At 41.2% G+C, this 288358-nt stretch overlaps 2 protein-coding genes and 3 pseudogenes across 3 annotated transcripts; 2 read left to right on the forward strand and 3 right to left on the reverse strand.

The window, feature by feature from the left end:
- Positions 1-41931: 41931 nt before the first annotated feature.
- On the forward strand, positions 41932-59317 carry DUSP4 (dual specificity phosphatase 4). Its single transcript, XM_055416544.2, has 4 exons — positions 41932-42826; positions 53274-53419; positions 54385-54604; positions 55237-59317. Exons 1-4 carry the CDS (start codon positions 42394-42396, stop codon positions 55620-55622), a joined length of 1185 nt encoding a protein of 394 aa, XP_055272519.1. The 5' UTR covers positions 41932-42393; the 3' UTR covers positions 55623-59317.
- A 2736-nt stretch (positions 59318-62053) lies between these two features.
- On the reverse strand, positions 62054-71157 carry LOC129549367 (ubiquitin carboxyl-terminal hydrolase 11 pseudogene; annotated as a pseudogene).
- Positions 71158-73790: 2633 nt separating this feature from the next.
- Positions 73791-233039, reverse strand: TNKS (tankyrase). 2 transcript variants are annotated; one of them, XM_055416541.2, is made up of 28 exons: positions 232308-233039; positions 211290-211514; positions 191082-191177; positions 153755-153791; positions 152920-152995; positions 134213-134307; positions 132220-132286; positions 131749-131935; positions 127825-127946; positions 126134-126225; positions 125963-126041; positions 114371-114542; positions 113144-113223; positions 111466-111611; positions 109311-109476; positions 107776-107995; positions 107374-107483; positions 101273-101461; positions 99177-99414; positions 98104-98186; positions 90778-90898; positions 89241-89338; positions 87408-87482; positions 86629-86734; positions 85891-86077; positions 83942-84098; positions 79732-79831; positions 73792-78095 (listed from the first exon to the last, which is right to left on the reverse strand). In XM_055416541.2, exons 1-27 carry the CDS (start codon positions 232978-232980, stop codon positions 79745-79747), a joined length of 3984 nt encoding a protein of 1327 aa, XP_055272516.1. In that variant the 5' UTR covers positions 232981-233039; the 3' UTR covers positions 73792-78095; positions 79732-79744. The 2 variants fall into 2 exon arrangements, with proteins under 2 accessions (XP_055272515.1, XP_055272516.1); XM_055416540.2 differs by having other exon boundaries at positions 73791-79831.
- LOC129549369 (large ribosomal subunit protein P1 pseudogene) lies at positions 124960-125302 on the forward strand (annotated as a pseudogene).
- A 27446-nt stretch (positions 233040-260485) lies between the features above and the next one.
- On the reverse strand, positions 260486-261091 carry LOC129549226 (securin pseudogene; annotated as a pseudogene).
- Positions 261092-288358: the final 27267 nt, after the last annotated feature.

Raw genomic sequence — 288358 nt, forward strand, 5'->3', positions numbered from 1 at the left:
CATTGTTCAGTGATACAGACCCTCAATATGGCATGCAAAATGTTTACATTACGTGAACATCAGACTCACTTTCCTGTTCGCTACTGTATGGTGGAGCACATCAGTTAAAAGTAGTGCTTTGGAGTCATTCAAACTGGAATCCAGTTACTGGTGCTGCTGATTGCTTAATTGGGATTTGGGGCTACATTTTTAGTCTTTTAAGTCTCTATTTTCTCATCCATGAAATGAGGATAACAATACCTCCCTCATGAAGTTTTTGTGAGGTTTAAATGAGAGGATACAAAAAAAATAAACCCAGTGCATATCACATGACACACACTGAATCAACCCTCTCTGATACCATTGTCCACACATTGTGGAAACAAGAGAGCCTGTCTCATGGGTGAGTAAACATTGCTCAGAGTTTCCAGTGACCTAAACTCTTACAGTCTATCTCTTTGGGTTCTAGAGCCCTTGACTAGAAAATCAGTCATGGCTGATTGCTTGGGCTCCACCCAGTTTCATTCCCTCCCCCAACCCCTCACCCCTGATGAGTAAGCAAACAGTACATTGTGATAAAGAATGGATTTCTATCATTTAGGGTTTAACCCACATCCTAGCTGAGCTGTCCTTAAGAGAACTCTGAACAATAAAATGTTGACTTAAAAAAATTGGGAGAGGGGCTTCCCTGGTGGCTCAGTGGTAAAGAATCCGCCTGCCAATGCAGGAGACACAGGTTCCATCCCTGATCTGGGAAGAGCCCCCAGGCCGTGGAGCAACTAAGCTCGTGCACCACAACTGCTAAGCCTGTGCTCTGGAGCCTGGGAGCTGCAACTACTGCAGCCCACGTGCCCTGGAGCCCATGCCCCACAAGAGAAGACACTGCAATGAGAAGCCTGAACACAACTAGCGGGTGTCCCCTACTCACCACAGCTAAAGAAAAGCCTACACGGCAACAAGGACCCAGCACAGCCTAAATAAATAAATAAAATTATTTAAAATAAATAAAATTTTTTTTTTTTAGATCTCAAATAGACTGGAAAACTTGGCAAGGAAAGGGTAAATGTTTTTAAAAACCCCACTGGTCCCATGCAAGAAGCTTACAAAGTCCACTAACATCAGCAGCCAGACCAACTTCTTTTTACAGGAAGGGAGAAGCCCAGCTGCTAAGGACAGAGCAAGGGACTTCGAAGGAGCAGAGAATTCCCAACCATTCTTCCCAGACCATTTGTGCTGAAGGTCTCGGGGTCATACAATTTGGAATTTTAAAAAATGATGGCAAAGCACATTTCCTATATCCCACAACAGTGAGAAATGTCAGCATATAAGGCACTTCTGTTCAAAACGAACCCTTTCCCACCGATACAAGGACAGAGCCACGCAGATTGGCTTAGTTCCAAAGTGCTTGATGTGGTCTGTAAATTCCTGCACTGTGTTCCTGAAAGGAGTCCCTGCGAAGATGTACTGTATCCCCATGGCTCTCCCTCTTTCCCCTCACTCTATCCCTCCCATTCCACCCCACCTACCAAGTAACTATAACTTTAAAAAATTAATAAATAAGATGCCTCACATTTTTGTGATAAGTTTTCCTAAAGGAGGCTGCATCCTGTTTATTTTATGGGTAGGGAAGTAAGAGTGAAGTCACTTGGGCCATTCATAGAAGGCATTATTGTACTGAATAGAACAAAGGCTATAGGAACGAAAGTTTAACCCTGCATATATCAGTATTGAAGAGAACTGTTTGAGCAGGGTGAAAAAAAAGAACACAAAAGCAAAAACTAGGGCATCTAACCCTAGTAAGTGCTTCCCTGATAGTTCAGCTGGTAAAGAATCTGCCTGCAATGCAGGAGACCCCAATTTGATTCCTGGGTCAGGAAGATTCCCTGGGAAAGGGAACAGCCACCTACTCCAGTATTCTGGCCTGGAGAATTCTGTATTTAACCCTAGTAAATAATATTTTTTAAAAATCTAAAGTAACATGAGTCAATAAGCTAAGAGTCTGTCACTATAGGAAACCAGTTGAGAAGGCAAAGCAGGTAGTTGGATACCTACTTGGGTACCTGGAAAGGCTTATATCTGAGGAATAATCCCAGAGGCTTTTTCCCATCAGTGGGATGATCATTCATTCCAGATTGACTGACATTGTGGATTGTAGCTCCAGGTTAAGGAGAAATAGGACGTTTTTTTTTACTCCCCAAACTGTCTTTGTTTGGATAATGTTATATACTCACCCTATCAATGGGGGACATTGTAAAGGTGTCAAGTGACCCACAGGAGATGATAAGAGTTCATTTCCTAGAAGAAGAGAAAAAGTATAGGTGAGTCGATACTCTACAGAGGATGCCGTAAGGCATAAATATCAGTAGAGGAGACCCAAAGAATATGACAGTCGCACAAAACAATATGACAGCAGGTTACAACTCTGGGTCCTTTGAATTCACTGTGCATGCTGTGCCTGTACCTCTAGCCATTTATAACATTCTGTCTTATATTATGGCCACATGTCTATAATACATACAGAATATTTCTTCTACTAAGATGTCAATGTATTGAATTCTTACCTCTGTGCTGAATGATGCAGGAGCTGTAGAGATGACTGAGCTACAAGTCCTGCCCAATGGAAACAGAAGAACATAAAAGGGGCTGGGAGGCATTAAAAAAGGAGGAATCCTACACAATGAGGAAGGCAATCAAAAGAGTAACCCAAGAAGAATCGTATTATATCAACCTTTATAATATTCACTGGAGATGCCAACATCTAAAAAACTCAAAACTGTAGCATCAAGTCCTCTAGGAAATCTTGCTCCATTAATCAAACACTCCACCAGATCCCCCAGAGTGTAAGACTTTAAAAACTGATACCAAACGCTGGGCTAGTTACTTAAATGCTATTATCCTGAGCTTCCTATTTTCCACATCCTTGGCAAACCAGAAAAAAATTCATTTTTCAATCAAAAAACAGTTATACATGCTGTTTTGTTTTGCAAGTGTTATTTTCCCCATTGTTTGTAGGTTTAGGGTATCTCTTCTACATTCTAAAACTCTTCAGTAACATCCCCTGTGAGTGAAAGTTAGCAGTACCATGTGGAGATGTTTTGCCCTGTTATAACTTTTCCTAATAAAAATGACCAGGGACTTTCCTGGTGGTCCAGCAGTTAAGACTTCCATTGCAGGGGGTGTGGGTTCCATCCTTGGTCAAGGAACTAAGACCCCTCATGCTTCATGCCAAAAAGCCAAAACATAAAACAGAAGCAATCTTGTAACAAATTCAATAGAGACTTTGAAAACGGTCCATATAAAAAAAAATTTTTTTTAATTTCTTTAAAAAAATTTTAATTTAAATGACTAGTCTCCTAACAGCCCACGTGCAGCTAACAGGGGAACTGTCATGCTTATCATCACATCTAACTCACCAGAGAATCAGAAACAGGTTGAGACGAACCTGATCATTTGTGGGCACCCCTTCTTCCAGCCAGATTTCGGTCAAGCGATCCCAGAAAATGGTACCTGAAGCAGGTGAAGCTGCCTTTCTGTGCCTCCCTCCTGGGTCTCAGCGGAATCTGTGACCCAGGGGACTAATACTTGAAAATGTGACCAGGTCTTCCACAGCTCTCGGGCTGCAAGCAACTGTGGAATGGGAATCTGTTCCACAACTTGACTGATAAAAGGCCAAAGAATAGTAGACGGACTGACATGCTTTTGAGGGTCTGGTATCCCTCACCCAAAGGGCAGCAAGCAGCCCCTGCTTACCTTCTACTCAGGCAGTATCTTCTACTCCCAGATGGTCATTACAGTCTCCCCTAGTCAGGTCCCTTCCAGAAATTTCTGTCCGCGATATATTCCAGGGAAGAATATTGGAATGAGTTGCCATCTCCTACTCCAGGAGATCTTCCTAACCCAGGGACTGAGCCGGCATCTCCAGTTCAATCTGAGCCTCTGAGCCACCGGGCAGGTCCCCTCAACTGCAGTAAATGGAGTCTCCCAAAAGTCGAGGGTCTGCTAAGCTGTGTCTCCACAGAGAGTCTGGATATCCAAGAGCTTTGCAGGAAATCATTCATCAACTGAGAAAAAAAGGCACAACTTATAAAGTGAGAATTCTGTTTTATTCAGTGGACTTACTGAAGACTTAAGCTCCACAGACAGCATCTCAGGTAGCTCTGAGGGATTCTTCCAAAGAGATAGGGAGGAGTCAGGAATATAAGTGTTTTGGGTTTTTTTTGCAAAACAAACAACAAGTAAAAAAACCCCAGGTAATCAGAACATCAAAAGATTACTGCTAATTAAAGAAAACCAGACATCTCAAGTTAATGAATTTAGTGGTAAGAGTCTGGGGCCGGTATTCTGTTTTTCCCTCTCCTGAAGCCCCTCAGGGTACACCACTGGGGGTGGCTGCAGAGGCTGGTAGCTTGGTGGCAAGCAACCGGGCCCCCCACACCCTTGCATCTTGCAGTCCCCTCAAGGTGCACCATTAGGGACCACAATAGTGGCTGATGATTCGATGGCTTCAATATCCTTTTTTTTATTGAAATGGCAGGGGACATTCTTCATCAGCACATTCATTCACAAATAATCCTCAGCACCCACTAGGCCAGACTTGTGGCGCTAAGCCTGCAGGGACTGAGGTAAATAAGGTTTGGTCCCAGACATCAGGGATCCCTTCCCACCCACAGGGTAGACAGATAAAGGAAGTCAACGCAAGGGCTAAGAGCTCCAGTAGCTCCAGGCTCAGTCCCAGGGCAGTGCTGGAGAGGGAACAGCTTTTGAGCTGTGTTTTTAAACTTAGGTAGAATTGCGACAAGGAAAGGGGCCTTCTTGGTGGAGCAAAGAGCATGGAGGGGATGGCATGGCATGGCACATTTGAAGAAAGTTTAGTGTGATAGGAACATGATGGGGGAAAGAGAAACAGATTTGCTCCTGCCTTCTACAAAGACCTATTAATAACTTGGGGGACTTCCCTGAAGGTCCAGTGATTAAGAGGCCGTGCTTCTAATGCTGGGGACTTGGGTTCGATCCCTAGTCGGGGAAGTAAGATCCCACATGCCGTGCGGCAGGGCCAAAAAGTAATGATAATAAATAAGTTTTAAAAATAAAAAAGGGAATTGCGGTTTAAAAAAAAAAAGAATTTTCAACTTGGCCTTGGGGATACAACAGAGACCAAGATCAAGTTTAGGCTCATGATCTCACCTTCTCACGCAGGAAGAGAGGAAACAAGCCAACAAATGAAACTTGTGAAAGAATTTCAGATAAGGGCTAGCAAGAAAACAAAAAGGGATGAAGTGATGGGGAGGGAAATGGAGGTGGTCAGGGAGGTGGTCAGAGACAGCCCTGAAGTGGGGAGAGGGCGTTAGGAACCAAATGTGATGGAGACAGGCCCAAGGAGAGGTTCCAAGAGAGGATGCAAAAGCAAACTTGGAGATGGTGAGGGGACCGCTTAACCTCACCCACCAAGGTGACGGCTAAGACATCAAGTTTTTATTCACCACCAATACTGAAGTTCTGTTCAGGGGGTAATATTGCAACATACCCAAAACATAAGTACATAATCCCTGACAGAGTTAAACATCAACTCTTTACACCAGTGTTCTAAGGTATTTACATTAAGATCTTCTAAAGAAAGTTGATTCACACCACCACCTATCTAGTTCCCCATGAAAGGGTGTTACCGCATCCAAGCTCACTCTGCTCACCGAACAAAAGGCCAGTGAATCCGAGAGATGAGGGCTTGAGGCAAGGGAGACTTTAATCAGGCTGAACCAGAAGATGACAGGCTAGCGCCTCAAAATAACCGTCTGGACAGGGCCTGGTTGCCAGGTTCTTTTATAGATCAGAGATAGGGGGGAGCTGAGGAAACAAAGTAAAAACACTATTCAATCCTTGTCAATACTTGCAAATGTCCCCTAGAAAGGTCAGCCTTGGGAAGGGGGAAAGTGTTAGTTTTACTTCCCTATAAGCCTTCACAGGTGGGCAGCACAGGTTATCTCCTTGTGGCAGGTCATTATGTATAAGAAAAGGGTTAAAGTCGCAGGGTTAAAAGGGTTAAAGTGATCAGTGCAAAGAAATAGAGGGAAATAATAGAATGGGAAAGACTAGAGATCTCTTCAAGAAAATTAGAGATACCAAGGAAACATTTCATGCAAAGATAGGCTCAATAAAGGACAGAAATGTTATGGACCTAACAGAAGCAGAAGATATTAAGAAGAGGTGACAAGAATACACAGAAGAACTGTACAAAAAAGATCTTCATGACCCAGATAATAACAGTGGTGTGATCACTCACTAGAGCCAGAGGAAGTCAAGTGGGCCTTAGGAAGCTTCACTATGAACAAAGCTAGTGGAGGTGATGGAATTCCAGTTAAGCTATTTCAAATCCTAAAAGATGATGCTGTGAAAGTGCTGCACTCAATATGCCAGCAAATTTGGAAAACTCAGCAGTTGCCACAGGACTGGAAAAGGTCAGTTTTCATTCCAATCGCAAATAAAGGCAATGCCAAAGAATGCTCAAACTACCGCACAATTGCACTCTTCTCACACACTAGCAAAGTAATGCTCAAAATTCTCCAAGCCAGGCTCCAGCAATACGTGAACCATGAACTTCCAGATGTTCAAGCTGGTTTTAGAAAAGGCAGAGGAACCAGAGATCAAATTGCCAATATCCACTGGATCACGGAAAAAGCAAGAGAGTTCCAGAAAAACATCTATTTCTGCTTTATCGACTATGCCAAAGCCTTTGACTGTGTGGATCACAATAAACTGTGGAAAATTCTGAAAGAGATGGGAATACCAGATCACCTGACCTGCATCTTGAGAAATCTGTATGCAGGTCAGGAAGCAACAGTTAGAACTGGACATGGAACAACAGACTGGTTCCAAATAGGAAAAGGAGTACATCAAGGCTGTATATTGTCACCCTGCTTATTTAACTTATATGCAGAGTACATCATGAGAAACACTGGGCTGGAAGAAGCACAAGCTGGAATCAATATTGCCGGGAGAAATATCGATAACCTCAGATATGCAGATGACACCACCCTTATGGCAGAAAGTGAAGAAGAACTAAAGAGCTTCTTGATGAAAGTGAAAGAGGAGAGTGAAAAAGTTGACTTAAAGCTCAACATTCAGAAAACTAAGATCATGGCATCTGGTCCCATCACTTCATGGTAAATAGAGAAACAGTGGAAACAGTGGCAGAATTTATTTTGGGGGGCTCCAAAATCACTGTAGATGGTGGTTGCAGCCATGAAATTAAAAGATGCTTACTCCTTGAAAGGAAAGTTATGACCAACCTAGACAGCATATTGAAAAGCAGAGATGTTACTTTGCCAACAAAGGTCCGTCTAGTCAAGGCTATGGTTTTTCCAGTAGTCGTATATGGATGTGAGAGTTGGAGTATAAAGAAAGCTGAGTGCTAAAGAATTTATGCTTTTGAACTGTGGTGTTGGAGAAGGCTCTTGAAAGTCCCTTGGACTGCAAGGAGATCCAGCCAGTCCATCCTCAAGGAGATCAGTCCTGAATATTCATTGGAAGGACTGAAGTTGAAGCTAAAACTCCAATACTTTGGCCACCTGATGCGAAGAACTGACTCACTGGAAAAGACCCTGATGCTGGGAAAGACTGAGGGTGGGAGGGGAAGGGGATGACAGAGGATGAGATGGCTGGATGGCATCAATGACTCAATGGACATGAGTTTGAGTGAACTCCAGGAGTTGGTGATGGACAGGGAGGCCTGGCATGCTGTAGTCCATGGGGTCACAAGGAGTCGGACATGACTGAGCAACTGAACTGAACTGATCTGAAAGCCGCAGAAACAGATCCAGTGTAAATTTAAAATTAACCCTTCCCGTTACAAGGAGGTCAGGGTTGATCATTTATAATCCAAAGAGGACTAAAGAAGAAAATGATAGCTTCATATCCAGAGTGGAAAGGATCTTAAAAGTGGTCTATTCTATCCCTCCTCCTTCATCCCATTTCACAGATAGAGAAGAGAAGAAACAAATCGGGTCATAAATTAAATCAATGGCAAAGTTAGAGCCAGAGAGAAGCCAGGCCTCCTGACTTACAGGTTTAATACTTTTGCTAATTTTGGGGTTTTGTTTTTAAAAGAAAAGCTCAGACTTTTACCCAATATTAGTCTACACAACTGGACTAAGAAAGGATATTTACCATTCTCTTCTATTTCAACTTAAACAGAATCACACACAAGAAAGGGACAGTTACACAAGTTAACAGTGAAGAGTCTTGGTGTCTATTAAACACACTTGTAACTGTCTTTTCTCAGCCCCAGTTCTACCTACCGGCACAGAAACAGCCCTTGCTGTCAAGGCCGTTTCCTGTATATTCAACTTCAGACTTGGAAAAATCAAACCTTAAGTAAATCATTATTGTGCGATGAAACAGGAGACCTTATTGTGGAAGTACCTCTTACTCTTGGCCAAGGAGTCCGCCCATTTTTCTTCATCAGAGCACAATAGCCATTAGAATGTATTATATTTTCCTTGAAGGAGTTGAAAAACCTTTCCCACCCCCTTTCCATATGGACAATGAAGAAAACATTTTGCCTTGAGAAGTTTCTGGCATTTTCCTATTCCCGGTTGTGATCCACACAGCCTGAGAAAAGCTAGTGTCCAGCAGACTATTTTGGTACCTCTAATCCCAGAGCTGAAAAAGGCACAATTACATCAAGTCAAAGGAGAGAGACTGAACCGCAAGTTGTATTCCAAGTGGGTTCCATTGAATTTTGTGGTGGAAAGTGAGTCCCGCCTCTTACACAGGCTTTTTGGGTTAAATCATAAATGCTACCCTTCCAAGCCCTGGAGCTTTCTCCGTGTGATTAAAGTCACCAAGAAGTTTCAGGATTGAAAACTCCACTTTGCCCAGGATTTATTTAGATATTCTTCTGACACACTCTCGCTGACTCTGCAGCTCCGGTGGGAATTGTACGAGGAAATTTACCCATAAGTCACAAAGCCAAGCTGATATGACAAGTGGAGAAGAGCCATCTGGCAAATTGTTTGTAAGACACTTTCCTTGTGTTTGTTAAATCGTGTTTCCTTTTAAGTCACTTACCAGGAGACCTAACACACATGGTCTAACCAATTCTGAAAGTCCCCCAAAGCTTTCTGAGTGGGTATAAAATGCAGACTTAGGAGGGAAAACCTAGATTCTTTCAATGTTAGGATTCTTGATTGTGATGTTATGCAAAAGACCCAGGCATTATGAAACGGACTCAGAAGCTTCCATTACTTCCAATAATTGACACACATGAAAAACAAACAGCTTTTTTGTTTTGAGCCAAACTGCTTTCCTTAAAGTTTACAAGAGGTTGAGAAGAAAGGGAAAGGGAAAGACACACACACACACACACACACACACACACAGCTTTATGAGGGCAGAACCAGACTTCTAAGATGGTCATCCTACAGTTCATCAGTTCACCTGGGATGATTTTTGTTGTGAAAATTGAAAGGCCTCGGGCTTCCATTCCAGCTGATAGGGTGTAGGGAGCAAAAACTATTAGGCAAAAATCTAACCAAGCTCAGAAGCGTCTTTAATTGGTACTCCATTTCATTTCACAGCACAGTTTACAGCTCTCTGGTTGTTCTCTTTGGGCCCTGGTACTATAAAATGCTAAAGGACTTTATCTAACTAGGTCATCTGAGATTTCCCAGTCCTTCTATCTGACTTTGGTAGGTCTCACGGATGACTCCGTTAGCGAAGGTCAGTCGTGTTGACTCTTTGGGTTTGGAAGAACATAGCTGAGCTTCACACCCGACTCTACAGCCAGTCTGCCACCCCCCAGGGCCTGCCCCTTTCTTTCCCTGTAGTTGGTCCCCTCCCCACGCCAGGACGCAGCTGGGGCCCCTCCCAGGTTCAGCTGCTCCTACTGGCTGCTCAGCTGCTGGTGGGGAGCTGGGGCATTGACAGCTGTGGTTGCCCAGAGTTCCTATAGAGAGATAGAGAGTAGAGACCTACAAAGCAGATAAAATGTGTTTCAGCAAACCAAGGTGGTGTCAGATGAAGAATTTACAAAACAGGAGTCCTCAGCCAGAGGTGAATAAAGGGTTTTAGTAGTGTCTCCAGCAACCGTATGTCCCCCGCGTGCAGGAGGCTCCACTACCTCGCTGCTTACTCTGACTCTTCGTATATCTCCCCACTCCAGGCTGATCCTCATGAGTCCTTCAGCGCTGGGAAAACAGTAAGAAAAGATGCTGGCTATATCCTCAAATACCTACTGGCCAGGATCTCAGGGGGGGATGTCTGGTCTCAAATCAGGGACTGTACATTTTCTTGGACTTCCCTTGTAGTTTAGTTGGTAAACAATCTGCCTGCAGTGCAGGAGACCAGGGTTCTATCCCTGTGTTGGGAAGACTCCCTGGAGAAGGAAATGGCAACCCACTCCAGTATTCTTGCCTGAAGAATCCCATGGACAGAGGAGTCTGGCAGGCTACAGTCCATGGGGTCGCAAGAGTCGGACATGACTTAGTGACTAAACCACCACCACCACATTTTCTTACTTCACTTGCTCTATATTTTCAATGAGAATAGAGCTCGCCCACATCTCCTGCCTGCATTTTTACTGCACTTGCAACCTTAACTTTAGAGAAAAAGAATTTGTTTATTTTTAAAGAAAGGTATCTATAAATATGATAAATTAGGTGAATTGGGGCTTTTAAAAATAGAATCAGTCTTCTTTCAAATAAAATAACCAAGACCTAGAATTTTTTAAAGGTTAGTGTTTGTTTTTCTGTTATTTTATTTTTTTTTAATTTACTTATTTAGACCACTCTAGGCAGCTTGTGGAATTGAACCTACATCTCCTGCATTAGAAGTGCAGAGTCTTAACCACTGGACCACCAAGAAAATCCTAAGACCTAGATGTTTTTATGCAGGCCCCTCAAGACAGCTTGGGTTTCCCTGGTGACTTATATGGTAAAGAATCTGCCTGCAAGGCTGGAGATCTGGCTTTGATCCCTAGGTTGAGAAGATCCCCTGGAGAAGGAACTGGCAACCCACTCCAGTATGCTTTGCCTGGAGAATTTCATAGACAGAGGAGCCTCGCTGGCTACAGTCCATGGGGTCCCAAAGAGTTGGATGTGACTGAGCGACTAACACTTTCACTTTCAAGATAGTTTGGTGCCTACATTGCATGATGAAAAGTTATTTTTCCAGCAGCTGCGTGCCCTTGCATAGTCAATTTTTTAGTAATCTATGTTGGTAAGGGCTAGAAATAGTCTGATGACTTAAATCCTGAATTTATTGTATTCGACTGGTGCTCTCACTTCTTTTCAAAGCAAATAAATGTCATCCCATTTGCTCCTCTCATCAGTAATCTGAGGAGATCAAAAGACTAAACTGAAACCCAGGTGTGGTCTGTCTCACAGGAGTGGTGTGGACTCCAGTTTTCTGTTTATTTAAGTTTATAGTTTCACTGGCCTCCCACGGAGATGCTCCAGGCCACTTTCCCAGCCACAAAGTCAAATCCCATCTCCATCCATTCACAGGAGATGCTGTGACCTCAAGGTTGGAAGCTTTTTCTTCCCTGTGCTCCCTCTGAACCCCCTGGTCAGGTTGAGTGAATCCGTAGAAGAGAGAAACAGGAACAAGAAGAAACCAGCGTCTGTCTGCTGGGTCGTCCCCTGGTTCCGATTATGCCTGACCCTCCCAGCCCTCCCCTGCTCCACTATGTCCAACCCCAAATGATCAGTTCTCAACAGATCAGGTTTTAAGAGGTAGAACAGAACACTGACCCCCAGAGTAGTGGGGAGATGAGACCAATTTACCAACGTGGTGGTCACAGTTGAGAAATCACAAGAGCTGGCCAACACATGGTGCTTCTTCATTCTTGGAATTTAGAGAAAAAAGTTTATATCGCAGAGTGTTCCACAAAGAAAGTCGTGATGTTACAGGTCCTGGGAAGTGATATGCACGTTGAGAGAGAAGGGTTAACACAGGAAAAGGAAGCAGAGCATGCATCCCGAGGGCTGGTCCCGTCTGCCTGCAGCCTCCCCCATCCCTCACCTCACACACTGGGACCTAGCAGCATGGTAATCTTGAAGGGATCTTTAGGAAGACAAGTATTTAAACTTGGACAGTGGGATCAAGAAACATTCGCTGTTTATCCAAGGCATTTGTTTCTTTTTCCTTTACTTTACACACAATATAACAGGCCCCTGAATTAGTTGGGAAATTTACACAAAGTGTCCAAAAACAGGTGAAATTCATGATAAGTCTTGGGATGGAAGGGCAACTTGGAGAATGATGGTATGCCCAGCAATCTCACTTCTAGAGATTTATCCTAAGACATAACTGGACAAAGATATATCTGTACCTTTGTGTTATTTATTTATAACAGCAAAAAAAAAAAAACACCAACAAAACTATGAATAAGACAGAAGTTAAATTGTGGTATATCCACAGAACAGATTACTATGGAGCCATTTAAAAACATCAGTGTTAATTTTTTTTTTAAATAAGAGACTTCCCTGGTGGTCCAGTGGTTAAGACTTAGCCTTCCAAGGCACGGGATGTGGGTTCGATCCCTGGTCAAGCAGCTAAGATCCCACATACTTCACAGCCAAAAAACCAAAATGTAAAATAGAAGCAATATTGTAAAAGGAAAAGTTTTAATAAAATAAAAACAATAGTATGAAAATGACATTGCAAATTTACCTAGTGACAAGGTTAGATTCTACAACATGTACCTTTTAAAAGTAATGGCATTTATATTACTATAGTAAGACTCCATGGCCAGAAAGACTCCAGGGCACGTATGTGTGTGGTTTAATTTTTTCCTCCCGCAAATGTACCCATTATATTTATATTGAAAAGATTAGAAGAACACACACTGAAATGGTAATGCCAGTTACGGGTGGGGTGGGATTCTCCTTTATATGCAGAATGTCATTATTGTCAACTTTCTGTAATGAAGCATATGCAGAGGCACACACAAAACCGAATTTCACTGGTAAGAAAGCGAGACCTGGCTTCTGTCTGAGGAGTCAGTGGCATCTGTGCTCCAGGGCACACGTGCTGTGCTAACCTGCTCACGGGGTGACACATGCCTGTCCTCTCTAAGCAGCACGCGCTGACTCCTCGATGCCCGGGAGGAGGGAGCGCCCAGCATTTGCTACTGTCCCCAGCTGCTTTATGGGACAGATGTCAAGATTTGTGATTCTGGTCACTCCTCAGAGGAAAATAAAAAACAGCAAATGAGTCAGAGACCCTGCTACCCGCCAGGACAAAGAAAATAAGCCCCCAACCTCAAATACACTCCTCTGAACTTGGATGCTGTATCGTTTTTCCCTGGAGTCAAGTTCAAAGTGATGAAAGAGATTCTGAAGATTACCCCTGGTTTCCGAGGTACAAAGATCAGATAAAACATGGCTGTATGTGAGTAAAAACGAACAGAAAAGAGAAAATGTTGTCTTGTGACATTTTAAGAGGACACAGCCTTCCTTTTCTTTCTGTCTGCAGGCCCCCACCTCCACCAAGTAGTTAAAATTAAGACCATCCTGTTTCTGTTATTTCTTCAGGCAAGGACCAGACAGGCAGATAAAACCTCTCCAAGGTGGTGAAGGACGTTGGGGGTGGGTAGGTGAGGGAGACACAGAAAAGAAAGAGAAACAGGAACAAAAGCAAAGGCAAGCCCTAGTATCCAAGCTAGGTTGGGAGCGTTTATTTTATTCAGCTGAAAAGTGAAGACTCAGTGCTAGGCTCCAATTCTGAAAGCCTGGTGCATCCAAGGGCTTCCCTGGTGGCTCAGTGGTAAAGAACTTGCCTGCCAATGCAGGAGATTCAGGAGACGCGGGTTCGATCCCTGGTTTGGGAAGATCTCCTGAAGAAGGGAACGGCAACCCACTCCAATATCCTTGCCTGGAGAATCCCATGGTCAGAGGAGCCTGGAAGGCTACCATCCATAGGAGTCAGACACGACTGAAGCCATTATACACGCATGGACTATGCCTGGTGCATCTAGAACCCACAACTTAATAAGAAAGAGGGGGACCTTCCTGGAGGTCCAACAGTTAGGACTCTGCACTTCTACTGCAGGGGGCACAGGTTTGGTCCATGGCTGGGGAATTCAGATCCCACGTGCCACGCGGCACAGCCAAATAAATCAATAAAATTTTTAAAAAATAAGGAAGAGGGAAGGAGAGAAGGGAGAGAAAATCAGTGTGTGTCTCCGGGAGAGTGTAAAGCAACGAACTCCACTGGTTCAACGGGGTGTGAAAGAGACTTGAAGAATCATCCAGACTCCATGGGGGAGGGGGCGAAAGATGGAAACAGAACTGCCCTCCAGACCCCCTGCAACAGAGGAGATGCTCTTTCTGGAAGCCAGACAAGGGATGAGGATGCTGCAGGTGAGGTCAGGTCAGGCCCTTGGGAGGGCATGGTCTACCTGGCTGGTGGCGGGGAGGGGGCAGGAAATGGATATTCCGACATCAAAGGCTGTAATGTGCTCAGGGACAGGACCGCGTAAAGGCCTTTACCTCTCAAAAGTCAGAGAGAGGGGATGGAGGGGGAGGAAGACTGGGGTGGGGTGGAGAGGGATTTGGAGGCGGTAGCGGAGATGATTCAGGAAAGGAAAGAGGCTAACAGCCGCTCATCATTCTCAATTTCCTTTCCTGCTCCCTATGCGCATACACCACCTTAAGAAACAACTTCCTCTCTAAATGACTCTCTTGACCAGGGGCCTTATCCAGCTCGATGACATGATTTGATCAACATTCTAAAAATCAGTTTCTTTAAAAAAAAAAAAAAAGTGCTTGGATAAACTCTAACTAGCAGTTTATGAAGTCACACATTTCCCCACCACATGCTCCCATCTTGCAAAGTATGTTTTATTAGCCCTGATTTTGACCGGAAGATCATAAGGCTCAGAGAAGTTAAGGAGCTTAACCAGGTCACAGAGCTTAATAAGGGGTAGAGCTGAGTTGTGAATCCAAGTCGTCACATGCTCTGACATCCTTGGTGAAGCCATAGGGTCTTAAGGTTAAAATCCGAAAGGTGTGAAGAAGTGGAGATCGCCAGTATACAGGTCATAATGGTCAGAACGTCTTTTGAAACCACCTCAGTGTAACCTAGCCATCGTCACTTGGGTGGCCAATATGGAAAAGTGGCGTCTGTTCTGTGAGGTCCTTCCCTGCAAACAAGTTTTGCCATATGAATGCACAGAAGGTCTTCTATTTTTCTGATTGTGAAATGAACATATGACACATTATTTCAATTTAGAAAGCAGAATCTTTTTAATATGTAATAATTTCAAAAGCATTTTAAAGCAGCACTTTGTTTCATTTATGAAATGCTTCTAATAAAGTGTCTGCTTCTTAGTTAACATTATTATATACTCAACCCTGCAAGGTTTGATGATCACGAATTTGTTGCTGAGGAAACTGACCAGTCTGGAGAGGCCACTGGGCACCTTTCAGGAAGAGGGCCCTAGAGATGATACCCACTGTGTTCCTTCAGGTCCCTGCTGACCTCTGAGAAGGCACACCCCACACCCCCGAGCAAACTCTCCAGGCAAGGTTGTATCAGAGCTCTGCAAAACAGGCTGGCTGGAGAGGTTTTATTCATACAACTGTGTTGTGCCAATGTGCTAATAAACCTTTGGCTGCTTGGCAGAATTTAGCCTAAGACTGGCTTTCTTTGTCACTGGGACACCACTGTGGGGGCCCAACCTACTTATCTCTGCTCCCCAGCTTCTCAGCATTCTTCGAGGTCTTCCTGCCATTTGCCCCAATGGTTAGCCTGGCTTCAGTGAGTCACCAGCAGGCCCCTGACATGGGGGGGCAAAGTCAGAATCTGGGGCCAGATCCATCTTCTCCAAGCCCTCGCTCGACCTCTAGAAAGAAAGAACGAAGGCCAAAGTGAACAAACAGACCAACGGTTCTGTCAGTCAACAAGTAGGGAAAAAGCCCTTTTTATTGACTGAACTATCTTTTATCTTCAGGATCTTCCATAAAGTGAATCCTTAGAAATCCTCCTCTTGCTGTAACTTCTTTAAAGGTCAGGCTGAATATGTATGCCACCGTAAGTCCGAACAGGAAATAAAGGATGTTCAGTTTAGAGTATGTACTTATGTAAAACTCAGTGCTTGGCCCACAAAATGGGGGAGGGGAGAGGGGAATGGAAACTACGGACACAAGTTTCTCAGTGTTCCTCTTCAAAAGGTCAACTTTATTTTAACTCTGTGTCCCTGGGTCCAGCCAGGGAAATGCACCCTCCTCTTCCACGTGGTGTAAGACTCCAGGCTGCTGCCGTTTCAAGCAGTCAGATTGTCCCGATCATCAACAAATGCTTATTTTTAGCCCTGAAAGGATGAGAATTTCCTATCCCTCCACCATCCTCTCAAGGCGGTGGGGCCTTGTTTGTATTATCAACAAGGATAGAAAGCAGAAAATCTTTCAGTTTTTTTTCCCATCTACACTGACAGTTGACTAAAAGCATTTCCGAATTGGACCCTAAAAAAGAAACATCATGGGCAGGAAAATCGCCTTGATAGGAACGTGGCTGTCTTTAAACATGCGTGGGAGTCTTCAAAACACATGAACTCGATGCTAGAGATGGCTGTGAATATTTCCCCTCCATGCATTTATAGGGATGAGACTGGCGGGTAAAATAGATAGCTAGGGGGAAGCTGCTGTTTAGCACAGGGAGCTCAACTCGGTGCTCTCTGATGACCTAGATGGGCAGAATGGCACAGGAGGCAGGGTGGCGAGGGAGATGGGGCAAAAGTTCAAGAGGGAGAGGATATATGTGTACTTATAGCTGATTCAAGTCATTGTACATCAGAAACTAACATAGTATTGTAAAGCAATGACACGCCAACAAACATAAATATCACGAGGACAACCAGTGGGATCAAGGTTTTGAACTTGTGATGCTAGAAGCATAGGTTTTGGAGCTGGAAGGGCAGTGCTTAGAGATTGTCTAATCCAGCATCTCATTGTACAGGTGAGCAAACAGGCTCATCGGAGGCCCTATAAATAGCTAGGTGCACAACGAGAAGGATTCAGGAGTTTGGAATCCTACATCATTTTTCCACTATGACTTCCTAGAAACTAAAGTGCCTGTGGGTTCCAGGACAAGTGAAAGAGTTGGGTCATCACAGGCCCAACTCTAGATGCTTAGATAGTAATCCTCCTGTGAGACACAGTAGAGTCAGAGGACCCAGGAAACATCCTCTTCTCCAGCCTTCCCTTGAAACCTTTTGTTCCCGCCTGAAAGGACTTGAAGTTATGAAGACTTGTCATTTAAGGGAACATATTTATCCCTGCCTTGGGACAGACCCACTGAACTGAGGACGCAATTTCTCTCCCTTGTAAAATCAACTTTCCATCAATGGGCACGTGTCTGGTTTCCTGAAGAGCTGAACTGTCAGAACCCATGGCTGGGGGAGAGGAAAAGCCCTCCTTCTCCCGGCTTTGCTGGATACCTTGAAGGACCTGTGAGCCTGAAGCAGCCATGGAAAGGAAGCGGGGCAGGGCATTCTAGAGGCGGTGGGTCCCTGGGGATCTCCAGGCAAATTTCTTGATTGTAAATGGGTGGATTCCTGTGCTTGGGTCTACCAGGGATGATAATGAAAGAGCTAACGTATAGGGCGTGGGGGCAAGAGCTCCGTTCCGTTCCGTCGCTCAGTCGTGTCCGACTCTTTGCGACCCCGTGGACTGTAGCCTACCAGGCTTCTCTGTCCATGGGATTCTCCAGGCAAGAATACTGGAGTGGGTTACTGTTTCCTTCTCCAGGGGATCTTCCCGACCCAGGGATCGAACCCGGGTTTTCCGCATTGGAGGCAGACGCTTTAACCTCTGAGCCACCAGGGGGCAAGAGCTAGGAACCAGCTTATGTTAACTTTCTTCTGGAAACTCTTAAGTTCCTCATCCTTATCTCCAGGCCTTCCCAGTGGACCCTTCTCTGTCGTTTTATACCGACTCTTTGTCCCCGTACCCTGGTGAGTGTGTCTTTCCAGGAAGCAAGTTTACTGTGGAAGCCAGGGTGGTCCAAAAGGAAGAGAACCTAGTGGTTATCACTCCACAGCATGTTTACTTCTCTTTATTTATTCGACATATATATTCTGAACCCTTTACCCTGTCCTAGGAGCTAAGCTTAGCACTGAGGCTCTCGGATGAACAACCCCGTTTTCCCTGCTCACATTCTGTCTTATGCCTGGTGGAGCTGATCAGGGGTGAGCATTACCCCTCATCTCTTAAACTAGGCTCAGAGAGTAGGCTGCACATTTCTCCACCTTCCACCCATTCAACAAAGACGTACCAGTTCTCTCCTATGTTCAAACCACTGCAATGGTCCATGGAAGAATCAGGGGGGCATCCTCTCCTCACTGTCTTTGAGGAAAGATGATCATATCAAAATAGAACACTCATCTTGGTTGTTTCCAGTTTGGGGCTATTATGAGAAAAGCTGCTATGAATATACTTGTGGGATTCTTTTTATGGACATATGTCTTCGTTTATCTTGGACAAATATGTTATGGGAAGGTCCCTTATTGGGTGAGTAGATACACTGTGGTGTCTGCATCTCATGGAATATTACTCAGAAATAAAAAGGAATGAACTACTGGTACTTACAGAGTCATGGAAGAATCCAAAAAATACACAACGATGAGCAAAAGAGGCCAGGCACAAAAGAGTTTATTCTATATGATTCTATTTATAGAAAGTTCTAGATCAGGCGCAATGACTCTGTGGTGAGAGAAATTAGGACAGTGGTTGCCTCTGGCAGGGGAGGATGGGCTGGAAAAGATACAGAGGAGAAAATTCTCTAATTTGTCTGGGGTGGTCGTTCCACCTATGTACACAGTTGTCAAAGCTTACCACACTGTACACTCAAAATGTATACTCTCTATATGTAAATTCAGTTCAGTTCAGTTCAGTCATTCAGTCGTGTCCGACTCCTTGCAACCCCATGAATCACAGCACGCCAGGCCTCCCTGTCCATCACCAACTCCCGGAGTTCACTCAAACTCATGTCCATCGAGTCGGTGATGCCATCCAGCCATTTCATTCTCTGTCGTCCCCTTCTCCTCCCACCCCCAATCCCTTCCAGCATCAGAGTCTTTTCCGTTGAGTCAACTCGTGGCATGAGGTGGCCAAAGTATTGGAGTTTCAGCTTTAGCATCAGTCCTTCCAATGAACACCCAGGACTGATCTCCTTTAGAATGAACTGGTTGGATCTCCTTGCAGTCCAAGGGACTCTCAAGAGTCTTCTCCAGCACCACAGTTCAAAAGCATCAATTCTTCAGCACTCAGCTTTCTTCACAGTATTATACCTCAATAAATATTTAATTTTAAAAAAGACCCCACAAATCTGCAGAGGGAGTTCATTTGTGTCCAGAATAAACGCGACAAGAGGCTAAACTTGACAGTTGGTGCTGGCTACGTATATGTTTGTCAGTTATTGTACCGTGTACTTTTCTGCATGCTTCAAAAATTCACAGTAGAAGTATTTTTTAATTAAAAAACAAAAAATAGCTATAGAATAATCAAACCCCCAACTGAGAAGGGATCCCAGAGGTCATTTAACCCAACTTCCCAGCTTGAACTTGGATCCCCTTAAAACATCCCTGTTAGATGGTCTCCCAGCCTCAGCTGGAGCGCGCCGATGGAGGGAGGGAGCATGCGTACCGCCTCCTGGGGCAGCTTGTTCCAAAACTACAATGATGGGTGCAGCAGTCAAGGAGGTAGAGAGACGAGGTGTCTTAGACATTGAGAGGGGAAAGGGAGGGCCCCCAGGAAAGCCCACCCTCCTTAGGAGCCTGGTCATTCGAGAATGACCCTCCATTGAGCCCTTCCTCAGAGCCTCTGTTGGAGACGCAACAGTGAGCAAAACTGGCCACACCCTTGCAGGTTGCAGAGCTGAAGTCAATAGCTTGGTCAGACTCGGGTTCTTTCCTCTCTGCCATATACTTTCCTTGTCTGCTAGTACTGCCCCAGCTCCAGGGCTCTTGGGTGAGCTGATTTGGAAGAAATGGGCAGGGCAAGGAGGGAGACAGAAGACTTGGAGCCTGGCCTGGAGTCAGAGCTGAGAGGCCAGGCTGGATGCTGGCCACCTAACGAGAGAACCTCCCTCCACTTCAGCCAGGACACAGGCAAGGTGAAAAGAATCTTCTGGAAACCACTGTTCAAAATACGAAGGCGTTTTCTTCATGCCACCTAGAGCATGCAGCAGAGGGGCAGGAGCTATTGGATGGAGCTCGCAGTGCAGCTGAGCGGCTCTGCTAGCAGCATCCTCCTCTCTTGGCCATCACTGGGGAAGGCAGGGTTCTGGGGACTCTGCAAGCCCGACTGGTTCTGTGTCAACCTCTCCCTGCCCAGGATCAGGTCAAAGGACAGCCGCAGGCTACCTTTGCCATCACTTAGAGTTCTAAGGATGCCAGCAACGGAAGACAACTCCAGCTAATCTAGGCAAGAAAACCAATGTATTGGAGGATACAGAGTGGTTCCTAGCATAGGAGAAAGAACCGAATAATCAAGCAGGAAAAGGACAGGAACCAGGGCCCTTTGGGATGTGAGTAGCAGAATCCTATCAACAGGTCCACTGGGACAAATCCACACGGCTGATCTCACGTGTACTCAAGAGAAAGGCGCTCTGAGAAGCCACCTTGATGAGTCCATCACAGGCAGGCAGCTGGATTGACAACCCCACCATGACTGAGGGAAAGCTCATTTCCCCAGGCGAAAATCATGGTGCTGTGGCTGAAAGAGGAAACACAGGGCCGGTGAGAAGCCTGGCCTTATTCCACCATCTGCCGCAGGGCAACTTCCAAGTGACAGCACATCATGGAGCATCATCATCCGCTGTGCCTGAAGGCACCTGCCAGCCCCCAGGTTCTCCCATGTCCCCTCCCCTGCGGTCTCCCAGCTTGGACCTCAGATAGTAAGCACAGGGAGTGGACACTGTGGATTCCGGACTGTAACTTTCTCCAAACGCACCAGCCAAATGATGCTCACAAATGTGAGTTTCCCAGGCCCCCCAGTTTGAATGAACCTAAATTCAAGTTGGAGGGGGTTGTCCCTGAGCAGTCACTGGAACGAGCTTCCTGAGTCACCTCTGTCTCGCACGGCCGGGCCCCCAACAGGGCCTTAGGGAGGTCTGTGCCTCCAGAAGGCCGTGATGGGGGCTTAGAGGTTCGAAGAGGCCCACGTCCCGCCTCCAGGCCGACTCCCAAGACCAGCAGGATCAGAAGGTAGGACCAGGTGTGGGGAGGAGACAGCACCAGGGCCTGCAGGACAGGGATGATGGGGTGTCCAGTGGGGCCAGATCAGCTTAGGGCTGGATTTCTTCAACAGCTGGTTAAGCTCATTCATTCACCTGCTAAAACGTGAACTCCTGAAGGGCAGCGTCTCTAACTGGCTTTGGTAACTGCTAGGCCTTCACTGCCTAGCGCAGCACCCGGCCTGTTTGGGAGATGGAAGTGCTTATAGCTTAAAGGGGTAACGTTGTGTTGCCTCCTTTGCTTGGGATCCTCTTCCCCTGAGGCTGGGGTGCCTATGAAGAGGGGCTGGAAAGGCCATCGAAGGTGGCCCAGGGACGGGCCCAGGCAGCCGGCCAGCTGCTCCGCAGGCTCAGGGCTGGATGAGTCAGGCGCTCGGCCTTCAGCACGGAGCCCAAGAGGCTGTGACGCAGCCTGCCGGCCCCTCTGGGCAGCAGCTTGCAGCAGAAACACGCACACAGATGCACACGGGAGCCCGGGGCTGAAGCCTGCGGGCCGGAAGGAGAGCAGGAGGCTTATGTAAGAGACGAGGGAGGGGGTCTGAGGCCAGCTGTCCCTGGCCACTATGCCCCGGCTGCCTTTCTTCCTACCACTCCAGGGGGTGTGATGATAAGGAGGGGAAAAACACTCCTGTGGCTGGAAAAGCTTCACTCCCTGAGCTTGAGAGACAAATGCTCATTTAACTCAAGTTCCCCTCCACCAGGGCTTCCCAGGTGGCATCAGTGCTAAAGAACCCACCTGACAGTACAGGAGAGGCAAGAGATGTGGGTTCGATCCCTGGGAAGATCTCCAGGAAATAGCAACCCACTCCAGTATGCTTGCCTGGAGCATCCTGTGGACAGAGGAGCCTGGTGGTCACAAAGAGTCGGACTGAAGCGACTCGGCAGGCTACCCCTCCCCTAGGCACTAAAAGGGACCTCCCACTGCACCCAGCCGGGCTGATAGGCGTTAAAGCCACTGAGTCTCCTTGGAGACACCCTTTGCATGGGGCTGATTCCATGCTGGTGTCCTGTGCAGCCCAGTTTGCCAGCCCACCCCCACGGGTGTTTGGGGTCTGGCGATGCGGTCCCTAAGGCAGCCCCCTCTTGGCTTTCTTCCTGTTGCTTTTCTTCCCTCACACCTCCCCCAACTTCTGTGCTCAGTAAGTGCCTCCCCTTGGCAATCAACTGTCCAGAGCCAGGAGAGCAGCTGTCAAGACTGTCCCCCAACAGCCTGGAAAACTCCCCCACTTGGCCCAGCATGGTTCTTCTGAGCCAGGCAAGGGGGCTCACTGAACCCGACTCCCTCCTGAGCCCCACTCAGCTGCTCATTTGTCCCCCTCCACCTGCATGCACCAGGGCAGGAAGGAGGAGGGGTTAGCGTAGGACTCTGGGGCCAGCTGCAGGGGTCACAGTCCTGGCTCAGTGAGATCCTGTGAGATCCCCCTGCCCCAGGGAACCTCCAGAGGCGCTCCAAGTTCTGCGGGCCTCACTGTCATCTGTAAATTGGGCATAGTCACAGTACCCACCGTGAAGGCCTCAAACAGCTCCTGGCAGAACAGCTCCTGGCACCAGCTGCTGCTTGATAAATATTTATAATTATTATCACCCCTGTCCTAATCCCACCTACCTAACCCTCCAGGGCCCAACTGGACATCTCGGGAGGGGGTGGTTCTTTTTCTTCTCCAGACTCCCACAGAACATCTCATCTGAATCACACGATATAAAGCTTATTTCACAATATATTGCCAATAGGTTTTGCTCGGGTTACTCATCCACATGGTTCTCTCTGCCTCTTGGGGAAATGGTGAGCACACAGCTCAGTGAAAGGCCTCTCGTGGGTGTTGGTTACATCTAAGACATGTCCACGGCCTCTATGCATGGGTCGCGGGAGTGTGTCCTGGTTTCCTACAAATTGATTTTAAAACTCTCCTTTAGGTTTTTCATATTTAAGTTCAATAACCAAGACAGATTTTTCAGGCGTCTATGTTCACTGGAAGGACTGGTGCTAAAGCTGAAACTCCAATACTTTGGCCACCTCATGCCACGAGTTGACTCACTGGAAAAGAGTCTGATGCTGGGAGGGATTGGGGGCAGGAGGAGACGGGGACGACAGAGAATGAGATGGCTGGATGGCATCACCGACCTGATGGACATGAGTTTGAGTGAACTCTGGGAGTTGGTGATGGACAGGGGGGCCTGGCGTGCTGTGATTCATGGGGTCGCGGAGAGTCGGAGACGACTGAGCGACTGAACTGAACTGAACTGATGATGAGCTTCATCAACCTGTCTGCCCCGTTTGAGGCACAAACTTGGAGTGATGCCTCCCTCCCCTGAGTCTCCATCGCAGGCCATCACTCCTTCAGTGGATTTCACCACAGACGCCCCCTCCTGCACCTCCTCACAGCATTGCCTTAAGCTGCTCTTTCTTGCCTTTGTTTGTTGTTGATTAGGCGCTCAGTCGTGTCCAGCTCTTTGTGACCCTGTGGACTGTAGCTCACCAGGCTCCTCTGTCCATAGGATTTCCCAGGCAAGAATACTGGAGTGGGTTGCCATTTCCTTCCCTTGTTTTTTTCTTAATTTCAAATTTTTTAAAAAACTGAAGTGTACTCTTGATGGGAATGCAAATTGAGAAAACCACTGGAGAACAGTATGGAGATTCCTTTAAAAACTAGGAATAAAACTACCTGGCTACCCAGCAGTCTCACTACTGGGCATGTACCCTGAAGAAACCATAACTGAAAAAGACACGTGTACCCACATGTTCACTGCAGCGCTATTTACAAGAGTGGGGACATGGAAGCAACCTAAATGTCCGGCGACAGATGAATGGAGAAAGAAGTGGTGATATATAAACACAATGGACTATCGCTCAGCTATAAAAAGGAGTGCATCTGAGTCAGTTCTAACAAGATGGATGAACCTAGAGGCTATTACACAGAGTAAAGTAAGTCAGAAAGATAAATATCAAATATTAAAGCATATATATGGAGAAGGCAATGGCACCCCACTCCAGTACTCTTGCCTGGAAAATCCCATGGATGGAGGAGCCTGGTGGGCTACAGTCCATGGGGTCGCTAAGAGTTGGACACGACTGAGCGACTTCACTTTCACTTTTCCCTTTCACACATTGGAGAAGGAAATGGCAACCCATTCCAGTGTTCTTGCCTGGAGAATCCCAGGGATGGGGGAGCCTGGTGGGCTGCCGTCTATGGGGTCACACAGAGTTGGACACGACTGAAGTGACTTAGCAGCAGCAGCATGGAATCTAAAAAGATGGTGCCAATGATCCTACGTGCAGGGCAGCAGAGGAGAGACAAAGAACAGACTTTTGGACACAGTGGTGAAAGGAGAGGGTGGGATGATGTGAGAGAATAGCATTGAAACATATACCCTGCATAGCCAAGAATAATTAATTTGAAAATAATTTTAAATATGCACATTTATTTATTTATTTGGTCGTGATGGGTCTTTGTTGCAGTAAGAGGAATCTTTAGTTGCAGCATGCAAACTCTTAGCTGTGGCATGTGGGAACTAGTTACCTGACCAGGAATGGAACCTGGGCTCCCTGCATCGGGAGCTTGGAATTTTAGCCACTGGACCACCAGGAAGTTTCTAAAAAAAAAATTTTTTTTTAAAAAAAGAATCCACAGTCCTGGAATATTCAGCTGGTATTCTCCCAGAAAAGGTCTCACTCTCAGGATACTATTCCAAGAATTTCTTTTACCCCTATCTCAAATCTCCTGCCTGCAATGTAGGAGGCCCTGGGTTCGATCCCTGGGTCGGGAAGATCCTCTGGAGAAGGAAATGGCAACCCACTCCCGTATTCTTGCCTGGAGAATCCCGTGGACAGAGGAGCCTGGTGGGCTACAGAACGTAGGGTTACAAAGAATCGGATACACCTGAGCAACTAACTCTTACACTTTTCTCAAAGTCACAACCAACACTTTGCTGGTGAGCTCATTAAATTCAAAAGGTAAGTTTTTGTTGGTAAAGCTAGCAACATGTGAATAAGCAAAGCAATAGTGCTTCTATTAGTAAAATTTAAATTTTATTTAGAGGGATTGGTTTGATAATTGACTGCATTCATTTAGGGACTTGGGCTTCCCGGGTGGCTCAGATGGTAACGAATCCACCTGCAAGGTGGGAGACCCGGGTTTGATCCCTGGCTTGGGAAAAGCCCCAGGAGGAGGGCATGGCAACCCACTCCAGTACTCTTGCCTGGAGAATCTCTATGAACAGAGGAGCCTGGTGTGCTACAGTCCATGTGGTCACAAAGAGTTGGAGTTCCTGCTCTGAGCCATACCCAGGTTTAGAGGGATTTGTGGACCAAGATCCTGACTAGAAGGCACAGAACCTGGGAAATACGAAAAGTCGATGGGAATTCAATATAGGTTGTATGAACAATTTCAGATCTGCTTTGCTAACAAAGTATTTGATTAATAATCGTCATAAGCAGAGTCTGGTATGAGCTGTACTTTGATTATTTTCCCGACAGTGACATTACAGGGGAACGGCTAACTCCCACCTACCTCATATTTCTCAGCAGCTGCCGCCATCTACCAAAAACCTCCTAAGAATTGAGCATATCCAAAATGGCTTAGGTGAAGTTTATAAAATGTCTTATTTAAAATTTTTAGCACCCTCCAACATTCTGTATCTCTATCCTTGCTTTATTTTTCTGCATGTCCTATCAATACGTAACACATTATACAAATTACTTCTGTGTTTTTATTGTCTTTCTCTGTACATGATGTAAGTTCCATGAGATCAGGTTTTTTAATCCTTGTCTGTTTTGTTCACTACCATAGCTCAGGGCAAGCAACAGTGTCTGGTATAATAATAATGCCTGTGTATCTTTAAATGAATACATAAAAGAAGATAGGGCCTGCTTTACAGAACAAATTGTTAAAGGTGCTAGAGAGACAAGAAGATTACTTTTGGCTGAAAAATTAAGAAAACACTGACTAGGTCTCAAGCAAAGTGGCCTAAATGTTCAGAATGTATTGTTTGCCAGGCAAAGAGAGCCACATCCTTGAAGGGAGTTCAGTGAGCCTCCCTGAACTGAAAGTGAAAGGAACAGACATCACGCAGAAGTTCTGTCCAAATTTCCAACTGATTAATAAGTGAAGTTCAAAGCCTCTCTTGAGGGGGTTATGGCTCTGGTTTTGCATCATTCAGGCATGGGGCAATTCTCAAACAGACCGGGGGTAGCTTGCATAAGTCTCTGGTGAGAGTGGGCTGGGGATCACATGGATGGCAGATTCAGATGTGCGTGCTCAAAGCTCAGAGGCAGGATCTTTCTTAAACTGTCTCAAGAGTCCCAGGAGAAGGGCGCCGGGGGCACAGAGAACAGGGCGAGCCCAGTCACTCGGGAAAGAAAATACAGCGCACATCCAGGAATGACTTGGGGCAAAGGGTGATTCCAGACGAAGGATGGACATTGGGAAAGGAGGTGGAGGGTCCGCTGCAGACTCCATGAAGATGGCCAGAATCACAAACATTTGGAATCAGCATATATGATCAGAGCAGCCTCGTGTGTAGGGTTCATGGAAGCAGGAAGAGACAGGACAGGGGCCTGGGATGGGGCGGGTGGACAAGTAAGGAGGCTGTAACCCAGGTGGGAGGTCCAAAGATTCAGAGACAGTGAGCCAGATGAGCCAGCTGCCAGGAAGTGCTTGGAGAAGAGAAGTAGAGACGGCTCTGGGAGGGCCCGCAGGGAGTCCACAGGCCACTGCCACATGTACCTCCCACGTGGACACTCCCACAGATCCCGGGGCTTGCAGGCTCAGCCAGGAGGCACGCTTGACCCCACAGTAGCAGCCAGCGGCCTGAAGGGATTAACCCCGGGTGGTTTCACTGCTCACTGGGTTGGGGAGGAGGGGATGACAGGAAATGTAAATCCCCGTGGTCAGCGGGGCAGCTCCAACTCACCGCAGCTGGCGCCAACATGCCAAGGGGGTCACTCATGGGGTGCAGGGCCTTTCAGTCCAAGCAGATTGAGTGCACACCACCCCCATCTAGGCAGTGGGGCTTCAACAGGCAGCATCTAGCCCCAGGTGGGAAAGGCCTGACCGCCAGACCCAGGCAGCAAGAGCCCAGGCCCAGGACAGACATGGAGCCAAGACCAGGGAATCGCAGGGAAGGCCAGGCCTGGGCTACACAGCCAGCCCCCGGGGCTTCCAGCTGGTGGGCAATGGGCTCCCGATACACAGCTAGACTTGGGGGAGGGACTTCAGGGCTGAAGGGCGTCTGTGTCTTCGTGGATAAGCTGGGGAGCCCGGGGAGCCCTGTGGCCATCCGATCTCTCCTCCCCCACCCCCAGCAGAGCTGCAGGAAGACACTGGGGCTAGGGCGCTGACTTACACTCTTGTCTCTTTTCTGTTGCTCTGGGAAGAAAGGGGGTGCCTCCAAGCACACAATGCCCACGAACCCTAATTCAGCTCCCCTCCACACCAAGACAGCAGACCTGCTTCTCTGTGAGCTCTCCCTGCCTCTGCGCCATCTGGAGAGATGCGAGCCAGCCACGAAGGACAGGAAAAGGCAACAGGGAGAGGACGGGGCCACCAGCGGGCCAGCCTGTCCCTGTGCAAAGCCTTAGTGGGCTGGCCTCCCCGCCTCTCGTCATTTCTCTGCCAGAGGCTGTTGCGCCCCTCGCCCAGAGCCCCCTGCCTCAGCGGAGCCCGCTGGTCAGCGCGGGAGGGGTGGATATGGGGGCGGCATTGGATGGGGCTGATGCCAGCTGCCCTGTGACATTCTTGATTGAGAAACTTCTTCCCTGAATTCAGGGCCATCCTCCACGCACTGCTTTCTCTCCCAGGGAGTCTGGTCCTCTCCCTGCCTCCTCTCTCTCCCTCAGTGTCCTGAGCCATTGCTTCCCACCCTCCTGGACAAGCGACGGGTCACCTTCCCCAGTCTGGGAAACTGCTAATCACTGGAATCTGACAACTGGTACGAGTGGCTTTTGCCTTGGCTCTGATCCAAGCCTGGAGCCTTCTGATTGCAGTCTGCGTCCCCTCTGGAGTCTAAATCCTGCCCCCTGCCTATTTAGGGACAGGTGGCCTTGGAAGAGATGGGAATCCCAGACCACCTGACCTGCCTCTTGAGAAACCTGTATGCAGGTCAGGAAGCAACAGTTAGAACTGGACATGGAACAACAGACTGGTTCCAAATAGGAAAAGGTGTACGTCAAGGTTGTATATTGTCACCTTGCTTATTTAACTTATATGCAGAGTACATCATGAGGAACGCTGGGCTGGAAGAAGCACAAGCTGGAATCAAGATTGCTGGGAGAAATATCAATAACCTCAGATATGCAGATGACACTACCCTTATGGCAGAAAGTGAAGAGGAACTCAAAAGCCTCTTGATGAAAGTGAAAGAGGAGAGTGAAAAGTTTGGCTTGAAGCTCAACATTCAGAAAACAAAGATCATGGCATCTGGTCCCATCACTTCATGGGAAATAGATGGAAAAACAGTGGAAACAGTGTCAGATTTTATTTTTTGGGGGTCCAAAATCACTGCAGATGCTGATTGCAGCCATGAAATTAAAAGACGCTTGTTCCTTGGAAGGAAAGTTATGACCAACCTTGATAGTATATTAAAAAGCAGAGACATTACTTTGCCAACCAAGGTCCGTCTAGTCAAGTCTATGGTTTTTCCCGTGGTCATGTATGGATGTGAGAGTTGGACTGTGAAGAAGGCTGATCGCCGAAGAATCGATGCTTTTGAACTGTGGTGTTGGAGAAGACTCTTGAGAGTCCCTTATAGTGCAAGGAGATCCAACCAGTCCATCCTAAGGGAGATCAATCCTGGATGTTCACTGGAGGGACTGATGCTAAAGCTGAAACTGCAATACTTTGGCCACCTCATGCGACGAGTTGACTCACTGGAAAAGACTCTGATGCTGGGAAAGGTTGGGGGCGGGAGGAGAAGGGGACGACGGAGAATGAGATGGCTGGATGGCATCACCGACTCTGTGGACATGAGTTTGAGTGTACTCCGGGAGTTGGTGATGGACAGGGAGGCCTGGCGTGCTGTGATTCATGGGGTCGCGGAGAGTCGGACACGACTGAGCGACTGAACTGAACTGAACTGGCCTTGGAAGTGAGACTCCTTCGTCTGCTCCCACCCCCAAGCCAGACCAGGAGCCCCGAGCAGGTTCAGCTGAGCCTGGGGACCCAGAAAGAGACAAGGCCCCGGGAGATGGACCTCCTTCCGTGGAGGTTCCGAGGTGGGCATGGTGACGGGCCCAGCCGGCACCTGCCGACATATCACAAATAAACGCATCTGTCTTCCCTGTGGATGGGATGTCCTTGGGGACCTAGAGAAGGGCCTAGAACCAAGAGGAAAGGATGGTAGAGGCTCTGGGTACAGAGACCAGTACCAGGTCAGGCATGTATGTATTTTGCCCCCGTTTCCCAGCAGAGGAAACCTGAGCTCAGAGATATCACGTAAGCAACCTAAGGTGACACAGCTAGAAAGGATCCAACTGGAGTCCATGTCTGACTCCAGAACCTACAGGAAGCTACCTCCTGGGGAGACAGGGTCAGGAAGAATACATTGAGCGGATCAGATCTCCTCCTGGGAAAAGTTCACAGCAGTTCCGTTACATCACCAGAATTAATAAGTCAGCGTCCTAACTTCCAGGACCTCAGAATGCGATATAGTTGGAGGCGAGGACTTGAATGAGGTACTTAAGTTAAAATGAGGGCCTTAGAGAGGGTCCTAATCCAATATGACTGGTGCCTTATAAGAAGAGGCCACGAGGACACAGGCTCACAGAGGAAAGTCCATGTGAGGACACAGTGAGAAGATCACCGTCCATCCATCCACCAAGGAGAAAGGCCTCAGAAGAAACCACCCCCGATCTCGACTTCTGGCCTCCAGAACCGTGTAGAAATAAACACCTGCTATGTAAGCCACTCAGTCTGTGGTCCTTCATCATGGCAGCCCTAGGGAAGGGCCCCCGGTACACAGTATTTGTTTCCTGGCCCCCATGCACGGTATTTTATATTGCGCTCTCTTCAGAGTGGAGTCCCACCCATCCAGGGGGTAGGCAAGAGGTTGGAGAATCACAGGTGTCCACAGGCACCCGGAGCTAATGGGGTGCCCTGGTACCAACTCAGCCCATGGTCAGCGCCCCTGTCAACCACCTTTCCATGTTAATTATCCCGGCAGCGACTACCTCTGCCTCCTCTCAGAATAGGACTTAAAGGAGTGCGAGACGGAGGCAGGTACGCAGACAGAAGGGCCCCCCAGGGGTTGACTGGGGGTGTGCCTGGCACCGGAGCCGTGCCAACGTGACCAACTACTCTCCTCCTCTGCCAAGATGCTGACTCCCGGGGAGGGGGGCGACCCTCCCCCTCCCCGTTCTCGTCCGGTCAATCACCACCCTGTGAGGGCTGCTGACCTTCTAAAGTGAAAATTAACTAAACACGCCTCGGCGAGTCAGAAAATGCACACTGGGGGTGGGAGAAAAACCAGTCTCTGAATTTTGTGAGCACTGAATTTGAATACATCCTGTCACGAGTGTATATGAGTTAATAGCAAAACACAGTGGGAAGGAGAAAACCCCCTTTGCATTGCAAGGGGTGGGGAAGGGATAAGGGGATTTTCCAAAAATGAGGGGGGAGTTGGAAATGGGTGTTTCAAGAAGAAAAAAAAAATAAATGTTATACACACATATTTGTGTATGTACACCCATGCATACATACATATATGTATGCGTATATGTTTATATATGCACACACACACACACTCCACCTCTGCCGTGCAAGGTCATGGGGAATTTAATACAGGAAAAGACCTTTGCCAGGGTTGCCCTAAAAAGAAAGTTCAAGCAAAACATTTTCCTTAATTCTTCAGTCAACTGGAGAGAAGGCACAGAAACATCAGTCCTTAAAAGATAAAAAAAGAATCTATATTTACAGCATTCTTCAGTTTGATATACTTCAGACTTGATAACTTCCAAGTGGAAAACTTGATCATAATTATTTAGATATTATATAATATTTAGACATTTCCGTGTTTTTCCCAACCCACAGATGGAAGAGGCACACACAGTCTAATCCCTTGCCTTTCCCTTTAAATCACCAACAAATACCCCAGAGAAAAGTCCACTCTAGAACTGCCTCTACTGACACGTGTGTACAGTATTCAATGACAGGCTTTGCTGACTTCCGTTTTCATTCACATATATAAAGAAGAAGGAAAAACCTCCGACTGACCTAATATTCTAGAAGAGAGTATGTTCTGACCACACTTCACTACAAGCATGAAAAGTATCCCTTCTGAAAGGAAAGAATATATACATGGTGTTTATGCCTGGGGCCAGGAAGTGCGTATGTACCCTCCAGCGTGGGTTCAGCTCTGAACAGCCATCCACACACATAAGCGCCTTTCAGTGTGACTGGGTTTGTGAGCCCCCGGTGAGCGGAAGCAGGCTGTCTGGTCAGAAGTTGCTGCGGAGAACTCGAGAGGATTAAATCTGCCTTTTCAGGGGAAGACTGGAAAGGCCCTTGGGCTGCCGGTGGCGCGGAGGCAGGCCGGGGCCAGTTGGTTGGGTGGACTAGCCAAGAAGTTGAGGCTCCCTCTCCAGGGGAGCAAGCTGTGGCCCTGGGTACCCACCCACTCCCACATCCACCCCCTACCCCCACTTTCACGCCCTAGCCCCAGGCAGCAAACATCTGAACTACATAAAAGAAGCAGGAAGTGGAGGTCAGAGAAGGCAGCCCCAGGGACTCTGTGGAGCGCAGGTGAATCCTACAGCGTTTGAAAGAATGTAAACAGCATAAACGGTGCAGGGAGGCTGGCGGGAGTGCAGGACAGGGGCGTGGAGGACTCAGGGCTTTTTTCTGAGCACAGCCCTAGCAATTAATAAACTAATGCATCTCGGATCCAGGCATTCTGTGCTTAGGTCTGGCCTGAGGACTGTAGAAGTTTTGTCAAGGTCCATGATCAGCTCGGAACCCTGTTGCTTGGCAGGGGTTGTAATTCAAATCGGCTGCAGTAGCTGGGATGACTCAATTCCGCTACAGAAAATGAGGAAACCTAAGTAGAGAAGTGTGCTGCAGACTGAAGGTTTGTGTCCTCTCAAAATTCACGTGTTGGAACCCTAACCCCCAAGGTGATGGTATTAGATGTGGGGTCTTCAGGAGGTGATTAGCTCATAAGGGCAAAGCCCTCAGGAATGGGGTTCATGCTCTTATTAAAGGGACCCCAGGGAACTTCCTCTTCCTTTCTGCCATGTGAGGTCACAATGAGAAGATAAAACCAGACGGCAGATCTGCTGAAATCTTGGTCTTAGACTTCCCAGCCTCCAGAACTGCGAGGAACAAATGTTTTTTGTTTAACTTATGAGACATGTGAGCTATAGAAAAGTAAATAGAGCATGTGAGTATCAAACAGATGAAAAAAGATGAATTTCAGAGTTAAACAGAGAATCACTATATGAGCTAGCAATTCCACTTGTAGGTGTAAACCTGGGAGATTTGAAAGGCGGGATTCGCAGATATCGTACACCAATGCGCATAGCATTATTCACAATAGCTAGCAATAACCCAGATAACCAGATGAATGGATAAAGAAAACGTGGTCTATACACACAATGAAATACTATTCAGTCTTAAAAAAGAAATGAAATCCTGATACACGGTACAATATAGACCAGTCTTGAAAGCATAATGCTGAAATAGATAAATCAAATATAAAAGGATAAATATTGGGACTTCCTTGGTGGTCCAGTGGCTAAGACTCAGAGCTCCCATTGCAGGGGGCCCAGGTTTGATCCCTGGTCTAGAAAGTAGATCCCACATGCCACAGCTAAGAGTTTGGATGCCACGACTTAGAACAGGCACAGCCAAATAAATAAACATAAAAAAAAAAACAACAATGCTGCCTCATAGACATCGCTTAGCTTCTTTTTAAAAAGTTCTTTAAGAAAAGGGAATAAGATTTGTTGAATAACATTCCCAGTAATTAGTCTACATGTTAGTAACATTCCCATTGAAAAAATGAGGAAAGGGGAAATCAGGACTTACTTAAAGTTCCCCAGCCGCTATATGGCTGAGCTAACAACCCACATTTGCCTGGCTCCAAAGCCTGGGTCTGTTCTCATTGCACCAAATGTGATCTAGGGCTCGAGAGGATACAGCTCAGACTCAAGGCAGGGGCAGCAGGATGATAAAGGGGCCTGGGTCACCTAGCAGAGAGGACAGGCTTACCTGGTTCAGGACTATGTGACCCAGACCACTCAGGACACTGGGAGTCTGTGGGGGAAGGGGGAAGAGGAATACGTTAGATTAAAAATGGAGTTGGCTGGGTGCTAATTAGTTAACCTCTAATAAATGGGATAAATAGCAGGATGTAATTAACCACTGCTTAAAGAGGACCCTAGGTTTTTCCCTCAGTGAGTAAACCTCTGTGGATTGTTATGCTAATTCCAACAGAAAAGGTAGAGAGACTACAACTCTTACCTGGGAAAGAATGGCGCACATTTAGCTGTATTCCTTTGGCAGGTTGACTCTGGATGGCCCCAATAATTTTTTTTTTTAAGACAGAAACTGGCTAGCCCGGACAATGAAATCACACAGAGGAAATGTACACAGTCTGAGGACGGCCTCACGGTGCAGGATGATGGAGGCGAAGGTGGGTCTGGGGCCCCTGAGCAGGCGGGCTGTCCTGCTGATCCTGGCAGCTCACTGAGAAGCCTGAGGTGGCCGGTGGAGCCCCTTTGCCCCGCCTCCCTCTGCTTCTCTTGTTCCTTTCCGGGGTTGTTGATCTGAGTATCCATCCAGCTGGGAGAGGCTGGTCCTAATTTCAGATGATTTCAACCATGGTGAGCTGAACCAAGGATTTGTGAATTGATCATGGAGTATCCGTGGCATTTTGCTTTTTGGTAAGATAGTTCATCGACTGTGGATATTTTTCCTTTAGGAATTGTTGCTTCTTGGCCCCTTCCTTCCATCTGCCTGAAAACTCAGAAGTAAGGACTTTAGCTTCTAAAGGGTTTCTAAAACCATTAATGGGCTGAATCATTCAATGATTCGCTGATGGGTGACGTACTCATCATTCAGGCAAGCCTCAAGCTGAGACTCTGGCATCTCTCTGTTTTCCTGCCCAGCATTTGGTCAAGCTTCAAGATGGTTCTGAAGGGGATCACAATGTGCCACCCCCAGAAATGCTGCATTAGCATAAAGACTATTGTCAGCTAAAGGCAATTGAGAAACAGATGTGAAAAGAGCTCTCTGCCTCCCTACTTCCCATCTGCCTAAAAGCAGGGCCTGAATTCCCCCATGTAGTTGCCTCCTTCTCCTGCTCAGGGGGAGGAGAATGACCCATGTCACCAGAGACAGATACTGTACCTAGATGAGTCTGCACAAATAAAACCTCACTAAATAACCTTGAAAGTGAAAGTTGCTCAGTTGTGTCCGACTCTTTGTGACCCCATGGGCTGTATAGTCCATGGAATTCTCCAGGCCAGCATACTGGAGTGGGTAGCCTATCCCTTCTCTAGGGGATCTACCCATCCCAGGAATTGAACCCAGATCTCCCAAATTGCAGGTGGATTCTTTACCAGCTGAGTCACAAGGGAAGTCCTAAATAACCCTAATCTACCATTATTTCCTAATCACCTTTCCATAACTTATCAGCCCTACAAGCTCAGCTTCTCTTTTCTTTGTCTAATTGCTTCTCTACAATTTATCAGGGCTTCTCTGACAGCTCAGTTGGTAAAGAATCAGCCTGGAATGCAGGAGACCCCGGTCCAATTCCTGGGTTGGGAAGATCCCCTGGAGAAGAGATAGGCTACCCACTCCAGTATTTTTGGGCTTCGCTGGTGACTTAGCTGGTAAAGAGTCTGCCTGCAATGAGGGAGACCCGGGTTTGATCCCTGGGTTGGGAAGATCCCCTGGAGAAGGGATAGGCTACCCATCTAGTATTCTGGCCCAGAGAATTCCATGGACTGGAATTCCATGGGGTCACAAAGAGTTGGACACAACTGAGCAACTTTCACTTTCGCAACTTATTGCTCTTTGTTAAAATGGCATATAAGCCTCCAAGTCTAGCCACTTCTTTGGGTTCCTTTTCTGTGAATCCCCTGTACATGTTAAAAAAAAATGTATATGCAAAGCCTTTGACTGTGTGGATCACAATAAACTGTGGAAAATTCTGAAAGAGATGGGAATACCAGACCATCTGACCTGCCTCTTGAGAAACCTGTATGCAGGTCAGGAAGCAACAGTTAGAACTGGACATGGAACAACAGACTGGTTCCAAATAGGAAAAGGAGTACGTCAAGGCTGTATATTGTCACCCTGCTTATTTAACTTATATGCAGAGTACATCATGAGGAACGCTGGAAGAAGCACAAGCTGGAATCAAGATTTTCGGGAGAAATATCAATAACCTCAGATATGCAGATGACACCACCCTTATGGCAGAAAGTGAAAAGGAACTAAAGAGTCTCTTGATGAAAGTGAAAGAGGAGAGTGAAAAGGTTGGCTTGAAGCTCAACATTCAGAAAACTAAGATCATGGCATCTGGTCCCATCACTTCATGGGAAATAGATGGGGAAACAGTGGAAACAGTGTCAGACTTTATTTTTTGGGCTCCAAAATCACTGCCGATGCTGACTGCAGCCATGAAATTAAAAGACGCTTACTCCTTGAAAGGAAAGTTATGACCAACCTAGACAGCATATTAAAAAGCAGAGACATTACTTTGCCAACAAAGGTCCGTCTAATCAAGGCTATGGTTTTTCCAGTGGTCACGTGTGGATGTGAGAGTTGGACTGTGAAGAAAGCTGATTGCTGAAAAATTGATGCTTTTGAACTGTGGTGCTGGAGAAGACTCTTGAGAGTCCCTTGGACTGCAAGGAGATCCAACCAGTCCATTCTAAAGGAGATCAATCCTGGGTGTTCATTGGAAGGACTGATGCTGAAGCTGAAACTCCAATACTTTGGCCACTTCATGCGAAGAGTTGACTCACTGGAAAAGACTGATGCTGGGAAGGGTTGGGGGCGGGAGGAGAAGGGGACGACAGAGAATGAGATGGCTGGATGGCATTACCGACCTGATGGACATAAGTTTGGGTGGACTCCGGGAGTTGGTGATGGACAGGGAGGCCTGGTGTGCTGTGATTCATGGGGTCGCAAAGAGTCAGATATGACTGAGCGACTGAACTGAACTGAACTGATACAGTTATGAAGAGAATGAACCAACCATTACACAAACCGACTTCAGTTAGGCCAAAATGTGGAAGCAAAGTATAGCTGAACCATCTGAAAGGCAGGACACACACTCCCTTTGTTACATTATTGGGCAGGAAGGATTGCGTCCGGGACCTTCTGCAGGATGACTATGGAGACTTTGGTGGATAATGATGACAAGGGGCTCTGATAGCAAACAGGTGGCATGACAGGGGTCTTCTATAAACTGTTCCCTCTACTGTTTCACCAGTGGGGCTTTCTAGGTGGCTTGAGTGGTGGAGAACCTACCTGCCAGTGCAAGAGCCTTAGAAGACGCAGGTTCAATCCCTGGGTTGGGAAGATCTCCTGCAAGAGGAAATGGCAACTGGCTCCAGTATTCTTGCCTGGAAAATCCCATGGACAGATGAGTCTGGTAGACTACAGTCCATGGGGTAGCAAAGAGTCAGACATGACTGAAGTGACTGAGCACACAGTTTTGCCAGTGAAGAAATAAGGCCACAAAATCCCAGATTTCCTGTGACAGTCTTAATTTAGGGTTGTTTTATTGCTTTCAAAAAAAAATTTAGAAATACATAAATGTGATTTAATGCTTAATTCTTGGTAAGAATTTTTAAATTATATATATATATAATCTCACAATTCCAAAAATCTTTTCTGACCACTTATGCCAATATTTGGTTTGGAAAAGAAGCTCACAGCAGGATTCCTGGGAAAGTGATTTAGATATTTTGCTGTCCTGAGAAAAGTAAATAAGTACATTATTTTCCCTGCTTCTACAGATGGTAAAATTAAGATGTAGAAAACTGATTTGCTGAAGATGACAGTGCAACCTACAGTCAGGCCCACACTTGGGTCACCTTACATCTGGGTCAGCTCACTGTCCATGGCAGAGATTTTCTACAGAACCTTTGCATCATCTTGGCTCCCTTGCAGCTTCAGACCAAGAGCTCATCTATTTTCAGCAGGCAAACCCACTGGGGAAGAGAGAAGTTAACAGATGAAAAGAAACGACACGAGGCACAAGGATAGAATGAATGTCAAAGGTGGAGTGAAAGCTTAAAAAAAAAAGAATAGGGACCAACCAAGAGAAATCAAGGATAACATCTGAACAGACGAAATTCATTTTATTCATGATGACCTTTTTCTTCCATTTCCCTATGGATCTCACAAAACATTTCAACCCCTTTCTTGTCTGAATCCCCTTGGGATTGTGTTTGTTCTTCCCTAAAGATATTTGATTCTGTCCTGCAGTAACAAACCGTAACAATTTCACCCTGACTAAACCAAATAGATCATAAACTCTTTGAAGGCACAGTGTTTGAGACAAGTTTGTTTCCCCCACTGAGTTTAACATGTGTGTCAAATAAATGAATATGAAAATATTCACAGCTGGCATGAACCCCCCCAAAATCTGAGCCCACTTTTTATCTCCTATGTGGAGTACTTGCTTTAACTTGAAGTTTTGTTAAGACGCTTGGGACATTAGCACTTAACATATAAATTAAAATTACCAGCGTTAAGCAAATGCAGGACAGGAAGGAGGCAGAGACTGCGCTGTGACTTGTGAATTTCAGAGTGCCTGGCTTTGAGAGAAAGAAGGTGGTTATTTCAGGCTGGCAGAGAGCTCTCCAACTCAGAATCACACAGGGTTGGAAATGAACTGGCTCTGACAAATCAATCGTGCCCAAACTCTTCATTTTGCAGATGAAGAAACTGAACTCCAGGGAGATTATCTTGCCCAAGATCACTAAGCTAGATGCTGGCATAGCCTAGATTGAATTGTTTTTAAAATAAAGTATGGGGTGAAGCAATGTATTAACACCTTTCTGCAGAGACCCTGGATTAGAAACCTAGCGCTTTAAATCATCAGCAAGTGCTACGGTACTGTGGCTAGAAAAATAAATGGAGGTTATTGAACAAATCTATGACAAAGTCAGGACTGAAAAAAAAGGCTTCAGGCTGTTTTTGAGGTTGTTTGGTGATGTTCATTCTCAACACTGAAGACTTTCCATTGCTTTTGAGTCCTGACTTGATGAGCAGAGGTGGGCAGGAAAGGACAAGACATTCTTCATCTATACCTGTTACCTAAGAACACACAGTATATACAGACTTCTTCCCTTGAGGAGCATGAGACAGCCTCTCAGCTCTTTTGAGCATTCTCATTACTAGGGTGGAAGCTCCCCAATCAGCTGATCTAAGAAACCTCGCCAACAGCTCTATGCCAAAAGGACCACTCCTGTTCTACTTGACAGTAATAAGCAAGGTGAGAGGGATCCACTCAGTAAAGAGGAATCCACAGAACTCTTCTTTTCATCACCACTTTAATTCATTAGTGATTTTTCAGGCAAGTTTTATTCAGGCACTTGGAGACAGCAGCAGTGAGTCAGAGGTTGCCATCAAAACCAGAATAGAAGCCATAGAGTCCTCTCAGGGGATCCTGCTCTGGGCTTTAAATTTCCCAGATCACACAACTTCCTAATTGGAAAGAAATGTTCTTAAACAAGAACAAGGGCTTTGCCAGGCCTAACGGTGACGGAGAAGGTCGGTCTGAGGATATCTGATGGAAGAGAAGCTGGGTTTACATGTCACAGTGAATGTTTAAAGTATTTTCACCCGGAGGTTTCCTGCTGAGCATAAATAAAATATCTCTCCGTGGGCAATCCCATTCCAGCTCCCGCAGAAATGCCTTCCTTAATCAAGTTAACTTTGAAATGACATTCAGTGTCTTCCTTCCAAATGCCTTTGTTTTCTCCAAGATCTTGGAGACAAGCTGTTTCACGAGGTTCTCCTGTAAACTGATTAAGGTTCCCCCCCACCGACCCCTCCGCCCCCGTCTGCATACTCACTGGAGGCAAGTTTTATCACCTCTGTAGCCAGGATCAAGGATCCCTTACATTGTATTTATTTGTGTAGCAAATGGCCCACACGCTTATAATATCAAAAGTTAAAAAAATTATCTAGGGTGCTTAGAGAGAACCCGGATAAAAACAAAATTTAAATCTTGCTGGCTTAAATTCACATAACCGAAACCTAATTCCTGACTTGAAGGGACAGGAATTTTTTTCCAGTCTTTTTTCAAATATCAGGCATTCGCGTTGGTAATGCAAAAGGATCTTGGCTTAAACACTTGAATTGGATGCTGCGGCTCGCCTCCAGGTTGCGGGCGCGCAGGCGCGGGCGGGCACACGTGGACAGAGACACACTCACACGCGCCCGCCCACGCCCCCTTCCGTGTGAATTGCCTGCGGGATTTACGGGCTTTGCCACGGCGGATTACCGTCAGGTGCAGAAAGCAAGTCTTTGTTCGGTGGGCATTTTCCTCCCTCCGGACCTGTTATTTACGGGCCACGTGAGGGCCGGGCGAGGGGTCAGGCGGACGCGGAGGCGCCCCCGGCTTATGCCAGACAAAGGCTAGCGGAGCCCGGCCGTGCCGCCGGGGGACGTCTCCCAGCTCCTGCGACACGTGTGCAACTCGCCCGGACCTGCCTCCGACTGAGAGGCTCTTCCAAGAGATGTCCAGTTTAAGTCCTTGTAAAGGCATCGGCGTTTTTCTGGAAGCGGTTTCCAGGGCTGCCCAACAGCGTCCCGGGAAAGCCGGGGAAGGTGGGCGCGCGGGGGGCTCCTTGGAAAGGGCGCTCTCCTGGTGTGCCAGGTAGAGTGAGTCTTTATACAGAGCGTCACGACCACCTCAGCACGCGAAAAACCGGACAAAAGCCTTGGGAGGGAGTACAGTCCTTTTCTCAACGGAGAAGCCAAGCAGCAAACCTTTGACCGGTGACCTCCCCTCCGCAGCGCCCCGCGGACTCACTGGGTCCTCAGTGGGGGCGTGCGCCAAATGTCAAGGGGAACCCGAAACTGAGTAGTCAAAATAAATAAAGTAGTGGCTTAAACAATTAAAATTAGTGCCGCCTCCCCCAAGTCCACGATGAATAAAATAGTAAATTCTAAATAGAGACAGGATCAGTACATCTCAGAGCTACTGTGGCGCACTCGGCTTGGGCCTGGGGTCTGGGAGCCCGGACGCAGCGGGAGGGGATCGAGGGCTGTAGATTTTGGAGGTGGAGGCAGCCGCCGAAGCCGGGCTGGGGAGTAAAGAGGTGCCCTGGGGGCCAGAGGCGACAGCCCCGGAGAGCCGCTCCGCGGGGAACAAAGGCGGAGCGGAAGGCCGAGTCTGGGGAGGGCGCGGGTTCACCGGCCCTTGTCGCCTCCGCCGGCCGGGAGCAGAAGACTCGACCCCGCTGCCACCGGGGCCCTGAGCGAGCCCCGTAATTCCCTGCTGGGTGGTTAATTCTCACTAACAAGACTTGGCAAGATGTCGGACGCATCATTTTTGGCTTCTGTCGTGTCCCCACCGCTGCGCGCACGCACCCCCTGCCAAAAGTGGCCTCTGGGAAATTAAATGCATAAGTAAAAGCGGGGGCGGGGGAAATGAGACCGGACCGGGAAAGAGGGATGCAAAGAAACCCGAATCGGCCCTGGGACGTATTAAATTCTTTACGCGTCAATTTCTTGGGGTCTAGTTTCGCACCAAATGTGGACCCTAATTGTCATTTCCTGAGAGACAATTCACACGACTACGAGAGGCGTGAGGGCTTTTCCAAAAGCCGAAAATGTCTGTCCCCCCACCCCCCCATCAGGGTTAAATAAACATCTTTAGGAAGCGTGGAAGGGAGTGGCACTCCGCCTTCCTTCTTGGGAACAACATTCCGGATCCATTAATGTCTCCCTCTGGGTCATAAAGCAACAAACTCAACACTTCACTCCTATTACCGGGTTTCGGGGCGCGAGGGCCTTCTCTTTCATCTTCTGGATTCGGCTTTGCCCACGTTCCTCGGGAAGCTATAAAACTGATTTAATACCTTAAAGATGAAAATCGATCAGGCTAAGGCAGAAGCTAAAGTCTGAGGAACTGCAATTGGGAAAGAAAAAAAACAACACAAAAACGCCTGGCGGGCCGAACGCGCTCTGTAAGCCTGGGGCGAGGAAAGGGCTGGCTGGGTTTCCCAGTCCCCTTGGGTACGAGGGGGCCACCTGCGAGGCTGGCAAGGGGGAAGCGCGGGGGTAAACCGGGATGAAAGCTCAAAACAGAGCCCGGCCCTCCGCTAGGCCAGCTTCTCGGCTGGCGATTTTTTCCCGCGGATCATCGCCGCCACCACCGAGGCGGGGGTGCAGTGGCTGCAAGGCAACTCGGGTCCGGCTGGCCGCGCGCGGAGGCAGGGGAGAGGCGCCGCCACGCTCCATTCACAAAGTCCCGGCGCAGCCGCTCGCCAGCGGGTCGGAGGCCTCCTCCCTCTTCCTCTAGGTCTCGGTTTTATGAATGGGCCTGGCGGCGACCGCCGCGCGCCCTGTTTACTCCGTTCTTTGTGACGTCGCGTCCCCGTGACCAGGAGCGAGGGGCCGGCACTCCATTCACTCGCTGGGGCGCGCGGAGGAGGCGGGGCCGGGGGCGGGGCGAGCCGCCAGGGGGCGGGGCGCGAGCAGGGGGCGGGGCACGGCTCGCGGCCCGGAATGGAAAGAGGCGGAGCCTCGCGAGGTAGTAATGTATCTGCCCCCTCCAGGGGGAGAGCCGAGGAGCATTAATAAATCTATACGCCGAGGAGAGGAAACTCTGGCTGGGGCAGAGCGCGGAGCTCCGGCAGTTCGTGGGGGAACGGCGACCGGAACGGCAGCGCAACGGGCAAAATACAATAGAGGCGACAACAGAAGGGAGCCCTCGTACCTCTCCCGTAAACACACCCCACTCCACTGCCACCTCCCCCTTGGCATCGTGCTGCCCGGCGCCCGAGGCCGCCCGGACTGCTATGTAACCGAGAAGCTGCGGGAGAAAGGGGAACTCGGGAGAAGAGGTTCGCCAGTGAAAGCCCCTAGGGGCCAAGTTTGCGGCTGCTTCTGCCCGCGCGAGCCCTTTCGTAGCCCCCCGCTCACCCCTTCCTGAGCCCAGCTCGCCCGGGCGTCCTTCGCCTCCTCGCGTGTCTAACAGACGCGGTTCCCGGCGACCATGGTGACGGTGGACGAGCTGCGGGAGATGGACTGCAGCGTGCTCAAAAGGCTGATGAACCGGGACGAGAACGGCGGCGGCCCGGGCGGCAGCGGCAGCCACGGCGCCCTGGGGCTGCTGAGCGGCGGCAAGTGCCTGCTGCTGGACTGCAGACCGTTCTTGGCGCACAGCGCAGGCTACATCCGAGGCTCGGTCAACGTGCGCTGCAACACCATTGTGCGGCGGCGGGCCAAGGGCTCCGTGAGCCTGGAGCAGATCCTGCCCGCCGAGGAGGAGGTGCGCGCCCGCCTGCGCTCCGGCCTCTACTCCGCCGTCATCGTCTACGACGAGCGCAGCCCGCGCGCCGAGAGCCTCCGCGAGGACAGCACCGTGTCGCTGGTGGTGCAGGCGCTGCGTCGCAACGCCGAGCGCACCGACATATGCCTGCTGAAAGGTAAACGCGGGCGCCGGGCGCGAGCTGGAGGGTCGGTGCGGCGGGACTGGGCCGCCTGCGCGTTAGTGGGCAGAAGAGGTGCCTGGGGGGTACTCCTGGCTGCGGGATACCCCCGGAACGCTTCTTTGGGCGTGTTGGTGTGCGCGCTGGTGTGCAAGGGTTCTGTGCGTTTGTGTGCAAGCGCGAGGTCCTGAAGTCCTCAGAGATGGTGAGGGCTCAGTCACCTGCAATTCCGGACCCTTCCCGGCGATTCTGCATTTGTTTACACCCACTAACTGTCTGGCCTTGCGGGAGAAGCGACTCAGCAGCTTTTCCACCTTCGAGTCCAGGGAAGTGCTCTCAAGTGCCACTACGCGGGAGGTGGGGGACAGGTTAGGCCTGTTGGTTTGGCGTGGCCGGGTCCCGCACCGAACCCGACTACGAGATCCTGAGGCGTGGGGAAGAGAGGGAAGGAGGGTGAGCGCTGGGGTGCGATCGGTTCTGCGGCTCCTGCTGGAAACCAGCCGTTCATAAATGCAAAAACGAGGGTCAGCTTGCGGGCTTGGTGCGGAGCAAATCCTTATCTCCTCTCCCGCCGCCCAACTCCGAGCTCCACCAGGAAGGGTGGCCAACCCCTCCCGCCTCGGGCTAGACCCAGGCTCCGGAGACGGAGGGCCCAGGCTCCGGAGATGGAGGCGGGAGGTCCGAGTACTTGCGGGGGTCGCCAAGTGGGACGGGGCCTCTTAAAATGAAGGCAGCTGAGAAGTAACGACCTTTTGTTCAGACTCAAGACTCTCAGATGGCGGCGCGGGCTTAAGTGCGAAACTCTAGGGAAGGGGAGATCTTATCAAATCTGCAAGTCGGAAACTCCAAAAGGGCCGAGGGCTACCCAAGTACCTGGAAGGACCCGGGCGCCGGCTGCACCTGCCCGGCCACGCCGGGAGCGGGCGAGTTGCTGGGGCCCCGCGGCGCTGCGCCCCGTCCACCCGCGCCGCATTCCGCGCATTCCTTAGCCCGCTGCGGGTCCTGGCCGCCCCTGGACCCGAGGGAGGCGTTTCGAACCCCCGCCATCAAAGGGCCGCCTCTTTCCCTGCCGGCGCCCTCAGCCCCCTCCCTCCTGCCCTTCCTCTCCGTACCCGCTCACCGGAGAGGAAGGGAGATGGGGCGGGAGGCGCGGCGGAAATCTCTCCCCACCGCCCCTTCCAAAAGGCAAGACCACACCGCTCGGTGCCGGCGGGCCGGGCTGGCCCCTGTGAACAGCGGGGGGCTTTGTTCTCGGCAGTTGTTTCCTGGCCATTTGACCTGTCAGCTGCTGGGGAAATGCTGCTGTTGACCTTTGGTTGAACCACTAAGGCGATTTTGCTGATTTTTCTTTCTCTGCGAGGGCGGCCTTTGGCACCTCTGATTGGGCCCAGTGCTCCTCCCTTCTCCTCCCAGCGCTTTAAGGGAAAGTGCCAGGAAGGGCCTTGCACCGGAAGGACCAGGCGACCTGGGCGCAGGGGCCAAGGGGCCCCGGGCGCCGAGGTGTGCCGGGAGCCCCGCGGCCCCGGACCGGGTGGAGCGCGGGGATGGGGTCCCGGCGGTTGAGCACGCCGCTCGTCCTCCTATGCGTGGTGCTGGCGCACGTAGGGGCAGTGAGAGAAATTTCTCTGGGACGAAAGCCCCTTCGAGTGGCAGGGGCTGGCCGCGGTGTTCTCCGAGCTGTGCTCACCTCGATCGCTCCGGATGTGGACCGCGATCGCACGCCTGCCTGCTCGACCTCGGAACCCAGGACCCTTCTCGAGGCAGAGCGGACGCACGTGGCGTCTGGGTTCGTTTTGTTTTCCTTTTTTCCTGGAAGAAATCCAGAGAGGACCGCCCTAGGGTTTCCGGGCGCGCACTTAGGCCCCGCTCCCGGCGAGAGAAGCAGATTTGTAAGGTTCCCTCCTCGGGCTTAGCGCACCTGCCTGCTTCCCCCGAATCCCGCCGGGAGAGCCGGGAGCCAGATCTGCACCGAGAGCCGCCCGGCAGAGGGTCGGCAGTCCTCTGGCGGTTGGCGAGGTGCCTGGCCTGAGGAAAAAGGAGTGCTTTAAGGGCTGTTTCCTCCCGAGGCCTGCACTGCCTCCTGTTGTCTGACCCAGCGCGCGCAGGGGCGGACAGCTCGCTGCCTCTCGAAGACCGCATCCTCTGAGCTGGGGAGGGTCATGGCCTGGGCGTGGGGTCCAACTTCTTTTCACAGGCCCTCCCGGGAGGGGCCAGGAGAGGTTCACCTGGGACTTTCTAACAAAGGGAGCCTGCCTTTGGACGCAACCGCCGCCTAAAATTCACAGAGTGTGGGGAGGAAGGGTATCTCCTTCCAGCTTGTTCTGCAGTGGTGATAGAACATCTTGGAGGTTAACTGGTTCAAATTCTATTCAGCTCAGCTTATTTCCATTTAGGTGCTAAACAGAGTCGGTCTTCACACAGTTCCTCTTCTCCTTGCCTTCCCCTGCAAAGGAATCCCCCAGTGAGAGCTCCCTTGGCGCTGCGGGGAGGTGCGCCTGGGGGCGGACAGCGCAGAAGCTAGCGGAACAGCAGGAAACGTGGGTTCCTCTCAGGAGGCCCTGGGGGCAGGAAACTAAAGGGAAACGGGAGGAGACAAGCCCCTTAGATTTATCTTTAGTAAATATCTGAATTGATTAGGGGTTGGGTAATTTGGATGATTCTCCCCCCCCACCCAAGTTGTTCCTTTTATTTTGCTGCTAGTGGGGCCTTCTGTGCAATCATTCACATGTGGTGGTGGGTGGGAAGCAAAAGTGGTCAGACATTAAGCCGTGGAAAACTGTTGATATCTGCCATCCTGGGGGTACAGTAAAAACAGCCAGATATTTTCAGAAGTTCTATTACCCTGCTTGGTCACAAGCTATCGACTTTTACCAATTAACTAAGTTTAAACAGCTGATTTTTCTATTTCTGCCACTTTGAAGGGCAGTTGGTTATATATTCAGTTCAGTTCATTTCAATCGCTCAGTCGTGTCCGACTCTTTGCGACCCCATGAATCAGCACGCCAGGCCTCCCTGTCCATCACCAACTCCCAGAATTCACTCAAACTCATGTCCATCGAGTCGGTGATGCCATCCAGCCATCTCATTCTCTGTCCTCCCCTTCTCCTCCCACCCCCAATCCCTCCCAGCATCAGAGTCTTTTCCAGTGATGTTACAGGTAGTTAATAACTAATACCACAGGCAAGAATTAATAGCTTTACTTAAGATCAAGGCAATGCTGGCTGGCCCTTACAATTCCTAATAATACCCAAGGTTTGCTAAAAACAGTAACCTAAATCACTACATTTTCTGGTCGTTTGGCTAGTTAATCTTCCCACTGGGGTAAAACTCATTTTATTGAAAACCCTGTAAGGCATTTTGGGACAGTTTAGAGATTTCAGCTTTTCAGGTTTAATTGTAGTACACATCTCTTTTGAAATCCCTTTCTCTTCATAGATCCTTGGATTAGGGTTTAGACCCCCTACCCCCAGTAGAGAAAGACAAAAAGAGCATTTTCTTACCTTAATAGAAGTCATTCTTTACTTCCCACATCCCCCAAATAAGAGATCAGTCAGTTACACAGAAGATTTAGGGTATAAAAACATTATCTTACTTTTTCTTCTGTCTGAAGTTCTTCTCAGCCTGTGACCTTTGTCAGTTCTTATTCAAGTTCTGATTTAAAAGCCCTCTTGGAGCTGTTTTGAGAAATTGGGAAGATCAATATACTCCAGCTTCTCCTTCCAGGTTGGAAGTCACATACCCGATGGTCCCCAAGCCTGATCATAGAGACCTGACATGGTACCTTCCGCGTGAACAGCGACTGAGGCCTATCATGAGAGCTATGGGCAGAGGTCAGGTGGCTGTGTTCCATCTTTTCTCTTTCTGTGTCCATCTGCCCTGCCCATCCTCATTTCCAGGTCAGTGGCACCAAAGGGCAGAGTCTTGGGGGATGCTAAGGGCAGCTGTTTCACCCAAAGGCAAAAGGACTGGCTTTTCTCCTTGCAGACAGGACACAATACCCATGACAGTGGAGACCTGTTAGAATTACAAACGTAAAAATAAAGGTAGGCCTTAAGGGAAATTCCTAACCCATAGTGTGAGACTGTAAAGAATTATAAAGAATGAGGCGAAGTCACTACTCCTGGCATCATCTGCACTGGATGGTTCCAGTCCACAAAAGCAACTAAAGACAGGGCATAGGTGTAAACTGAGAGTGACAGCCTGACTGTCAGGAAGTCCATCTCGGCTCCCTTGGGCTTGTCCTGGATGCTTACAGGAAAGGTAGGCTGCCCTTCCCCAAGGTGGGCTGCACAGAGAACTCAGAGAGGAGAAAGGGTGGCCTTTTTAAAGAGCCAAGGAATTCCTTAAAAAAAATCAGAATATCCGAAACCAGATAGCTGGTTTTCTTCCTGGAAGGCAGTTCCCATTTAACAAAGAGGAAGTTGGGGAGGAAGAAATGTAGACTAGACGGAAGCCAGATTGCTGAAGGGAGCAGATGGCAGAGAAGGACCGGGAGGGGCTGCAAACGAGATCCAGCCTCAAGTGTGACCTCGGGTGTCCAGCCAGCTGCCCGGGACACCAGAAGTGTCAGACCAGGACCCAGAGGTCTGGGCCCGTAACCCCGAGGTGAGGAGCCCATATATGTAAACCGGAAGTCTTGGAAGTTCTCAAAGCCAAAGGAACCTTCAGATGTCCCCAGACTTTGCCTGCTGGGCAGTGTTTGCTTGATATTGATAAGATGTCCCAGGACAGCAAGGCCATGAGCCCTGTCTGTGAACAGGTTGATGCGTGAGTGTAGGGAGGGTAACAGGGAAAAGGTGGCAGCTGCATTAAGATCTGCCACCATCGTCACCACCAAGAAACTGTCCTTCCCATCACAGACCCCATTAAGAGTCCTGTTACAGCGAGGTGACGGGCATTACAGCAGCCTGCCCTTTGGAAGGACTTTCCCACACGTCACACCCCGCCCCACCTGCATGAGCAGGGGGCCAGCTGGTTTCACAGTTTCTGTCAACTTTGAAAACTGCCTCGCTGTCCGTGTGAGAAGAGGAAAAGAACAGAGTTGAGCTGTAGGCGTAGTTATTCCTCAAGGAAGTTGGGTAGAAAATTATAGTCCTTTCTGCCCCGCCCCCCCCAGACGCTCCAGTTTTAAAATTACCATGAGAAAATGAGAGCTTTAAGGCTAGAAGGTATATTATTAAATAAGAACATGGGAAAAACAAGTCAAAATTAGTCAGCATATCTGTTACCTAATTACACGCAACAGGACGTAGGAGAAAAAAAAACGGTGGGAATTCACTGGCGAATGTGTTGTGAGATTGTGTTCAGAAGGTGGAAATACACAGGTCTGATGGAAATACACCTGATGTCAGTTGGTAGTCGGCAAGTCAGTTCATGACCATTCAAGAGCCCAGAATGTTGGAACTTCGAGATGATAGCATCTGGAATCCTTGCATTCTGAGGGTGGAAAACGGGGGCTTAGGAGGGGGTGTGTCTCTTCCAGCACCCACAGAGCTGGGGCTCCTCTGCACACGTCTGCCTCCTACCCCCCACCCCGCATAGCTCCAAGGCCACAGGATAGAAGCTCCCCCATACCACCCCACCGTGTCCACAGTGGCAATGAACTTTCCCTCTCATGATAAAAGCTTGAAGATCCTAAATCTAGCTCTTGGGACTTCCCTGGTGGTCCAGTGGCTAAGACTGCACTCCCAGTACAGGCAGCACAGGTTCTATCCCTGGTCGGGGAACTAAGATCACACATGCTGCAGGATGTGGTCAAAGATTCAGTTCAGTTCAGTTCAGTCGCTCAGTTGTGTCCGACTCTCCGCGACCCCATGAATCACAGCACGCCAGGCCTCCCTGTCCATCACCAACTCCTGGAGTACACTCAAACTCATGTCCACAGAGTCGGTGATGCCATCCAGCCATCTCATTCTCTGTCGTCCCCTTCTCCTCCCGCCCCCAACCTTTCCCAGCATCAGTCTTTTCCAGTGAGTCAACTCGTCGCATGAGGTGGCCAAAGTATTGCAGTTTCAGCTTTAGCATCAGTCCCTCCAATGAACATCCAGGATTGATCTCCTTTAGAATGGACTGGTTGGATCTCCTTGCAGTATAAGGGACTCCCAAGAGTCTTCTCCAACACCACAGTTCAAAAGCATCGATTCTTCGGCGATCATCTTTCTTCACAGTCCAACTCTCACATCCAAAGATTAAAAAAATATAAATAAATCCCGCTCTTGCTGAAAGGGTTGTGGCTATGGTACCTGCACAGATGTGAGCTGGGAAGGCAGGCATTGAGGAGAGAGGCTGGGAACAGTCTCTTCCCCGCCACCTACCAGAAGAAACTTGTTTGATTTCCATCAGGACCTAGTATAGGGCTACTCTATATAATTCTAGAGGAGCTGACTTTTTTAAAAAGTGAAATGATCCATGTGTCTATTACATAATTTGATCTATCAAAATACATTTCCCCCCAAAAGATATAAGACATGAGTGGTGTCCTGCAACAGCTGATGGCCTGGCCAGGTGTCTGTCGCCCTGTACTGGGCTCATGCCCCACAGCAGCACATGACATGTACAGTCTGGGAGAAGAAGAGCCAGCAAGTGCCTTTAAGTGCCAGGGAAGTCCCTATGATGGGGACCATCATTGTGAAACCAGAGTGCCATGAAATTATACCCTCTATAAATGCAGTGCTTTCAAGTTGTTTTTATTCTGTTTCATTAAAAAAAAAAAATGCTGGTCACGACTAAAGCATCGGAGAGAAGCAGAGTCCAGTGGAATGTCAGCAGGCCCTGTTCATCTTGTTTCTACATCAAAATTCTTCAAGTGATGAACCGCCAGGGGGCCCCTTAGAGAAGGGCCACTGGAGAAGCAGTGGTCGCAAGCACCAGGATGGGCTCTTGATGACCGGGTTCCAAGTGACTTTGAGGCCCCTTCTGTGCGCTGAATGCCCTTACGTGGGGGCCGCCGTGCAATTCAATTTTCTTTTCTGTTAAATTGGGGCTCGGCACGCCTTCCTCCAGGGCTGCTGGTTGGACACCAGGGTGGGAAGAGCCTGACACATAATGAACATTTCCTTTTAAGAGGGTCTGTCATTTTTATTAACCTGGATGGGAGATGGCTTTCTGGGGTGTGACCTTGTGGGGTGTGGACTGAATGGCCCCTGACTTGCACTTCTGTATCTGTTTGCACTGCATCGCCCGGGAGCTCCTGACCCCACGAGGGTGTGTTCTCCTCATCCAAGGTCCTGGCCTGACTGAAGCTCCTGGACCCCAGAAGGAGGTCCTTTGCTGATGCTCCTTGTAACTACCAGCCACAGATCCCCCCAAAGCTAATGATGGCTCCGGAGGGAAATCCTTTCCGTTGCTCCCATGTCAGGGACACCACCCTCCCTTTGCTCCTGTCTCCTGAACGAATCTTCTTCCCTTAGCTCCTTTCTGCTCGTTCTTTGAAGACTGGACTTTTCAGTAATCGTTTTGCGGCTTCGTTGTAATGGTGTCCTTTCCTGACCACTGCTATCTTTCTGTCCTCTTACGTGCAGCCTTGGGGAGATGACAGATAGCCCCTCTTTCAAGCCTGGTCTGGTCTCTGGGCCCGCCTGCACCCTCCCGCATCCCCCACACCTGCCACACCCCAGGGTCAGCTGCAGGCTGGGGACCCCTCCAGGGTTCTGCTGCTCCCTGGGGATTGATTGATGGAGGTAGCAGATGTCCTTGACTGGGCAGGGACATATGGGACTCAGGAAGTGCCTGGTACCTGTTCTTCTGCTGCCTAACTATCAGCTCTCCAGATGCCCCCTGGAAAAAAGAAGGAAAGCCCAGGAGGAGAAAGCTGTCCTGAGTGTGAGAAGTTGCCAGTGAAGCTGGAGTCGCCTTAGGTACCGAAGAAGGAAACGTTCATTGCGTGTCTCCCTGGGGCCAGGCACAGCACACTGGCTGTCCCAGTCAATCCCCACCAGAGACTCCTGGCCTGGAAGTTTCATTACATTTTACAAATGAAGAGGAGGCTCAGAGAGCTTCAGTGATGTCTCCAGGCTGCGCAGCCTATGATTCATGCACAGGGCTGGCATTTCAACTCAGAGCTGTGCGTCTGACTGCAAAGGCAAGGCTCTTTCCCTTCTGTCTGGTGCCCTGGTCCGTGCCTTCTCGGCAACGGGAAGAACGTTCTTTCTACCACTGAGGTTCCTTGGCTCCTTCTGCCCTAAGGGCTACTGCTTCTCTATGACCTTGGAGCCTCGCCCTGACCCTCCTGTGACTCTGCTGGCCTGCCAGTCCAGGTGATCAGCTTTTTGGAGGGCACCCCTTAACGTCTTGTATCTCTTTGAGATGTATTTTAATGTTCAAATTATGTAATAAGCACATAGATCCTTTCACTCAACTTTTCAGATCCTCTAGAAGTACAGAGTAGCAAGTGATGGTGTTTCATATAGACGATCAACATCAGTTTGTGGATGGACCCACTTCTCCTTTTACTTTCTCCAAAGGGCAGCATTTCCCGAAGTTTCCATCCCAGAGGCCCATCACAGGGGCTTCAGCTAAAGGCACTTGCCGGCTCTCATTGCCCATAGCCTGCATTTGGAGCGGAAGCGTTGGCAGGTTTATAGGAGAAAGGGAGGGCTGCTCCTATAACAAGAAGTCCACTCAGGCCACTGGCACCTCTGAAGAGGGCAGGACCGGGCCCTCCAGCAGGTTTTTCCTCCAGGGAGGCTGGTCATTATGACTCAGCAGAGCGAGGGCCCGTGACCAGAGAAATGGCCATTTATAGCCTGGGGGAGGGAAACCAGGAGCCTCCCGCGCAGAGAGGAAAAAATGTCTGCCCTGTTTCTGGAAGCCTTATGATGTGGCAAACGATCGTTTTCTTTCCCCTCCGAAGCGGTAGTGTCTAGGGTTGGGATTCAGGGCAAGGAATTGACTAACCATCACATGTTGGAAAATTGCTTTGAATGGTAGGGATGGAGAGCAATGGCACCCACTCTGTCACTTAGTCATAAAGGTGTAACGGGGCCAGCTGCCTACGTGACCATCCGTTGAGTGGTTGTTCCACAACCGGCAGACCCTGCTGAGTTCATTTATAATCTTATTTTTGGTTCAATAGAAGCTGCAAAATAAAAATACAAGCAGGGGGACTTCCCTCTTGGTCCAGGGGTTGAGATGTCACCTTCCAATGCAGGGGGCGCAAGTGTGATCCCCCTGATTGGGGAGCTGAGATCCCGCTTGCCTCAGGGCTAAGAAACCAAAACACAAACCAGAAGCAGTGCGTGCATGCTCGGTTGTGTTTGACTCTTGGTGATGCCGTGGACTGTAGCCCGTCAGGGTCCTCCGTCCATGGGATTTTCCAGGCAAGAATACTGGAGTGGGTTGCCATGCCCTCCTGCAGGGGATCTTCCTGACCCAGGGATTGAACCTGCATGTGTCTCCTGCACTGCAGACAGATTCTTTACCACTGTGCCACCTGGGAAGCCCCCCAAACACATCCAATCAAGACTCCAGAAATGGTCCACATCAAAACAAAAAACCACCACCAACAACAACAAATTAAAAAAAAAAAAAAAAGCAGGCCAAACCTTGACAATAATAGATGGTAGATTGCCGCAAAGCAAAGTCCCAGAGTGCACAAGAAAATCAGAGACACAGGCTGACTGTCTTTTGGTGTGTTTCCCTGCCCGCCTCCGCCTGCGTCTCTGCCCACCCCTGCCCAGCTGCCCTTGCCTGAATGGCACTAACGCTACTCCACAGAAGTTGGCCATTTGTCTCCTTTTACTTAAACGACCTCCCTTCCCCGGAAGATGATTACGCAGAGAACCATTCCAGGGCTTAGCAACTCTCAGGTCAGGAAATCCTCCCGTGCCCCAAACCTTAATGAGGCAAGAGGGATTTGTTTAGATATAAGCCCGTTTCCTCTCGTTTTGGCCCCTTGTTGGTGGAACAGCTGTTCATGAGGCTGTGTGATTGGCATCTGTTCTGCTGCTGAGGTCCAGAAGGGCTGGTGCCAGGATAATAGGTTTTTTATTCTCTCCCACACTGGAGAACTCTCTAAAAGAAGAGCTGGAGTTGGGGGATGACAGACATCTTTGTGGGTCCCAGGACTCAATTGTGGCCTCATGGAAACCCATAGTGGCTCTTCCCTCTTTCTTTGTCATCACTGTAAAGAAAACATTCCTTCTTCATCTCCCCGTGCCCATCCTCCTTTGTGTATCTGCATTCTAAACCGAAGTCTTGTCCCTAAAGCTTTTCTTCCAGCTTTTAGGATGCATTCTTCCCCAAGGTAGTCTCCCCATCTCTGGAAAAAGGTCTCCTTAGCCATTATCTCTGGGCCCACAGCGCCACCCAGTGGCCAGTGTAGGTGCAACCAGCCCTAGCTTCCCAACAGCTCTCCTCTATGAAGGGTAGGGTTCAAGTTCTCCACTGCTTTGGTTTCCTGCTTGTTCAGTGACCCCATTAACCTGAGCATCTTTCTCCTTTACAGGTGGCTATGAGAGGTTCTCCTCTGAGTACCCAGAATTCTGTTCCAAGACCAAGGCTCTAGCAGCCATCCCACCTGCTGTGCCCCCGAGCACGGCGGAGTCCTTGGACCTGAGTTGCAGCTCCTGTGGAACCCCATTGCATGACCAGGTGCGGGCTGAGATAAGACTTCTGCTTGTCAGAGGCTCAGGATTCAGGGCCTCAGTGCTGGGTGAATTGATGAACCCTGAGTGTTGGGATGCGACCTTAGGTGGAATCCATTATTCCTTTGAAATTCTTCCCCTTCCTTCTCTCATTACCCTTACTTAAAAAAAGAATGTAAAGACATAAGTCCCTGACTTTGCTCCCAGAGTTATGTGCAGACAAGCAAGGAGGCCAGAAGTGTGTGGGCTGCTCTGTAGGAAGCTGAGACCCCAGCCCTGGCTTACAACAGTCAGAGCTGTCTGCCTCCCATACAAGCTAATCGTAAATGCTAAGTGAACATCAGTGGACAACCAACCCCTCTCCTAAGAAAACCCGCTCATGCCACTGTGATTCTTACGAGCCCCTTCCAGCCCTCTCCTTTAGACAGAGATGGAGTAAATTGATGGGGTCCCGTAACTCTGCTCTGCAAATCCCATATCACTTGTGCTAATCTGCCTCAGAATCGTGTCATTAGCAAAGTCAACATAACCTCCTTTTGCCAGGATCCCTCCTCTTGTCTTTGAGGTTGCTGTGGCGCCTGTTTTTGATCTGCAGCAAGTAGCTTAGTGGTAGCAGGTGTAAGCTCCTCGCATCACAAACGATCGAACAAGGCCAGCGTTGTGGCTTCCGCTTCATTGGTCACGGGGCAGGGGGGAGGTGGGCTGTTTGAATCAGAGAGGGGGGCCCAGCATCAAGGCAGAGCACACATCAAGGCCAGAGAGGTCCCACTGAGCACATTATTCCCTCCCGGAGCCCCAGCAGGACATGGGGAGACCTAGAGGGGCTGTGTCCACAGGCCACCTTCCCAGGGCCCGTGACAGCACCCCTCTCCCAGACTAGCTTCCCTCTCCCCGTCCCACCACCGCAGCCCTCTGCCCCACTGTCTTACACTTACGATGTTTGGGGGGCCCCTTTGTTCTCTCCTTCTGTAGGGGGGTCCGGTGGAGATCCTGCCCTTCCTCTACCTCGGCAGTGCCTATCACGCGGCCCGCAGGGACATGCTGGATGCCCTGGGCATCACGGCCTTGCTGAACGTCTCCTCTGACTGCCCGAACCACTTTGAAGGACACTATCAGTACAAGTGTATCCCGGTGGAGGACAACCACAAGGCCGACATCAGCTCCTGGTTCATGGAGGCCATCGAGTACATCGGTAGGCTGGCCCTGGCCGGGGCGCTGGGCTCAGGGAAGGGGCGCTGGGTGCAAGGCCGGCAGAGACAGGAAGGGAGGATAGAGGGAACCACTTGGAGCTGCAGTGTTGAAGGAGGGACTTAGAAAGGGCCCTGCCCAGAGGGTGCTTATTTTCCCTCTTTCTCAGTAGGAAGGCTGGCCCTTAGGGTGTTGAGTTGCCCAGGGGTAGGAAGATGACCTTACACCAGCCACAGGCACTGTTAGCTGATAGAGCCAAGAACTTTTGCCTTGGATGTCCCACCTGCCAAGCAGATAAGACTGAAGGGTGGGGAGGAAGACAGAGAAAAGTGGGTCATTGTTTTTGCTCCTGCAAATGAAGACCCCTGTGTGTGCTGGCCCCGGCTTTAGCATGTGTATTCCCTAAGCCTGGCACATTTGTTTGGTTAAGTCTCCAAAATAGCCTAGAGCCGGTGGCATTCCCTAGCCCCATGGGTTTCCTCTCTCCCGGCCTCAGCTTGGAGGGCTGTTCTTTCCGCGGTTCAGAGGGAGGGCCCCGACCAACGCTTCTCAGATCCTCCCCCCAGCGCCCTTGTCCGGCCCGCGGGAAGCACGGGGACTTGGGGACCCTAACGGGTGCGTGGCTCTCTGCCCCAGATGCGGTGAAGGACTGCCGCGGGCGCGTGCTGGTGCACTGCCAGGCTGGCATCTCCCGCTCGGCCACCATCTGCCTGGCCTACCTGATGATGAAGAAGCGCGTGCGGCTGGAGGAGGCCTTCGAGTTCGTCAAGCAGCGGCGGAGCATCATCTCGCCCAACTTCAGCTTCATGGGGCAGCTGCTGCAGTTCGAGTCGCAGGTGCTGGCCACGTCCTGCGCGGTGGAGGCCGCCAGCCCGTCGGGGCCCCTGCGCGAGCGGGGCAAGGCCACCCCCACACCCACGTCGCAGTTCGTCTTCAGCTTCCCGGTCTCCGTGGGGGTGCACCCAGCCCCCAGCAGCCTGCCCTACCTGCACAGCCCCATCACCACCTCCCCCAGCTGTTAGAACCCTCGGAACGCCCCCCCACCAGCCCACGTCGGGTGGGGCCCTGTGGCCGGGTAGCAGGTGCGGACTGACCTGCAGGGGTCCTGGCGACCAAGCTCCTTCCATCCATCTCCCTTTGGCCGACCGTGGGGCCAGCTAGAATGGCAATAAGGACCTCGAATACATATTTAAACGCAGACAAACAAAACACTCCAATTTAGAGCAATAACGGCTTCCTCGGCAGGCAGGGAAGACCTGGGTCTTGGTTTGTGTGTCAGTTTTACTTTTCAGATAGGAATTTCTTACCTCATTTTTTTTTTTTTTTTTTAAAGCAGTAAGGCTTGAAGTTAGGAAACCCACAGATCCTGGCAAATGTGCCCTCCCGGTTAAGGTTGGGGGGGGGAGGTGGAGGGGAGGTAAAGGGCCGAAAACAAGTTGACCAGAAGTGCCTGCTTCTGTGTGCTTGGTCCTTTTGTTGTTATAGTTACAGGAATTATTATTATTTTGAAGAAATCTTTTAGGACCTGGTTTTCCTTTTTAAGTCACCATCAACAGGTGAATACTTAGGCTTAATAATAAATAAAAGTATTTATTGAGAATTTCCTCAAACTATGTAAGTACACGAAGTCTAGGGTCCGTGACTTTAGAATATATTGATGTTGGTGTGAACCGGTGGAGCACAGCGGCATGCAGACGTCAATGCAGCGAAGTGGTGTCTTCGAGATGGCATGATGATCAGCTTGCATTTGCTACTGCTGGGAAGGGGGCAGGGTGGGAGGAGGAGAAAGGGAAGGGAGAACGTTGTTAGCGTTGTCCCTGTGTATCCGTGGGAGATTGGTGCCAGCACCCCCTCCTTCCATCGCGGATACCAGAATCTGGGTGTGTACATCCACAGATAGCGCAGCCTTGAATATGGACTGGAGACTATTTTTGAAGTTAGTTCTGGGCACATGGACCACCGAAGCGATTTGAAACCGCAACCATACAACCGTTTTGGATGATCAGTAACTCAGTTTGGCGGTGGAAGCATTTTTCTCCTAGACCTGCCCGAGGACTTGTATATCATCTGTGATAAATGCCATATCGTGTAAGGTGCTCCTAAAAAAAAATTGGGTGCAATTCAGATTTTCCTGCAGCGAATCATTTGCCAAGGCCCTTGGGAAACCCAGCTAATAAGAGATAGACCCGAAAGGGAAGTGGAAGCACCATTTTTTTTTTTTTTCTCTTTTGCCTAAATCGGAGATTTTAATTTTAGGGGGTTTGCTTGGAATGAAGTATGCCAACAAATTCTTGTGATCTTAAAAGATTCCTGGTGTAGGTGGATATCTGTAAAGTGAATAGGTGAATAAAAAGAAGGGCGTGGACACCCCGCTGGAGGTCCCGTGGAAGATTAGGACAGCAAGAGAGCCTGAGTGAGGGGCCGGGCAGACTCTTTGCAGAGAAGCTGGTTTCTGGATGGGCATTAGAGTCCATAGCAGAATCCTTTCTTGAGATAATGCCATTTTCAGGGGGCCTTTCCAAATAGAGGAGTGGCTTTTGGAACAAGGAGCAGGTGGTTTGGGCTTGGGGGGAGGGAGGAGGGAACTAACCATGGGTTATTTAACTTATAGTATTGTGGAACAGTGTTGTTACCCAGTGCCAGGTTAGCAGTAATTCCAAACTTGTCTAGAAATGAGAGCATGCTTTAGGTTTTGCTTTTTGGGGTTGTTTTTGCCCTCTGAGGATCGAAGTGCTGCTCACCCATTAATAACTTCAAGCCTTCATGTCAGCATAGTGTTGGAATGCTCCTTCTTGTCCCCATGTCCCAGGCAGGACCAGGTTCCTACGTTTCCTTCCATTAACATGAACCTGGCATCATTTGTCCTACCTTTGTCAAGCCCTGTCTTGGATGTGGCCAGAGTTCCCACTTCCTGTTTTTAGAAAAGCCCAAGGCCCCCTCCTTTCCCTGGAGCTGCTTGGCTGAACCCCTCCTGAAGACGTGGAGGGGTCGGGTTCATGACCCTGGGCCTATTGAGAGACAGCTCAGCTGGACGTTCCCTTGTCTTCCTTGATTCCTGGAAGTTGCTTCATGTTTTGTGATGAATGTGGTCAAACGGGCTCCACTGCTGGAAAAGTGAGGGTTCCCACAGACAGATAGGTCCGCAGGAGGGACTGCGTGAAGGGAGAGGGAAAGTAGTTTAGAACAGATTTACTTTTTACAGAATGAGTGTACATTTGCCAAAATCTGTGTATCGTGCTTTCCCAGACTGGATTCCAGCCACCCAGACAGTTGGAGCCCAGGACCCGCCCTGACCAGGTCTCTTCCCTGCTTTCCAATTCAAGTCTTGTGTCACAGTGTCAAACCACTATTTATAAAGCCATTTTCTTTGTACTTGATAACAGTGTGAGTCCCCAAACCCTTAGAAATCAAATAGGAAATGGGCTTGATTGGAATCGGGGATTTGGGGTCACTGTCTACTTCTACCATCAGAAGCCTCTTTGATGACTTGGAAGAAAGAGCTCTAATGAAGACGGCACCACGAGGTCCCTCGAAATGGCCACTGGGTTTCAATAGGTGTCTCTCCCAGGAAGTGATTTCTGGTGACATGTAATTTCTGTTACAGTCAGAAAGCTTTGCCACTTTGATCCATGGTGACCTGTGCTATTGACTCGCTGGATCATGTATAGAGACTGGAGAATGCTGCTGTTCCCTCCAGCGTCTTGGTGACCCCAGGGTGTGGGTGGAGCCCCCTCCCCAGCAGTATTATACTGAAGCCACCCATGAGCTGGTGGCAGGGATCCCAGCCTTAGTTGTGGCCTCTGAGGCCATTTTCCTCAGATGCCCATCCTAGCCTGATTCTAGAGAGTTGATTCTGATTCTGTATGAGAAAAAATACAAAGTTCTTGGGAAGATGGGCAGAGGGAGGTGGGATGGGTGATTTCAATGTGAGGGGAGGGAGCTGTGAGGTCGGAGTTTGGCCACCAGCCTTTGTTGGTAAAGTAGGGATTCGCCTTGGCCGCCCGTTAGCCCAGACGAGGTACACCAGGAATTCTGGAGGAGGGATCTTGGCATCAGTAGGTTTCAAAGCTCCCCAAGTGCTTTCCCTGCATAACTGAGTTTGGGAAACTTTCTAGATGGCAAGGTGCTGTTGGAGTCCAGAGCTTGATAACACAGAACTGGCTTGTGTGGCAGAAACCACAGCAGACAGTTGTCTGTAGCCCTGCGAGGTCCCAGCTCTGATGAGGGACAATATGGTTTCTGTCAGGAGCTCACGGGGCTTAAGACCTCCTGGATGAGGCCTTTTCACGCCCCTTGAAAGCTGATCTGTGGTTGTTAAGGAACTGAAGAACGTGTCTGGCTGTCAATGCTCTTTGCAAGTTTGTTTATCAAGAAGTATGGAGAAGGGACTTCACTAGCAGTCCAGTCCCGTGCTTCTAATGTAGGGGGTGTGGGTTCAATCCCTGGTCAGGGAACTAAGATCCCACATATCACATAGTGCAGCCGGAAAAAAAACAAAGGCTGGAGAGTGCCATCTCTCTGAAGAGGACCCTACTCTCTCTTAGAGCTTGTGAGTCATGCGAAAAAGAGGCTTCTTCAAGACAGCAATGCAATACTTGTAATTTCTGTAAATAGCCCCATCTTTCAGAGTGATGTCATTTCTACATTTGATATGCTTGTATTTCTGTAGGATGTATATAGTTTAGGGGAATTTTTTTGTTGTTTGGTTTTTTTTTTTTTTTTAGAAAAGTCGACATGTCTGTTTTTATTTATTGCTTGAAACAAAGATCATTTGAAGAAAAATAAATACATTTTCGACCACCTCTGGCTTGGTTTATCCTTTCCCGAAAAACTGCCAATATGATAACTTGGAAGATCCGAATCATTTGATGGTAATCTGGTGGATATGGGCCGCTCAAATCTGTGAGCCTCATAAACACCATGGAAGGTGACAGGTGAAGGCAGAACGGAAATCTCTGAGAACTGGATTTTTTAGACAGGAAGAAGTGAAGGGTAAGACACAGAGGTCCTCATCTGAGAGTCTGCTTTCTTTTTAGGAAATTTATTTTTAATTGGAGGATAATTATTTCATAATATTGTGCCGGTTTCTGCCATACATCAACGTAAATCAGCCTCAGGTATACATATGTCCCCTTCCTCTTGAACCTCCCTCCCACCTTCCACCCCATCCCACCCCTCTAGCTTGTCACACACCAGTTTGAGCTCCCTGAATCATAGAACAAATTCCCACTGGCCATCTGTTGTACATATGGGAGTGGATATGTCTCAATGCTACTCTCAACTCATCCCACCCGCTTCTTTCCCCACTGTGTCTCCAAGTCTCTTATTTATGTCTGCATCTCCATTGCTACCCTAAGAATGGAGTCATCAGTACCAGCTTTCTAGATTCCATATGTATGTCTTAATATACAATATTTGCTTTTGAGAGTCTGCTTTCTGCCAGGCACAGGATGGACTGATAAGGATGACTCTCAGGTAGGAGAGGTCTATCTTAAACACCTTATGCTGCTGCTGCTGCTGCGTCACTTCAGTCGTGTCCGACTCTGTGTGACCCCATAGACGGAAGCCCACCAGGCTCCCCCGTCCCTGGGATTCTCCAGGCAAGAACACTGGAGTGGGTTGCCATTTCCTTCTCCAATGTGTGAAAGTGAAAGTGAAGTCGCTCAGTCGTGTCCGACCCTTAGCGACCCCATGGACTGCAGCCTACCAGGCTCCTCCATCCATGGGATTTTCTAGGCAAGAGTACTGGAGTGGCTTGCCATTGCCTTCTCTATAAACACCTTATAGCACAAGTGATTAGGGCTACAACCAAAGATTGCACAAGGAGTTGCCACACCCTTCCCCAACAATAGGAAAGGGGCCTGGCTCACAAAATCTTAGGGAATCTTAGAGACCTCGTGTTCCCTCATGTTCTGTTGGGAGCATGGAAATAGCAATATGCGTCAAGGCCAGGTTGAAGAAATAAATGGACGAAGGAGATATAAGGCAGTGGTTCCCCAGTGCTCATTTGGGGATTGGTTCTATCATATTCAGTTGCTACAAATGTCCCAAAGTGTAAACCAAATATGTTAGTAAACACGTATTTCCACTGTGTCATTTTTATCTAACATTATTTTGGAAGCACTCAGTTCAGTTCAGCCGTGTCCCACTGTTTGCGACCCCATGGACTGCAGCACGCCAGGCTTCCCCCTCCGTCCATCACCAACTCCCAGAGCTTGCTCAAATTCATGTCCCTCGAGTTGGTGACATCATCCAACCATCTCATCCTCTGTCATCCACTTCTCCCGCTTTCCATCTTTCCCAGCATTAGGGTCTTTTGTAATGAGTTGCTCTTCGCATCAGGTGGCCAAAGTACTGGAGCTTCAGCTTCAGCATCAGTCCTTCCAATGAATATTCAGGACCGACTGCCTTTAGGATCAACTGGTTGGATCTCCTTGCTGTCCAAGGAACACTCAACAGTTTTCTCCAACACCATAAGCAATGCAATTTGGAAGCACTAGTCAATGTAATTAGCAAGTGAAAGAAATGAGGCATGCGGTTTGAAAAATGGGAGGCCAAATTATTTGCAGATAATACGTATCTGAAAAACATGAATCAACTGAAAAGCTATCAGAAATGAGAGAATTTACCTAGTGGTTGATTGTATTAACATGAAAAAAAATCAATAGCTTCCCCATATGAAAACATCAATTTAAAATAGATGTAGTAGATCCCACTTACAATATCAGCTTAAAGATAAACTGCCTACAGGAGACTTTACCAGAGATAGGCAAGATCCAGCTGATGGACCTGGTAAAGCACCACTGGACTTGCCTGGCAGTCCAGTGGTTAAGACCATGTGCTTCCGATGCAGCGGGTACAGGTTCAATCCCTGGTCAGGAACTAAGATGGTACAGTGTGGTCAAAAACTAAAAAAATTCTTCAATGAAAAAAAAAGTCCTACTAAGGGACATAGAAAAAAAAAAAAAAAAAGCCCTACCCAGGGACATATAAGAACACTTGGAAAAAAGCTGAAGGACATAGTGTATTCTTGGATAAAAAGACTCAGTATTGAAAAGATATTATTTCTCCATAAATTAACCTATCCATTTAATATGATCTCAATCAAAACACCAACAGAATTTGGGAGGAACATGGCAAAATATTCCTGATTTCACCTGAAGAGACAAATATGCAGTAGTGTGTAGGAAAATGGAAAAAAGGAAGGTACCACTTGTACTGCCCATCTACCACTATTGTGATAAAAATAGTTTTAAATTTTTTATAGATTATTTTATTTTTTTCTTGGTAATTAATTTATTTTTTTATTGGAGGCAAATTATTTTACAATATTATATTGGTTGGTTTTGCCATACATTGACATGAATTCGCCCCAGGTTTACATAAGTTCCCCCTCCTGAACCCCCCTCCCACCTCCCTCCTCCCTTTATCCTCCCTCTGGGTCATCCCCCCATGCCAGCCCTGAGCATCCTATAACATGCATTGACCCTGAACTAGTGATTCGTTTCACATATGACAACATACGTGTTTCAATGCCATATAGATTATTTTAAAAATAGAGGTCCTTGGGGCCATCTAAGACATTGAGTCAAAGACTCCACAAACTCCCACAAGTGATTATGACCTAGCCATCAGGGAAGCCCAGGGAAACTTTTTTAACCAGAACAGTAGCTAAGGGAACTGACTCCCCACTAGTTGTCATAGAAAAGTTCAGTGGAAAAGCTCCTGCACTTGACTTTGGGGTTCCAGGCATCTCCATCAAAGTGCTGCCAAGCTGACTCTGTGTGACCCCTTGGGGTGATTGGACAACTCTTAAATTTAGTAAATTTATGAAAAAAATCTTGTACACTTAAAATGGTAAATTTCATGGTATGTAAATTACACCCCAATAAAGTTGTTCAATGATTAATACATGAAAATAAATACATATGTTCGCTGCCACAAAATTCAAAGAATGCAAATACATACAAGGAACAGTGAAAGTTCCTTCTTCTGCATATCCTTGCCTTACATCACACTTTAAGAACTTTTCAGTAACTAAAATGAGCCATTGGGTGTAATTACATCAAGACTCTGACAACGCATTTTATAAATTCAAGTGTTTGACAGCACAGGGGAGAAAACTGGCCACCCCTAAATGTCTTTTTGGCATGCAAATTATTTCAAGCTGACAGTAACGCAGGAACAAAAAGTTCAGGAAGAAACTTTGACCTTCCTCCTGAAGAATGCAGAGGACCTGCTTCAGGAAGAGAACATCACCTTAGATAACCTAGTCTGGACCAGGTGTGTAGACGGGGAGGAATCCAGCAAAGTCTGTTAAAATTCCTCCGTCCCATTGTCTCCGCAGGGCCCAGCAAATATTTATTTACCAAACATTTGCTTTTCATCTCCATATAAATTGCCTTCCTTTCCTTTGAAGTACCAAATCACTACCCCCAACATCCTCTTTTATCTTTAGCCGAAGATGGTCTTTAACTGGAGAGTTTCAGCCGTTTTGAGTTACTCAGTTTTCCTGGGTCTCTTCCACGAATACATGTCATTCAACTTTTGTGGGCTTTTCTCCCGTTCATCTATACATGTCTCATGCCAATTTTATTCTTAGACCAGTCAAAATAACGTAGAAGGGTAGAGGGAAAATTTCTTCCTCCTGGACAACAGGATAACATTTGAGTTGTTACTCAAAAGTCAGTTGTTTTAAATAGACATTAAGAGTGTACAGTTTCTGCTTTTGTTCTATTTGTTAAAAATCAATTTAATTAAATATGATATTCAACACCCTGATATTTTAATTTTTGTCAGTTTCTTAGAGGAATGTATTACAAATACGAGGAGGATTTGATAAACTCAGAATCACAGTGGAAGACTAACAGTTTGTGTTTTCTATTTCAATGATGCCTCGCGTGCATGAAGTTGTGCTTTGTACAGCTTCTTGTGGTCAGCAGCTGGGCTTCCCAGGTGGCACTAGAGGTAAAGAACCCGCCTGCCAATGCTGGAGACATGAGACAAGGTTTCAATCCATGGGGTGGGAAGATCTCCTGGAGGAGGGCACGGTGGCCCATTCCAGTATTCTTGCCTGGAGAATCCCCATGGACACAGGAGCTTGGCGGGTTACAGTTCATGGGGTTGCAAGGAGTTGGGACACGACTGAAGCAGTTTAGCACGCATGTCTCATGTGGTTGATAGGTAGGTGATGTTTCTTGTTTTCCACGTATGTGATGCCATTCTGTTGCTACTTTGGAATAATTAATACCATGTCTACATTTGCTTGGTCACCTCTTGTCTGGTATGTCCTTATACGTATCCTTTTCAAGTAACAGTTGGGGATTTATTTTTAATCCTAGAGAACACATGACCATTATGTGATAGAAATATGACTGTAGATTTATAGGTTGAATTCTGTAATTAGGGTGAATGCTGATTCTGGATATTTGCTTACTACAATGTTACTCCTTTTAAAATATAACCCATGGCTTTGAAGGGATCCAGCAAGAAAACCAAAGTGATGTTTCCACGCCCTTTTCATTTTCATCTCCCAGTGGAAAAGATTTTCTTCCAACATTCTAAGCAAATGGGCAAAGACAGCAGAGATGCTAGCAGAATGGCACACTTATGGTTCTGTCGTCATTGTCACAGCGTTCTTCATTTCTAAGATGATTGCTCCTGCTTTTAAGTTTTCAATCAGAATGAAGCACTTCACCTGGAAATCAGTCTGTAAATTTAGAGGACAGGTCTTGAATTACTGAGCCGCATGATTTAGAAAACATGTATTATTCTTGTTTCAATTTCTTCCCTTCCTACAGTAACACAGTTTTATTGAAAAAGTCAAACACATCTGAATGCTGGAAAGCAAAAATATCTCCTGAAATCCTGTATCTCTGAAACACTCACCCTCAGCATTCCATGACCATCTTTCTACATACACGTGTGTGCATATGTACACACATACATATATACACATGTGTGTTTCCATGTTCTAGTTCATGGACTAAGAGTCATGATAGCTATGTTTTTTTGTGGCTTGCAGGTGATGTTTCTTTGTTCTATGTTCCAGACAGATAGACATAAATATATATGCACACACATTTTTTTCTTTCAACAATGTCAGCCATATTGTTAAAAAATTTTTTCTTTTTACATGTCTCCCTCCACCAGATTCTGCAAACCACCACTGTTAACCATCACGTGTCCTTCCTTTTCTATCCCCACAGATTCATACACGATATGATGTGTTATATTATATGGTATAATGGTATAAAGTGCATACACCATGTATCTGTTTAACTACATATAGGGATTTTATTGGTATTTGCTTTATAAAAACAAGATCATACAATACAGTTTCTGCATTTTGCTTCCCTTGATGTACTGTGGAAATCGCTTCAACCCAATGATAAATGAGTTGATTTACTCCTAATTTCTTTCTTTTCAACATTTTTTGGCTGTATCGCATGGCATGAGGGATCATAGTTTTCCCTGACTGGGGACTCAATCCAAGCCCCTTGCAGTGGAGGTGTGAAGTTTTAACCACTGGACCACCAAGGAAGCCCCCACTTCCAATTCTTTTATGTAGATAAATTATTCACATAGATCAGTAATTTAAAAAATATAGACCCCTATATAATAAAATGCCTCCTTCTCAACGAAGTCACCTCACCACCAATTTACCAATGTTATTAGATTAAAAAAATATTTGTTACCAGATTTTGACATATTCACCAAGAAGGTATTCCAATCATTTGAGTAAGCACATGAAGGTATAGTGTTTATATAATTTCTCCCTCATCCACTGCTTTTATACCCACTCACTAACACTTGTTATACAACTTTCTGAGTTTTGTTAGTCTGAGAGCTAACTTGTGTTAACTTATTTTAATTTGCATTTCTGTATGAGATAGAGCAATTTTTACATATTCAAGAACCATTTGTATTTTTCTATGAACTGTGTTTATAACTTTGATCTGAATTTTTTTTTTTAGGAACACCCTGGCACTTTTATATATACAGTGCAAGGTACAAGGTCTCAGTAAGAGAATACACTCTATTTAGGTGCACCCCACCCCCACCCGCTGAGAACACCCCAGAATGAGGACAAGAAGGAAGAGGGAGAATCATAAATAAAGAATAGAAGGGAAGGCTGATGCTCTGAAGGGCAAACACGGGTGGGGAACACTGCTGGAAGGAGCCATGACCTCTTTTTCCCTGGGAGAGAGCAGTGTAGCAGCACAGGAGAACAGCAGCCACGACTAAGCCTGTGACGCCTGGCACAGAGCACCTAATGGGTAAGAGAACGGGGGTGGCTTCGGGGAGGAAGAGAGCCGGGACAGCTTCCTTCCTGCTGGCGGGGCTGGGGCCCCTCAGTGTACATCCATGAACCCCGACTTGGGTGGCGCACCGCAAGCAGGGGACGCCGGGGGTTTCGATGAGCCAGCCCGGGGTTGCAGACGGCGGGCCACGTCCTGGCGCTGGTAGAAGAGGATATAGGCTGCCTCGGACTCAATCTGATTCTCCGTCACAGGCAGGACGCTGTTGTCATCGAAGTAGTGCCACTGGCCGCTGTCCTTGTTGCAGGCATATGTCGTGTAGTGTCCATCCCGCAGGCCCCCATAATGGTTGGAAACCGCGATGAGGTCGTATTTGTAGAGCTCCGGAGCCGAGTCGTCCTGCGGCTTGATGACAAACTCGGAGAAGTCCAGGTCCCGGATAGGAAACTCCACAAGGGTGTCCAGCTTTTCGCGGGAGAACGTGGTGTAGGAAAAGCGCTTCAGGTGGATAATGAGTGTCTCTGGCAGCATCCACAGGTCCAGCTTCTTGGTGGCCGGCTGGTGCTGCTTGCAAGTGGGGCAGTACCAGGGGTTTTCCTTCTCCAGGGTCTCAACGGTGGTGAAGAGCTTGATGCATTCCTGCAGCTGCACTGGCGCCTTCTTCAGCACATACCCGACACAGTCGTGATTCACGTAGCCCTCAGCCTCCACCTCGTCATAGTAACGCTTCTTCATCTCTGGCTCCCAGTCGATGGCAATGTATGGCTGCACCTGGGTATCCTCGTTAAAGGGCAAGCGGGCGCTGGTCCCGTTGGAATTCACCGTTTGCAGGGTGAAGAGGTGCTTGTGCCGAGCCCTCTGCGGACAGTGAGATGCCCCAGGAGAGGTGTCCAAGGGGCCCCGACCACCGCTCGCGACTCCAGAGCTGGATCCAGCCTGCTCCGGCCCAGGGTCTTGGGAGCTGCCCCCAGACCCATGTCCAGGCTGAGGGAGGCTGTCCTCACCCTCCAGGTCTTTCTCAGCCCCATCCTCCTCGTCATCCCAATTGGGTCTGGACACATAGCGTGAGAGACGGTACAGCAGGATGTGATACAGGGCGTCCCACGAGAGCCGCTCCCGAGGCACCGACACCAGAAGCGGGTGCCCGAAGAGCATCAGGCCAAAGTAGGAACCGTTGCAGTCCCGGGCTGGGGTGCGCTCCCGCAGGTAGACAGGAAGCACAACATCCTTTCTGGAGTTCTCCCCAGTGGCCGCCCTGCCTGACACCTCGTATATGAAGATATCGTCTCGGTCCAAGATGCTGCTCAGAGACTCCTCCAGCTGGTAGATCTTATAGAAGCGGTGACTGAAGACATCGGCCACCATCATCCTTTCTGGAGACACGCCGGTGTGTTTGGCCAGAGCCACACACAGATCCGAGATCTTGCCTTTCTTGGGGACCAGGAGCTGGTGCTGCTCGGGCTTGCGGCGGGGGTCCATGGAGACAAAGAAGACCTCCATGACCCTCTTGTGGCTCACAGGCAGTGGGACACTGAGGTAGCAGAAGGGGTCGAAGGTCACAGACACATTGCCACAGTCAGGGCACACCACGGTGGACTTGAAGAGGCCGTGGAAAGTGTCCACGATCACAGAATCGTTCCACCGCTTGTGGTTCTGCCAGGCCTCCTGAGCCACCTCCTGATCGGGCCTCCCGGCAGCGTCGCACAGCTCCACGTATTCCTTCTTCTTGACGCGATTGAGGTCCTCGTGCAGTCCATCCAGGAGGAACGACAGCAGCTCCTGTGAGTCATGCAGCTGGTAGCCCAGGAACTGGGACGCAAAGTGGCCGACCTTGGTCTTGAACACGTAGGGCACGATGGAGCGGTGGTGGCCGGACCACGCCTGTTTCACCAGGTCTGCATAGGCCTCTGCAATCTCCCCCTTCATGCCCAGCGGGTTGCCGAGGTTGAGCTCCTCCAGGTAGCGGTTTTGGAGGAAGTACTCGGTGAGCTGCGGCACGTTGCTGAGACACTGCAGGGCCGAGTTCATGAAGCACGTGTTGCCCAGGTTGGTGAGCCCACAGATGCCCGGCTGGCCTTGGAAGTCCTCACCCTCCTCCGACGCTCCGCTCGTGGCCTGTGACTGCGCACTGGGCCAGGAGCCATCCTTGTTTCGGGTCTCCATGACGACCACCTGTTCGGTCTCGAGAGCCGGTGTCAAGCACTGTGACGCGGGCGTCGCACGACCTCTCAAAAGGGCCCTCCGCGTTCTTGAGCCACAGCCGGCTCTCTTCCTGGGGGTGCCCCGGAAACTGCAGTTCTCGAGCGGTGCGCAAAACAAGGTCACTAGAATCTGCGGGGCTGAGCTGAGCCGTGGGAGGTGTGGCCGTATCAGTGAGCTGGACGAGCACCAGTTCTGCTGGGTGCACTTCAGCCTTGTGGATGCTGGGCAGTTCCACGACCTTGCGTTCCGTGCGAGGCTGGTCATGCTCTAGAACATACCGGTTGACCAGGTAATGCCGAGCCCTTACCTTCCGCCAGTCCCTTCGTAAGGCGTCCGTTTACCTGGTCTTCAAAGACTTCAGCCTTGTTGATGCAGCCAGGGAAGATGCTGGAGTCTTGATCGCCTCCTTGGTACACCTCCCACTGCTCGTACCCGTGCTGCCCAATGAGGAGCCTGCACTTTCTTCCGTCTTGGAAGAAGAGCTCGACCAGAGACCAAAAGCTTGCTGCGTCACAAACTTTGCTCATTTGCAGGCGCCATTTTTTGCTTCCCCTGATTTTTTTTTTTAATAATTTTCCAGGCTTTTAGGAACTCTTTCTGTATGAAAGAGATTAGCCCCCTTCTACAGTAAGTAATGTTAGTTGCTCAGTCGTGCACTACTCTTCGGGACTGCATGGACTGAAGCCCACCAGGCTCCTGTCCATGAGATTTTCCAGGCAAGGATACTGGAGTGGGTTGCCATTGCCTTCTCCAGGGGATCTTCCCAACCCAGGGATGGAACCCAGGTCTCCTGCACTGCAGGCAGATTCTTTACAGACTGAGCTACAAGGGAAGCCCTTCTACAGTATGAATTGCAGATATTTCCCCCTGTTTGTCATTTGTCTTTGTTTATAACAGTTAAAAAAATGTATCTTTTTGAGTCTTTGCTTTCCATTCTTTTCTTATACATTCTCCTGTCTTATTTTAAAGAATACTGAGACCGAGATCATAGCTGATCACCTTGTAGGCTGGTCCCAGTGCTGAGCAAGGAAACACCAGTTTTATTTCGACATCATACATTGAGTGAGTGCCTGAGAGAAGGACTTGCTTGGGTAACTGTTCTCTCTTTCCAGTACTTCCCCAGGGTTTGAACTTCGGAGAACGGATCTACAAAATCAGTTCCTAAGTTTGAAGTGGCAGAAACATAAAGAATATTTGAATTTACCCTGTCTTCCCCAGTTTTAAATGAATTTAAAACACCAACCTTTTTAAAAATACATGTTCACACTATTCACCTCCTTGAAGTCAAAGGAAGATTAGGTTTAAATCAATTATTTTTATTTATTTACTATTTATTTCTTCACGTGCATCTCTAGGTCTCCGCTCTAAAAGAGGAAGTATTGATGAATACATTTTGGTTGTACATGTGTTTCTAGCTTTCTCTCTTTATAAAATAGATTTAATTTTTTTAGAGCAGTTTTGGGTTCAGCAAAATTGAGCAGAAGTTACAGAGATTTTGCTATAAACCCCTGGTTCCGGTAGATAAAAGTCTCCTCCATTATCAACAGCCTCTGCCAGAGTGGTGTATTTGTGACAATTGATGAACCTATGTTGACACATCACAATCACCCAAAGTCTGCAGTTTGCATTCGGGTTCACTCTGGGTGTTGTGCATTCCGTGGGTTTTGGTAAGTGTGCAGTGACATTCATCCACCTTTACGGTGTCTTTGAAGGTATTCTCACTGCTCTGAACACCCTCTGTGCTCCATTAGCCATCGCTCCCTTCCTGACTGCTGGCAGCCACTTCTCAATTTGTCTCCATAGTTTTGTCTTTTTCAGAATGTCATATAGTTGGAATCATACACCCTGTAGCCTTTTCAGATCAGCTTCTTTTGCTTAGCATTCACGTTTCTTCCACGTCCTTTCATGGCTCGAAAGTTCATTTCTTTTTAGCGCAGAACAAATATCCCACTCTCTGGAGGTGCCAGAGTTTGTTTATCCATTCAGCTGCTGAAGGGCATTTGATTGCTTTCAAGTTTTGGCAATTGTGAATAAAGCTGTTAGAAACACCTGTGCACGGGTATCGGTATGGACCTGTTTTCAACACCTTTGCATAAATATCAAAGTGCACTCTTGCTGGAACATAACGGTATGTTTAGTTTTGTAAGAAACAGCCAAACTGTCTTCTGAGCTGACTATACCATCTTGCATACCACAATGAGTTCCTGTCGCTCCGTATCCTCACTAGCATTTGGTATCCATTCCAAATTTTGGCTATTCTAATAGGTGTGTAATGGCATGTCGTTTTTCAAATTTGCATTTACCTAATGTCGAATGACGGTAAATATCTTTTCCTATGCTATTCATCATGTTTACCTCCTTTGGTGAGGTGTCTGTTCAAGTCTTTGTTCAATTTTTTACTCAGGCTGTTGATTCTCTTAACATCCAGTTTTAAGGGTTCTTTGCATATTTTGGATAGTAGTGCTTTATCAGATGTGCCTTTGCAAATATTTCTCCGTCTGTGGCTTATCTTCTCATTCTCTATCCAGCATCTTTTGCAGAAGTTTTAAATAAATTTTTAGCTTATCAGTTTCTTTTACAGATGATGAATTTAGTGCTATATTTTAAACAGTCATTGTGGTCTGGGGGTTCTAGTTCTACTTGTAAGGAACTTGGAAGGTGCTAGTCCTAATAACACGTCAAAAGCCAAACAGAGTGAAAAATCAACTCTTCTAGGATACGTAAGAGAGGTAAAGACACAGGAAATTGTTCCCAAGAATGGAGAAGTTGACAGGCAAATACAGAGAATAACAATTTACTGGAGCTGAGATTCATGAGCTCAAGTTGCTCACGGAACCAGTACTGAGCAGGAAAACAAGAACTGCAATGAATTGCTAGAGGCTGAATGTGGATAACCCTGAGAGCTCAAAAGTCCAGTGGGTCCTGGTCATCGGGGACCATGACAATTCTGTGAGATTTATCTCCAGGAGCTCAAAGAGGTTCTCAGAGTAAATGCTGCTGCTGCTGCTGCTAAGTCACTTCAGTCGTGTCCGACTCTGTGTGACCCCATAGACAGAAGCCCACCAGGCTCCCCCATCCCTGGGATTCTCCAGGCAAGAACACTGGAGTGGGTTGCCATTTCCTTCTCCAATGTGTGAAAGTGAAAAGTGAAAGTGAAGTCGCTCAGTCCTGTCCGACCCCCAGCGACCCCACGGACTGCAGCCCACCAGGCTCCTCCATCCATGGGATTTTCTAGGCAAGAGTACTGGAGTGGCTTGCCATTGCCTTCTCCGTCTCAGAGTAAATACTGGAGAAAAATATCCTTGTTCTTTAGGCAGTAGGAGAGAGAAAGGAACGATTTTGAAATAAACCACAACCTCTGTTCTTAACCTTCCTTTATGAGAACTAGCTGACCAGGGCCTAAATCAGCAGGTGCTCACTGTGTGTCCAGATCTACTCTGTAGGATCTCAGTTCTGATACAAAACTCAGCAGAAAATGCTAGTTTTCTTACAGCACTCTATGAACTGCTAGTAGTAGGAGACTCATTTTATAGTCTTTTTATTTTTGGCTCAACTGTGGGGCATGAAAAGTGAAAGTGAAAGTCGCTCAGTTGTGTCCAACTCTTTGTGACCCCATGGACCCCATGAACTGTGGGGCATATGGGATCTTAATTCCCTGACCAGGGATTGAACCTGCGCCCCCTGCATTGGGAGCATAGAATCTTAACCACTGGACCATGAGGGATGTTCCACTGGAGCCTATTATACAGAACGAAGTAATTCAGAAAGAAAAACATCAATACAGTATACTAATGCATATATATGGAATTTAGAAAGATAGTAACAATGACCCTATATGCGAGACAGCAAAAGACACAGATGTATAGAATAGTCATTTGGACTCTGTGGGAGAGGGCGAGGGTGGGATGATTTGGGAGAATGGCATTGAAACACGTATATTATGTGAATTGGATCGCCAGTCCAGGTTCAATGCATGATACAGGGTGCTCGGGGTTGGTGCATTGGGATGACTCAGAGGGGTGGGATGGGCAGGGAGGTGGGAGGGGAGTTCAGGATTGGGAACACATGTACACCCGGGGCTGATTCATGGCAGTGTATGCAAAACCACTATAATACTGTAAAGTAATTGAATAAATTTATAAAAAAAAGAAAATGAAGGGCCTGAAGCACTGGGAGGGTAAGGAGCTTCCCAAAGTCACATGGCTATTAATAAGTGGCAGAGCCAGGCCTTGAACTCAGGCCGTTTGAGGTGCTGTAATCCTATATAGTCTTTCAGCAAACTTGCTGCTCTTACACTTTGTAGCCGGCCAGATTTCTCGTTACACTTCTGCTTTCTCCTAGGACCCCAAGAGCACTTAAATATCTTCCAAATATTCCTACTAAATAACTTTGCAGAAATTATTCCGACTTGGCAGACAGAAGAGACCCAGAGCCCCCATAGACTTTCCTGGGGGTTGTGAAGCAATCTGGTGGTCCACAGCAGCCATGGTTTCCTGAAAACTCCAGCCTCTTCATGCCGCCATGGATTCGATCCATGGTTTTCTTTTTAAACTTTTTAAAACAAAATTAAGTATAGATATTTTACGATATTCTGTTAGTTTCAGGTATACAGCAAAGTGATTCAGCTTTATATATAGATTCTTTTGCATTTATGATATTACAAGGTATTATAGTTCCCCGTTCTATATTTTTGTTGTTCAGTCACTCAGTCATGTCCGACTCTTTGTGAGCCCACAGACTGTATAGCACAACAGACTTCCCTGGCCTTCACCATCTCCAGGAGTTTGCTCAAACTCATGTCCATTGAGTCAGTGATGCCATCCAAAAGTAAGTCCTTGCTATTTATTTTATATATGGTAGTTTGGATCTGTTATTGCTAAACACCTAATTTATCTTATGCTTTGTATAACATTCTCTGGACTTGTAAGCAGAATTATGAAAGTAGGGATGAACAGAATTACCTTTCAAATCAGCCTTTGACCAAGTAAAGTATGCCAAGAATCCTATTAACAAAATGAACATGTCACCTACACAGTCAGACGTTTTATTCATTATTAGCTCTATAGGACAGGTGGGGATTGGCCAACTGAAGTCCTGCACCCACCCCCTTCCCCTTGTTCTAGACGCCAGTCTTCAGAGCAGATGCTAAGCTGCAAATCTGGCAGCCAGGTCTCAGCTGAATGGGAACTGATGACCTTTTATATGATTTGTTTGTGCTGGATCTTAGTTATGGCCGTTTGGGTTTAGTTGCCCCGTGGCATGTGGGATCTTAATTCTCTGACCATGGATCAAACCTGCGTCCCCTGCATTAGAGGGCAGATTCTTAATCAGTGGGCCACCAGGGAAGTCTTTAGATGACTTTTGTAATGCCAGGTGCTCCTTCAGCTTAGACGCCCACTGTGCTATCTTATGATTATAAAATAACAAGGAAAAGTGAACCATACCCAATGACAAAGGATGACAAGTGATATTCAAGTGCTATTCTAGCCTGAGTCACAGCCACCAAAGCAGTGCCATCCCAGGAGGCAGGCAGTCACTGGCTCCTGCGCCCCACACCCCTACACGATACAAGGAGGGAGTGAGGTCTGGTGCGATAGCAGTTTGCCGGCCTCCCAGCTGCCTTGGGAGCCAGTGTGAAGTCTGTCTCCAAAGCACGTGCCCCATTGTTGTGAAGATATTTCTAAAAGGCAGCTGTGCTTCTGCTATTGCTATACCTCAGTGACTCCCATGTTGGCTGTGAGGTGAGGATAAGGCCCTTCATGCAGGTCTCACTAGAGACTTGTCCGAAGATGAGAGGGAGCTGTTGTTTGTCTTTTCTGGCAGTTTTAGGGCAGTAGCATTAAGGCTGGTCAGGTTGAAAGGAAGAAACAGGGAAATGAAAACACTTCAGAGCTAACCGCTACCCACATACTGTATACTTTAAAAATGTTTTTATTGAATATTAAACAATTACAAGTACTGTAAGTTAGACATTTAGCCAAAGCACAATTAACAGGTTAAATATAATCATAAAGATGTCTTAAATAGAAACCCACCATGCAGGCAGGTTGAGTTCCTTGATGCTCTCTTTTGGAAAGAAGAGGGTGAGGGGGAAAAAAAGGTCCTCCATTCCATGTGAAAGAGAGTGAAGTCTAGAAGAATTTACATGCTGTAAGCAATTTCCTACGACCAAATCAATAGGCTTGCCAGATTGAGTAAAACTAAACAAAACAAAGCCAAAAAGCCCAGGATTTTAAGTTTGAATTTCAGATAAATAATAATTTTTTTACAGTAAATATACGCCAAATAATGCAAACCATACTTAAGCAAAACAATTATTTATCTGAAATTCAAATTTAACTGGGTGTCTTTTATCTGGCAATTCTACAAATAGACAAATGCAAAAAAGGACAGAAGAGTGAACTGGAACTCCCTGCCACTGGCGGGTCACAGCGACTACAAATAAAAACATTACCAATAATGAACCGAAGAGTCACGACACTGGTTATGTACACAGACCAACATCACAATGAGAAAATACACTTACTACTTCAAATGCCGTTGCCAGGAAACTCGATTTCCTCAAAGCTGGTTTTGTAAATGTTTTTGAGAAACCTTGATATAAGTACCTTTTAGTCTGTAGGTATCAAAGACAATAGACAGGGTGAGCTTGAAACAATCGAAGCAGCAGGAGGTATTCCATGCACATGAAGAGTTTAAATATTGTGTCATGAATATAATGGTTATAGAGTCAAGGTCAGCTTCTAGGTCTAGGCTATTAGCCTCAAAGATTTTGGTTCCTTTCCAATTTTTATTGTTCTATTTTCTAGCTTTTCATCCTGAGCCTTGGGAGGGGCTGGGAGCATGTAAGGCACCTCCCCCTGCTCCACCAGGGTTTAACTGTACTTCTCTGCAAACACTAAGAGACAAAAAGGGGCTTCAAGAGCTGCATGCGGAAAAGGGCAGGCAGATGAAGAATAACCGAACACTCTAGATCCTGCTGCTGCGTCGCTTCAGTCGTGTCCGACTCTGTGCGACCCCATGGACGGCAGCCGACCAGGCTCCGCTGTCCCTGGGATTCTCCAGGCAAGAACACTGGAGTGGGTTGCCATTTCCTTCTCCAATGTGTGAAAGGGAAAAGTGAAAGTGAAGTCGCTCAGTCGTCTCCGACTAGTAGCGACCCCATGGACTGCAGCCCTAGGGCATGAGAAATCTGTTTGAAAAGATGGGTGGTGGGGTGTGTATGGAGATGTGAAAGTGTAAAGCATAAAAGAAAACATGAAAAAATGGAGAGTCAGAATGCAGTCACCTCTACTGTGTGAATATCATCTTAAAGGAGTTAAAAACCTCTGCAGATGTTTAAAACTGGTTACTCTGTGAGCATATTTAGTCTTGGGGAGCATGTAGAATCTTAGCTTCCTACTGCTTGTCACTTATCACTGTGGTTTATATTTTTAAATGATTCAAAATTAGCTTGTGCAACACTCACATTCTACATGGTATCTGTCACTTCGTGAGTGCTTGGTAATCCCTACATGCACAAAACTTCATGGGTTTTGAAATCATTTCTCAGCCAGAATGTTTGATAGCTGAGGAAGTTCAGATGCAGAGGAACGGGGGACGGTTTGATTCTCTCAGCTCTGCTGCAGATAAAGGAGGATTCCTTAGAAAATAGATTCTTGTCAACTAAGTTTACCAGGTGTGAGATACACGGAGATACACCCAACATGCTGACATCTTTCACATGTTGAGAAATGGAATTACAACTCTGTTTATTAGGATATAAAAGGTTGAAAATTCTCTGCCATAGTTAAGGCTTTCTTAAGAAATTTTAATTGCCTATTAATTTCAGAATGCACAAAGTATCTGAAATAGTCTTACTTTTTAAGTTTTTTTTAAATGCATTTCCTTTTCATATGCTAGACATGTCCAGCCAAAGCACAAATATCATCTTCACAATTACTTTCTTTTAATTTCTCTGTCATTGATTTGACATCAAAGAAGTTAAGTCTTTAAATTTCTGACACATGAAACCCTATCTTAATGTCAGTTTTGAGCGCTGCCTGAATGATTAAAATCTATAGCTCTAGGTCAGATAACTGCCCAACAGAAAAATACAGAAAAAAGGCTGTTTATCACAGATTATCATACAAATGGGATCTGGATATCCTAGGGGAAAGGTGCTTAAAAACACACACCACCTCTGTCTGAAACTGTTCACGGGAATCCAGAAGGTACAGGTGTTTAAGAACGAGGGTGAGCAGTGGCCAAGAACCGTTGTGCAGCTGTGAGATAGAGAAACACATACACAACTTATTGCATTCTAATGCTGTTTTCTAGCATACACCAAAATTTTATTTTTTGAATAGAGGCTATGACATTACTCTATATTACTTTATTTGCCACATTCAGGCATTTCTTGGCACATATCAATGCAATTCACTATTTTGAGAGCAGAGGGAAATTAGTGTAGCCACTAACATCAAGCTCAAAGGAGCACAAGGATGTCATTTCACACAAACATCCTAGTATTGTTCACTTATGTTACTGAAAACCTAGGAATTCCAAATCCCAAGGAAAAGATAAAAGGACTCTGGTTGTACTGCTAATATTCTGCTTAGAATTAGAACTCTGGGTTCCATGCTGTCATCTGTCAACAAAGTGGGCGAATCTTCTAAGCAGAGAACATGAGGCCTACTACCTGACTCTGGTTATGAACTGGAAACTGAGGTACAGCCACTGTATGTATGCAAGACTCAAGACAGAGAAAGGAGGCAAATGAGTGGGGTCAAAGGTAATTGCTGGAGCTAATCCTAAATCCAGATTAGCAATCTGGGGAAAAGGGAAGGAGGCCAACAGCAAGGAGAAAAGTGCCCAGTCCAGACCACTTAACTGATGCCAACAGCTAGCAAACCGGGCCATCAGAGCTAGAAGCCCTTTGATGTTAGACCTGCAGTGGGCTGGCGGAGGGTCTGGATTCTCTCTTCTATGTGGTTTGGGAAACAGAGGGGCCACTCAGGGGCGGGCACACTGGAAGCCCTCACTTCCTAGAGTTTCTGTAGAGCGTGTACAAGAAATTAACTGCATTTTAGTCTAATGCCATGCTTTTAAGTCCCAAAGGGTTTTTCACACTACTGTGGGTGGAAATTCCAAATGCAATCAATTCTGCTAACTTGAAATGTGCTCAGGGTAACCTTTGGTTTTCAAGTTTTGAAAAAATGTATTTGGCTCCTATGAGATATTGATTACCTCATTCTTTTCAGCAGATGAATAATATGTACACATTCCTTCAAGAACTACTACATACTCGAATCATTACAAGACAAGAAGCACAGCAAATGTCTTCCTTACACAGTACCTTTACTTGGCACACAGAATGTCAGATATAACATTGGCAGTTTAAATACCGAACCACGGCTTAGCTTCTGAAATGTAAGGCTGAAGTTTCAAACTGGCACACCCATTAACCTAGTTAGTGTGACGGAAACGACATATAACCACAGTTGAGTGGGTAGTGGCTTATGTTTTTAATGAAGCTATAAAGCTTTTGAGATCCATACCATATTCATCCTTTTACTTAACGAAAAATCACAGCTGTGTTTACCATTTTAAACTATATCTAACTGGAGGCAAGTATTATACACTTTCACAGCCACTGAAAACGACACAAATGCCAATTCCTTCGACCCACTGTTACGAACACAGCAAAAAAGAAGGAAGGGAGGAAAAAAGCCCTCTTCATGAATATCAAACTTGGGAGCTCTGTGTGGAATTCTAGTGCTATTAAACAAGTAGCCAAGACACAAACACCCAGCTTGGGTCACTAAAACTTCAATAGAAGCAACAACTGAGGCTAATTCTTGATTTAATTTTGAGGACCCATGCAAGATTCAGCTATAAAACTCAAAACTAGTTCCCGATGCCTAGTTCTAGCATTGGACTCCAGCCAAAAGGAAAGCAAAATGTGTATTTTTAAGACCCTATTCTAGAATCTTTGCATGTTACCATTTTATTTTTCTTTAGGAGATTAAATGAAGTCACAGCTTTATCAACCTGCATTAAAAAAACAAACAAGCAAATTAGTTTTCAGGACTGTAAATTGAAATGGCAAGTTTGCATCACACTGTTTTTCCTTTTTTTCCACCACATGTATATTACTTTGCTTTGAAGCTGAGTAGACACATAGCATGTCCAAGTAAATATGTTAATGCACTCAATTCAATCTTCAGTTAAGATGAAAAGGACAAGTGTGAGAACTGTCACGGATAATTTTTTTTTTTACAAGTGTCAACATGCACTTGACATATGTTGAGGGAAAAAAAGCAAAACAAAGCAGTGATTTCAAGAAGAAACAGTATGACTATTTCTCTCCTTTCATTTAAAAAACAACCGAAAGAGCTTTGGTTTCCATTTTGTTCTCCTCATCTATTAAGCAGTTTGAGACAATGGTTCAAAAATTTAGTGCAGGGACCTATGTAAACTATCTGAAGCACCTCACTCAAAATAAACCCCAAATCTGGAGCAAACAAAAGAGTTCTCCCATTTATGCCTATCTCGTGACTAAACAGGATTTGAAGCCCAGCTTTCTAAACTAGAGAAACAATCAAGCAGTATTTTTGTGATTCTGCTGGAGTATGGTTAACTCCATCGAATCTGGAAGTAAGGCAGCTGATTCTGGACGAGGGTTCTGGGAGTGCGGGTTAAGTGAAGGGAAGCAGTGTTATCTTGGAGACATCCTCGTGGTCCTTTGCTGCTGCCATATTTTCGCACCTCAGGCCCCTCACGCGTCTTAATGATGCTTCTGGATTCACAGGCCTCCCAGGCGGTCTCCCCTCTGAACGTCACCACAGCCTCTCACTGGCTGGGCTCTTCCTGGCCCTCCAGCACCGTCCCGAACGCCTCGGAGGCAGGCCTGCGCTGGGAAGTGCGAGTGGCTCTCATTGGCTCTCATGGGCTTCGACTTGCTCTGAACCTGGGAGTTCCTAAATCAGGTGGATGCTGGGTGCTTTCCCTTGTAAGATGGCCAGTCATAAAAGGAGACTGAAATGTGGCATTTTTCCTTTCCATCTCAGTTTACACTGATAAAAGGTACAGATAAAAAATAAATCAGTGGGGGAAAAAACTGGACACTAAAAGCCTTGCTCAGCTGGAAGCTCGGGTTATGTCACTAGTGATTTTAGTCAGTGTGACTGTGCAAAATATCCTCAGGAAGGCTCGGGCTCATTTTCAAAGTAAGCAACAACAATGATAGCAACAAAAAGTGGATGATAAATGCTCAGAAAAAACTAAAAAATGAGCCCATCATATGTGTATATTTATGATATACACGGGCCATATGTAGAAAAGCAAATGTAGTGTGTGAATTGTGAACATTTGGGAAAGTATTGGTTATGTTGTCTTTTTTCCCATTTCCAAGTCTAGATCGAAGCAGTCCTGTCTTAGCGATGGATAACTGCAATGAAAATGAGCCTGAGATATATTAAAAGGCCGCCCCTGTAAACATTTCCTCAAAGGGAACAGTAGCAGTTGAGTATGTATCAGTTACTCATACTATATTCATCACTATCGCAATGCTTTATAAAAGACAAACAGCTTATTTCTAGGCTGTCAGGGATTTATAGAATATTGATTTTGTTGCAAACAATCCACTGTCATCCAGGCCCAGGCTGAAATCCGATCCGGCCTTTACCGATGGGCATTCACTAGGTCTTCTGCTCTGCGGCTGTTGCGGTCTGTGAAGGAGCTTCCGGCTTCATGATCTGGTATGTGATCAAATACTCTGGGTATGCCTGGAAAGGACAGGAAGAAAGCATTATCACTCTTTGGGCAGGTAAGATACTGAAGCCCAGCTTCATGTGGACGCTTCAGAGGCTGTTGGTCATAACCCACACTCTACATACACTTGAGAGCCTGCAAAGGCCAGCTAATTCATAGGTGCCTGGACAGTGAGGAGGTCCACTTTCATCTCTGTACGAAAACCTGTGTAAACCCTGTAATCCTAGAATTGCTATCATGTTATTTCACCTCTGAATACTGTATATTCGTCACACCACATTTATGCCTCCCTAGAGAGTCACATGCCATAAACCAGAAAACTAAGGCAAAGAAAAATCTTTCTCATGTCACCTCGTGGATTGCTGTCACCTAGCATTTTCAAGGAAAGTCGATGACAGAATAGTTCACTGAACTGATTTCAAGTTAATCACAGACGATGAGGTAACCCACTGAGCGAGGAGGGGGAAAGGCGAGGTATGCGGGTCACCAGCAACCTAAAGGCAAGCATGTGGTTGTGACAAGCTGACTAGTGAAAGGCAACTTTGACAGGAGAGAGAATGGCTCTGAAGAGGAGCCTCTACCCCATCTTCTCTGACCCTTTGTGTGACACATCCTTTTGCTTCTAGAAAAGTTGCTTAAGCAAAGGAATCGGTAACGCAAGTGTTTGAATTTGGTAGTATGGTATTTTATATTCCCAACACATGTAAAATTTAGGCAGATTCTAATGGTACGAATGACTTAAAGATCCTTTTCTGAGTGTTTCTGGTTCCTACTCATTAGGCTACTGAATTGCTTCTGTGTATAATGGCAACCCACTCCAGTGTTCTTGCTAGGAAAATCCCATGGACAGAGGGGCCTGGAGGGCTATAGTTCACGGGGTCACAAAGAGTTAGACACAACTGAGTGGCTGAGCACATAGTTTGAGATAGGAATTAATCATATCAAAGTCCAGAAGTAGGCTTAAGGCAAGGGAATTACTAAAGTTCAGGACCAGAAAGGCCCAGAATAGACCAACAAACATCATTTCCTATCAAGTCTTACTCTAAACCCAAGCTGGTTCTAAGAGCATAGAGCATATTTTTTTAAGTACTTAGAAGAAAAGATTCAACAACGACTTTTAGTAGCCAAATTCCCTGTTAGCTCAGTTGGTAAAGAATCCGCCTACAATGCAGAAGACCCTGGTTCAATTCTTGGATCTGGAAGATCTGCTGGAGAAGGGATAGGCTACCCACTCCAGTATTCTTGGGCTCCCCTTGTGGCTCAGCTGGTAAAGAATCCGCCTGCAATGTGGGAGACACTGGGTTCAATCCCTGGGTTGGGAACATCCCCTGGAGAAGGGAAAGTCTACCCACTCCAGTATTCTGGCCTGAGCAATTCCATGGACTTTATAGTTCATGGGGTCACAAAGAGCTGGACACGACTGAGTGACTTTCACTTTCAGGAAATTCTTAACTCAAATCCTTAATGCTATAATTTAAACTCAAGTGCTTTTAGTTTATTCTCCACTGAGATGAAGAAGCATCATGCTCCCCTGAATGATTCTGTATGTTTGAAAACCATTCTACAAATCGTTCTGTTCCGTTCTCCAGGTTACGTTGTTCTGCATTGTTCATATCACTTCAGTAAAACAGGCCACGTCTCTGTAGCTGTCAATGACCAGAGAATACTTCCTCTATGTCTAATTAATGTGAAGCTTAAAGTACAACATACAAAAATATTCCTGATATTTTAAGTCCAGTCATATATTAAAATTGGAACTATTTTTCTTTCAAGTACAGTACAGTTAGTTTTCAATATATCTCTTCAATTCTAAAGAAAGAAACAATCCCACCAATAATAAATAATGTTCCTCAGATCAACCCTCTGAATAAAACATTTACATGTTCTTAAAAATGGTGATACTAAAGGTGAAATAAGGCAAGGTATAACTAAGCGGAATGAAAGAAAAGTTGGCAAAGGAAAACTACCATAAATCAGGAGAAATTGCTCATGGGCAATGACTCAATTAGTAGACATTATAATTAACACTGTCCATGTGTTACCTGCATATGGAGGCACAGGTGTGCTGCCCTGAAACAAAAGAGCTTATCCATTTTCAAGGTACTTTTTTTTCTTTCAAATATGATGTGGACCATATCATTCTTTAAATTCTTCTAGCAAGAGAATTTCAATAAGTTATCAAGTCACAGTACTTGGGAAATGGTTAAAAGATCAGCAAATACTAGACATGTAAACCTATTATTTGTATCTCTTATTTCTTTCCACCCAAATGTGAATGAAATTCTATTTCCCGCAGCTAACTGACAAGATCTGGAAAAGTGTTCAGCAGAGAAAACTGTAATCACCCATAACCTTAATGCCCAGAGATAACTGCTCTTATGCTTTGGTTGATTCTGTGTTTAGCAAATAAAACGGAGACACGTTTTTAAGTCACAGGCACACAAATATACTAACATTCATTTAATCATTCCCTTTTTGCTAAATAGTTTGTTTAAAATTTTCATTATGATAATCGAGACAGCAATGAACATCCTTCTAGGCACTTTTTTGGGATGTGACCGTCACTGATTTTATCTGAAACAAATTTCTGAAGGTAGAATTACTGAGTTAAAGTGAAAATATTTTTTCTAGAAGCTGGGCATTTCTGAAGATTTGAAAAGAAAAATCTGACAAAAGTATTCTTTGGTAGTTTAAAAACTCTTTATTTCTAAACAACTGCAAACTGGTATGTTAGGTTGTGAAAATTAAACTAGTACCTAATATACCTGTATACGCTTTCTAAGTTCAGTCTCTCAGTCGTGTCCGACCCTTTACCTACATCCAAATATTGTTAAGGTTTTATTTATCCTATTTGTTTTATCATGTGGACTCTCCCCCTACTTCTCTAGACAGACACACAGAGAGATTCAGATATGTTTCTCCCTGAGTCATTTCAGAGTAAGTAATATACCTCGTCATGGTTCTTTATCCCTAAATATGCCAGTATTTATTTCCTAAGAATAGGGATATTCTCATACATAAATTTTATACTGACATAATACATTTTTTAACCTACCATTTATATTTCAATTTTTACCTGTGGATCTAATAACGTCCTTTCTCTTCTAGTACCAGATCTACTTTGGGGGGAGAATCTGCAGTTAGCTGTTCTGTCTCTGGCGTTTCATTTAACTTGAAAGCTTCCTTCCTCCCTCTCTTCCTTCCTTCCTTTCTTTGTTATCAGTATGGAATCATAAATTCCTATTCTTTCCAATGGTGTAAAATTTATTACTATACTTATTCTGATGTTCAAATTATCTCAGATTTGGCCACTGGGAGCCACTCTGAGCTGACTTTGTGTCCCTGTGACATGCTCCCATCATTGTTTTTGAGGACTTCACTACTTTCTGGTGTAACAAGTTCCTAATCTGCTCCAACCCTGGAATTAGCTGTTTCTTCAAAGATCCTTCTATGGGGCATGGTATTACAGGCTAAGATCTGGGCTTGAGGAGTCCTCATTGCTACTGTTTTTTTTTTGCTTTCAGCAGACAGTGCTAAGAAATACATGCACATATGTACTCATATATATATATATATATGTGCCTACACATCTCTTGTTCATAAACCTATACATACATATACTTACATGTGTACAAACATATACACATTTACACATTTACTAGAAACCATTCGTTCCTATCAATACCTCCAATTTCTGTCCGTCCCTACAGTCATTCTTAACCTTCCCTCATTCCATATTTACGTCTCTTCTTCCCCAGTGAGAACCCAGTTCCCAAAATCAACACATCAACATATTTACTCATTTGCTTAATCCCAGAATACACCTGAAAGAGTTTCAAATCTTTGCCCACAATCAACAGATATAAATGAAATCCAGGATTTGTTTGCAATTCTTCGCTCTACTCCACACCTAACCTGGGCCAAGACTATTGGAATATAATAAAACATTGTTTTTGTGTATATAGTTAATCTATTTTTTCTCCTTTTCAATCCATTTGAAAATTCAACTAAATTCATATTTACATTATTACATTACATGGTTTTCATTCATTCTAACGTGGTCTTCGCACTTGGAATCAACTGTTTACAGTAGCCTGGTCTCGCCTATTTCATGAGCACCATACCTGCTCTCCTCTGTAGATGACGTATTCAGCATAGGCCAGCCCATTCACACTGGGCCTCCCAATGACAGAGTGATGGCCTGGCGGGGCATGGGCCATTTTCATGGTGCTGAACTGCAGAAAGGACTTGCCAAGGGTCACTCTACAGAAAAGCATTTGCCTGAAGAAAAAAGCAAAGCAATACTTTGAAGGAAGCTTTAAATCTTAGAATGGTATAACTGGTAGGTTTATTGATTTTTTAAAAAGATAGTTAATGTAAGGCAAGCTAATTACAATGTCATTTTTAATTTTATGAGTAGGAACAGGATGAGATTTGAAATACTTATTTACTATAAGCAGTTAGCAGGTTCAATAGTTCCACTTAAAGTGGTTTTGGTATGGTTTAGAAATCAATCACAGATAACACCTGGCAAGTTTTGACTAGTGGGAAAAGACAAATACTGGTGAAACTGCATTCTGGAAGAATGAGTGTGGATGGATAGGAGGAAAGTGAAGAAAATAAGCAGATGGCAGCAGCGTCTGAAATTAAAATTAGGTTTACTCATTATGAAGATGTAAAGTCTGAGATGAGATAAAGAATAATAATAAAAGTGGATTATATATAAAAATACTTAGCTTCAATATATGGCCAGAAAGTTCACTACCTGAGTGAAACATGAATTGAGGCAGTTGTTAAATGGAGGAAAAGAAAGACTGATTGGGAAGAAGTGTATTAAATAAACTAGGCACTGGCAAACTATGGGCCAAATCTAGGCTGCCACCTGTTTTTGTAAATAAAACTTTACTGGAACACAGACACATTCAATACAGGCTGTCTGTAGCTGCTTTTGTACAAGCACAGAACTGAGTCACTGTAACAGGGATCCTACAGCCTACAAAGCCTAAAATATTTACCACTGTGGCCCTTTGAAATAAAAGTCTGCAAACCCTTAATAAATACTTGAACATATTAATAGACAACTAAGCTATAAGATTTGGTCCTACTGTTAACTGTAAACAGTATTCAATCAAGTAGTTTTTAAGTAATGAAGTATGATCTGTGTATTACGACTAAACAAATATTACCGTGAATCAAAACTGTGCTGCTGCTGCTGCTGCTAAGTCGATGCAGTCGTTAATTGAATCCTGCCTGGGCTGGCTTTTTTAGTGTGATGCTACTGGTGATGTTGGCTTGGCATCAACTGTGTCCTCTTGTAGGTCCCAGAGGAACAGGCTTGCACTTGCATTAGAAGGAAGCTTTTTGAGCTCCATTTCCACACTGTGGTGGCACTACAGTGTCACAGGACTCTGCCTGCTCAGCCTGCTGGGCCCACTGCCAAGGCTATACCCAGTGTCCGTATGTCACACAAAGTGTGACCTGACAGCCCTCGCTTCCTGCCTTCTGCCTCCTGCCCCAGGGCATCCTTGTTGCTATGGAGACAGGAGAAGATGCAGGCCCTGCCTAGCTGGCTCATGTCTGCCCACCAGCTTGCCTTGTGCCTGTGTGCGGCCTGCAGACGCAGTGGCCCCAGTGTGGGATACTAAAACCCTGCGGGGCAAACGCTGACCAGGAACAAATGAAAGATTCTGCTTGTTTAGAGAGGTTATGTGCTCCAGTTCAAATGTGATTAGTGCTAGAGGTTCCTTGTTCTCCAGAAATAATTTTCAATCTTGTCCTGAATCTGAAATAAGTAGAGTGGAGCCCAGGGAGAAAGTCAAGATGGGAGCTTCGCTGTAACCTGACTGGCTTTTCCCAGACAAATACCTGGCTTTTACCACAACTGCTGTCGGCTCTGCTGTCATTGCTCTGATTAGGGCAGGGGCAGATCAGATATTCCTATCTATCCCCCCAAGATGGTCTGATTTGTTAGGAGTAAGAGTGAGAATGACCTGTGACTTCTACAGAGCCTGAGAAACTAACCTGGTCCATGACCGGAGGATAGCAACGCTTACACAGCAGGCACGATGCTCACCTGTGACATATATAACACGATCGGTCTTTGTGCGTGGGACAGCCTGTTCCTCCTCCGATTCCATAAACATACTGGTTGCTTTTAGAAGAGTTTTCAGCAAAGTAAATCCCAGCACCAAACATTCCTCCTATATATGCGTGTCGCTCATCAAACCCTTTATGAATAATGGCATTAATGAAAGGAGAACCTAAAAATATAAAGACAGATCAGTTTTGAGCACTTTCTAGACTCTCCATTAGCTGCATACTATCTGCACTTGGCAGAGTGACAGTAACTATGCTCACATGAAAAGTTTACTCTGTAGGATGGTCTACGATACATAAACTACTATCATGTGCTAGAATTTTACCAGGGACTCACAGTGAGATTTCAGATAGCAAAGTACAACGTAACTTTGAAAATACAGATTATTTTACACCCCGTATTGCTTTAAGCAAAAACAGACAATCCAATAAACTAAAACAATTATGCTGAACTACAACAAAAATAGTGTTTCACCATCTAGATGGCTCAGCATGCAATTTAAATTCCGAGACAGTTTCAGATAAATTATTTTCATTGTACGTTCCTTGGAAAGCCCATACGTGTAATGCTTTAGAAAGCTGGTACCAACGTGTAATGAAAAAGATAAATAAATAAAAGCCATTTTTAACACAACACGAATACAGCCAACAGCACAGGCTTTTCAGCGTCCCGGCGTTTGCACACACTCAGAGCCAGCGGCCAGCGGGCGCTCACCGTGAAACAGCATGCGTTCGTTGTGGTGGTTGTGGTTCTCCTCAGACACCTCCTTCTGCCTGTGACAGAAGCGTTCTCTCAACTTCTTATTCACGACTTTTTGAATCTTTAAAGATGAGGAAGAAAGAAGCGAATCAGTGAAATGCATGTTAACTGGCAGTTTATAATTGAAAATAAAAAGTATGCTTTTAGGGATGTTCAATTTTTGTTTTGTTTGCTTAAAACATTATTTAAAAAAGATACAGTTGCCAGGTCACTATAATTCAGTTAATACTCTGTTTTCAGTGACAATTTTCAGGTACACTTTTTGTTCCTTATCTACACCTGACCTGGCTATACTTCAAAATCACCTGAGGACTTCAGGTTGTAGGGGCCTGTAAATCTGTACTTTCAGAAAGCTCCCCAGGTAATTCTGATGTGCACTGGTGTAATGTCAATAGGTCCATTAACCCAAAGGGTTAAACCATTTATCAACAGATTTTATTCATCTTTATGACACCCCTTTGAAAAAAGCATGTGGCAGTCCTTTATTTCGTGTTCTGAATTAAAATACTGAGATTAAGAGATATATGCATTCTGATATAATCACTGACTCAGATCGATTGAGGCCTTTAATACTACTTTGAAATAGTGGAAACAGAAATTACAGTCCCAATTTGTGGGTGAGCTGGGAGTCTTATCACCATTCTAGTCTCATGAATGCCAGCTGATCTAGCTTATATCTGATAGTCAGGCAAGCTGTGCAATCCAATTTTCACCCTGAAATACTCAAAACTTACTCGAATGACATTGTATCTATTGAAGATGCCACCAGCATTGCCACCATCTCGGTGTTCTCGAATTGTACTTTGCATCTACAGAACAAAACAAAATAACTTTCTGAAAAGATGCCGGTGTGGAATTCTGAAGACGTTCCTCCTGTTGTTTTCACCATTTTAATTCCATTGTTTCGCTAAGGAGTCTAAGACTCGGCACTAGTAAGTAAATAGGAGTTCACTATAAATGAGTCAACAAGTTTAGTGAAAAAAAGTATTTCTGGTGAGAAAACAGACATAAATATCAAACTTTTGCACTTTATTTTTTAATAAAAGCTTTGAAAGGTTTTTCTGCAAACACCATGGGGTGAAGTACCATAGTGAGTCGCCCACATTACTATTGTTTGTTACTGAGGAGAACGAACACTGTAAGGAAGTCACAATAAAACCCCCAACGTTGAACTGACGCCCCACTGCACGAGTGCTGAAAATAAACACAGAGAACTGATAAAAATCAATACATTTCTGTCCCTTAGGTGAAAAAGTCCATGTCATCTCTTTGCTCTGGGATCTCAAAGTGTATTTGCACAGACGGGGGAAGCTGGGTATAACGTGTAAGTAAGTAAGTGGAATAACTATCTTCTGAACACTTACCCTTCTTCTACTCTCCAAATTAAGCATTATGATAGTTTGAAAATTAAGATGTTTTAAATTCCTAAGTTTCTCAGAGAACTGACTCAAAGAGTTGATTCTCTATCCCACTGTTCCCTAGTCACTACATTTTTGACCTTATAATCAGAATTTACTTAATACAAGGAGAATGATTATCCAGTAACACAGGAGAAAACAGGATGCTTTCCTGATAAACTAAGTATGAGCTGAAATGCTACCCTGGGGTAAGGGTCCTGAGACCCTGGGATGGGAATAATATCAGCACTAATTAAGAGGTGGAAAACAAACAAAAATATAGGCATGCCTTTCTCTGCAAAACGGTGGAATTAGTTAGGAAGCTTATTTATTATGATAATGCAATTAGGCACTTTATCATGTACAAGCTAAGTGAGGCATAAGGAGAGGGAGCATCAGGAGAGGGGGCATCTCTGTGGCATCACGTCTACCAGGAGGTTCATACAAAGTCTTACTCATACAAAGTGCTTTAAAATAGCTGACTGTAGAAATGAAAGGTGACTGGAGTTATGAGGCAGGTTTCCTAAGCACACATTATTTTATTACCACATTTTAGAACTTTCATGAAAATAAAGATGAGAAGATGTTTATTATTTATGAGACAAGAGTCTCACTCCATATTAATTTTAGGTAGCATGTTAACAGTACGAAAAAACAGTTCTATAGGGTCTCTTTACTTCCATGAGTTTCAGGAAAGTCTCTAGAGTAAAAAGGTACACGTGGCCCACCCACTGGAAACCCCAGGGGTTCTGATGTGAAAGCAACATAGTGCAGTGCTGCCTCTATAGTCCTATTTTAATGCTGGCAACATGCCACCACAATGGCTAAGGGAGACAAGATCATAAACAGGTAACAGACCATCAGTCAATATAAGACAGGTTTACCTCTCTTGGGCTTCCCCTGGTGGCTCAGAGGGTAAAGTGTCTGCCTACAATGTGGGAGACCTGAGTTCAATCCCTGGGTCAGGAAGATCCCTTGGAGAAGGAAACGGCACCCTACTCCAGTACTCTTGCCTGGAAAATCTCATGGACGGAGAAGCCTGGTAGGCTACAGTCCATGGGGTCGCAAAGAGTTGGACACGACTGAATGACTTCAGTTTACCTCTCCTGGAAAAAGAGACGTAAGCAGGGATTTCAGGAAAAGATAATGAAAAATTGCGAGGCACATTACCTCCTCTTCTACTGACTGATATTCTTTATCTTCTGGAGCAAGATCCAGCAAAATGGTTCCCTGATTAACACAGTGAAAAGTCAAATAAGGATTGGTGCCTGCAGGAAAAAAAATTAACATATTAAACAAAGGTCTACACTATTCAGGCTCTATTTTATGGAAAACTCTCATAAATAATTGACATTTTGGAACAAGTCTAAACTATTTGCAACTTGAACGCAATATATAAGGTTATATTAAACAAATACATCCAAAGACAAGAAGAAAAATAATGGAGATGTGTTTGGGGTTCAATTTGCTCTGTTCTTACAGTTCCCTATACCCACAACAGACTCAACAATTACTTGTTGAACTCAATCATGAACATACATGATTCTGATCCAAAAGAGAACACACTGTAATTAAATGCAGTCAGGTCTAAATCTAAGAATTATCCTCTAAAAGAATTATCATCTGTGAGACAGCTTTAAATGGTCACTTATATAATAAGTTTAAAGTACATGATTCTTGTTAATTTCATTATTCTTGCTGAGTTAGTACAGCTAAATAAGCAAGAGTCAAGATCAATACCTGCTAACATTTACTTTCATGGCACTCTTGCAATTTTACTGTCTCTGCAGACTAATTCAAGTTGTTTCTTTTCTCTCTCTTTGCTTTTCTATAGTGAAAGCATTTCTAACAAACAAAGAGATGATAAACATGGAGGCATATATATATATATATATATATATATATATATATAAAAAAAGATAGGTGTCTTAACAGCAAAGTACACCAGAAAAAGACTGCACTGATAGTTGTGAAGGAGGGAAGAGGACACGAGGTTAAAACAGAAAGGTCAGATTACCAACAGTCATGTTATGAACGTTTGATTTTATCCTAAAACCAACAGTACTCTATTGAAGGATTTCAAGCACCGGAATGATATGATCATACAGTCATTCTGAAAAGAGTCTTCTGGTTATCATCTAAGGAAGGTTCGGGGAGCTGGGTGAGGGTGGGAGGCCACAAAGGTGACTGTTGGAGTTAAGCTGGAAGGTGGCTGTGTAAGTCCAAGAGAGAGACGATAGTGATGTGGATCAGGTGACAGCAGTGGGAAAGGACCGAAGTACAGATTCCAGGGATATTTAGGATGCAATGTTATGGGGGAGAGAGAAGAGAGACTCTGATGTTTAGCATGAATGACTTGAGGGAGAGTGAGACCAATGATGGAGACGGACAGGCAGGAGATGCCACAAGCTGAGTGCATGAGTTCTGGCGTCAGGCCACGCCAGGCAGGACACTTATACTGGGCTTCCCTGGTGGCTCGGCTGGTAAAGAATCTGCCTGCAATGAGGGAGACCTGGGTTCGATCCCCAGGTTGGGAAGATACCCTGAAGAAGGGAACGGCTACCCACTCCAGTATTCTGGCCTGGAGAATTCCATGGACTGCATAGTCCATGGGGTTGCAAAGAGCTGGACATGAAATGAGCGACTTTCACTTCACAGGACACTTTATCACTAATTTCTGAAACCTCTTTATTTTTCAATAGCTTACCTTGTTGTCCACCTAAGAGTCTTTCTACTCCCTTGATTAATTTATGGCGGTGTCCGTATGCATTGATGCCGATTTCTTTCAACTCTTCATGACCCATATCAGCCAACACATCTAGCGTAATCTGAAAAATGAAACAAAATTGCTAAACCTTTCAGATGATGAAACTCTTCCATTTGTCTTCAGTGTTCCAGTATCCAGTCAAATTAAGAAAATTCTTGTCTCCTTTATCAGCATGAACTTAAATCTTCTTAAAGCTGCCTTCATAAACTTACCAGGCTTTTGCTCACTTGAAATACTTCTTGATTTGCTTTCAGTCCATGGAGAAGGAAAATGGGAGAAACAATGCTATAGAATATAAAATGATCATTGCCATTTTTCCTTTTGATTATTTCATTCTACCACATTTCATTTGCCTCATGATATAAGAGGAGACAATCAGCGGCTTGAAAATGGGGGAAATACCAGATCTCAATATCCAGAAGGCGGCAAAGATGAATGAAACAGAAGAAGCTTTAGGGAAGTGGGATTTATATAAAAATAAGAAAGAACTTCCTAATGCTAAGTATTCAAGCATGGAAGAGGCTGCCTGAGAAAGTAGCAAGATTTATATCACAAGCATTTAGTTAGATTATAAACCATCTTATACAGAAACTATATAAAGAATTCCATTTTGGAGAAAAGAGAGTAGGTAGAATTTGTAAGAGCTTAAAAGCCATCTTACAATCCCTAAAGTCTAACATACATTTTATTTTTGTTGAAAGCAGTGGTTTAAAAGTTTTGGTCTTTTTTTTTTTTTTTTTAAGTTTTGGTGATTTATCCCTGTAAATGGAGGTGGTTTGCTTCTACAATTCAGGATCTAAGACCGCTATTCCGTTCTTTGTTGACTAGAAGTAACTGCGGCTCTACCACCACCCAGTGGCGGTGCTCGGAATGCGCAGGGTGAAATCTCCAGCAGCTGCATCTGAATTCTCAGCTCAGAAGAAGCTGGTCCTGTGACAATCCAAATACTATTTCACAAGATTAGCTTTTGATTTTCTTTTTCTTTAGGAAACCGAGAAATCCTTTGATGAACACTCTTTTCCAACTCAAGATATTTTTATCCATGGCTTTTTCTACCTTTATACTTGCACATAACATTTAAAAAAACTTAACAAATTAGGTCTGCAACTCTGATGATTTTTATTGTCAGAATAAAATATTATATAATGAGTCTGATCTTCTCAGAGCAAAAAGCATACATCATTCACTCTTTGGAAATAATTTGCTATATTGCTCCTAAGTGGCCATTTAAGAAATAATCTCTCCATTGCACAAAATGGGCAATTCACTTACAATCACCTACATCTTTGAGACAGCATAGTTTGCAACATAATAGGAGTTTTTACATTTTTAGCTAGATGTGATTTTAATATAATTTGGAAACCATGTACAAGGTTTACTACATTATTGATATTCCACTTTTTCCTTCTAAACTTCAGATCAGGTTGACATAAAAACAGGATTTCATATCTATGTGGCAGCTTCAATTTAAAGAGTCTTTTAGCTTTTCTGAATTGATACATATAGTGTATGTCTGAAAGAAAAAGAAAACAAGGCCAACAAAACATAGTATTAGGTTCCAGAGAAGAAATGGAGAATGTTTGATACATTTGTTCATTATGTGATTCCAATCGTGAAATGAATACCTCATTTCATCTTCATAATGACCCATGATATACTATTATTGTCTTTATGAAGAAATTCAGGCTCAATGAAATCATAAAAATAGTATACAGAGGAGCTGAAATGTATTGTCATATTTGTCTTTCCCTTTGCTTATTTGTCTTAAAAGGGATGACTAGAGAGCTAAAATAATTAAACATTAAATTTAACTGCTTTGAGTTATATGGTACTCAATTAGTCCTTATATTTATTGGAATTGGGGACTGGAAAACCTTAAATAACTAGCTATTGAATTTACATTTATGTTCACTTGTTCATTCATTCATACAAAATGTATTTAATGAGTACCTTCTATATGCCAGGTATTTCCCAAAAAGTGACTAATTAAACATTTCATTTAATTCTAAAGTGACCCATTACAGCTCAGAAAGGTAAACAGCTGGCCGCAGTTGGTAGTAAACAGTGGGGCCAGGGAACAAACAGATCACTAACACTACAGGTCACGACAGTTCCTCCACCAAGGAGATAAAATGTAAACACAAATATTTGGTAAAGGTTGGTAAATGTTTTGGAGGAATCCCATGGGAACTCTCAGGAAGGTTATGTGTTGAGGTTATAAGTGGGACTGGGAACTAAGAAAGGAACAGGAAGGGGGTCAGGAAAGGTTTTTAAAAGAAAGTAATAATTCCGCTGAGGAGGAAGACTTAGAGGAAGAAGGGAAGGGTGTTTACGACAAAGAGAACACTATGTACAAAAGGAAAACCAAGTGAACATAAAACATTTGAGAGACTCTAGTAGTAATAATAAAGTTCAAAATGGTTAGTGTGTAATGTATATACAGAACAAAAAGTGATGGACAGAGCAGCGGGCTAAGAGCAGGTCTTTATGGGTTTTTCACATCAAGCGAAGATAGTGTCCAAAAGGTCCAAGGACGCCTTTTCAGCAGTGCAATACAAACTTGTATTTCAGGAGGACGGTGGTACGAAGGGCAGATCTGGAAGGGAAAGTGACTGTGAACAAGATGCCGACGGTATGGTGGAGGAGACTGGAAGGGGTGAACTGGAGAGCAAATTCAAAGGGAGAGGTGAAGGGCCTGGTAACAGAAATGCTGAAGGAAAAGAAAGGCATGGGAGTAAAGATTATTCCACATTCTGATGAAGAGTGAATACGATGTTACTGCATTAATCATAAAAGAACTGGAAATACCTGGAAGTTGGATTTTAGACATGTTTCTCCACGATTCAAAGCTTTTATACTGCTAGAAATATTTTTCTGAAAATTATCTTTTACTCACTTAAAAAAAAAAAAAAACTTAGTTACGTCTAGGAAATTACAAGTTTGTTGGGCTATTTATACTCAGCATACAATAAAACCAAATTATAACCTTTAACATAAAGATCACCCATGTATTAGTTAAATCATCTTGCTTCGAGAATGTTACTTTAAGAAGAGCTGCCTCTTGTTTCTAAGATTTATTTATTTTCTCTGGGATGGAGGGAGAAACACTGGGGTTTTAATGAAAAAGGCCTTTCTTTTACATTGCCAGGTTGCAGGTTACAGTAACAGATATTAGAATTAACTTTGCAATCATGTTCATAATGAATTTACTGAGTCCATGCCTTTGTCTTTAGATTCTGAAATAAAAATTGATATGGTCACTTTTCATATATATACGTGGACCATAAATATGTTCACAAGGAGTCTTCTAAGTCGTAGCATTTATGTTCCAGGAATTGCAATGTAAATCAAACAGCCTTTCCCACAGAAAAAGTATCATAGTCAGGAAACTAGGTTACAGAGGAAGGGCCCGAGTGACACTGGTGTGACACTTAACTATAAAGGACATAGGTAGACATTACTTAATATAGAACTTGGCAAAATATATATGACAAACAAGCTGGCTAAGAGACTTCTGAGAGAATAACTGTGAAGGCAAGAGGTGGGGTGATGATGCTCTGAAGGAGGAAAAATAAATGATCTTCCTTCCCCACTCCACTGGGAGAAAAGTATCTATCAGAATAGAAGTAATAATCCATTATGTGTCAAAGCATCTCAGGAAACAGAATGACTGGCTCAAGATCAGTAACAGACAAGAACTAAATGGTACAATGCACACACACCATAACACTTCCCCTCATCTCATGAATACCTTGACCTCATCACATTCTACTGGACTGATGTAGAATATTAATGGCACAAAGTATTCTGGATAAGTTATGGAAAGGGTTACGGAACTTATTACTCTAGAACTAAAGGCTAGTCAAGAAACAACTATAGTCAAAATAAAACTTTTGACTGCTTGAAGACTGGGCCAGAAGACAGTCACACACAGCTCCACATAGAGAATGATAATATTACTTGTCTGCAGGGAAGGAATTAGGCTAGGCAAGGCTATGGTTTTTCCCGTGGTCATGTATGGATGTGAGAGTTGGACTGTGAAGAAAGCTGATTGCCGAAGAATTGATGCTTTTGAACTGTGGTGCTGGAGAAGACTCTTGAGAGTCCCTTGGACTGCAAGGAGATCCAACCAGTCCATTCTAAAGGAGATCAATCCTGGGTGTTCATTGGAAGGACTTATGCTAAAGCTGAAACTGCAATACTTTGGCCACCTCATGCGACAAGTTGACTCACTGGAAAAGACTCTGATGCTGGGAGCGATTGGGGGCGGGAGGAGACGGGGACAACAGAGAATGAGGTGGCTGGATGGCATCACCGACTCGATGGACATGAGTCTGAGTGAACTCCGGGAGTTGGTGATGGACAGGGAGGCCTGGCGTGCTGTGGTTCATGGGGTCGCTAAGAGTCGGACACGACTGAGCGACTGAACTGAACTGAACTGAATACATGTTAAAGGGAAGCATCAATGTATTGATTAAAAAAAAGGATACAGAAAAGGAAAATCAATGGAACCATTTACTCAGAACAAAACTGAAATGAAAAACATAACAATGAAACTGATGAAACTATGATAAGCTGTCAAAAGACCAACTGTAAGATTACACTATTAAAAACAATAAAATAAGTATGCCACAGGGTACCATTACTATAAAAGAGAATACATAAAGTAAAAAAAAAATTATGAAGTAGAGGCTGAACTCTTTTGAAAAATGGCTAACTGGAATGATTTGCTTGAATTTGGGTCTTTGTTTTTATTAAGCAAAGCTATGTGAAATTTCACAGTTATTGTGGATATGATTTGGGAAGAAGGGAAATGGCCAGAATATGGCTGCAGCAGAGGATACTGCTTTTAAAACAGCTTTAATACCTTCAGGGAAAGGATAAGGGAAGAAGAGTCTTACAGTGTAGGATATTCCCATACGAAATCGCCAAGCCAGAGGGTGAATCAATGGCAGGTGAAGCTTAAAGGCAAAAGTAATTATTACAGCATTTATAAAACCCTTACCACCAGACAGAAAATGTAACCATTCCTTTATTAAAGCATATTTTAAAAACTGGCACAGCAGTACGAGGTTGAGAATTTTATCTGGACTTTTGAAAGTATTATTATATTTTACAGGTAAGGCAAGTGATAGGTTAAATGCCTTAATCAGAATCAAGGTCTTTTTTCAGTCCAGTGCTACTTCTACCCAACCATTTTGATCATTAAAGATCAACTACAATATATAGTATAAAGAAATTTAGCTAAAATGAAAGACATTAGAAAATCTTGACATAAAAAATCTTTTATCAATGATATGAAAAAGACCTGGAGTTTTAAATTAACTCTGAACCGACTATTTGCCTACAAAGAAATCAGAATGGACCAGAGAGGCCAGTGAAGAATTTGAACACTATATCCATAAAAAGAATAACTAAAAAAGAAGATGAATTTATTATGCTAAATTAGGAGAAACTCTGTAGGGGTGGGTAGTTGATTAGAAGGACAAATCTGCAATAAGTTTACTAGGTCTTAGAAATGTAAGAAGGGCTATAGTATGTTGTAGCGAGCTAAATGGTAACCCTCAAAAAGATATGTCCAAGTTCTAATCCCCAGAACTTGAGAAGAACCTTATTTGGAAAACTTTTTTTTACATCTTTGCAGATGTAAATTCAGTTAAGGATCTTGAGATAAGGAGATCATCTCGGACTAGTTGGGGAGGGCTTAAACTCAGTGCAAGCATTCTTACAAAAGACACACAGGAGAGAAGACAGACAGAGAAGGCAAGGTGAAGACAAGCAGAAATTGAAAGGATGCAGCCAGAAGCTGAAGGGGCCGAGCAGCTAGCAGAGGCGTGGGGCAGATTCTCCCCAGACCCTCTGCAGGGACTGAAGCCCTGCTGACACCCTGATTTTGAACTTCAGGCCTCTAGAACTGTGAAGGAATACCATTCGGTTGTTTAAGCCACAGGTCTGTGGAAATTTGGCAAGGCAGCCCTATGAAACTAGTGCTAGTCTAATAGGCAGAAAGGGGTGAGATTTCTGTGCAAAACAGTGTAAAGATAAACAGATTAACAGATTAAACATGGGGCAGATGTGGGTGTATTTTAGATTAGAAGCATTTCATTATACCTGTCCAAATTGTAACAAGATTTTGTTCCACACTGATATAAAAAGGGTAATTCCTGTATCTGGGAGAAAGACTTACTGATCTCTAAAATTTTTCCCATTCTAAGACTCTATGTATATTGATAATACCCAAGTTAAACTGAGGAATTTATTACCTGATGTTTAATGGTAATAAAATCACACAGTGGTAAGTTAAAAACTCATTATTCCATATAAAAACAGACTGACAAACAGAAGGATCTTAATTCATAAACACTCTAATGATGACTTCATACTAAGATCTTTACAGGCATTTCAGATCTGTCTGAAAACAGTCTAAGTCTTTAAGCATATGGCCAAGTTCCGGTTCAACATATTTCAGTCTCTAGCTAGACAGTGAAAACTTCATAAAGGAGCAATTTTTAAAGGTACATTTGCCTAGGAATTATTTTGCGTTCCAGTTTAATGGACAACTGCTTCACGAAGATTTTGCTAAATAGTTAACAGAAAAATTTCTTACTAGTTTTAAGTGAATCCAGTCACGTTAGTAATAAAATAAGGTAAATATAGGCTAATAACTTTTTGGAAACAAGATGAGGGAAGATTGTGAAAACATTCTTTTGAGGTGGTTTCATGGCCTAAATTTTGACATGTAATAAAACATATTGAGCCAGACTGCTTATAAAGATACAACGTAACGTCAAAGACTCTCACCATCTGTTAGACAATTTTGGAAAGAAGCATACTTAGTAGATGCCCCTAGCTTCTTCAGAAATCTGTTTTTGAGTTTTAAAAGAATGGTTAAGAAGCAAAAAAGAAAGAATAACTGGCAATTAATAACTCCTAGTATTTAACTGGGAGAAGGCAATGGCAAGCCACTCCAGTACTCTTGCTTGGAGAATCCCATGGATGGAGGAGCCTGGTAGGCTGTGGTCCATGGGGTTGCTAAGGGTCGGACACGACTGAGCGACTTCACTTTCACTTTTCACTTTCACACATTGGAGAAGGAAATGGCAACCCACTCCAGTGTTCTTGCCTGGAGAATCCCAGGGATGGGGGAGCCTGGTGGGCTTCCATCTATGGGGTCACACAGAGTCGGACACGACTGAAGTGACTTAGCAGCAGCAGCAGCAGCAGCAGTATTTAACTGAAAAGACTGGACAATATATGAGAGCTTACCTGTTCTGTTTCAAAGATGTCCCGAAGATGTTCAAGACCAAGGCTTTTTAGGAACTGGCTAATATTCATGTCAAGACCCGCAACTAAAACAGACAACATTAACGTTTTTCAGAAAGAAGTACGTCAATCTAAAGGAAGTTTCAGTATTTATTTAAAGCCATGGCTCTCTGACACACCCTTGGTTGTGCAGCTCCTTCTACACAGCATAAAATGATCTATATTACATAAATTTAATTCAGACATTTCAAGTTAGCTCTGAATTTTATGGGGAAGTAAAAGCAGAGTTTATCTTATCAGTAGTATTAATATTAATATTTTAAAGCACAATATAATGATTTGAGTGAAATATTTAACGGAATTTAAAAATCAAATTTTAACTAGCTGTTGTTTCAGTTTTCATTTCTTACATAATCTCTCTTCATTTTTCTGATATAATTTCAGTAATAAGACTCACTCAGTAGTTCAGTAAGATACCACAGTTGGAATAGGATGTATTGGGATATATATAAGAACAATGTAGATTCAAGGCATTTATTCTATGAACGCATTTTTTTTTTTTTTAAAGAAAATATCTTATTTTATATAAATGCTAACATTTCCCCTCTTGGGGAAGCTGGAGAAAGGCATAAGCACTGGCTGGCCCTTAGTTCTTCAAATATATTATTCATGGCAGGGAACTCATGGCAGACAGGCAGGAGGGCCATACAAAAAATGGAATACACTTGTTCAGATTTTTCTGCCGTGAGTTGAGCACAGGAGAAATCAAATGGAGGACACTTTTCAGCAGAGTCAACAACTGATTAAATAAAGTGTGTGTTGCAAAGTTTCAGGTACCCAGACAGCAGAGCATGTGGGGGAAGAGGGTAAGACCATGAGGGTAGGGGCCGTGGCTGTCTGATTCTGGTGCCCAGAACAGTGGGAGTTTGTGAAGACATGTTTCTTATGAACTGGTCTGTACGTGAAAACTCATAGACAGGATGTCTTTAAGTGAGGTGTTCAATAACTACCAATAAAAAAAGGAATCTGTTTATTTAGAACACCAAAACCAAACAGGCATTCGGTGGTGTACTTGCCTTCTCCTTCCTTCCTTTCTGCGCCCGCCGCTCCGTCGCCAGTGTTGGCCGCTCCTCCCACTGCCAGTTCTGCTAAGGGGCCGGTGAGGTTGTCTATGCTGCTGGCAGCAGACAGGCAGGAGGGGGTGGATGCTGGTGAGATCAGAGAGGCACTCACGACAGTAGCCTGAGGTTTGAAACACGTAGGTAAGGCCTCTGGGGGCATGGCATCTATCAGCAAAGCTCTGATGTCATCAGCCTAAAAAACAAATAGATAAAACACACACACAAAATATTGCATCTTAAAATAAGTTTCTCACTAAGGACCAAATGCATAGTCAATTTTTTTCTTTTATGGATGCTCCATTATTCCATTAGTTTTTGACAATTCCTTCTTTCCTTCTCTGATCAACAGCTCCAAAGAGTCCCAGTAGTTTCAGTAGGTAGGACTAGAGAAACTATTTGATACTAAAAAAATAGTATCAAAATTTTTCAAACTATTTCAAAACATTTTTCAAAATATTTCATTTTTTGAGGATCTAATGTGCAGCCTGTGATGATAGTTAATAATACTGTACTATATTCTTGAAATTTGCTGAGAGTAGATCTTGAGTGTTCTCACCACAACACACACAGAAAAAAGTTAACTGTGAAAAGAATCCAAGAATGTGAACTATACTGATTCCCAGAAACACATTTTTAACACTAAATGAAAAGTACGCACAGTTGTTCATACTGATTACCCATGTATTCAAAGGACATATAAACTAACAAAGATATGTAGAGTTAAAAATTGAAATATTTCCTCTTTCTTCTAAAAAAGAGCACTTTTCAGAACATTGACTCTCAATCTCTTCTTTAGAAGGAGTTTCCATACTTACTATGTTTGTTTATGTGTAATAACTATGATGGTTTTTGTTAGTTTATTTAGTGCACATTTAATAATTTAACGTATAATAAAAACCTGGTGAAATTTTAAAGGGACAGCGCTTTGGCCAGCTTATTCATGAACTCTTCAGTCTGTTAGGCCAAGTGCTGTTAGAGTATGTGGGGGAATTCCTTCCTCCGTGTACATCTTGTAACCCTTCCTCCCATCAGGAGGGGCACCTATATCCCTTCCTTTCAATTTGGGTTGCTTGTGAGTTGCTGTGACAATCAGAATGCAAAGGAAGTGGTGCTCTGAAGCTTTTGAGCCAGGCTTTAAAAGGACTGGTGGTTTCTACCTTTTTCTCTTAGGAATCATTCTCCCATGTTATAAAGAAGTTTGGACTAGGTCACTGAGTCTGAGACACTATGCACAGAGAGGCACTGCAGGATTGGAAGCCATCCTGGATGCTGCAGCCTCAGCTGAGCTACCAGTTAAGGCGTTGCACAAATAGCTGGACTGCCCAGCTAAGCCCAGTCAATGTACACAGCACTGAGAAACTGCAAGTCATCGCAGTAAGTCACTCACTTGGTTTTGCTTAAGCTACTACATGTTTTGAAATTGTTTAATACTCAGTTAATAGATGTATAAACCAGAATGTGGCTTAGAGAAGTATTTTTGGTTAAAAAATTCTAAATTACGTGACCATACAATAACCCCCTGCTTTCCAGAAAGTTCAGGAAAGATGTTTCTGTACCGTGTTTAATTCTGTAAATAACACATTTAATCATGAAAATTTAATTTTGAAAATATTTCTATATCAGTTTTACTTTTCCATCTTCAGAAGAATGATATACTGCTTAGAAGATCATTTTTCTTTGATTATCTCATCCCCTCAGGTAAATTACCATAAACACCAAATGCTCTAGCATACTATGAAATGTAGAAGGTGGTAAATGTAATTCTTTGAGAATACAATCTATACACAAGTTTTCCTATGATTCATGTTGTCCCTCCAAGTAAGGTCAAAAAAATGTAACTTACTGTTTTGTTTGTTTTAACAGTTTTAAATTAAAGCAACAACAACAACGAGAACTTAAAAAATTCTCAAGTTTCCAGAAGGAAGGAAACTTGTTCTTCTCCTAAGGGATAATATGCGCCGCTAAAGCAAACCTGCCAATAAACCCTGGAATTTACTGTCATCCCTGGAATTCTAAAAAGCAATTCCAAATATCCTGAAGTGAGGACTTACTGTTGCCAGATCTAAAGGGGTCTGGCCTTCCTGGTTCTTCATAGTTGGATCTGCACCGTGTGCTAGGAGTAGGGCACAAAGCTGTGTCCTGCCTTTTTGGGCTGCTTCGTGAAGAGGAGTAAATGCCCACTTGTCTGTTGCATTTACGCATGTGTTGTATTTTATCAATAATGCTGCAATGTCCACATGCTGAAGAAAAACAGAAGGATACCAAAAGGTAACAATGAGATTATCTGGTAAAGCTCCTTCAGGTACACTTGTTTTTATTTAACACTTCATTGCTCCTACATCTCTATTCTCATCCTGAACAGAAGTTTCTTTTATAAAAGAAAGAATATTCATTGCACCCTTCCACCTGTATTTTAGACTTCATCTTTTCTTGCTTCCTCCAAAATATAAATTTTGTAATTATTCTGCTACTCTGTAATTCTTCATGGGAGCTTTAAAATTTTTTTTTTATTCAGTCCTAAAGCATATTCAGACCTATCTTAAATTCTCTAACCCACTGCAATCTGATCTGTTTATTGAAATACTCATCTTAAAGATTCTCAATGTTCTTTCTTCAGCCTTTGGGGAAGTAATGTAACGTAACAAAGCAACATTCTACAAAAAATAGTCTGTCATGCCCAAAGGGATTGAGGGGGTGGAGGAAATGTCAGCAGCAGCACACATATTAATAATCTGGACAGGAGGTGAGAAGAGACTGAACTGTGATGGTCAGAGAGGAACACAAAAGAAAAGCTAAATTTGAGAAATTCTGAAGGAAAAAAAATGGGTTTTAGAAAGATAAATTAACTACAGAGGAAGAGTAAAAACAATTCAAAGATGACTGTCTTTTGTTTTTTTAATGTAGTCTAGAAGATTGACAAAAAAGGTAGAGGGAAGCATTAGCAGAAATCGAGTAGCATAAATTTAAGTAGGAAGGAATCTTCAAGGAAGCGTCACTCGAGGTATGTGGTTTCTAAAGTAAAATGTCTAAGTAATGGTTTTTGACATAAAAGGTCAGAGCACAGAGAGGAGGGTCATTTACTTGTTCACTTATTCTCCCTAATGCACTTGCCCACCAATCAGACATCTGCTGAATACCTATCTGAGGCTGACCTTCATGAGAATGGGAAGAGAATGGGAAGAGAATGGGAAGAGAATGGGAAGAGAATGGGAAGAGAGTAAAGACAGGAGTGTTGGGATGCAGGGCAGGCTTCTCCAAATTTCCCTTAAGAATTCCTTAAAATGTTTTCTCTGTTCTCTTAGATACACTCACTACAAAAGGCACAGGTACTTCTTCTGAGGAAGTATTAAATTTTTTGTCATACAATACAAATATTTTCTAATTTTAGGAAAAGTGATTTCAGAAAACAGAAGAAAATTTATTAGGCAAATACAAATCAGAAGCGTCTAAGAAAGCTTCCATATTTGCTCTGACAATATAAAAACAACAGCAACAGATCATAATCAGACCAGGGCTTCTGAAAACAGACCATGTTTTGGCCCTTCTAGGGATTATGAATGACATGGCATAATTATGAAATTGATTCTAACACAAAAGATAGAAAGAGGTAACATCCATAGTACTATCAAAATCACTTCAGTTCAGTTCAGTTCAGTCGCTCAGTCGTGTCCGACTCTCCGCGACCCCATGAATCACAGCACGCCAGGCCTCCCTGTCCATCACCAACTCCCGGAGTACACTCAAACTCATGTCCACAGAGTCGGTGATGCCATCCAGCCATCTCATTCTCGGTCGTCCCCTTCTCCTCCCGCCCCCAACCTTTCCCAGCATCAGAGTCTTTTCCAGTGAGTCAACTCGTCGCATGAGGTGGCCAAAGTATTGCAGTTTTAGTTTTAGCATCAGTCCCTCCAGTGAACATCCAGGATTGATCTCCTTTAGAATGGACTGGTTGGATCTCCTTGCAGTATAAGGGACTCTCAAAAGAGTCTTCTCCAACACCACAGTTCAAAAGCATCGATTCCTTGCAGTATAAGGGACTCTCAAGAGTCTTCTCCAACACCACAGTTCAAAAGCATCGATTCTCCGGCGATCAGCCTTCTTCACAGTCCAACTCTCACATCCATACATGACCACGGGAAAAACCATTGTCTTGACTAGACGGACCTTGGTTGGCAAAGTAATGTCTCTGCTTTTTAATACACTATCAAGGTTGGTCATAACTTTCCTTCCAAGGAGCAAGCGTCTTTTAATTTCATGGCTGCCATCAGCATCTGCAGTAATTTTAAACCCCCGTAATCCATTTCCCTTATTCAAAGGATATAAGTTGAAAAGAATAGCTATTTTTATTCAATTAATCCAAAAGCATGGAGTAATTTCAAGCTTCTCCCCAGTACGGTTGCTGCTGCTGCTGCTAAGTCACTTCAGTCGTGTCCGACTCTGTGTGACCCCATAGACGGAAGCCCACCAGGCTCCCCCGTCCCTGGGATTCTCCAGGCAAGAACACTGGAGTGGGTTGCCATTTCCTTTTCCAATGTGTGAAAGTGAAAAGTGAAAGTGAAGTACTCGGTCATGTCTGACTCGTAGCGACCCCACGGGCTGCAGCCTACCAGGCTCCTCCATCCATGGGATTTTCCAGACAAGAGTAATGGAGTGGCCTGCCATTGTTACAGCGTATTTAAACTATGTTTCCTGATGATTAATTTTATTCTACTGGCTCAGACAGTAAAGAATCTGCCTACAATGAGGGAGGACCTGGGTTTGATCCCTGGGTTGGGAAGATCCCCTGGAGGAGGGCATGGCAACCCCCTCCAGTACTCTTGCCTGGAGAATCCCATGGACAGAGGAGCCGGGTGGGCTACAGTCCATGGGGTTGCAAAGAATCAGACATGACTGAGCAACTAACACACACATTTGTACTGATGGAATAATATAATCAGGTGGGCGGATTTCTATAGGTCTCCAAAATTAAGGCAGTCCAAGAAAAATTATGTGTTTGAGGATAAAAATTATATATATGGTGTATATATTATTAAACTTTCTTTATATAAAATCTGTAGTTTATGCTTGGAGAAACCAACTACATGCTTGTTAAATCTGCCAACAAACATCTGAAAATGCAAAAACAGGAAGCATGTCACTAGCAAGAGAGTTCCAGAAAACCATCTATTTCTGCTTCATTGACTATGCCAAAGCCTTTGACTGTGTGGATCACAATAAACTGTGGAACATTCTGAAAGAGATGGGAATACCAGACCACCTGACCTGTCTCTTGAGAAACCTGTATGCAGGTCAGGAAGCAACAGTCAGAACTGTACATGGAACAACAGACTGGTTCCAAATAGGAAAAGGAGTACGTCAGGTTGTATATTGTCACCCTGCTTATTTAACTTTTATGCAGAGTACATCACGAGGAACGCTGGGCTGGAAGAAGCACAAGCTGGAATCAAGATTGCCGGGAGAAATATCAATAACCTCAGATATGCAGATGACACTACCCTTATGGCAGAAAGTGAAGAGGAACTAAAAAGCCTCCCGATGAAAGTGAAAGAGGAGAGTGAAAAGGTTGGCTTGAAACTCAACATTCAGAAAACAAAGATCATGGCATCTGGTCCCATCACTTCATGGAAAAACAGTGGAAACAGTGTCAGACTTTATTTTTTTGGGCTCCAAAATCACTGCGGATGCTGATTGCAGCCATGAAATTAAAAGACGCTTACTCCTTGGAAGGAAAGTTATGACCATCCTTGATAGTATATTAAAAAGCAGAGACATTACTTTGCCAACAAAGGTCCGTCTAGTCAAGGCTATGGTTTTTCCCGTGGTCATGTATGGATGTGAGAGTTGGACTGTGAAGAAAGCTGAGCGCCGAAGAATTGATGCTTTTGAACTGTGGTATTGGAGAAGACTCTGGAGAGTCCCTTGGACTGCAAGGAGATCCAACCAGTCCATTCTAAAGGAGATCAATCCTGGGTGTTCATTGGAAGGACTGATGCTAAAGTTGAAACTGCAATACTTTGGCCACCTCATGCGACGAGTTGACTCACTGGAAAAGACTCTGATGCTAGGAAAGGTTGGGGGCGGGAGGAGAAGGGCACGACAGAGAATGAGATGGCTGGATGGCATCACTGACTCTGTGGACATGAGTTTGAGTGAACTCCGGGAGTTGGTGATGGACAGGAAGGCCTGTCGTGCTGTGATTCATGGGGTCACGGAGAGTCGGACACGACTGAGCGACTGAACTGAACTGATAGTACCATACACTAAAACACTAAAAAATATAGTGTAACACAACTCTTAAGCCTTTTAAATAGCCACATCACTGAAGCAAAAATTATAACTGAAATTTAAGGCTAAAGAATGCAATAAATAGCTACAGCTCACAGGACTGAGTGAAGTACTGAACTGGAAGGTCTAGAAAAGGAACTGAACTCTGCTGGAATGTTTCCAGGAGTCAATTTAATATGGTTTCAAAATTCAGCTGCAACACAAAATGCTTTAAATGACAAATGTGACATAAAAAAACTTCAAGGGCCCTAATTTAATTTTAGAAAGTTGGGAAGCAAGGAGAAGAGAAACGTGCTTGGGCTCCAGTTAGAGCAATTTAATTTTACAATAATGTCATGCAATTTCCCCTAACATTATACATTTTAGAGAAAGCACTAAAAAATGAAAAAGTTGAGAAAGAAAACTCAGTAAATTGATTTACTCTTATGAAAGAATACATGCTGTGTGGTAAATATCAATGCCTTATATCTACTGAAGAGCAAAAATATTAATGGTCATGTATAAATGTACATTAAAAATAATATAAGGCATTATAATAGAAAACACTAAGCAGGATAATGCACATTACCATTAATATATATTCTCATTAAACCTTTAACTTTTATTCATAAACTATGTGTTTGTTTCTCCATTTGGAAAAACTGAAGTGGTAAGTTTTTTCTATATAAAAAGGCCCAAAGATACACAGAGAGCTGGCTGACCCCTCAGAGGAAAAAGATAAAATATGTATCAAAGAATAATGAACAATAAATAATAGCTTAAGTAACTGTATGTCATTTCAGCTCTCTCACAAAATTATTTTATCGCCAGGATACCAGTCATCGTCCACTACTGAAGTCACTTAATCTGTGTCTATTTAATACTGATTTTGAGTTGACCAAACACACACTTGGAAGTAATATTTTCTTTCCTATCTGTCCAACCTGAAACTGGTTTGCTGCTTTCCTGAAGAGTGTTTCAACTCAGGACATGTCATCTCCCTGAAATACTGGTCACTGAGAGGGGGCGTGAGATGTGGATATGCTCATCATAAAGGTCAAGGAAGGAGAGAATAAAAGAATACGGAAGTCATGTGATTACTTTTTACTTACAGTCTGTCAGGTTTCTTCAAATCTAGAAACTGTCCTTACCAATAATGAGTCCATTTATGAGAACCCCTGGTATGTACATTCTGGCATCTGGGCATTTTTACAGTCAAATAGGGATTAAGTGGCTCAGCAGAAAGCACAGGAGCATTCATATCCTTCCTGCGTGAGACATCAGACCGAGAGTGGGCCCTGGTGACTTCCAGGCAGGTGGTCCAACAAATATCAAGGTTGGAATATATCCTTTTTCTCTTTCAGCTGATGATTACAGTTACAGGGCTTTGAGAGAATAAATTTCGACTTTCACAGTGGGGTTTCAGCTAGTCAGTGGAGTTTCAGCTAGTCATCTGAACTGTATCAAACCATATATAGCAATCACTCAACCCTTTATAAACTTGAATATTTCTAAGATGCTGATGATAAACATAAGCAAGCATAATTTCCATGCTTTCAGAGTAACCTGCTGGCTTTTAGAGTTTATAAAATCTACATAAGATACAGTTAAGATTTATTATCTGTATTAATAAATATTAGTTGAGCAGCCATTAAATACCTATTATTGTACTACATAATGTGAAGAGTCCAAAAAGCTGAAAAAAATACGGTCTTTGGGCAAAAGACGATTAAGCCTAACTGAGAAGGCTAGAAACACTTTAAACTGTAAGATTAAAATTGTACTAAATTATGCTGCTGGTTAGGTATCTGTTGGTTACTTCATGCATGGTATGTATTTAACAAAGTAGTACGTATCAGTGAACTTTTCTGGACTTTAGCATGCTCACCCCATAGGATGCCGCATTGTGAAGAGGTATTAAACCACCTTTGTCTTGGGCATTAACATCTGCTCCGTGCTCTAGAAGATACTCTGCTACTTCCAGGTTATTGTAGCCTGCTGTTAGAATGAAAAAAAGTCAAACATGTCAGCTTAAAAGAAAAAAGAAATGTATATAAATGATAATGACCAGAAAATACTGGGTTTTATTAAATACCTTTTGCTTTAAAAACTAGTTAAGAATGATTAAGAATTAAAAAATTTACAAGATTTATAATAAAAATTATATAAAATTATGTCAGTGAAGCATTTTACTGAGTAGCAGCGCTCTTCCTGATCAGCATTTCTTTCCTCTTCTGATGAACTGTATCCAAGAAAGGCCATGAGCCTTGGAAGTGCTGGTGATGCTTACCTGCCAGGTGCAGAGGGGTTGAGTTTCTGCCCTGGGTGTCTCTGCAGTTGATATTCTCTGGGGTACAGAGCTTTTGCACTCTTGCCAGGCAGCCCTTCTTGGCAGCATCCAACAAAGCAGCGTCTCCTCTCAGCAAGTCCTGAATATCTGTGTCTCCTTCCTTCACCAAATCTAAAGGTGTATTTCCGTCCCTGTTCTTTTTAGTGGGATCTGCTCCATGCTACAAAATAACCAAATGGTGTGTTTTCTGTAGCATCTTTGTTATGTTTTGTTTCTTTATTTTTAACTTCACTTTCACTCCTCCAAAGAAAAATACCAATTCTATGTGCAATGTGAAAAACAGAGGCAACATTTGGTTTTTCTTGCAAATTTCCTACTTAGTAACATACCTGATCAGCTTTCTAACTACTTCCCAACCAAAGCCCCATGCCTTAGGATCACCTGTGATTGGTGAGAGGGAAAGGTGTCAAATGTCTTTTACTTTTGTAGCATATACTGTCTCAGGCTCTGTGCTGTCTTTGGAAACCACTTTTCCTTTTAATGATGACCTGGATATTAATGTTAATCAAATCTTAATTATTAATACATAACGATATTCAGTGCTGATGAAATGAGAAGGGGAAGACACAGGTGGAAAAAATAATAATACTCAATTCCAAACGGAATCAGTAAAAAGAAAGTTTGGTAGTTTAAAACTATTTCTGTTTTAAGTCTGAGCACCTACAGTGAAATTAGGTAGAAATATATTAACAATTAACTTGATTTTATAAGTTTAATCATTTATACTTATGAAATAAAGTAATTAAAAGTTAAGAATCTTTATTTACAGACCTGACACAGATGTTATTGGCCCACTGGGGAAATTTGGACTAACCAACCCAGACAGTGAATTCACAGTAACCTAGAAGTTATTTCTTACTTAACCAGTGACAATAAAAATGAGTATCAAATACAATGCTACTCTTAAAACTCATATGAACATATCTGATCCCATAAAAGTGGTGGGAGAAGAATTTTATATTTAACTAAGACAAGTTTCTCTCTAGTTTAAAGAAAAGAGACAGGAAATGATATAAATACACGTCCAGTCACTTTTCACATCTTTTAATTTTATATCTTTTAATGTTTAATTAATGCTTAATAGAGATGAGTTTGTTAACAATAATAAAAATAGCTAGCAAGAAAAAAAAATCAAACTTGATGGAAAAATACATTTCTTCTTATATAAATATCTTCTGATATTAATTCTGTCAGTCACAGATAAGTAATGCAAGCTAATTCAACTCTTTCCAAAACCTACCTTGTTGAATTGTGATGAACTCAACATAATCAAATCAGTTCAGAAAGCCACTACTCAAAGCTATGTAAGTATCATGATATCACACTTAAACATCCCCCTAGAATAGAAAACGGAAGCAGTCTCTACAGCACTTACTGCACTGTACTACAGAATAATTTACCTGGATGTCATTTTACATCCTAACCAAATAATAAATATAATTACCTTATATTTTATAATTTTTAAAAGTACATACTTTTAAAAGGAGCTTGCAGATTTCATATTTTCCTTTAGCTGCTGCTTCGTGTAGAGGGGTAAATTTCCATAAGTCCGCCACATTGACTGAAGCCCCATGTCTCACCAAGAGCTCAGCTACTTCGTAGTGTCCGTATGAACAAGCATTATGAAGCGGCACCAAGCCACTAAATCAAAGAAAATTATTTTAAAGACATACAATAAACCTGTGAGTTAAAATGATACATATAATAAAATAATTCTCTATGGCATTTGACTACTATTGAACACTCTCTTAAGAAAAATAATTCTCTGATCTTAGGCAGTATTCAGTAATGAAAATAATGACATCAACCAAGAACTCCAGTCAGATGTGCAAACTATTCTGTGATGACTCTTAGTTCTGATTACAAGGCAGCTGGCCTTCTAAAAGGACAAAAAGATGTCCCTATAAAAAAGGAGGGTGCCTCAAAAGGTAAGTTTAAGCTGCACTTAGTACATAGCAAACACAAGGTATCAAGTTAGTAACTTTTTGCTTAGAGAGATCTAGTTTCTTTTTGTTTTTAATGTTTTGAGACCAAAAATACTATGAGCTAAAATGGGGCAACGGAAAGAAATGTTGGCTCCTCTCTGTTCCGTTCCATCGCTCAGTCGTGTCCGACTCTATGCGACCCCGTGGACTGCAGCCTACCAGGCTTCTCCGTCCATGGGATTCTCCAGGCAAGAATACTGGAGTAGGTTACCGTTTCCTTCTCCAGGGGATCTTCCCGACCCAGGGATCAAATCCGGGTCTCCCGCATTGGAGGCAGACGCTTTAACCTCTGAGCCACCAGGGAAGCCCTGGCTCCTCTCTAACGAACTATAATACTTTGAAAGAGATAGTGATTAATATTAAATATTCATGTTTGACGTGTTTCTTTTAAAAAAGAGAAATAAATGCAAAAAGGTTAACTGAAATCTAGTGATAGTGAGTGAAAGTGGTAGTTGTTCAGCCAGGTCCGACTCTTTGTGATCCAAAGGACTGTAGTCCTTTTCTGTCCATGGAATTCTCCAGGCAAGAATACTGGAGTGAGTTGCCATTCCCTTCTCCAGGGGATCTTCTTGACCCAGGGGTCGAACCCTGTCTCTTGCACTGCAGGCAGATTCTTTAGTGTCTGGGCAACTAAGGGAGCCCAACTGAAGTCTAAGTTGGGTGGTTTACTTCTTAGCAATGTAACTGTACAGGAAGGTGCTTATTTATATTTTGTGATGATATGAAATTAACTCAGGATATGGAAGCTCATTTCAGTTAAAACTTCCTTCATGCTTTTCTAAATGTCTTCTGTGGCTGCTTTAACCCTGTCTAGATAATCTGAAATAGTTTCATAAACTAATACAAAAATAGAGAATATCTGAATTAGTAAAAATGAAATTATGTTTCTATTAATATGGATGACTCTGGGATGGATGGCTTCTTTTTGGAGGAGACTATACATTTTTAATAGCAAAAGGAGGGATGAACAATAAACTATAAACTATATAAACATATTTACAAAATATAATAAAATACTATATATAGACATTAAAAGGATGAAATGAACTGATACAGACAGACATTCAAGATATACTATTATAAAAAAGGCAAGCTGTAAAGCAGACTGTGTGCGATGACATCTTCATTTATGTTAAAAACAAGCCCCACCAAAACAGCACACACACTGGTACATGTGCTTCAAAACTCCTGACAATTACAACGAAATTTTGATGTAATCTCTAGGAGGTGGAATGAGAAGGACTTTTCACTTTCTATACATTTTCATAAAGTTTTAATTTTGGGGGATTCCCAGGTGGCTCAGTAGTAAAAATGTATCTGCCTGCTAATGAAGGAGATGTGGGTTTGATCAATGGGCTGGATGAGATGACTTGTGAAGGAAACGGCAACCCACTCCAGTATTTCTGTCTGGGAAATCCCATGGACAGAGGAGCCTGGTGGGCTACAGTCCATGGGGTTGCAAAGAGTTGGTCATGACTTAGCTACTATACAACAACAAAGGTTTAAGCATTATGCTTTAAGCTTTAATTTAAAAAAAAATTACTTTTTTAACAAGGGGAAAAAAATCTATCATGAAAAAAAATTTTTTCTTTTTTTTAAAAGTTACAAGAAAATGAATTCCACACAGTGACATTCTAACACATACCCCTTGTCTTTGGCATGGACATCGGCACCATGGTGGAGGAGGTACTCCACAACAGACACACGGTTGTAGCCTGCCGCGAAGTGTAAGGGCGTGGAATGCCGGCCTTCTAAATCTCTGCAATTCACATTCTGAGGGCTGCAAAGTTGCTTTATTGACACACACACACAAATACAAAAAGAACATTAGTATTTATTTAAGGATCTTGCACCAAAATACAGCAGGGATCTTGGATAAGTTGTAATTTTCTAATGAATATTTCTTTGATTAGATAATACAGGTGACGTTTTAAAATCAGCAAGATGGGTTTGCTTTACAGTGTCTACAAATATTCTTATGTTTTGCACAGCAATTTCACCTTTTTCAACATTTCCTGGCTAAAATCCTAATCAAAAAGAAGAAAACATAATAAAGCAAGCATTTCCAAGGCAAATGGTGGCTTCTTTTCAATGTTACAAGGCTTTCTTCCCTGTGAGAGCCTGTCTGTTTGTACCAGCATGCTCTTAGCCATCCTTTGCTCAAATAAGATTAACCCTGGCTGACTGCAGAACTACCCAAAATTTTTGCCTGCTTTGACGTGGCAACAAGAAGGCTCTGGAAAAATTACATTCATTCTGTCTGGGCCACCCCTTTGACCCTTCGATCCATCAGAGCAGAGCCAAACAATCAACAATGTTTTACCTGATCTTCAAGGGGATATTTATTTAGGTCTACAAGTCAAACTGATTCTGATCATGCTAGTTTTTGGCCTTCTATCTCCTTCAGCTGTGTCCTCCAAATCGCCTGTCACCTGTTCATTTTCCTTTTGAACATTAGCATCTCCGCACAAGCTCAACTCTGTCTGCTTACAAAGCAGTGGAAGCAAAGTCAGGCTGGAGAGCCTGCATCATTGGTGGTGACAGATGGATGACAATACAAATATCTGAGTAATAATTTATAAAGAATTTCATTTTTTTTCCAGTGAGAGAATTATTCTCTACTTGAGAAGTGAATCATCATCTCCATTTTACAGATAAATAAACCAAGGCTCAGAGAGGTTAAGCGACAGCCTATGTCCTAGAGTGGTAAGGGGTGGAATAAAAACTCAAACCCCATTTTCCTGATTTTTAATCTTGCGATCTTTCTGCCATTGCTTACTTATTTAATTATCCCAAATTTAGGGGAAGACGTGAAGAGAGGTAATGAAAAGAAGAAAGCTAAAAAAGGTGAAAAAAAGCAGAGAAAAAGTGACATTTTCTAGACTACAAGGTCTGGTGTCAAGGGCTTTTCCAGGTATTTGACAGTCTGGTTGTTGCTCCTGCCACTGTAGTGAGCTGTTGTAACAAAAACTCAGAATCTGGAAGTTACCTACAGATATACTGAACACTATTTCAAACATATTGTACTATTACCTGGGCTTGCACTAGCTTGCAAATTTATGAGTGTGGTCCAAAATAACACTTTAATTTTAAAAAATGGAAAGAAAGAAAAAGAGCATTCATATAACCAGAAGTAAAGTGACTAAAAAGTGATTTAATGAAAGGCACATACTAGGAAATTCTTCATAAAGATCTCTCCTTATGAGTCCACTCTGCTCATCCCTTTTATTGTTTGGATTTGAGTTGCTTCACTTACAAGCTTAAAATGAACTGGGAAGCAAAGGTTTCAAAGAGCTACCCAAGACATTAAAGCACTGATATACCTTCACAGTTTCCAAGTCTCCGGCTTTAGATGCTTCTAAGAGTCGATAGTCAACATCAGAAGTGCGTATAGGTGTACTTTCTGCATAAAAGACAAGGGAAGATTGCTGCTGGTTTTTAAGGACCAGAGAGTAGCAAAGGAGGGAAAATGATTCGGTAAATGGAAAGAGAGATGTTAACATAAATGCTGTCAGAGTGTACCATTAAAATTTTACTATTGTATACTGCTGGTAACACTACAGGCTTGTGAGATGAAAGTGCTGGTTTCTAAAAGTAGATCTCAAACGTGGTATTAACAGGGGTTGTTAAATAAACTTTTAAAATATTGCCCAGAACAGAACTCCAATAATTCACTATACATTCTATATAACTGATGTATTCTTTCCGGAGTCATTACAGACATAACCTGGAGTTGGATTAGTAAATACAAGTACAACCGAAAAGTTCAGCCAGTATATGGTCTATAGACATACAAATTTTTTGCAGAAATATTAGTTTAAAAAATTATATTGTTTTCTAAATAAAAAAAAGAATTCTCATTAAAAAAAAAAACCTTTATAAGGGCAAGACTTTACCACCAAATTCTATTATTTGTATTTTCCTTCCTGATCAATACAAAATATGAAGACTTAAACTAAAAAGTTCTGGCACATACTAAATTAGGCATTTAATGACCCATATAATGTTTGTTCTTACTAATCAATTTTTAAGAAGAATTATCAAAATAATAAAAAAATTTTCATTTGTGATTCAGTATTTAATTTTATCTTTTACTAGCAGCCATATATTCTAACTGTATTCATTTAGAAGACATTTTAAAAGCATTGCTGGAGCAATCTGCTTAATTTATTCAATCTTTTCCTCCCCATTTTATCAATTACCTCTAAAAACTACATATAATATTATGAGAAATTCTGATGTAATAGCTGTATGTTTGCCTGATTTATAGTTCCAACTTGCAGAAACTAACCTAAAATTCACTATTAAATGGTTCTGAGTACAAGTATAAGAGAAAAATTTGCAATGTTTGAAATTTAAGAATTACAATAAGGAGAATGTTGATGGGCAGGGCCACAGGCTAAACTGTAAGCAAAGAAAGGCAGGAACAATTTTCAGACCAAGAAAACATTCCAAAGAGCCCCTTAAAACAAGGGGCACAAAGTCCGTGTATCAGCGGACAGACCTGGAAGAGGAAGACCAGAAAGTGAGGCCTGTCTGTGTGGACTTACCGCTCAGAATCTGCTGCACCGCCTCGTTGCCCATCTGCGCTGCTGTAAAGCCTTGTAAGGAGATGATGGAGGGATCAGAGCCGTAACTCAGCAGCAGGCGGCATGTCTGCAGGTGACCAGCAAGGGCAGCTCTATGCAAAGCGGTCTGACCAAGGGTGTCCAGTGCATTCATCTGAAAAATCATTGAAGGGGGCACATGGGGCTGAGCAGCTATTTTGTTCCCCTTTACAACCTAGTAAATAAATTCTTGAGAAAAATCAATTGTCAACTTTTATGAAAAATATAATAGACTTCTCATAAACTATTCACGAACTCTTGCGTACTGATTCTAAAGAAATACCATCTTCTCAGCTGCTCTTCTCTGACCATCTTATTGAAAATTATAATATACCCATCTCTTCCCTGAATGACTGTCTTTCTGTCCATCCATCCTCCATTCCTTGCCACTCTCCTTGACAACTCGAGGTCTCTGTTAGGTCCCCAAGGTCTGGGACTCTTGTCTGAGGTTTGCTGCCTGCCACAGCAAAGATGCACATTAACTACTTTTGGGTGAATGGGTTCTACCAAACTTGTATCCAGAATGTAAAGACAACAGAGTAAGTAAGCAAAGATAAACTAATTAATTGTATTTCTTTTCTAATTTTAGTAAATGATTATAATAGAATGACCTAATTGCATTACAAATACATTTAACCAAAAACTTGATTTGAAAATTCAAAAGTTCCATTTTTAAAAATTTGAAAAATTATAATGAAAGAATGGTTACTTTTAAGACTGTTAAGACAATGTTAAACTTTGGGATCATGTTTATAATTTGATCAAAACGAACTAGTTCCAAGCTGTTTTCTGGAATGCCCCAGTAAAGACTGCTCTAGTCAGACTAAAGTCCACATTCATTGTACACAATGCTTCTCTCACAGAAGCCCTTCGTTTTGCCTTTCTGGATTACAAGATTCATGGCAAGTCTCACCGTTTCTAAGAAGTCTTCCTTGATTACTTTAAACCTTGATGATTACTTCCTTTCTGAACACCTATGTCAATTCAGCACTATTTTAGAAGTTAGAACACTGGGATAATGTTTGTAAAATTAAGGTTACTGAAATATGGACTGTATTGCATAGGTTTTGTGTGTCTAGAAAGCTATTAATGGTACACAGTAAACTCTCAAATTCATACTGGCTGGTTATTCAACACACTTGTGTACCGCCACCAAACACAAGAATGAGAGAGGATTTAAGACAATTGGTCTTCCTGTCTCCAGTCTTTCGTTGCTGTAAGGCCGTGACACGTCAGGCAAGGGTTCAAATCAATTCTTAACAGTGTTTCACAAGATTCACCATGAAATACTGACAATTTTTTTTTTTTTAATGTCTCCTGCACTGGCAGGAAAATTCTTTTTTTTTTTTTTAGTTTTTTATTAGAAAACTGAAATTTACAATGTGTTTATATCACTCACTGGGTACATGGCAAATTTACTTATATCGTATTTGCCAGCAGAAAAATGACTATTTATACATAAAAGCACAGTCATTATTAGCATGCACTGATGGAAAACACAAGTGGTCAGATTAAACTTGAATTTTTCTATGAATATTTCTATTACTTCTCATCACAGGAGAAAAACTTAAAACTGAGAACATTCTAATCATTAACATTTTCCTGGAATTTGCATAAAACACCAATTTAATTAACAGTGATGGAAATCCTCAATCCAGTTCATCAAATCATGGGAACATAATTTGAGAACTACTCGTCTAAAATACAGATCTTACCAAGTTACTCCTCAGCTCAAACACAGGGACTCTTTAGTGCCTTCACATAAACTTGAATCCCTCCACATATTAAAGACCATCTGTCATTTACTTTTACATCACCACCCCTTCTGCGATATTTTTTCATCACGATCTGATAGGCGTGCTATGCTCCAACATTATTAGGTTACACTGAAGCCCTATTTTCTGGAGGTGTTAGTTTCTAAAGTCATTGCAAAAGGTAAAATTTGCCTTTGGTCAAGATTATCCTTGAAGATACCTTAACAATGCAGTGGTAGAGACAGATATAGTTTCTCAGTAAATCCAGCATCAGCCAGTTTCACTTCCAGTGTCTGAGCAAGTCAACTGAACACCAGATGAAGCAGAGAGAATATTTTTAAACATTAGCAACACACTGTGTGTAAGAAGTGGTTATCTCAGTGGTGGAACTGAGTGTAACAGGAAACCACAGATTCACTTCTCCCAGTTCTTACTCACTCGGGGGCATGCACTCATGGAGAGAATTACTGAGCAAAAGTCTCCACTCACTAGTATGAGGAAGGGACGCAACTACATTTACTAAGCACTTATCAGTATTAGACTCTGTGCCTGATACTATATGTTTTAATATATTGTAAGCTGTTTAAAAGCAGAGACTATGCTTTTTAAGATTCTCCTAAAGAGAACGATTGAGTACTGTAATGATATGTGGCCGGAAATGTATAGGACATAACATTATGACTAAAAAATGCCAAAAACTGCTTTGGGAACCAGTAAGCTGCTCAGAGGTTAAAAGCGTCTGCCTCCAATGCTGGAGACCCGGGTTTGATCCCTGGGTCGGGAAGATCCCCTGGAGAAGGAAACGGTAACCCACTCCAGTATTCTTGCCCGGAGAATCCCATGGATGGAGAAGCCTGGTAGGCTACAGTCCACGGCGTCGCAAAGAGTCGGACACGACTGAGCGACGGAATGGAACGGAATGGAAGCAGACTATAAGGAAACGGTAAGGGGACTCTCTCCAAATTCTAGTCAGTGTGAACAGCCTAGTCTCAACAGCTAACTGTGAGGTTGAGTTCACCTCTTGTCTAAGCTCAAGCTATCTTCGTCCACATCACTCATGTGGTAATTCATCGTGAATTATTCTGTGACATTTCTGTACTTGGGAATGTGAACTCACACAATTTTACATTAACTATGAACATGTGATGATGTCCCAATCTGATTACAGGTAATCTGAGAGTTGAAAACAGTCTCTATATTATTTTAGCTATTTTTTTTCTGTTCAAATCAGGGTACCCAGAACAGTAAAAATAAAATCCGCAATAGAGGGACAAAGACAGGAATCTGAAACAGGTCTATATCCTGGTAGACAGAAACTACAACCGAGGGAACAGGTGGCAGGCATACTGTAAACTTTTTAGTTTGCTTCCCTGGTGGCTCAGATGGTAAAGAATCTGCCTGCAATGCAGGAGGCTTGGGTTCAATCCCTGGGTCTGGAAGAGCCCCTGGAGAAGGGAATGGCAACCCATTCCAGCATTCTTGCCTGGAGAAGTCCGTGGAAGAAGAGTCTGGCAGGCTATAGTTCATGGGGTCGCAAAGAGTTGGAGCAAAGCAACTAACACTTTCACTTTTTTTAAAGAAACATTAACTCTGTATCATCCCCCCTTTTTTTAAAAGTCTTAAGAACCTAATTTTGTTGAATACTGCTAAATGATTATGCCAACTATCATACACACATCTTGAGTCCACATTTCTGTAATTGGTTTTCTAAGAGAAAGTAGTTCCCTAGGAAGTTTACCTTCCTGAAGCAGGATTTCCTCATGCCATCTGCCTATTCAAAAATTTCCAATGGCTCTCCAAGTATTATAAGAACAAACCCAAGCTCTCCAATTGAGACCACTAAGACCTTGCTCCAACATGTCTTTTCAGATTTTCCTTTATTTCCCCATGAACTAACTACCTATTATTCTATCTACTGAACTAACTAATCATAACTTGTGACTAACAAACTCCTTGATTGAGTCATTATTTAAAATGTATTCTGAGCAAAAATCAACCACTCACTAGTATAAGAAAGGGATGCCAACGACATTTACTATTATTTCTATAGATCTAATTCCTGGACATTCCTAGTGAAACTTCTATTTTATTCATGAAATTTCTCCATTCTCTCTCCAGCCTGCCACCTCTAATAGAAGTAATTGGTCTCTCCTACCTGTCCTTTCCAATCTGATAACAGATATTCAAGTAGACTGTATTAATTGAGACTATTTTTAGGTTTTAAGTCCCTTAAGACAAGAAGTTTTATCAAATTCAAACTTCTTATATACCTCATAGTAATAAGTGCAACGCCTTGTATACTGGGTGTTTGAAAATGGTTGGTAAATAGATGGCTCAAAAGAATGACAAATTATTAAATTCTGATGATAAAGAATACAGTTTTTGATATACTGTTCTGTATAATGAACAGAGACTACTGAAACATTCTCTAACCAAAAACCATGTATTCTTCTTTCCCCAGAAATCTGGAGGGAAAAAAAGTTAAATGCCTGTGTTGACAGAATTGTTTAATACTGAAAATAACTGACTCACTTTATCTGCAGCAAAAGTATAATTTAAGTTTTTACAGATTATTACAGGCCACTGTTATCCCATGGTAGGATGTACACAGGTCAAAGCATCTCCTATGAGGAATGAAATAAACAAAATGACTACCAATTTAATTCTTAGCTTGGAGAAGGAAATGGCAACCCACTCCAGTGTTCTTGCCTGGAGAATCCCAGGAACGGGGGAGCCTGGTGGGCTTCCGTCTATGGGGTCACACAGAGTCGGACACGACTGAAGTGACTTAGCAGCAGCAGCAGCAGAGTTCTGCTACAGTGATCAATATTTTACTCAAAGGTTTTTAATCCTTTAATGTGTTATGAATCCATCACAGAGTATAGAATTTTTCTAGGAAGTTAAATTTTAAGATAATCTGAGAAACATGAAACTAGATTAGTGTTTACTAGCCACTAATATTATTATTATTATTTGAGTATTATTATTTGTAAACCTCAACATCTACATGGAATTTTAAAAGAAGCAATCAGCTTTTCTGAAAAGAGATATATTATATTCTAATGGTACATATTTTCTTTGCTTTCTTAAAGGGGTACTCACACTGCCCACATGCCCTAACTGTCAGAGAAATAAGTTTCGGAGCATAGCTGATTAGACTCGAGGTGCCAATGCCGTGGCTGTGCTAAACAAACTGAGGTCTTATTTACGCTTCCTTTCTCATCTCTGAGATGAGATGGCAGCTGCAGGTGGTATATTTCTAAGCCAAAGGTTTATAAAGGAAGGGCTGGGAAGATCGTATTCAGGCCACAGAGAAGTACAACAGAAAAACACAGTCTACAAAAAGAAGAATGAAGCAGACGAACAAGACTGGCAGAGAAAAGAAACTCACGCAATCTCAGAAAGAGAGACACACACAGAGAGAATGGCAGCTAAGGAAACGAACAGTTACTGTCAAATTCATTGTTCTGTCTTTTGTGAATTTCAGCTATAACTCCTGCAGATCATTTCTTTGGGATTAACTCTGTGGTTATCTCACAGAAGCAATAAGCCAGATTTCTACTTCTGCCTAATCTATATTCAGTCGATCTAACTGAAAGGTAACTAAAATGTCTCTGAGACACTGGCCCCTTGGGACTTTATTCTGATATGATCAAACCTCAGATATTATTTGAACTATAAAAGCTACTTGGGATCTACATTTTTAAAAGCACTTTAACACTTTTGGGCTGACAGAATCTGCTTATCAACTCACCTCTGAAAGAGAATTAATAAAATCCTTATAATAAGCTAACACATTTCTCTAAAGACAGCAAAGATTCTTGATCACTCTCAATGTGAGAAATAAGCCCATTAAACACCAATTACTATTGACACAATTTGTTTTTACATACAGTATAAATAAATCTGTCAAATTAAGACATGAACATCAAAAAAATTTCTTCATGTTCCACACATTTAACAGATGCTCACTAATGACAAAACAGTAGTGCTTTCAAATATGAAAAAAAGAACTTCTGAATTAAACCTTTTGTTTCTAGGTACTAACAATACCATATGCAACTGGGGCTTAGGATCTACTTAATAATGATAGCAGACAAAGCAGTAGCAATAGAATACAGAATGTCAGAGTAGATTAACAATAATAAAGAAAGAAAGATAAAATCTTTATGTCTCTCTTATTTAGGGTTTACAGTAATCTTGTAAAGCAGGGGGTTGGTAGACATAATTTTTTTTTAAGATACAGACATTTCAGTTCAGTTCAGTTCAGTTCAGTGCTCTTATAAAAGTGGACTTCTCAAATAAGTTGGTTAATAACCCCATTTTCTTACAACCATCATTTCCTTACTAGTCCTTTGTCTTCTGTCCTTCCGCTGAATACTACCTGCTTGCCTCTCTGGACCCATAATATCATCCTTGACCCTGCCTCGTGTCTGGGAAAATCACTTGTATTGATGACAGCAATGGCTTTTTTGTCTTTAACTTTCTGTTGCATTGGCCAGTGGGTGGGCAGGAGCAGAAGGAGGAATGTGGATGAGGTCTACCCTCTATCAAAGGCTACAGATGCTGTCAGGCGGTCTTCTAGCCCCCCATGCTGTGCCCCTTCAGGCCCAGGGATGACGATAGCTCCCACTTGCTGCTGGTACTACCTCATTCCTGTTGATTTCCTAAACCTTGCCCACACCTTTGTATATAATTTATTAAATATTCCCCAGATTACCCACTTTGAGTGTGTATTTATTGCCAAAACCCTAACTAACACAATTTTCTACCTCTATACCTTTGGAATAACTCCTTCAAAAGCTGTGTGTGTGCATGCTCAGTCCTGTCCAGCTCTCTGTGATCGCATGTACTGTAGCTCACCAGGCTCCCCTGCCCACACAGTTTTTTCAGATGAGGATACAAGAGTGGGTTGCCGTTTCCTTCTTCAGGGATCTTCCCGAGCAGGGATCAAACCTGCATCTCCTGTCTCCTTCAGTGGCAGGCGGACTCTTTACCACTACGCCGCCTGGGGACCCCTCTTCTCACTGCTGTTCCACAAAGATGAGCAACCCTCAGAGGTTCCTTCCTTGACTCTCAGCTCATCTCTCCACATTCTCTACCTGAAGCCTTCCTCATTCCCACAGCGTCTGATCATTATGTCAAGGGCTTCCCAATACATATTTCTAACCCTAAATTCTCTATCACACTCCATGGCTATGTTTCCAACTACTACTTTTCTTTAATGTCCTTCTATTCCTCCTATCATATTAACTCCAAGTACAAAATCACTGCCAACACATAGCTTTCTTACTTCCTTAGCTGTACCATTTTCTAAGTCTGTTCAAGCACCCAATTCACTGTCAAGTAATAGAGCTTTCAGTTCAGTTCAGTTTAGTCGCTCAGTCGTGTCCGACTCTTAGCGACCCCATGAATCACAGCACGCCAGGCCTCCCTGTCCATCACCAACTCCCGGAGTTCACTCAAACTCATGTCCACAGAGTCGGTGATGCCATCCAGCCATCTCATTCTCCGTCGTCCCCTTCTCCTCCCATCCCCAGTCCCTCCCAGCATCAGACTCTTTTCCAGTGAGTCAACTCGTCGCATGAGGTGGCCAAAGTATTATATTTCACAAATAGTCTTTTACAAATGGCTTTTGTCATTCTCTTCCTTCTTCACTACTGATGCCACTAAACTGATTCAGGATTAGCTTCAAGTTTGGTAATTGTATTAACTTTCAAATGGTATTTCTCACAGTATCCGGCACACTATCGTTATCATTTTACATCTCAATGGTGAACTAGTGGATGAAAACAAATTAGAAAGGGACTGTACACATATGTCTCATATAAAATTTAGATAATGAGGGGAAATACATATTATATGAGTTTAGAAAGACAAGGAAAAAATTACAACACTCATACTTACTACTAATTAAAGAAAGCATGGTTTGTATGAAAGGTACTATACAATATATATATATATAAAAGCTCATTTAATTTTTACCAAAACAAAACAACAACAGTCACCCTTGCAGGGGAGGTATTAATACCCATACATCATTAATGAGTCAACTGAGGTTCAGCAAAATTACGTCCAAGGTCATAAAACTAGAAAGTGGAAGATTCCAAACGGAAAAGTATACCTGCTTATGTTATGTACACAATATGCTTAATTTAACATGCACAATGAACCTAAACTTTGTATTACCAAGCTTTACTCAAAAGAATGTTTTTGCTTATATTACCAAGTTCTATTTAAGTAAGACAAATTAGTTAATGGCATTAGATCTCCCTACCAAATTCTCTGCCGTTTCTGATTTACTAGTCTTAGCTTAAGAATTGGGTTCATGGTGAGGCGATGAAGACAGCAGAAGGGTAGAAGCAGCATAAGAGAGCTGAATCGTAATTCAAGGGTAGGCTTGCTTGTTGGGAAGGTGCTTTTAAATCAAATGGAAACAATGAGTTGTTCAAAAATCAAATTGAAACCACAAGTTCCCCAGAAAGAACACCAGGCAGGCAAACATTAGGGCCCACCAGTAGCTAAATTGGGTTTTTACAGTGAGCTTTTACTAATGCTAGTCACCAGATAAACCAACCCTAAGGGACAGCAGTCTGCCTTGGAATCAGAAAATGAATGAATGGGAGGGTGGAAATTGGTATCTGTGGGTTCATAACCCTGCTTAATTTTTTTTTTTTTCCATTTAAGGTGCTTATTAGTAGCAGGAGTTCTCAATTTTGTTGAACTGCAGTGGGAGGGCTAGGGAAGATATACTAGTCTAAAAGTCATTCTACAACACTGGCAGCGCGTTTAAATTATACACATGCCTGACTGATGAATTGCGACGTTACTGATGAGAATGTACTGTGAACATGAAGGGCAGAAAAAGATTTAGAGCCACAGACCTAGAGTAATGCTGACTAGGATAGGTTACATAAAATAATGTTATTTCTCATTGAATCTTCATGAAATAAAATGACTCATGGGAGACAACAAATAGATACTTTCCCCAAATGAAGGGCATTATTCATGGCTGTTCAAGAACATTATAAATGCCATAAGATATTTTTAAAAATAGGTCAATGATAAACATACAATGCTCTTAACAGTAGCAGAAAGCCCACTTAGCTTATTATTTTCTGCTTGGTAGAGCAACAAGACATTATTTATGTAACAACACAGTAGCTGTACCCTCAAAATAGGTAATAAATTTGTAGAACTCTGCTCCTTTCATTCTAGTTCACCCTGCCTCTTTAATTAAAAACATCAACGGTCCTTTTAAAGCAAGGATATACTAATTTTTGGATCATGCACTTCAGGAGTAAATATGTGTTTGGAGAACCCTCTCAATATTCATTTATGTTCATCTGTAAATTATAACCAAGCATTTCTAAACTAATGCATAATGAATATTATACAACTTATATAAAAGGAGAAATTATAAAGGATGGGAAGCAGATGAAACAATAAAATATTTAAAAAGAATTATCAGTCATACAAAATGTCATTTGGCTCAATTAAAAGACTTTAAAAAATCTTATAAAAACTGTGATGTAGATTTGAGGGTGTGATTCTAGGTTCATTTTCAATAACACCTAGATTTTACATAGATATGTGGTGCGACTGGGAAAAGTACATTGTTAGTGAAGTCTTCTAAATCACAATGCTTATTTTTAACTTTTAATGTAATTTACTAATTATGCTAAGGCTTTAATTGAATTTTGCTAGTAAAATTGCATCTTTCTTGATTCTTGCAAACTTATCATAAGGCCCTGCATTAAAATGTCATTAATAGGTTCATGACTGAGCGACTGAACTGAACAGGTTCAAAAACTACCTAACAAATTAAAAAAAAAAAAACAACAACTTTAAAATAGGTTAGAAAATTCTGTTGTCTGGTTTCAAATTATATAGATGACAGCTAGTTGATAAACATATATCATTCTTTGGCAAGAAACTCAAAAAACAGCAGATATTTTCTAAAAATTGATTTTCAAAATGGCCTCTTCATTATTTAAAAGTTAAAAAGTAGTTACTTTCTCATTCATTTCTCTAAAATATGTAACTTTGATCTTTAAGGTTCTGATTATGTTTCTTTTTAAAAATATGTACCTACATACAGGTAATAATCATGTCACCATAGAACTATAAGCAAATTTTGAACTCACTTTCATTAAAAAAAAAAAAAAAGACACAACTAAAATTGTATGTCAATTCCTGAAAATCCTCATTTATGAAATAGCCAGGTAAACCTTTTTATAAGATTGTCATGGTTGTTTCCTCTGATTTTCAACAATGGTATTTATCAAGATGCTACCTTTTAGAATAATACCCATAAATCTACTCATGTAAAGTGCAACGTGTCACATCGTGCTGGATGTGAGCAGATGAGTCAGTGTATCCCTGTCAATCCCCCCACCACACACATACACACACACACACACACACAGATTGATGGCAGTATCAATCTGTGTATGAAATAGTAGTAGATCTTAATTTCTCTGTTCTTAATAAATTAATAAATTACTAGTGATTAATAAATTACTCTTTCAATAAATAAAAATTCTAGTATTTTCCCTCTCAACCCAGTGGTTCCTCTTGTATGTTCCATAGAGGGTCTGTATCCTTCCTACTTTGGGGACTCCTGTTTTAAAATATACACTCTTGCTTTCTTTCCTCAGCTGCTGCTAAGGCGCTCGGTTCTTCCAAGGAAGCTAAGGCCATTTTGGGGTGAGGCCCTCACTTCATCCAGCAACTAGCACCACGCCCGGCAGCCCCCGCCGAGCACCCACCCGCACCATGGCCTCTGTCTCAGAGCTCGCTTGCACCTACTCTGCCCTCATTCTGCACAACGATGAGGTGACAGTCACGGAGGATAAGATCAATGCCCTCATTAAAGCAGGCAGTGTAAATGTTGAGCCTTTCTGGCCAGGTTTGTTTGCAAAGGCTTTGGCCAATGTCAATATCGGGAGCCTCATCTGCAATGTGGGGGCTGGTGGACCTGCTCCGGTAGCTGGTGCTGGACCAGCAGGAGGTCCTGCCCTATCCACCACTGCTGCCCCAGCTGAGGAGAAGAAAGCAGAAGCAAAGAGAAGAATCTGAAGAGTATGATGATGACATGGGCTTTGGTCTTTTTCACTAAACCTCTTTAGTAACACATTCAATAAAAAGCTGAGCTGTTAAAAAAAACAAAACATTGCTGAGGATTTAAAAATTTTCACGTTCAAGTGCCCCTGAAAGACATCCAGCTTGCTTCCTTCAAGCAAAATTTCCTCAAGCAATTCATGGAAGTCATGGAGTTGCAGATAATGTCACTCAGATAATGCCAATAAAAACGGTTATTAAAATTTTATTTCTTTATATTGAGGTTATGTGAAAAAATGATTATCATTACTGGTTTGAAGGAAAAAATGTTCTTCAAAATAAGTAGCAATATTTTGCCCATCATTTACATAAATTATTTTCTGATATGCCATCAATGATGTTGACTACCAAAATATATCAATTCCAGTATTAAGGTAAAACAATGTAAAGTTGAAATGCATTCAAATGATAAGACCCTAACCACATTTATTGCTTTAGAGAAGAATGACAGTAAAGTACAACATAAAACACCAGTAATTATCTCTATTAGCAACCAGATTTAAATCAGCTTTAAAGGAGAATCAGTGAATTCAAATACATGTTAACATGAATAAGATTAATTTCTTCAGGAGAATCAGAGAGGAGAGGAATAATCTTTAAGTGCAGCTAGCTACTCAATGTCAAGACTGGCACCTTATCTCAGGTGTGTGCCTTTTACCTTTGCTCCGTGTTTATGGAGAACTTCCATGACATCATTGTGGGCTCTCTCTGCTGCAACATGCAGGGGAGTCATGAAACTGTGGAAAGGAGAAAAGGAAAAGGTCACCTCTTAACTTGTATGGCATTCTCGCTTTAACTACAGAGCAACACCTTCTGTGACTGCACTTACTCTTTATTTTTCTCATTAACATTTGCTCCTTTTCGAAGCAACAATTCTGTCACTTGTTTGCGTTTGGGATGCAGCGAGGCCACAGCACAGTGCTGCAAAATAAAGAAAAACCAGTGAATAAAATAACTTCTGTGTAAAAGTAGATTTCTGAATTGAATAGCACCTGCTGACTATTTAAAACACTGCTGTCTCAAAACATACATTTTCACATTATGGAGACGACTGAAATTCCTCCTAAATACACTGGGAGTATAAAACATAAGCCTTTAAATCAAAGTGAAATTATGATCTTAGTTGAGCATTCAGAGAGACTTGATTCCTTTTCCTTTAGCCAATAAGCAATTATCCAGTATATATTTACTTGAGGTATCAGAATACTGCCTCTCCAAAGCTATAAAAATCTATAACTGAGTTACTCAGTCCTTCAGTAGGTTGTCAGCCACAAAAGTCAGTATTTCTCAAGCTCTTCCCCAGAGGTACTCCTAGCACTATTGGAGAATAAGTCCATATGCCCAGGGACAGGTAAGAAGGTAACAGACTTGAAGGAGCTTAGAGGGAGAAGAATTCTCAGAAATTTTATGTTTTATCCTCTATTCATACAACCTTTGTGTTCAATTTCACTTCATATTTGTATTAAAATTTAAAAAGTATGTATGTACTAATGAATAAAATGACCACTCTAGAAAAGCAGGTCAGGTTTATTCCATGGCTTTGAGTGTGTCCTGGCATAATACTGTGTAGCCTGAATGTATCTAAACCCCTGCATAGGAGCCATATTCTAAGCATACATATAGTTGGCCTATTTTGGTTTGGTAACTTACAATGTTATTTTCAGCAGGTATTGCCTACAATTTGACCCTTCTGTGCCAGATATAAGTTAAGAATGTTAACAGAAGCATATCTGCTGCTGCTGCTAAGTTGCTTCAGTCGTGTCCAACTCTGTGCGACCCCATACATGGCAGCCCACCAGGCTCTGCCATCCCTGGGATTCTCCAGGCAAGAACACTGGAGTGCGTTGCCATTTCCTTCTCCAATGCATAAAAATGAAAAGTGAAAATGAAGAGGTTTGTGATAGAGGCATCCCTTATGCTTAAATTCTGGATTAAAGTGTAATCCAACCAGTCCTATACCTGAAACTTAACGTGATCATTGACAAAAACAGAATCATCTTTCTGAAAGTACATTAACAGAAAGAAGATGAATAGTTTAAAAAAACAATTTGTACAGTCTGGAACAAAAAATTTCCTAGTATTACTATATTTCATTAAGGAATACAATAATTCTTGACTACAATTGCTCAAAAGGATGAGGCAAGTACCTTTGAAAATAATTTAATCTTCTGTAAAAGCAAATATTTATCTAGAACTAGCAACCACAAGAAAAGGGAGATTCTATGATAAAAATTACATTTTGTATTTCATGAGCACATTGGCCACAAAAGTAGGTTTGTTATAATACGGTTGGATAAAGGCAAATGTAAAAATAATTTTCAAATTAAGGTTGAGCAAATGGCTCTTCTCTCACCCATGAAAGCAATCATCTCCTGAACCAAATTTAAAAATCAATGCAACCAACATTAAAATGCAAACTTTAGATACTAAAGTTACCTTAAGGTTTCTGAAATGAAAATCGTATTTTGAGTTTACACTACTGTTACAGACCCAAGGAACGGATTAACAATAAGATCTTACCAGTGCAGTTTCATGAGACTGTGGCTGTTTGAAATTAATGATTTCCAGAGCAAGTGTTTTTTTAACTTTGGCTAGGTCTGCTTCTCTGGCTGCTTGCAGTAAAGAGTGACCTTTAAATTCATCTGTTAATGAAATAATGGTGACATATAAATATTTAAAATCTATAAAAATCATTATCATGACTATAAAGTAGGAAAATTATTAATTTTACATATTCCTCTACTTTAGCAACTGCCACGACATGACAAAACAATGATAAAAGTGCAAAGAAGGAGGGTGTAGGTTAATGAAAGTTTCTGAAATAAGACTATTTTCTACTCAGTGTTCACATATAGATACACATATAAAGACACTCACTCCAGGAAAGTTTTAAATCAAGTGACTTAAATGTACACCAAATAGAAATTTGTGAACACTTATACACTGGAATAGGCTTCCCTGGTGGCTCAGAGGTTAAAGCGTATGCCTGCAATGCGGAAGACCCGTGTTCGATCCCTGAGTCGGGAAGATCCCCTGGAGAATGAAATGGCAACCCACTCTAGTATTCTTGCCTGGAAAATCCCATGGACGGAGGAGCCTTGTGGGCTACAGTCCATGGGGTCGCAAAGAGTTGGACACGACTGAGCGACTTCACTTTCACACACTGGAATACTTTCTAGCTCGAAAACAAAAAGATAGCTCTCTATATACTGGACATGATAGTATATATTTTTAAATGAAAATTCAGGTAGCAAATGAGAAAGGGAAGGTTGACCCATTTTTTTGGTACAATTACTACTACCTTACTGTCAGCACAACTAAATGCAACTAATGATATAAAAAATACGTTTAGAGAAATATTCATCAAAATATTAATGATTATATCTTAACACAGAGGAGGGGAGAACTGATTTATGTGGGAAGTGCCAGTCTGAAAACTTTTCAAAGAACAGTTAATGTTATATATTTATCATTTATATAAGCAAGTAAGACTTTTTAAAAGGGAGTTCTAAATTAACTACATGAATAAGAATCCACTACTCTTATTTACTAAAAGCAAATAGTCTTTTTTTTACTTTAAAAGTCTGGAGTGTATTTTGATAAGACTACTTGTTAACAAAAAGCTGAAAATTGTTCTGAAAAGACATAAATGATATGTGACATAATATGTTACATAATTCCAGGCCTGCTCATGTTCAGGCCTTTGCATCTACCTGGCATTGAACTCTTTCTCTTTGCCTTTCTCTCTTTCCTTTGAGGGCCCCCTGTCACTTTCTTTTTTCCCTTATAAGACAGAGACAGACAGAGACACACACATGCACACACACATATTAACGACTACTGATTGCTCGGGGTCTAGGTTCAGATCCTCTGGATAAGCCTTTCTGATGGTCCCTGATAGGATTTGTTCTTCTAAAAGCCTCTGCACCTGCCTTTAGCCTTCTATCACAGGGCTTATCACACTGTCTTATCTGCTACAGTGGTCCCATCACTGAACACAGTGCTTGGCATACAGTAGGTACCCAATGAATAACTGTTGCACGAATGTTGATATGTATAAAATAAGTCATGGCAGATTTGTGGGAAAACATTTTTGTGTAACTGTGTGTTTAGTGGTACGTTATCATGGCCAAATTCCTCAAAGAACAGGCCTTTGAAACTTCAGAAATCCTAATTACCTTGAAAACTTAACATTTATGGAATGCCTTAGAAATTTCTCTTTATAAAGGCCTTTTGAAACAAGAATGAAAGTTATTTTTAGGATTTTCAACTCCAATATGTGCAGAACCCAAGTTATTGTGTTCATCTGGCTTCATGAAAACAACAAATAAAAAAGTAAACAAGAAAGAGTAGAAGAAATGCATAGAGAAAATGTAGCAATGATGGGTATGATTAAAATATTGTTTCCTGTTTCCTGTATAACTTTTTTAAAATGAAGTCTGCTACTGTGACTGCCTAGCATAAAGCAGTGAGCATGAGGATGAGAACTGGTTAGAAAAGTTCCAATTTTGTTAAATGCTTTCCTTCATTGGTAGAATCTTGTTTAAGGAGATACTGAGAAGGTTGCAAAATACTCTAATCAGGGAACTTTCTCCTTTACAAAACCATAGAAATCTTGGTTAAATTTTAATGTTTACACTGGAAACAGAGAGACCAGTGAAATACAATGTAAAGACCCATAACAATACTTGTATTTACAAAATGACTGAAAGGAAAAAAAGTCAATTGGTGACGGGGAGAAAGCCGAGTCTGGGGTATAAAACTAAAAGAAAGAAATTAGAAAAAGATATTAAAAAATAAACACACTTTGAGTTAAGTTAAATTCAATTCAATAAACCTGCTGGGCACACAGCATGCACAATGTACTGTGCTAGTTGGGGGCAGGTAGATACAAGCCCAAACACAAACACCATCCACACATTTTTATTAGGTAATAAGGCACTGTGCAGGTGCTAAGAAGATAGAATAATAAAATCAAAGACCTTTCTAAGAATTTAAAACTAAAGTGAGGAGACAGAACATCACATAGGAAAATAAACTATGTAATGGAAGATAACATATGACAAGAGTCAGATGAGTGGGAGAGAGAAAAAAATGCACTTCCGCAAGGATTCATTGCCAAGAAGACATCTACCCAGTGACAACCTGGTTTGTGCGGGCCTGTAATCTAGTGGATGTCCTCTGTTCCGGCATCAAAATAAGTTTGAATTTCCATTTAAACGAGATCAAAATTGCAAGGAATTCTTCCTGTTTTAACATAAACAAATTTACAGTCTGTTTAAACTTCACTGATGTTTTCGTTTTGACTATGCCTTTTTCTTAAATGATGGTTTAAAGATTTTCTCAGGTGTTTTTATCTGATTCTTAGCATCCTAGATGTAAGATAGTCTCAATTGTGGGACAAATTTAAAATTAGGTATGTGACACCTACTTTAATTTAAACCTGAAATGCCAGCAGGTAGAATTAAATATATCTTAGTATTTGATATGACAACTAAATTTAATGTAGTATTCTGAACGGGATCCTGGAGAAGAAAAAGGACTTCCCTGTGAAGGACAGGGAAGCCTGCTGTGCTGCAGTCCATAGGGTTGCAAAGAGTCAGACACGACTGAGTGACTGAACAGCAACAGCAATTCTGAATGGGATCCTGGAGTAGAAAAAGAACTTTAGGTAAAAACTAAGGAAATCTGAATAGAGTAGTCTTTTTAATAGTGTATTGGTACTGGTTCATTATGACAAATGTACCATATTAATATCTTTATGGGGGGAAACTGGGTATGAGACATATGAGAACTTTCTGTATTAATTTGGTAAGTTTTCTAAATCTGAAACTATTCTAAAATAAGTTTATAAAAAACATGCATATGTAAATGTAAGTAAGATGTATCAGTATCTGAGAACATTATTTCAACTAAGTTGTAAAAATTATCTTATTTAAATTTGGACTAGTGATTGTGCTTGGGCTGTAACACAAATAAAAACAAGACTGTGCAACTTGCAGGGTTTGGGAAACAGTGAGCATTCCATGATGCTATATAGCATCTGTTATTACTAACAGTGCAAGAATATAAGCTCTGTGAGCCTAGAGATTTTTTTTTTTCTTGTTTGTATACATCTACATTCCCAGTTTCCGGCATACAGTAAATATTCAATAAATGGTTACTGATGAACTCATCCTCTCTAGTCTTTTAAAAAAAAAAAGAGAGAGCCTGAACACATAAATTAGAATTAAGCTTGAATAAACACAAAATAAATATAGCGTACATATATAAGATTCCTGCAGAATTCATAAAGAAAAGAATCAGAAAAGAGAATAACTAGTTAGTCTACATAGAAGAAGATAAGGCCATTATCTAAGTTGGACAAAACATCAGCCCTAATAACAAAAAGAAGATGTTCCAATTTACAACAAGCAGTGTTGATTTTAGGATATAAATACATACAAGTCAATCTTTCCCGGAGCTCAGGAGTTGGAGCCATGTCCACTGCACTTTTGCCATGGCAGTTGACTAAAGTGGGATCGGCACCATGGCTAAGTAACAAAGAGCAGACCTCTACACGATTCTTGGAAGCAGCCTCATGAAGTGGGGTAAACTGCCACAGATCCATAGCATTAACACAAGCTCCATGCTGAATTGAGAAAAGAAAAGTTATTGGTTAGGAATCATTTCACTGAATCAAAGAAAACATTCATTTCACTGTAAATTTCAGTTATAACTCTGAAATGTCAACAACTGTTTTAATTTCAGCATTTAAAATAGTTTAAAATAAGCTGAATACTTTAAACATTTCAAGGCAACAGTGAATATTAAAAAAAAAAAATTTGTTCTCGTAAAAAGCTTGGTAAAAGATCCCCATGAAAACTCATGACAAATTAAAAGCAAACAATATTCAATATCTTTAATTCTTCTTACCTTTAGTAGCAGTTCTGTGACTTCATAATGTCCATATGAACATGCATTATGAAGAGGCACAAGTCCGCTAAATGGAAAAAAGCAAACTAAGACACTGTAATGTCCAACAACTTAGTCATTCATCCAAGAAACAAAAATCTAACAAATTCCAATACAATTATATCCAAAATATTTTATATTTTTTAATTGGAGGCTAATTACTTTACAATATTGTGTTGGTTTTGCCATACATTGACATGAATCCACCCCGGGTGTACATGTGTTCCCCATCTTGAACACCCCCTCCCACCTCCCTCCCCAGCCCATCCCTCTGGGTCATCCCAGTGCACCAGCCCCGAGCATCCTGTATCATGCATCGAACCTGGACTGGCGATTCGTTTCACATATGATAATATACATGTTTCAATGCCATTCTCCCAAATCATCCCACCCTCGCCCTCTCCCACAAGTCCAAAAGACTGTTCTATTCATCTGTGTCTCTTTTGCTGTCTTGTATACAGGGTTATCGTTACCATCTTTCTAAATTCCATATATATGCGTTAGTATACTGTATTGGTGTTTTTCTTTCTGGCTTACTTCACCCTGTATAATAGGCTCCAGTTTCATCCACCTCATTAGAACTGTATTCTTTTTAATTGCTGAGTAATACTCCATTGTGTATATGTACCACAGCTTTCTTATCCATCTGTCTGCAGATGGACATCTAGGTTGCTTCCATGTCCTGGCTATTATAAACAGTGCTGCAATGAACACTGGAGTACATGTGTCTCTTTCAATTCTGGTTTCCTCAGTGTGTATGCCCAGGATTGGGATTGCTGCGTCGTATGGCAGTTCTATTTCCAGTTTTTTAAGGAATCTCCAGACTGTTCTCCACGTTAACTGATAGTGAACTGAAATATTCCTACCATATTATTTCACTTTCATGGTGATTTCCAACACAAGAATTCAATATCCAACTTATTATAGCTTGCATATCCAAATGTCATTCTGCACACATCCAGGTCCCTCTTTCTGGGCGTGTACTTCTCTTGAGGACTCCCCCATTTGTTTTCAGACATGACAAGAACTACAGAGGTGTACAAGAGCATCAGGCATGCGTGCCCCTGAACTGAGGGAATACCAGGTACATACGGCACAGAGAATGGGGCAGGCAGGAGAGAAACAGCACGGAAAAGAGCAGACTGGAAATGACAGACTCCCCTTCTGAGAACCACCTCAAGTACTGAGCTCTGTCTTTTTGTCTCTGTTTCCTGATGTGGAGAGGGGCAGAGTGAAAGACAGCCTTCTCTGGGGCTTCTTTCCTTTATGCTACCCATCACGACTGTAATAGGAATCGCCATCACATGGGCAGTCAGGTAATTATCTTTTAGATCTTAAAGTGGCATAAGGAGAAGTGTCAGCCCGCAGTATAGGCTAACAGACCCAATTCCCACGTCCCTAGAGATTAGCTAGAAAACTGGTACAAAGTTTTCCAAAATTCACCTGTTTATAAAATAAATGACATACTGCTTTTTTTGGTTCCCAGACAACCTCTCTTTCACATCAATCTTCATAAGGATCTTTAAGGTTTTCTCAGTTTAGATGGTCAAGATTTCATCAGGAAAAAAATTAAATACTGTATACTTAAGATTTTAGCTTATAAAAGATTACTGGGTTATCAGAATTTTTGATTCATCTATCTTTCTGAAGTACAACTTAAGAGTTGAAAAATAGCAATTGTAACTGAGGGAAACAAATTTTAACTGCAAATAATAGAATATAGTAAAATTAAACTAATTTATGAAATTGTTATGAGACGAATCCTTAATTAGTAGAAATATGAAAATAAGTCAAATCACTGTGAACATTCTCAAAATGCTGCAGAAGCCGTAAAACAATGGGATGTAAGACTTTGCCCAGTGCTCACAAACTCTGGCGTATCAGATATGGAACACCAAGTGTAATACATGACCCGTGAGTGAAACCATTCAAGAAAATAAGCAGATACACGTACCCTTTGTCTTTTGCATGCACATCAGCACCATGCTGGAGAAGAAGCTGAACGATCCGAACTCGGTTGTAGCCTGCTGCTAGATGTAAAGGAGTTGACTAGAAAAGAAAAAGAAACAAAGGTAAAATAATCAGGTAAAATAAAGGTAAGTAATTCTTATTTTGACATTTAATTTGTATTTCTTTAAAGGCAGTGAGTGTTAACATACACAGAAAATACTGAGGTGAAGTGCTCAAATCCATCTTTCTTAATTGGATAAGAGACAATCCACTCATCTCAGAAGTAAATTCTAATTTCAGTTGTTGTTGCTGTTTACAGTCACTAAGTCATGTCTGATTTTTTTGTAACCCCGACCGTAGCCTGCCAGGTTCCTCTGTCCATGGGATTTCCCAGGCAAGAATACTGGAGTGTGTTGCCATCTCCTTCTCCAGGGGATCTTTCGGACTCAAGGACTGAATCTGCATCTCCTGCATTGGCAGGAGGACTCTTTACCACTGAGCCAGCAGGGAAGCCCCGTAACCACATGTCATTCACCTATTTCTCCTAGTGGTTTTTTTTCAAGGCCTTCAGTTATCATGCCCTACTCTATCTGCTCTACATTATTTCTTAGTTTCTTTACATCAAGGACCATCTCAACTGTTCTGGGAAGGCATGTCAGAGTTCATATTCCTCATAACTAGAAATATTCTTCTTTATCCTACTTATGCCCTGTCCACCTCTCAAATTCTAACTTTTAAATCCCAATTCTATTATAAAGAGAATTCCTCCTTAATAGGAAAAGCTGAAAAACATCTCTAAAGAATATCTGAAGAAATTCTAGTGGAAAAAAAAAGGACAATGGACTGTATTCATCCCACCAGACTGCTGCCAGCCATGGGTCAAAACTAATTTCCTACCTTAGATATAATGAAATATGCCAAGATGGCATTTAATTTATATGCAGCATAAATACAAGAGGAAAATAAAGTTTCTCTTCAACAAATTTGTCACATTTTAATTTGACCCGTTATCAAAAGGTTCTCTGCTCACATATGACAATGAAAAATAATCAAACTTCTTACCTTTAAAAAAAATCAGAAATAACATTACTTTAATTAAAAGTTTCTCCACAATCACAGCAATTTTCCTACCTCTACTCATTCACTTCAAGTTTAAATACTGCAATGGCTTCTCATATGCCTTGGGATTTTAAAAGATTTTCATTTTATTTTCTTCACATATTTTGTCAAGATACAAAAGAATTACTAAATACTGTATTACCTATTACTGCTTTCAAGGCATTCCATACATTTTATTTATTCTGACAGTCTCTAACTTTAGGAATTATTTTTGAGCAAAACATAGCTAATAATGAGGTTGGGTAGGTAGAAGAAGGTCCTAATAGGAAGTCAGGAAAGCTGATCACAGTCCTGGATCTTATAGAACTGTAAACGTTATGTTAACTACTAGCTCAGCTTTCTCACCTGAAAAATGGAGATAAAACCACTCCTCTTGGCTATTTCAAAACAGTGTGAAAAGTTTTCTCCCATATTTAAACATCTTTAAAATGTAAAATGCCATATGAAAACAGATGATTAAAATTTCTGAATCATCAAACAACAAGCCTGTCCAAGTTTCTGCCTTCAGACACATGTCGAATGTTATTGCAAATACCTCCAAGGACTATCAAGTTATTTTCAGGACTTATTTTCCCCTTCCTTTAATATTTTAAAGATGTTGTTTCACTATCTTCTGGCTTGCACTCTTTGAGACTAGAAACCTGCCTACATTCTATCTATGTGCCTGTGTACATGTGGTTTTTCTTCTGGATACATTCACAATTTCTCTTTATCATTAAGAGACATTAAGCAATTTGATTTGTGATGTACCCTGGTACAGCTTTTTTCTTCTTTTTTTGGTATATGTGGGTGCCTGGGGCTGGCTGAGTTTCTTGGATCTATTATGTATAGTATTCACCAAATCTGAAAAACTCTCAGCTATTATTTCTTCAAATATTTTTCTGCCTTCTCTCTCACCATTCTCTCCTTATACAGATGTTAGGCTTCTTTCGAAGCTTGCTTTTAAGAAGGAAAGAAGGGAGGGAGGGATAGAGGGGAGATGGGAAGGGAACCCAAAGGGAAAGAATGTGAAGTTCAGGTTTATTGAGCTTGAAGTGCCTATATGATACCCTGGCGGTAATGCAGCTGAGAATGGAGTTTTGGAAAGATCACTCTAGTTACTCAATGGAGAATAGACTTGACAGGGAGGGCAAATCTGATGGCAGCAAGACCTGAACAGAAGCCTACAGGACTACTCTAGAAGAGAGAGAATGACAGTGTCAGTTAGCTAGACAGCAGCATCTAGGCAGAGACAGATGAGTTACGGGAGCAGATGAATTCGTAGGCAGTGAGTGCTGCACGCTCACTGGATGAAACTTTCCCAGCAGTCACTCTACCGTGGATGCTAATTATGCAAACTAAATAGCATCATTGGAAGGCGCATCAAAGTCTGTGAAATGCATGCAGTAAATCTGAGGAAATGGTATAAAGCAAAAACAAGTACTAACTGAGAACAAAGGATGATTTGAACAAGCTCCTACTACTGAGCCCAGGGGTTTTTCCTCTAGAAAAAAATTTACAACTGAACATTATATACTAAATGCTATCTTAGGATGCAAAGCAATTAAAATCACATGGTGCAGGACTAAATTTAGTGAATGGTTACCACACAGTGTCAACTTTATACCTCAACTACCAAATGGCAAAACAATGGTAAGAGTAATTTTCTAAATGCTAGGATAATTAACAGAGTATAATTTTGGTTTTGGGGGGGGGGAAGCAGACCCATTTATTCACACATGGTACTTGATAATTTTGTGGTGGCTGTAAACCAGCAAATACAAGAATCAAACATTTAAGGCATCGTTGTGGACAGGACGGCAGAGCAATCTGTCAGTTTGCATACCTCAGATTTACTTTTAAAACAGACTTTTTTGTTGTGAATACTTTAAAAGCCAAACATGTAGAGTGATAAAATATGAAACAACTGCAAACATATAGCTCTATCAAAAAACCTATCTTAATACTATTCTGCTGTAAGAGATTTGCTATCACTACTATTTTTATATTGTAAAATGTTTATACAAAAAAGAATCCTTACTTAAATCCCATAATTCAAAGTTTTCTTCTTGGAATCAGGCCATAAGAGAAAAAAGAAACATATATGTATATTTATCTTTGCTTCTTATGATACAGATCTGAAGCACACCATAATGCATTAACTTATCCTAAGCTTTATACATGCATAGCTAAAACAGGAACAACCGACAACTGTTATAAAATTGTGGATGATAATTATGGCTGATTTGCATTGTTGTATGGCAGAAAACAACATTGTAAAAGTGTAAAAAATTTTAAATTAAAAGTATATAAAAAATTGTGGACACAACTTTATAACAGAAGTGCAGGTGGCACAGTATGAAGAAATGATGAACAGAGAGACGTTTAAGTTTTGGGTTTGCATTTCTCTCTTGCAAAATTTACAAGCTATGCGGCTTTGGACTAGTTTCTTAATGTCTGAGCCTTGGCTTCCTATAAAATGAGAATTATAATTCCTACCATGTAAGACTATCTTATGGATTAAAGTTAACTATATAAATAAGCATCTAATACAGTATCACACAGAAAAAGCTCAACAAATGGTGGTTATTACTTATTATCACCTTAATGAGTATCTTGCACACTTAGAAGTTATTTCCTAATGGTCATTTCTCAGCCGTCATCTTACTCCACCTATTTGCATCATCTGACATAGGTGATCATTTCTTCCTTCTTGAAATGTTTTTCTCCTTGGTATCTAGGACACCTAGATACCACACTTCTTTCCTGGTTGCAGAATTTCCTATCGCTGTTAATGGCAACAAAAAATATTCACTTAAAAGATTGCTAAAGACTGGTTCTAAAACTGTGTGCCACTATCTTTTACTTTAACACCTGTCACAAAATAACACAGTTAAACATTGATATTTATGTGCTGTCTCCTCTAATCCATTGTGAGCTTGTTGAGAATGAGGAGTGTATTTTAATTTTATGTTCAAAGGCTTAACATAGTGCTTCATGCTAGTAATGAAGTGAAAGTTATAGCTTGCTTTAGATTTACATTACTGAAAGAGAATAGGGGATACATATAATCCAGCGTGGTGAATATGACTTTGAATACCACATTTCAACACAGGCCTGTGTGATGTATGAAGCATTCCCTAGGAAAGAACAAAACCACAACTGAGAAGTCATGATGTAAGTCAATAGAGAGTTGCCTAACTTCATGATGTGTAGTATATTTCGGTTTTCATTAAGATTTCATTTTGACCTAGATGAAATCCTCTGGGATTTTCCAGGTTAGGGTAATCAATTCATCTTGGTTTGCTCAGGCCATTCATAGTCTCAGGAAACCCACTCACCCCAGGCAAACTGGGATGGTTGATAACCCAACTCTAGGCAGACTTAAAGCCGAATGATTCTTGGATTCTGGACTTGTCTCAAGTCAGAAAACAGCATGTGTGTCTGAGTGTGTGTGCCAAGGGCACACACGCATTTGTGATAAGGTAAGACTTACTGCTGCTGCTAAGTCACTTCAGTTATGTCTGACTCTGTGCGACCCCACAGACAGCAGCCCACCAGGCTCCTCCGTCCTTGGGGTTCTCCAGGCAAGAACACTGGAGTGGGTTGCCATTTCCTTCTCCAATGCATGCATGCATGCTAAGTCGCTTCAGTTGTGTCCGACTCTGTGCAACCCTATGGACAGCATCCCACCACTCCAGAATACTGGAGTGGGTTGCCACTCTTTACCCAACAAACTCCTTTCCTAAAGATAGGCACTGCTTATAGTTGTATCATCTGAGATATTTTTCTGTGTTATATGAAGGTATGTTTGTTTTTCTCTGAGTTCTTTGTGCTGTTGCTTTTGTCACACAAGGCTTCCCTGGTGGCTCAGATGGTAAAGAATCTGCCTGCAACGCAGGAGACCTGGGTTTGATTCCTGAGTTGGGAAGATCCTCTGGGGAAGGGTATGGCAACCCACTCCAGTACTCTTGCCTGGAGAATTCCATGAACAGAGGAGCCCAGCAGGCTAAGTCCACAGGGTCAAAAAGGTGTACACAACTGAGGGACTAACACTTCCACTTGTCACACAAATAGATCACACTATATTCTTCTGAATTGGCTTTTTCCCCCCTCTTAAAAATACTAGCACATATAGGTCCATCTTATTCTTTGTACAGTATTTCCATTGTGTAGCTGTGCCATAATTATTTAATAACCATCACCTTATAAAGAGAAGGAAATAGCAACCCATTCCAGTACTCTTGCCTGGAGAATCCCATGGACAGAGGAGCCTGGCAGGTTACAGTCCATGGGGTTGCAAAGAGTCAGACATGACTGAGTGACTAACAACTTATATATGGACATTTATAAATGCTACATCTCTACTCTGGTTACTTAACAAAACACATCTCATTCAAACTTACCATTGGTTAAGACAGACCAGTGTGCCCCTTCTACAAATAAAATACTGTATCAGCCATTAATATGAAACTCTCAGGAAGATATAATAACTGCATAATCAGAGCTTATTAAATTTCCTTTAGGCATAGAGTGTGAGGTATAGCTAAGAAGGTCTTTGAGACAGTGAAACTTAAATCAGCATCAAACCAAATTAAAAGCCAGAGAATCAATATGGGCATGAGTCCATGGAAATAACTGTATCTCATCACTGACATCTGTCTTTAGAAAGGATATTTTAAGTAGTACCATACCAAGTTTCCTTGTAGCTTCTCAACTCTTGAGTTTTTATAAAAATAATTTACAAGAGACAAACTATCTGCAGAATGAGAACCGATGAACCAAAGTAGAAATAAGACTTTAAAGATACCTTAATTCACTTCTTTCCTAAGTATCTCCTTTAACTTGTCTCTTTTCTACAGACCACACATTATTAAATCTTCTAATAACAATGTTTTATTTCCCATTGTGAGTCTTTTTCTCTGGTGCTGGGACACTTGGTCAGCAGTTCTCTAAAGCATAGCGCCTAGAGCTAATGCACCTAACAATAGCTACAGTCCCATCACAGTGGACTACATCAAGACTGTTACTTTTCATTAGTAAGACATACTATTCCTACAACCTAGGAGCATTTAACATTTTAATGTTTATAAGTCTCAATCTCTGAAATAAGAGAGTAATAATAGTACTGGCTTCTTTACTGTGTTATTTTCCGGTGAAAATGAAATAGAAGATATAAAAACACTTTGAAAATACACAGTATTTTGTTAAAATAACAGCTAAAACCTACTGGGTACTTTCTATGTAGTAAAGTGCATTATATGTGTTAACTTGCTTACTTTACATAACCACTACCAGAGCTAGAGACTATTATTATCTCCACACAACAGATACGGAAACTAAGAAACATGGAGATTAATTCGGCAAGTTAACAGCAGAGTCGGATCAAGTGCAGGGAAGTCTGACTTCAGAACTCTCACCCTGTCTTCCTTCCTTTTCTCTGGCTGGGTTCTGGCACTCAGATTCTGAAGAGGATGTTCAGAAATGGATGAGTATGGCTGAGAGAGGGGGAATTGCTCTTGGTGGGCAGGGACTGCTTTGGTAGTTCTGACTCAACTCAGCATTCAACTCAAACCCTATCAATATTGAGAGTGTGACATATTATTAGATGAGTGCCCCCAAAATGTAGGACTTCTTTCTTTTTTTCTCTTTAAAAAAAAAAAAAAAATTGAAGTACTGTTGTGTTATTTTCAGGCATATAGCAAAGTGATTCATATATATATTCTTTTCCATTGTAGGTTATTATATGATACTGAATATAGTTCCCTTTGATATACAGTAGGTTCTTGCTGTTCATCTTCTTTATACATAGTAGTGTGTATCTATTAATCCCAAATTCCTAATTTATACCTCCCTTTGCTTTTCCCCTTTGGTAACCAAGAGTTTGTTTTCTGTATCTGTTAGATGTATCTGTTTCTGTTTTGTAAATATGTTCATTTTAGGTATCATATGATATTTGTCTTTCTCTGTCTTCCTTTACTTAGTATGATAATCTCTAGGTTCTCATGTGCTGCTGCAAATGGCATTATTTCATTCTTTTTTATGGCTGAGTAATACTCCATTGTATTTGTACATCATGTCTTCTTTATCCATCATCTGTTGATAGACACTTAGGTTGCTTTTATGTTCTGGCTATTGTAAACAGTGTTGCTGTGAACACTGGGGTGTATGTATCTTTTGGATTTAAGAGTTTTCATCTTTTCTGGAATACATGCCCAGGAGGGAGATTACTGGATCACTTGGTAACTTTAGTTTTTTTAAGAAACCTCCATACTGTTCTCCATATTGGCTGCACCTATTTATATGGCCACCAACAGTGTAGGAGGGTTCCCTAGAAATGTAGGACTTCTTAACAAAAAAAGTGATTTAGAATAAGCATCAGAGGACATGGAAGAAAAACAGAATACTGAAATTAAAGAAGATAATTTATCTGCTTTCCTAGTGCTGGATTTTTCTACGTATCTCCAATGGATGGTCATTTGGTCTCTTCCTGAACTATATCCCTCCAGTTGATTCAACTGCTTCTTAAAGAATGTTTTTTTTTTTTTTTAATTACCTTCTTGGTCACCTTCTGACTGCTCAATATCTCTCCTTAAAGTGTGAAATTCTAAGTTTGGTGCTAAATCCAGAGATGAGCTGTTGAGCCAGATCAAGTACAGTGAGATGACAACCTATCAGAGTTATTGGAGGGAAGCTTCCAACACTGTACTGGGATGCTGGACTAGCTGCCATTTAAGTCCTCTTCCAAATAAAGTTCAATGAGGTAGAATAATGATTGATATTTTACAGCCTCAAAGAGAATGCCTTTCCAAAGTAACATATGTAGTTATCTTTAGGAAGGAACCTAAGGCACCTGAAAATTTATAGAATTTATGAAATAACTAATAAAATAAAACTTCTACACTTCAATTGCCTTATAGAGTAAAAGTTTATTTTTTAAAGTAAGACTCTAAAGGACTATCTTTAAGTTTTAGGTATGGGGAAGAGAAGGACAGGGGAAAGGAAATGAACGGACAAGAAAGAGCACGTAATCCATGGGGTAATCTTTGTGAGGGTAAAGCTCTGAATGCCAACTTAATTAAATTTTAACTTAACGTTATCATTGTGGAAACTCCAAGGGGATTCTTCAACAGCCAGAAATTTGTGTTTCTCTTTACCAGCCTCAGAACCAGCAGAAGAATTGAAATGTATGCATGAAAATGAGTTCCTAGCATCCTCTCACAGGGTTTGTATGGGAAAGAAAAAAAGAATGCTTAATAGTTTCAGGGGGTGCAATGTTAATTTTGCATTGTTTAAGGAGAAACAGCTGGCAGACTCCATGGAAATCAGGTTGCTTGGTCTGACAGTAGCCTGATGTTTTACACTTTTCAAAAGAAAAGTTTTTGGACTATTCGAATCTCACCTGAATTCCTTTTTATAATTAATATTTATAATCTCAGGTTTTCAAATCTAAACATCAAAGATTCTAACTAAAGTTCAACAGATAGATGTCTTATTCTGGAAGTACAAGGAAACGAGTCCATCGAGTTTCATTTAAAGATTATTTACGGGGAAATCATTTCAACTTAGACCCTTGGGGAGTCGTTTTAACAATGACTATATAAACTGTGAGAATGAGAAATTCCTTTAGCTGATTTTAGTGTCTCCAGAGCTCCAGGATTTGGGAGACATAGTGTCACCTCAAAGTTCCTTCAGTGATCCGGTCCTGTCATTTCTGAGTTTGCACATATGAATTCAGGAGCCAGCGATGGCCAGGTGTGAAGATTTCCAGCTCTATTCCCTGCCCAAGCCACTGTTTTCCACGGTGGCTGCGCCAGTTTACACAGCCACCAATGGTGTAGGAGGGGTCCCTAAAAAGGCAGGACTTCTTAACAAAAGAAGTGATTCCTTGCCCTAAGGGTATTGAGCCCTCTCAGAAACTAGGAGGTAACTTTAATGGGCATTTTCATGGTATTCAGAGTAGGGGATTATCATGTTACTATTGAAAAATAAAAACATCTTTACAAAAGGAAAAATCAACATATAAAGTATTTAATATTTAGTCGATTTCCAAATTTACTAATTTGATTACCCAAATATGTATTTCAAATAAACATGCATGGTATTTATAGTGTTTTTAAAGTTTTACTCCTGATGCCATTTTTATTAGAGAAGGACATTTTATTAGTCACTGAAAATAGTCTCCTCTTAAAAAAGAATATTATTTAGATTCTTAATACTTTCAGAAATTTCCTTCTAAATTAATTGATGAAGTGAGGGAATGGATGAATATGCTTTTGTGTGTGTGGGGAGATTTCATGAGCAATTATTATACTTAAAAAAAAAAGGCAGCATACAAAAATAACCAGGTGAATGTTTGTGTCCATCCTTCTGGTTTATATGTTGAAGCCCTAGCCCTCACTGTGACGGGATATTCCAGGAGACGGGAGACAGGACTTTCAGGAGGTAATCAAGGTAGATGAAGTCATGAGGGTAAAAGCCCTCCAGATGGGATTTGTGCCCTTACAAAGAGACAGCCAAGAATCCTTTTTCTCTCTTGGCAAGAAGGCAGCCCTCCACAAGTCAGGAAGAGATCCCCTCCTTAGAAACTGACCAAGTTGGCACCTTGATCTTGGATTTCCCAACCTCCAGAACTGGGAGAAATAAACTTTTGTTGTTTAAACCACTCAGTCTTTGGTATGACAGCCCAAGCTCACTGAGGCACCAGATGCGGGTACACAATGAATGAACTGTTTACACTGCTTTTGTATGATGGCCAAACAACTCTTTCTCATAATGCCAATCCAAAGCTACAGATAATATCAAGGTTCTTCAATCCACAATGAACTCTCCACTTTTCGCTGTCTCTCATTAGGCCAGAAGAGTTTCTGAAACCAGACTTTCTTTGTAACTAATAAGCCTTTTCACAGACTAAGGTTCACCCTTCACTTAAAAGGATTTAAGAGCTGATGGGGGAACACTCTACTTCAAGTGATATTGACTAAACAGTTTAGGCCAAAGAGATCATAACCAATCATAATCATCAGAGAACTATTTTAAAATACCTTTATAATAATTGATAAATAATTATATGTAAATAACACCACTGACAATTCCACTACTGAGGAACTAGGAATAGCATTAAAGTGACCTTCTATGTTTCTTCCTAATCTCCTATTCCCTTAACACTCTGCCAGATGGATGCTTTTCAAGCTACTGTGGCAGTTATAATTTAACCTACCCTATAAAGTTTGGTTCATTTGGAGAGACAGAGGAATCACTTTAGATTCTTACAAGGCTATACTGAAATGTCACATTTGTAATTTCGCTTCTAAATTGAATTTTAATAATGAATCATAGCAAAATGATTTCGTACTCCTTTTTTTTAATCCCTCAACTCATCTATACTGAAAACTGCAGGAAACTTGGGTCTTTTGGATATGAGTAAAGGAGAAATCCGGAGAAGGCAATGGCAAGCCACTCCAGTACTATTGCCTAGAAAATCCCATGGATGGAGGAGCCTGGTAGGCTGCAGTCCGTGGGGTCGCTAAGGGTCGGACACGACTGAGCGACTTCACTTTCACTTTTCACTTTCACACATTGGAGAAGGAAATGGCAACCCACTCCAGTATTCTTGCCTGGAGAATCCCAGGGACGGGGGAGCCTGGTGGGCTTCCGTCTATGGGGTCACACAGAGTCGGACACGACTGAAGTGGCTTAGCAGTAGCAGCATAGGAGAAATCAGGGGCTTCCCTGGTAGCTAACTGGTAGAGAACCTGCCTGCCAATGCAGGAGATGTGGTTTCAATCCCTGGCTTGGGAAGATCCTCTGGAGAAGGAAATGGCAACCCACTCTGGTATTCGTGCCTGGGAAATCCCAAGGACAGAGGATCCTAGCGGGCTCCAGTCCATGGGGCTGCAGAGTCGGACACAACTTAGCGACTTAGCGTGAGCATATAGGAGAAACCAAAGTTCAGAAGAGGATGGCTAAGTCGAGCTAAACTGAATTCCTAAGTTTTACCACCTGCTTTTTTACACATGGGCTTCCTAGGTGGCTCAGAGGTTAAAGCGTCTGCCTCCAATGCGGGAGACCTGGGTTCGATCCCTGGGTCGGGAAGATCCCCTGGAGAAGGAAATGGTAACCCACCCCAGTATTCTTGCCTGGAGAATCCCATGGACAGAGAAGCCTGGTAGGCTACAGTCCACGGGGTCGCAAAGAGTCCGACACGACTGAGCGACTTCACTTTCTTTCTTTCTTTTTACACATATCCCTTTCTACTAAAAATTTTTTTCTCAAAAAGAGAAACAAAACATGGTTGGCATGGGTACTAATTACCCTCACCAGTAGAGATGTCATGCTTGACAAAACAGAGACTGTTTTAGTAGAAGTGATTCCCTAATGAAAAATAAAGACGGCATTTTTAAGCCTTTATTGTTATAAAATGAATACACACAGCCATAAAGATTTTATACAGTATATCCCAACATCAGCAGGCAAGAACACTTGCTCTCATGGATTTCTGCCTTACAGTATGACACGCACTACTCAGTAAGATGTACTTTAAAGAAGTGATTTGATTAGATACATAATTAAAGTACTTGAAGAGTTCCCTCATGCAGACTTAACTGCACTTTGACCTTCCCATAGTCCCAAGCAACATCTAAACTATAAGCCAGAAAAGTTGGAAATTAAATAATGCTCTGACCTTTTCTAAACCAAGATTTGGCAAGAACAGAGGAGGATGATAAAGGCCACTAAAAGCCACAGGGATCTACACATGTGCCCTCAGGTAACACTAAGACTTTCTTAAAGGTGAAAAATGCTGTATGTAAACTTTATTCTAGATATCAGGTGTGTTTTATCTTATGTAACACTACTGACTCTTATATAATCCAATTCTGTATTATTAACTTTGATGAAAAACAACAAAACACATAAAAATCTTAAGATGTTAGAGTTGAAAGGTAAATCTGAGTTCATGAGGCCCAAATCTGTCATTTCTTAAGTTAAAAGATTGAGAACTCAGAGATATAATAAAACTTGCCACAATCACACAGCTAGCAATAATTTTAACTTAAAACTTGGTCTTTTAGCTTCAATGTTCTGCTTTTTCCTACAATGTCATGACCCAAAAAGATGTGCATAAATTTTGCGGGTTTTTTTTTTTTGCATTCTGAGGGGAAAGTATCTTAAATTGTAAGATATAAATATAAAATAAGTGAGCATATCAAAAGAAATAAATATGTTTGGTGATTTAAAAATTTTCACTTGTTTTTCCAAGTAGCTAAGAAAGAACCATTTTCAGAAATCCGCCTGAGAAAAGACACAAACTTTCTTGCCCAGTAGATAATGTGCACTGCATTATATAATGGGCACTGAGCTGTATTTTCGCATAGGGTATTGCAGTCAGCTACTAGTACATAACACACCGCCCCCAAGACTGCAGGTTACTTGGGTGGTACCTCTGCTCTGCGTGGTATGAACTAGGTGTTAGGATGGTTGGTGTCACCTGGAGGCTAGATTCAACTGAAGCTAAAAGTCTAGGACACATGGAGAGTTAAGAGTCATTCAGAGGGTGGGATGATTTGAGAGAATGGCACTGAAACATGTATATTATCATATGTGCCACAGATCGCCAGTCCAGGTTCGATGCATGAGACTGAGTGCTTGGGGCTGGTGCACTGGGATGACCCTGAGGGATGGGCTGGGGAGGGAGGTGGGAGGGGGGTTCCAGATGGGGAACACATGTACACCCGGGGCAGATTCATGTGAATGTATGGCAAAAATCAACACAATACTGTAAGCAATTAGCTTCCAATTAAAAAAAAAAAAAGAAACATAGAGAAAAAGGAAAAAAAAGTCATTTATATCCTTAACCAAGCTCGGTGAGGGTTTCTGGCTAGAGACCTCAGTTCTTCGTTTTCCACATGAACTTCTCCACACAGCTGCTTGTGCTTCCTCACGGCGTGGCCTCTGGGTTCCAAGAAAGCATATTCCAAGAGCAAGAAACTGCAGCTACCAGGCCAATAATTCCATGGGCTAGTCCCAAACCTGGCAGAGCATCACTTCAACTTTATTCATCAAAGCAATTCCAGTCACTGTTCACAGGTTATCTGGGAAAGGACCAGTCAAGATCATAAATAATGAGAGGCCTGGTTCACTGAGGGATCTTCAAAGTAACAATGAGAGGATTGCTAATATCCATTCCAACATGAAATTTAGAGAAGACTTACACTGAAGGAGAAAGCTGTTCACCAAGAATACTGTATGAGAATATGACAAATTCATATAATCCTAAAATTTAAGTATGAATACAAAAACACTGCACTAATCCTATTTATCCTTTGCACCTCACTGGATGTGCTTTATGGAATTCAAATGAACACCATGGCATTATTTTTCAGCCAGATATTAATTTTTAATAAAGATATTCTTAAAATGGGTATATGTGTCTTATGAACACATTTCTCAATTTATAATCTGCAAAAATAAATTTATTTATTACATGTGATGTGGGGTGGACAGGGAGCAAAGACCGAGTTTCAAGACAATTAATTCAATTGAATGTGTTACATATTACCTGGTAACCTACGTTTTATCCAAATGCAACCTGGGACTGAGTGTGGGTAACATACAATTTAAGTGGAGAACTAGGGACTGTTAAAATACTCAGAAGTACGTATGTGCGTGCTCGGTCACTCAGTCATCTCTGAGTCTTTGTGACCTCATGGACTACAGCCCGCCAGGCTCCTCTGTCCATGGGATTTCCCAGGCAAGAATACTGGAGTGGGTTGCCATTCCTTCTCCAGGGGATCTTCCCAACCCAGGGATCGAACCTGCATCCCCTGCGTCTCCTGCAATGGCAGGCGGATTCTTTACCATTGTGTCACCTGGGAAGCCCCCAAACTATGTATATGTCCATTCTAAATATGTTCAAAAGCTTTAAAAAATGCATCAAAGGAGCAGGGATCTAATTTACTGAGGTTCTACTGTGGGTTATATTAATCACATAATTTCATTTAATCCTCTCAAATGTCTTGTGGAATGGGAATCATTACCCTCATTTGGTAAAGAATACACTGAAAACTGCAGTGCCATAGCCACATGCTTAGAAAGCAGACAAGTAGAGAATAGAATCCATCTGTTTGGCCTCAAAGCCTATTTGCTCTTTCAACTCTATCACACAGTTTTTTACGGTATCTTCGAGGGATGGTATTAAACTCTACTTTATTTCTGATGGATCTCCATTAAAAAATGGTTTTAAAACACTTTACTTTTCTCCATTTCCAGAGTCTTATTCATTATTAACTATTTTATGGAAGCAAACATTTACACTGCAGAAATCTGACACATAAAGAAACCCTTCAGCAATCTTTCTGAATTTAAAACACGCTTCTCCAGTTGTCTTCTCATCTAAATTTGTGGTTTCTTACAGAAGACCATACATGTCTAAATACTAATGCCGTCAAAATAAAAGAGCTAGGAAAAAAACACCTCACCTCAAATCTACATTTTATAACTGTACCACAGCAAAAGGAATCACATTTTTCGGCACTGGCTTCACTGTCTAGGATAGTATCTTAATGATTCTATCAATTTTGAACTCCGATGAACCAATACTATTAAATACACAGTTAGCTCCCATGACATTAGCATAGTGACCTATACACGGTATGTACTGAGTGTTGACTGAACAAAAGAAGCAGAGAGAAACCACCAGAAATTACACTGAAAATAATGAAAATAAAAATTCCAACCAAACTTTACTTACTTTCAATATTTAGTGATGTACAGTTACAGCAATGGTAGGCACAGAAAATGCATGCAAAGATACATATTTCGGAATACATAATGTCAAACTCCAACTTATTCCTTGTTATAAGGAGGGGATAAATTCAGGACATTTATTTTGGAAGCTGATAAAGGCAATCAGAAAAGGGACACAGAGAGACCTAAAAGAATTCTGAAAAGGGTTGAGTGTTGGAATAATTTGAGATGTATTCACAAATTTATTTTCATACATTGAAAAATCCTTATAAAAATTAATATTGAAAAACGAGATGACCACCATCTTAAATTTACATATCAAACAAGACTAGAATATTTGGATAATTGCTAATAAAACATCTGATCTTGACAGAAAATGCTGTAAAGGGAGATTAAAGGACAAGAAATATAAGTTCAAAAATACAGGAATTATAGAAGGGAAGCAATCTGTTTTAAGGACCTGGTCACTACAATCAAAATAGGAAACTGGAATGCTATGTCTAACTATATCAATGCCCTATGTTTCTAAAATGCCCAGCAGTAGAATACACGTATAATTAAATGAAAGTGGCATTTTAAAACAAAACATTACTAAAAACTTTTTTGTCTTTGCTTTTTAGGGAAAACAACAACAACAACTGGAAATTTTTAGAGGAGCCAAGCTCTGCTTTGATTCACATGTAAAATAAAACAAAATATAACAATACAAATTACTTAAAACCTTGTTCACTATTTTCAGACTCTACAGGTTAGAAAACCAAATGTCTGTCGGAAATAAAAATTTTAACCACTCAGATTATTAGCTAATTAGATAATCATCAAGTCACAGTACAGAATTAGGAGACTATTTAAAATTCACACTGTCACTGTATAAGCCCATCTACTACTTGAAAAAGGAATACTAAATTCTAAAACCCCACACGTAACTTGGCAATTTCTCCACCTACTAGTTAATGTATAAGGATCATTTCTTTTCTAAAAACATTTCAAAATTGACATTTCCATGGGCTTTTAAAATTTACAAACCAGGAATCACAGTAAAACCAGAGCCAACCAAAGACTCAGTTAAGCATTAAGACAGTCATTTAAAAATCTGTTAAAAATGAATCCGATTCTGCACTGTGTTCTAAAATGCAAAGTCAAGAAATGAAACTTCATATACCTTACTATATACGTAAAGCACCTGTGTCCTCTTGTTAATATACAATCTGATCTCCTTAATTCTAGATAAACAAATGAATTAAATGGCCTGGAAAAATACTGAATATATCAGGTAGACTCATAATTTAGCAGCTAGATTTGCTTACACATTCTCGTGACATCAACAGCAAGAAAACAAAGAGATTTTCATAACTAAAGGATATTTTCCCAGCCTCCCTCAGCACCTAGATTATCTACCATTCTATGGCTTCAGGGAAAGTGGTACATCTAATAAGAATTGCTCTGTGCCATAAATAAGGGTAATATCTAAATATGCACATTATTCAATTTTAATCATGAAATTTTATTTGCATTTTGCATATCGATGAACAATATTGAGTGATTTTTTTATGTTTTATGCATAGCACCAAAACCTAATAAAAGGTTAAGTCTAATTTTCTTTTTCTAGCTAATTTGAGAAAATTGATAATCTAAAAAAGTATAGGAACACATTCTGGAAAATTATTGCATTATTTTTATGTTACGAGACCTTCGGTATAATAATAATATTTGAGACATTTAAAATGTTCTACCTATTAAGATATATAATTCTCCTCTGTGTTATAATTACTCAAAAATAAATTAATAAAATAATACTAGTAATAATATATAATAACAGAAAATACATAATTTCCCATTCATATACTTATGAGTTAAATTCCTACATGGCAGAGTACAGATGATTTTTTTTCACTCTAAGGATAAAATTATGTTCATCGGGGAGCATATCTGTAGCCTAAGCTTCTTACATGCAAAGTGCCACGCATGGTCCGGTACAAAAGAGAGCTAACAGACGAGTAGAAGAAAAAGATATGTATGAATGACTACAATCAAGAACTCTGGTAAATGCCACCGAGTAATACAGAAAAAGAACCACAGGAACCTGAGCGAGGAATATATTAGGTTCAGCTACAGCAATAAGGAAAGGGTGTCCTCCTTTGGGGAGAAGGAAAAATAAAGAAGATCTACCTATTTGTGTAGGGCTGAGGCAGAGAGAAGAGGTAATTTGTTATTAGAGTTCATGCTCCTTAATTATTAGGATTTACTGAGCCAGAAATGGGGGTGTCAAGGTATAAGGATGAGGAAGGGAGAAATAAGGCTGGGATAGAAACTGACTCCTGTTACAGTAATCTCACATAAATTTTGTTATATTAAAATGGCTGTGAGAAACTGAAGCAGGCTGGGTTCTCAGAGAATTCTGTCTAAAGACACAGTTGCACATACAGATAAGACAGCCTTTTTGTGCATAGTGATAAAAGTCACCTATCTACTAGGAGGATCCAAACAAAATCTGGAACTCTAACACAAGAAAGTTAAAATTTCCAAAGCAACTTCAAAACTGAAGGGAAAATGAGCAGTTATCATTTGAAAACATCTCCCAAAAGTCATTCATAGTACTGAATAAATCTTTGCTAATTTATAGCTTAATTTATACATAGTTTAACTTTCCAGGAAAGTAGAAGTCTCTCTTCATTTATTCAGAGATAAATGGAGACATGTTAGATGGACAAATGTTAGGCCATGCGAAATAATATTCAAGCCGTCTTCAATAACAACATATATTCAAGAGGATTCAATTCAATGCCACTATTACATGAATTTCATTAGAATAGGGATAAGAGTGTGGAGGCAGTCAAGGAAAGCTGAATGATTTTAATTATAAAATTATCACTCAGAGAAAAATGATTTTTTAAAATGCAAAACAGCTCATTATTTCTAAGGGGGTACCATCCTTCTGATACCATCCATAGCATATTTTTGATATAAATAATTCCAAAGCGGTTAATTACCTAAATATTAGGTACAAGATAATTTTCTTCAGTGTCTACAGTGTACTTTAAAATTGTTTTAGGTTTTAAAAATATAAAAGCCATCATTTAACATTAAAAAATTAATCATCATTTTAAAAAAGACTTTATAGTACAAAGTACTTTTAGGTAAACCACTGCAAAACTTTGCAGTTAAATACTGCAGTTAAATACTTTGCAGTTAAAGGGTTACATTTTCAGTCTAAATTCAGCAAGAATATGAAGCAGAGAATGAAGATACCAACTGTACATTTCATACATTATCTTATGACAAGTGTACATTAATACAGATAATTTTCACTGCTCTAATCTTTCTTTCAATATATAATGACGAAAACTTAGCCAATGGGGGGAAAAAAAAGCAGGGCTGTTACAACAGACCTGAAAAATCATTAGCATTTTCTCAGCTTGAAAAAGTATTGGTAACCTAGCAAACAAATTTTCCTCTGCCAGAAACAAAAAATACATATATCCTAACAAAGATGGGTAATTAGGACATAAACAAAAATTTTTAATTTTCATTATCACACACAGAAAATAATATATGTTGTTATAATTGCAATCCCCGAAAAAGCTGCAGTTTCATTTAACAAATAACTTTCAGTGTCAGACATTTAAGAGAAGAGGCTTAAAATCCTTGCTCCACCAGCTCTATGAATATGTCACAACTGCCAATAACAGATACGACAGTGTTTCATTTACAGTGAAAAGATGCCAGTGAAATGCAGCCATGTATATATGGATGTGTGTATATATATGTATACACACACACACATATATATATATGCCAACTTCAAAAATTTTAACTGTAAAGCAAATAGAAATCATTGAAGGGGAATATTACATCTTAATGACTTACCTTTCGCCCATCACTTGCATGGCAATTCACATTTAGAGGAGTCAGTAAAGCCATGAGTTTTTCTTCATTACCACTCCTACAAAAAGGTAGTAAGTCAATTCCTATAAAATTATAGTGCTTCTTTTGAATATTTATGGATATTTTTCACAACAGAATGGAAAATCATATGACTTCTTTGATTTCTTTTATACGGTTCTAAATGAATGTCTTTTGCTATACTTAATTCAATCAATATATTCCTAATTAATTCCTGTTAATCATCATATAGTGGTATATTTTAGATAAGGGTGATTTCTACATTATTATTTGCTTTATTTATCTGCACAAAGTCACATTCTTAATTACAAACAAACTTCAGTGTGATAAGTGATCTAAAACACTGGAGTTAAATATACATACAAAATGTTGTAAAAAGCTAATCAATTAAACTATAAATGACCAAGAACAAAAGAAAATGGATGAGAATTTTAACATTTACTTTATGCCCCTCATTCAAGCTTGGCTAGAAAATTCCCAGAGAAAAATACAGATATAGTTATTTAAATACTCCAAGAATATGAACCAAAAAGCTGGGCAACTCAGGTTTGCAGGTACCTTAAGAAATGTTCCAAATAAAATTAACCTTACAATCATCACCATATTGAAAGATAGTCTCATTTAATACACTAACTGTGAAAATAAAGTATACAAAGATTTAGTATAAGGTCTTATCCACATTATCGCATAAAATCCAACCAAGACAATAACATGCTTTAATTTTTATAGTCCTCTACCTGCCCTCCCCCTTTCTCCCTTAAATGCCTTATACTCACTTAAAATGAATGGAATCACTTACCTAGCAGCTTCTAGGAGTTCGTCTTTCTTGTATTCACCTAGATGATTGCAAAATATCATGCTGTTAGCATTTGGCAGAAGACAGATTAAGAAATGCAGTAGGCAGCAAATAGAGAATTAAATAGAGAAGAACAGAAAAAGAGAGTCCACACCCCGCTGGGTGATGGAGCCGTGACGTTAGCCAGCTTGTGAAGGCAGCATCACCAGTGCCTTGGAGACGGGCAGCAAATTGACGCAGCTTCTTGTCCAATCCTCAGATGAAATAGCTTTCTTCAGACGACCAATGAATGCTAAATCTCGTGTCCAGAAACACATTCCCTCTGATAACAGCATGCCAGTTGAAGACAATGTCCCCTCCCCCCTTTTCCATTCAGACTGTCACAGTATACTTGTGAAGCATAATACATTCTGAGACAAAAGCAAAATAATGTGGCTGTTTAAAGGGACAAATTACTAGTCTTCAAAAATCCTCAATTTTATTTTAATGACATGGAAAGTTTTTTTCAAAAAAAAAAAACCCACCAAAAACCCCACACAACCATTCATTACCATTGCTGAGCTTTATAGCAGTAGGAAAAAAAAAAAAAAAAAATCAGGATCATGAAGCCTTTGCCTCGATAGGGTAAGTCTGTAGACGAGAAATACATAAACTATGTACCAAATGCTATGAACCCCTTGGAGGCAGTACTCTAAAAACCCATGAATATGCTCTTAAATGACAATAATATTATAGCATGCTGCAATCTACACTTTATGCAAATTCAATACCAAATTTTAAAAACAATAAATCTTAAAAATATTTTTTTTAAAAGGAGACTAGGGTCTCTGAGAATGAGCAGACATTCATCTATTAAGATGTGGATAATATTTTTCCATTCTATTGCTTAACATACCAAAGAGTGAAAATAGGTATATACTTTAGAATTTTCCACACAAATTTCTTAGGGCATTCAAGAACTTAAAAGCAAGTCTTTGCCAGCACAATTGAAGGACAAGGAATTTTAATAATATAGAGTTTGCTCATTGAATGAATAAAAAGAACAGCTAGGACCATGATTCAGCTATAACATGCTGACTCAGTTTGCTATATCATTAAAGAAATAACTATATAAAATGTCTAAGCAAATAATTATATGAAGGCAAATATTAAGTGTGTATACATATATATGTATAAGAAATAAAATTTTAGATTAAGATGTTATAATTCTATTAAGAAATAAGCTTAAATTACTTTAAAAAAATCTTATCACTTATAAACATGAATTTTTTTTGCATTTTGTTTGCTCTGCTACAGAATGTGGAATACTGATGCAAATATTTTAAGTACATCTCAGGGCCATTAAGCACATGTTTAAATTCTATAACCCTTCATTAGCAAATACGTTTTTAGTTTAAACATTTCTCTTGATTCTTGGGTTAAGATTTTATTAAAATCTAGAAACTGTAAGCAGTAATTTTCAAATCAGGAAAAAGTTGCCAAATATCTATTCTCTCCTAAGGGAATTTTATATACCAATGAAGTCATGGGTTCAACAATATATGTGAATAAGCTAGAATGCTTGCTTCATGATAAGAGTTTACCTTTCCAATTTTCATATATTATATCCCAGATTCTTCAACTGATTGACAATTTGAAATCTATATTATAATCCCCCAGCAAATAAGGTTCTTATCTTTCTAAAGACAAAAATCTACCCTTATTAAAATATTTTAGGTGGCAATATGGAAGTGAGTGAGTCAATTTAAGATCCTTTTGAGAAAATGGTTCGACCCATACCCTCAAAATGCCTTAAGAATCAAGAGCAAAGTAAGGGAAATTATGGAATTATCTATAAAAGGCACTCATTTAGGCAAAAACCATTTATTTGAAAGGCCTATAGGCCAGATTCAAAACTGAAAAAGACACTATCATATCTGAACTCAAGGAATAATAGTCTATTAAACAAGACAAGTAAACCAACGATGAGAGTAGGAAATGAGTCTCACAGAGTGCTATAAAGAGTTGAAAGGCTAGTCTAAATGGGATAAATAAGAAGCAGGCTAACTGTAGTCCAAGGAAGGTTTCCTGGAAGAGGAAAAAGTTGTGCAGGGTTTTTAAAGTAAGAACAGGTGATAATACTTGGATGAAGGGAGGGGGAGAAGGAAGCAATCAAAGGAAAAGAAATGAGAGAGGAAATGTCCACTTTTAACCTGAAAAAAAAAGGCCATTTTACAGGGGACTGGGTAAAAACTAGGCAGAGAAGAAACAGAAAGATCACATGAATGGTACTCTAAGAAGTTTGAACTTTATTTTGAAAACAATGAGAAAATACTGAAATATTTCAACAAGGAGAATGCAAGTATATTTAAAGATTTGTAAAAGTTTTGTGATTAAAGTCTTTCCATATTCCACGCCGGTGAACTTTTTGTTGGAGAGGAAAGTGGCCCAAAGTAGGGGTAATGGGAGGTGAAGACATAAATTCTGGCACAGCTTATATTTTAGAGTAAGTTATACATTTCCTGCGATACAGTAATCTGAAATTGAGACCTGAAAGCAGCTACCATTAAAATTAAAGTCACAGTGAAGCATGACTCCAATAACCTAAGAAATAAAATCACACAGAATTTGGGATCTTCAAAGTTCAAATCAATCCTCTTACATACACTTCTCACCTAGTACAGCTTATTGATGTTTTCTCCAAAAGGCACTTTTCTTGGGGGAAATAAAAAGTTATTCCCTCATGGTTAAACTGATAATAAACCAAAGCTTTCAAAAGGAAACCTATAAGTACACCCAAAGGTGTCAGACTCAGGTATTACAAATGACTTTCTACTCTTACAGTTACAGATCCTAGTACTTTAATCAGCTTTTCTGCAATACATTCCAACATCCACTATCTGGTGCCCGAGGACCACAATCCATAAACAGTGGAAGCTATTTTTCAAATGCTACACTGCAGGAACAACTAGCATAATGAATTTAGAGTCCCTCACACACTCTGACAACAAATCTGAGCTGCTTAACAGCTAAACCCCTTGTTCTATATCATTTTAGCTGCGAATCTGAAAATATTCTGGCTGAGATTCTGGTGCTTTGTGGAGCATTTATATTCTTTAATCACATCCAGATAAAGGCTAGCAATAGATCAGTCAGAAAGGAAACCAGGCAATTATAGTCAAGACAATAGTATTCAGGAACGGATAAAATAGATGGCTTAAAATATTTTTTTTTGATTAGAATAAAATAAGTGGGATTAAAAAAAAAAGAAGCAAGCCACAAAGATTACTTTCCAAAGTCTGAACTGTTCTTATTAGTAAAAATGGTTATTAGTACAAGTATTGACAGGATGCATAGAAAGTTAAATACACGCACACACACACACACAGACACACACAGTGGTGGACAGGGATATGAGTTCATGTGTTAACAAACGTGTGTTGTCAGAAAGAAGGTTAAAAATGAAAGTTAAAAAATAAAGGTTAAAAGTAAAACTCTCCTTTGTATTTCTCTTAGGTAGTTAGAAACAACTTCTCTTTCACTTACTGTGAAGGCAAAATTACTTTGTGAATAAAAATGAAGAAAACTGAATCAATAAACAGAACTCATAATTATGACTTATCTCAATTTCAACATCTTGAAGTGTTTTAGTCCCTTTCTTCAGCAACTGACAGAATTCAAAGCAGACTAAGTTTCTAAAAATGAGTCATTTGCTTTTGTTGAGGTGGAACAATATGGAAAGATTATGAACACAGGATCATAAATTCTAGAAGCAATATAGGGACTAAAAAAGAATTGTAACCTTTCTTTTCTCTACTTTGAAACCACACATAATACATGCCAATCAATAACATCTTTTGTTATATGTATGAGAGGGGATGTAATTTGAAAGTCACCTTTCTCATCACCTCATCCCCAATTTCAGAATTGCTTTCCTAAGGGATCATCAACATATTCATTTACAGTTAATGAAACTGATGCCAAGGCAATTAAATGAACTGTCTAAGGTTTCACTGAGTATTATTCACTGTCTGTCAAGCCCTGAAAAATGCTAACATGTGAGCAGAAACTAACCAAACCTAAGTTTTGGAAGAAGTGATGTAAACAAAAGAAAAGAGTAACAAAACAGTAACAGCAATAAAATAGTTTAAAAAACAATGACAACAGCTAGCTTTCAACAGGCTGAACATATTTATATAACATAAGCCAAATATTTCCATCAAAACTGCTTTAAAGTAGTGAACTTTAACATGAGCTTGTAAACGTGGGCCCCCCCAACCAAAAGTAGGTATGCAAATTTTACATTCTAGTTTAACATTTTAGACCAAAGGAATAGGAATGAAGAAAATGTATTCCAGGTCCATTAAAATGATCAATGCATTTTGCCTTTCCCATAGCATGCATTAATTTCTCATGCTTTAGGTTTCTCAAGAGAAGAGCTATGCAAAGACTTCAATCAAGAATCTCAATTAACAAGTTTAGTGACTCAGGTTGCTGAGTGCCAAAACCATGACTTGATCATTCTCATATAGGTATTTTCTCATTAAAGTGCCAACAAATACAAGAGATGAACTGATTCTTTTAACGAAACTGACAGCCAATATGGGGAAATAAAATATCAATTTAGGTGACATGATCCATTGTGTTTTCATTAATAGATTTGAAAATTTAAAAAGTTATGTAGCTGTGGAAGGAATTTCACTGAAGCACCAGGAAATAATCTAATCTCAAGATGTTAAGCTAGGTCTTTGATATCTACCATAAAGAAACATGACCCTAGGAACGACTTGACTACTCTCTCTGAAATTATTTTTTGAATTATTTATTTCAATTATGTGTTAATTGAATTTATTATATCTCTCTCTGAAATCTTTCATGAACATTTTCAAGACAATTTTTTGGGGAAAAAATCCCAAAGTATTAAAAGTTCTCAATGCCTACTTCCTATTTCTGAACCCTATCAATCTTCCTGCTCATTCTGATTTTAAAGTCCATACATTGGCTAAGTCTAGAATCGTGATCAAATTAAACATTTCATATCAGTGCTAAACATGGGAAAACTGGGGGCTTTAAAATTTTAGGTATCAACTTAGAGTATTTTCCTCGTGGAGATCCTTTCTATCTTTCGTCTTCTACAACTTTGATCTTTCTAATGAGCTAATATTCAACCTGTGCAACATAAACTTGAAGCTGTGCTGTCCAAACTGTACAGCTGAAACAGAATTTTCCAATTTTTTTGGAAAATGGAGATGTCCCAATGCCTGCAGGGCAGCTGAAAGTCAGTTTTCAAAGATAAAAGTTCCCCCCTCCCAAATACAACTATACTATCTTATATCGTAATATTTATGACAACAATTACACATTAACAAAAAAAAAGTCCTTAAACATTTCAAAAACACAATATTACATCCATAACAAAGGTTCTACAAAAAAAGAAGATAATGCAGTCAATAGATGATTGTTAACAACCAGTTTCTTTGTATGCAGTAATATGTCTATACTTAGCCCCAGCAACATCTTAGATACATATACCATTTACGGACATTTAGCAGGGTTTTTCAATGAAGAAGGAAATGGCAACCCACTCCAACCCATATTTTGACTGGAGAATCCCATGGATAGAGGATCCTTGCGGGCTACAGTGTATGGGGTCGCAAAGTGTCAAGCACGACTTGGCGAATAAACAACAAGCAGGGTTTCAAATAATTTATACCTTCTGACATTCTGTCAATTGTATTTGCTTCCTTGGTAGCTCAGACAGTAAAGAGTCTGCCGGCAGTGCTGGAGAACTAGGTTTGATCCCTAGATTGCGAAGATCCCCTGCAGAAGGAAATGGCAACTCACTCCAGTATTCTTGCCTGGAAAATCCCATGGACATAGCAACTTGGCAGGCTATTGTCAATTGTATTTGGAATGTAACTCAAGATTTTTTCACTAATTTTTTTTTTGTTAGTTAAAAATCTAAGAATTAAAATTTGGGACGTAACTATAAACACACACTGGCCAAAAACGGGGCTTCCCCGGTGGCTCAGCTGGTAAAGAACTCTCCTGCCAGTGTAGAGACACAGAGATGTGAGTTGGATGCCTGGGTCAGGATGGTCCCCTGGAGAAGGACCTATCAGTATCTGACCATTTTGATTATGTAGCATTCCATTGTATGAATGCACCTGAATTTGCTTATCCATTCACTAGCTGATAGATATATGGGTTGTTGCCAGCTTTTGGCGATCATGAATAAAGCTACTAAAAATTCAGGCAGCATTTTGTATGGACCTATATCATCATTTCCCCTGAGTAAATACTTAAAAGTGTGGGGGTGCTAAAATGTACAGTAAATGTTAAACTTTATAAGAAACTGCCAAATCACATCTTTTTTAAAATCTGAAAAATTCTTAATTCTGGAATATAAACATGCCATCTATAGAAAGGAAAGAGAACAAAAGAGAAGAAGTTGACTAATGAGAAATATGACAGAACTGCTAGAAATCCCACCTCACAGCTAGAAATCACATTCTTGCCTTTTTGCGAGGAGAATTCACCTAAACTGAGCTAACTGCACAGCTTTTAGTTCTTCATAGCTCACTTGTTCTAGCTTTTGTATTTTTTTAAATAGGCAGAATGTATATTAATAAAATTGACCTCTTCATTCAAGGAATGTTTTGTATGCAGTACCGGTGAGCTCAGAGCTATAAGAAGACATGAACAAAGCATATTTTGATTTATAGGTATCAAATTGTTATCTGCGAAAAGAAAATTACCTTCCTGCAGTCCTTGCTCTTATCAGGATGGTTGGCCTCTCAATGCATCAGCCTCCTGAGGGCCTGGAGTTTGGAGAGGTACCTATTTGGGATTGTCAGACCGCTGCCCTTTTACATTAGATATAAAAAATTAAGGAAACTAAAGTTAACACAGAAGTACAAGTGACTACTACATTAATGATTTAAGAACTATCCTGTCTTCATTGTAATTATTGTGTACGATTGTATTTTATTCTTGGTATATTTTGTCCTGTTAACAAAGTCTCTGAAATACACAGCAACTTTGCAATTTTGGTCTTTTCAGGAAGCAGCAATTACAATTTACTTCTTTAAGCTGCAAATGCTTAACTTACTTTTCTTTCTTATATTTCCCTCAAGTATCATTAAATATCTTATTCACAGTTAGAGTTAATTAACCTTAGTGCAACCTGAGTAATGGTATTTTATCCTGGGCATAATCTTTCTCATGTAAACTCTCTTTTTTAAAATACCATTCATTTATTAGCTCTCCTTTGAATAAATTCATTTATTCATTCAACAAATATTTACTACCTATAACATGCCAAGTATACTACAGCTGCTACTACCAAATCACGTACTGAAACTTGGAATTAGTAGGACATAAGTGATGGGATTGGAGCTAGCATGCAAGGAATGGTACCAAACCTGTAGGATATGGTGTCAGATCCACAGGATAAATAATTAAGAACTTATTTAGCATGCTGCAGTGCACAACTGTTGTTGACGGAAGCGTATCACATGTACACGCATTAACAGTCAGGTATATTAAGGAAAAGGGGTTGAGGATCTCTTATAGAAGATAACTGACCTAAGCACTATGTTCTTAAAGCTTTTAGGTATTTACCATTGACAGTGAGAGAGGGACAGAGCCCTTGAGTGTGTCTGTGTTAATAAAAGATTTAGATCAGGGAAATGTTAGATCCTAACCTTTTGGGAATCATAAACCATTTTAAGAAGCTAATGAAAGTAGCTTTAGACCCTCTCCCTAGGGAGAAAATTCTTTGTATATTTTAAGATAAACTCAAACTTTTGCCTCCAGTTTTAGAGTTTTCACAGAATTGCTGAAGTCTGTGAAGTTACTACAGGTTAAGAACTACTGTTAAAAAAAAGGATCTTTGACTTAAACTTGTTGATTCTAAATATAATCTTAAGGCAGGTTTGGCAAGATAAATTAGTTTGATATCCTTATTTTATACATGACTCAGTTAAGACCCAGAATAAACAAATAATTTGCCTAATATTTTAAAACTATGTAGTGGCAAAGCTCAGATTAGAATCTGTGCCTTTTGACAGTATTTTAATTGGAATAATACAGGGTAATTTCATGAAGACACACATAACCTTGGCCACACAGTTTTGGGCAAGATTTTAACATGTGGAGATGGACTGGAGTTTAGATAATTATCAGTATGAGGAAGGAAGTGCAGGAAAGTGGAATACCTATTTGGAGAAAGGTGACTGATGTCAAATTTAGAGTATATGTCGGGAAGATGAAGTGGGATGGGGAGCATTGAATAATAATTTAAAAAGTAAATTTATTCTATATTTTAAAGGATCCTGAACATTAGGTTGTAGAGTTGAACGTGATTTTATAAGGAATAGGAACAGGAAGTCACTCTTTTTTTTTAAGCAGGGGAGTAAACTAATTAAAACTGAACTTAACCTGGTAGCTCTATGAATCAGGACCTGGAGACACTGGGGATTAGTTACAGGACTATTGTAGGAGGATGGTGAGAGGAAAAGTGTATAAACGGTGACAGTAAGAATGGGAAGAGTCAAGTAGAGAGAAGGTATCGAATGGATCACAATGCAGCAGAGTTCATATTTGATGTGTTAGTCTTATGTGTGACTAGGGATATGATCTAACATAGCTATAAATCAGCAGTAAATTTTAAAATATTTACTTCTCAATCTTAGACAAATACTTCATCCAATAAGCTTTCTGAACATGATCATAGTAGCAGCAGCATGTTAATTCAGCTTCTACTTAATGGCTATATAATCACAGACTCAGACTTTATATATTGAGAAATGTTCATTAAATTCGAACAATCCATTTAAATAATATAGCCATTAATAGTTTATTTATTAATTTAATTGTCAAAACTTAACTTGTCTTTGATTCTTGCACAGTCTATTCCAAGACAGACACTAAGGGTTCATAGTTCAGTTAGGAGGTGTTTCAGGCATATTAAAGAAAATGTTCTCCATGAGAAATAGTTTTAGAAAAAAAAAGGATGACTGTAAGAGAACTATTGAGGTATAATATCTGAAGGTCAGTTTGCTCGTCTCCTGAGCATAATATTAGTTTAAAAAAAATTCAATACAGTTGCACATTCACTTAATTTACTTAATCATTTTCAATTCCTTATTCTAAGGTTAATGTAATGGGCTAGTGTACTATCATAAGTACTGATTTTGATTTTCTTCTAATACTTTTATCTACTTTTTCTTATTTTCTTCAACTGAGGAGATATATAAGGATGCTTATTATTTCAGAAAAATATGGAGGAAAGATTTTAAAGTTGAGGAAATGAGAATATATTTGCAATTTTGGGGAAAAATTATTTCACAGCATTTTATTTTGGGAAATAGCTTCAAGTTTTTCAAAATGTAAATCAGAAAAAGAATCTTTATTTGAAGTAGCAAACCCAAGAAATAGAAGTAGATGTTCAATTTCAGATAATCTTAAAATTATTATCTTACTGGGATATATTCTACTATGTAGAGAGGGCAAGAAACCACATGACAACTGTACATTTTAATTTTCTTATCTGGAATACATTAACTCTACCCCTTAGTGTCAGTTTTATTGTCTATTGTCAGTTCTTTCTTATTGTAAACACCTAGCAAAACAGGGCAGTGACATCTCTATCAGAAACATATGTAAGACAATTTATTGGAAGGACTGATGTTGAAGCTGAAACTCCAATATTCTGGCCACCTGATGTGAAGAGCTGACTCGTTTGAAAAGAGTCTTTCCCTGATGCTGGGAAAGATTGAGGGCAGCAGGAGAAGGGGACGAGAGAGGATGAGATGGCTGGATGGCATCACCGACTCGATGGACATGGGTTTGGGTGGACTCCAGGAGTTGGTGATGGACAGGGAGGCCTGGTATGCTGCAGTTCATGGGGTCACAAAGAGTCGGACACAACTGGGCGACTGAACTGAAGTGATATCAATAATAATGAAATCCGTGTCAACACTCCATTCTGTGTGTGCTGTTATGACTTTCTTAGCAGAAACTAGATTTATGTAATTTTACTATCTTTTCAGTAGATGGTTATTCAGAGCTTCCTTGTTTAGAAAGCTGATTAGATTAACCTGTGATATAATATCACTTCATGCATACAACTCTGCCATGATGCTCAAAACATTAATTTGTTTTTCCATGATTAGGTTTTAGTTTTGTATTATCCATAACTTTACTGTAGAATTTGCCTTTGAGAAACATTTACTATCATCTAAATGGAGATGAACAAAGAGATTGCAGGTATTAAATACAAAAGCCTCTTGAATAAAGAGATCAAATTCGTGTACTAATTTTAAACAACAAAAATAAATTCTTTTTGAAATAATTTTAATATAAATATAACACTTCCTTTCAAATATTAAGAAACATTTCTGAAGAAAAAGTGGTTTTGATATTTTGGTACTTTTACTCTTTTAGGGGCTTACTTTGCTCCCATAAATTTATCAACTACCCTCACATAAAAATTATCACTTAGCCTTATTAAAAAGCTGCAGCCATAAAAATTAATTCTCTTGGAAAACTCAAGGACTAAAACACTCTGGATAGCCAAGTTTTCAACATAACTGCTAATTTAGCATTTTAATTCCTCTGCTCTTGAGGGAATTTCTTTCTGAAACATATTAAACACTTCTATGCATTCAAAAATGGATTATTCTGAACATAATTTAACCTTTCTTGACAAATCAGGGCTGATTATGTTCAACCTCCACCAGACCGTGCAATAATATAACAAAGCACTCTGGGCATATTGACATGTGCCGATCCAAAATGGCTCTAGAATACCACACATTTTATTATTTGTTCATGTATAATTCATTTTCCTCTTTTTCTTTGTGCTAATGAATCTCTTTATTTATTTCCTTTTAGAGTGTCTAAAAATTGCCGTCTAGTAGGAATATAATTCAAAGCACATATGTAATTTAAAGTTTTCCAGTAGCCATATTGAAAGAAAGGTAACCAGAGGATAATAATTTTACTATTTTATTTCATCCAGTATATCTAGAATATTATCATTTCAACATGTGGCACTAGACCCATTTACGTGTCCAATAGCCATCCGTGGCCAGTAGCTACAGTTCGGCACAGTGTGCATCTAAAACTACCCTGAGCTGGAAGGTTACAAAACTGAGTAAACACTCACTATGGAGGAGCACCTTCTCTTTGAGTGATCTAAGAAGGGCTCTCCGGGGAATAAGCAACTTCTGGTTCAGAGCACGACTTCTGGACATTTATTTGGTAGGAGGGGAGTGATGGGTGGGAGAGAGAATAGGGAGAGGGAAATGGAAGAAGGAGTCGAAAAAGAGGAAAGTGGTAAAAACAGAGGTAGGAATGAAGCTGGGAGAAGAGAATCCAATAATAAAGCTTATGAGAAGGCTAGAAACTCAAGAAGTGAGTAATACATAAGAAGTACTGAACATTAATGAGCAGAATAATGCAAAAACGAGGCTTATCTTAGTAGGTAATCTAAGGCTTTTAAAGATGTATGTGATAACTGATGACAATTCACAGGTATTAAGCACTGAAGAGTCCTTGCAATATGCTACAGCATTTAGAGAAAGGGACTGGTATGGTTAATGATGACTCACAGGGACAGCACAAGCTTTTTAGAAGGCTACATCATTCAAATGTACACGCCAGGAAGTGACTGAGAGTATGTTTAGAAAGTGTATCATACTCCACTAACCACTTTTACTGAATCTTGTAGAGATGAATAACTTTACCAAAAGAAATATAGACAATTTGCAGTGACTCTGAAAGTCCTGGGCAAAAGACCAAAGGACTTGGTAAATTCATCACTTGTTCCTGCTGACTAACTTAAGAGAAATGGAAATTTGAAAAAAAAAAAAAAAGCTGGTTATCTAGATAACATGGAGGAACAATATCTGGTCTTGAAGACCCTGAACTTAGGATACACAATAATGGCAACTGATGGCGAACATTTCAAAAAGAACATAAAGAATGGGGAGGATAAACGTAGTGTCCTGATATGAGAGTAAACAAAACAAAACACACGCAACTGTTCAAATACGTAAGTCAAGAAAGACTAAAAACTAGCTTGAGAATATCCTGGATTCACTACTCTGGAGCTGGTTTGACAGGAAACTCAATGAATCAACGTGAAAAATTTACAGAAAAGCACACGGAAATTCATATTGTATCTGCAGAATTAAAAAAGAAAAAGGAAGGAAGGCGGTTATTTGGCTTACAGGATAAAAAGACAAGGTGGTAGAGGTGATGGTTACATTTATACAAAAGGTCCTGTCTACTCTTGTTGGTATTTCAGAGGAGGTTCTCAAAAAGAAAAATGCTTAGCCATATACAGTTTGGCTCCAAAAAAGAAGTTATTGTATTTGTCTTAAAAAATAGGAGAATATTCCTATTTAAGGTATTTAACAATGAACTAATTACGGCAGAAAGTTCATAAGGAAATAGGGAATTAATGGCATGTTGGAATAAAAAAAAAAAGACTGAACCAACTTGGTAAAATGCTCTAATTGTATATTACTGCTGTCTTTAAATTTTTTTCTTCGTCCAACTTTATGACTTTCATCACAAAGACAGAAGTGGTTTGTGCATATATCCAGGGGGTGCATGACCTGGGTCTGGTTTGGGAATCACCAGTAAGTCATATCAAGGGAAGGTTACTTTTTTGTGTCAGATATTTTGAATAAATCCTGGATCGGCTACTGACTAGCCATGGGAGTTTCACCAAATCATTTAACCTTCCTCTCAGCTCCATGTTTCTCATTGTAAAATGAGAAAGATAAAGCTTATCTTATGGGTTACTCTGAGGGTCAGGGATAATATAAACACAACACCCAACGATGCTTCCCAATCTTCGACACAAGATAATGGTGATGACAGTGATGATGACAATGATGATGACAATGCTTTTCAAATTTTAAAGCAATTGCTTTACTGACAATTGTTTATTATTTCTCCCTGTAAATCATCAGGGAGATAGGCCCTCTTTTTAATTAACATCAGTGAAAGAATTCTTATTAAAAACGACTGACATTTAAGAGATCTGAGAGAACAGATTTCTCCATACACCAGTAACTTTCTCTGTAATACAATGGCTTTTATATAGTGAAAAAAGGGGAGGCATTTTATCTTTCTGTCCTAAACACTTTGCTGGCTCCATAGAAAGCTGCAATCACAATATGAGCAGAAAGCTATAAAAACTGATGTACAACATTAATCAACTGGTGGAAAAAATAGGTTTTAAAAAATTAAATAATCCCTAAGAAAAAGTGAAAGCTATTCAGGGGAAGATAATTAGAAAACCATGCAGATGAACTCTCCTTTCTCCTCCATATTGTGAAGAGGTAGAACTTTATTGAGACTGATAGAACCTTACAGAGAGTAAATCTCATTTCCTCATTAAAGAGAAAATTTCATTCCAAAATATATATATGTATGTGTGTGTATAGTAAATTCCTGCTATAGATATTTGATATTTCTTAACAAACTATTGTTTTCTAGTAGCCAGCTTCACCTATATCCATGAGTCAATAATGCTAAGTCATAATGCAAACTATGAATGTGTTTTTTGTTAATTTTAAACTTTAGATTTACTTTATATTACAGTGATTTCATGAAATGCATATCAGTCTTGGCATATTTTTATCTACCACAGGAATGTTCCAACTCTGCAATGTAGCAATCCTTATGACATGTGACTGAAGGTTAGTATGTATGTAGCCAGTATTTTAAAGCACGAAGTTTGAGATAAATTAAAAATAAAATTAATCTAGCATTCAGTTCAGTTGCTCAGTAGGGTATGACTCTGCGAACCCATGGACTGCAGCACACCAGGCTTCCCTGTCCATCACCAACTCCTAGAGCTTGCTCAAACTCCTGTCCATCGAATCTACCATTAGTGCTATGTTAAACACTGAGGATGTGCAAGTCAGCTCTGCTGATAATGACCGTTTCCAACAGGACATGGACAAGGCCACGTAAAACAATGTTTCTCCACAAGGCCATACCATAGCTATGAAAAAGTGGCAGACAAGCCTTTCTTCTGAGTTACTGCTGCTTTCTTAATAAGAACACTGTCAACCTGAGCTCAGGATCAGGGCTGTTAGTCACACACCTCTGCGTGTGTGTGTAGGCATAGGTGTATACACCACCCAGTGTACCAGCTAAACACTAAATAAATTAGCAGAGAAATCTACGATTTGTGGATTGGGGATATCTATTAATATTAATATTTCCTTTTTCTTTCTTCCTGCTTCTTTAGTAGCAAGGTATTAACAGCTTAGAAAATTAAAGAAAAGGCACATTTGAAATTCAAGTATGAAAATCACCGTCTTCCGGAAAAGGTTCCAAGGTTATACGAGTTCTAACTTTAAGAAACAACCAGCAAACCAGTGTGCACACACAGGCAAACACATTGTACCCTCATTCTAGACAGTAATTTTTGTGTTCAAGTTCTGCAGAATGATACTGATCACCTGATGCCTCCAATGGATTCAGAGGAAAGCACTGTCTACCTGGTAGAGTGATACTGTTGTTGCTGAGGGCAAGCTAGAGAATTGTATTTTTTTTTTTCCATTTCCTTAGTCTGCTTATTGTCTTTATTTGGTGCCAAGCTTTTAGATGCCCCAGAAGTAACTGGGGAGAGAAAATGAATAAGATTGTTTGGTTTTAGTCTAGGCCATATTCTTTTGACACTGTTGATCAAAAGTACAGAAAAACAACATATTCTAAATGGAAAAATACACAGAAATGTTAGACAGAAAATACTAAGTCACAAAAGTGGACAGAGTGAACAACCCAGGGGCAGTAAATGCCGAATTCCTGGCTTTAGTTATTTCTGCAAAGAATCACCTGCGCCTGCCTCTGTGCTCCATAACACTTCCTATGTTGTATGAAAAATCACTTGCAGGTCTGTCTCCCTGGCCTAACTTGAGACCCTTGAAGTCAGGGACCATATTTTATACTCTTTCTTATATCTCCAGAAGTGCACAATGAACTTTATTTATAAAAAAGGCATACCTATCCCACGTTCCCATCCCTGGAGCTGCCTGTGTTTCCTAAAAGAAATGTCTTATTCGGAGGAAGCTCCATTGCAATAATGAGAGAGTCTACTGTATCTAATTTTAGATATAAAAATTAAAGTATCACCAGGTTATTACACAGGAAATCCCTGCGGGCGCGGGGGGTGGGGTGGGGATACCAATAGGACAGGATTCAGATATAAGTGCATCATAAATCAGAATAAAAACAAAATTTGATGTGGCAATTTGAAATTGTTAAATGAAACTGTTATGATTCTAATTCGGTCAAAAACAATTATTATAAGCACATACATATAACAGTTCTTTCCAGTACAAAGTTTGCCTTGCTATTACTTTTTAGCTTTTTGCGAACATGTCTTATTCCTGAAAGCAAGGCAAATAGTTTTGGGGAGACAGCTATTTGAATTAGTATAAGTAAAAATTAATAGCAATAGCAAACTAACCAAACATATAGTCCTTTATATTATGCGAAGAACTTACTTTTCTCTATGAGAATACTGGACTAATGAGTGGTGGGCTTTTATAAAGCAGAGTAAAATTCCACTTTATGTACAGAGCACATTTAGTTTATTCACTCATTTCTCAACGGACACTTAAGGTACCTCTATGTTTTGGCTCTAATAATACTACTACAAACCTGAGTGCACAAATATCTCTCTGAGTCTGTTTTCAATTCTTCTGAACCTGAGTTGCTACCCCACGGTAATCTTATTTTTGTTTCTGAGGAACCTCCAGTGTTTCCCACATCCACCGCATCGTTTTACATCCCCACCAACAGTGCCTAAGGGTTCCAATTGCTCTACATTCTCGCTAATATTTATTTTTTCTCTCTCTTAAAAAAAATAGTAGCCATCCTAATGGGTGTGAAGTGGTATTACCTTAAATTTCTTTTATATTTCTTGTCAAGACTAATCCTAATGGATAAATTTTTAATAAAAGCTGACTTTCCAAGATTCTATAAATGACTTCAAAATACAGGTAAAAAGCAAATCTATCTGAAAGATTTCTTATATTAAATTATGTTTACTAAAGCAGATTTTGGTTTTTACCTGATCTGTTTTCCTTTCACTGAATTAATTCAATAAAATATTCATTTTTTCCTCAGTATTATGGGGGTGTAGTATAATCAGCTACTTTATAACAACAGGGTTGGGAAGATCCCCTGGAGAAGGAAATGGCAACCCACTTCAGTATTCCTGCCTGGGAAATCCCATGGACAGAGGAGACTGGCGGGATACAATCCATGGGGTTGCAAAGAGTCAGACATGACCTAGCTACTAAACAACAACATGAAGAAGTATAGTAACTATATACTTTCAGCAGGCTATTATTGATAGTAGTCCTCCAAAAGAGGTAAAATAATAAATTTTCCATATTTTGAGTTTACGTACATTTTTATGAGACACAAATGTAGGTACATTTATTTAGTCATATTTTCTTTGCAGTGATAAACCAAGGTTTATATGCTAGAAAGAGATAACATATTTTCACTAAAGGTACTATTACACATTTTAAACAGAAAGAATCTCCAGAAATGACCTGATGAGAAACCAGTGCTAAGAAAATCAAAGAAAAGATGGTATACAACATTCTAAACTAAAACTGAGTCTCACTTCAAGGATGACATTAAGAGATTTATTCTATACATAAAACGAACAGTCTGACAAATGACAGCTATGATAGCTCATGGCCAGTCGTGTTCATGAAAGACGACATTACTCTGACCCTGTCACCATCTCAAGTTATTTGTCTCCAGCCCAGATAGCATACAGACACACACACAAAATTAAATAATGTTTGTAGAAATCTTAGTGTGACAAAATTAGATAATTATTTCAAATAATTTAACACTTCTAATCTGTGATTATATACTAATAACCATATCATCTGGAGAAAGTTATAGTTAAGGGTAACTTGCACTGTTTAAATACTGAAAATGTCTCTTTCCACACATAATCTCTCATCCTGTGATAGCGAAAAATACTATGCATTCATTTTGAGTAAATGTGGCTTAACTGATGAAACCAGCCAGTTGTATAGCGGCTTCCACATGTAATTCCCAGGAATCCTGACAAGGACTGCCTAAGAGTGAGTGAATATAAACGGGAGGTATTTTCAGATTCTTGACAGCCTAATGTTTTCTCATTTTGATAATCTTAAAAGATTCAAGGCAAACATTTCTAATCCAGTGTGGAAAGAAATATCTGTAGCTGTTTGGAAGTATATATTGAAGAGCCAAACTAAGAGTCATATAAAGATTCACTCTCTTTGTGTGAGATGAAGATCTACAGTTTTCATGACATAGATGAAACTGAGAAACTTTCACATTTTACTGAAAATGACTTGTGGAAATAGATTTCTCCTGGAGAAGACGCTGGAACTAACAGTAATTCCAGACGTTCTCTTAGGAAAGGCATATACTATATCCTCATAACTGCCATCAGGTGGTTCTGTGTAAATCATTATGACTCCCCTGTTTTTCTTTGACACACACACATGCATACAGAAACATTTTCAGTATGAGTTTCCTTTACAAACTCTGTGGTACTAGAGTTTTTGTGAATAAATTACAAGAATTTAGCCCCTGTCAAGGTGTTAGGCAAAAGTAATCGGAATTCCATACCCTACACAACACAAAGTTAACAAATTTTCAAGCATTTTCTTTTGCCTTCAGAAGAAACATTGTAAAAATGATTAAAATCTACGAAGGAAAGAGATTTATAAATTAACCAGACTCACTATTATTATCATATGAAAACACACTAATCATTCAGTTTGAAATTTCCTAGAGGTCAGAGATGATGTCTTACTTATCCTTATATACTTAACAACTATCAAAATGAACATGTAAGTACCAACAAACATGCTGAGTTGAATACACACACACACACACACACACACACACACACACACACAGGTAACAAATCCTTCATTCACCTTTTAAGCGTTGGGGGAGTAATTTGAATCTAAGTTATGTGTTTTAGGAAAATGTTGATGCCGTTCAGCCAAATTCTACCAGGAAGACAGCTACAGTTGAATAAATTGGGATTGTTACTTGTTACCGTGAGGGAATAGACAGGCCATAGGGGACAGCAATTGTGCGGTACTTTGAGCATTCTTTGGCATTGCCTTTCTTTGGGATTGGAATGAAGACTGACCTCTTCCAGTCCTGTGGCCAGCGCTGAGTTTTCCAAATCTGCTGGCATATTGAGTGCAGCACTTTCACAGCATCATCTTTCAAGACTTGAAACAGCTCAACTGGAATTCCATCACCTCCACTAGCTTTGTTAGTAGTGATGCTTTCTAAGGCCCACTTGACTTCACATTCCAAGATTTCTGGCTCTAGGTCAGTGATCACGTTATCATGACTATCTTGGTCATGAAGATCTTTTTTGTACAGTTCTTCTGTGTATTCCTGCCACCTCTTCTTAATATCTTCTGCTTCTGTTAGGTCCATACCATTTCTGTCCTTTATCGAGCCCATCTTTGCATGAAATGTTCCCTTGGAATCTCTAATTTTCTTGAAGAGGTCTCTTGTTTTTCCTATTCTATTGTTTTCCTCTATTTCTTTGCATTGATCACTGAGGAAGTCTTTCTTATCTCTCCTTGCTATTCTTTGGAACTCTGCATTCAGATGCTTATATCTTTCCTTTTCTCCTTTGCTTTTCACCTCTCTTCTTTTCACAGCTATTTGTAAGGCCTCCTCAGACAGCCATTTCACTCTTTTGCATTTCTTTTCCATGGGGATGGTCTTGGTCCCTGTCTCCTGTACAATGTCACGAACCTCCGTCCAGAGTTCATCAGGCACTCTATCAATCAGATCTAGTCCCTTAAATCTATTTCTCACTTCCACTGTATAATCATAAGGGATTTGATTGAGGTCATATCTGAATGGTCTAGTGGTTTTCCCTACTTTCTTCAATTTAAGTCTGAATTTCGCAATAAGGAGTTCATGATCTGAGCCACAGTCAGCTCCTGGTCTTGTTTTCGCTAACTGTATACAGCTTCTCCATCTTTGGTTGCAAAGAATATAATCAATCTGCTCAAACTACAGCACAATTGCACTCATCTCACACGCTAGTAAAGTCATGCTCAAAATTCTCCAAGCCAGGCTTCAGCAGTATGTAAACCGTGAACTCCCAGATGTTCAAGCAGGTTTTAGAAAAGGCAGAGGCACCAGAGATCAAATTGCCAACATCCGCTGGATCATGGAGAAAGCAAGAGAGTTTCAGAAAAACATCTATTTCTGCTTCAATGACTATGCCAAAGCCTTTGACTGTGTCGATCACAATAAACTGTGGAACATTCTGAAAGAGATGGGAATCCCAGACCACCTGACCTGCCTCTTGAGAAACCTGTATGCAGGTCAGGAAGCAACAGTCAGAACTGGACATGGAACAACAGACTGGTTCCAAATAGGAAAAGGAGTACGTCAAGGTTGTATATTGTCACCTTGCTTATTTAACTTATATGCAGAGTACATCATGAGGAACGCTGGGCTGGAAGAAGCACAAGCTGGAATCAAGATTGCTGGGAGAAATATCAATAACCTCAGATATGCAGATGACACCACCCTTATGGCAGAAAGTGAAGAGGAACTCAAAAGCCTCTTGATGAAAGTGAAAGAGGAGAGTGAAAAGGGGGCTTGAAGCTCAACATGCAGAAAACAAAGATCATGGCATCTGGTCCCATCACTTCATGGGAAATAGATGGAAAAACAGTGGAAACAGTGTCAGACTTTATTTTTTTGGGCTCCAAAATCACTGCAGATGGTGACTGCAGCCATGAAATTAAAAGACGCTTGCTCCTTGGAAGGAAAGTTATGACCAACCTTGATAGTATATTAAAAAGCAGAGACATTACTTTGCCAACCAAGGTCCGTCTAGTCAAGGCAATGGTTTTTCCCGTGGTCATGTATGGATGTGAGAGTTGGACTGTGAAGAAAGCTGATCGCCGAAGAATCGATGCTTTTGAACTGTGGTGTTGGAGTCCCTTATACTGCAAGGAGATCCAACCAGTCCATTTTAAAGGAGATCAATCCTGGATGTTCACTGGAGGGACTCATGCTAAAGCTGAAACTGCAATACTTTGGCCACCTCATGCGATGAGTTGACTCACTAGAAAAGACTCTGATGCTGGGAAAGGTTGGGGGCGGGAGGAGAAGGGGACGACGGAGAATGAGATGGCTGGATGGCATCACCGACTCTGTGGACATGAGTTTGAGTGTACTCCGGGAGTTGGTGATGGACAGGGAGGCCTGGCGTGCTGTAATTCATGGGGTCGCGGAGAGTCGGACACGACTGAGCGACTGAACTGAACTGAACTGAACTGAGAGGACAGCAGGCACCTCAGTAAGAGGGTGTTAAGACTCCATTACAGCTTTTGAGCTGAGTTGAGAGTATTGGGAGAGGGTTTAAGGAAGCAAAGGTTTCTTCTAGACTATATGTTATTAGAAAATGCTGGGCAATTATTTTATGGCTGGGTAAAAAGAGAGCTGTCATTCATATTAACCAGATGAAGATGTCTGCTATACTGTATGTGTACCATGACCTTGTTTTTATCTGAGGCCCAGATGTATTAAAACAGTTCCCATTTATAAAGTTCTATTTTCTTTCTCAAAAGGAACACTTAATTAATTGATAATGAAAAAATTATTGTAACATTTAGCTGAGCACAAATTTACAAGTTAAAAAAATGGTAAACTTCTCTTTGGAAACTCTTCCTATGCCCAATTTACTTCTCGATCATTGCCATCCAATTAACCAACAGATTCTTGAATTCAGTGGAGGCAGACAGTGATCTATTTACTTTCCAATATTACAGTCTAACTAAAAATGTTCAAGGGGAGAACAATTCTCTAATAAATAATTCCAATAGTATGTGCTTAGTTGCTCAGTCATGTCTGTCTCTTTGCGAACCCATGGATTGTAGCCTGCCAGACTCCTCTCTTCATGGGGATTCTCCAGGCAAGAACACTGGAATGGGTTGCAATGCCCTCCTCCAGGGGATCTTCCCAACTAGTATAGCCGTGTATGTAAGGGTAAGTAAGGCTAACCTTGGGATGATCAAGATCAAAGAATATCAAAATTTTGATATATTCCCTGTAAAAGTAGTTTTCAGCTAAGGAGTTCAGATACAGCGGGAAAGATTTACAGAGGTCCACAATGCTTTGTTGCAATCATCCTTTGCTGAGTACATAAAAAGCACATCTTCCACTGCTCTTGATCTTTCTTCTGTTGGACATCAAGCTTTATATAGTTTACTAGAAGACATAATGTATACATGAGTGTCTTAAGGGAAAACGAATGAAAGATTCTAAGCATAGGGACTTGTAATGGCAACCCACTCCAGTACTCTTGCCTGGAAAATCCCACGGATGGAGGAGCCTGGTGGGCTGCCATCTATGGGGTCACACAGAGTCGGACATGACTGAAGTGACTTAGCAGCAGCAGCAGATACACAGATGACACCACCCTTATGGCAGAAAGTGAAGAAGAACTAAAGAGCCTCTCTCTTAATGAAAGTGAAGAGGGAGAGCGGAAAAGGTGGCTTAAAACTCAACATTCAAAACATGAAGATCATGGCATCTGGTCTCATCACTTCATGGCAAGTAGATAGGGAAAAAATGGAAATAGTAAGAGACTTTATTTTTTTGGGCTCCAAAATCACTGGAGATGGTGACAGCAGCCATGAGATTAAAATATGCTTGCTCCCTGGAAGCAAAGCTATGACCAACCTAGACAGCATATTAAAAAGCAGAGACATTACTTTCCCAACAAAGGTCTGTCTAGTCAAAACTATGGTTTTTCAATAGTCATGTATGGATGTGAAAGTTAAACTATAAAAAAAGCTGAGTGCCGAAGCTTTGATGCTTTTGAACTGTGGTGTTGGAGAAGACTCTTGAAAGTCCCTTGGACTTCAAGGAGATCCAACCAGTCCATCCTAAAGGAAATTAGTCCTAAATATTCACTGGAAGGACTGATGTTGAAGTTGAAATTCCAATACTCTGGCCACGTGATGCGAAGAACTGACCCATTAGAAAAGACCCTGATGCTGGGAAAGGTTAAAGGTGGAGGAGACAGGGACGACAGAGGATGAAATGGTTGGATGGGATCACTGACTCAATGGATGTGAGTTTGAGTAAGCTCCAGGAGTTGGTGATGGACAGGGAAGCCTGGCGTGCTGCGATCCATGGGGTCACAAAGTCGGACACGACTGAGCAACTGAACTGAACTTGACCCAAAATGTACTTTTAATAAAAGAGAAAGTAACACTGACATTGAAAAGTCATAATTAAGATGAATATAGGGAAATATAAAGGATCCAAGAATTTTCTATGAAGTTCTAGTCCTTTAGGGTCAAGTTAAGAATTAAAATATGAAGAAGGGTAAGTATAAAAACATATCCTTAAGAAAAAGGAATGAGTAATATCGTAAACTTCTGGTATAAAGATTACTTCCATTCTTAACTGAACTTCTTTTCCTTCTACTTCATGGCTAGCCTTTTCTTCTACAAATCATCATTAACATTATTACCTGGCATGTTTTTGTTTTACAAAGAGTATAGGCAAGCAGTTATTTTATTTTCTCTTATTAGGTTTTAAAAAAAGAAGACTTATTTTGCAGACAAGTTCACAAAATCAGCTGCTCTTCTGGAGGAAAGGATCCTCTCCCATGTCCATCTGTTATTGCCACTGGCATTCTAATAACTTCTTAAAAATCAGAGTCATTTTTATGTCCTGTCATAAGCAAAATGTCATTCATCTTCAGTACAATGGAGGATAATAGAATAATAGAAAAACAACATGTGGCAAGATTAGAACATCAATAAAGAAAGAAGGATTCTTCTTCACTCACCTGGGGCCCATTTCCAAACACTGAAGCCAAATACATATAACCAGAATTATAAAGAGCAATGAATTTTTCCCCACAAAGAAAAACTGTTAGGGAAAAAAACATAAATAAAATTTGATACATGGAATGTTCCTCTGCTTCAGAAAGAAAAGAAACATGATACAAACTGGGGATGGCGAAATTCTGATAATCCACAAATCAAAGGATAGTCAAGCACTCCTTATCTAGTACTGATTTCCTGTTTAATTAAGTGCCTAATAACTACTTTTAAAAGAAATCCCCACATATAAAAAACAATACTTGTAGTTATTTCAAATTATATTTTCCACTTTCATTTAGAAAGACTTGAGTATATGATTCACTGTATTTCTCTCCATGCCCTGTCAGGGTATCATTTCAGATGACTTTCAATATCCACAGCGAAAAAAGTCTAGCAATTCTCAAACTGTCAGAGGCTGATGATCAAACGCAGGCTTTTTTTTTTTGGCTGCACCAGGTCTTAGTTGCAGCATGTGGGATCTAGTTCCCTGACCAGGGGTCGAACCCAGGCCCCCTGCATTGGGACTGTGGGCAGACTCTTAGCCACCGGATCACCAGGGAAGTCCCAAATACACACTTTCCTGAATTCAGTAGATATTCTTAAGTTACTGACACTGGAACTAAACCTTATCCTTTCCCTGAGAAAAGAAAACACTGCTCCTTTCACAGAAGCACGAGAAGGCTCATATGATTAAAAAGCTTCTCAGGAAATAGTATCAACCTTGGGCCCACTATGGCCACGTATCCTCAAAGAACCAAAGGGAATATACTGCTGCCCAAGTAGGAACAATGAATTTATTGTGTTCTTGAGGAGAGAAAAAAAAAAAATAGACAAATGGGTACAAATAATATTTGTTTCAAAACAATCTCAACAAATCTAATGCCAAAGAGTTTTCTTCAGAACAAGACAGAAAACAAGGAAAGTTAACAGTTGTAACAACGACCTTAAGATGGCTTCAATCTAAAACAAGGCAAAGAAACCTTTATTCACAGAAAAGAAACAAGCATTTAATTTTGAGGTAGTAACAAATAGAAAAGGACACCAAGGCAGTTAAAGTTAAAATATAAAGAAAAAAAAAAAAAAAAGCTTAAGCTTTTCCTAAACGCTAGTAATGAAAAAAAATGAAACTGAGGATGAAAAGTACAAAAAAATAGTACAGGGTGACCATATAATTTATTAACAAAATTGTCACTTTCTGTGTGTGTCTGTGTGTGTGCTGGAATACTAATTTTTAAGATCTTTTCATTTGAAATAATTTCAAACACAGAGAAAAACTGCAAAATAGGTACAGAGAATTCCTTTGAAAGTGAAGTTGCTCAGTCATGTCCGACTCTTTGTGATCCCATGGCCTATAGCCCACCAGGCTCCTCTGTCCATGGAATTTTCCATGCAAGAATACTGGAGTGGGTTGCCATTTCCTTCTCCAGGGGATCTTCCTGACCCAGGGATCGAACCTGGGTCTCCTGCATTGCAGGCAGACGCTTTACTATCTGAGCCACGAGGGAATTGCCTCTCGCCAATTTTTAATATTTTGTCCATGTTTTTTATATCCTCTCTCTCTCTTCTATATCTCTATGTAGGCTGCTGCTGCTGCTGCTGCTAAGTCACTTCAGTCGTGTCCGACTCCGTGTGACCCCATAGACGGAAGCCCACCAGGCTCCCCCGTCTCTGCGATTCTCCAGGCAAGAACACTGGAGTGGGTTGCCATTTCCTTCTCCAATGTGTGAAAGTGAAAAGTGAAAGTGAAGTCGCTCAGTCGTGTCCGACCCTTAGTGACCCCACGGAGGACTGCAGCCCGCCAGGTTCCTCCATCCATGGGATTTTCTAGGCAAGAGTACTGGAGTGGTTGCCATTGCCTTCTCTGTCTATGGAGGTACACAGAAGCAATAAGTAATTTTTCTAAACTATTTCAGAAACTTGCAATACATCATGTCTCTTTGTCTTTTATTACTTCCCTGTTTATTTCCTAAAAACATGGATATTTTCTTATGTAAGCACTGTACAGTAATTAAAGTCAGGAAATTTAACACTGGTACCACATTTTCACTTAACAGAGAGCACACATTCGAACTTTGTTACAGTTCCAGTAATGTTCTTTACGGCACTTCCCCTCCAGTCCAGGGTCATCTATTTTGCATTCAGTCGCCATGTCTCTTTAATCTCTTTTAATTTGAAATAATTCCTCGGCCTTTGTCTTTCCTGACATTGACATTTTTTGAAAACTACTGGCCAATTATTCTGTAGAATGCACCTAAATTTGTATTCGTCTAATGTCTCCTGGGGAGATTTAGTTATACATCCCTGGCTAGAATATAACATGAGAGATGCTGTGTCCTTCTCAGGTATTACATCTGCCAGCACTCAAGGCTTATCTGACTCTCACTGATTATGTTAATTTTGCTTCCTCAACAAGTGTACTGTCAGATTTCTCTATTGTATAGTTACTGTTTTCCCCCAAGTGACGGGGGAGCCTGGTGGGCTTCCGTCTATGGGGTCACACAGAGTCGGACACGACTGAAGTGACTTAGCAGTAGCAGCAATAATCAATCTATTGGCAGCCCTGCTCAGAATCACACAAATATCCTGCTCCTCATCGAATCTGGTCCTTGAAATTTAGCATCCATTAAGGATTCCTGTCCCAGCCAGTCTGCCACCGTGGCTGCAAATGCGGATTTTCCAGTCCCAACAGTTCAATCCACATTTATCAATGGGCGTTCGAGCAGTGGGAGGAACTCTCTCCACTCATTTACGATCACTGGATGAACACAGCTCTTCCTATGTTACCTAATGGGTTATAATCCTTTACTCTCACTTATTTTGATGGTCAAATTGTCCTAGATTTGCTCAGTGGGAGCCCCTTCAAGATGTCCTTTTGACAGGCCCCTGTGTCCTTTAGACCTGCCTGTGCTATTGTCTGAGCACTTCCTTACTTTCCAGCATATTAAGATATTCCAGGTTCATAATACCTTCCCCAATCTAGTCCTAAAATCAATCATTTTTTCCCCCAAAGAACTCCTAACTCATTTACTCCTAACACACTGACTCAATCTTACAGTACACCTAAAATAGTTTCATAATTACTATATCACATTACTGCAAAGCAGCTTAATGGAAGGAATTCAGGGTTTGTTTGAAATTGCTCTTTTTACCCCATTCTTGACTGAGGGCCTGGTGTAATGCCGCAGTCTAACAGCATGGCCATGAACCTGCAGCTTGTGATGCCTTTTCCTCTGTAAAGAGGGGAAAGGGTTAAGAAAAGCACTGTCTCCTAAGTCATCAACACCTTCCCAGTCCAAAGCTTGGCTAAACTGCTCCCTAAGTAAAAGGGTATACACAACTCATTCGCCTCTTCTTACCAGCTAGCACATGTTCCTTCTTGACATCTGCTTATACAGCATGCTGGAAGGTGTGAAAATGTAGGTGTAAGGCAAACTCTGCTAGAAAACATCAGGCATAAAAGTGGGTATATGTTCAAAGGGGAGGTTTTTGTTTTAGGTCAACTTATATTTTTTGCATCATCATAACCTGCTCCAGCTTCCTCAGCCTTATGAATGAGTAATGTTAGGCAGGCACACTGACAAAGCTGGAGTACAGCAGGAAAAGATGGTTTTCTACAAAAATTCTACTAGGACACTCTCCAACACTAACTTACTTTAATTATGGAGCCTCTCTGATCTGAAATAATTACCAATTACTCCCTTTATTCCACTCAGGGACACCTCATTTTTTAAATAATAAAACCTCACACCATGTGTTCAATGACTGTTTAAAGTTTCAGAAAAATAATTCTCCTACATTAGACCAACTAGGAAAACACTGGCTGCTGGGCTATTCCAACCTTAGGGCTGAGTCAAAGAATAAATGGAAATAATGAACAGCACAGAAAGAAGACCATGGAAGATGGGCTTATCTACCAGTTACCAACTGAGATAAAGCAGCAAGTTGTTGATAACTGTTACTTCTGGTCACAATTATTTCAACTGTAAACTCATAATTTTGCTTTTGATTCAGCTAAAAAAGCAAACACACCACACAGTTACGTTCTCTGCAGCACTGTGTGACAGAACTGAGAGTCCAGTCACACCCCTCATAACCCACAGCTGTTTAAATTTAGGTTTCTGATCAGCAGACAGCTTTAGAAAAGTAAGCATGCCATCCAAACTGTCCCTACTGTTCATGCGGTTACACTCAATGCTTAAATATTCAGAGTATATATATGAGAATAGACTGATTCCAAATACTATAAGAACCAATCAAAAAAGTTTCAAGGCTTCTACTTCTAGGAAAATGGAGTATATGTACTTTTCCATACCTTTCCCACTAAGTACACCTTTAAAAGCCTAGACATCATATATAAAATATACATGAGAAAATTCAATGATAGAAGAAAGCATACTGGTTAAGGACCTTGGAACCCAAGGAAAGACATGGTGGTGAGTTCCCAAGTCCTTTTTGTCCCATATATCCAGACTTTGCAAATATGCAAAAAGGCAAAATGGTTGTCTGAGGAGGCCTTACAAATAGCTGAGAAGAGACATGAAAAGCAGAGGAGAAAAGATAGATCCATCTGAAAGCAGAGTTCCAAAGAATAGCAAGGAGAGATAATAAAGCCTTCCTCGGTGATCAGTGAAAAGAAACAGCGGAAAACAACAGAATGGGAAAGACTAAAGATCTCTTCAAGAAAATTAGATACTAAAGGAAAATTTCATGCAAAAATGGGCACAATAAAGGACAGAAACAGTATGGACCTAACAGAAGCAGAAAAGAAACTAGAAAAAAGCAGAACAGATACTAAGAAAAGGTGGCAAGAATACACAGAAGAACTATACAAAAAAGATCTTAATGACCCAGATAACCATGATGGTGTGATCACTCATCTAGAGCCAGACATCCTGGAATGCGAAGTCAAGTGGGCCTTAAGAAGCACCACTATGAACAAAGCTAGTGGCGGTGACTGAATTCCAGCTATGCTATTTCAAATCCTAAAAGAGGATGCTGTGAAAATGCCTTTGGAAAACTCAACAGTGGAAAACAAGTTGGGAAAACTTGTTTAGGCCAAAGAATGTTCAAACTACCGCACAATTGCACTCATTTCACAAGCTAGCAAAATAACGCTCAAAATTCTCCAAGCTAGGCTTCAACAGTACATGAACTGAGAACTTCAAGATGTTTAAGCTGGATGTACAAAGGGCAGAAGAATTGCCAACATCTTCTGGATCACAGGAAAAGCAAGAGAGTTCCAGAAAAACATCTATTTCTGTTTTATTGACTAGCCCAAAGCCTTTGACTGTGTGGATCACAACAAACTGGAAAATTCTTAAAGAGATGGGAATATCAGACCACCTTACCTGCCTCCTGAGAAATATGTGTGTAGATTAAGAAGCAACAGTTAGAACCAGACATGGAACAACTGGCTCAAAATTGGGAAAGTAGTACAACAAGGTTGTATACTGACATCATGTGAAATGCCGGGCTGGAAGAAGCACAAGCTGGAATCAGGATTGCCAGAGAAATATCAGTAACCTCAGATATGCAGATGACACCACCCTTATGGCAGAAAGTGAAGAAGAACTAAAGAGCCTCTTGATGAAAGTGAAAGAGGAGAGAGAAAAAGCTGGCTTAAAACTCAACATTCAAAAAATGAACATCATGGCATCCGGTCCCATTACTTCATGGCAAATAGATGGGGAAACAATGGAAACAGTGAGAGACTTTATTTTCTTGGGCTCCAAAACCACTGCAGATGGAGACTGCAGCCATTAAACTTGCTCCCTGGAAGAAAAACTGTGACCAACCTAGACAGCATATTAAAAAGCTGACACATTACTGACAAAGATCTGTCGAGTCAAAGCTATGTTTTCTCCAGTAGTCACGTATGGATGTGAGAGTTGGACATAAGCAAGCTAAGGGCTGAAGAATCAATGGTTTTGAACTGTGGTGTTGGAGAAGAATCTTGAGAGTTTCTTAGACAGCAAGGAGATCAAACAAGTCAATCCTGAAGGAAATCAGTCCTGAATATTCATTGGAAGGACTGATGCTGAAGGTGAAGCTCCAACACTTTGGCCACCTGATGTGAAAAGTTGACTCACTGGAAAAGACCCTGATGCTGGGAAAGACTGAAGGCAGGAGGAGAAGGAGATGACAGAGGATGAGATGGTTGGATAGCATCACTGACTCAATGGACATGAATTTGAGCAATCTCTGGGAGCTGGTGATGGACAGGGAGGCCTGGTGTGCTGCAGTCAATGGGCACTGCATGTCCATGGGCATTGCATGTCTGAGTGATTGAACTGATACAGACTTTAAGGATTAAAGAAGCTAGCCACTCAGAAAATGCCAATAGGTCCAGACAAACAAAAATCTATTCTCTCAAGCCAAAGGACCAAGACAGGTACAGTCTAACATGACAGTAAATCTTTAGACAATAACTGCCTCTTCCAGTCAAATACTATAAAAAGAAAAACCAAAAAAATAAATAAGCAAATAGAAAATCACACCTCAAAACAAACAAAAAACCTGTAGCTCTACCCCTACTCACAAAGCAAAGCCCTTCGGATGAGCCTAAATTTGCAAGCTCATTAGGAACTAAGATTTCATCTTTTCCAGGTAAAAATTAGCACCTCTCACCACAATGTTGGTGGAGACAACAAACTTCTACAGATTTTCACTGTAGCCCAATAGTAATGAAGTCACTGCTCCTTTCTTCCTATGATGCCAATCAAGGCCACGCGGGGAAAAAAATCAGCAAGGATAGAGAAGAACTCAACAACACCATCAACCAACAGGATGGAACAGACATTTATAGAATACTTCATCCAACAACAATCAGAACACTTTTTTTTACATGCCCATTGAACATATACCAAAACAGACCACATTCTAGGCCATAAAACAAAATTTTTTTAATGAGAAGAACTGAAAACATAACAAGTGTTGTCCAATTACAATGGAATTAAACTAGAAGGTATATTAAAAAGATAATAAAAAATCTCCAAACACTTAAGATTCTGAGCAACATACATCTACTAAATAGCTGTGGGCTAAAGAGAAAGTCTTAGGGAATTAAAAACTAACACATTGAACTGAATGAAAATGAAAATACAAAATTTGTGGGACACAGTCACAGTAGTAGTACTTAGAGGGACATTTATGGCACATTAGAAAAGGTGAAAAATTGCAAATCAGTTTTCTAAATACCTCAAGAACCTAGAAAAACAGTTAAGCCCAAAATAAGCAGAAGGAAATTACAAACATAAGAACAGAAATCTATATAAAGAGAAAGAAAATCAATGAAAAAATGACTAGCTTCTTTGAAAAAGGTCAAAAAACTTAACAAACTTCTAAGCAACATTAATAACAGAAAACACAGGGACTTCCCAGGTGGTCCAGTGGTTAAGACTTTGCCTTCCAATTCAGTGGTTGTAGGTTCAATCCTTGGTGGGGAAGGCTAAGAGCCCACATGCCTTGTTGCCAAACAAACAAAAAACCCCATAAAACAGAAGCAATGTTGTAACAAATTCAATGGAGAATTAGAAAACAAAAAGAGAAAGCACAAATTACCTATTAACAGGAACGAAACAGAGGATAACATATATATCTTAAAGACATTAAAAATTATCTAACAAAGGAAAACTACATCTAACTCTATACACAGAAATCTGACAGCTCAGATGAAATTCCTTGAAAGGCAGAAGCTACTGAACTCACACAAGGAACAAATGCAAAACCTAGTTAACACTGTACCAATTAGAGATAAAGAATTAATAGTACTCTTCCAAAAGAGAAAGTACCAAGCCCAGATGGTTTCACTGGTGAATTCAACCAAACATTTATTAAAAAAAAAAAAAAACACAAAACAACTCTTTCAGAAAACAGTCTCATCCAGAATATAAAAGCAGGCAGCTGTTGCTCAGTCGCTCAGTCATGTCGACTTCTTGCAACCCCATGGACTGTAGTTCGCCAGACTTCCCTGCCCTTCACTATCTCCCAGAGTTTGCTCAAACTCATTTCCATAGAGTCAATGATGCCATCCAACTATCTCATCTTGTCACCCCCTTCTTCTCTTGCCCTCAATCTTTCCCAGCATCGGGGTCTTCTCCAATGAGTTGGCTCTTCACATCAGGTGGCCAAAGTATAGAACACTTCCTAATTCATTCTATGAAGCCAGCATTACCCTAATACCAAAATAGATAAAGGCATCACAAGTAGGGAAAACTACAGAAGAGTCTCTCTGGTGATGGAAATGTTTTGCATCTTGAGTGCATCAATGCTGTGATACCATACCACGGTTTCACCGACATTACTGTTTCACTAAGTGAAAGCAAAGCAGAGGGTACCGGGAACCTCCCTGTATTATTTCTTACAATTGCATACGAATTTACAATTATGTCAAAATAAAAGTTTAATAACAATTGCAAAGAATAGAGTTATTAACCCTTATAATACTAAAGTATTAATGAATTCTAATGTCCCATGTGCTATTTAAGAAAGCAAATGTTAACAGTAATTATTATAAGAATTTTTTAAAAGAACCATTTAAAATAGCAATTTGGTTGCAGTTGAGGTATTAATATAAAATGCAGTGAAAACACTATAAGGTGGCTACAGCTTACTGTGGAAAATGACAGTTGCTCTCAGAGTACACACTAACAAGTTATTACGCTTCACAAATGGGTGATTTTTGATAAGCTGAAAGATCATGCTGGTTTTAATGATGCAGGCCTGCTGGCTTGAATTACACAAAAGGCTGACAGGAAGAGAGTGAAATACCAGAATTCCTGGTTATCCAAACAGAAGGTTTCTCTTCTCTTCCACTCCGTGTACTTATATCTGTTGTTGTGTTGTTTAGTCATCAAGTCGTGTCTGACTCCTGCAACCCCACGGACTGTAGCCTGCTAGGCTCCTCTGTCCATAGAATTCCCAGGCAAGAATACTAGAGTGGGTTGCCATCTCCTTCTCCAAAGGATCTTCCAGACCCAAGGACTGAACTTGCACCTCCTATGTCTCCTGCACTGACAGGCAGATTCTTTACTATTGAGCCACCTGGGAAATTCATATTTATGTGTAACGGCCTATAACTCATATAAGGCTTACATACTTACATTACTTGAGTTGCCTTTTAACTATGAATAGCTCAAATATTTTGATTATTAGATCTTTCCTTATAGATTCTAAATATTGTAGTCTTTATATTTCATATGAATGCTGAATTCAAGCCTACTGCCTAGAGAGCAAAGACTTAAGAAGGACATTTATAATGTTGGATAAATCAATGTATTATTAATTTATTATTTTAATTATTATCCAAATAATTAACTTTTTATAATAATACAATGATAAATCTTGCAGGCAATATTAATCAGGTAAATCTTGTCTTCAATCATGGGAGACATAGTAAAAATGTACTACACATGAAAGGCAATAGGCTACACCGGGGTACAGGTGATGTGCAAAACAGTCAATTAACAGAACAACGACCAAAGAAGAGTAAAAATGAGGCCCTGGCTTGACATCTGGAATTCTGATGTGACAGCTGCAGGAAGTTTGATCTTTCCAGAACTGAAATATTCTCAATCAATGGAGCTATCCAAGAATTCTGTTGATAAAATGCTCAGTACGTATCTTACCCATCAGGTATAGAGTGATTAAAAAAACAGAAAAAATTTTAATGCACTTTGTTTTAAGAGGTGTACATGACTATTAGCAATTCAAAATAATTTTTAAGAAGCAGAAAATTTAAGAATCAGACCCTAGATGTAATTGTTTATTCAATAGTTTCACATACTCATCCAAGTCCTGGACACAATGCAGTGAGCAAAACAGACAACAGCCCAAATTCTTGTGAAGCTTTCGTTCCATGGGGGCAAAAAAATAATGACAACAAACTAATGCAATTTCAGACACTGTAAAGAAAATACAATAATAAATCCATAAGGGAACTAAAGTAAGCTAACGGGATTGAGGACAGGAAGCCTTCCCTGAGGAGAAAATACTGAGTGGAGATTTGACTGATGACCCATGTGAAGCTCTGGGCCAGTGTTCCAGTTTTAGTAAAGTGCATGTGTTGGTCCAGACACCAAAATGGGCTTCGTCTGTTTGAGCAACAGCAAGCATCCCGCTGCAGCTGAAGCAGAGAGCTCAAGGGAGAACACAGAAGAAGACAAGATCAGAGATGTGCAAGGCAGGGGTCAGACCACGGAAGGCTATGGTTGGAGTCTAGATTTTATTCAGTGGTAATGAGAACATATTAATTATTTTTCTAATCATAGCACTGATTTATGCTTTAGAAAACTCACTCCAGCTATAGTGGAGGCAGAGAGACCCATTACGAAGCTACTGCTGTCAGGAAAGAAAGACGACGAAAAGCATGTACTAAGGCTAAGGTAGTGAAGCTGGTAAGAAATGGTTGGCTGGGGGATTTGAAAGTATGGTAGACCTGAACTACTGATAGGTTAGTTTTGAAATGTGAGAAAAAGAAAGGAATCCTAAATTTTTGCTTAACTAAAACCTAGCAATCAAATGTACAGGATTCAGACCATTTTAAGTATTCACTGATCACGCTGAAGGTTTTCATTTTATCTGAAAAGCAGGAGGAAGCAGTGGAGTAGAATAACAACAACACAAAAAAGAGACAGGATTCCAGATAAATTTTGTTGATTTAGCACACCAGGCTCAGCAAGCTAAACATTAAGACCCCTCAATGTTGCCTTCAGACTGAGCCACAGCTGATTCCTTCTAAAAAGGGAGCCAAAAGCCAGCCCATCAAGCACAGACTTTCCTCAGAAGTGCAATGAATCCAGATTATTCTTGAGACACCCTGGTGCAAATATATCCCTCTTCCTTATTCCCCTACCCCTAAATCTACTAGGAAACTTCTGGGACAAACTACCTTGGCAACCCCGTGACCACCTAAACTCACCGTTATATCCCTGTCATCCTTGCTTCTGCCAGCCATAACTCTCCTTTGGCCATCTAGCCTTTTCCAAACTCTCAGCCTCAATCTGCTGTCACTTCGTGTTATGACCCAACTTCCCACTCTGCCCCACCGAATCCCCTTTACATGATTAACCAACACTCCTACATCTTTATCCTCTTCAATGAATACTCCCTTTGTCACCCACCTTCAATTTACATGTAGCACTCTCAAAATAACACCACATACAGTGCAGTCCTTTAAAAAGGAAGTCCCATTCACCAAATTCTCTATTTCATTCAGAAATAGAGATGTGTGTGGATGATAAAACTGAACATGGTAAAGAAGATAATGCCAATGGAATTGATAAAATAACTCTAAATTCATAAGAAAGAATAAAGGATGAAAACAACCTACCTAAATGGTAAACACTAGAGGATTAGCTCAAAAAACTAACATGTATCCATAGAAGGATACCATGAAGTCTTTATAAATTCATGTTGCGGAATAATACTTAGCACCTTCTGGGAATATTCATATAACTCAATTTTTGAGAAAGATTATTAAGCAATATATAATGTATAAGGCTGATTTGATTAAAAAGAAGAATGTGGGGTGTGTGTGCTAAGAAAAAGAGGTTATAAATAAAATATACCAAAATGTTCTCTCTAGGTGGCAGAATAATGAGCAATTTTTTTCTTTTTTGTACTTTTCCTATTTTCCCCAATTTCTAAATGAATATATTTATATACCTAGGAACAAAGGCCAAAATAAATAAGTTTTAAAAAATTCATCATCTTAACACACTGAAACTGCTCCTCAATGAAATTTACACAGGCTTGTTTAAACTTTTCCTATCCTTGTTTCCTAAAAAACAAACAAACAAAAAAACAAAACCATATCCAAGTCCTTCAGTTGACTGCCCAGAACTTCAGACTTATAAACCAAAAACAAAACACCCTCAAGATCTCTTCTAAGCATATCAGTCACTTAACATAATAATGCAACAAAGAGCCTAATTAGTTTCTCCAATTAATTATTCTCTTAAAAATACCTAAGTGACTATCCAAAGCAGATGGCTATATGCTGGGGTCCCTTAGCTGTAAAATCAGAAGTATGTTGTTGTTTTATACAGCTCTGTAAAAACCCATGCATTCTTTATACAGAAGAGGGTATTAGTCATTTACATATTTAAAATATTCAGTAAAAGGGATTTTAACTTTGCTAATTTCTTTTAAAGATTATACATATACCTATACACAATTTTGGCTAATGCACAAAAGCAGTAACATAAAAAACACCGGAAAGTCATCTTTGGCAATTAAATTCCCAAATAGGAAAAAAATTAAGAACAGAAACTTCACCCTCAAGGTAAGTAATGGTACTACAACTATATCTGGCATAAAAATAATGACACATCATCCAGAATAATCTCTAATAACTCTAAATTAAGGTTTTCCTTTCAAAAGATTCTCTTTTTATCAGTGCTCAATCTTTTAAATTTAACTTTGGAAATATTACTTCCACCAGAAAGAACTGCTTAGAAGAGAACCTGCATGGGCAGAAACACATTTTAGAATATATTTCATTGCATTATATAACACAAATGTGTAAATATCATTAGCTTATATTTTCCATAAACATTTTCCACTAGAATGTTTTTCTTATAAATCATACCTGAAAAGTTGTATATCATTTCCAAGAGAGCATATTCTTGAAAAAAACAATTAATGAGCTCAGTATTACAACCAAGAAGAATTTAATACTTTCCTACTAAGCAAAATACAGGCTAGATGCTTTTCAAGTGAAGTTTAACAGACATGGTATAGCCCTTCAGGAAATCTTTGGGGACTATGAGTTATTCTGCCAAATTTCTTTCCCATACTAACAACAGGCAATATAATCTCCCATGAAATTCATTTCCAGTTAGAAGATAGCTTCTTGTTGTTAAGAACATATTCAAACTTTGTCTTTTAAAAACAGTGAAAGTTGATCTAAGCAGTGCTGCAGTAAACGAACAAATGAATAAACCTAGCACATGGACCAGGCAGGCATTGAGGGTTGAAGGGAAGGAAAGGTCAGAGGGAGGACATAGGCAGAGAGGGTCTCGGTCAGCTTTGACAACATCCCTCTCTTGCTGTGAATGGCATTTCTCCTTTGGTCAGAGACCATTTCAAGGCTGCAACTATTGCCCAGGGCTTTGTTAAATGGAAAAACTGAAAGGCTGTGGAACCTAAACAGCAGACCTCAGGCTAGGGACTTTCATTTCATTATTTAAAACTTCATAATTACATTTAAATTTCTTCTTATCTACTCTGGTTTAAAATAGCTTCATCCCTCTAGTGTATGTTATCTTGATTCAGCAACCGAATCACCTAACCTTTTATTAATTTAGATAAATCAGATAACTCAGGTTTAGCAGAGATTGTATTAACACTGAGAAGTTGTCTTTCTGTGCAGAGTAAATAAGCAAAAGTCCACATATTTTTAAACCTTTCTGTATATAGATATTTTTCATTCATGTCAGGGACTTTGTTAAAAATGGACTCTAAATTTAAAAGTGAATACAAGATTTATTTTTCTCAAGCTTGGACAAATTTCAAAGGAAGCTAAAAGTCATTTACTTTCATGCAACCTAAAACAATACTGTTAGCACTGCAGTGACTAAGAGGCTCCAAATTACAAAGGTCAGTTAAGTAAAAGGCAAAGGCAGCAGAACTCAGATGCTAAGAATAAAAACAAAAATAGACCCAACGCAGCATTTTGCGAATGAAGATCAATGAAAATGGTTGCTCAATATCACATCACTCATAGCATTATTTCCTATGTTGTCATTGAGAGCCTTTCTATTCCAGCATTCCTTCTTTGCTGCTCTTGACATCTGCCTTACTAAAACCAATACTTAAGCCCCAATTTTTATTATCTGAAGTAAAAAGGCAATGCATGGCCTCAGTTAAAAAGTACTGACTTAGTTATCATGGGGAGAAGAAATGATCAAAAATATAAATAGAGTGGCAAGGGAGGAGCAGCACCATATTTTATTTAATTATTGACCTAAGCAATGAGGCAGCAGGTTGTCTTCCTGATCAAAGCGACTTTTATAAAGTAACAGAAATGCCCTTGCTTGCTCCATAGTGAAGGTCTCCACAAGATTTAACTGAGAAGACGAAGTGCAGGAAATGAGGGTCTAAACCATAAAAAAAGAAAGTCTAAAATATGAATAATTATGCTTTCATGTCATGCTGTAATTCTCAGACGTTCTAAGCAGAATAAGCAATCCTATTGCTTCTGCTGTGACAGTATAGCAATTAAGGTTAACAGTTAATATAACAAATCAATAATAAAGTAGAGGTAATGGCATATATTTCTTGAGCTTTTATGAGTAGGAAAAAACAAAATAAAATTCAGAGCATAAAGGTTTTATACAAGCAAGCTGATAGATCTAACAGCTAGTAGACAGGATAATTGGGCAGCTCTGTCTCCTTACCTGTAAGGACGGCTTTGGCTGAAGGATCTGCCAGGTCCAGGGCTGACTTCCCATCGGTGTTCCGAATGTTTGGATCAGCTCCGTGCTGCAGCAGCACTGTGCAGGGAAAGCAGAAACAGTATCTTACCTCAGGGATACAAAGATTATTTACTGGTAAGTGTCGCCTCGGCATGGTGTAGGCATAAACATACATTGCACGATTTTTTTTCTCTTTCAAGAAAAAAAAGGAAAGGAAGAAAAAGCAAGAAAGGAGGAAAAAAAGCACTGCAGCAAAGGCTCCTGTCTAGAGTACAGCGAAGTTGGCAACTTGTGGTACAGTATTATCACGTGACTGAACATCATAAACATGAAACTAGAGAAATCTTGCCACAGACAGTTTGGGTTTGCCTCCTTCGGCGGCAGGATGGGGAGCTGTGTGCTCGCTGCCTCGCACTGGGAAATCCGCTCACGGTGAGCCTGCCCTGTCTTTCCTACCACTGTGGCTGCTTGTTGCTGCTTCTGTTTCACTGCTGAACTTCCCACCGCTTCCTCGCCTCAGAACGGTTGTAATACTGGGTAAGCCTTTTAGTGCTCACCGCTTACATATGTGGAAACAGACCAGAACACACTGACTGGCTTCCAGGAAGTTTACAGACACAGCAATACATGCAACTCGGGTTCCTTGCAGCCAAGCTGCAGAAAACAACTGCCTTCCACAATAATTCTAGCCGTCAAAAATTTTTAGAATCAGAAATTTGATCACTATAATATATACTGAGGAATGAATGTTACACATGCTATTATGGGTAAAAAAGTAGCTACAGAGAATTTTGAGAAGTATAGGCTTCCAAAAGAAAGAACACTGTTTGTTAATTCAAAAGATTTCAAATACATCTGGTATGTATGTGTATAGGGATGTTCAATCACAAGTTATTCTAACAGTTCAAATTTAACACAAGATTTTGTGTACTCCTGGAGAGAACAGGAGCTGTTACCATTTACCAACATTCTATAGGATAAATTTAAAACAAAGCAGAAATATTCAATTCAAATAAATGGTTAAAGACATTAATGACTCATGTGTCCCAGATTTTCATTCATTAATAGTCTCATGCTAAAGTACATATAATCTTTTGGAATATTGGGAACGCAATCCTCATATATTACTAAGTAATAAATCCTGCTGTTTATAAGGCTTTTCCTCTCCCTTTAATGCACAGCCACTTAGTCAATGGCTTTATTATAAGGTACAAAGGAACAGCCTTATCTAGATTGAGAGGCAGCTGCTAGAACAATGTACACCAGCATCTCTTGCACTAAACCTTGGGTACTTTGAGATTTGGGGTAATAACAACTAACCATGGCTTGAAAAGATACAGTGAGATTTTGTCAAGACTGTCTATAATATTTCATTCTTGATTGAAAGCAATGAACATAATTCATTTCCGTATGTTTATAAAGTGACAAGAGCTAAGTAGTACAAAATAGCTAGTACCATAATATCAAACTGCATTTATTCTTTCATAATATAATGAATAAGCTTTCACTGCAATTATGTAATTTTTTATTCCAAGAAGAAATCCCAACATGAAGATTTGGCTTGTAATGGGTCTATATCATGAAGCAGGCTCATGTATCAAATGTAAAGATGACAGTTACTACTCTAGTTTTTGAGTGATCACATGCAAAGGGTAGGAAAACAAAGAAATAACAGCTACCATGAAAAGCTGTTTTGTTTTGTTTTTAAATTGCATGAGAACTTAAGAACATGCTTTAAACAAGATGTAAACTTGGATGTGTGGAGCAGTCTTTTGGACTCTGTGGGAGAGGGCGAGGGTGGGATAATTTGGGAGAATGGATTGAAACATAAAAAAAAAATAAACAAGATGTAAAGAAATATGCTAGTTTAACAAGCCTTGACGATAATATGATGGGAGCTTTGACTCTGCAGTTTAATGAGTGGCAGAAGCAAAACACTGAAAGCCTTATTGATCCTCCAAAAGTCACCTAAAGCCTCAACCTTAGCTGTTATATCTTTGCTATCTGCAACAGAAATCTGCCATTATAGTCTAGCTGCAGTTTTGTTTTGTTTTAGCTCACTTTTAAAGGATTAATCTTTTCACTAGAAATATCTGCTTTCTTAACATTTTTGAGTCATATGTATTTCATTCACTGGACTTGAACACACAGAAATATCACTGCAGAGTTATGTAGCAATAGGGAAAAAGCTGGATGCTGATAACAAAATTCAAATATCAAACCATTTAAACTGACCAGATAGATATGAGTAAAAAACTCACAATACTGAGTAGAGTTAAGAGCTTTAGGAGCAATACAAGTACCTATAACTGGACCAGAAAAAAATCTAAACTTACCTAAGTTTTTAGAAAAGGACAGCACTGAGGAGATTAAATGAGAACAGAAAATGGCAGCAAAAGTACTAAGCACTGAGAATGACAATACGTATCAGCTAATAATAACATTTAAAGCCCATTTTAAAATTTATTTGTACTCTCAATTCTAGCACTAACTATTAATTCTATGCTGTGTCCTAGAGCCAAACCTTCAGATTTTAACTTTCTCTGTAAAGGCCCGGAGAGAAAATATATTAGGCTTTATAGATCACATGGTCTCTGCCCCAACTACTCAGCCTTGGCTCAGTCCATCATGATGGAGGGAAAGCAGTCACAGACAATACTTACAGGATGCGTGTGGCTCTGTTCCAATAAAACTTCACTAAAATTTGAATTTTGTATAATTTTCATGTATAAGAAAATTTACTATTATGGTGAACTTTAAGAAAGCACTTAAAATAGAAAAACAATTCTAAGCTTAAAGTACATACCAAAAACAAGGGGTGAGTATGGCCCATAGTCAGTTTGCCAACCTTGACTTTGGGCAGTAACAGATAAAGTGTGGGCAGGGACAGACCAAGTGTGGTCTATGGACTGTTCTAGTCCCAGAACTCTCCGTAATCGACACTGAGATAACCACAAAAAGTAAGAAGCATTTAAAACTGTGTATGTCATGTAAAAATTACTTTTTCCAGTACTTTGTCTTTATTGTAGTTTACAAAATTATTGGCCTGCCATTCATTGAGGAAGGAAAAAAACTGGTCCCTAATCACAGCTTGAGGAATACAACTTAAGACAATTACCAGGTCTACAAAGTGAAGGAGCTGGACTGTGCTGTTTTTAGTCACTCAGTCGTGTCCGACTTTTAGTGACCCGATGGACCCCATGCGGACCCCCCCATGGCTCCTCTGTCCATGGGATTCTCCAGGCAAGAATACTGGAGTGGGTTGCCATGCCCTCCTCCAGGGGATCTTCCCAACCCAGGGATCGAACCCAGGTCTCCCACATTGCAGACGGATTCTTTACCGTCTGAACCACCAGGGAAGCCCTAAGTAGATGATTTCTAGGTATCGAGAATGGTCTCAGCTTCCCTGGTGGCTTAGACGGTAAAGAATCCACCTGCAATGCAGAAGACTGAGGTTCAATCCCTAGGTTAGGGAAGATTCCCAGGAGAAGGGAATAGCTACCTACTCCAGTATTCTTGCCTGGAGAATTCCATGGACAGAGGAGCCTGAGGGGTTACAGTCCATGGGGTTGCAAAGAGTTGGACACTAATGAGGGACTAACTTTTCTTTGTTCAGAATGGTATCAAATCCCTGATGATGCTTTTAGATTTACAGTCTAAGCATTAATATCTAAAATCTTAAAAAAGAATTGCCTCAAATAGACCTTTTTCCTCCCTTGCTTTAAGTCAAAGAAAAAAAGAAAGATTTATTTATCCTAACACTATCTAACAAAAACAAAACTAAAAGTTGAGACTATAGATCAATGAAAGTTGTAGGGTACATACAAAAAGTCAACTTGAGCAGTTGCTCAAGTCAAATTTCTGTTTCACATTATTCTCCATGAAGATTTGTGTGGCACTATTTTCTAATACCAGAAGAACAGCACATACATAGGGCAAAGATAACAACCATGCCTTTCAAGAATGTCAGTCTGTACTTGAAGTGGTGACAAGTAGGACTCTAAATGCTAAAGGCTTCAAAATTTGCTTTCAAAGTTCCATGCTACCAAAAGGAATAATAAAATATGACTACAGATAAATAATACAATAAGAAATTCATTTTGTAATAGATTCTTCTTCAAAAGTAGCACATATGTCTGAAGAAAGTCCCCCAAATACACAATCAATACACAAAATAAGGTTTGAAGGAAAAACAGAAAACTAAGATCTGAATTATATTCAGTATGTAAATCTGAGACTACTGGAGACATTCAAAATCTCTTTACAATATCTTTAACCAATTAGGGCATTATCAAACCTCAAATCCCAAGTGACTAGGCTGTACATCTCAAATTCATTTATCTCCTTCGGAAATTAGAAGAGTGGACAAAATATAGCAGCTAGCATACATAATAACAGGGAGTTAAAACTAAGGTAAGATCCCAATATTCAAAATGACATTCTCAAAAGAGCTATGGCAAGAAGGACATGTGATTTTCCTATTTCTGGGACAAATGTTCAACTATAGTAAACCAGATTCAGAGAGCAAGCTTTCAGCCGGTGACCAATGAAGCAGAGATAGAAATGGACTCATTTAATTCCTCAGAACTAATAAAGTATTCATACGATTTTAATTCTTCCAAACAACAAAAAAAAATTTTTATATATATGCAAAAAAGTCTCATCAAATTCCTAGAAAAACAATGAAAAGCTATAATGGTAAATTATATTTAAGTACAGGCATTAATAACTGATTTAAGAAGATGGAAGAAATAGAAGCAATGTGAATTTTCCAAGCTAAAAATGCAGCAAGGCTTTTATATAAATTATGAAAAACCATTTTGTATAGTTTTCACTTTTAATGGCAGAAATTCACCTATTAAACGATGGCAAATTCCTTGTTATGTGAATTTTAGAGCTACATTAAGGATCTAAAACTATTCATCACAATGAACAGATATTTAGTTTTAAAAGAAGCTATATTTATGTTGAAATGTTTTACAAGTATTTCAATATCATCTTACTTTCTTAAGGGTACAGAGATACTCATTTGACTGAGTTTCTAATATTAAATCAGACAAAGCATTAAGTTTATTAGATTTTTCAGCAAATTAAAAATTTTTAAATTTTAAAGCAAAATACTATGGAACCAAATTTTAACTAGCTGTAATCTTCAATGCATAAGACAAAAAGATACACAAACCACTAGTACGCGAAAAGATGCTCTACATCATCATTCAAAAGAAAAATGCAAATGTAAAAGATGGGCAGTAATCCATCTTTTATTATTAACGGTATTAAGTATTAGTGAGAATATACTGAACTGGAACTCTTTTACATTGCTGGTGGGCATATAAAGTGGTACATAACTACTTGGAAATCAACTTGGCAATTACTTACAAAGGGAAATACACACTACTCTTACATGCTAACATCCTACTTTTAGATATTTATCCAAGAGGAAAAGAAATATGGCCATACAAAAGACTTGCAGATGAATACTGCATGTTTAGAACAGCAAAAAAATGAAAAACATCTCAATATTCATCAACAGGTGAAAGGATAAGCAAAATTTAGCATATCCATACAAAAAAACTCTACTTAGCAATTAAAAGAAATAAACTATTGACTTACACTTTGCCAGGTCTGTATAGTCAAAACTATGGTTTTTCCAGTAGTCACGTACAGATGTGAGAGTTGGACCATAAAGAAGGCTGAGTGCCAAAGAATTGATGCTTTCAAACTGTGGTGCTAGAGGACTCTTGAGAGTTCCTTGGACAGTAAGGAGATCAAACCAGCCAATCCTAAAGGAAATCAACCCTGAATATTCATTGGAAGGACTGATGCTGAAGCTCCAAAACTTTGGCCATATGGGAAAAGCCAACTCATTGGAAAAGACCCTAATGGTGGGGAAGAATGCGGACAGGAGGAGAAGAGGCAACAGGGGATGCGGTGGCTGGGTGGCATCACCGACTCACTGGATCTGAGTGTGAGCAAGCGCCGGGAGATGGTGAAGGACAGGGAGGCCTGGAGTGCTGCAGTCCACGGGGTCACAATGAGCTGGATATGACCTAGGGACTAAGCAACAACAACATACTGGAGGGATGGAATCTCTAAAACATGCTCAGCAAAAGAAGCCACACAGCAAAGAACCTATTTCTAGAATAGAAAGCTAATCTACTGTGACAGAAAACAGATCAACTGTTCTCTAGGGATGGTAGAGGGGGAAGAGAAAATTGACTGCAAACAGATACCAGAGAACTTTTCAGAGTGATAAAAATGTTCTACAAAATTACAGTATTGATTACATGGGCCTATACATTTGTCAAAACTCATCAATACACATACTTAAAATGGATGCATTTTATTCCATTATATCAAACTAATTTTATGTTAGAATTCAATAAAGTTGATGTTTTTAAAAGCTCAAAGAGGGATCTAACCACAGATTAGAAACACCTGAAGAGAAATTTACTGACCTCGAAAACATATCAATAGATACTTCTAAGAATGCTACAAGGAGAAATCATCATGGGCAAAGGATGGAGTGAGGGTGTCTAATAAGTTGTAATCAGTCTTAAAAAAAAAGAAACACATACATACTTGAAGAAATAATGCCTAAAAGTTTCCCATAACTAATAAGACATCAAAAAAAAAAAGACAGCAATTTACAGGTTCAAGAAGCTCAAACAGGATAAAGTCAATGATACAGAAAAAAATATTACACATATAAATTAGGAATAACTACCATAAAAAACCCCTGGAGAAGGAAACGGTAACCCACTCCAGTATTCTTGCCTGGAGAATCCCATGGACGGAGAAGCCTGGTAGGCTACAGTCCACGGGGTCGCATAGAGTCGGACACGACTGAGCGACGGAACGGACCATAAAAAACAGGTGATAATTCCAGACAATACGTTAATAGAGTAATAGTGCAACACATCAGAGGTAAATATCACGAATTTGCGAAACTACGCCAACTACAGCACGTGCTCAGTGCCTCAGCTGTGTCCGACTCTTTGCGACCCCAGGGACTGTAGCCCACCAGGCTCATCTGTCCATAATCTTCTCCGGGCAAGAATACTGGAATGAAGGGGATCTTTCCAACCCAGGGATCGAACCTGTGTCCCTTATGTTTTCTGTATTAGCAAGAAGTTCCTTTACTACTGCACCACCTGGGAAACCCAACTACAGTATATGTTATACTATATAGCAAATGTTAACCAATGATTTAATTATAAATCTGTTTCTACATATATTAGCAAAAAATTATATTTTTGCAACTATAAGAACACTATATTCCTACAGGACAAATTTAATGTGAGTAAATTATTTTAAAATAAATGTTAACAGCTTTAAATACATTCAAAGTTTTTCTACAAAACTACTCTGGAACCAAGATACATAAGGTCTGATTAGCCAAATCCAAGAAAACTCTTCCTTTGATATAAATATTTATTTTCATTTGCAAAATTTTCATTTTAAAAATATTTCCTCTTTATATTTTTTTTTAGAATTCCTTTCAATTCTTAAGATACATCTTTTTCCCAGCAGAGTTCTTACCTCCAAAAAAAACCTAAACATTTAAATTCTTCCAATTTTAACATTCATTGGTGATAAATACTGGTTTTAAATACCAAATTAAATCTGGGACTCAGAAAGAGTGACCAGTTCTATTCTCTGTCAGCATACTCATGCTGATCAGTAAGTTTCAACGTAGGCGAGACTCACGTTGATTTCTGAGTGTGTGTGATGCTCGGAGTCTATCTTTTCACTGAACAAGGAGTGACATTCACTGAGTGAAGTAAGCTTCTTCCATCTTAATTAATACCCTTTGGAGAAACCTCTGAGAGCCTCAAATACAGTGCCTGGCTTAAACGGACCTTGCTAATAAAGCTCTTCTAAAATGAGACTGAAGAGCAGGTATTCTAGTATACTGCAGGAAATGGCAGCTCACTCCAGTATTTTGCCTGGACCATTCCATGGACAGAGGAGCCTGGCGGATTACAGTCCATGGGGTCACAAAGAGTCAGACATCACTGAGCAGCTGAGCACATTCTAGTATAATGAACAGAGAACCAAGCAAGCTGGAGAAAAGGTCTGAAGTCATGGTTGCATGGTCTTCGCTTGGTCTGGTTAGCCATAAATTACGATGATCAGTAATTTTCCAGTGTCCGAGACTTACACCATCCAGTATAGTAGCCACTCACCAAATACAAATATTGAGTCTTTGAAATGTGGCTAGTGAGACTGATGATCTGAATTATTGATTATATTTAATTTTAATTAAATATTAAAACTGAAGCATGATTCAACTATTGGAAAATGTTTAATCTGTTTTGAACAGCCTAGATATGCGAATCTACCATTTCAACTGTAAACGGAAGCACCTGGTGAGGTAGGGTAGGGGCGCTCTTCCTCCCCCTTCTGCTGATGCTTCAGCAACAGGGCACCCCGCAGTGCCTGCTGCCATCACTTGGCCCTTCCCTCTCACTGTCATCTTTTGCAGTGCATGGTACAGGACCACAAGGAGCTGGCACACTTCCATTATTCTTCTTTTCACAATCTATGTATGTAACGATAAAAGCGCCTTGTGGCATCTTTTCTAATCAAATCAGTCAGGCCCTGGCTTTGGGCCTGGATTGTCATGTAACATGAACAACAGGGTGTAGCCCTGGGCACGGGAAGACGTTTAACAGCACCCCTGACCTCCACCCGCTAGATGTCAACAGCATCCCCCACTGTGACAACCAAAACCATCTCTAGACATTGCTAATATCTCCTTAATGGGCAACACTATTCCTGGCTGAAACCACAGCTCCTGAGGGTCCCACGGGCCCACAGCCAATCCCCTTATACACACGCACTTGTGTGAGGTGGAATACATGAAGGTCTTTGCTTCTCTCCTCTCCACACTTTTACATATTGGGTTACTGCGTTAGACTTCATTTGAAGGAAGATTTTTGTGGTTTAATAACTTAATAAGAAAGAAGCAAATAGTAAATTAGTAAAACAGTAACTGGTAAATAACTTTTTAAAAAGTAATAGTAAATAGTAGTAAATGGTAAATATAAAAGTGATTTCTAAGGATTCTTCTAATTTTAAGATGCTGTGACCTATGAAAATATTTTTGGGGTACTGACTTTATATTAATAGAGCAGTTTTATTTATTACAAGGGAGAAAAATTAATTTAACTGGCTTAACCAACATGAAAATTTATTAAAGAAGAGAGATATCTCATCAAAAGCAAAGGCAGAAACATGTCCCCAAATTTATCCTGTTGCTGCCAATCCCTGTCTCTCAGCTCTGTCGCCATCACCCTCAGATACAGACAATACATATACTTATGATATCTGAATCTTAATTCCAAATTCTCATTAGAGAGAATTTGCTCCAGCTTGCCTCAAAATCCTGTTCTAGACTTCAAAAGTTTTTCCAGAGAAGAGGAAGAGGCAATAAAAACAATCATGATGGAGAAAGAGGCATTAGTTCTAGAGTACCTGGGCGGATCTCAATGGGCATGCTCAGCAATAAGAAATCTTAATTTTAAAGTATTATATAGAATACATGGTAAATGAGTAGGCTTACAAAAATATGTTTCTATTTTACATATTTCTACAGTGTTTTAATGTTTATTACAAATGCCATGCCGTGCTAAGTCACTTCAGTCATGTCCAACTCTTTGTGACACTATGGACTGTAGCCTGCCAGGCTCCTCTGTCCATGGGATTCTCCAGGCAAGAGTACTGGAGTGGGTTGCTATTCCCTTCTCCAGGGGATCTTCCTGACCCAGGGATCAAACCTGTGTCTCTTACATCTCCTGCACTGGCAGGAGGGTTCTTTACCACTAGTACCACCTGAGTTCAGTTCAGTTCAGTCGCTCAGTCGTGTCCGACTCTCTGCGACCCCATGAATCACAGCACACCAGGCCTCCCTGTCCATCACCAACTCCCGGAGTTCACTCAAACTCATGTCCATCGAGTCGGTGATGCCATCCAGCCATCTCATTCTCTGTTGTCCCCTTCTCCTCCCGCCCCCAATCCTTCCCAGCATCAGAGTCTTTTCCAGTGAGTCAACTCGTCGCATGAGGTGGCCAAAGTATTGGAGTTTCAGCTTTAGCATCAGTCCTTCCAATGAACACCCAGGATTGATCTCCTTTAGAATGGACTGGTTGGATCTCCTTGCAGTCCAAGGGACTCTCAAGAGTCTTCTCCAGCACCACAGTTCAAAAGCATCAATTCTTTGGTGATCAGCTTTCTTCACAGTCCAACTCTCACACCCATACATGACCACGGGAAAAACCATAGCCTTGACTAGATGGACCTTGGTTGTAATGTCTCTGCTTTTTAATATACTATCTAGGTTGACCACCTGGGAAGCCCCAATTATTACAAATATATATTATGTTTATAATGAGAGGGAAATGAGGGAGATATTTCTCCTCAGACAAAAAAGATCTTTATGCACACTGTGCAAGTATGTTCACCAAAACAAATACTTCTCCTAAAGTTGCTGTTTAAGTCATTAATTTGTAACCAATGGAGAAATAAAAATCAGGCAGTTCTATCAACTGAATAACATTAAATATGGCAGTAGCATTAAATTAACATGATCAATATAAAATAAATACATTAATCTAGAAACTGTGATAATGCCGAGACTGGAGAATAAGCCTTAAGTAAAGACTTAAGAAGACTTAAGAGACTTCTCAAGTCTTAAGACTGTCAAGAAATAATTTTCTATTGTATAAAAGTCCAGATTTTTAACCACAGCACCTTTTGTCTTTGCCTTTGATATAAAAGTCACCAAAAATTCAGAATTCTGTCAACATATTTGTGATATATTACCTAATTCTACCTCAATGAACTATCTGCCTTAATGTGCCTTTGAACTTAGAAAAAAAGTACATTCTTATAAAGTACATTCTTATTTTTTCCTGCGAAGTACACAGGAATAAATGAATTCAAAATAGGCTTCTATTTAACGAGGCACATAAAGGCAGATAGTTCACTAAGGCAAAATTAAGTTCAAAAAATCAAATTCTCTGCTAAGGCTGCTTCACTTGCTAGTGGCAAATCACCACAGTTCAGAGTGGTCCTCTGGAGTCAGACTGAATGGGTTTGAATCCCAGGGCTGCCGTCTTCTAGTTCCAGGACCCCCGGAGGCAACACCGCCTCTGTGCCTTCACTGCCTCATCTGTAAGTCAGGAGGTAGTAACAGTATCTACTCGTGGAGCTATTAGCAGGACAAATAAATATCTGAGGCACTCTTAGAACAGTGGCTAACATACAGCCCACACGTGCATATAAGAATTTTTTAAAGACATTAGGAAACTAATTCAAGAAAATAAAATTTTACCAAATTTCCATAAGAGAGTAGTTCTTTAGGATAAAATTTTGGCATGAAATGTTTTAATAAAAGAATCATCCAATTAAATTTTGCTCCTATAACCCAGTCTTCCTATAAATAGAAAAAACCAAGAATTTTTGAAGAAGCCCGTTACATCTGGAGTAACTGAGGTATTATTCTGTATGTGTATATAGCAGATTTTAATATCCAATTCAATTATATCCTTTTTTGTAATAAGAAGTTAAGGCAGGCCCCAATACATGTGGGTAATCAGTCTTATCTTCTTACACAAACCACAATTTATTTTAAGATAAAGCAGGTGGTAGAATATATATAAGAGTGATTATGACAAGGCATATCTCCTTTCTACCTGGAAACCCTAGGGAATCAAGTCTAAAACAAAGTCCTGTCTAGAAGTCAGACGAATTTGCGTTTGAGGAGACTGCGCTCTACTTAGCAACTGTCTGGCCTGAGGCAAATGACTTCACCTCTGTAGATTTCAATTTCCTCTTTCATAAAACACTGCCTTCCACCAAGGATTGCTGTCATAATTGAGACTATATATAAGGTTTATATATAGTCTCAATTATAAACCTTATATACATAGGTTCAATTATGACAGCAATACATAAATATATATATAAACCTAGCTTGGTTCTTAGGACATAATAGGAATTCAGTAAAAACCCTGTCCCTTCAATCAGCTTTTCATCTGCTTTCAAAAACAGAACCGCAAACACAGAAGGTGGTAAAATAAAAAAAAAAACCAGTTGATTAAAATAAAGGCAAACTGGTAACAGCCCTAGGAACAATGAATCTGTGCCCAAGTATTGTTTTATGCTTGCTTGTACTTAGAAGAGTACTAATACTTGACTAGACTCAGCTAGATAAAATACTAGATAAAATTAAGGGACAAAGCAGACATTTCAGTCTGACCAAATAAGTTTATAACATGGGTGTGCAGTCGTGTCCGACTCTTTGAGACCCCCTAAACCGCAGACCGCCAGGGACCGAACCCGTGTGTCCTGCCTGCATTGGCAGGTGGATTCTCTACCACTGCACCACCCGGGAAGCCCTCAAGGTTATAACACGATGACAGAAATCTCACAGTTCTAGGGACAGCACCCATATGCAAGAGCTGCTTCCCAATCTGTCCCTAAGTGAAGTGTCAGATACACGGTTTTCTGAATCCATCCCTAAATTGTCAAGGGCCGAGTAAGGCCTCAAGGACTTACTAGTATTCCCAGGGAAATTCCTCATTAGTAAAAAATATTAAGACCAATTCAGTTTCAGTGCTACTAGACACAAGGTTTAAAGTCACACGTTTTAAAATATTTTCCACAAAGAACATAGGGTTGAGCCGATGTTGCAATATTCTGATTCTGCTTTGAATTTCAGTTTCTTCAATAATATCACAACTTTATTATTTTCCTATGTCCCTAAGAATTCAAATGACTGGAACTTCAATACACTGCTGTACTTTCAATCTGAAGGAGGAAAAGAACATAACTGTTAAGTTTTCATTCTTTGGGAAATAAATAATTTTTAAATGCAACTTATTTTGTATTAGATTCAATAAATTATCCTATGAGTGATACTCTTAACGACAGTACTCAGTCACACTTCTCCCACCTTAGCTCCTTTAGCCCACGTTCAGGAGGAAGAGAATGCCTTTTTCTTTGATTCTAGTTTTTCCTTTGCTCTTTCCCTTCTCTCATTCCTGCTGCTGCTGCTGCTGCTGCTAAGTCACTTCAGTCGTGTCCGACTCTGTGTGACCCCATAGATGGAAGCCCAGCAGGCTCCCAAGTCCCTGGGATTCTCCAGGCAAGAACACTGGAGTGGGCTGCCATTTCCTTCTCCAATGTGTGAAAGTGAAAAGTGAAAGTGAAGTCGCTCAGTCGTGTCCGACCCTTAGCGACCCCACGGACTGCAGCCTACCAGGCTCCTCCATCCATGGGATTTTCTAGGCAAGAGTACTGGAGTGGCTTGCCATTGCCTTCTCCGTCTCTCATTCCTAGGGGGTTGCAATTTTCAGAAACAGCCAATTATGATGCCCTCCAATAGCTTGAAGAACTACTTCCTCATAATTAATTTGCCTTTAAAAAATTATCATTGTTCACACTTCTTTACAACTGTCAAGCCTTCATAGACTTTTTACTCAGTCACAGCAAATCACTAGAACTTCAAACAACTGCTATTGAAATATTTGTGGGGAAAGGTTTAAGTTACAATGATTTTCCATTTTCCTATCTGCAATGTCTCTGCTAAGTTAAAAGACCAAAATTGCAATTAAAAAAAATTCATGTCTCATCAAATCATAATTCAAGTTTACACAGTTACAATGAATCTGAAACAAAAGACAAATGAGTTCACACTGATGGCAACAAAGAGCCACATATCTCTCATTAGGGTTTTACAGACGGTCAGAATACAAAAATGATCTCTGAGGACATCTTATGCTGCCACCCAAGGGAGAAAGAAAGCAGAAGGGAGCAAGCACTTGCTGAGGCTCTACCTGCTTTATTATTTCAGTTAACTTCAGTTAACAACCCAGTGCAGCAGGTCTGATGCCCGCCTTATAAATGAGAAATTGAGGCTCAATGCAATTAAACTGTTTGTGGTAAAAGAGAATTCACACTTAATTCTAAAGAAAAGCATTTAATTTCTGCCAGATCATTCTACACAAGTACAAGTCAAGATCACCCCAGAACTGTAACTCAAGCTTTCTTTCCTTTATATGACTTCTAATGGGGGCATCTATGCATTGTCCTAAATACCTTCCTCCAATGACCAATGACCTTGTCCTAATTCCATCAACATGCAACCACAACTCTGCAAGAACACCAAGACACCAGGGTTTCATTTCAGAAGACCCACTAGAATACTTCTTGCTCTTGTTACCTCCATCCTTACATTCAAGTAAATTCTTTCAAAAGATCAACACTCAAAATGGTGCCCCCAAAGGCAAAATAAAATATACACCCTCTGTCTCTAACCATGATTATTTATACCACAGCGAATATAGAAAAGTTCAGGCTTGACACAAAATAAATATATATTTGGACACACTGTGGCATTTCTTAATGTCTTATTTAGACTGTCATACCTGAGGGCAGACTATCAAACAACTCACAATAAAGTGACATTCTTAATCCCGGATTCTGTTTATAGATAAGTCTAACACCCACTCCATTTAAAAAAACAGAATTAGCAGATTTAAATAACTGAAAAACTAAACAATTTTTTGAAGCCCTGAAACTGCAATTATTATACTTAACAACTTCTAGCTTGGTCAGTGAGAAAGAGAAGTGAGAAGGACTCCGTAAATCTTTATCTCCAATTTGGGCCCTCTGAAATCTCAGTTACCTGGGAGCTGTACAAAGCAAGGACACAATTTCTTAAATAATATCACAACTACAACTATCACACGCATTTCAGAGAACATGGTGATCATGTAAAGAGACAGCCAAATGGGTACATGAGCCATTTGCCTCAAATACCACTTTCATACAACCCCAAGCTTAAGCCATGCATCTCAATGAACTCCATAGGTTACCTGAATGACCAGGTTTAACCTAAAAGTAAATGCAAGCATATAATTAATTTCCTTAACAGACAGTCTTGAGTATTAAGTGAAGCATTATCTCACTTTAAAAAATGTATGAGGTCTTTTTCAGTCATTCTTTTGTTATTTGACCTTTTCCCCTCTAATTTAAGCATCTTTGATATATTTCTTAAATGAGAATGAAGGTAATCATTCTGGAAACTTTAATAGAATACAATGAACAAATAAACTCTCTACATAAATATATATATTTAACACTATTAACCAGAATGCCTACTAAAGTAGTCCCAAATTTATCAGGTAAATGCAAAAACACTAACCTTCTTGAATGCAGCTGAAATCAGTGGGCAAGTCATCAACATAATGGTGCTCAGTGTCAGGCAGGGATTATTTCAGAAGGGAAAAATTACTATCATTTTTGGCTCTTCTCCTTTTGAAGGATACAAGTATGGAATTTTGCCAACTTTTTACTTTTACAAAAATGCTACACTGAGACTTGTTTAAAAGATCCCAATTCAGTTTTTATATGGAAAATGGATGTTAAAAATGCCAAAGGGAGGTACTCTGGGAGGAAGAGGCAAGAGACGGAATAATGAAACAAAGGCAAACGAATCAAATTCTCAAGGCTTCACTGAATTTTCAAAGAATTTTTGCAAGGAGTAAGAAAGGTGTGGGAAATGACTTTTCTTAACCGAGCTCATTTATAGATGACATATGGATAGATAAAGTGACAAGCTAAATCCAGAGCCCTAGTCAAGTTCTCCAGCAGCTATATTTCTTTGATTCTTATTATGAAGCTCTAGCTTTCCAGTAGTTTCCTAAAAGTAATCAGGGTTTACATATGTGATTAATGAAAATGACATTCTCTATAGTACTGTTTATAAAATAGTGAAAAATCAGAAATCTTCTAAATGGCCTAATATGGGTGAACAATTTAAAACGTGGTATTTCTATATAATTCTTGACAGCCTTTAAAAGTGAGGTTAGATAAAAAAATATTCACTGATAATGAAATACGGTCATAACACAAAGTGAAAAAATAAGAAAATGACATGTGTGGAATGATCTTATTAAAGGACTATGTACACAGGTACACTGACTCTACAGCACTATCTGACAGAACTTTGCACAATGATGGAGATTTCAATATTCACACACCCTGATACAGTAACCAATAGACGGGTATGGTTATTAAGCACTTGAAATGTGGCTAGTGCAACTGAAGAATCAAATTTAAAATTTTTTACATTTTAACCAGGTTTTACTTATTGGCTACAATATCAGACAGCATAAATCTAGATGGCCAGAAAAATGAGTTAATATCATTGTACTTGCTAATAAACCCAGAAAGCTGTTCATCTTCAATATACTATATTTGAAATAACAAAAGACAAGAATGTATCAGAAGTGGTCCCATTCTTCCCTCCTCAGCTCCCAATCCCGTGACACTCTCAAGTTCCAGGACTTTTTAATCAAAGGACCATGGAAGTGATCAGGTAATTTAGTAAAGGGGTATATGATTTGAAGCAGAAAAGGCAGTGGCACCCCACTCCAGTACTCTTGCCTGGAAAATCCCATGGACGGAGGAGCCTGGTAGGCTGCAGTCCATGGGGTCGCTAAGAGTTGGACACGACTGAGCGCCTTCACTTTCACTTTTCCCTTTCACACACTGGAGAAGGAAATGGCAACCCACTCCAGTGTTCTTGCCTGGAGAATCCCAGGGATGGGGGAGCCTGGTGGGCTTCCATCTATGGGGTCGCACAGAGTCGGACATGACTGAAGCGACTTAGCAGCAGCAGCAGCATACGATTTAAAGAGAAACATGAGTACGTGGAACAGATAATTTAAACTAGAGTTTGAACAAGGAAAGTGTATCTTTCTAGATAGAAGACACAGAAAATAGAAATCATTCCTGGAAATCATGAAAGCAAGATTACTTTAGGAGTGAGTTATAATAATAAAGACTTAGTTTAAGCTTTAGTGAACAGATTAAGTTTTTCTAAAGCAAGGTAAAGATTGCCACTTTAAATTTGTTAAATATTTGATGATCTAAAAAAACACTAAGAATAAAGAAGAATGTTTGGCACATTTAAAGAATGAAATTAATTTTTTAGGCTTAAAATACACTCTTAAATAAATCTCACTAAGCAGAGAGAACTTTTCATTCTCAGTCAAGAAAACATTTTTTATTATAACAACTTTATATCAGCTCTAGAGACTGTGGCAAAGAAACAGTTTTCTCCTTTCTTTACTAGCAAAATGGTAGGAAATTTGAATGATCCATTTCATGCACAGGATATAAACATTAGTGAAGAACTTTGGTTAAGTACTTTGAGTTGTCTTCAAGAGAAAACAGTGAATTATATATCATCTAACCGCAGCAATTTTTGGTAGATTTACCAGCATCACCTTTTTCTTTCCTTTCCCTCCCTATCTCAACTCTACAATTCATGACAGAACTCATGGGTTTAATCTACAAGTACCAACAAAAAATGTTTGACAGTCCATTCATTATAGACAATCCATAACCAGAAGTCAATGCATGCTCAGGACCAATATTCAACAACTCATCCTTAATGAAGAATAACAACAATTTGACGAAAGTCAATTACCTAAACATAGTTTATATTTGACTATAAAAATGTTTTATATTTGTATATAAATATAGGAGTATCTATATATTACCCAGCAATCACACTCTAAAGCGTTTATCTCAGAGAAAAGAAAACTCATCTCTACATAAAAATTTGCACACAAATATTCACAGGAGCTTTATTTCTAATAGCCAAAAAGTGGAAACAACCAAAACGTTCTTCAGTTGTGAATGCTAAACTACAGTACATCAAAACCATGGCATAATAATCAGCAATTTTAAAAAAGATCTGGAAGGCAAACAAGAAAAAAAAATCCAATCTCAAAAAAATACATACTGTATGATTCCGCTTATAGCATTCTCAAAACGACAAAATTATACAGATGAACACATTATTGGTTGATAAGGGTTAAGGATCTGGGATGGGGAGTAGATCATTATAAAAGTAGGCTATAAGTAGGCTTTCCTGGTGGCTCAGATGACAAAGAATCTGCCTGCAATGTGGGTTCAATCCCTGGGTCGGGAAGATCCCTTAGAGAAGGGAACAGCAACCCACTCCAGTATTCTTGCCTGGAGAATCCCATGGACAGAGAAGCCTACCCAGGCTACAGTCCACGGGGTCGCAAAGAATTGGACATGACTAAGCGACTAATACTTTCACTTTCTTTCATAAATAAACTGAATGTGGGGGAGCTTCCAATAATATGTTCTGTATCTCGACTGCAGTTACATGAATCTGAACATGTGATTAAGTGGCACAGAACTCTACACATTGTACCAACACTAGTTTCCCATTTTTGATACTGTATTATGATGCTGTAAGATGTAACCAAAGGGTGAAACTAGAAGGTTACATGGACCTTCTTGTACTATTTTTGGAGCTTTCTATGAATCTATAATTATTTCAAAACAAAAAGTTAAAAATACATAATAAATGCCTCTTATTATGTAAAGAGTGCTAAAGAGTCAAATATAATAAAGCAATATGATTTTTTAAGATCTGTGGTTTACTGGTAAGTACAATAATCTCGCAAAGACAACATAAAAGGAAATTTTCTTAAAAGCAGCGACAGAATGAAAAATTCAAGAGGTACAGGTAGGAAAATAGAACACTTCAGCCCAAAGAGATAATTCACTAGAAGGTGAAAATTGTGTAAAATTCTATAACAACAGAAAAATCCAATGGATGTGACAAAATGAAGCAAGCAAGAATGAGAGTAGGGAAGTTGAAGGTCTAGAAGATTTGGTAAGAGTACACGTCAAATTCAGTAACAGTTATCACATAGTAACTTATCATAAATAACTTAAGAGATTTAGTAATCAGAGACTATGTGGTACACTCAAGCTTTTCAGATTAGTTTTATGAATGACTTAGTCTAGGACATGGCTGTTTCAGTGAGAGACTTAGGAGGAGATGGGAGAATCAAGTGAAAGTGGAAAATGTCAAAGATCAAAAAGGATAGGGTATTCAAGAGTCATGTTGAAATGACCTTGAATTTCATTTGGTAAAATTGGCTGGTGAAGTAATAAAGGATAATGACAGAGAATAGGATAAAGAAGTTTTGTCAGACAATGCAATAATTTGAGGAAAACTAAAAAATATATTTGAAGCTGGAATAGATGGCTATGAAGTGGAAGAAAATCTTAATAATGGCACCACCTCTATATCTTTAAATGTGACATATTTATTTGAGTTTTAACAGAAAAATAGCCAATTATACTGAAATGGGTGCCAATCAAGAAGATAACAATTTGTAAATCAACCCGCCAAAGGCTAAACAAATATCCATCATCCTGAGTTTCCAGAAAGAGATGATACACTCAGGAGACACTATAGTTGTTCTCTAGAAGCCTGTTTTAGATTTCAAAATGAAAGATTTTACACAATAAAGCAAAGTCTAAAATAGATGCCTATTTAGATATAACATACAAAGGAGAAAGAAATGCTGATTGAATACAATTTCATATAATCACAATACTTAAAATCATTGAAAAGTTCAATTCTGTTTGAAATTGCTTTTTCTCTAGACTCTGTTGAAAATATTAAGCCTTGAATTGTTGTATTCGAATCACTCAAAGCTTTTCCAGGGCTAATAAAATAGCTGGTGCTCAATTTTAGCAACATAAAGAAAAAGGTTTTGCCTTAGTACTAGATGACTTTCCTTGAATCAACCTGAACATCCAAATATGTCATCCAATTCAGTAAGAACTTGTACTTTATAATGGTTCTCATTGATGCTAGGATGGAAAACTTTCAGACTTTTAAAGACTGTAAATTAACTAAATTTGATAACAGTAATCCATCAAAATTTAGTTCCACACCAGCTGGCATTTGCCTTACATTTGGAGAGTTAATATTGTGAATCTTGTTCCTAACCAACTTTAGATTTCCAGCTCTCTACTTCCCCTTTGATGGAAAAGAATTACTTATAAGCAGTAACAAAGTGTTCTTTATTCTGAGGAAACATTATTTCCACTATAATAAAAAACAAGGAAGGGTAAACCTTTATTTTAAATGTTATTATATCTAAATTGTATTATTACAATTTATTATATCAATGTATTATATTACATTGATATAATATAATTATATATATATAATTATATATATATATATATATATAATTATCAATGTATTTATTATTACAATGTATTATATCTAATTGTATTATTACAATTTAGATATCACCAGATAACACTTACCAATACATACATCGATCTTTCCTTTTATAGCAGCTTCATGCAGAGGGGTATAGTTCCAGTTATCCCTGGCATTTGGATCAGCTCCTTGGCATAGTAACAGACTCACAACCTCAGCATGGCCAAAAGAACACGCATTATGAAGTGGGATGAGACCGCCATCATCACGAGCATGTACATTAGCACCCATCTGCAGTAAGTGTTCTACCACGTCCTTTCTTCCAAAACCTAAAAGGAAATAAGGAAAATATATTGTAAATCAGTTTTGTAAAAAGAACCATTAGAATTCCTTTAAAAATAATATCAACAAATATGAACAACTGAAGTACTATGTTCTACAGCAAAAAAGTAAAAAAAAAAAAAAAAAAAGATGCCATTCAAATAGATTCTCCCATCTCACAGAACTGAGAACTAAGGAAGCTCTTCCTTTAGTTTGGGCAATTCCTTCCCAAAACATTTTTTCAACACCTATTACATGCTAAAAATGCAGGATGAATGAGGCACAATTCCTCTTCGGTTACAAGATATTTGAAAAGGAAGAACTAAAGGTAATGCCATAATATCTACTCTGAGGACTGGTACCCGAACTAAATGAACGTGCAGTTACAATTCAAATTTGGATTTACTGAGTTTGAGGGAATTTTAGGACAAACAAGTGAGAACACAGGCTTCTGGAAATACAGAACCAGAACACTGGTGAAAAGCATCACAATTTTCAGAGAGAAAAATGGTGGTAATAGAGGGTGTTGTTAGAAGAGCCAGAAAAAAATCTAAAGCACTGTACAGACTAGGCAAACACTGAGAATGGTAAGAAATTCCAAGAAAACACATTATGGATGTTAAAGTGCAACAATATTATGCCAAATCCAGCATGATGAGTATTTAGTGAGATAATGGAGAATGGAAAAAAATAGCCATTTTGACAATTTGAAGGTCATCATAGTACTGTGATGAAATTTTAAGCTATACTGCAATGGGTTAAAAAAAAGATTACTGAAAATATTAGCATTTTTATCTTTACCAGCTTAATACTTTTATTAATGATCTTTCCTTTCCTACTTTAAATTTTATTAGGACTTGCCAGCTAGGTATCACTGCCTCCATGCTATTACTTACCAAGTAGTGTTGTTAGAAAATGACATTTTAACACTGGAAAGCAGTAATGGTCATATCTTCTTTCATTTTATGCATATATTAACTAAATAAATGAGAATTATGTATAAAATAGAAACCAAAAAAAGATTTATTTCAATATATGTCCTTTACACTATCTTTAGAAATACATTCACTCCAGGAAAGTAGGCCAAGAAAAAGTCTCCTGCTTTATATATTTGAGTAAAGCCTGCATGCAAATTCACATTTCTCTAATGCACTAACAGTGTTTGAGGACTAATTTCCTTTCTTCACTAATAAATGAAGTAAAAACAAAAATGCTTGGTATCAGCAAGAAAGTGATGAAATGGAGTTGTGTTCTCACACTAATAATGTGAATATATGAAGTGGTACCACATTCTTTTTTAATGTTTCTTGATGTGGGTCATTTTTTAAAAGGTCTTTATTGAATCTGTTACAATATTGCTTCTGTTTTACCTTTTGTTTTCTTGGTCTGGAGGCATGTGGGATCTTAGTTCCCTGACCAGGGATTGAACCAACACCTCCTGCGTTGGAAGGCAAGTATTAACCACTGGACTACCAGGGAAGTCTCATGGTGCCACATCTTAGAAAAAAATGTAGCATTATCATGAATAGGCTTAAACAAATATACTCTCTGACTCAAAATACCACTTTTCAATTTTTATCATTTAAAAGATGATTTATCCATGGACAAAGATTTTGTATCAAGACTGTTTATCATAATGTTATTTATAGAAAATCATGGAGATTAGATGCCCAATAATATTCTGTTACATAAATGATAAAATGACAGTTTCTGATTTTAAAATGGCAAAATGGCATTTTATTTTTAAACTGCTTAAAATAAATAAAAATTTTAAATTTATATTTTACCAGAGTAAAAAAAAAAAAAGGTATCGCGAACCCACCACCCACTCTCACAGACACATACACAATATTATAAAAAGTTCAAACACAGAAACTGTTTCTTATATACCAATCGGTTCTTCCATTCTTTCTACACCTTCCCTCCCTTCTTCCTTCCCTTCCTTTCTTTCTTGGCTGTGCCATGCTGCATGTGGGATCTTAGTTCCCAGACCAGGGATCAAGCCTGCATTCCCTGCAGTAGAAGCGTCTCAACCACTGGGCCTCCTGGGAAGTCCCTCAATTAGCCTTTTGGATTGCAAATATATAAAACAAAATATAGCAGAAAAAATATGATATTTGAAATACAGATGGATAGGAAATGAGACTAAATCACTAGGTAGTAGAAACATGGAATTTTTTCTTCTTTTTGATTATCTCTTTTCTTATTACATAAAACACAATTATGCATAAAATATATGTATGTGTACACATACAAGTTTAAATAGGTGGAGGTGAATAGCCAAAATCAGTAAAGATACATTTTATGTGTCAATTATGAAATCATCTAATTTGATTTTGTATCAAAGTGCATTAAATCAGTGTTACCCACAAAAAAATTAATCCCCTATTTAAAGTACTGTAATTTAGAAAACCATACATAAAAAGCTTATCAAAACATGTACTCTACCCGTACTATTAAGTACAATTCATAACTGGTCATTCACCACTCTATCCATGTTTAATGCATATGCATTACTTTTTATACATAAAGAAAATTCATTATCTACAATGGTCATACAAGGCCTTTGTTTCATAACCAAGGTTTGTAGCAATTATCTCTGTAATTGATTTTTGGGGGGGTCTAAAGAACCAAAATAAAAATAATAATTAGGGCTGGTTTAAAGAACTGCACAGAATTTGACTACACAGTAACTTACCTATAAATTAATTCACAGGAAATAGCTTCTAAGTGAAAACATTACAGACCCACACAAGATTTTTAGTGTCCTATTCAGTGTCACATGCCTAGCTCCTTCTGTCATGTGCCACCAAGCTAGCACATGTCAAAAAAGTTAGGTCACAATTTTTAAAAGGAATAATGTTGCTACTTATACATATCTTTATGGCTTAGTGTTACAAAGCACAAGAGAAAAACCAATGAACCATCTCTCTCTGATCCAACAGAGGCTGTTAAAAATCAAGACAGTGTGATATTCTGATCTTTACCAACAAAACAGTATGTGCTATTAGAAGAGACTCCAAAACTGAGAGTTGTACAAAAGGTATAATTTAACTTACAGAAAATTTCTTACAGAAAAATTCTTTTTGCTTAAAGTACATGCCTTATTCCTGACAATAAAAATAGCAATAATAATGGTAAGTAGCTAACATTTAGTAAGCTCTTTTTTCTGACAAGAAGAATGCCAAATGCTTGACAAGCATTAGCTCCTGTGATAACATCCTGTGACAAGCACTTTCCACATTTTATTGTTGAAGAATTCTTTCCCTCAGTTCTGATACTCGTGAACTATACTTCCAAACACACATCTCAAACCTGCCTACTCCCCAGGGCCACCAGCTTGGTTTCAAGCTCCACAATCTCTTGTCTAGACTTCAGCACAAAACCTTTTGTTCGTCTCTCTACTGTCACATCTGCTGCCTGACAATTCATCCTTCACAGAGCAGACAGTGTGTCTTCAAGGCATGCATCAGATCAGGTCACTCCCCTGCTTAAAATCCTGCAATGGATTCCAGTAACACACATAATAAAACCTCCTTATGACCTTCAAGTGAGTTGGCCGCTCTCACCTCTCCGATCTCACTGAGCTTTACCAACCCTGTCTGTCACTTTCTGTTCCCTGCATATGACAAACTTATTTCAGCCTAGAGGGCTTTGTACTTGCTGTGCGCTCTGCCTGAAGACCCAGATCTTCACATGCCTAGCTCCTTCTGTCATCCGATTCTTGGTCCAAAGATAACTTGCAGAGACTCTGACTAATTACTCAAGTCAATCTACTCACCCACACACACACATTCTTTCAACATTGTTTTCAACATGAGTTCTTTGTATATTTTCGACATTAACCTTTTACCAGAAACATCATTCACAAATACTTTCTTCCACTCAGTAGGTTGCTTTCTCATTTTTGTTGATGGTTTCCTTCGCTATGCAGAGGGCTTTTAGTTCAATGTAGTCTCACTTAGCTTTGCTTTTGTTGCTTTGCTTTTGGTGTCAGAGTTGTAAAATCATCACCAAGAGCTATGTCAAGGAGATTATTACCTATGCTTTCCTCTAGGAGATTTATGGTTTTCGGTCTTACACTAAGGTCTTTAATCCATTTTGAGTTAATTTTTCTGTATGGTGTAAGATAGTGGTCCAGTTTCACTCTTTTGCATGTAGATGAACATTCTCCCAACATCATTTATTAAAGAGACTGTCCTTTCCTCATTGTATATTCTTGGTTCCTTTGTCATAAATTAATTGACCATATATGAATGGGTTTATTTCTGGGCTCTCTATTCTGTCCATTGAGCTATATGTCCTTTTTTATGCTAATATCATACTGTTTTTATTAAGTTAGCTTTTTAATATAGTTTGAAATCAGAGAGTGTGATATCTTCACCTTTGTTCTTCTTTCTCAAGATTGCTTTGGCTATTTGGAATCTTTTGTGTGATACCATACAAATTTGAAAACTGTTTTGTTCTATTTCTGTGAAATATACCATTGGAATTTTAACAGGGGTTGCCTGGAATCTTTATTGCTACATTGTAGTACAGACATTCTAACAATTTTAATTATTTTAATCCACGAGCACAGACTATCTTTCCATTTATTTGTCTTCTTCAATTTCTTTCATTAGCATCTTATAGTTTTCAATATACAGGTCATTTCCTTGATTAAATTTACCCTAGATTTTTTTTTTTAACATTTGTAAATGGGATTATTCTCTTAATTTCTCTATTAGTGTAAAGAAAGCCTACAGATTTTTATATATTGATTTTATATCCTGCAACTTTATTGAATTTTCTTATTTAAACCTTTTTGATAGAGCCTTCAAATTTTCTATATATAGCATCATCTGCAAATATGACAATTTTATTTCTTCTTTTTTAATCTGGATGACTTTTCTTTTTCTTGTCTAATTGCTCTGCCTAGGATTTCTAATGCTATGTTGAATAAAAGTGGCAAGAGTGGATACACTTAAATTGTTCCTGATCTTAAAACACTTTTGTCTTTTTACCATTAGCTACGGACTTGTCACATATGGCCTCTATTATGTTGAGATATGTTCCCTTTCTAGAATTAATTCTGGAAAGTTTCAAATTTAGAATAGTCAGTCTTCTAATCCATGGGTGTGATATTCCTTTCCTTCAATTCAGATCTCATATGTACTTCTATTTTGTGTTTTTCTCCATTAATACCCTATTTTTCAAGGATTATTGGGTATTTTAAGGTTTTTGTTGCTTTGGTGGTAGAAGGGGCAGTGGTGCATTAGGGGAAATCAGTAAAACCAGATCGCACAGAACCTCTGAGTCATAAATAATCAATCTGAATTTGAGCAGGGCAAGCAAGTAGCAATAAAAAGTTCACCCTGATGAATTGTTCTTCAACTAAACTAAGTTTTATGAACTTCTTTTATAAATTTTAGCACTTTCTTTCCGCTAAAGAGTGTGAGAGACAATTACATTATTTTACATACTCATAAAGTTCTAAAAATATTTCATGTGGAAAGCATTGTACTGGCACTGAGGAAAACCTAAATTGATAACACATTATCTACACCCAATATCCAGAACAATTTTCTTATTCTAATGTTAGAGTTTCAATTAAAGTCTCTCAAAAATGTTTCAATATCAAATGTAAGGTCATTGGTATCTATTCACTAGGCCTGAGTTTAGAGACAGAAAATTGTTTCACTTATGTTCAGCATTTTAAACTGCTTAAAATTAAAGCCTCAAAGGAACAACCTTGGGCAATATTAAATCTTGTAACTAACAACTATGCATTCTAAAATTTAATAGAAGGAGAAAAACCTAAGGCATCTGGAGTATTTAAAAGTGATTTTTTTTTATTTATAGCAGCAAAATCATAGCCTAAAGACATTTTCGACCTAACTGGATTGTCAGCGAAGTCACAAGGCTGTACATTATTTGAACTGCTGAATTCATTGATCTACACTTATAAAACCAATGAGAAAATTTATATCACATCTCTCACATTTATAATTTTTTCCTTAAGTGCAAAAAAATTGTACTCAAAAGACTCTCAAAGTAACAATAAGTTTGGAACTGTCTAGAAAAACAACTCACGAATTTATATATATATATATATATGTATATATATGTATTATATCTATTTTAATGACACAGAAGAAATAACAGAAAGTTAGGAAAGATAAAATGTTACTTGGTGACAGATGTGTTCACTGTTTTCTCTAAAACCATTAGGAAGAACTTGAACCTAAAATATCAGAATAACCTGCTTATTTTCTTAAGCATACCAATCTATTTCCACCCTCCCCGCCCCCCCCACCAAAAAAAGGAAACAAAACAAAACAAGGCTCTTACAATGACAATAAAATTCTGTTCCGTTCCGTTCAGTCGCTCAGTCGTGTCCAACTCTTTGCGACCCCGTGGACTGTAGCCTACCAGGCTTCTCCATCCATGGGATTCTCCAGGCAAGAATACTGGAGTGGGTTACCATTTCCTTCTCCAGGGGATATTCCCAACCCAGGGATCGAACCCAGGTCTCCCGCATTGGAGGCAGACGCTTTAACCTCTGAGCCACCAGGGAAGCCCGACAAAACAAAATTCAGCCATGACACATTTATGCAATAGCTGAAAGGTTTCTAAAGTAACTTTTCTTTCCCAGCCAACAAACTTATTCACCAATTTAATACCAGTAGTTTCAGGTATCTGTGAGCATCTCTAAAGGTCTATTAAGCACAGTAATTTATAACTGTACTGAATTAAAAATTAATAAATGATGTTGGGAAAATTGGATGGCTTCAGGCAAAAGAACCAAAGTGAACTACTTTCTCAGGCTATGTACAAAAATAAATTCAAAATGGATTAGAGACTTAAATGTAAGACCTGAAACCATAAAGCTTCCAGAAGAAAACACAGGCAGTACACTCTCTGACCTCAGTCTTAGCAATATTTTGGGAGTTATGACTCCTCAGGTGAGAGAAACAAAAGTAAACATAAACAAATGAGACTACATCAAACTATGATGCTTTGTACAATGAAGGGAACTATCAACAAAATCAAAGGTCACCTACTGAATGGAATATTTGCAAATGATGTATCTGATAAGGGATTAATATCAGAAATATACGATGAACTTTTACAACTCAACGCCAAAAAAAAAAACTGATTTAGAAAATGGGTAGAGGATCTGAACATTTTTCCAAATAAGATGTACAGATGGCCAAGAAACACATGAAAGATGTTCAATTCCTTATTTATCAGGAAAATACAAATCAAAACCACCTCACACCTCTCGGGATGACTATTATCAAAAAGACAACAAATAATAAGTGCTGGTGAGGATGTGGAAAAAAGGGAACTGCTGTGTAGAGTTGGTGGGAATGAAAACTGGTGTAGTCACTGTGGAAAACTGTATGGAGCTTCCTCAAAAGAAAAAAACCTACTAGCCAATCCAGCAATTCCACTTCTGGGTATTTTTCTGAACAAAACTAAAACACTAATTCAAAAAAATATCTTTTTGCAGCACTATGTTCACTGCATTGTTCGTGGGTCAACTGTATTTAAAAAGTAAACAAACTCAGAGAAAGAGATCACATTTGTGGTTATCAAAGATGGGGTGGGGGTGCAGGAGGGGGACTGAATAAAGACTGTCAGTATGGACAAGTCCAGCTATAAGTAAGTATGAAGGATGTAATGTGCAACAGAACAAATACAGTTGCAACTGCTTCACATTACACATGAAAGAGGTTAAAAGAGTAAATCCTAAGAATTCTCATCACAAGGGAAAAACATCTGTTTCTTTTTCATTTTATATTTATATGAGATGACAAATATTCACTATACTTACTCTTGTAATCATTTTATGACATACATAAATCAATCACTATGCCATACATCTTAAAAACTATACAGTGGGATAAAGTAAACTTTATCTCAATAAAACTAGAAGGAAAAAAGCCTGACTCACACCTGTATCTTGGCTGATGTACAGGAGGCAGCCTCAAAATTAGGAGGACACCCAGCAGAGCAGATCCATTTCAACATGATGGGTAGTTCTGTTTTTTTAAAGTTTTCAGTTTCACTACATTTAATGGAAGAAATTGTGGGTTTCCTCGGTGGCTCAGTGGTAAAGAAACCTGCAATGCAGGTTCAATCCTAGGTGGGAAGATCTCCTGGAGGAGGGCACTGGCAACCCACTCCAGCATTCTTGCCTCGAGAACCCCATGGACAGAGGAGCCTGGCGGGCTACAGTCCACAGACTCACAAAGAGTTGGACACGACTGAAGCGACCTAGAACACATGCACGCATGGAGGAAATTACATGCCACAATATTATGCTCTAAACTGGGAGGTAGGGGAAGTTTTGTGATAATTCCTTAAAACGTCAAAGGTTTTCTATGCACTGGGTTAAATTGACGCAGTCCAATATACACAGATCCCTAGATACCTATTAGATTTCTGCTTACTTTATAAGAAATGTTCTATGACAAAGAAAGATACATTTTCCACTTAACAGTCAAAGTCATTATTACTTTCTTTTAATTTCAATTCTAACTGTTCCGTTCCGTCGCTCAGTCGTGTCCGACTCTTTGCGACCCCGTGGACTGTAGCCTACCAGGCTTCTCCGTCCATGGGATTCTCCAGGCAAGAATACTGGAGTGGGTTACCGTTTCCTTCTCCAATTCTAACTATTATCAGCTTTTAAATAAAGAACTATTTTACATTTCATTAGATTAGAAGTCATGGTTAAGCAAAAGGGAGTATATTCCCTGTTACTTCTAAAATAACAGTTTAGAAAGCAAACTGCAAAATGACTTCTATAAAGCAATAAAGTTGCATATATTTTTCATTTGTCAAAGGTGGACTCTGACCAATTTCTCCATCTTACAGAATCTGATTTAGAAAGAAAAACATTTATAGTTAGATAGACGAAAAGAAGTATGGCATTAAGAAGCACTAAAAAAGGAAGTATTTCATTAGGAAGTGGTAGAAAAATGTACGTTTTTCCTCAAAACACTGGGGTAAACACCAAAAGCGAAAGGATAAGACGCAAATTCCAGAAGCCAGTGTAAACAACAACAAAAATACAAAACAAACAAAAACACGTAAGAAATCACAGCTCCTTGGGAAGGAAAACAAAAAAAAAAGGTTGAGTGCCACTGTGAGAAGAAACATCAGCTTAACTGCAGACGATCGGTTATCCTGGTCAGAACAGAGAACAGAGGAAAGTGATCTGGGTCTTTTCCCCTCACCACTGACACGCTGTCCCCTGTGCTGCAGTGGGTCATGAGTTCAGTACCGCCAGTGTGCCTCTAGCCAAAAAAGAAGGGCTAACACCAAGGCAGAACAGTGGAACCTGGCTGAGGTGGGAAGCAAAGGATGTGCCTACAGGACAGGAGAGAGTCAGGGGAATCCTGAGCACCTGGGATGTCATCACATCCAGGGCCTCCACCCTGACGCGCCCTTCTTTGTCTACAACCACACGGACCAAAATCCAGAACCCCAAACTCATGCTCTCAAAGGCAACACAGGCCCAAGCAGCTGTCGTTGCCAAGGGATTATAAGCTCACAGCAGAAAATAATGTGTCTGAGGAGGGCAAGCACCATGACAGAACAAATGAAAGCAGAATTAACAGACCAAAAAAAGATATTTAAAATTGGCAAATTAAGTGTTGCCAGCGAAAAACTGGAGAATATTGAAAACACGAGAACAAGAAGCCATCACGTAAAATCAACTGAAAATACGATCATGAAAAACATCACAGGAGAAATGAAGGATATAATAAGTTGACTGGGTAATAGTGGAAATAAAGGAAACAATTCCTGAGGAAAAACTGGTTGAGGAACTCTCCCGAAAAACATTGGAGGAGAAACTGAGGTAAAGGAGACAGAGGACTGGAAGAGAGGAAAGGTGCACGTGGAAACAATGACAGGACGTCTCCTAACCAAAGGAAAATGCCCAAGTCCAGGTTAGCAAGAGTTCACGCAGTCCCAAACAGGATGGATGAAAAAGTACAAGCTCGCAGAGTACTCCAGACCCACTGACAGAGAAACAGGGGGAGCGTGGCCGCGGCCTGCCTTAGCAAGCCTTCCTGCTGACTGATACAAAGGACCACCGAGCTAGTGCTTCTGAAGTCATAGCCCTCGGAAAAGTACATGTAAGTCTGATGTTTAAATATATATTTCAGAGGAAATGTCCACACCTATTATCAGATTCTCAAAAAAAAAAAAAAAAAAGTTAGCAAAATTAAGAACTATTTGTATTAGCTCAGCAGTGTTCAAAGTGTGGTCTGCGGACCCCTGGTGGTTCCAGAGACCCTTTCTGCGGGGATCTGAGAAGTCAAACCCATTTAAAAAATAATATTAAGATGGTGTTCATGATAATGCCAAAGTAATAGCAGGGAAAACTGCTGACTCCATGACATGAACCAAAACACTGGCACCAAGCAGTCACTGTATTCTGTAGTGTTGACATACTTGGACACATATTAGTCACTGCATTCTTTACCATCAGACCCTCACAATTTTTAAAAAACCCACCAGCTTCACTTAAGAGTGTTCTTCATAAAACAAAAGTTGCTTCTTTTTTAAAAAAGGTCTACCACAGAAGAAAATACTTGCAAGTCCACACAAACAAACCAATAAATCATCTGCCACCAACCATTAGTTTAGTTTGTGTTATACCAAAAAGGCAAAAGGGAAAGGAAAATCTACAACATTTTATTTCCTTTTTTTGTACAATTAAAAAATTCACAAACCTGAATTCAAAAGGGAACTGACACATTCCAAGAAAACACTAAAAAAAAAATAATAATAAAAGGTTTAAGCTCACCCTTTCATTTTAATTTTAAACATAGATTACTGAACCAACAGGCAAAGCAAGTTTCTACTTGATAAAAGTCCCAGCAACTCACCGTAGGGAAAAGCAATCCTGAATATCTGATGAAGCCTTAAAAGGAAAACCCAGTAGGCACACAAAAACAAAACACTCATAACTTTCCTCAGAGATTCAAAATTAAATAACTTTTAGAACATGAACCTCAAAGTTATCTTGAGTACTTGGGCTTTAGTATAAATACCCCAGAAACCCATGCTACTCAATTCTTATTATGAACCCACACTGATGATAAAGGTGTTAGGCTCCCCCCAAGATCAGGGCTACAAGCCACCTTTCTGAGTGCTCCTGTCAGAAGAATAAACATAGACCAAGGTGACTTTGAGTACCCTGACACAGGGGAAAAATGACAATTAAAGAGGCTCTTGTGTCTCCAGTTGTACCTCTCACATATTTTACAATCAACTACTCAAAACATTTCTTTGTCCAAGAAGCAAAAGAAGGCTATTAAATACATTTATGAATAAGTTACTCTAGTGTTTTCACCTGCATTTCATTGCAAGACTCATGATGATGTTTATTTCTTTCTAAGATCTAACACTAAAATAAAATGCATTTGCTTAGCATTATTTACATTCCTCTATCACTTTTCTTCTCCTGGGCTCTAAGTTGAAGATCCAACTTTTTTTTTTTTAAACATATCTATGCTCACAACTTGACCCTTGAAGATATGCCTTTTATCCTCCAGATATATTTCTTTGGTCTTTAAAATGCCAAAGAATCATGTCTAGTTTGGAAGAAAGGCACACCTAGCCTGTGACCTAGTCAGTTCCTTGCGAAAGAAAGGGATGCCTGGGGGAAGGAAAAAAAGGCAGATGACTAGACTAAGCCTCTCTTCATGAAAACTTCTATGTAAATAGACTATGAGGAAGACATCTTACCTATAAAATGTCCTTAGCATGATGTCTCTGGTTAAGGCTCCTAGAAAGCAGCAACGTAGGCTATATAAACTAAGATACTAATATAAAATTATGTTTCTTAATTTAAATGCTATGACTGTATGAGATGATCCTGCAAACCTTCCTGTGAGACTTACTCTATTCTAGGTCAGAGTTCCATGTCCAACATGAGGAGAAAGGACAAGGGGAGTTACCCTCAAGGTTCAAGCTTCTATTTTTATCCTTGATTATTTAGCAATTAATTTCTCTAAAAATGAGCAGAAAAAAAAAATTAGGTCAAATTCCACACAGAGTTTTCATAAGAATGTGAGCAGGGTAACACCTCTATCAGCAATAGATACTAGAAGAAAATGCGCCTCCAAAAAACCAAAATTAGGATCTACTATTTCAATACTATTTCAATATTTGACTATGCCAAAGCCTTTGATTGTGTGGATCACAACAGACTGTGGAACATTCTGAAAGAGATGGGAATACCAGACCACCTGACCTGCCTCTTGAGAAACCTGTATGCAGGTCAGGAAGCAACAGTTAGAACTGGACATGGAACAACAGACTGGTTCCAAATAGGAAAAGGAGTACGTCAAGGTTGTATATTGTCACCCTGCTTATTTAACTTCTATGCAGAGTACATCATGAGGAACGCTGGGCTGGAAGAAGCACAAGCTGGAATCAAGATTGCCGGGAGAAATATCAATAACCTCAGATATGCAGATGACACCACCCTTATGGCAGAAAGTGAAGAGGAACTCAAAAGCCTCTTGATGAAAGCGAAAGAGGAGAGTGAAAAGGTTGGCTTGAAGCTCAACATTCAGAAAACAAAGATCATGGCATCTGGTCCCATCACTTCATGGGAACTAGACGGGGAAACAGTGGAAACAGTGTCAGACTTTATTTTTTTGGGCTCCAAAATCACTGCAGATGTTGATTGCAGCCATAAAATTAAAAGACTCTTACTCCTTGGAAGGAAAGTTATGACCAACCTAAATAGCATATTAAAAAGCAGAGACATTACTTTGCCAACAAAGGTCTGTCTAGTCAAGGCTATGGTTTTTCCCGTGGTCATGTATGGATGTGAGAGTTGGACTGTGAAGAAAGCTGATCGCCGAAGAATTGATACTTTTGAACTGTGGTGTTGGAGAAGACTCTTGAGAGTCCCTTGGACTGCAAGGAGATCCAACCAGTCCATTCTAGAGGAGATCAATCCTGGGTGTTCATTGGAAGGACTGATGCTAAAGCTGAAACTCCAATACTTTGGCCACCTCATGTGACGAGTTGACTCACTGGAAAAGACTCTGATGCTGGGAGGGACTGGGGGTGGGAGGAGACGGGGACGACAGAGAATGAGGTGGCTGGATGGCATCACCGACTCGATGGACATGAGTTTGAGTGAACTCCAGGAGTTGGTGATGGATAGGGAGGCCTGGCGTGCTGTGATTCATGGGGTCGCAAAGAGTCGGACACAACTGAGCGACTGAACTGAACTGAACTGATTTCAATATTAACTAAAAGACAATATGAAAAAGATGTAAGATATGAAAGACTACTAAATATGTGAGTTTGAATAAGATGACGGAACTCAGAAATCATTCAAAATAAAAAAGTATTTCAGAAGTAAAGATTAAACAAGGAGGAAAGCAAAAGTGAAAAAAAATACACACAATGCCTTATGACAGGGATCAGCAAACTAAAACTCATGTGCCAAATCTGGCCATCCCCTTTTCTTATAAATAAAGTTTTATTGGAACATAACTATACCATTTATTTATGCACTGTCTATGGATACTTTCATGGCACAAAAGCAGAGCTAACCAGTTGACACAGTTGAAACAGAGATCACACAGGGCATGAAGCCTAAAATCTTTACAATTTGACCATATATATATAAAGTTTCCTACGTCCTGCTTCATGAGAAATGAAATGTAAAAGGGGAAATCTTTTAAAAGAAATAAGGATATATTTTCTTTTGGGGGGTGGCTCAGACCATAAAGACGCTGCCTGCAATGTGGGAGACTGGGTTTGATCCCTGGGTTGGAAAGATCCCCTGGAGAAGGAAATGGCAACCCACTCCAGTATTCTTGCCGGGAGCATTCCATGGACAGAGGAGCCTGGTGAGCTACAGTCCATGGGATCACAAAGAGTCAGATAGGACTGAGCGACTAATACTTTCACATGCATAAGTTTATATACCTAACAATGTCAGTAAAATTATGAAAACATAAATATGATATAAAAATTGTTACAAGGAAAATGTAAAATTACATTATTCTTTTTTGCAAAGGATGGAAAACATAGCTATGCATTGGTTTGTTGTAGTAATGCACAGAAATAATTTTAACTGAACTATAGTTAATTTACAATGTTTGTAAGCTTCAGGTATATAGCACACTGATTCAATTATATATATGTAACTAAGTTACATAATATATTTATATATATATATAAAAGGGGCCTCCCTGGTGGCTCAGATGGTAAGGAATCTGCCTGCCCAGATTCCTGACCTACACCTGGAATCTCGAACCACAGAAAATAAAACATGCTTGTTATTTGAAGCTACTAAGTCTTGTGAAAAGCGGAAGTGTTAGTCACTCGGTCGAGTCTTACTCTTTGTGACCCCATAGACTGTAGCCTGCCAGGCTCCTCTGTTCATGGGGATTCTTCAGGCAAGAATACTGGAGTGGGTTGCTAGTCCCTTCTCCAGGGAATATTCCCGACCAAGGGATCAAACCTGGGTCCCCCACACTGCAGGCCGATCCTGTACCATCTAAGCCACCAGGGGAAAATCAGGGAAGTGCTGGGGTAGTTTCACACACAATAGGAAATGCGGTAACTAATATAGTAAGGCTTTAATAATTACTAATACAGTGCTACTGATTTGCCCAATTTAAAAAAAGTGTAAGTGGACTTTATGAAAAGATAAAATGGCAAATAAACACATGGGAAGGTGAGGGAAATGCAAAATAAAACCAGAATGAGATACCACACATTCTCATCAGAATGGTTAAAAAAAAAAGCAACAGAAAACATTAAATGTTGGCAAAGATATGGAACAACGGAAACTCTTGTATGTTGTTAGTGGGAATGTAAAATGGCATATCCACCTTGGGAAAAGGTCTGGCAGTTTCTTATAAAACTTAAAATTTACCTATCCTAAAGTCCAGCAATTTCAATACAAGGTACTGAGAAAGATCTATGTTCTCAAAAAGAATTTTACAAGGATGAGCATAACAGCTCTATTCATAATAGTCAAAAATTGAAAACGGCCTAAGGGTCTAAAAGCAGGGATAAACCAAACCGAAGGTATAAACCAAATGTAGCATGCTTATATAATGAAATACCTACTATTGACACAAGTTACATCAAAAACATTATGTTTAGCAAAAGAAGTCTTACAAAAAAAGCAAATATTGCATATAAATATTGTCCATTTATATGAACTTCTAAAACAGGCAACTCAATCTATAGTGGAAAAAAGTCAGAACTATGTGTCTGTTGGGAGGGGAGGGGTAGGGATAGAGGGAAATAACATGAAGGAACTTTCTGAAGTTAGAATTATCTATCAGGATTTGGATTATATAGGCATTTGCATTTGTCAAAATTCTGTGAATATAACATGTAAGATTTGTACAGATTTTACATGAAAAGACAAATTTTGAAACAAACACTAAACTCTGGATAATGATATGCATACTGGTGTATTTACAGGCAGCTTCACAAATGTCTACAATTTACACATCACACAAAAAAAATACTGATGGATAAAGGAAAATATAAGCAGACAGGTATGTAACAGAAATCAGATGGTATTTTTAACTGATGTATATATTCCTCTATGGTTGCACTTTGCTTGTTACCAACTTACTACTATTGAGAGACACTTCCAATAACACCTTCAGATAACTAACTTGCTCTTTTAATCATTTGCTTCCAAAGACTAGTACCATTAATCCAAAAGAAAGAGACACTTTGTATGCTTTTCTAACTAAAAGTTCTATGTAAACTTTTTTAAAAGTGGTACCTTAACCAAAGAATAAGATGTTGAGAAAAGACTAAGTTAAAGATAATTCAGTTTGTAGCCAACAATCTTTAAGTCTGAGAAGATATTTATGAAACCAGCTCCTTTTCTTCTGTTATCAAATCGGAACTTTAATAAACCCTGAGGCCAATACATTTGCTTAGAAGTATAATGAAGGACTTTGCCAGACAATGTATAGAAAGATTCCCGTTCCAGAACTGAAGTGTTCTGACTCATTTTTTTACCTGCTGATGGGCAACAACAATCTAGAGGACAGTGGTTTCTTTTGTTCTTTTTGAAACAGAAGTGAAACAGTGAGGAAGGTGGAGGTAGGGGGACAAGCATGGGCATGATAAAAAAATTAAGAGAAACAGAAATGAGTCAGGCAATCTCTACACGGTTAATGTGTGTTGAGGTAGATATCTCTCCAATCAAAAGAAAGCACAAAACTCCCATACATATTTTGCTGGTTTTGATATTGAAGTACCCCATATCATAAGTCCTAGGCAAGTCATATGTTAACTAATGCTCACCATTAAAGTAACCAGGAAGCCTACTTCAAAATTTCTTCAGTTTAAAGTAAATACCATGAAATTTCAGAAATCAGTGCTTCATTAAACTCTTTTTTCATTGTTGTTTTTTCACAAAGATCTTATCTGAACTTTTCTTTAAAAAGAAAACTCATCAGAATATACTGGTCCTTCAACAAAAATATGTCATTACTAGGAATTGAATTCTGGAGATATATCACTCTAAATCGATCCTATTTCAACAGTTTTGATGGTCCTTTGAACAACCAAGGTCAAGCATCTGTGAAAGTCTTACATAAACTCTACTCAACAATAAAAGACTGGATCATTTTGATATAGTCATTTTAAAAAGGTATCAGAAGCAGTACTGTAAGAATCTATACCAATAGTGGAAACTAAAGATTCTGTTTCTAGTTGTGGACATTATCTATCTCTAAGGCACATTTAACAATTATCACAGTCTAAACTAGGATAGAAAGGATTCTTAACTCCGCTGCTGGAAAGAATTATGGTTTAAAAAAAGGCATAAGGATTTAAATAGGAATATGACTTCACACCACTTCAAAGAGCCTTAAAAATGATTTCATTTCATTCTGTAGAACTATACTTATTTTTAAACGGAAATAAGGCATTAATTAACATTCTTCCTTCCCATCTTGGCTTGGCTAGCTTGGACTCATCGTTTAAATCCTCGCTTTAAAACATCTCTTTTATCTAGAAAGACTTCTTTAAATGACCTAAAATCAGGACAAACATCCTTACTGCCTGTTCCAAAAGAGAGTAGTTTACTTTTCCTATCACTCTAGGACACTTTGTGGGGTTTCTGTTATTGTTGCTTTTAGTTTTCCCCACTAGACTGTAAGCTCCATAAGGGTAAGGACAAGTGACCACTTCAAAACTGTGTCAATATTTAACACTAACCTATGATAAGGAATGTATAAGGATAAGTATGATAAGGAAGTGATGGGACCAGATGCCATGATCTTCGTTTTCTGAATGCTGAGCTTCAAGCCAACCTTTTCACTCTCCTCTTTCACTTTCATCAAGAGGCTTTTGAGTTCCTCTTCACTTTCTGCCATAAGGGTGGTGTCATCTGCATATCTGAGGTTATTGATATTTCTCCCAGCAATCTTGATTCCAGCTTGTGCTTCTTCCAGCCCAGCGTTCCTCATGATATACTCTGCATAGAAGTTAAATAAACAGGGTGACAATATACAACCTTGACCTACTCCTTTTCCTATTTGGAACCAGTCTGTTGTTCCATGACCAGTTCTGACTGTTGCTTCCTGACCTGCATACAGGTTTCTCAAGAGGCAGGTCAGGTGGTCTGGTATTCCCATCTCTTTCAGAATGTTCCACAGTTTATTGTGATCCACATAGTCAAAGGCTTTGGCATAGTCAATGAAGCAGAAACAGATGTTTTTCTGGAACTCTCTTGCTTTCTCCATTATCCAGCGGATGTTGGCAATTTGATCTCTGGTGCCTCTGCCTTTTCTAAAACCTGTTTGAACATCTGGGAGTTCACGGTTCACATATTGCTGAAGCCTGGCTTGAAGCTCAACATTCAGAAAACAAAGATCATGGCATCTGGTCCCATCACTTCATGGGAAATAGATGGGAAAACAGTGGAAACAGTGTCAGACTTTATTTTTGGGGGCTCCAAAATCACTGTGGATGCTGATTGCAGCCATGAAATTAAGAGACGCTTACTCCTTGGAAGGAAAGTTATGACCAACCTAGATAGCATATTAAAAAGCAGAGACATTACTTTGCCAACAAAGGTCTGTCTAGTCAAGGCTATGGCTTTTCCAGTGGTCATGTATGGATGTGAGAGTTGGACTGTGAAGAAACCTGATCGCCGAAGAACTGATACTTTTGAACTGTGGTGCTGGAGAAGACTCTTGAGAGTCCCTTGGACTGCAAGGAGATCCAACCAGTCCATTCTGAAGGAGATCAATCCTGGGTGTTCATTGGAAGGACTGATGCTAAAGCTGAAACTCCAATACTTTGGCTACCTCATGTGACGAGTTGACTCACTGGAAAAGACTCTGATGCTGGGAAGGATTGGGGGCAGGAGGAGAAGGGGACGACAGAGTATGAGATGGCTGGATGGCATCACCGACTCTGTGGACATGAGTTTGAGTGAACTCCGGGAGTTGGTGATGGACAGGGAGACCTGGTGTGCTGTGATTCATGGGGTCACAAAGAGTCAGACACAACTGAGCGACTGAACTGAACTAAACTACAACATAATTACAGGACTGTTTCAGTCTCCTAGCTTAGCTGGGTACACATAAAACTCTAAAACAGAATAAAAAGTAACTACTGTGGCAAACAGAAGATGTGACTTGGGAGATAAACACTATTTTATGTGACTAATCCTAAATATTACAAAAATTAATGTAACTATCATCTGCAAGTGATTACTTACAATGCAGTATGATGAAAATGACAAGATTTGTGAAACAACGTGTTATAATAGTCAAATTTGGAATAAAGTCTACAAAGGCAGTCTTGCTTCATTTATTATAGATCTTTCATCCTGCCTTAAAAATGGAAATGATTTCATCTAAAATAAGCAACACTTATGAGCATCTGTCTACTTAAATGAGAGCCTGATTTTGATTCAATTCACTACATTGCTAATAGTTGTTGTTCAGTTGCTAAGCCATGTCTTGACTCTCTGCGACCCTACAGACTGCAGCATGCCAGGCTTCCCTGTCCTTCACTATTTCCCGGAGTCTGCTCAAACTCAAGTCTATTGTGTTGATGATGCCATCTAACCCTCTCACCCTCTGTCGCCCCATTCTCCTCCTGCCCTCAATCTTTCCTAATAGTAGTGTCCACGTTCCCAGCGATCTAACAATGATTTCCTGTAAGTCTTTCTCATATTGCTGACCATGACTCATTAATGGGATCACAAACGGCATTTGCAAGAAAGGAAATGGATTAGGCTATAAAATATCAGAGTACAACACATGTAGCAAGGCAAAGAACTGTTTCCTGAAACTTTTGATTCACTCTGCATGTTACAACATAAAATTCATTGCTAAGTATGGGCTGCAAGAAAAAAAAAAGCGTGAACATTACTCTTGGTATATGCCCCCAATTACTTCTTCTCCCCAAACACCGCCAAAGTGAAAACTCCATAAAAATTACTCACAAATTGAAAAGTGATCTTAAACCAAGTATAATTGTTTAACCTGGACTTCACAAATTCCAAAATCAAACTAAGTTTAAATTCAGGTTCCACTAGTTCTCATGTGAATTTAGGATTCTTTAAGCTGTACATGCTTCACTTTTGTTATCTGTTAAATGAGGATAAAAATATTTTCCGAGTTCTGGTAGAAATAAACAATACATTAAATTCTTAACATATGCTTTACCTTAACAGAACAAACTCAAAGAGCAGTATATATTAGAAATACAGCATGAAACTTGACAGAAGTTATCCTCAGAGTATGATCTTTGATGTTTATGTGTGATGTTTTTTCATTTCATATACTTCTGTACTATATGAATGTACACACAACATACACATTTCTAATGTAACATTTCCAGGGTATATAACCTTATCATCTTTATTTTTTAAATGTCATTAGGAGGTATCTAGGCAGTAAGATTATGATCCTTTTTGTTTTAAATTTCTCTTTATTTTATAAAAATATATTATCTGTTTTTAAAACAAGATAATTACTCGCTTAAAAAAAAAAGTGTGCAGTGGTCTAGGTTTTAGGAATAAGTATTTTCGGGGGAGAACTTAGGTCCCAGATACTTCTCACTAAATCCTCACACAATCTCCATATACATTTTTGCCCACGAGGAAATGGAGGCTACTGAGATAAGGTGAATTATCTGCTACACAACCAACAGACAACAGTTGCCAGAACTTCAAAGCCTTTTCTTCTGCCATCACGTAATGAATCCAAATATTCTTCTCCTGTTGTTTCACGTAGGCACATTTTGATCTTCCCAATCGGACTGTACACTACCTCAAAAGGGGAGAAAGTTTCACTAACTTCATTTAAGTCTCTTATATTAATGATAAGGTTACGATAGCTACTTAACACTTGTTGAGTTTTATTAAACTTCTCTTGGTCTAGTTTGTCCTCACGCAACATTACTACTGTAAAAAGGAAATGAGCAAACACACGACAAAACTACTCGAACACTGCTCAGATCTAACTTTATTCCGACACGCTCGGAACTGAAAAAGTATATACATGTCCTGAGACGACCACTAAGGGAGGTTGGGGATGAGCACGAGGATCACTGTGCAAACTAAAAAGAAGGGACTCACACGTTCCCCTACCACGCCCCCGTCACCCTGGCACCATCTAAAGAAAGGAACCTCAAGGCTTCCCGAGAAGTACTGAGGCATTATCACCACGCCCCCATCGTTTCCATCCTCATAACTCGTTTTCTTTCCCTACCCGGACCCCAGTGCCAAACACCAAAACCCTTAACAAACAATTCAAAAAGTCTCTGACCTGCAGCGAAGTGCAGGGGAGAAGACTTCCGGCCGGCCATGTCCTTAGCATTCACGTTTGCCGCGTCCACCAGCCTCTTTACCCGGGACACGTCCCCATTGCGACAGGCCTCCAGCAGTTCCCGCAGGGCCCCGCTCACGGCTGGGACCCCTGGCCCCGGGCCCGCAGCCCCAGGCCCCAGTGGTGCTGTGGCGCTAACTCCGGCCGCCTCGGGGCTCTCCGCCAAGCTCGATCCGGGGGAGGATGGAGAGGAAGAGGAGGAAGAAGTCGGGGAAGAAGAGGACGACGGTGAATTGTTACTGCCGCCGCCGGCTGGGCTGGGAGCGACCCCGACGGCAGATGAGGCAGAAACCGCCGGGACCACAGGAGCGGCGGCGACCGTACAGATTGTGCTCGTGGGACTGCAACAGCTGGCACTGTCAACAGGGTCCGGGGATCGGGGCCTGTCGGGCGGATCCCGACTGCCATCCCCCTCCGGCAGCGCTAGGCCGTGCCTCGGGGAGGCGAACGGAGCCAGGCCGCCCACCGTAGGGGAGGCCGGGGTGGTCCCAGGGGCCAGGCCCGGACTGAGCGGGGGGGGAGGTGGCGGCGGCGGCGCCGAAGCCCCTGGGGCGGGCTGGAGCTGTTGTTGATGATGGTGGTGATGATGCTGAGAGCGACGCGACGCCGCCATCTTCGGACTCCCCCAGCTCTGTCACTGCGGCAACGGCCCCACCGCCCGCCCTCACTTCCGACTGCCGCACCAATTAGCGCCCAGCGCACAGGAAATGATGCTGAGGGGTGGGCGGGGTCAAAGGGTGGGCGGGAAGTATCGGGAGCTCCGAGCCCCTCCGCGGAAGGGGGCGTGGCCTCGCCGCCGAGGGGCGGGCTTTGTGACGCCTTCGCGGTCTGGCCGGGGAGATTTGAAAACTGGAACTAGCCTAGGCTTAAGGGAGAAACTTTTCCTGCATTTCTCACTTTGAACCTGCTTACCTTGCCCTGTTCCGTTCTGTTGCCAAGTCTCCTTCAGTCTTCCTTGTCTTGCTGCAGAACCTGCTATTGAGATGGAGCTCTGTGCAAGCTATGTGTCGTTTATCAAATGTCAAGTGCCCCTGTCTGAAAAATGAGCTAGTATCCATCAAACAGAATTGTTGGCGGAATTGAATGAGCTAACATATACAAAGTGTTCTGTCTGCTTCCCTTGTGGCTCAGATGGTAAAGATCTGCCTGCGATGCAGGAGACAGGTTCGATGCCTGGGTCAGAAAGATCCCCTGGAGAAGGGAATGGCAACCCATTCCAGTATTCTTGCCTGGAGAATCTCATGGACAGAGGAGCCTGGTGGGCTACAGTTCATGGGGTCGCAAAGAGTCGGACACGACTGAGCGACTAACATACAACACGCATAATTAGCCCACTGGTTAAAAAAAATTGTTTTCTTTAATGTGGCCTTCTCCCCCTCCCATTTAATCCCTTGGTCTCTATATCCCCTCTCAATGAGAATTCTCACTTTATGTACTTCGTTAAGTACCTCATTTTAAAATAGAAGTTAAGATTGCAAGGATCGAAATTCAGGCTCTGCCAGGAACGAGCTGTGTAGATTTGGGCAAGCTATTTAACCCCTCTGTGTCTTAGGTTCCCCTCTGCAAAATGGAATTAATAGTTCAATAAATGTTATGTTTTTTTCTATTCTGTTATCTCTGTGCTTTCATTTCTCACCTCAAACTTGACTGAAATAATTACAAACACGTTCCTTTCTTTTGAATTATTTTTAGCTGACCTTCTCTTCTCTATTCCTCTAATCCCTCTTCCCTCTCCTTCCCAAACTAAGATAAAAACCGGCTTGCTGCACCCATCACTCACCTTCAGAAGCCTTTCTTCAGCAATTTCTCTTTCCTCTGCCTAAACCTTCCTTTTTTATTGTTTACCATCAAAAGAATTGTATTGATGATTTGGGTCATCTCATTAAGGTCTCCATTTCCTGCTTCTTGTTTAATTGTCAAGTAGGCATTATGGAAATTTAGAAAAATAGCATTATTCCAAGAGAGTGGACATAGATGGAGAGTCTGTGTCTTAAGAAATGCCCAAGATTAAGATGGGTCAGGTAGAAATCGCTCTTTGCAGAATGTTAAACCACCTGATAAACTGTTTTTTCACATGTTCATTATTCAGTGTAATTAGTGTGTAATAAGTAGGTAAGTTCATTTATGACTACCATTAAATACAATAAGGTCAAAAACATAATTAGTGTATGAGTGACATTTATTGCCATCTAGTCTGTGGTTACAGATTATAATACTAACATTATCTATTTGTTTTATAAATTTGTGCCATTGTTCAGTCAGTTCAGTTCAGTCGCTCAGTCATGTCCGACTCTTTGCGACCCCATGAATCACAGCACGCCAGGCCTCCCTGTCCATCACCAACTCCCGGAGTTTACTCAAACTCATGTCCATCGAGTTGGTGATGCCATCCAGCCGTCTCATTCTCTGTCGTCCCTGTCTCCTCCCGCCCCCAATCCCTCCCAGCATCAGAGTCTTTTCCAGTGAGTCAACTCGTCGCATGAGGTGACCAAAGTACTGGAGCTTCAGCTTTAGCATCAGTCCTTCCAATGAACACCCAGGATTGATCTCCTTTAGAATGGACTGGTTGGATCTCCTTGCGGTCCAAGGGACTCTCAAGAGTCTTCTCCAGCACCACAGTTCAAAAGCATCGATTCTTTGGCGATCAGCTTTTTTCACAGTCCAACTCTCACATGTTGACAAATGTGTGACTGGATAGAAAAACTTCCCTCAGTGTAACTAAAATCTGTTCACAACACTCATTCTCCTGGTTTTGAATCTTAATGGACAACATGGGGTGGCACTGAGGACTTGGTGAATCAACATGATGCATTAGGTGTTCATAACTCCCCTTTGCCCCATTTACTGTGACCGTGTCCCTGAATGGGAACACAGGAATTAGGTCACTTGCTACCCTGAATGCCAGTTACTCATAGTAATGTTCACCCTAATTCAGAATGCATCTAGTATGTCTGTTTAACTGTACAAAATAAATTTAAAAGTTTCTACTGGATAGAGATTTTTAAAAAAAGGCTGAATTGCCTGAAACTGTTCTACTGGTAAACTGTGTCTGAAAATGCATTCAATCAGTTGCAATTTTTTTCCCCTTCACTGGAAAGTAGTAAAAGTGCTTAACATTAAGTATTTATGTTTTGGGTTTGTGTGGACTAATGTTGAGCTCTAAACATGAAAGAGCAGATATTATTACCTGATCTTTTATAGCTAAACACAATTCCATGAGGGATGCACTGTACCCTCATGAAAAGAAATCAAAGTTTATAGTAAAACAACCCTGGGCTCGAATCACATCTCTGCTGGTTACTAGCTGGCTAGTCTTGGTAGACAGGCTTCAGCTCTGTCATTCTAAAATTCTGATTTTACTGTAGCATTGTCGTGAGGATAAAAGACCCGGGTGTTTTGTAAGGATATCTCGGTTTTCAGTTTCTTGCTCTTGTGTGTCATACATAATGTGTTAATAGCCACTATCGATAGCACTCACCTCACAATTTCCTTTATGGCAAAGACTGACTGGGAATAAATATCTCTATTTTACATGTATCACTAATCTTAAACAGAGAAAATCAGGTTTAATTTCAATTTCTTCTGAAAATTGAAGATCCCACCCAGCCCCTCACTATCTCCAGTAACTGTTGTTGAGTATCATAGTTGCATAGCATATTATTTTCAAAAATGTTTTCGGAAAAATCGTGTCCAAGTGGTATAAAATTGTGAGCACATAGCACTCTCTCTTAACCATATTGCTGACATAAAAGAGCCACCAATTAAAAGGTCACTCATTTTCAGGACAGTGTTGTGATATTTATTTTTCTCCCCATAGGATAAGCTTTGTAAATTACATAGTCATGAACTTGTACGGTGTCTTTATTGCTGTTAGACTTCGTGTGTTTATTCCTTCCATATCCTTCCCACTGATCTGCTCCAGATCCAGGTTCGCTGGCACTGTCTGCTATGTACTAAGTCCACTTATTCTTCAGTGCTCTCTGCATTGCCTTCTCTGCAACCACAGCAAACTAAAGTTATCTTTTGGCTGAGACAGTGCCATTTCCTCACCTGGGCCTTAGAAGAAGATAATGTTGTCCTTCTGTCATCAATGCCCATGATGCCAGAAGCCCAGATTTCTCTATGAAGGTATCACTACTAAGCTGAGAGAATTTTTAGCTGAAGTTTTATCCAGAAGCCCAGGAGAATCTTTTTTTGTAAAGCTATAGGTGAACAATTTTGAGCATCACTTTGCGTGTAAGATGAATGCAGTTGTGCGGTAGTTTGAGCATTCTTTGGGGTTGGAATGAAAAGTGACCTTTTCCAGTCCTGTGGCCACTGCTGCGTTTTCCAAATTTGCTGGCATATTGAGTGCAGCACTTTCACAGCATCATCTTTTAGGATTTGAAATAGCATGACTGAGCGACTGAACTGAACCGATAGGTGAACAATAATTCTAACAGCTGCGGTCATGCTAACCACATTGTGTCAGAGAAAATTTTATTAGGTAACGCAACTTATTACAAGGGAGGAAAATTATAATAATTTCAAGATTCCCTATATATTAGTTTATTAGCATCCCCCTGCCTCCCCCACCATTAAAATCTTCAGTTGCTGTTTATCTTTTACGTAGCAGGGTCCTCTGGATGTTGCTCACGAGATATCCAGTGTCTGCCCTCTGATGAACTGGATCTTCTCTGGGTATGAACTGTACACTTGGGAGTAGTATTGAGTGGAAGTAGTATTGAGTTAGTTCCAGGCCATGTTCACCTATAGCTTTACAAAAAAGGATTCTCCTGGGTTTCTGGATAAAACTTAGGCTAAAAATTCTCTCAGCTTAGTAGTAATACCTACATAGAGAAATCTGGGCTTCTGGCATCATGAGCATTGATGACAGAAGGACAATATTAGACAGCAGTTAAACATGTGGATTCTGCATTTAGACTGCTTGAATGTGAATCCTAACTTGGTTGCCAAACCCACTCCAGTGTTCTTGCTTGGAGAATCCCTGGGATGGGGAAGCCTGGTGGGCTTCCGTCTATGGGGTCACACAGAGTCGGACACGACTGAAGTGATTTAGCAACAGCAGCTGTGTGTAATTAAAGGATGGCTCATTCTACATTTTAATGAGGATAAATAAAAATCTATTTGCTGTACTTTAAAAATGGTAAACTAGCTTTCCCAAAGCACTTCTTGTAAACATTTTTTCCAAAAGTGATTAAAATCGAACATATATTCCCCATGAAAGATTAGCACATTGCTTTCTCATTCAAAAAAGATAAACACCTGGTCATAAACATGTTTAGAAAAGTTCCCAAGGTCATAAATAAGTTTAGAAAAACTTCCAAAGTCATAAACATGTTTAGAAAGTTCTCCAAAGTTCTGGAATATATTGATGTGGAAATGATGTAACTATGATATCAGTTCAGTTCTGTCGCTCACTCGTGTCCGACTCTCCGCGACCCCATGAATCACAGCACGCCAGGCCTCCCTGTCCATCACCAACTCCCGGAGTTCACTCAAACTCATGTCCACAGAGTCGGTGATGCCATCCAGCCATCTCATTCTCTGTCGTCCCTGTCTCTTCCCGCCCCCAGTCCCTCCCAGCATCAGACTCTTTTCCAGTGAGTCAACTCGTCGCATGAGGTGGCCAAAGTATTGGAGTTTCAGCTTTAGCATCAGTCCTTCCAATGGACACCTAGGATCGATCTCCTTTAGAATGGACTGGTTGGATCTCCTTGCAGTCCAAGGGACTCTCAAGAGTCTTCTCCAACACCACAGTTCAAAAGCATCGATTCTTCGGCGATCAGCTTTCTTCATAGTCCAATTCTCACGTCCATACATGACCACTGGAAAAACCATAGCCTTGACTAGACAGACTTTTGTTAGCAAAGTAATGTCTCTGCTTTTTAATATGCTATCAAGATTGGTCATAACTTTCCTTCCAAGGAGTAAGCGTCTTTTAATTTCATGGCTGCAATCAGCATCTGCAGTGATTTTGGAGCCCCCAAAAATAAAGTCTGACACTGTTTCCACTATTTCCTCATCTATTTCCCATGAAGTGATGGGACCAGATGCTATGATCTGTGTTTCCTGAATGTTAAGCTTCAAACCAACCTTTTCACTCTCCTCTTTCACTTTCATCAAGAGGCTTTTGAGTTCCTCTTCACTTTCTGCCATAAGGGTGGTGTCATCTGCATATCTGAGGTTATTGATATTTCTCCCAGCAATCTTGATTCCAGCTTGTGCTTCTTCCAGCCCAGCGTTCCTCATGATGTACTCTGCATATAAGTTAAATAAGCAGGGTGACAATATACAACCTTGACGTACTCCTTTTCCTATTTGGAACCAGTCTGTTGTTCCATGTACAGTTCTGACTGTTGCTTCCTGACCTGCATACAGGTTTCTCAAGAGGCAGGTCAGGTGGTCTGGTATTCCTATCTCTTTCAGAATGTTCCACAGTTTGTTGTGATCCACACAGTCAAAGGCTTTGGCATAGTCATTGAAGCAGAAATAGATGTTTTTCTGGAACTCTCTTGCTTTCTTCATGATCCAGCGGATGTTGGCAGTTTGATCTCTGGTGCCTCTGCCTTTTCTAAAACCTGCTTGAACATCTGGAAGTTCACGGTTCACACATTGCTGAAGCCTGGCTTGGAGAATTTTGAGCATGACTTTACTAGCATGTGAGATGAGTGCAATTATGCAGTAGTTTGAGCATTCTTTGGCATTGCCTTTCTTTGGGATTGGAATGAAAACTGACCTTTTCCAGTCCTGCCATGTGGGGCCACCCAAGACAGGCAGGTCATGGTGGAGAGGTCTGACAGAATGTGGTCCACTGGAGAAGGGAATGGCAAACCACTTCAGTATACTTGCCTTGAGAACCCCATGAACAGTATCAAAAGGCAAAATGATAGGATACTGAATGAGGAATTCCTCAGGTCGGTAGGTGCCCAATATGCTAGTGGAGATCAGTGGAGAAATAACTCTAGAAAGAATGAAGGGATGGAGCCAAAGCAAAACCAATACCCAGTTGTGGATGTGACTGGTGATAGAAGCAAGATCCGATGCTGTAAAGAGCAATATTGCATAGGAACCTGGAATGTTAGGTCCATGAATCAAGGCAAATTGGAAGTGGTCAAACAGGAGATGGCAAGAGTGAACGTAGACATTCTAGCAATCAGTGAACTAAAGTGGACTGGAATGGGTGAATTTAACTCAGATGACCATTATATCTACTACTGTGGGCAGGAATCCCTTAGAAGAAATGGAGTAGCCATCATGGTCAACAAAAGAGTCTGAAATGCAGTACTTGGATGCAATCTCAAAAACTATGATATAACTATATATCATAATAATAATGCATATGTAATGACGTAATGGCCTACGTAACTTTGGGCTTCCCTAGTGGCTCAGATGGCAAAGAATCTTCCTGCAGTGTGGGAGACCTGGGTTCAATCCCTGGGTTGGGAAGATCCCCTGGAGGAGGGCATGGCCACCCACTCCAGTAATCTTGCATGGAGAATCCCCATGGACAGAAGAGCCTGGAGGGCTACAGTCCATAGGGTCTCAAAGAGTCAGACAGGACTGAGCGACTAAGCACAGCACAGCAATCGGAATAGGGCTGCTGCTGCTACAGACCAATAGACTGTGAGGCAAAGCCTGAGGGCTCAGCCTCCCTAATCAGAACAGTGTGCCAGCCAGTCAAGCCTTGATGAATATTGATTCTGCAAGAATAAGTGGCACCCAAGGGAGTGAGAGGCACTAGTCCATCCTGGAACGGGATTCCACCCACTTCTCGTCTTGCCTGCTTGCATTGTTTGGCTGGTTGAAGGAAATAAATGAGTAGAAGTTGTTTGAGCTAAATGGTGCCTGTGCGTGTAGTTTCTCTGGCTGTTGCCCATTCCTTCATATATTGTCTTTGTTTTGACATTGCTTAGAATAAAACATTGATTAATCCAGAAGTTATTCAACGTTGGTAAACCCATCTGCAAGGTGGGGATATTAAGAGTTGGGAGAAATAAATGAGTTAATACATGCCAAGTTGCTTAGTACAGCTTCTGGCACTTGCTAAATGCTATGTAAATGTCAGCTCTTATTATCAAAAACTGGAGAAGGCCTCTGGTATGAGACATTAAAGTTTACCTGGGAGACAGGACTGGTTTTGCCTGCCCAATTACAAGTAGGTTCCTTTTCACCTGCTAATGTTGATCTCTAGGCTTTCATATGTCTTTTTTCATAGTGTCTTAAAGGAAGGTCTAATAAACTTGGAAACTGGAAGAGAAGATTGACATCTTCCCTCCTGGATGTTGTCATGATGTAGGGAGGTGGAGATTCTGCAAAGGAGGGAATCTTCAGTGTGGAAGTTTGCATGTTTCTCCCTCCAAAGATTCTGCCCACAATACCGAGAAACCACAGAGCTTGTTGAGAAACCACAGAGCCTGAAAAACCATAGCCACCTCAAGGGAAACCCACACAGCCATAGTTCCTGAAGTCAGTGAACGTTTGCTGCAATCTCCCAGAGAAGATGAGCTTACGTAATAAATAAGTCACCAAATACATGAGAAGGACCTATAACCTGAGAGAGAAAAAGCCAAACCAACAAATAAAAGGCCCTATATCAGAGAAAGCATAGAACAATCCAACATTTATTTTTCTGTCTATATTTGGGACTTGTAATAGGCCAAATAATAGCACCCCAAATATAGCCATGCCCTGACCCCAGGGATCTGTGAATATGTTACCTTACATGGCAAAGTGAATTCAAGATTGCAGATAGAATTAAGGTTGTTAATTGTTACAGCAGCAATAGAAAATAAATACAGGGCTTTGGAAAATCAGGTGATATGAAGCCCCTGGCTTATTTTTCCATGTGACAATACACTGAATTTGCATAGTTCCTACTACTTGGTATTGTGAGAGGGCAATTATTCTCTACCATTCCTTTTAGTGATTGATATCTAGATGACTTTACTCAGTAGACCTTGGCCCCTATAGGCACAAAAGTGTTTTCTAGGTACCAGGTGCCATTACAGGCAGTGATTATCAAAATGAATTTGACCTGGCTCTAAACATTGAGGGTTATGGTCTAGTGGGGGAGACAGATTCATCAGCAGATGTGAACACAATGTTGTGAGTGTTCCAAGGCCCGTGCATGTAGGGTACTAAGCAGCATGTAACTGATAGCTTACAGTGAATGGTGTCTGATTCGTGATCTCTGAAGAAGAAGATTTACTTTCCAGACTAGGGACCAAGTTTGATCACTCAAGAGCTTTTTTGGGCTTCCCTGGTGGCTCAGAGGTTAAAGCGTCTGCCTGGAATGCAGGAGACCTGGGTTCGATCCCTGGGTCAGGAAGATCCCCTGGAGAAGGAAATGGCAACCCACTCCAGTACTCTTGCCTGGGGAATCCCGTGGATGGAGGAGCCTGGTAGGCTACAGTCCATGGGGTCGCAAAGAGTCGGACATGACGAGTGACTTCACTTAGTTTTATTAAAATAAGAAAAGGGGCAGAGAAGGCTTCTGACATAGACGTCAGAAGGGGGACGGAGAATGCCCCCATCCCTAGTGTTAGCAAGGGAGTTATATACTTTTTAAATTATTACACTAAAAGTATGTCTCAAGGTTGTAAAGATCTTCAGTTCAGTTCAGTTCAGTCGCTCAGTCGTGTCCGACTCTCCGCGACCCCATGAATCACAGCACGCCAGGCCTCCCTGTCCATCACCAACTCCCGCAGTTCACTCAAACTCATGTCCACAGAGTCGGTGATGCCATCCAGCCATCTCATTCTCGGTTGTCCCCTTCTCCTCCCGCCCCCAACCTTTCCCAGCATCAGAGTCTTTTCCAGTGAGTCAACTCTTCGCATGAGGTGGCCAAAGTATTGGAGTTTCAGCTTTAGCATCAGTCCTTCCAATGAAAACCCAGGATTGATCTCCTTTAGAATGGACTGGTTGGATCTCCTTGCAGTCCAAGGGATTCTCAAGAGTCTTCTCCAACACCACAGTTCAAAAGCATCAATTCTTCGGCGCTCAGCTTTCTTCACAGTCCAACTCTCACATCCATATATGACCATGGGAAAAACCATAGCCTTGACTAGATGGACCTTTGTTGGCAAAGTAATGTCTCTGCTTTTTAATATGCTCTCAAGGTTGGTTATAACTTTCCTTCCAAGGAATAAGCGTCTTTTAATTTCATGGCTGCAATCAGCATCCGCAGTGATTTTGGAGCCCCCAAAAATAAAGTCTGACACTGTTTCCACTGTTTCCCCATCTATTTCCCATGAAGTGATGGGACCAGAAGCCATGATCTTTGTTTTCTGAATGTTGAGCTTCAAACCAACCTTTTTACTCTCCTCTTTCACTTTCATCAAGAGGCTTTTGAGTTCCTCTTCACTTTTCTGCCATAAGGGTGGTGTCATCTGCATATCTGAGCTTATTGAAATTTCTCCCGGCAATCTTGATTCCAGCTTGTGCTTCTTCCAGCCCAGCGTTCCTCACGATGTACTCTGCATAGAAGTTAAATAAGCAAGGTGACAATATACAGCCTTGACGTACTCCTTTTCCTATTTGGAACCAGTCTGTTGTTCCATATACTAGGCCCAATTCCATAATGTACATTTTAAGATAACAGGATTAGCCAGAAGGTTTTCAGGAAGTAGAAACTGTCCTCAAGCAGGATACATTGTTGTTATATAATCCTTAGTACAGAGTTTGGAGAAGGCGATGGCACCCCACTCCAGTACTCTTGCCTGGAAAATCCCATGGGCGAGGAGCCTGGTAGGCTGCAGTTCATGGGGTCGCTAAGAGTCAGACACGATTGAGCGACTTCACTTTCACTTTTCACTTTCCTGCATTGGAGAAGGAAATGGCAACCCACTCCAGTGTTCTTGCGTGAAGAATCCCAGGGATGGGGGAGTGTGGTGGGCTGCCTTCTATGGGTTCGCACAGAGTCGGACACGACTGAAACGACTTAGCAGCAGGAGCAGCAGCAGCAGTACAGAGTTTAAACTGAGTTGTTTGTTGTGTAATCATCAATTCTGGGCTTAAAGAAAAAAACATTTTATGTGATTAAGACTAAGGAATGTAGAGGGGAAAAAAGATGTTTGTCCTTTCCTCTTCCTTGAGAATTCCAGACCCCTATTTCCTCCTTGAGGCTTCCCTGCTGGCTCAGATGGTAAAGAATCTGCCTGCAATGCAAGAGACCCTGGTTCGATCCCCAGGTTGGGAAGATCCCCTGGAGACGGAAATGGCAACCCACTCCAGTATTCTTCCCTGGAAAATCCCATGGACAGAGAAGCCTGGCAGGCTGCATTCCATGGGGTTGCAAAGAGTCGGACATGACTCAGCAACTAACACTGTCTCCTCCTTGAGAGTCCCAGACCCCTCTCTCCTTGGGGGCCCCTGAACTTCTTATCAACCTATGTAGGAATTGACTCTCTCATCCCCCCGTTTCTTTTAGGAGAATTACATTGCCACGGGAAAGGAGCATCATTTTTGTTGCATAACTACTTTCTGCTGTTGAGGGGCATCATCCCTAAATTGTTGAGGCAACATATTCTCCTAAACTTCATATTGCGGGTCTTTGATCCAGGGGACCCAAGTAATAGTTGGAGGAGGTTGTGGCACTCATAAGAGCTTGAACAACCATTTATAACTTAAAAGCTTTCAGACGGTTAGAAACAAACCCCATTATACAGTTAAGATGTAAGGCAAAATAGTCATTAAACCGAGTTAAAACATAATCAAAATAAAAGTCACATTATGTCCATAGATACATCAGTCCATCTTAGGATTGTTAGATGTCATCACAGACTTGAAGAAAGTCCTTTCCTTTAGGCAGAGAAACCCACCATGGGAAGTCTTCAACTGATGAGGAGGGGAGAGCTCCGCAGACCCAGCAATTAGACTGATTGTGGAATGCACTATAGGAATGAGTCCAGGACAGGAAGTTGCTGTCTTGAGGGTCAAACGGCCGACTCATGACCTTTGGAGTCAGCAAAAGCAAGCCCACCTAGATTCTCAGGCCCATCTTGGCTCCTGGCTCAAATAGCGGCTTGTTTGACTCAAAGGCTGGGTCAGGAGTTAACCTCCCGGTAATGTCTGTTGAAAAGCTAAAAGTTGAGTCACATACTTAACTCTAAGGCTTCAGGATCTATGAAAATATCTGTGCACAAAAACGGTCTGTCATAGAGACAGTCCTTTCTTCTTAGGGGCAGTTCAAGCCCTCATTAAAGGTATGGGTAAAACTTCAAACCAACTGTCTTGTGTTTCCTGAGTTAGCTTACACAGATGCCTCTTAATAATGTCATTAGCCTTTTCAACTTTCCTGAGGATTGGGGTCTCCTGGAACAGTGTAAGTGATATTCTATTTCTAGAGCTTTCAACACCCCTTGAGTTACAGCAGCTTTAAAGGTGGAGCATTGTTGCTCTGAACTTTAGAGTCTAAGATCCCACTTACATCGTGAGAAGTCAGTACAGTAAGATTTTGCCCATTAGTAAACTTATGAGCTTTAGGCATTAGTAAAACAATGTGACAATTACCTTATTCGATGTGGCCATAGTCTTTTTTCAGTAGCAAACTAAACTCTGATCCTGTGGGACAGCTCAAAGTTGGAGCCTGTGGGAGAGAAGTTTGAGTAGCCTTAAAACCTTTTGAGTCTCTAGGGACCGAACCAGCATGTTGGTTTGGGCCTACTGAGTCTCAAGTTTATATAAAGGCTGGGCAAGTTCTCCATAACCCGGAATCCAAATGCGGCAATAGCCTGTAATGTCCAAGAATCCTCTCAATTGTCTTAAAGTCATATTTGGCTTGTTTAGGAATTTCAGACAAAGTATAAGGATTAGGCACTTATTTGCATATCTTGAACAAGTCTCCATTTATCATTTGACTTTTTTCACACCCAAAATAGGAGTGTTGTATGGACTGTTACAGGGAATTAATAGCCACTGTTCCTTTAAATTTTCAATGATGGGTTTTAACTCTTCCTTAACCTCAGGCTTTAGTGGATACTGCTTTTGAAATAAGTGAGGGTCTTTGAGCTTGATAACGACAGGAACAGTATTTTGTGTTCAACCCACAGTTTTTCCATCAGTCCCCACTCTAGGATTTACATTTTCTTTAGTTAAAAGAACAGGTTCTGTATTCAATAAGACAGAGGCCCGGACCTTGCTCAGTATATCCCTCCCTAGAAGGGATGGGGAGACTCTGGCACAATTAGAAACTCGAGAAAAATAGCACAGAGTCCCAGTTGCATCTTGAAGGATGACTGAAATAATAGCATTTCGCTGGTCCTGACAGTCCCATTACAGTAGTGGATTGGGAGGGCGCTGACCAGGGGCTTCGATGAGCCCAGAGAAAGTTGCCCCAGTGTCCAAAAGAAATCGACGGATTGGTCCCTCACCGTTATTAATACCCAGGGTCCTCAGGTGTAATTAGGATGGGAGCTTGTGCGGGGATCCCCGGGCACCCTCAGTCCTAATTGCCTTGAGAGTCTGACCTCAGAGGGCAGTCTTTTTTCCAGTGTGGTCCTTGCAGACCAGACATGGAGCCAGGGCTGGCTTAAACGCATGAGGGCAATCCCTCTTGAGATGCTCCTTCTTCCCACAGTAATAACAAGTCCATCCCTTTTCACCTGGGTCCCTCTCGGCATTTTTCTCAGGCTGTTTCAGAGCAGGTCTAACAGCCATTGTTGGAGCGTCAGTCTTTTGTCTGGTTCTTTTTTCCTATTTTCTCCTATTCCCGACCATAACATACCATCTGAGCCAGCTGCAACAGTTTTTCTAAAGACTGATTTGGTCCAAACTCCTGTTTTTGTAACTTTCGGCAGATATCTGGAGCCAACTGAGTGAGAAATCTATCTTTTAAGATCATTTCTCCCTCTGTAACTTCAAGATCAATGTCAGTAAACTTTCGGAGAGCCTCCCGTAGTCTATCTAGGAATTTACCAGGAGTTTCCTTCTCTCCCTGTTCTATGTCAGCCAACTTAGCATAGTTTAAAGTCAGTGCTTGCTGGCTTGAGTCCTTCAAGAATACGGCCAGCAGAGTGGCTCTATTATGGAATAATAAGTTCTGTTTGGGAACTTCTTGGTTCCCAGTAGGGAGGAGGGCTATTTCGTGTTCCTTCTTTCTGCTTACCTTTAAGCCATTCATCTCCGAAAGTAGTAGCTTCCCCCAAAACTCAAGCTCTGGAGTCAGGAGTGAGCATCTGTCCCAAGACATGTATTACATCTCTCCAAGTAATCTTATAAAGTAAAGTTAGTCCCATAAAGGATTCTATGTACTTTTGGGATCCTCTGAATAGTCTCAACCACAGTTGGGACTGTTTGAGTTTCTAGCAAGACTGAGGCAGCCCCTTCTGGAAGGGTGCCCTGATTCTCAACCTGTTCAGTTGGGAGCTCCAGGTACAGGGGCAACAGGAGAACAGGAGGCAGCTGTAGGTTTCACACCCAAATCTGTACCCTTAGGACACAAGTCTGACATGTCTCGCAGAGAGATAAAGAGCAATATATAAGGCCCTTCTACCCATTTCTCCTGTTTTCTTCAGAACTGGTCTAGTTGCAAAACAATATTGTAATTAACAGACCTTTCAACAGGCCAGCGTTCCCCGTCTTCTAAAGGATACTGTGGCCATTCAGTATCACAGAAGAAGATCAGGAGAGTCTTTTTTAAACTCTTGGGATCAAACTTGTCCTAGTTTTTAAAATACATTTTAAAGAAGTGGTTCTGGAACTGTTAGCTTCCATCTGTAAGAAAGAAGAAAGTGGCATCCACAGCCATGGCTTCTTTCCACCAGAGGCATCCCTTCCTGCTCTAGATGGGGTTGTAGACAGACTCTCCACTGAAGCTTTCGTTCCTTGGTCGGACTTAGTCTGTCCCTTACTGACGCAGGCACCTTACTTGTCCCTCCTGGTTCTACCACTGAGGTGGGGTGAGATACACCAGGGGTAGACCTGATAGCATCCCAGGTTGATTTCCAGCTCCTTAGCACCAAGACCTTTGTTTGATTTTTGGTCCTGTTCTGATGTCACCCCGAGTGCAGCAGAGTAGCTTTCCTGGAATGTTTCCGGGGACTCCTAGGGGAAGCACTGGTCTTCCCTGTGCCCATGCACATTCCTGAGTATAGTCCTGACCGCAGGAGAAGTGCTGAGTCATTGCCACATCAGTATATGTGATAGCAAAAGGGTTGGCCGGCAAGGAAAAAGTGATTTTTGTCCTCAGGCTACTGGGGCCAGTCCTTCCAGTTCGTTTCCACAGATCCCACAGAAAGAATACCTTGGGAGTGGAGACAGAAGCCATCAGAGAGCCTCCTCTGGCCTGCTCAGAGCTAGCACTACCAAAGGAAGAAGCCCATTGCACTTCCAATCTGACCAGATCCTGCAATTCCCGACCTGTGTCTTCAAAAACCTCATGTTCACCAGCAGTGCTTCTATCCACATAGATTGGAGGCACAGCCATGACGAAGACTCACTTTCAGGTGGCTGGCCCCTGAGGCAGGCAGCCAAGAGAGTGACCTCTCGCCTGAGACACTTTCCTGGAGTTAGAGTTCCTGCCTCGCTCCCAAACATGCTCCCAGCAAGTCTGGGTTCCCCATGACTACCAAGCTTGAGGTCTAACTAAAAATACACAGTAACAGCATGGATCACAAGTCCCTCGAAAGTCTTTGATCCAACAGATTAGTTTAGTAGTTCTAATTCCCCATGCAATTATGAAATGGTCAAAGAGACCAGGAAAGGATGACTGAGAAAGTAAAGTTAGGTCCATAGGCTTTGCCCATCTCTGGCCTTTCCCCTCGCAGGGAGGTTGGGTGTCTCTTGGCACTGGCAGGTTGGTATAAACCCCCGACAAGAGTCCCCTTTTGGGGGCTGCCTTCAGTCATTACAAGGCACCTCGAAACCACAGAGCAGGGCTCATCACTTGTTTTGTGCATGGTGTGTCATTCATTCACACAAGCATACCAGAGAGTTAGTAAAGTAAAAAAGAGTTAGTAAAGCAGAAAACATGTATATTCAGAAAGCAGAGAGACTGGAGCTCTGAGTGTTCTTACCTTGTCCTGAAGATCCCGGATGAGCCCCCAGAATGGTGTCAAATTCGTGATTTCCGAAGAAGATTTACCTTCTGGACCAGGGACCAGGTTTGATCACTCAAGAGCTTTTGTATAGCAGAGTTTTATTAGAGTGAAAAGGGACCGAGAAAGCTTCTGACATAGACATCAGAAGGGGGATGGAGAATGCCCCCATCCCTAGTGTTAGCAAGGGAGTTATATACTTTTTAAATTAGTATTAGTTATTACACCAAATCAAAAGTATGTCTCAAGGTTGTAAAGATCTTACTAGACCCACTCCCATAATTACATTTTAAGATAACAGGATTAGCCAGAAGGTTTTCAGGAAGGAGAAACTGTCCTCAAGCAGGATACATTAGAGTTTAAACTGAGTTGTTTGTTGTGTAATCATCAGTTCTGGGCTTAAAGTAAAAAACATTTTATGTGACTAAGACTAAGGAATGTAGAGAAAAAAAGATGTTTGTCTTTTGCTCCTCCTTGAGAGCCCCAGACCCCTCTCTCCTCAGGGACCCCTGGATATCTTATCAACCTGCCTAGGAATTGACTCTCTCATAACCCAACCCTGCATGAGCATTCAAGGAGGGGATGGTGCCATGTCTCAAATAATAAGATCCTAGCTTCAAGCAGCAGCCACATCACTGTTACTGTTTAGTACTCGCTATGTATCATATGTACATCTATAGGACTTTATATCTCAAGTGCCTTCATTAATTTATGTAGTCTTCCCAATGTGTGTGTGTGTGTGTGTGTCAGTTGCTTAGTTGTGTCCGACTCTTTGCCACCCTATGGACTGTAGCCCACCAGGCTCCTCTATCCATAGAATTGTTCAGGCAAGAGTACTGGAGTGGGTTGCCATTCCCTTCTCGAGGGGATTGTCCCAACCCAGAGATCGAACCCAGGTTTCCCACATTGCAGGCAGATTCTTTACCGTCTGAGCCACCAGGGAAGCCAGCAATCTTCTCAATAACTCTACTGTTATTAAAGGCATTGCACAGATGATAAAGGGAAGAACTGAAAATTTAGGTTGCTTGCCCAAGGTCACAGGGCACTTAATAGTGTGGAGACACCATTTGAAGCAACACATTTTGGCTCTGGCATCTGGGCTTTTGACATCTACCCTCTACTACGTCTGTAATAACTCCAGGGCCGTTGTTTAGATGCCAGGAGTTAAATTAATGCCTGTCCACGCTGTGAGACCCAGGTCTCTTTTGGAGCTTTATCTGACCCTGATTTGCAGAGATACCAGTTCTTTTCAAAGGTAAAATAACTCCCTGTAGGGCCAGTGTTTTTACTGGAAATAGTTTCTAAGAAATGGCTGTGGGGAATTCTCTAGATGTCCAGTGGTTGGACTCTATGCTCTTGCTGCCAAGGGCCTGGGTTCAAACCCTGGTTGGGGAGCTAGAATCCCACAAGCCATGCACCATGCCCAAAATTTAAAAAAAAAAATTAAAATAAAAAAATGTTTTTAAAGAAACGGTTGTGTTTCAAGGAGACATAGAAAGTAGCTAGACAGATAGGTGAAGAAAGAGCAAGGGAATCCTTGCCCTCTTTTTCCTGTGTATATGTACTTCCTGGGTAATTCCATCATACCCATCATGCTATTAATAGTAACACTCATTAGGCAGTCACTTTTTATGGAGACATTTAAGGTCTGTCAGGTTAGTTTTAGCAGTCATTAAGCTCAACCACAGTGAATCAAGCAGATTTTACTAATATCAGGTTAACCAAATTTTTCAGTGTCATCTATCCATCCATCTGGTCATTCATCAAATACCATTATAGTGTGCAAACCAAATGCCAGGCACAGTTTTACATTCTGAGAATACAGTCGTGAACAAAACAAAAAGTCTTGTTCTCATGAAACTTACGTATCCACTGAGGAGACACAGACAATAAACAAATAGGTAAAAACCTATGGCTTGTCAGGCGGTGATAAAAAATAAGAAACAGAAAAAAGTAACTGGGGAAATGGGTGATAAAAATAAGGGTCATGATTTAAAGGAGCAAGCCTGGCTGTATCTGGGGGAGGAGAGTTGCAGACACAACAGATACAAAGGTCCTGGGACAGGAAGTAGTTGGCTTGTTCAAAGAACACCAAGGAAGTTCATGTAGTTGGAGCGGAGTGAACGAGGAGATGAAAAGAAATGAGGCCAAAGAATAAGAGAAGATCGGATTGTCCTATAAAGTCATAGTGAAGTGAAGGTCAGTCTGTCGTGTCCGACTCTCTGTGAACCCATGGACTATACAGTCCATGGAATTCTCCAGGCCAGAATACTGGAGTAGGTAGCCTTTCCCTTCTCCAGGGGATCTTCCCAACCCAGGAATCGAACCCAGGTCTCCTGCATTGCAGGCGGATTCTTTACCAGCTGAGCCACAAGTGAGATGGGGGGCCATCGAAGGTTTTGAGCAGAAGAATGGCTTTATTTCACCTACATTTCTAAAAGCTTACTGTAGTTCAGGGGTCTGCAACTTCCGGGACCTAATGCCTGATGATCTGAGGTGGAGCTGATGTAATAATTATAGAAATATAGTGCACAATACCTCGGAGAAGGCAATGGCAAGCCACTCTAGTACTCTTGCCTAGAAAATCCCATGGATGGAGGAGCCTGGTAGGCTGCAGTCCATGGGGTCGCTGAGGGTTGGACACGACTGAGCGACCTCAGTTTTACTTTTCACTTTCACACATTGGAGAAGGAAATGGCAACCCACTCCAGTGTTCTTGCCTGGAGAATCCCAGGGACGGGGGATGACTGAAGTGACTTAGCAGCAGCAGCAGCAGCAGTGCACAATACATATAATGTGCTTGAATCATCCTCAAACCTCCCCCACAACTTGATCCATGGGAAAAATTGTCTTCTGCATATCCAGTCCATGGCGCCCAAAACATTGGGGAACACTGCTCTAGCTGCTGTATTGAAAACAGATGCTAGGGTGGAAGAGACCATTAAAATGTAAGAGATGGTGGTGACAAGAGGTGAGAATGACGTGAGGGTTTACCTGAGCATCTGGAAAAAAAGAGAGTTGCCATTTATTACCTGAGGGACTATTTAGAGAGAAGATCAGGAGTTTGTTTTTGGACTTGTCAAGTTTAAACTTGCTGTTCGGCATACATGTTTAGACAGTTGGGTATGTGAGTCTGGAGTTGGAGAAGTCAGAGTAAAGATACAAACAATGGAGTCATCAGCATATAGACAATTTCTAAAACCATAAAACTAGATGAGATCACCAAATGAGCCACTAAACTGGAGAAGTCCAAGGACTGAACCTCGAGGCATCATAATTCTACTGCTGAAAAGCAGTCAATGAAGTAAAAGTAAAGCTAGCCGAATGTGGTATTCTGGAAACCAGTGAAGAAAGTGATTTAAGGAGGAATGTGTGTGCTAAGTCACTTCAGTAATATCCGACTCTTTGCAACCCTGTGGACTGTAGCCCACCAGGCTCACCATCCATGGGATTCTCCAGGCAAGAGTACTGGAGTGGGTTGCATTTCCTTCTCCAGGGGATCTTCCCGGCCCAGGGATCGAACCTGAATCTTCTGTGTCTCCTGCATTGCAGGTGGATTCTTTACCACTGAGCCATCGAGGAAGCCCTATACAGTTGATCAAATGAGAGGCCTTAGTTCCCTTGTGTCCAAGCTTTTTGCCATATTACTTTGTAAAGGCTCCCCTTAAAGACAGAGCATATTCACCAGCTCTCTGATTTGGTGCTCAAAGGCATGATTTTCTTTGACCAGCAGAATGATGGTGGAAGTGTCCATGCCAGTTCTGAGTCTAGACTTTAGAGGAATCCTGTGTTTGCACTTGCCTTCTTGCAGGGTATGATCAGCAAGAAAGAAACATGACCTAGTTAGCACACTGGTCCAAGAAAGATTAGAGGCTTGTGGAACAGATCTGAACCTATCTTGCTGCTTGGAGCCCACCCAGCTCAGATGAACCAAGCCAAGATCAGCAAACTCATGTGATTCACAGATGAATAAGCAAAAATGTTTTAAACTACCAAGTTTGGGGGTAGCTTGTTACAACTACTCTTGTAGCCATAATTGAGATAAAGGAAGACAAGGAAGGAGACGGTAAACTGGGTCAAACACAACTGTTTGGACAAGTACGATCAGGATTGAGAACTGACAATGGAATGTAACTACATGGAACTGGCATGTAGTTACTGGCAACCCCGAAGAGCAGTGTTGTTGAAGTGTTGAGGTGACAGGTTCAATAGAGGGTGGGGGGAAAGGAAGGATTGAAGAGAACAACAGTATGGACACCAAGAGGGGAAGGAGAGGTGGCATGGATTGGGAGATTGGAATTGACATATATACACTATTGATAGGATGTATAAAATAGATGGCCAATGAGAACCTGCTGTACAGCACAGGGAACTCTACCCAGTGCTCTGTGATGACTTAAATGGGAAGGGAATCAAAAAATGAGGGGATATGTGTATACATATAGCTGATTCACTTTACTGTACAGGAGAAACTAACACAACATTGTAAAGCAGCTAGACGCCAATACATTTTTTCTATTTTTAAAGTAAAGGCAATTTTAAAAGTAAACTTTAGTGCAAAGAGAAGAAGAATAAGATAGCAACTGGAGGGAGGAGTAGTGTCAAGAGAGGGCTTTTTATGGATACACTCATTTTCAATATTTGTTTTCTTTTTATCATGTTTTTATTAATGAGTAGATTCTATTTATATCATTTTATAGAATAAGTTTGCAGATGTTCTCAGATATTCCATTAAAGTAGTTAAAATATCATTGTGGCCAGCACTACCCAGTTTCAAACATGTAGAGTATCATATTTGCCAATGTCCTCTTTTCACAATAATAGCTCTTTCGAGAGACACTTCACTTGCATTCAGTTCACCCATCTGAAGTGCAAACACCCATGGTTTTTAGTAGATTCAGAGCTGTGTAACCATTGCCATAATCCATTTTAGAACATTTCCAGTACCCAAAAAGAAACTGCATAGTGACCCACTATTAGTCAGTGAAGAGAGGCATTTTTAGGATGGCAAAAATACAAGCATATTTTTATGCTGATGAGAATCCAGTGTAGAGGGGGAAATTCATATTTCAGCAGATAGAGGGGAGAATTTCTGCGGCCATATGTCCTTAAGTAGGTAGAAGGACTCAAATCAAGAGGGCAGTAACTGGTAATTCATCCTTAGTACCACAGAAAAGGGCAGAGCCTATGGGCACAGATGCAATGAATGACTGTACATCATAGTGGGAGATTGAGAAAGACTCTTGATTGCTTCTTCTTTCCTTTTGTTTTTCTGTAACAAAAAGGGTTTATTATCTCACGTAAAGAGAAGCAGGTGGGAGCAGCTGGGGTTAATTTCTTCTTCTTTCTTAGTAAAATAGAAAACAGAAGAGAAAGATGGGTCTTTGTTTCTCCCTGTATCTCATTGGCCCCAGTTGGATCACATGCCCACTTCTAAATGAATCCCTGTTGCCAGGAGAACTCTGAGCACTGATTGACTTGAGTTTGTCTCCTGAATCAACCAGCTCTAAGGAAGTTGGGCTTGAACTAATCATTACCCCCTCCAGGGATCAGTTCACAAAATGGCGTGGTTCATGTTGAATGGGAGACCATGGAATGGATTCTGTAGTCCCAAAAATGTCCTCCTCACTTTTCACAGTCACAATGCATAGCACAGGCTGACCTCAGAGCCTTAAGCAGAGCATCTTAGTTTCCTACAGCTGCTGTAATAAGTTTCCACAAAGTAAATTTATTCTCTCATTTAAAGTTCTAGGGTGAGGGGTTTGCAGTCCATGTCACTGGGCTAAAATCAAGGAGTTGACCGTGCTCGTCTCTTCTGGGGGCTCCCAGGGCACAATGTTTACTTGACTCTTTCAGCTTCTTATAGCTGCCAATATTCTTTGACTTATAATGCCCTCATCTCCAAAGCCCATCACTCCAGTTACGGCCTTCACCATACATCACCTTCTGTCTGCCTACAACTCCTCTTGCTTCACTCTTAAAAAGGACCATTGTGATTACTTAGGCCCACCCAGATGATCCAGGATAATCTCCCCATCTCAAAATCCCTAATTTAATCATATCTTATGTGTGGTCATATAAGGTCACTTTCATGGGTTCTGGATTTAGGATGTGGAAATATTTGGGAAGTCATTCATTATTCAGCCTAGTACAATGAGAATGCCAAAAGCTCCTCATTTGAAGAGGAGAGAGAGGTTGCTGTAAGGGGCAGATTTGGGTCAATTTACCAACATGAAAGTAGCAGAAGACAAAGCATTATATTCAGTCAAAGAACCGTGATGGGGTTTACACTGTCCTAAATCAGGAGCATGTCAGATTCCTAGATTCCTGTGATTAGTCCACAGAGATATAGATTTCGTTTCCATAAGATACCACAATGGCCCGTCACATTGAGGATATTATCTTCTTAAATTTTTGGCTGTGCCATGCAGTTTGTGGGGTCTTAGTTCCCTAACCATGTATTGAACCTGGGCCTTCAGCAGTGAAAGTGCAGAGTCCTAACCACTGGACTGCCAGCGAATTCCCGAGGATAGAATTCTGATTGGACCTAGTAAGCAAGAGTTTGTAATGACAGTAGACTTATTAGTAAGACATTTTCGTGTCTGAGGATGGGATCTTTGGCCTCAATGAAATTTCTAGGGCATGTCAAGACATCCCTCCTAAGGTGAAGGATAAGTTGTTGCATCTGGCTCTCCTGCAGTCAAAGCAGAGGCATGAAGCCTAGTGGGCCTCTTTGGGTTTTAGAGGAGACATATCCCCTGGAGAAGGGAGAGGCTACCCACTCCAGTATTCTTGGGCTTTCCTGGCGGCTCAGACAGTAAATAATCTGCCTGCAATACAGGAGACCTGGGTTCTATCCCTTGGTTGGGAAGATCCCCTGGAGAAGGGAATAGCTAGTCACTCCAGTATTCTGGCCTGGAGAATTCCATGGACAGAGGAACATGGCAGGCTACAGTCCATGGGATTGCCAAGAGTCAGACATGACTGAGCAACTTTCCCTTTTTCCTCAGAGTGTATGACTCCAGCCTGTTTACTGGGTGACCCCACCCCCCACCCCCCAAAGCTGCTGGTTTGGAATTGGGTCCAGAGCAAGAGGAGGCTCTGCAGCAAGGCCAGGACACTGTGCAAACTGCTCTGCCACTCGGGCCACACAAGCCAGCAGATGGAATGGGGCTTGAAGTGGCAGATGAGGACGCTGTTTGGAGCCTTTGGCAGCCCCTCTATGTGAATCACGGGACAAACCCTTAAGATTTTGGAGCAAATTTTGCCAGCCTTTGGGGGTGCTTATTCCCCTTTTGAGAAACTTGCTTGCTACTGGGTCTTAGAGAGACTGGAATGCTTCCGTATGGCTCACCAAGTGACCGTGAGACCTGAGCTGTGCTCATGAACTGAATGTTGTCAGATCCACGGAGCCATAAAGTTGGGCATGCACAGCATGCTCCAACATCCAGTGGAGCCAGTGTAGAGGAGACCGAGGCTTCCCTGGTGGCTCAGTGGTAAAGAATCTGCCTGGCAAAACACTCTGACATAAATCACAGGAAGATCCTCTATGACCCACCTCCCAGGGTAATGGAAATAATATCAAAAATAAACAAATGGGACCTAATTAAATGAAAAAACTTTTGCACAATGAAGGAAACTATAAGCAAGGTGAAAAGACAGCCTTCAGAATGGGAGAAAATAATAGCAAACGAAGCAACTGACAAAGAATTAATCTTAAAAATATACAAGCAGCTAAATAACAGAAAAATAAACGACCCAATCAAAAAATGCACCAAAGAACTAAACAGACATTTCTCCAAAGAAGAAATGCTAACAAACACATGAAAAATGCTCAACATCACTCATATCAGAGAAACGTGAAACAAAACCACAATAAGGTACCATCTCATGACTCATGTCAGAATGGCTGCTATCAAAAAGTCTGCAAGCAATAAATGCTGGAAAGGGTGTGGAGAAAAGGGAACCTTCTTACACTCTTGGCGGGAATGCAAACTAGTATAGCCACTATGGAGAACAGTGTGGAGATTCCTTTAAAAACTGGAAATAGAACTGCCATACGACCCATACGAATCCCACCGCATTCCTGGGCATACACACTGAGGAAACCAGAATTGAAAGAGACACGTGTACCCTAATGTTCATCGCAGCATTGTTTACAGTAGCTGGGACATGGAAACAACCTAGATGTCCATCAGCAGATGAATAGATAAGAAAGCTGTGGTACATATACACAATGGAATATTACTCAGCTATTAAAAAGAGTGCATTTGAGTCAGTTCTAACGAGGTGGATGAAACTGGAGCCTATTATACACAGTGAAGTAAGTCAGTAAGAAAAACACCAATACAGTATATTAATGCATATATATGGAATTTAGAAAGATAGTAACGATAACCTTATATGTGAGGCAGCAAGAGAGACACAGACATGAAAAACAGACTTTTGGACTCTGTGGGAGAAGGCGAGGGTGGGATGATTTGAGAGAATAGTATTGAAACATGTATATTACCATATGTGATAGAGATGACCAGTCCAAGTTTGATGCATGAAACAGGGCACTCAAAGCCAGTGAGCTGGGACAACCCAGAGGGATGGGATGGGGAGGGAGGTGGGAGGGGGCTCAGGATGGGGAACACATGTACACTCATGGCTGATTCATGCCAGTGTATGGCAAAAACCACCACAATATTGTAAAGTTATTAGCCTCCAATTAAAATAAATAAATTTATTTTTTTAAAAAGAATCTGCCTGAAATGTAGGAGACACAGGTTTGATCCCTGGCTTGGAAAGATCCCCTGGAGGAGGGCATAACAACTCCAGTACTCTTGCCTGGAGAATTCTGTGGACGGTGGAGCCTGGGGGGCTCCAGTCCATAGAGTTGGACACGACTGAAGGGACTAAGCAGCAGTAGAAGCATAAAGGAGATCAGGCTTGAGCAGGCCCTGACGAAACACGTTAGTTACACGAGGAAATGGCCCAAGTGCCCTTGGCTCCCACTTCCACTCTTAACATTGTTTTCTCCCAGCCTGCATTTATGGCCTTGTGGGGAGTTCCCTAAAGCCAGTTGACTAATGAAGACAGAATGTGTGCCTGAGTCACAGGTGGTTCTGCAGAGGATTCAGGTACCACAATACCCGGGAGCTCTGCAGCCCCTTTCTTAGTGGTAAAGGGAAATCCTCCCAGTAAGTGAAACTGGGAGGGGTGCACCTGCTTGTTCATTGTGCTTGCAAAGAGAAAGGGCAGATGTGCAATTACATACCAGTCAGGGACTGTGGCCGGCAGTTTAGCTGGATGGGTAGGGACTTAAAAGGAATATGACTGAAAAATCAGTAACAAAGAAGTCTTGAGAAGTAGTACATAGATAAACCTCTGTAATTGGGTAAACAAACAAACAAAAAACCATGAAGATACTTGTATCCCATGTTAATACTCACTAACTAGTGGGGTTTTAATAATCAAGAGGATGAGATGACATGTCCTGTGGGTTCCAGTCACCCTTTCCCCAGCCCTTCTTGCCACCATCCTATGGACCCATGAACCAAGTGGCCCTGGTGGTAGGGATGGAGGTTTAGCCTGTGTTCAGCAACATAGATTTCCACTCGCCAATGCTGATCTGGCTGCAGTCACTGCTGAGTGTCCAATCTGTCAAAGTGAAAAGTGAAAGTGAAGTCGCTCAGTCGTGTCCAACTCTTTGTGACCCCATGGACTGTAGCCTACCAGGTTCCTCCGTCCATGGGATTTTCCAGGCAAGAATAATGGAGTGGGTTGCTATTTCCTTCTCCAAAGCAGACTCTTAAAACCAAGTCCCCAGTATGGCACCAGTCTGGGATGATCAGCCAGGTACATGGTGGCAGGTTGATTACACTGTACCACTTCCATCACAAAATGGGCAGTGTTTTGCTTCTATTGGAATAGATTCTCTAGATATGAATTTGCCTTTCCGGCTTGCAATGCTTCTGCCAAAATTACCGTCTGTTGTCTTATAGAATGCCTCGCCTACTGTCATAGTGTCAGCATTGTAATAGGCATTGCTTCTGATCAAGGAACCCATTTCACACCAAATAAAGTGTGGCAATAGGACCATGCTCATGGAATTCACCATGTTCCCCATTGTCCTAAAGCAGGTAGCTTGTAAAAGTCTTTTGAACAGGGTCAGATATACAGCATAAGTTAGGTGGCCCCACTTGCAGGGTTTGGGCAGTATTCTCTGGGAGAATGTATGTGTTAATCGTGACCCCGTGGACTGTAACTCACCAGGCTTCTCTGCCTGTGGAATTTCCCAGGCGAGAATACTAGAGTGGGTACCCATTTTCTTCTCCAGGGGATCTTCCCAACCCAGGAATCAAACCTGGGTCTCTTGCATTGCAGGCGGTTTCTTTACCATCTGAGCCACCAGGAAAGCCCCATGGTGCTGTTTCTCGCATAGTCAGGATTCATGAGTCCAGGAATCAAAGGCTGGAAATTGAGGTGTCACCATTCACTATTACGCCTAGTGACCCACCAGCAAAGTGTTTACTTCCTGTCCTTGGGACCTTATGCTCTGCTAGTCTGGGAGTCCTAGTTCCAAAGCAAGGAATACTTCCACCAGGAAACACACTAATGATTTCATTGAACTGGAAGTTAAGGCTAGTACTTGTGTACTTTGGGCTCCTTTTGCCCCTGAATTAATAGGCAAAGAAGGGAGTTACTATACTGGCTGGGGTGATTGATCCTGATTACCAAAGGGAAATTAGGCTGCTACTGTAAAATGGAGATGAGTACTATTCAGTATACCAAATCTGTTAGGAAATTTGGTACAATCATGCCCTATGGTTAAAGCCAACAGCATTCTTTCTCTAGCGGTGGAATTTGATCTCTTCTTTCAAATTGTTCTGCTGAAATATGCACTAAGTATTTAAGATCAGAATTACTATTGCTACAATGGGGCTTCTCTTTAAAGAGATTCTGTCCTTTCAAAAAATCAGAGTTCCATAGGGACCTTAAAGATAAATGTTTACACTCCTTTCTTTTGTCCCTTTTTTTTTTTTTGTCCCTTGTTCTGTATCTACCTCCATGTATCCTTTCATGTTTAGGGTCAAAGATCTCAAGAAGATCTGGTCTTCTCGTTTGGGTTCTGGAGTTGGTAATCAGTCTATGGCAGATCTCTGATAATGTACCCAGATTCTAAAGAATCCAGCATAAGCAGGACTGCTGTTCAGCTGAAAAGCAGTAGCAGGGCTACACTGTAAGTGGGAATGTAAATTGGTGCAGTCACTATGGGAGAATAGTATGGAGGTTCCTTAAAAAACTAAAAATAGAGCTACCATACAATCCAGCAATCCCACTCCTGGGCATATATCCAAAGAAAACATGCACCTAAAGGATACATGCACCCTAATGTTCATTGCAGTGCTTTTTACAACAGTCAGGACAGAGAAGCACCTAGTTGTCCATTGACAGAGGATTGCATAAAAAAGATGTTATAAGCTGTTTTCAGTTCAGTTCAGTTCAGTTGCTCCATCGTGTCCAACTCTTTGCGACCCCATGAATCACAGCACGCCAGGCCTCCCTGTCCATCACCAACTCCCTGTGTATACAATAGAATAATACTCAGTCATTAAAAAAAAATGGAATAATGCCATTTGCAGCAACATGGGTGGACCTAGAGAGTGTCCTATTGAGTGAATTAAGTCAGACAGAAATATTGTCTGACATCCCTTTATGTGGAATCTAAATAGAAACGATACAAATGAACTTACTTAAAAAACAGAAACAGACTCACAGAAGTAGAGAACAAACTTGTGACTACCAGGGGGGAACAGCTGAAGGGAGAGATAGACTGGGAGTCTGGAATTGACATGTACACACTGCTGTATTTAAAACAGATGACCAACAAGGACGTACTGCACGGGGCACTCTGCTCAATATTCTATAATAACCTAAATAGGAAAAGAATTTGAAAAAGATACATGTATACCTAAATTACTTTGCCATATACCTAAAACTAACACAACACACATTGTTGGCTTTTTTAAACAAAGAAATGCTTTATTAATACAAATTATTAATACATACCCAAACTATAAAGTGCTAAGAAATTTAAATATCTAAGTCACAGCAAACAGGTGGCAATTCAACATACTGAGTCGACAGAAGGCTTGAGGGAGACTGCAACACATTAGACTCCCACAGTGGAGGAGACATCTTCAGAAGCGAAGAGAGGCCCACGTGTAACAGCTGCTCAAGCTCCCTCTCCTCATCCAGGATCATGAGAGGCACTCCATTCAAGGGGAGGTGTGCGATCTGGTGCTTCTCAGGCAGGTCAAAACTCTCAAAATCTAACGGATTGAAAGGAAAGAATTTTTCTATTTCTGGATAGGTGTCATCCGAGGCAGGAACCGAACTTTTTGCTTTAACAGTCTTCTCAGTAATCTTTTTGGTAGAGAAAGTTGTCTGTTTCTGTTTGAGTGGTCCATTTGTCTTAACTGATTTTTCTGTAGCTCTGTTGACAGTTCCCAAAGCCTTTCTGGCAGGTTTTGGTAAAGCTGGTGGAGCATCAAATATTTTGCCAACATGTGGTGTTGAAACCTGAGATCTCCCATCAAAAGCTTTGAAAGGCACAGACCCTAGCTTCAGCCCGTCCTTAGGAGCCACATGGATGCCTGGTTCTCCATTTTCCTTATCAACATAGATCAGAGTAGCCATTCTGGATCAAGTTCGGAGTAACAGTCAAACTCTCGCAAGACTCATCTACAACACACATTGTTAATTGTTTGTCCTCCAACGTAAAATAATTTTAAAAAAAAGCAGTAGTAGGGCTGCAATGATTGTTGTTGACTGACACCTGTCAGGTTGACATCTGACAGGTTGGTGGCTGGACCGTATAGATTACTACATACTTTGACTATCACTAAAAAATCTTAAAAAAAAAAAACACCCCACAATGTTGTAAAGCTATTATCCTCCAATTAAAAAATTTAAAAACAAAGCAGAGGTAAGTAAGCAGAAGATAAGACTTTACTAAACGAACTCCTCACATGCTGAGGGTTGCAAATGCGTACAACTCTACTATGTTTAAAGCTTCATGGACTCACAGCTTCAGTAATAATATTTCTGTTACTTTGTACAACACCAAAAATCTCACAGATCTCCAGCAGACACCAGTCAGCTCGTTAGGTGTGGTGTGTATTCATGAAGCACCATCATTGATTACCAAGATCTTATTTTAAATGGTGAGTGGTATTAATGGCATTAAAATCATGGAAGGAGCTGCCCCCGGGCTCCCAGGCTTCCCGTGCTTCCAGAGGCAGATCAAATGCAGCATCGTTGTTTCCACTCTGTGAGCAAAGTGCCCAGATTCACACCACCATGTCCCTTGATGAGCTCCATGCCAACCTAAGGGCACCCGAGAAGAAGTTCTTGTGAACACCAGTGATCCGTATCTTTATGGAGTGTCATCTCAGCCCCTAACTTGGACAGAACATTTGAACAGGAGCTGGCAGTTACAGCACTTCCACTTTTTAGTTTCATCCCAAGAGCAGATTAATACCACTATCACCCCTGCATATGGGTCCTCACATGCAGAGGGCTGCAAATATGTACGACTCTACTGTGTTGAAAGCTTCATGGAATCACACCTTCATTAAATAGTAGTTCTGTTATTTTGTACGACACTGAAAATCTCACAGATTTCAGTGTTTTTATTTGTTTATTCAGTGTTTTCTAGTTTTTTAGGAAAAAAGCAGAGAAAGAAGATGGATAAAATGTGACTAATGTGAGTAATCGCCTTTATAATTCTTTCCTATGCAGTACTCTCAAATTCTTTTCATCGTTTTTCTTTCAAACCCTCCGAGAAACAAATCTCTCTGGCAATTTGAACTTATTGAAAATCTTTAGACTTCAGCCAACCCTTTCTAAGAAGCGAGAGCATCCTTACGGCTTTTCTCAAGCGAAATAAAGAGGTGCTCAACTTGAATTATACAAAGCTTCTATTGATTGGGCTGACTTAATATCTTAAGCCTTGATTGAAAATACATAATCATCATTATTCAGACTTGGAGAAGTAGAGGATACCCAAAGAGGTCTGCTACCAAGAGTGGTTATTATTAGTGGAGGAAGAGGTGCTCCAAAGTGACAGACAATGGATTAAAATAGAGAATCCAATGGCTCTTGGTCCCTATTGAGAATACTCAGGGTGCTTATGGGGTCTTGTGAAATCAAAGCAGATATAAGTTGGGACTACCCTGGCAGTCTACTGGTTAAGACTTTGACTTATAGTGCAGAGGTTGTAGGTTCGTCCCCATATGGGATCTGGGAGCTAAGATCCCTTATGCCTTGCAGCCAAAAAAAACCCCAAAATATAAAGCAAAAGCACCATTGTAACGAATACAATGAAGGCTTTAAAAAAAATGGTTCATATTTTTCAAATCTTTTTTTTAAATAAAACCCAAAACATTGTAAAGCAATTATCTTCCAATTAAAAAATTAGAAAATGAAAAAACGAAGCAGATGTAAGTAAGCAGTAGATAAGAGTTTACTAAATGCCCTTCTTTCACGGGTCTACTGTTGCTACTGTTCAGTTGCTTCAGGCATGTCTGACTCTTTGCAACCCCATGGCTGCAGGCTTCTCTGTTCATGGGATTCTGCAGGCACGAATACTGGAGTGGGTTGCCATTCCCTTCCCTAGGGAATCTTCCCAACCCAGGGCTCGAGCCCGAATCTCCTTCATCTCCTGCATGGCAGGCGGATTCTTTACCAGTGAGCCACTGGGGAAGCCCCTTTCACAGGTCTACTGCCATCATATAACAGGAATGATAATATCATCCATTAATCAAGTATAGGCTACAATGCTTCTCAAAGTATCACTAAGAAATGGAGCCCCCAGGGAACCCCTGGAGAACCTACCACTCTCTGTCTGACTTGAAAGTCTTCCTCTTTTATTTCCTGTTTTACTTTTCGTGAATGCCTAGCTTCTCCATTGCCAGGGATATTTAGATATTACTGAATCGGCTGCCAAAACTCTTTCCCACTGTGATTTATTGCAGACAAGTACCATGGGAAGGAAGTGTGTAAGAAGACAGTTGAAAAAAAAAACCTTGCTGAGAATCACATCTCATTATTATTTCCCTTTTGTAGCACAAGAGTCTGGGCCTTACTGATCTGCAACAATAAAATATGGCTATACATTTATACCCAAATATATGCCCTTTCATTTGTCAGGTGATTAAGAAGTCCAACTCTTCCTAGGTTTCTCCTCTCCAGATACTCTCTAGAACTCCCAGGGTTGCTTATGACTGTTAATGAATCAGTTCTTCCTGCCTACTGCTGCCTACTGAGAGGGTGAGGACTCAGAAATGTTAAGATTAGACTTCACTGTCCTTTGAGGTTGAGAAGGCCTAGTCTGTTTGTCCTGGGTGTCTCCAGCTGTGGCTTTGCACCTTATATAAGTGGAATTGGTCTTTGTCCTTTCATGTCTGGCTTAGCGCACAATAAGATCAAGGTTCATGCATCTTCTGTGAACCTGCATGAATCAGAATTTAATCCCTTTTTAAAGTTAAGTAATATTGTTTTAGGTATAAACTACATTTATTTATTCATTCATCTGTCAATGGACATTTAGGTCATTCTCACCTTTTGGCTACTGTGGATAACGCTGCTATGAAGACTGATGTACAAGTATCTGTTTGAGTTCCTGCTTTCAATTTCTTTGGATATATACCTAGAAGTAGAATTGCTAGATCATTTGTTAATTCTGTTTAGCTTTTCCATATCATTTTCCAGAGTGGCCCCACCATTTTATATTCCCAGCAGCAGCGCTCAAGGGTTGCAGTTTAATCACGTCCTCACCAAATTTTGCTGTTTTCTGTTTTTTTTTTTTTTATATTTTGCATTTTTCATTCTAATGGGTTGGAAGTGGTATTTCACCGTGACTTTGATTTGCATTTCCCTGATGATTAATGTTCCATAGGTCCCAAGCCTCCTGGGGGTAGTGCTCTCCATTGGAATGCCTGCTGAACTCATTGAAAAGTGAAAGAAAGTGAAGTTGCTCAGTCATGTCCGACTCTTTGCAACCCCATGGACTGTAGCCTACCAGGCTCCTCCATCCGTGGGATTCTCAAGGCAAGAGTACTGGAGTGGGGTGCCATATTAATCCTAGCGATCTCCAGAGACGTTTTCCCACTGGGAGACCCTACTTATACAACTGGGCCCGTCCTTGTGGTTGTTATGATCGCAGGACATACTTCAGCAAAAACCATCCGGGGCCTTTGAGGAAGATGCTTTTAACTCACAAGTCCTGGAGGATATATTGCACAACCAAGGGCCACAGTGAGGTAATGGGTGAAAAGAGAGAGCTTAGAGCTTGGGCCCTGCCTTTATTAGTGTCTGAGAGTGAAGTGTCTCTAGAGTTTCTTGGATTCACTATTTGTTGGCTAATTGAAAGCATAAGAGCAGGAATCACAGCACAAGAAGGGAGAAGTGGGGTCATTCAAAGGGATCACTCAGTCAATTATCTTGATTACCTTGGGCTTTCCAAAGGGGACCTCCATGGGTGGGGACAGTCTGGTCCCTTATCTGGTTGGTTGGTTAGTATTCGTAACTGTGTCATAGAGCTGGCAACATGTTTATTCAGAATGGATATCTTTTGAAATGAATGCCTCAGGAATTGAAAGTCAAGCACTTACACTACAGCTAGTGAAATTGAGTATCTTTTCATGTGCTTATTGACCATTTGCACATATGTACTGCTTACCTCTATCTGTCTATCCATCTATCAGAAATGCCTATTCAAGTCCATTGCTCATTTTTCAATTGGTTTGTCTTTGTTGTTAAATAATTTATATTCTTAACAAGTTCCCAGGTGATGATGATCTATGTTAAGTGATGGAACCCCAGTCTTATTTGTGGTATAAAAGATGGGAAAAATTTGCTTGGTGTATGGTTGACTTCTAAGATTTTAATCACTTCTTCAGTTCAGTTCAGTTCAGTTCAGTCGCTCAGTCATGTCCGACTCTCCGCGACCCCATGAATCACAGCACGCCAGGCCTCCCTGTCCATCACCAACTCCCAGAGTTCACTCAAACTCATGTCCACAGAGTCGGTAATGCCATCCAGCCATCTCATTCTCCTTTGTCCCCTTCTCCTCCCACCCCCAACCTTTCCCAGCATCAGAGTCTTTTCCAGTGAGTCAACTCGTCGCATGAGATGGCCAAAGTATTGGAGTTTCAGCTTTAGCATCAGTCCCTCCAATGAACACTCAGGATTGATCTCCTTTAGAATGGACTGGTTGGATCTCCTTGCTTTTGATATTCATCATCTATGGTTTTCCTGGGATTTTGATATATTACCTTGTTCCCCATGAAGCAATAGTGGAAGTCAAGGCAGACCTGAAATTGAAAAATCCCAGTTCTATGTCACCCAACACCTTCAACCCCCGCCCCCGCAGAGATCACATCTGGATGTGTTATGATGTCCTGTGAATACACATCTTACTAAAGCTGGACCTGAAAGGATGTTACTACTGACTTGAAGATTTCGGAAACTCTTGTTCATACATCATAACAAAGCCTCAAAACTCCTAATCAGTAGGAATCATTTTATACATGTGATTTTTTTCTTTTTTTTAAAGAGGAGTAATTATCTAAAAGAACTCTTGCTTATTAGACTGAATTAGAGGAATTATCATTGGCCATGTGAATATGTAATTACCATGATTTATTTGTCAAGAACTGAATGTAAGTAAATTTCCTACACTTTTATTGAATTTGAGAAGTTAATTAGTGTGACTATTAAGCAAAACCCAGAGATCATTATACATGAAAGATTTCCTTATAATTCTAATAAATTGATTTCAAAACCTATTAGGCTTGAAATTTCATTCACTTGTCCCTAAACATTTTTCCCTTTGGTTAATGGATCTCTGTACTTATCCTCACTAAAAATATTCTGAATCTATTTAAAAGATTTATAATAGTTCTTGCTGGACATACATAATTAAATTTATTTTCTGTGAAAATCAGTGGAAATGTCCTTTGGAATTAATGGAAAAGTATAATTTGTCTTATTATCATTACTTTGTATTTTTTAGTACTTTTTATTCCCCAAATACTATATAATCACTGGTTCCTCTTGAGCTGTTTTTATGTTACCCGTTATAATGTTCTTTTAATACAATATGTGATTTACTCTCGTTACGCGTTTCCGTGTAGTTCAAGGGGGAAAAGGAATAAGATGGGTTCTTGTACTACCCTGGGTTGGGGGTTCTTTGATGATTCCCTAGGAAGACTCACAGAAGTCAATATCTAGTCATGATCACAACTGTGATTTATTACAGAAAAAGATGCAAAGCACAATCAGCAAAGGGAAAAGAAATATGCAATAAAAGTCTGGGGGACCAGATGCAATCTTCCAAGGGTCCTCTCCCAGTGCACTTGCACAGGATGTGCTTACTTCCCCAACAACAAGCTGTGGTGACACTTGCAAAATGCTGTCCACCAGGGAGCTCATGACTCCACGCCCGAGGTTTTTATTGGGAGCTGCTCACAGAGGCAGTCTCTGCCTGGATGGAAGGAAAGCAGGTGTTCAGATGTCTTGGTTATCTCCCTGAGTGTCTAACTCACCCTGCAGATTTTGGATATGCCAAACTTTCCATAATCATGAGAACAAATTCCTTAAGTTCTCTGTCTATCTCTCTCTCTACCTACCTACCTACCTCTCATCTATCTGTCTGGAAACGGGGCAAGGATAGGGAATGCTGTAATTTGTTTGTGGTTTTATATATAACAAGAATTCTTCCAGCCCTGTGGACATCAAAAATCCCCCTTCCATTCATGAACAAGGTATTTATTCACAAAGATCCATCAAAGAGACCAGAAAACCTTTCCAGTCTACCTGAAACTTCAGACTGTATTACCCAAGTAAAGAAGTTAGCGTCAAAAAGCGTCAATCCGCCTTTGTAGTCCTCAGATCTTTGCTTCTTGCAGTTTCTGTCCTGTGATTTTTCAAAAGATAACGCGACTTTCTCTTTTAACTTCCCAGGAAATGCCACGCTTGAATGTACCTTGAGATGTGAAGCATGACAAGAACTAGCACCCAAGAACTCATCAGAATAAAAACAGTCTGACAGCAGCTGCTCTGGGGGCCGGCCCCTCTCCTGCTAGCCATCAACATGAAGATGCTCCTGGGCTGAAGAGATGGCAACTTTCCAGGCATAGCCAGTGTTTTCAGCATCTGTACTTGTTTACTGGGGAGGTCCAGATCAAGGGCAGACATGGATGGTCAGGGTGAAAACACACACTTTCTACTTCTTTGCCATCTCAGGCTTTCATTTCTTTCCTCATTATTTTGACAGCGTCTTATCTAGTCTCTCTGTGTCTTCTCTCCCCTCTCCGTTTTCAATTTATTTTGGATCTTGGTATACGATTTTTTTCTGTAAACATGAATCTGGTCATATTGACTCCCTGAGTCCCATCTCACCCTCTAGGGTTCACTGAATAAATTCTCAAATCCCTGACCTTGCGTTGAGAGACCACCGCAATGTTGCCAGAGTTTATCCTCCCAGCCCCATTTCTTGCCGTCTCCCTATCAAGGTGAGTCAGTCATTCTCCCTTGACCCTTAAATCTAAGAATTCACCAGATTTTAAAGTCCAGTGGTTTTGTAAGATCCACTATCAGTGAGATGCATTCTTCAAGGAGAACTGATATTAAGTTATACAAACAGATAAGTGCACAAACCTTTATGTTTGTGCAATAATAATCAATATGTAGCTTGATTAATTTTCATAACATAACCTTCATTCAAATCAAGGACATACCATCACCAGCTCCCCTATTAGTCTGTTCATATCCTCTTCCGCTTACTTCCTGCCCACTGCCTTCTGTCACCTGTGATTCGTTTTTCCAGTCTTCAACTCTATATAATAAACTTCACATAAAGTTTATTTATGTAGAGTATGTTCCCTTTTGTATTGGTTTGGCCAAAAAGTTTGTTTGGACTTTTTGGTAACATCTTATGGAAAAGTCCATATGAACATTTTGGCCAACTCAGTATCTAGCTTCTTTTGTTCAATATATGTTTATGAGGTTTGTCTGTCTTAGTGTGTGTAACAACATTTGGTTTATTCTCATTGCTGTGTTGTGTTCCAATTTATCCATTTTATTTTGATGGACATGAAGTTGTTTTATTTTGGGGACTCTTAGGAATGGCACTACTCTCAGTGTTATTATATATTTGTTTGGCAACTGCTGGTATGTATTATAGTTGGATGTATACCTAGGAGTAAGAGCACTAGGCCATAAGATATGTTTAGAGCTTCCCTGGTGGCTCAGTGGTAAAGAATCTGCCTGCAATGCAGAAGACCCAGGTTCGACCCCTGGGTCGGGGAGGTCCTCTGGAAGAAGTAAATGGCAACCCACTCCAGCATTTAGGGCTTCCCTGATAACTCTGTTGGTAAAGAATCAGCCTGCAATGCAGGAGACCCTGGTTCAATTCCTGGGTTGGGAAGATCCTCTGGAGAAGGGATAGGCTACCCACTCCAGTATTCTTGGGCGTCCCTTATAGCTCAGTTGGTAAAGAATCTGCCTGTGATGCAGGAGACCTGAGTTCGATCCCTGGGTTGGGAAGATCCCCTGGAGAAGGGAAAGGCTACCCACTCCAATATTCTGCCCTGGAGAATTCCATGGACTCTATAGGGTCACAGAGAGTCGGACACAACTGAGCAACTTTCACTTTCAGGGTATGTATAGCCCTGATATACACACAGATAGCACCAAGCAGTTTACTCAAGTTGCTGTGCTAATTTATATTCCCAGCCCACAATGGATAAGCGTTCGTCAACATCCTCACCAACACTGGGTAACATTGCCCTTTTTCATGTGACCCATTCCTGTGGATGAGTAGTGTTATCTCACTGTGGTTTTATGTTCTTTGCTGACTACTGACATTGAAAAACTTTTTATGTGTTTATTGGCCATTTTGATTTTTGTCTTTTGTGAAGTGTATATTCAAGTCCTTTGCTCACTTTTTCCTATTGATTTTAGGAATTATTTATATATTTGGAGTTATATATTTTTTTTTTTTAGAGTACCAGAGTGCATACTTTTCCTTTAATTGCAAATAGATATATAAAACTGTCCAAAGAGATAACAGTTAAAAACCAAAGTGAATTAGAAAGGTAATTCTTCAAATCAGCAAAGTTTATAATGTAAAAAATAGCATAAGAATTTATATCCTCAGCATCCTAAATATACACGTGTGCATTTATCCCATGCTGTGTCTTGCCTTTCTATTTTCAGTGTTATTTTTTGATGGATATTTATTTCATTCTGAGTCTTGCCTTTTCACTTTCAATGTTACTTTTTGATGGGCACTATTCTTAATTTTACTAAAGTCCAGTATGTTCTTTTTCTTTTTTTTATCTTTATGGTCAGTGTTTTTTGTGTCTAGTTGAGAAATCCGCTTCCTCAGTTTATGAAGATTTTCTCTCATCTAGAAGCATTACTGTTTTGCCTTTCATATTTAAATCTGAAAGAGTCTAGACTTGATTTTTTAATATGATGTTAGGCAGAAATCATAGTATGGTTTTTCCATATGGATATCCAACTGACTCATTTTATTGAAAAATCCATAATTTCCTGCGTTGTACTGCAGTGTCACCTTTGTCATAAATCAGGTATTTATATTTATCTATTTCTAGATTCTCTGTTTACTTCTCTTTCTGACTTACTTCACCCTGTGTAATAGGCTTTAGGTTCATCTACCTTGTTAGAACTGAGTCAAATGTGTTGCTTTTTATGACAGAGTAGTAGTCCATTGTGTATATGTACCACAGCTCCTTTATCCATTCATCTGTTGATGGACATCTAGGTTGCTATCATGTTCTAGCTATTATAAATAGTGCTGCAGTCAATGAACATTGGGGTACATGTGTCTTTCAGTTATGGTTTCCTCAGGATATATGTCCAGTAGTGGGATTGCTGGGTCATATGGTAGTTTTATCCCTAGTTTTTTGAGGAATCTAATTACTGTCTTCCGTAGTGGCTAGCTCAAAGGGTTAAGAGTTCTCCTGTAGTGCAGGAGACCACAGTTCGATTCCTGGATCAGGAAGATCCTCTGGAGAAGGGAAAGGCAATCCACTCCAGTATTCTTGCCTGGAAAATCCCATGGACAGAGGAGACTGGCAGACTGCAGTCCGTGGGGTCGCAAAGAGTCGGACATGACTAAGTAACTAACACTACACTACAGTGACTGTACCGATTGTACCTTCCCACCAACAGTGCAAGAGGGTCTCCTTTTCTCCATACCCTCTTCAGCATTTATTGTACAGTTTTTTGTTGATGACTATTCTGACCAGTGTGAGATGACACCTCATTGTAGTTTTGATTTGCATTTCTCTAATTCTAAAGGAGATCAGTCCTGGGTGTTCATTGGAAGGACTGATGCTAAAGCTGAAGCTCCAATACTTTGACCATCTCATGCGAAGAGCTGACTCACTGGAAAAGACTCTGATGCTGGGAGGGATTGGGGGCAGGAGGAGAAGGGGACGACAGAGGATGAGATGGCTGGATGGCATCACCGACTCGATGGAGGTGAGTTTGAGTGAACTCCGGGAGTTGGTGACGGACAGGGAGGCCTGGCATGCTGTGATTCATGGGGTCGCAAAGAGTCGGACACGACTGAGCGACTGAACTGAACTGAACTGAATAATGAGTGATGTTGAGCATCTTTTCTTGTGTTTATTTGCTATCTCTATCTGCTTCCATCAGTCAAATTATTCATCCATCCTTGTGCCAATGACATGCTGTCTTAACTATTCCAGCTTTGTATTAAGTCTTGGCATTTAGGAGGGAAATCCTACAACTTTCTTCTTCAAGGTTGTCTTGGCTATTCCTTTATTCCTCTAAACTTTAGAGTCAGTTTTCACAGAAGTAAACCTTCTGGGATTTTGATTGGCATTTCATTGAATCTGTATACCTATTTGTGTGAGAAATTCTTTTTTCTTTTTGGGCACACCATGAAGCTTGTGGGTCTTAGTTCCTGGACCAGGAATAGAACTCCTATCCTCAGCAGTGAAAGCAAGGAGTCCAAACCAGTGGCCCACCAGGGAAGGCCCTAGAATTTCTATTTTTATAATAGCAAGTTTTCTAATTGGTGAATGTGGTTTATCCATTTATTTAGGACCACTTTAATTATTGTAAAAGTGCTTATGGTTTTCTGTAGAGGTCTTGGCTAGCATGTTGTTTAGGGTTTTAGCACTGATGCTCATGAGAAATATCTTCTTGTAGTCCCTGAAATTCTATGGACGGTTTTGTTAAGACTGGTGTTACTCCTCAATTTACTAGCAAGACCATAGAGCCCTGGTGTTTTCCTTGTGAGAGAGTTTTAAACTGCAGATTCGATTTGCTTAATAGAGAGATGTTTAAAATTTTAAATTTATCTCTCTGTCAATTTATTAAATTGCGTTTTTCTTTGAATGTATATACTTTGTCTAAATTGTCAATTTGTTGGCATAATGGTATCTATAATATCAGATTTTAGCATCTGTTTAATCTACAGTAATGTGCCTATTCCGTTTCCAATATTCACAGTTTGTGTCTTATCTCTCTTTTTCTTATTGGTTGTACTGAGTATCTGTCGCATTTAAATGTGAACCAACTTTTGACATTGTTGATTTTTTTGTTTTATATTTTCTATTTCATTCATTTCCCCTTTTTGTTATTTCTTTTCTTCAACATTCTTTGAATGTGATTTACTGTGCTTTAAAAAATTGCTTTTGATGGATGGATACTAGGAAGAAATACATTAAAATACTTTCTCCATAGTGGTGATAGATTACATTATACCATTCACCTTTCTCCCTATTGTCTTTTAAGGAACCAAAAATGTGTGTTTTCAAATGAGGATCCCTAAGAAGCTAAGTACAAAAGCATTATTTTTGTTAGATGGTAGTTGGGCTTCCCTGGTGGCTCAGTTGGTGAAGAATCTGCCTGCATTGTGGGAGACCTGGGTTCAGTCCCTGGGTTGGAAAGACCCCCTGGAGGAGGGCATGGCAACCCACTCTACATTCTTGCCTGGAGAATCCCCATGGACAGAGGAGGCTGGGGGGCTACAGTCCGTGGGGTCCCAAAGAGTCAGATAGGACTGAGCGACTCAGCACAGCCTCTATGGTGTAGAACTGTGGCCATAATTATAACGTTGTTAACATAACAACTGGAAATGTCGCCCAGTGGTCTGGAGGGTGGAGATCATCTCTTGCGCACCCAATTTATTATATAGTAAGAAGTGACTTACCCAGAGAAGAATCGACTACAGACTTCCCTGGTGGTCCAGTGGCTAAGACTCCACACTCTCAATGCAGGGGGCCTGGGTTCTATCCTTGGTCAGGGAACTAGATCCTACCTGCCACAACTAAAGATCCTGCATGCCACAACCAAGACCCAATGCAGCCAAGTAAATAAATTATTTATTTAAAGAAATAAGAAGAATTGGATACTGGGCAGTGCCTTGGACAGTATGTCATTTTTCATCTTCTTTTGAAATTAATCTATCACTAGAACTGCATTAGTTCTGTAGACCTGCCATGACAAATTACCACAAACTAGGTGACTTAGAAAAGCACAAATTTATTGTCTCAGAGTTCTGGGGACTATAAGTCTGCAGTCAAGACCTCAGCCGGATTGTGCATCCTCTGAAACCTATAGGGTAGGTTCCCTCCCTTCTCTTTGTAGCCTCTGGTTTGCTGACAGTCCTTGGTGTTCCTTGGCTTGTAGACGCATCACTCTAACCTTTTGTCTTCACCTGGTCTTCTTCCCTCTTCGCCTGTCTGTCTCTTTGTTCGACCTTCCCCTTTGTTGTAGGGACACCAGTCGGAGTGGATTAGGATCCACCTTAACAACTTCATTTTAAATGATTATTTCTACAAAGACCCTGTGTTCCAATAAGAGCACAATCTGAGGGGCTGGGAGTTAGGACTTCAGCATATCTTATTCGAGTGACGTAATTCATCTCACAGCAAGAACAATTTCAGTGCTTGTTGAGAACTCTCTGCTGCTGCTAAGTCGCTTCAGTCGTGTCCAACTCTGTGCGACCCCATGGACGGCAGCCCACCAGGCTCCCCCATCCCTGGGATTCTCCAGGCAAGAACTCTACAGGTGGACAAATGGAAAGCCAAACAATGGAAGGAAGGAAAAACCTCCCATAGACATGTAGGTAAAGCTCTCTCCTTGAATCTGAAGACATATCGTTCGAATAGTTGAAGTGCTGATCTCCAGATTCACCAACGTTTTTGGGCAATACCGTTTCTAGCCTTTGATCCTATTAGTTTTAGTCCTTGGAGTGAACATCATTTGCTCCCATATGAGTAAAACAATTTGGTCCCCAGACTCAGCTCTGTCATGGATAGGAAAGCTGCCTTAGCATTTTGAGGCCATACTGTGTTAACTGCTTTCAAACCTATACATGTTAAATTAGATCAGTATTTTCAAGGTGACAGTCACCTTAAAGAGAAAATGAAGTTTTTAGAAAATGATGGGAAGCTGGTGAGTGCACTTCTAGACTACATCGAAGGTTCTCTCTGGCACCTCTTACCTTTCAGAAATTTAGTACCTACTCTGCCCCTGTGATTCGCTGCGGTTGTCTGCAATGTTTCCTTCTAAATTGCACTTCAGCAGCATCACCCTCTAGGCAGCATCAATAGATGTTTAAGAACAGAAAGCAGAGGGGCAAATGAACCACTGAGAATAGCTACATCCCTGGGTCAATTAAATCCAACTTGACATCCTTCGTGCATCTGTAATGCGATAATAATGATGATCTACCTCATAGCAATGTTGTGAGAAATAACAAACTAATGACTGCAAAGCACTCTGAAAATAGAAAGGGCCCCCAAAAAGCTGGTAATTATTAACGGTAATCATTTGCAAGTGGCCTAGAAATTACTATTAAGTTATTGCAGACATCTTGTCATCCATTCTTTTCTTGTCAGTTTTGGACTGCCAGCCCCAAATTCTGTGTTGAGAGAGAGTATATGTTGTTGCAGTGTGGTCCTCAGGAGCCTTCCAAGCAGAAGCTTAGAAGCAACACTGTCTCTGCTTCACTTGTCTCTAAAATTTTCTCTTGGGCTTCCCCGGTGGCTCAGTGGTAAAGAACCCACCCGCCAATGCATGAGACACGGGTTCAATCCCTGATTCGGGAAGATCCCCCTTGCCTCAGAGCAACTAAGCCCGGGAGCCACAACTGCTGTGCCCTTGTGCTGTAACTACTGAAGCCCACCCACCCTAGAGCCTATGCTTGAAAACAAGAGAAGCCCCCACAATCAGAAGTCTGCGCACCACAGCTAGAGTAGCCCCTCTCACTCCAACTAGAGAAGCCCCCACAATCAGAAGTCTGCACACCACAGCTAGAGTAGCCCCTCTCACTCCAACTAGAGAAAAGCCTGTATAGCAATGGAGACCTCGCACAGCCAAAAATAAATAAATTTTAAAAATATATATATTAATAAAAAGAATTAAACTAAAGTTTTCTCTGTAATTGAAAGTGAAAGTGAAGCCGCTCAGTCGTGTCCGACTCTTTGCGACCCCATGGACTGTAGCCCACCAGGCTCCTCTGTCCATGGGATTCTCCAGGCAAGAATACTGGAGTGGGTTGCCATTTCCTTCTCCAGGGTATCTTCCCAACCCAGGGATCTAACCTGGGTCTCCTGCATTGCAGGCGGACGCTTTATCCTCTGAGCCACCAACTGGAGATAAATTCTTGACCTTTATCCATTCAGCCATGTATTTATTCATCCATCCAACCGCTATTTATTGAGCATCACAGGCCCAGAACTGGGTTCTGAGGATACAGAGATTTTAAAAAGTACATATGGTATCTATTCTCTTGGAGTTTATAGTGTTAGAGATGAAAATAAAATTGTAAAGAATGTACAGAGTGTACTAGGACAGGAATAGTAAAGGATGCTAGGAAGGGGCAAATAGCCCCACATTAGGAGCTGAAATATCATATGCAGTCATGGGCTGGATTGATAGGGTATTGTTGAGCTGAAACACCATGCTTCTCCGTTAAGGGTTATTCTGTTTCCTTCCATCACACATTCCTAAAAGAACTGTCCTGATGGATGAACTTCCCCACCACCTATTTCTCCAGGTAACAGTTCATTAACATCCTTTATCCTTTCTATCTTCAAAAAAAAAAAAAAGAACAGGACAGGGAGATCTTTTCTACTAAACTGAGGAGGACCTACCCCACCTCCCCGGCTATCCAGATGAATAGAATGCATTACTCATAACCAGCCACCAGAAAGACATGCAATAGCCTGTTAGGTTTCTATTTCTGCCCGACCTTGAACATTCTCTGTGAAGAGTATGGAGCCACTTGTGTGGGTTCAACTCTACCCCAGACTTAACAATGACCCTGGTTAGGGGAATAGCCTGGTCAGGATTTAGGGTTACTAGTCCTGCTATTCTCAATGCCTCCCATCCGTGACACCCTGGTCTCTCCTCCTTCCTGTGTCTTGGTGTTTGAGGTCATCCTTGATTTTCCAGTTCCTTGGAGGCAGGATGTATTCCTCGTTCTCACTACTGAATGGCTTTTCCATTCAGCCCTTCTTTGTTTGTTTGTTTTGTCTTGAAGATTTCTTTCTTTTTTTTGATGTGGGCCATTTTTAAAGTCCTTATTGAGTTTGTTACAATACTGCTTCCGTTCTGTGTTTTGGTTTTTTGACCACAAGGCATTTGGGATCTGAAATCCCCGACCAGGGGTTGAACCTCCACCGCCCTGCATTGGAAGGTGAAGTCTTAACCACTGGACCACCAGGGCAGTCCCCTCAGGCCTTCTTTGTGACTGGAGAGTTTCACTACCCACCTCGCTGGTGGCCCGGGTCTGTCTCTTTTCTGATGGTTGCCATCACGCAGCTCGGAGCTCAGCTATGTCTCTTTCTGTCCTTTCTGGACACAGCCTCGGACCCAGGACTTGTTTTGAATGGTTTGCTAGTGGTACTTGAATCTGGCCCACTCACCCTTTCCTTACCTTCCTGCCTTCCACAAATATTTATTGAGTCCTTCCTATGATCTCCATAGCGTGCTCAACCTTATGGACACAAAGGTTCAAACTAATGTTCAGTGTTCCCTGCACGGCTCTCTCTGCTGCTGCTGCTGCTAAGTCACTTCAGTCGTGTCCGACTCTGTGTGACCCCATAGATGGAAGCCCACCAGGTTCCCCCGTCCCTGGGATTCTCCAGGCAAGAACACTGGAGTGGGTTGCCATTTCCTTCTCCAGTGTGTGAAAGTGAAAAGTGAAAGTGAAGTTACTCGACCCTTAGCGACCCCACGGACTGCAGCCTACCAGGCTCCTCCATCCACGGGATCTTCTAGGCAAGAGTACTGGAGTGACTTGCCATTGCCTTCTCCGGCACGGCTCCCTCTAGATTCACCAAATACTGGGAGGACCCAGGCAGTTTCTCAGCCTACTAGGGTGAAAGGCATTTGAAATGAAGGTCAAGTAAGGACAGAGTTTGAAGCTCTCACTTCAAAAAGTGACTGCTCCCTGGGTACCCACCAGAGCAGCAGGCAGCCAGCCCAGGTCAGCTCAGATCTCTCTGTTCTGTCTTTGGGTTCATTCAGCGTCCTCTCTGCTTTGCTCAACTATCATCTTTCTCCGATGAGCACAGTCTGACCCTGTAAATGGCTATTCTTTCTGCTCAACACAGCCTCTAATTCCTGTAATTGTTCCTGGACTCTGTGATGGGCTCTGATTGTAACCACAAAAAACCCCAGTTTTTCTGGGCTTGGTTTGGCCCCAGGAGAAGTACTTTACTGTGTGATTTCTTGGATTTGGCCTGTTGGGTCAAACAGAGTTTTAGGGGCTCAGTTGAGTATGTGGATCCCAGCACCCATGGATCCTGATCTTCCTGCCTGGATTCCTAGTCTGCTCTGCCAGCTGGACCCATTCTCTGACACCCACCTAGCATGGGTTTAGTGGAGAGGGGAGAATACAGTGTTTGAGTGTTGCTTCAAGTAGTGGGAAGGACATTCTTTGGAACCTGGCTTCACCACCTGTAAATACGTGTGATCTTGGGTAATTAATTGACTTAACATCTATGAATTTCAAATCCTACTCTGTAACAATTCCAGTGTAATTGAAGGAGGCAGAATTTATTTCATCAGGCTGTTGTGTATATTAAATAAGACAGTAAATGTACAGTACCCTTATGGCATAAAGTGAAGAACTAAAGAACCTCTTGATGAGAGTGAAAGAGAAGAGTGAAAAAGTGGCTTAAAGCTCAACATTCAGAAAACTAAGATCATGGCATCTGGTCCCATCACTTCATGGCAAATAGATGGGGAAACAATGGAAACAGTGAGAGACTTTATTTTTGGAGGCTCCAAAATCACTGCAGATGGTGATTGCATCCATGAAATTAAAAGACGCTTACTCCTTAGAAGGAAAATTATGACCAACCTAGACAACATATTAAAAAGCAGAGACGTTACTTTGCCAACAAAGGTCCATCTAGTCAAGGCTATGGTTTTTCCAGTGGTCATGTATGGATGTGAGTTGGACTATAAAGAAAGCTTAGTGCTGAAGAATTGATGCTTTTGAACTGTGGTGTTAAAGAGGACTCTTGAGAGTCCCTTGGCCTGCAAGGAGATCCAACCAATCCATCCTAAAAGAAATCAGTCCTGAATATTCATCTGAAGGACTGATGTTGAAGCCAAAACTCCAATACTTTGGCCACCTGATTTGAAGAGCTGACTCATTTGAAAAGACCCTGATGCTGGGAAAGATTGAAGGTGGGAGAAGAAGGGGATGACAGAGGATGAGATGGCTGGATGGCATCACTGACTCAATTGTCATGAGTTTGAGTAAATGGCGGGGGTTGGTGATGGACAGGGAGGCCTGGCGTGCTGTAGTCCATGGGGTCGCAGAGTCAGACACAACTGAGCGACTGAACTGAACTGACTGAAATGTACAGTATCAGCACGTAAGTTGGCATAGAGCAACTGCCTAAAAGTGTTGGTTCCTGGGACTTCTGTGGTAGTCTGGTAGTTAAGAATCCACCTGCCAATACAGGGGACATGGGTTCAATCCCTGGTCCAGGAAGATTCCACATGCTACAGGGCAACTAAGCCCGTGTGCCACGACTATTGAGAACATGCTGTACAGCCCAGGCTCCAAAACAAGAGAAGGACTTGGACTGCAACTGGAGAAAGTCCATGCACAGCAACCAAGACCCAGTGAAACCAAAAATAAATTTCTTTTTAAAATGTTGGTTGCTTTGTAACTTTTAGAGCTGTCACTTCAAATCTGTGGCATCAACTGGATCTCTCAAATCTCCTAAGTTTCATTTTTTTTGTTTACTTCAGATTATACCTTATTATTGGGCTTCCCTGGTGGCTTCTTCAGTGGTAAAGAATCTGCCTGCAATGTGGGAGACCAGGGTTCGATCCCTGGGTTGGGAAGATCCCCTGGAGGACGGCATGGCAACCCACTCTAGTGTTCTTGCCTGGAGAAGCCCATGGACAGTGGAGCCTTGCAGGCTACAGTCCATGGGGTCACAAAGAGTTAGACATGACTGAGTAACTAAACACAGCACAGCACACCTTATTATTATCTTTGTTAAATACACTTCTGAAGTAGACACAAGCAAAAAGACACAATGGATTCAAATCCACCCAAGATTAGCAAACTCTAGGGAAGATTGTGGTTTTATTAATATTTTCTCTAATTAATTTTGTTTAATTCAGATCACTCATAATAATATAACCTAATTATACTTTGTAAGTATCTGTTAATGATACAGATAAATATGTAATAAGTATGTAATCTCTGTGTCCTGTCTTGTATAATTTAGGAATCAACCTCTAGGTCTAGGTTGGTTAGATGTCGTCCCTCATTGCCTGTTTTCTAAACTCCAGGATTGGGAAAGAATCATCATTTTTAAAAAGTGATTGTTAAAGGAGGCTTGTGAGGCTATGGTTTAGTACAATTATGATGTTAGATTCTAGGGCTGCTAACCTGGCAGTCCTGTGACCCCCAAGGATAAATTAATTTAAAGTGAATGAAGAAGAAGTACAATTATTTCCTTTTGTAGGGCCAAGGAGTGCTTGTTAAGAATAAAGTGTGTGATGGAATGCTAATGATGGTTCTGCAGGCTGAGCGTTTCTGTGTGCGCTAGGTACACAAATAGCTCTTGGTGGCTATAACTCTGTTTCTTGCGAAATATGCTCCTTGGGGAAGTATAAAAGAAAAGTATTGTTAGGGCTGTTGTTCAGAGAAAAATGCCACTGCTTTCATATAATGGGGAATAAGGTAGGAGATGAGGAAGGCTGTATTACCAGTGTTTATCTCCATTTTACGATTCTGTGTTGGGGATAGCATACACTGAGTGTTATTAATATTACAGAAAGTGAAGTCGCTCAGTCGTGTCCGACTCTTTGCGACCCCATGGACTGTAGCCTACCTGGCTCCTCCATCCATGGGCTTTTCCAGGCAGGAATACTGGAGTGGGTTGCCATTTCCTTCTCCTGGAGATCTTCCTGACCCAGGGATTGAACCCGGGTCTCCTGTGTTGTAGGCAGATGCTTTACCGTCTGAGCCACCACCAGGGTAGTAATATTATAGAACATAGTTGCTATTAATTGGGGCTTCCCAGGCAGTGCTAGTGGTAAAGAACTCACCTACCAATGAAGGACACTTAAGAGACACGTGTTTGATCCCTGGGTTGAAAAGATCCCCTGGAGGAAGGCTTGGCAACCCAGTCTAGTATTCTTGCCTGGAGAATCCCATGGACAGAGGAGCCTTGCAGGCTACAATCCATAGGGTCACAAAGAGTCGGGCACAACTGAAGCCACTTAGCATGCATGCATGCTGTTAATTGATTACAATGCAATGGTTATTTTTGGAATGTAAATCCTCAGATGACATAGCAAGAATATGTCCTTCTCAAGTGTCCCCAAAGACAGAGCCCCAATTCCTCAAGTGTTCTAGACAGAGTGGGACTTTGCCTCTTTCAAGTCCCCTGAGGTTAAGTAGGACAATGTTTCTTGAAAATGTGAGTGGTAATGAAATATTGTAATAAAACCATTATTATATTCTGGATTTATAAAATTAAAATAAACAGCTTTAGATGTTCTCATTTTTTTTCCTTAAAAAAGACTTGGAAATATTTTCCAGTTATCCCTCTCTATGTTAGAATAAAAATTATATGATCCTATTTTGTGGGACTATTCACTCTAAGGTACTGCTCTACAGAGAAGAACAGCCCTTTTGAACATTTAATCATGGGCCTGGAATATGGAAGTTGTAGGTTTTAGTAAATTCTTGGCCATTGCCTTGCTTCAGCTGGATGTGAACAAGTACTTTGAACCTCCTTGGACTTAAGTCTCTCCAAGAAATAAGGGTTAATATAGAAAAACTCATCCAGATGCTTGGCTAGAGCTATTCCCTGTGCATTGTGGCATTCAGTGCCCCAAGAATCCTACATGGGCCTTCACCCTCGTTGTGAGGGAGGTTGTGGTGAGGGGATGCAAAAGATGCTGGTGGATACTACCACCAGGACTCTGCCTGCCTTTGCTTTTTGTACCTGCACATCAGGTACCCCAGATTCCTTCACATACCTCCAGCCTGAGAGAGACATCTGGATTCTGGGTTACTTTGGTAGAAGCAGCCTCCAAAGTACCCCCTTATAGACTCGGGCATGCATTAAATTGTTGTGCCTGGCCCAGGTGCCCAGGTCACTCACCGGAATGGCTGCTTTGCCCTATGATCTTTAACACACTGAGATTGTCACCACCTCTGCGACTGCGTTGCAAACTCAAGGTCATGTCCAGTCACTCACGAGATCTTAGTGGGTCTGCTTTTCCCAGCTGTTTTCCCTCATTCTGTGGTCTCATTCTTTATTCCTTTGAAAGTAAGTAAGGCGTCACTAAAATGCTCATCTGAAAAAAGCTCAATAAAAAGACATATAAATTCACAGTTTCACACGTAAAAGGCATCACAATTGTGCGTGGTTTTGAAAGCTGGGTCTTTATATTTGTCAGTGCTAAAAAAATACTGTCTGATATACAGAATAGCATCTCCTGCATTTCTCATTCTTCCTCCACTCTTTCTACCTTTCAGATTAACAAACTAAAGGATTTTAGGATAAAAGGAAATATTCAGTGCTGCCAAGAATGGACAACACCAACTCACATTTAAATACCATGGATTTTCTTTTCTACTGTGCTGAGTCGCTTCAGTCGTGTCCAACTCTTTGCAACCCTATGGACCACCTGTCCATGGGGATTCTCCAGGCAAAAATACTGGAGTGGGTTGCCGTGCCTTCCTCCAGGACATCTTCCTACTCTTCCTATTTTCTTCCCTACTCATATCTGTTCTTTGCTTCACACTCACAATATTTTATTTTATTTATTTTTTTCAGTTAAAGCATAGCTTTTAATAATAAAGAAAATATATAATGCCCTATATTTTATAGATTTTTTAAATACTTGCACTTTATTTTTTTCAATTTTATTTATTTATTTTTTTCAAGTTGAACAGACTAAATTTCTTTAAACAAACTTACTTATACTCCAGAGTCCTTTAAAAACTTAATAGCATTTATACATTGAAGGTATTTGATTTTCTTGTAACTAGCACTTCAAATGCAACAAGCATTTGACCCAACAAGTAAAACTTTCTACAGTTCATAACTTTTATAAATAAAATAAATTAAATGTACAGTGAATAAGTTCTCTGAAATATTTCAATATTTCTGCAGGTTTAGTAACATCATAAAATACATTTCAACTAAAATTCACAAATCTAAAAACCTGTTAGGCATTTTTAGGCGTTTTAAGTTGGAAATGAAGACCAATGTTACATCGTAATATGCCAATTACAAATAGTACTTCAAATAGCAAATACTACAGTTTGTCCCAAACTTTAAAAACTATTCATGAACTCAACACTGAACTATTGATAGCTATGAGAATTGTTTCCTAGCCTTTTTGAAAATTTCAACCCATTTACGTTTAAGGTAATTATTGATAAGTACGATCCCGTAGCCATTTTCTTTATTGCTTTGGGTTCAAGTTTATACACTCTTTCTGTGTTTCCTGTCTATAGAAGATCCTTTAGCATTTGTTGGAGAGCTGGTTTGGTGATGCTGAATTCCCTCAGCTTTTGCTTGTCTGTAAAGCTTTTGATTTCTCCTTCATATTTGAATGAGATCCTTGCTGGGTATAGTAATCTGGGCTGTAGGGTATTTTCTTTCATCACTTTAAGTATGTCTTGCCACTCCCTTCTGGCCTGAAGAGTTTCTGTTGAAAGATCAGCTGTTATCCTTATGGGAATCCCCTTATGTGTTATTTGCTGCTTTTCCCTTGCTGCTTTTAATATTTGTTCTTTGTGTTTGATCTTTGTTAATTTGATTAATATGTGTCTAGGAGTATTTCACCTTGGGTTTATCCTGTTGGGGACTCTCTGGGTTTCTTGGACTTGGGTGATTATTTCTTTCCCCATTTTAGGGAAGTTTTCAACTATTATCTCCTCAAGTATTCTCTCATGGTCTTTCTTTTTGTCTTCTTCTTCTGGGACTCCTATGATTCGAATGTTGGAGCGTTTAACATTGTCCCAGAGGTCTCTAATATTGTCCTCATTTCTTTTAATTCGTTTTTCTTTTTTCCTGTTTCATTTATTTCTACAATTCTATCTTCTAGTTCGCTTATCCTGTCTTCTGCCTCTGTTATTCTACTGTTTGTTCCCTCCAGAGTGTTTCTGATCTCATCTATTGCATTATTCATTGACTCTTTTTTATTTCTTCTAAGTCCTTATTAAATCTTTCTTCCATCTTCTCAATCCTTTTCTCCAGGTTATTTATCTGTAACTCCATTTTGCTTTCAAGATTTTGAATCATTTTCACCATCAAAATTTGAAATTCTTTATCAGGTAAATTCCCTATATCTTCTTCTTTTGTTTGTGTTGGTGGGCAATTATCTTGTTCCTTTACTTGCTGGGTATTTCTCTGCCTCTTCATCTTGCTTATATTGCTTTGCTTGGGGTGGCCTTTCCCTCTTCTTGCAGTTTGTGGAGTTCTCTTTATTACGTAGTTTCTTCGCTGTGTGTGGGGTTGGACGGGTGACTTATCCGGGTTCCCTGGTCAGGGAAGCATGTGTCGGTGTTCTAGTGGGTGGAGCTGGATTTCTTCTCTCTCCTTTAGAAGACAATGGGCTGCTTTTCTGGGAGCCTGATGTCCTCTGCCAGTATTCAGAAGTTGTTTTGTGGACTTTACTCTGCATTCAAATGTTCTTTTGATGAATTTGTGGGGGAGAAAGTGGTCTTGCCATCTTATCCCTCCACCATCTTGTTCCTTCCTCCCCAGAACACTGGATTCTTATATTCCACTTGGTCGTGGAATATCTCTTCCCAGCTGCTCCAGCAAGGCGCAGCCGCTGTACCTTACCTTGGACGAGGGGTATCTCCTCAAGGCCGCGCCTCCTGCTTTGAATGTAGATCAGCTCCTCTCGGCCCTCCGGTGCCCAAGCAGCCACCGCCTCCTGAATGTGGTACAGCTCCTCTCGGCCACCGCCCTAACCCTGCGCGCGGGGTAGCTCATCTCAGCCACGATTCTGCACGAGGTCGGTTGCGCCGGAGCCGGGCGTCTCCCGCGCCTGCGCCGCCGGAGCCGGGCGTCTCCCGCGCCTGCGCCTGCGCCACCGGAGCCAGGTGTCTCCCGCGTCTCACACTCACAATATTTTAATCTCAGAATTTCATCATATCATACCACAGCTTTCCAGGTCTAATCCTTACCACTGTATCAGAGTCCTGAACTGATTCAACATATCGCAAGACTCTGCATAGGTGGATTTACCGCCGAATACTTTGCTTCGATCTCTCTAAGGATCTGAAGTGAGCACACTTGCCTTTGGATGTACGCCAGTCTTTCATTTGAAAAACCCAAACAAAGGTCTCTCCCCTCGACAGTGTATACGTTAGAGAGACTTCCAACAGATCCCCAGAGACAAAACTGCCAAGAGATAATAAACAATGTTTGATAAATAGAACCTGTTTTGGTGAATGCCTTCTGGTGTTGTATGTTTTGATGCAGCACTTGGAAATTTTCCCAGCTGGTTAATAATTTATGGGTTATTTGAATATGTTGAGGCACAAATACACAACTTTAATTGGAAGAAAAACCTCTTATTTGTTCTTATTCTCCACCTCCCCCCATTATAGTATTCTAATGGTGTCCTTCAAAAGTAATTCCAGGATTTAAGAAGACATTTTTTCTAAAAGAAAACATTAAAGGAGAGTTTTTCATATCCTGTTGGATCCTGCATGCTCTCCAAGGAACTCCACAGAGTTGACAACATCAGGTATTATTCTACTAGAAGAGAGTAGACAGGAGCATTTTTATAAAGCAGTGTCTCTAATTGGACAGACAAGTGAGAAGACAAGTGACTTGGCTTTTATGTTCTTGGTGGATGGGGGGCTGTTTTTCCAGTGTTCTGAAAAGTCCAGCCCAGTCTCTCCTTATTCTGGGATGGGACTGGCCACGGTTATGGAAGCAACAGAGCCTCCCTTTGTTCCTAAGGCTGGGCTGTAGCTGTTAGAGCTGACAAGCCTCCAGTGTTCCCACTGGGCGTGCAAAGGAAAAGCCTGGTGCAGAACTCTGGGGAGGTTTAATTAGTCAACAAAGTAATCAGATAGGGACAAGGTTGTTCTCAACAGTACCCAGCATACAATAATGCAGAAAATAAGCGAGGAAATCAATAAAAGCAGTGGGTGAAACAGAAAGGACATAAACAGGAAGATTAAGATGAAACTAGGTGGGGGGGGGGGCGGCAGGAGGAGAAGGGGACGACAGAGAATGAGATGGCTGGATGGCATCACTGACTTGATGGACATGAGTTTGAGTGAACTCCGGGAGTTGTGATGGACAGGGAGGCCTGGCATGCTGTGATTCATGGGGGCAAAGAGTCGGACACGACTGAGCAACTGAACTGAACTGAACTGAGGTGGGAAATTGGTACGCAAAACACAGCTGTGAAGCCCAGGATACATAGAGTGTAGGATGATCAGTTATACCTAAGACCAGAGCAAGCCTGGACTCATGGGAGGCAAAGCTCTTCTCCAGCTTCTGACCTCAAAGAAATTCCTCCAGGAGCTTTTATCTGAAAGATCTGCACTCTCATTCCTACATCAAACACAGGGATCAGATTTTCTGTGGTTATTCGGTTTAATTCCTCAGTGTAGACAGAGGAGAGATCACATTCTCTGAGGTCAAATAGGTGGGACAAAGCCTTCTGTCTGAGACTCACAACATCTCCGTCCGTGTTCTTCACTCCTGCCTCTTTGTTTTTTCTTTCCAGGCAAGACTTTATTGGGGCCCCTACTGCAGTAGGGAGACTGAGAACAAACAATTTCCCTTGCTCACTCGACTCGCCCCCAAGGCAGGGGTGGAGGGTGATGAACTTGTTCCGGATATGGGGTGAGGTCACGGGTGTGTCCAGGGGCTGGGCTGCAGGGGTGGCTTAAGTGGCTTGCCCACCCGTTGGTGGTGCTGAGTGCAAGGGCCATGTGCAGTACCTTGCTTTTGCTCCCAGCACCCAGTTTCTGCTCCTGGCTCTTCAGAAGTTGCAATCAGGATTTTTTTTTTTTTGGTCTTTTCATATCTTTTTCCCCATAATTTGCCCCAACTGCACAGGTGCACAGTTATTTTTAGGCCCATATAGTTTCTTTATATTTTGTTGTTCAAGGAAAGGTTTGACTTGCCTCTCTCTTTATCTCTCCACAGAGGACGGAGAACAATGAAAAGGAAATATTCAGTTTTTCTTACAGTATATGTTAAGTGCAGGGCTAGGAGATTCATATATGTTGCTTCATTCAGCCCTCACAATGAATCTGTAGTGGAAGTACTCTCTCTCCCATTTGGTAGATGAGGAAAGAGGTTAAAAAAGAGGTTAACCGCCCCGCTGCTGCTGCTAAGTCGCTTCAGTGGTGTCCGACTCTGTGTGACCCCATAGACGGAAGCCCACCAGGCTCCCCCATCCCTGGGATTCTCCAGGCAAGAACACTGCAGTGGGGTGCCATAGAGGTTGTCAAATGTATCCAATGCTGGTATATGTTAGGGGCATGAATTGGGCCCACAGCTGACTTTGGTGATACATCAAATACAGCTCTAATTTCTGCTCAACTCAATCAATCATCAAGATCTTTCTCAGCTCTTCTCCGTGTCCAGCTCTGGAGATGTTCCATAACTCCTCAAAATTCCTCCATTTATTTGCTAACTCCCAGCCTGGGGAGAAACAGCAGGGGACGATATCTGTGGATTAAAGAAGAGTGAAAGGGATTTGATCTTTTTTATATTCCACTGATGTTTCATTTTTCTATTTTATTTTTTCTCCGATCATCCACCCTTAAGCAATCTATTGGTCAGGATATTAAAAATGAGCAGAAAACCTGTTTTTTTCTTTTTTTTATCCAGCAACCCTTTATCTAAGCAAGGCATAACTCGCTAGAGGTAATTTCAATCCATTTTGGAGAGAAGGCTGCCTGCCTTGGCATGTTTTTATCCCTAATACCGTCAGGCTGTAGATGAATCCAGGACAAAGAGTCTTCATTGTATTATAAGGGAGAGAAACAGAGTCAAAGTCATCTTAACTTTGTAATGAATAGCATTTGTCAGAGTGAATATTCGGCTCCTGGGAGGTTAAAGGAGAAACAGGACTAAAATGCTTTAGTAGTCCAGAGACTAGCACAGTGAAATGAATTTATTGCTTTTAGTGGAGTCCCCAGTGGACAGCGCATAATGAAACCCACTATCTGATGAGGCCGCTGCGGTGCAGGAGACACACTGGCAAACAGAGCGGCATACTGAGCACCGGCTGCCAGGAAACCTGAGGTGACCCTCACACCTGCTGCAGAGGTGGCAGATTCCGTCGCTGTCTGGGCGAACTGATATGCAGAATAAATGCTGAAAGCTCTTAGTGGGGGTGGTAGGGGGTGGTCAGGGGCCTATCACGGCTGCTGCTGAGATCATCCATTTTTCAGGGTTGGCTGTCCAGAGATTAGACAGTTTGGACACCCATAGGACACTGAGAGCCTGACTGTACTTGGATTAGCTATAAAATGAATCACACCAATTGGTGTCCAGCCGGGAGTGTTTTTAACAAACCCAGAGGCCCCGCTAAGTTCTCTGGATGCTCAATAAGGAAGTAAGTGAATTCGGCACCTCTGACCTCCAGGCACAAAGCCACTGGTTGGACACGGGCAGAGAAGGACAAACAGCTATTGGAAGAGGTGGGTGGGGAGTACAGAACGCTTTTTGGTACAGAAAGAATTGTAGGGAGGGGCTTCCAGTTTTGCCAAGGAATGGAAGGTTAAAACAGAGCCACAGCCTCTATGATGGAGAGGAACCCAAGAGACTCCCCTAGTACCAACAATTTCAAAACAGGAGTGGAAGGAGAGAAACACAAACATCTGTCTAGATGTAACTCCAATGAGTATCAGTTGAGAGGGGAGACAAATACCACTTCTTTCCTACTGCTAAGTCTTCTCCTGAAGCTTCTATTCCATTATTCACCCCATTTATGTATGTGTAATATTAAATCATATCATTATACGTTCTTATATTCCACTGGATTGAATGTTGTTTAAGGACAGAAACCATATTAATGTGGGGCGCTTGCATGCATGCTAAGTTGCTTCTATTGTGTCCAACTCTTTGTGATCTCTATGGACTGTAGCCTGCCAGGCTCCCCTGTCCATAGGATTTTTCATGCAAGAATACTAAAGTGGGTTGCCATGCCCTCTTCCAGGGGATCTTCTTGACCCAGGCATTGAACCTGCATCTGCTGCATTGGCAGATGGGTCCTTTACCCTTGGGCCACCTGGGAAGCCCTTAATGTAGGAGAAAGGAGTAGAAATTGGTGCAATCACTTTGGAAAGTAGTTTAGTGTTCTCTCTTAAAGTTGAGCCTTTGTATACCCTCAGTTCAT

Source organism: Moschus berezovskii, chromosome 26 (genome assembly GCF_049115385.1).
Source record: "Moschus berezovskii isolate FMDL1 chromosome 26, NW_MosBer_1.0, whole genome shotgun sequence".
Taxonomy (NCBI): Eukaryota; Metazoa; Chordata; class Mammalia; order Artiodactyla; family Moschidae; genus Moschus; species Moschus berezovskii.

Excerpts from the sequence above, each read along its gene's own strand:
- TNKS (XM_055416540.2), bottom strand. The coding sequence starts at position 232,980 with ATGGCGGCGTCGCGTCGCTCTCAGCATCATCACCACCATCATCAACAA. Across the intron at positions 107,996-109,310 it reads TCTGCAAGCTCCTTTTAAAA|CATGGAGCAGATCCCACTAA; the intron begins GTATGTACTTTT and ends GTTATTTTGTAG. Across the intron at positions 79,832-83,941 it reads TCATCTACAGAGGAGAGCAG|GCATACCCAGAGTATTTGAT; the intron begins GTATGGTGCTCA and ends TGTCCTTTCCAG.
- DUSP4 (XM_055416544.2), top strand. The coding sequence starts at position 42,394 with ATGGTGACGGTGGACGAGCTGCGGGAGATGGACTGCAGCGTGCTCAAA. Across the intron at positions 53,420-54,384 it reads GAACCCCATTGCATGACCAG|GGGGGTCCGGTGGAGATCCT; the intron begins GTGCGGGCTGAG and ends CTCCTTCTGTAG. Across the intron at positions 54,605-55,236 it reads GGAGGCCATCGAGTACATCG|ATGCGGTGAAGGACTGCCGC; the intron begins GTAGGCTGGCCC and ends TCTCTGCCCCAG.